The sequence below is a fragment of the Phyllobates terribilis genome, unplaced genomic scaffold (genome assembly GCF_046119375.1).
Source record: "Phyllobates terribilis strain yellow unplaced genomic scaffold, ASM4611937v1 Scaffold_1__5_contigs__length_1240528914, whole genome shotgun sequence".
NCBI classification, from domain to species: Eukaryota; Metazoa; Chordata; class Amphibia; order Anura; family Dendrobatidae; genus Phyllobates; species Phyllobates terribilis.
Window position 1 is genome coordinate 360708023 of NW_027362761.1, and position 249094 is coordinate 360957116.

At 45.2% G+C, this 249094-nt stretch overlaps 1 protein-coding gene across 8 annotated transcripts; it reads left to right on the forward strand.

The window, feature by feature from the left end:
- The first annotated feature begins 39818 nt into the window (after window positions 1-39818).
- On the forward strand, window positions 39819-234829 carry KDM2B (lysine demethylase 2B). Of its 8 annotated transcripts, none has more exons than XM_073676278.1 (22): window positions 39819-40236; window positions 41088-41232; window positions 44367-44445; window positions 53687-53733; window positions 63825-64003; window positions 88134-88240; window positions 99420-99513; window positions 107841-107994; window positions 137170-137285; window positions 139114-139240; window positions 143951-144405; window positions 159099-159185; window positions 184453-184677; window positions 189774-189917; window positions 203071-203157; window positions 209856-210122; window positions 210722-210760; window positions 217739-218397; window positions 219872-220035; window positions 232258-232419; window positions 232582-232800; window positions 233518-234829. In XM_073676278.1, exons 1-22 carry the CDS (start codon window positions 40204-40206, stop codon window positions 233697-233699), a joined length of 3771 nt encoding a protein of 1256 aa, XP_073532379.1. In that variant the 5' UTR covers window positions 39819-40203; the 3' UTR covers window positions 233700-234829. The 8 variants fall into 8 exon arrangements, with proteins under 8 accessions (XP_073532379.1, XP_073532380.1, XP_073532381.1 ...); XM_073676279.1 differs by having other exon boundaries at window positions 209865-210122; XM_073676280.1 differs by lacking the exon at window positions 209856-210122.
- Window positions 234830-249094: the final 14265 nt, after the last annotated feature.

A 249094-nucleotide genomic window follows, 5' to 3' on the forward strand; every position in this document is an offset into this window, starting at 1 on the left:
GAGGCCAGACCTGAGGCGGATGGCCCAACACCCGAGACCAGACCCGAGATGGACGTGCCAACACCCGAGACCAGACCCAAGGCGGTCGGTCCAACACACCAGACACGAAGCCATGCCCGAGGTGGGCGGCCCAACACCCGAGACCAGACCCGATGCGGCCAGCGCCACACCCGAGACCCGACCCGGATGGCCCAACACCCGAGACCCGACCCGAGATGGACGTGCCAACACCCGAGACCAGATGAGCGGCCCTGCACACGAGATACAAGGCCAGATCCGAGGCGGGCGGTCCAACACAACAGACACGAGGCCAAACCATAGGCGTGCAGGCTAACACACCAGACACGAGGCCAGATTTTAGGTGGTCGGGCCAACACAACAGACACGAGGCCAGACCCGAGGCGGGTGGCCCAACACACCAGACACTAGGCCAGACCCGAGGCGGGCGGCCCAAACTACCAGACACGAGGCCAGACCTTAGGCGGGCGGTCCAACACACCAGTCACGAGCACAGACCCAAGGCGGGCGGCCCAACACACCAGACACGAGGCCAGACCGGAGGCGGGCGGGCCAACACACCAGACTCGAGGCCAGACCGGAGGCTGGCGGCCCAACACCCGAGGACAGACCCGAGGCGGACGGCCCAACACCAGACCTGAGGCGGGCGGACCAACATACCAGACATGAGGCCAAACACGAGGCGGGCGGCCCAACACACCAGACACGAAGCCAGACCCGCGGCAGGGCGGCCCAACACACCAGACACGAGGCCAGACCCAAGGCAGACGGCCCAACACCTGAGGCCAGACCCGAGGCTGACGGCCCAATACCCGAGGTCAGACCCGAGGCTGACGGCCCAACACCTGAGGCTAGACCCAAGGCGGGCAGCCCAACACAACAGACACAAGGCCAGACCCGAGGCAGATGTCCCAACACCCGAGGCCGACGGCCCAACACCCAAGACCAGACCCGAAGCGGACGGCCAAAACCTGAGGACTCAAGGCGGACGGCCCAACACCCAAGACCAGACCCGTGGTTGGCGTTCCAACACACCAGACATGAGGTCAGACCCAAGGCGGGTGGCCCAACACACCAGACACGAGGCGAGATCCGTGGCGGGTGGCCCAACACACCAGACACGAGGCCAAACAATAGGCGTGCGGGCCAACACACCAGATACGAGGCCAGACCCGAGGCGGGTGGCCCAACACACTAGACACGAGGCCAGACCTTAGGCGGGTGGCCCAACACACTAGACACGAGGCCAGACCTTAGGCGGGCGGCCCAACACACCAGACACGAGGCTAGACCCGAGGCGGGCGGCCCAACACACCAGACACGAGACAGACATGAAATTTCGGAAGTCTCATGGCTTTTGCTAGTACTGTAAAAAGCAGCTTCTAATGTGCATAAAAAAGCTGAAAAAAAACACTGCATGAATATATAGCCTAAATGTCTAAAATGAATCTGTTGCATAACTGATACAAAAGGAAGCAGATGGGGCCCACTGAATATTAAGTGCCTCTGGGTTCTGTTATGTTCAGTTCTAGGACAGAAGATAAACGTTCTGCAATATGCTCTTTTTGTCGATGAGATGTCTGAAGTCTCATGCAAACACTGCTTATTTTTTCCTTGCAGATTTGAAGCAGCTTCAAATCTACAATATGTCAATTCTTTCAGAGTTTTTGCAGGGTTTTTTCACCTGTTCAAATGAAAGGGGGAAAAAAACGCATGGAAAATACACTAAAAAAGACACAGAAAACATGCGTATTTTACCCAACGTTTTTCCTGCCAACACTCTGGTATTTGCAGAAGGGTTTTCTGCTGCAAATACTGAAAGTATGCACAAACCCTAATTAGGTTTCTTTAGATTTTAGTGTTTAAAAAAATTCAGAACCTTGTAAAAAAAAAAAAATAATAATGTTCATTGTACTGCAGGGATCTTGTGCGCAGGCGCCAGGAAGTCAGGGTGACTCGCCTGCGCACAAGATCCCTTCTGTACAATGTGCATAGAAGGGGGGAAGAAGTGTGCAGGCGTGGGATTTGGCTGCGGCAAACGCACGGCACAGGGGGCTGTGACATGCAGGGGAGGGGGGAAACATTGTAATACACACAGGAGTCGGGGATTTCCGTCCCAAGATGGGAACACATCAGAAACCTGAATGAATAAAAAGACATTTCACAGCAACAAGACCTCTAGTATGAGGCATACAGGTAGGTATAGACTTACATTTCTATCACCTGTATGCCCATATTAGAGGTCAGATAAGTGCCAGGGGGTGACAGATTCCTTTTAATATTGAGCAGAATTAATTTGAACATATTAGTTCGGTCTTCACAACAGTCATGGTCTCTCATGTGGCCCCTTGGGAAAATGAATCTCCCTCCCCTGCTCTATATTATATAGTGCTATGTTATACATAGTGCTGTACATAAGAGATTTTTCCCTGTCATTTTCCATGTACAGATGTGCACCAGAGCATATGTGTGTTAGTCACATGACCCATCACATGATCTATCAAAGGGGACCATGTGACATATCACGTGATACAATCGGTACCTGGGGGGGACCCACGCATACTAAACTGCCCGGGGCCCTGACTACTCTTAATCCTCCCCTACATCATACACACAGATATCATACACACACAAGCCACGCCATCACACAGACATCATACACACAGATATCATACACACACAAGCCACGCCATCACACAGACATCATACACATGGACATCATACACACATTGGGCACGCCATCACAAAGACATCATACACACAGATATCATACACACACCAGGCACGCCATCACACAGACATAATACACATGGACATCATACACACACCGGGCACGCCATCACACAGACCTCATACACACACCGGGCATGCCATCACACAGACATCAAACACACCGGGCACGCCATTACACAGACATCATACACGCACCGGGCACCACCATCACACGGACATCATATACACACCGAGCACAACCATCACACAGACATCATACACACGGACATCATACACACACTGAGCACAACCATCATACAGACATCATACACACACCAGGCACAACCATCACACGGTGTTATGCACACGCCCGGGCTGACTGGCGTGTGCGTGATTTAGTGATTCCACTGTGCCATGAACCGGAGAGTGCCTGGAGGGGCGTAACTAAGTATCAACCCGATCCGACCAAAGTCGCACGACGGCAAACGACGCCGTGCACCAGGGAGGAACCGAGCAGAGGGACCAGGTGCTACTCCAGGCCAGACCCCGGACACGGCTGTTGACCCACACCGGGGAATACAGGAACAGGCAGGTTAGGCTGGCACACAGACAGGTGGGTATTGGCAGGCACGGCTGGCGTGCAGACAGGTGGGCACTGGCAGGCACGGCTGGAGTGCAGACAGGAGGATACTGGCAGGCACGGCTGGTATGCAGACAGGAGGGTACTGACAAGTACGGCTGGCGTGCAGACGGGGAGGTACTAGCAGGTTGGAGCACAGGCTGGATAGGGTCCAGTACAGACTGGGATTCAGGAACAGAACCGCAGATGCGGTAGACAAGCAGAGCAGAGAAGAACCGCCGGAGCGGTGGGCAAGGCGGAGCAGAGAGGTACCGCCGGAGCGGTGAGCAAACAGAGCAGGGAGAAACCGCCGGAGCGGTGAGCAAGGCAGAGCAGGCAGGAACCGCCGGAGCGGTAAGCAAGGCAGAGCAGGCAGGAACCGCCGGAGTGGTGAGCAAGGCAGAGCAGGCAGGAACCGCCGGAGCGGTGAGCAAGGCAGAGCAGGCAGGAACCGCCGGAGCGGTGAGCAAGGCAGAGCAGGCAGGAACCGCCGGAGCGGTGAGCAAGGCAGAGCAGGCAGGAACCGCCGGAGCGGTGAGCAAGGCAGAGCAGGCAGGAACCGCCGGAGCGGTGAGCAAGACAGAGCAGGCAGGAACCGCCGGAGCGGTGAGCAAGGCAGAGCAGGCAGGGACCGCCGGAGTGGTGAGCAAGGCAGAGCAGAGAGAAACCACCGGAGCGGTGAGCAAGGCAGAACAGGCAGAAACCGCCGGAGCGGTGAGCAAGGCAGAGCGGGCAGGAACCGCCGGAGCGGTGAGTAAGGCAGAGCAGAGATAAACCGCCGGAGCGGTGAGCAAAGGCAGAGCAGAGGGGACAGGGTTCTGTTCACACAGAACAGACTGGAAGGGAAAGGCAGAACCGGATACACACAAGATACTTGCAAAGAAGTAGCAAGTGGACTCTAAACTCACAAACAGAAGTACAGCGACAACGAGTAAGAGTTAGGTGCAGGTTCAGACTCTGCAGAAAAAGGGAAGGTACGGACATAGAGAAAAACAGGTAACAGACTAGGAGAGTGTTCAGACAGGAACTGAGTGTTCAGACAGGAACTGACACTGCAGCGAGATACAGGAGCGAGTCTGGGTATGCGGCCCCCAGAAGGCGGGACGAACAAGCTAGTAGAGTGTTCAGACTGGCCTGGAAATACAGCCTCCAGGAAGGCGGACAGACAACAGGCTAGGAGATAGTTCAGACAGGCCTGGGAATACAGCCCCCAGGTTGGCGGACAGGCAAGAACAGAACAGGACCTGGCACATTCAGAGTCAAGGAGCACACTGAATGTTAGAGTTGCTCAGGCACCAGCTTGCATGTGGAGCTGGTTTAAATATCCAGTGACAGACAGCAATAGGCTGAGGACGCATTAGGGGTGTGCCCACAGCAGCTACAAGAAACAGGAAGTAACCGGGCCGCCGCCCTAAGCAGTCAGAACAGAGACAAACAGACAGCATGAATAGAAGCCAGGCTAGCAGACTGGACTGAAGATCAAGTTTGCAATATTGCATAGTGAGAGATGGTGCACCATGCAAGCCCGCCGCCAGGTATGTTACACACGGACATCATACACACACCGGGCACAACCATCACACGGACATCATACACACACCAAGCACAACCATCACACAGACATCATACACACACCGGGCACAACCATCACACAGACATCATACACACACTGGGCACAGTCATCACACAGACATCATACACACACCGGGCACAGTCATCACACAGACATCATACACACACCGGGAACAACCATCACACAGACATCATACACACACCGGGCACAATGATCACACAGACATCATACACACACCAGGCACAACCATCACACAGACATCATACACACACCGGGCTCAACCATCACACAGACATCATACACACACCGGGCACAACCATCACACAGACTGTTACGGATCCGGGTGGTGGAACCTCTGTGCTGCGGTGCAAGGAGGGACCAGAGGGGCGTAACTAGGTATCAACTCGGACTGACCAAGGTCGCACGGCAGCTCAATCGACTCCGTGAACCAGGGAAGGACCAAGCAGAGGGACCAGGTGCTACTCTGGGCCTGTCCTTGTATGAGAGCAGGTGACTCCATGGGTAACTGGCAGGAGCCTCCAGGTAGGCATGGCAGGTAACTGACAGGAGCCTACAGGTAGGCTGACAGATAGGCACGGCAGGTAACTGGCAGGAGCCTCCAGGTAGGCTGACAGATAGGCACGGCAGGTAACTGGCAGGAGCCTCCAGGTAGGCTGACAGATAGGCACGGCAGGTAACTGGCAGGAGCCTCCAGGTAGGCTGACAGATAGGCACGGCAGGTAACTGGCAGGAGCCTCCAGGTAGGCTGACAGATAGGCACGGCAGGTAACTGGCAGGAGCCTCCAGGTAGGCTGACAGATAGGCATGGCAGGTAACTGGCAGGAGCCTCCAGGTAGGCTGACAGATAGGCACGGCAGGTAACTGGTACGTTCTCCGGGTAGGCAGGCAAGCCAGGCCCATAGACAGACTGGCGGGTTTGGATCGTAGGCAGACCATCGGGCTGGAGAGTACACTTGGCTGGCAGAGACAGGTAATCAGGCTGGCGGACAGGACTGGTAGTCAGGCGGGCGGACTGGTAGTCAGGCGGGCGGACTGGTAGTCAGGCTGGCGGACTGGACTGGTAGTCAGGCTGGCGGACTGGACTGGTAGTCAGGCTGGCGGACTGGACTGGTAGTCAGGCTGGCGGCGGGACCTGAGGGCTGAAGCAGCGTTTAGGACACAAAGCTACAACCTTGCATGGGCACCTCCATTTTGGAGGAGGTGCCTTTTATATGAGAGGTCCTCCGGCCATTGGCCGGGGACTCCTTAGGATGGTGCGTGCGGCCCCTTTAAAAGGGAGGGAGCGCACGCGCGCCCTAAGCACAGTGCCCGGGAAGCTGCGCGTGCAGGCAGCAGCAGGAGCACCAGGGGACGCCGGGCGGGGAGACCGGCGGTAAGAGGGACGGCGTCTCTGCCTGTCAGGGGGCAGAGACGCCGATACTACACAGACATCATAAACACAGCAGGGACTCCATCACATAGACATTATACATACACCGGGTACGCCATCACACAGACATCCTACACACACAGCAAGGACGCCATCACACAGACATCATACATACACCGGGCACGCCATCACACAGACATCATACATACACCGGGCACAACCATCACACAGACATCATACATACACCGGGCACGCCATCACACAGACATCATACATACACCGGGCACGCCATCACACAGACATTATACATACACCAGGCACGCCATCACACAGACATCATACATACACCAGGCACGCCATCACACAGACATCATACATACACCGGGCACGCCATCACACAGACATCATACATACACCGGGCACAACCATCACACAGACATCATACATACACCGGGCACGCCATCACACAGACATCATACATACACCGGGCACGCCATCACACAGACATCATACATACACCAGGCACGCCATCACACAGATATCATACATACACCGGGCACGCCATCACACAGACATCATACATACACCGGGCACGCCATCACACAGACATCATACATACACCAGGCACGCCATCACACAGACATCATACATACACCGGGCACGCCATCACACAGACATCATACATACACCAGGCACGCCATCACACAGACATCATACATACACCAGGCACGCCATCACACAGACATCATACATACACCAGGCACGCCATCACACAGACATCATACATACACCGGGCACGCCATCACACAGACATCATACATACACCGGGCACGCCATCACACAGACATCATACATACACCAGGCACGCCATCACACAGACATCATACATACACCGGGCACGCCATCACACAGACATCATACATACACCAGGCACGCCATCACACAGACATCATACATACACCAGGCACGCCATCACACAGACATCATACATACACCAGGCACGCCATCACACAGACATCATACATACACCGGGCACGCCATCACACAGATATGATATAATCTGCGTAAACTCACACATAATATATAATCACAGACATGGGATCTGCCTACATACACATTATGCATGTACTTACACATTATTCATACACATGACATGTAAATACTCACTTCTTCTCCATCATGTCTCCAGAGTGGTAGTGGTGGGGCCTGGTGTTGGCAATCAGTAGCGGAGGGTGGGCTGTAAACAGGAGAGCTGTCAGCCCTGCACTGTCACTGCTATATCCCCTTCCCCTCCCCCTCTAGTCCCGACTGCTGAGTTGCTGGTGACATTACACACTCCCCCCTTCTGTAATAACAGCAGCCACAGATGGAAGAAGGAAGAACTGCAGGGTCTCCCCTCACCTCAGGCCACAGCTCGTTGTCCTCCACAGGCTTGGCCCCGCCCCCTCACCGCCTCAGGATGTGTGCAGTCACTCTGCACAGTAGGATTCCTCTGCTTTTTCTGATGACATTCCCAAAGAGGAGCAGGGAGCGGGAGGAGCAGCTACAAGGTCACACAGCAGCACCTGCAGGGCTGGGTCAGGGAAAGCCTGCCTGTCTGCAAAAAAAAAAGCCAACTAGAGATCTGGGGCAGAGCACTTATGATTCGGGGCCCAAGCCCCGGATCTAAGTGACGCCCCTGCCTATTAGATAAGACTAAATATATGTGTGTGTACGCTTCAATAAAGATTGAGTGATTGCTTAGATGAAATGATAACTATAAGGCTAAGTGCCCACGATGCAGAAATGCTGCAGATTTTTTCTGCATCTCCCTGGCAGGAAAAACGCATGTGGATTTTACATGCGTTTTCCTGCCAGGTAGAAGCATTTATCAAGCGTTCTTCACATGCATTTCCGCATGCGGGTTGACAATCGCTTTCCAAGCGATTTTAGCATCACTTGGAAAAGTGCTTGACAACTTGGTCACACTATATAAATCTACGCAACCGGCATGGATTTATATAGTGTGATCAAGTTAATAGTTAAAAAAAAGAATAAAAATGGTAAAAAAAACCAAAAACATTATACTCACCTTCTGATGGCCCCCGGTCTTCTCTCCGGTGCGTCCGGTCTCTTGTACGGCTCGCGGTGGTGTAAAAGGACCTTCCATGACGTAATTTAGTCATGTGACAGGTCATCTGACCGCTGACGTCAGAGGTCACGTGACCTGTCACATCACTAAATGACGTCATGGAAAGTTCTTTTCTACCATCGCGAGCTGCCGGGGAGCCAGGACGCATTATACAGGAGACCGGGGGCCATCAGAAGGTAAGTATAATGTATACACTGTGTTCCAAATTATTATGCAAATAATATTTTCTCAGATTTTCCCAAATTACCTATATGAATTGCAGTTCATTGTAATTTTCCAGTCAAATAACTATTAGAGTACAATTGAAAGGTTTTTGTACAAACTGCCTATGATAACAGTATATTTTTTAAAAAATAAAACACTCAAACTGCACTCAAAATGCATGTTCCAAATTATTATGCACAGCAGAGTTTTCAACCTTTTCATTTTAATAAAGAACAAAAAAATGATCATTTTTGAAATTATAAGCATTAGCAGGTTATTACAAACTGAAATCAAACCGTTTTCACCTCTAAACTTTATTCTAGGTGATGTTACATTTGCACATAGGACCGCTTGTTCGAAAGGAGCTTCTGACCTCTCTCGTCCATTGAATTTGTCAGGTTTTGGATGGTTTCTGCTTCAATTGTTTTGCATGAGGACAGAATACCCTCCCAGAGCTGTTGCTTAGATGTGAACAGCCTCCCGCCATCATAGACACTCCTTTTGATGATGCTCCAGAGGTTCTCAATGGGGTTGAGGTCAGGGGAGCATGGGGGCCACACCATAAGTTTGTCCCCTTTTATGCCCATAGCAGCCAGAGATGCAGATATGTTATGTGCAGCATGAGACGGGGCATGCATGTATATTTTTTATATAGATTATTGAACCACTATACCATCGGGTGGATGTTGTTGGTATTTATTTATATAACATTAATAACTTCTTACATTCCTTTTCTATGGTGATATACTCACACAACCTTCCCATTATTAGCCATTTACTGTATGCATGGTTTTGGGGGATGTTATGGCTCTTATAGTGTACATGAACCTTGTATTATTATAAATCATCTACCGCAATTGCGTTTTTGCGGGTTTATGATACATATGTTTAAAATTCCTTTTTTTTGGTCTGGATTAGTATCACTGATCTTCTTTACTCTTTTATTGTGTGATACACAGATTTTATATGTTGACTTTATTAATGTCTGTGTACCCTTTGTGTATAGTGCCACCAAATAACCACTGGTTGTCAAAATAACGTTTTTTTAATTTATATCTTTGTTTCTGAATCTTTCTATGACCATAAGTTTGAGTTTTTCTTCTTTTGGTACATATTCCTTCCGAATGGTCCGCCAGTCTATGTTCACGGCAGATATATGTCAACCAATTATTTAATGATTACTTAACCGAATATAATATGGTATATATTTTTGTAGTGACATATATCACCTGCTGAATCCAGTACATGTTCTAACAACCCCGGAAGACACGTAGAGGAGGGCCTCAGAAAACATTTTTTTCCCATTTTTAAGGAGCGGCACTAAAAGACTGGTAAAGCCTATGCACTAAGTGCAAGGGCTGAAAAACATATATATATATATATATATATATATATATATAAGAGAGAATTGTAGAGGTAGGCCTCATACACATCCTGTAAAATTTATAAAAGAGGGCATAATACACTCTTTTTGACTGAGAGACGCCTGTTTACCTTCTAAAAATTATGACTGAGGGCCACCAAAAAATTTGTAGCGAGGGCCGCCTAATGACCCTCTAAAAATTATGAGTGAGGGCCGCCTGATGACCTTCAAAACATTTGGAGCGAGGCCCACTATATAATAAAGCACTGTGGCCCACGTGGAATCTGCCCAGTTGGGTAAATGGCCAGTCTGGGTCTGTAGCAGAGAACAAAGCTTTGACATCAGCTGTAGATTTTTAAATGATCACCAAAAGACAGCACTTCTGTACCCTGTTACATTTTTATTAACAGTCTCAACAATCCTACCACTATAGGGTCTATATTTTGACAGAAATGCAGCACAAAGGGCTGTAGTTGCCCTGTCTTTGCTGCCAAATAAAGACATTTTCACACATCTCATGAAGTCTCTTGCCCACAATCACATCATCAGTCACCATCTGTCTGTCTCAGATTCTAGCTCTACTCTTGGGTGTTCACTTTGATAGGGAAGCAATCACATTTCAGCAATTACCATTCCTGGTGTATCCAGTAAAAAATTCATTGTGGCTAGCCCGAAAGGATACACAATGATGATATTGATAAAAAAAGGGAGCCATATGGTATGATGCATGCATAACAAAGACCCCTGTGACGGCTGGAATGTCACTGCACAAGTTTGAAGCACAAATTAAGATGCAAGTTGTTTTTCCTTTGTATGGATTCTTTCAACTGCTCTTGTATACCAGCAACTGTAACACCAGCATAGATTTTGAAATAAAGTAGAATCCGGATGAGCATTACCATGACATCATTATCGAAGAACTGAGACCAGTAGGATTGTGACACTAAGGATAACCTGGACCAGCACCGATATCATCACAGTTGAGTAGTAGTGAAGAAATTCTCCTTTGTGTCATTGCATCATTGCAAAATAATTGAACCCAGGAATACAGAACAGGACTGTTTTGACATCATCACAGTAAAAGCACAGAGCAAACAGGAAGCAGGATTTCATATGTACTGTATGCTACAGTTGTGCTCAAAAGTTTACATACCCCGGCAGAATTTTTCCATTCTTGGCCTTGTTTCAGAAAATATGAATAACAAAAAAACTTTTTCTCCACCCATGGCTATTGGTTGGGTGAAGCCATTTATTGTTAAACTACTGTGTTTTCTCTTTTTAAATCTTAATGACAACCAAAAAACATCCAAATCACCCTGCACAAAAGTTCACATACCCTGGTGATTTTGGCCTGATAACATGCACAGAATTTGACACAAATGAGTTTGAATGGCTACTAAAGGTAACATCCTCACCTGTGACCTGTTTGCTTGTAAACTGTGTGTGTGCATAAAAGCTGAGTGAGTTTCTGGGATCCAGATAGACTCTTGCATCTTTCATCCAGCCACTGACGTTTCTGGATTGTGAGTCATGGGGAAAGCAAAAGAATTGTCAACGGATCTACGGGAAAAGGGAGTTGAAAATTCTGCCGGGGTATGTAAACTTTTGAGCACAACTGTACATGGGCAGCGCTATTTGAAAACTCTGATTCCTGGTGTGTACTGCGCTTTTATTGAAGTAAGTTGGATGGCATCTGATTCAGTGGGTGAAGCAGCAGCCTCAAGACTGGTGATGCTAGTAACACTTGTACTACAGCGTTGTGCCTGCTGTATGCAAAACTATACTTGGTGAGCCCATATTATATTGCATAGACTCACACATTTTCATTGCAGTTTTACACTATGAAGTTCTTTTGATTTGTTAATTTAGACATCATTGCAGTAGAATCCATAGCAACACAATTGTGATATCATCATAGTTAAAGGGTTATTCTCAGCTTGTGTGTTCCTTCAGCAGCACATGGCTCTGCAGTCTTTTCACTTCCTTTTTGCATGGGGGCGGATACTCCTCCTTGAGTGACAGTTCATGTTTAGTAGCAACATCCTGCTGAGCTTATACTGCTACTGTAACACATTAATGGTCTGTTAGTGCTTATTCTGAAGTCTACAGTGCTGTTATCACTGTAGTCGCATATAGGAATAACAAAGCCTTTGAAGAAGCACCAGCAGGGCTCAAGTGAATGATGAATGGAACTGCTCTGTAAACTGTTGATGGTGGGGTCTGATGATTTTGCAGGACTGATAAACAGCAGCTCAATCAGCTGACAGGGAGATAGAGATGAGTAGCTAACAGCTGTATAAAATATCAATGGGCTGCAGAGAGCTGACTGGGATCTCATTATTTAACTCAGCCTTGAATGTAGATGCTGGGTCAGGTTCTGGTGGTAGATTTTCTTAGCAACAAGCTGTACACTAAGATAAAAGCTCTCATAGCAGGAGAATGACAGCTAATATAAAATGCTAGTGAATTGCAAACTTGCTTATTTCCATGCTGTCTAACTCACTATACCAATTTTAATAACTTGTGAATATCCCTTTAAGTAGTAGTGAATGCAGATGAGAAAGCACAAGCTGTAAAGGGAATCTGTCACCCCCTGGGACTTATCTGACCTCTAATATGGGCATCCAGGTGATAGAAATGTAAATCTATACCTACCTGTATGCCTCATATTAGAGGTCTTGTTGCTGTGAAATGTCTTTTTATTCAATCAAGTTTCTGATGCTTGCAGGCCCAGGGACTGGAAGAAATCCCCGCCTACTGTGTGAATTACAATGTTTCCCCCCTCCTCTGCATGTCACAGTGCCTGGATTTGGCTGCTGCAACTGCACATCACAGATCATTGTGACATGCAGGGGAAGGGGGAATCATTATAATTGCTACAGGGGGCAGGGATTTCTTCCAGTCCCCGGGACTGGAACACATCAGTAAGGCTATGTGCCAACAATGCAGAAATGCTCTGGATTTTTCCTGAGCGTTTCTGCATCTCCCTGGTAGAAAAAAACGCATGCCGATTTTACATGTGTTTTTTACTGCCAGGTAGAAACGTTTGTGAAGCGTTTTAAACATGTGATTTCGCATGCGGGTTGTCAAGTGCTTTTCCAAGCGATTTTAGCATCACTTGGAAAAGTGCTTTACAACTTGGTCACACTATATAAATCCATGCAACCGGCATGGATTAATCTAGTGTGACCAAGTTACGATGCTGCAAATGCAGCATCAATAGTAAAAAAAAAAAGAATAAAAATGGTGAAAATAAAAAATAAACATTATACTCACCTTCCGATGGCTCCCGGTCTCCTGTACGGTGCATCCGGTGTCTTCGGCGGCTCGTGGTGGTGTAAAAGAACCTTCCATGACGTCATTTAGTCATGTGAGAGGTCACGTGACTGCCAACGTCAGCGGTCGCGTGACCTGTCACATGACTAAATGATGTAATGGAAGGTCCTTTTACCACCGCAAGCAGCCGAAAACACAGGAGAAGGAGACCGGGGGCCATCAGGAGGTGAGTATATGTTTATTTTTTAATTTAATTATATTTGAACTACAGGTACTATAGTACCCGGGTCTGGAGGAGAGTCTCTTCTTCTCCAGACCCGGGTACCATCCGCGCATTGAACCGCATAATATCCACATGTGCACATGTAGTGATGCGGATATTATGCGGTCCAATGCAAGTCAATGGCGTCTCAAACGCCGTGATTCCGCAGAAATAAGTAGCTTTTTATAATACCAGCATAATTAATGAAATTTCTTAAATCTTATGCACATGCTGTTTGTTTGTTTTTTCGACACGTAGTTTGAGCCCTGCTACATTTTTTCCAAGATGCAGCATGCCAATTCTTTCAGAGTTTTTCTAATTTTCAAATGAAAGGGTGAAAAGTGCAAGTAAAAATGCTGCAAAAATCTGCAACATTCTACATAGTGTTTTTCCTGCCACCGCTCTAGGTTATGATGCAGAAAAAAACTCCATCTACTCTTGTAGATCCTGATTTAAAGAAGTTGTGCACTACTTTATATTATTCCCCCAATGTATCCTCCCGGGGCGCCTAAGACTTTTTGTAAATACCTTCCGTTGCAGATAATGCCTATGAGCGGCGCTATCGGTGACGTCACAACAAGTGAGGCGTGACTCGGCGCTGGAGTCCCTGCGGTGGCTGCTGGGTTGTGGGTGGGGATATCCCCCGCGTTACAACCGGCATTCACCGCACGCTTTCCCAATGAATGAGGAGAGGCAGAGCGCGTGGTGGATGCCGGGTGTGACGCGGGGGGTAACCCCGCCCACAGCCTGGCATCCACCGTGGAACCAGGAAGACAGAGACCCCCGGCTGCTGCCAGCCCTTGTCGTGACATCAGCGGATGTCAGAGCCCGCTGCAACTGGGGGTCACGTGATACCTGTGAGCAGCCAGTGATAGCGCCCCTCACATGCATTGTCTGCAACGGAAGGTATTTACAAAAAGTCTTAGGGGCCCTGGAGGGATACATTGGGGGGGGGGGGGGGAGTAATCTAAAGTAATGGACAACCCCTTTAAAACTACAAACCAGCATAAATGTAACATCATCTCAATATGCCCCAGCAGCCGGCATTGTCACCATGAAGCCAAGTTCTAAAATATAATGGTTTTCCAAGGTGATCAGTGTCATTATATAGACATTGTACAGTTAACATAGGAACTCACAGGTGTTATAAAAGGGGTGTAAAAGTGTCTTAAAGGCAGGGGAGTACATAGAAATCATGGAGCCCCATAGCAGAAGCTGTAATTGGGCCCAAACCCCCACAAAAAAAAATATATTTGTCTGTGTCACAGAAAAGCAGATCTCACAACTTTCCAGCATAGTAATTTTCCTCCTGCTGAAGTCCTAGATTCCTCTTTCATTGCCCCCATAAAGTATGATGCCAATAAAAGTACCCCCAAGCACAGTATGATATCCCCATGGTGCATTCCTCCACATGCACAGTATAATGACCCTATTGTACCCCACTTCAACTCCCAAGGCAAAGTATGGTGACCCCAACACAGTATAATCCCCCAACTGTGACTCCCACACAGCCGTCCATACAGTATAATGGGCCTACATACAGTATAATGGCCCGCACTAGCCCTCCAAACAGTATAATGGCCCCCCCACAGCCCTCCAAACAGTATTATGGATCCCACGCAAACCTTCACACCGTATAATTGCTTTCATAAAGTATAATGGCCCCCCACATAGCCCTCAAAATATTATAATGGCCCCACATTACATACATACATATACATACATACTTACATTATAATGGCCCAACAGCCTTCCATATAGTATAATACGCCACCCATAATCCTCCATATAGGATAATGCGCCCCCAATAATCCTCCATATAGTATAATGAACTTCTCATGGTCCTCCATAGAATATAATGCACTCCCCATAGTCCTCCATACAGTATATTACAAACCCCATAGGGTAAAATGCAGCCTCCATATAGTATAATGCACCCCACAGTCCTGCATTATTTTGGGCACCATGTACTCATTGATTTTAAAATACCGTATATGTTAAATAAGCGGACCCGAGTATAAGCCGAGGCCCCTAATTTTACCACAAAAAAACTGGGAAAATGTATTGACTTGCGTATAAGCATAGGGTGGGAAATGCAGCAGCTACTGGTAAATTTCCCCATCCTGGCATGTGTGGCACCCCTCATCCCCCAATCCTGGTATGTATGGCACCCCTCATCCCCCAATCCTGGTACGCATTGCTCCCTCATCCCCCAATCCTGAAATGTATGGCACCCCTCATCCCCCAATCCTGGTATGCGTGGCCTCCTCATCCCCCAATCCTGGCATGCGTGGCTTCTTCATCCCCCAATCTTGGTATGCGTGGCCTCCTCATCCCCCAATCCTGGTATGTGTGGCCTCCTCATCCCCTAATCCTGGTATGCGTGGCCCGCTCATCCCCCAATCCTGGTATGCATGACCCCATCATCACCCAATCCTGGTATAGGTGGCCCCATCATCCCCCAATCCTGGTATGCGTGGCCCCCTTATTCCCCAATACTGGTATGCGTGTCCCCCTCATCCCCTAATCTTGGTATGCGTGGCTTCCTCATCCCCCAATCTTGGTATGCGTGGCCTCCTCATCCCCCAATCCTGGTATGTGTGGCCTCCTCATCCCCCAATCCTGGTATGTGTGGCCTCCTCATCCCCCAATCCTGGTATGTGTGGCCTCCTCATCCCCCAATCCTGGTATGTGTGGCCCCATCACTGCACACACAAAAAAATAAACACTTATACTCACCTTCCTTCCTCACGGGCGTGGAGAAGAGGGAATATTCATGTCCCTTTAGCAGCGGCTACTACGTGTGCCCCGCTCCTCCGCCGCCGAAACCTCCCTCCCCCCCAATACTAAACTATCCTCCTCGTTCCCCCGCTGCTTCGGGTCCTCCCGGCTCAGGGGCCCGCCAGCTCATTGGCCCCATAGCAGTGGCGGGGTCTGCTGCCATTGGCGGTGTGCCACTGCTTAAAGGGGTTGTCTGAGTTAATGATATTGATTACCTATCCTTAGGATAGGTCATTAATATTAGTTCGCTGGGGGTCTGCAACCTGACACTCTCACCAAACAACTGCTATCAGCTCCAACTGGATGTAAATGGTAAAGGAAGCTGAAAAGCTCAGCTCTATTCACTATGTAATGACCATTGCTGATAACTGTACATCAGCATCTATTTGTGAGAATAGGAGATGAAGTATTTTCTTACAATGAGTCCTTTGAATCAGATAGAATAAGAAGGTTTTGAATGGAATTTGACAGTATTACACAAGCACTGAGCAATACCTTCAAAGGTTCATAAAGACAATCCTTCATCTGATTTTCAGACAGTTAGGCTGTGTGCACACGATGCGTTTTTAATGCGTTTCCGCTGCGGAAACATCGCGGAAACGCATTAAAAACGCATGGTAGAAGGGCAGCAATGTTCCCCAATGGAAATCCGCATGTGCTGTGCCCATGCTGCGGATTTTTCCGCAGCGTTTATGCTGCGCTCAAAAATCCGCAGCATGTCCATTAATTTTGCGGAAAAGCTGCGTTTTCGCCGCCATTGACTTGCATTAGAACGCGCCAATACCGCAAGACTGCATTTGTACTTGCATTATTGGCGCGTTCTAATGTGCGGATGGTACCCGAGTGTGGAGAAGATGAGACTTTCCTCCACACCCAGGTACCATTAAAAAGCTGTAAAAACAAGAATAAAATAAAAAATAAGATATATTCACCTTTCGACGGCCCCCGGTCTCCTTCCCTCTGCTTGCGTGCAAGACTGAAGGACCTTCGGTGACGTCACAGTCATGTGACCGCAGGCCCTTCAGAGCAGTGTCTCGCGATATCCCGGCAGCCAGGAACAAGCCAGGAACGAACGCGGCAGCACACGCCGGGCCATCGGAGGGTAAGTATAGCTTTATTTTTTTATTTTTAAACATTCTTATGGTCACACTATATAAATCCATGCCGGTTGCATGGATTTATATAGTGTGACGTAGTTGTCAAGCACTTTCCAGGTGATGCTAAAATCGCCTGTAAAGCGCTTGTCAATCCGCATGCGGAAACGCATGTAGAAACGCATGTGAATCCGCATGTATTCCGCAGGAAAAACGCATGTACAATCCGCATGCGTTTTTCTGCCAGGGAGATGCAGAAATGATGCAGAAATTTTCTGCTTCATTTCTGCATCGTGTGCACATACCCTTAATGATAATCACAATTAATTGAATCTAAAAAATTCTAAATAAACTATTTGCCATAAGGCTATGTGCGCACGATGCGGATTTGAAGCAGAAGTTTCCTGAGCGTTTTTGCCTCTCCCTGGCAGAAAAAACGCATGCGTTTCTGATGCGTTTTTTACGTGCGTTTTTTTAAGCGTTTTTGTACATCAATGAATTCCTTTTGGAGCTAAATAAAGTTATTTGGTGGGACATTGCTTAAACCCTTGGATTACCATCAGAACTGGGGTGAGTATATTGGTTCATTTAAATAATTAAAGAATGGGTCTCTTGTAGTTAAAATAAAGTGTTTACTCTGTCTGTGTGTTTATTTAACTCTTTACTTTACTTTAATTAAGTTTGGTCATGAAAAGGTCTGATTGACACCTTGTCATAACCAAACAAAAGAGCTGGGTGTCAGCTAATCCCATTCACCCAATCTTCATTAGCATTTCTATTCATGTAATTTATGCGGCTGCTGTGAGCTGCTAATTTTAGCCGGGAAGGTGCCATTAGGCAACCATGGTCCATGGCCATAATTAACATCTCACCACTGGTTCGTTAACCACTACGTCCCCCCGATCAGCACTCAGCAGCGCTTTTGGACACAACATATTTTTGTTGCGTCCAAAATGCGGTGTCCTAATGCCGCACTTTTGTTGTCGGTAAATGTGAATCCACCGCATATGATGACACTTCAATCGGTCAAAATCTGCAGCGGAGACTGGCGTGTCCGCAACAGAAATTGACATGCTGCAGGTGAGTTTGGGTACGTGGCCACGGTCAGGAGCCGCTGCAGGTTTGACGCTGCGTGTTTATACAGCGTCAAACCCGCAGCGTCCAGATATTACAGCATAGTGGATGGGATCTCTAGAAATCCCACGTCCACTATGCATGCATCAGAGGCTGTGGATCACCCTCAGACACGGACATGCAGCACGTCTTTCAGGACCGCAGCATGTCAAATTCTCTTGCGGAGTCGCTAGTGTCCGCAACAGATATTTTACCACTAGAAAGTATAGAATGCGGTAAATCTGCATGGTTCAGTGGGCTCCCGCGTCATTTTTATAACCAGCACAGGGAAAGCCCTCCGCTAGGGGCTGATATTAGTAGCCGGGAAGGGGCCCTTAGCCAACAATGTTCCCTGGATATTAATATCAGACGACAGCTGTTTGTTTAGCCTTTACCGGCTAGATTGCAGAGGGACCCCAGAAAAAAATTGACATGGGGTCCCCCTATAAAATCTAACCAGAAAAGGCTAAACTAAACAGCTGCGGGCTGATATTAATAGCCAGGGAAGGGGCCTTCCGCGGCTATTAATATCACCCCTCAGCAGTCTCAGAAATGGCTCGTCCATAAGATGTGCCAAATCTGGCGCTTAGCCTCGCTCTTCCCACTGCCCTGTAGTGGTGGCAGTGGGGTAATGGGGTTGGGGTTCAAGTCAGCCTTGTATTGGTGGCTGACGTGAAGCCCAGGTTAGTAATGGAGGGTGTCTATAAGACGCCCCCATTACTAACTGCGTAGTAAAGTTGTCGAAGCTTTTTCAATAAATACATGGCCAGAATAAAGTATTTTAATGAAATAAAAAACACATGTTTTTTTTTTAAAATACTTTATTGTACGCCTCCGCGAAGCCATCAATCATTGACGATTGTCCCTCGACGATCCATGTCACTTCTATAGCAGTGACATCAGCAACCACTGTTGTTACAGCTGTAAAAGCCAGCAATGTATACTGACAAGGAGTGTAAAATCACTCCTGTCAGTATACATTGCTGCAGGAGGTCACTGGGGTTCATCAGCTGAAAATTAGCTGATGAGCCCCAGTGAGCTAACTACCATGAGAGCATTCTTGAGAAAACTTGAGAAAATGCAAAGATGAATCGGAGCCAATATCTTGATCAGTGCCGTACTGCCAATGGCGGCAGACCACGTGGACGCTATGGGGCCCATGAGCTCTGAGACGTCTCAGTGCATAGGGCGTGATGATGTCACTACAGCGCGCCCTTTGTGCTGAGCAGTGCAGAGGGTCAAAAGACACGCTGCAAAGACCGGAGCAGCGTGGAACGGGGACAGGTATTTAACTATATGGGGATCATAATAATGTATGGAGGACTCAATGGGGCCCATAATACTGTATGCTGGACTATATGGGGCTCATAATACTGTATGGAGGACTATGTGGGGCAGGTATATGTGGGGGGGGCATTATACTGTTTGCTAGAATATGTGGGGGCTAGTGTTGAGCGATACCTTCCGATATCAGGAAATATCGTATCGGATTGGATCAGGCCGATACCCAAAAAGTATCGGATATCGCCGATTCCGATACCGGAAACCAATGCAAGTCAATGGGACACAAATATCGGAATGAAAATAAACCCTTTCTTTCCTTGTAGGTTAATTCTACATGAAGTAAAACAACTAAGAATAATGTAGAATGACATGAAAAGCCGGCAATTCATCAGCGGCATACACCGGTACCCGACAATTTACAACAGAAAGAATAGAGCTTCACACATAGATTAGATAGATAGAAACATGTCAGTCACATATATATGAAGTACAGTGACAGTGTTGCTTACTGTACTTGTCATTTAGTGTAAAGGATTTATTAAAAAAAATATTAGTGTTTTCGTGCACCGTCTCTTTAAAAAAGCCGGCCGGCAATTCAGCATCTGTACCCGACAATTTATAACAGACAGAATAGAGCTTCACACATAGATTAGATAGATAGAAACATGTCAGTCACATATATAAGAAGTACAGTGACAGTGTTGCTTACAGAACTTGTCATTTAGTGTAAAGGATTTATTAAAAAAAATATTAGTGTTTTCGTGCACCGTCTCTTTAAAAAAGCCGGCCGGCAATTCAGCATCTGTACCCGACAATTTATAACAGACAGAATAGAGAATCACACATAGATTAGATAGATAGAAACATGTCAGTCACATATATATGAAGTACAGTGACAGTGTTGCTTACTGTACTTGTCATTTAGTGTAAAGGATTTATTAAAAAAAATATTAGTGTTTTCATGCACCGTCTCTTTAAGAAAGCCGGCCGGCAATTCAGCATCTGTACCCGACAATTTAGAATAGAAGGAATAGAGAATCACACATAGATTAGATAGATAGAAACATGTCAGTCACATATATATGAAGTACAGTGACAGTGTTGATTACTGTACTTGTCATTTAGTGTTAAAATAAAGGATTTATTTAAAAAAAAATTGGCGTGGGGGTCCCCTTAATTTTAGGCTCTAGCGGAGGTTAAGCAGACAGCTGGGGCAAATGTTTGAAGCCTGGGAAGGGGGTAATACCCACGGAGCTTCCCAGGCTACTAATATCAGCCCCCAGCTGAATACCTAGCCTTTACTAGCTATTAAAATGGGGGAACCCCCCCAAAAAAATAACGTGGGGTCCCCCCTAATTTAATAGCTAGCACAGGCTAGGCAGACAGCTGGGGGCTGATATTAATAGCCCAGGAAGGGTGCCATGAATATTGGCCCCCTCCCAGGCTAGAAACACCAGCCGTCAGCCGCCCCAGAAATGGCGCATCCATAGGATGCGCCAATTCTGGCACTTAGCCTCGCTCTTCCACGCTGCCCTGGTGCGGTGGCAGGGGGTAATAGGGTTGGGGTTGATGTCAGCTTATAATGCCAGCTGACATCAAGCCCAGGTTAGTAATGGAGAGGCGTCTATAAGACACCCCCATTACTAACCCCATAGTCAAAGTTAAAAGAAAACACAAACACCCAGAGTAAAGTCCTTTAATTGAAATAAAGACACAATTCTTTATTGTTCTAAATTAAACCATACTTACCATCACGCCCATTCCAGCTGAAGCCAACGATCTCCTGCAATAAAAGAAAAATAATAAAGCAACCTCATCCTTACCTTTCGATGGTTCCCAGGACAGCTCCAGCTCTGCTACATCGAGATGACAGGCTGGACCGCAGCAGAAAGCTGCCATCCAGCCTGTCATCCCGCAGACACTGAGAAGCGCAGGCATGCTTGCGCTCCTCAGTGTCTCTCTGTGACGTCATCCAGATGAGCCGAGTTCATGTCCAATGAACTCAGCTCACCTCATGTACGTCACTGACAGCGTGGGAAAATTCTCCTGCACTCAGCGCTTCAGCGTGAGAATTCTCCCACGCTGTCAGTGACATACATGAGGTGAGGTCATGTCCAATGAACTCAGCTCACCTCATGCACGTCACTGACAGCGTGGGAAAATTCTCACGCTGAAGTGCTGAGTGCAGGAGAATTTTCCCACGCTGTCAGTGACGTACATGAGGTGAGCTGAGTTCATTGGACATGACCTCGGCTCATCTGGATGCCGTCACAGCCATACACTGAGGAGTGGAAGTATGCCTGCGCTTCTCAGTGTCTGCGGGATGACAGGATGGATGGCAGCGTTCTGCTGCGGTCCAGCCTGTCATCTCGATGTAGCAGAGCTGAAGCTGTCGTGGGAGCCATGGAAAGGTAAGGATGATGTTGCTTTATTATTTTACTTTTATTGCAGGAGATCGTTGGCTTCAGCTGGAATGGGCGTGGTGGTAAGTATGGTTTAATTTAGAACAATAAAGAATTGTGTGTTTATTTCAATTAAAGGACTTTTTTCTGGGTGTTGTGTTTTTTTAAATACTTTACTAGAAATTCATGGTGGTCATGTCTAATATTGGCGTGACCCCATGAATTTTGGGCTTAGGGCCAGCTGATAATGCCAAGCTGGCCTTAACCCCTTTATTACCCAGTGAGCCACCGCACCAGGGCCCTGGATGAGTTGGGTACAGCGCCAGAAGATGGCGCTTCTATGAACGCGCCATTTTCCGGGGCGGCTGCGGACTGCAATTTGCAGCGGGGGTGGCCCAGAAAGCTTGGGTCTCCCTGCGCTGCGGATTCCAGCCCCCAGCTGCCTAGTTGTATCTGGCTGGGCACAAAAATAGGGCGAAGCCCCACGCATTTTTTTTTTAAATTATTTCATGAAATTCATGGAATAATTAAGAAAAAAAGGGCTTCCCTATATTGTTGTGTCCAACCAGGTACAAATAGGCAGCTGGTGGTTGGGGGCAGCCCATTCCTGCCTGCTGTACCTGGCTGGACACAAATATAGTGCGAAGCCCCACGTCAATTTTTTTTTAATTATTTCATGAAATAATTTTTTTAAAAAAGGGCTTCCCTATATTGTTGTGTCCGGCCAGGTACAAATAGGCAGCTGGTGGTTGGGGGCAGCCTGTTCCTGCCTGCTGTACCTGGCTGGACACAAATATAGGGCGAAGCCCCACGTCAATTTTTTTTTAAATAAATCCTTTATTTTAACACTAAATGACATTTGAGGAGTTAATAAAGATGCAGTCCCTAAATTATTATTTATTTTTTAATCAATTTTTCCCAAAACTTTTGACGTGGGCTTCGCCATATTTTTGTATGCTAGCCAGGTACAGCATCCAGCTTCTATGAACGCGCCATTTTCCGGGGTGGCTGCGGACTGCAATTTTCAGCGGGGGGGGGGGCAGAAAGCTTGGGCCTCCCTGCGCTGCAGATTCCATCCCCCAGCTGCCTAGTTGTACCTGGCTGGACACAAAAATAGGGAGAAGCTTCACGTATTTTTTTTTTTTAATTATTTCATGAAATTCATGAAATAATTAAGAAAAAAAGGGCTTCCCTATATTGTTGTGTCCAACCAGGTACAAATAGGCAGCTGGTGGTTGGGGGCAGCCCGTTCCTGCCTGCTGTACCTGGCTGGACACAAATATAGTGCGAAGCCCCACGTCAATTTTTTTTAAATCATTTCAGGAAATTCATGAAATAATTAAAAAAAATTGATGTGGGGCTTCGCCCTATATTTGTGTCCAGTCAGGTACAGCAGGCAGGAACGGGCTGCCCCCAACCACCAGCTGCCTATTTGTACCTAGCCGGACACAACAATATAGGGAAGCCCTTTTTTTCTTAATTATTCCATGAATTTCATGAATTAAAAAAAAAAAAACGTGGAGCTTCGCCCTATTTTTGTGTCCAGCCAGGTACAACTAGGCAGCTGGGGGCTGGAATCTGCAGCGCAGGGAGGCCCAAGCTTTCTGGGCCCCACCCGCTGCAAATTGCAGTCCGCAGCCGCCCCGGAAAATGGCGCGTTCATAGAAGCGCCATCTTCTGGCGCTGTACCCAACTCATCCAGGGCCCTGGTGCGGTGGCTCACTCGGTAATAAAGGGGTTAAGGCCAGCTTGGCATTATCAGCTGGCCCTAAGCCCGAAATTCATGGGGTCACGCCAATATTAGACATGACCACCATGAATTTCTAGTAAAGTATTTAAAAAAAACACAAACACCCAGAAAAAAGTCCTTTAATTGAAATAAACACACAATTCTTTATTGTTCTAAATTAAACCATACTTACCATCACGCCCATTCCAGCTGAAGCCAACGATCTCCTGCAATAAAAGAAAAATAATAAAGCAACCTCATCCTTACCTTTCCATGGCTCCCACGACGGCTCCAGCTGTGCTACATCGAGATGACAGGCTGGACCGCAGCAGAACGCTGCCATCCAGCCTGTCATCCCGCAGACACTGAGAAGCGCAGGCATACTTCCACTCCTCAGTGTCTGGCTGTGACGGCATCCAGATGAGCCGACAATGAACTCGGCTCACCTCATGTACGTCACTGACAGCGTGGGAGAATTCTCCTGCACTCAGCGCTTCAGCGTGAGAATTTTCCCACGCTGTCAGTGACGTGCATGAGGTGAGGTCATGTCCAATGAACTCGGCGCACCTCATGCACGTCACTGACAGCGTGGGAGAATTCTCACGCTGAAGCGCTGAGTGCAGGAGAATTTTCCCACGCTGTCAGTGACGTGCATGAGGTGAGCTGAGTTCATTGGACATGACCTCGGCTCATCTGGATGACGTCACAGAGAGACACTGAGGAGCGCAAGCATGCCTGCGCTTCTCAGTGTCCGCGGGATGACAGGCTGGATGGCAGCGTTCTGCTGCGGTCCAGCCTGTCATCTCGATGTAGCAGAGCTGAAGCTGTCCTGGGAACCATGGAAAGGTAAGGATGAGGTTGCTTTATTATTTTACTTTTATTGCAGGAGATCGTTGGCTTCAGCTGGAATGGGCGTGGCGGTAAGTATGGTTTAATTTAGAACAATAAAGAATTGTGTCTTTATTTCAATTAAAGGACTTTTTTCTGGGTGTTTGTGTTTTTTTTAAATACTTTACTAGAAATTCATGGCGGTCATGTCTAATATTGGCGTGACCCCATGAATTTCGGGCTTAGGGCCAGCTGATAATGCCAAGCTGGCCTTAACCCCTTTATTACCCAGTGAGCCACCGCACCAGGGCCCTGGATGAGTTGGGTACAGTGCCAGAAGATGGCGCTTCTATGAACGCGCCATTTTCCGGGGCGGCTGCGGACTGCAATTTGCAGCGGGTGGGGCCCAGAAAGCTTGGGTCTCCCTGCGCTGCAGATTCCAGCCCCCAGCTGCCTAGTTGTACCTGGCTGGACACAAAAATAGGGCGAAGCGCCACACATTTTTTTTTTTAATTATTTCATGAAATTCATGGAATAATTAAGAAAAAAAGGGCTTCCCTATATTGTTGTGTCCGGCTAGGTACAAATAGGCAGCTGGTGGTTGGGGGCAGCCCGTTCCTGCCTGCTGTACCTGGCTGGACACAAATATAGGGCGAAGCCCCACATAATTTTTTTTTAATTATTTCATGAATTTCCTGAAATAATTAAAAAAAAATTGACGTGGGGCTTCACACTATATTTGTGTCCAGCCAGGTACAGCAGGCAGGAACGGGCTGCCCCCAACCACCAGCTGCCTATTTGTACCTAGCCGGACACAACAATATAGGGAAGCCCTTTTTTTCTTAATTATTCCATGAATTTCATGAAATAATTAAAAAAAAAAAAACGTGGAGCTTCTCCCTATTTTTGTGTCCAGCCAGGTACAACTAGGCAGCTGGGGGATGGAATCTGCAGCGCAGGGAGGCCCAAGCTTTCTGCCCCCCCCCCCGCTGAAAATTGCAGTCCGCGGCCGCCCCGGAAAATGGCGCGTTCATAGAAGCTGGATGCTGTACCTGGCTGGCATACAAAAATATGGCGAAGCCCACGTCAAAAGTTTTGGGAAAAATTGATTAAAAAATAAATAATAATTTAGGGACTGCATCTTTATTAAGTCCTCAAATGTCATTTAGTGTTAAAATAAAGGATTTATTTAAAAAAAAAATGGCGTGGGATCCCCCATAATTTTAGTCTCTAGCGGAGGTTAAGCAGACAGCTGGGGCAGATGTTTGAAGCCTGGGAAGGGGGTAATACCCACGGAGCTTCCCAGGCTACTAATATCAGCCCGCAGCTGAATACCTAGCCTTTACTAGCTATTAGAATGGAGGACCCCCCCCCAAAAAAATGACGTGGGGGCCCCCCTAATTTTAGTCTCTAGCGGAGGTTAAGCAGACGGCTGGGGCAGATGTTTGAAGCCTGGGAAGGGGGTAAAACCCACGGAGCTTCCCAGGCTACTAATATCAGCCCCCAGCTGAATACCTAGCCTTTACTAGCTATTAAAATGGGGGACCCCCCCAAAAAAAATGACATGGGGTCCCCCCTATTTTAATAGCTAGCAAAGGCTAGTGTTATGCACACGCCCGGGCTGAGCGGCGTGTGCGTGTGATTGTAGTGATTCCACTGGACCATGAACCGGAGAGTGCCTGGAGGGGCGTGACTAAGTATCTGGCCGATCCGACCAAGATGGCACGACGGCATACGACGCCAGTGCACCAGGGAGAAACCGGGCAGAGGGACCAGGTGCTACTCCAGGTCAAACTCCGGACACGGGGGTTGACCCACACAGGGATTACTGGATCAGGCTGGTTAGGCTGGCGCACAGACTGGAGGGTATAGGCAGGCACGACTGGTATGCAGGCAGGCGGGTAAAGGCAAGCGCAGCTAGAGTGCAGTCAGGGAGACACTAGCAGGTAGGAACACAGGCGGGATAGGACCCAGTACACACTGGGACTCAGGAACAATACAGGTAGAGGGGTACAGGCAAGCACAGCTAGAGTGCAGACAGGGAGGCACTAGCAGGTAGGAACACAGGCGGGATAGGACCCAGTACACACTGGGACTCAGGAACAGGCAGGTTAGGCTGGCACAGACTGGTGGATATAAGCAAACACGGCAGGTATGCAGATGGGTGGATACAGGCGAGTATGCAGGCAGGGAGGTACTGGCCGAAAGGACGGGCTGGAGCACAGAAAGGTTAAGGCCCAGTACAGACTGGGTCACAGAACCGCAGATGCGGTAGACAACCACAGCAGAGAGGGAACGCCCGAAGCGGTGGGCAAGAACAGAGCAGGACGGGGCTGCAGGAGCAGCGAGCACAAGCAGGGCAGGACAGGACTGCCGGAGCAGCGGGCAGAAGCAGGGCAGGACAGGACTGCCGGAGCAGCGGGCAGAAGCAGGGCAGGACAGGACTGCCGGAGCAGCGGGCAGAAGCAGGGCAGGACAGGACTGCCGGAGCAGTGGGCAGAAGCAGGGCAGGCTAGAACCGCCGGAGCGGTAAGCAAAGGAGTCAGAGCAGACTAGAACCGCCGGAGCGGTGAGCAAAGGAGTCAGAGCAGGTTAGAACCACCGGAGCGGTGAGCAAAGGAGTCAGAGCAGGCTAGGCTGAGTAGGGGGGACAGGGCTCTGTTCACACGGAACAGACAGGAAGGGAAAGGCAGAGCCAGACACCCACAGGGTACTAGCAGAGAAGTAGCGAGTGGACCACAAACTCACAAACGGGAGTACAGAGACAACAAGCAGGAGTTAGGTACGAGTTCAGACTCTGCAGAAAAAGGAAGGGAACGGACATAGAGGCAAAACAGGTAAAGGATAGGAGAGAGTTCAGACTGGAACTGAGTGTACGGAGGAGACCGACACTGCAGCGGAATACAGGAGCGGGTCTGGGAATACGGCCCCCAGAGAGGCAGGACGAACAGGCAAGGTGCGTGTTCAGACAGGACAGACAAGATACAGGAGCAGGTCTAGGTAATCGGCCCCTAGAAGGCAGGAGGAACAGGCTAGGAGCGTGTTCAGACAGGTCAGACAAGATACAGGAACGGGTCTAGGTAATCGGCCCCTAGAAGGCAGGAGGAACAGGCTAGGAGCGTGTTCAGACAGGCCTGGAAATACAGCCTCCAGGATAGGCAGACAAGAGAACACAGAACGGGACCTGGCACCTTCAGAGTGCAAGCACACACTGAATGAAACACTATGCTCAGGCAGGAATAGATGGGAGCAGCTGAGCTATATACCAGGTGACAGACAGCAATAGGCTGAGGACGCACAAGGGGTGTGACCCACAGCAGGTACAAAAAGCAGGAAGTGATCGGGCGCCGCCCTTAAGCAGCAGAAACAGACACAAACAGACAGCATGGAGGGAAGCCAGAGAGACATTCTGGACAGGAGATCAAGTGCGCGCTCTTGCACAGTGGGAGATGGACCACTATGCAAGGACGCCGCCAGGTATGTTACAGTACCCCCCCCCTTACGCCCCCTCTTCTTCAGGCCTGCCAGAATCTTCCGCAGGGAATTCGAGGGCCAATTCTTCACTTCGAAGAGATCACTTCCCCTGTCCACCGGAAAAACTGGTCTCCTCTGGGTAGCTAGGATGCTACCTCCCATCCAGCCACCCTTAGCAACAGACGAAACGGGTGGAGTACCAGGAACAGCACACAAGGAAGTCTCTCTCCACATATTTTCAGGTGGCACCCCAGAGGGTACAGGAGACAACTGGAAGTCCTCCACCGGGTTGGAGGGGGACAGAGACTTGGGGGTAATCTCTGCTTCGAGGTACATCTTGTCAAGCTCACAGGAAGAAATAGACGGGTTATCAGGTACATAATGAGGAAAAGTCACTGTCTCTTTGTTTTCTGGTGGTACCCCGGAGGATTCAGGAAACAACTGGAGGACCTCCGCCGGGTCAGAAGAGTGCAGAGGCTCAGAGAAAACATCTGCTTCAGAGTACACTAGGTCGGACTCACTGGACGAAGCAGGCGAGGTATCGGGTACCGAGTATAGGAAAGTCTCTGTCCATTCTCCACCAGGTGGCACCCCGAAGGGTTCTGGAGACAACTGGCGGTCCTCCGCCTGGTCAGAGGGGTGTAGAGACTCACGGGTAACCTCTGCTTCAGAGTACACTAGGTCGGACTCACTGGACGAAGCAATCGAGGTATCAGATCCAGGATATAGGAAAGTCTCTGTCCATTTACCACCAGGTGGCACCCCGAAGGGTTCTGGAGACAACTGGAGGTCCTCCGCCTGGTCAGAGGAGTGTAGAGACTCGGGAGTAACCACTGCTTCAGAGTACACTAGGTTGGACTCACTGGACGAAGCGAGCGAGGTATCAGGTACAGAGTATAGGAGAGTCTCTGTCCTTTCGCTACCAGGTAGCACCCCGAAGGGTTCAGGAGACAACTGGAGGTCCTCCGCCTGGTCGGAGGGGTGTAGAGACTCGGGAGTAACCTCTGCTTCGGAGTACACTAGGTTGGACTCACTGGACGAAGCGAGCGAGGTATCAGGTACAGAGTATAGGAGAGTCTCTGTCCTTTCGCTACCAGGTAGCACCCCGAAGGGTTCAGGAGACAACTGGAGGTCCTCCGCCTGGTCGGAGGGGTGTAGAGACTCGGGGGTAACTACCACTTTGGGGTACCCATTGTCAGGCTCACAGGACGAAGCGGACAAAGTATCGAGTACCGGGTGTAGAGAATTCTCTCTCCATTTGTCATCGAGTGGTATCCCGGAGGATTCAGGAGGCAACAGGGGGTCCTCCGCCAGGTAGTAGAGGTGCACAGACTCTGAGGTAACCACAGCTTTGGAGCATCCTTGGACATGCACACCGGTTAAAGTGGGTGAAGCATCTGATGCCGGGTGCAGGAAGTTCTCCTGTGTGGAGTCTGGATGGGCAGAAGTCTCTTCGGGCAGGAGAACTGGTGCACTACCCACGCACATTACCCGTTGGGGCTTCTCCGGGATACAGGGAGATGAAGCTTCAGTAGGGACTTCAAGGTTGGGGTCAGGAGGTCTCAGGGAGGACAGACCCTGGCGTGACGGCTTGCCTCTACGTCTAGCACGTCTGGACTGCCTCTTGAGGTTGGGAGAAGTATTCCGGAAAGCGTAGTCACCCTGTGAGGATTCTGGGTGGGCAGTAGTCTCATTGGGCTGGAGGACTATTGCGCTACCCACACACATTACCCATTGGGGCTGCTCCGGGATATTGGGAAGTGAAGCTTCAGCAGGAGCCTCCGGGTTAGGATCATCGAAGACCATTAGAAAGGCCACCAGGAAGGCCATTAGGTCCAGGAGGATCGGATCCTGTGTTTCATATAGGGGGTTGATCCATTCCAAGGCATCACCCGCCAGGTAAGACATAATGAATGCCACCTTAACCCGATCGGTGGGAAAACATAGAGGGTAGAACTTGAAGTGTAGCATGCATTGCTCCACAAATGCACGACTTTGTCTAGGATCCCCATAAAAACGTAGCGGATCCGCGGGAACGAGAGCAGATAGATCCATCTGGACGGGTGCGTAATTCGCCTGGAACTCAGCTAAAGGAAAAAAAAAAAATTTTATTTATTTATTTTAATGCATGTATTCGCTGGAAAACTTCTCAGAGAGCGAAGGCCGTGGGGCTCAACGGGAACCATGGCCTGAGCATGCTGTTATGCACACGCCCGGGCTGAGCGGCGTGTGCGTGTGATTGTAGTGATTCCACTGGACCATGAACCGGAGAGTGCCTGGAGGGGCGTGACTAAGTATCTGGCCGATCCGACCAAGATGGCACGACGGCATACGACGCCAGTGCACCAGGGAGAAACCGGGCAGAGGGACCAGGTGCTACTCCAGGTCAAACTCCGGACACGGGGGTTGACCCACACAGGGATTACTGGATCAGGCTGGTTAGGCTGGCGCACAGACTGGAGGGTATAGGCAGGCACGACTGGTATGCAGGCAGGCGGGTAAAGGCAAGCGCAGCTAGAGTGCAGTCAGGGAGACACTAGCAGGTAGGAACACAGGCGGGATAGGACCCAGTACACACTGGGACTCAGGAACAATACAGGTAGAGGGGTACAGGCAAGCACAGCTAGAGTGCAGACAGGGAGGCACTAGCAGGTAGGAACACAGGCGGGATAGGACCCAGTACACACTGGGACTCAGGAACAGGCAGGTTAGGCTGGCACAGACTGGTGGATATAAGCAAACACGGCAGGTATGCAGATGGGTGGATACAGGCGAGTATGCAGGCAGGGAGGTACTGGCCGAAAGGACGGGCTGGAGCACAGAAAGGTTAAGGCCCAGTACAGACTGGGTCACAGAACCGCAGATGCGGTAGACAACCACAGCAGAGAGGGAACGCCCGAAGCGGTGGGCAAGAACAGAGCAGGACGGGGCTGCAGGAGCAGCGAGCACAAGCAGGGCAGGACAGGACTGCCGGAGCAGCGGGCAGAAGCAGGGCAGGACAGGACTGCCGGAGCAGCGGGCAGAAGCAGGGCAGGACAGGACTGCCGGAGCAGCGGGCAGAAGCAGGGCAGGACAGGACTGCCGGAGCAGTGGGCAGAAGCAGGGCAGGCTAGAACCGCCGGAGCGGTAAGCAAAGGAGTCAGAGCAGACTAGAACCGCCGGAGCGGTGAGCAAAGGAGTCAGAGCAGGCTAGAACCACCGGAGCGGTGAGCAAAGGAGTCAGAGCAGGCTAGGCTGAGTAGGGGGGACAGGGCTCTGTTCACACGGAACAGACAGGAAGGGAAAGGCAGAGCCAGACACCCACAGGGTACTAGCAGAGAAGTAGCGAGTGGACCACAAACTCACAAACGGGAGTACAGAGACAACAAGCAGGAGTTAGGTACGAGTTCAGACTCTGCAGAAAAAGGAAGGGAACGGACATAGAGGCAAAACAGGTAAAGGATAGGAGAGAGTTCAGACTGGAACTGAGTGTACGGAGGAGACCGACACTGCAGCGGAATACAGGAGCGGGTCTGGTAATCGGCCCCTAGAAGGCAGGAGGAACAGGCTAGGAGCGTGTTCAGACAGGTCAGACAAGATACAGGAACGGGTCTAGGTAATCGGCCCCTAGAAGGCAGGAGGAACAGGCTAGGAGCGTGTTCAGACAGGCCTGGAAATACAGCCTCCAGGATAGGCAGACAAGAGAACACAGAACGGGACCTGGCACCTTCAGAGTGCAAGCACACACTGAATGAAACACTATGCTCAGGCAGGAATAGATGGGAGCAGCTGAGCTATATACCAGGTGACAGACAGCAATAGGCTGAGGACGCACAAGGGGTGTGACCCACAGCAGGTACAAAAAGCAGGAAGTGATCGGGCGCCGCCCTTAAGCAGCAGAAACAGACACAAACAGACAGCATGGAGGGAAGCCAGAGAGACATTCTGGACAGGAGATCAAGTGCGCGCTCTTGCACAGTGGGAGATGGACCACTATGCAAGGACGCCGCCAGGTATGTTACAGCTAGGCAGACAGCTGGGGGCTGATATTAATAGCTCAGGAAGGGTGCCATGAATATTGGCCCCCTCCCAGGCTAGAAACACCAGCCATCAGCCGCCCCAGAAATGGCGCATCCATAGGATGCGCCAATTCTGGCACTTAGCCTCGCTCTTCCACGCTGCCCTGGTGCGGTGGCAGGGGGTAATAGTGGTGGGGTTCATGTCAGCGCCAGCTGCCATGAAGCCCAGGTTAGTAATGATGGCCGTCTATATGACACCCCCATTACTAACCTACAAAGTGTTAAAAAGAAAAAACACACTACACCCAGAAAAAAATAATTTATTTGAAATAAAACACCATTTTATTTAATTCTTAGTTTACTAAAAAAAAAATAGTTACCTGTCCACGTTCCTGCGCTGATCTCCCATGCACAGCTGTCACATCTGGAGATGGTGACAGCTGTGCATGGCTGCTGTAAGCTCACGCTGCCGGGAACACGTCCGCTCCCAGCAGCGGGAGCCACTGACTGAGGTCACCGTAGTGCATTCAGGCAGCGCAGCTCCGGAGACCTCCTTTATGGCAGTGCTGTACCGTGGGAATTTCTCACGATACAGCAGGGCCGTAAAGGAGCTAACCGGAGCAGCGCTGCCTGAACTCCGGTGAACCCTTACGGCCCCGTCATTCTAGCGGCAGCAGCGGTTCAGAGCGGTCACATTCTATGTGGCTGCTCTGAACTGGAGATCTTCGTGGGACACTCGTGGACTGCTACGGAGGGGTAAGGATAAGGTTGTGGTTTATTATTTTATATTTTATTACAGGAGATCGATGGCTTCGGGGAATTAGGTGTCTAGGTGAGTATAGGTGTATTTTTTTATTTTTTACTTTATTTTAGGTGGCGATCGGCGGGGACAGGTAATGTATGAACTAATTTCTTTTAGGTAACCACTGGCCACCAATGACATGTATTTAAAATTTATTGGGGACACAGTAGGGCAATTTAAATAGCAGGATCAGGCTGATGGGAACTACTGCTCCCATCGAGCTGATCCTGCTGGCACGAGTGGACGGGGACAGACATAGGCCGATGGGAGTAGTAGTGTCACATCGGCCTATGTCTGCCTGCACGCACACACACCCGCACACACACACCCCGCACACACACACACCCCGCACACACTAATCATGACGGGTTTGGGAGGAGTGGCTGACCTGTGCGGCCGTGGGAAAGTTGATGTGAGTTCATGCAGTGAAGCATGAACTCACATGAACCCTCTGAGGGCACCGCGGCGACTTCAAATGAACAGCTGATCGGCATCAGCTGATACCTCAGCTGTTCATTTGAAATAACCGGCGGGAAAGCGCAGCACAGAACGGGAAAGCCGGCGGTGAAGTCTTTTCACTGCCGGCTTCCCCGCCCGGGTCCTTCGCTCCTTGGTGCTGCGCTCCCCGCCCGGTCCTAATTTACGATTGGGATTGGAGGTGGCGAGGGGAGCGGAGGATCGGGGTGGGAGGCTGCGGGGAAGCAGTATGGGGCTGCGTGATTGTTTAAAAGCCGGCGGCTTTTTACCGCCCGCCGGCTTTTAAACAATCAGGAGAATTCTCCCACGCTGGGATGGCATTCTGATGACAAGCTGGATCGCAGCTGAGCGCTGCCATCCAGCTTGTCATCCTTCACAGACACTGCAGAGCGCAGGCATTATGGGAACTTCCGATTCCGGTATTCGATATTATAAAAGTATCGGAATTAAGTATCGGAATTCCGATACAGTGAATATCGGCCGATACCCGATATTTCAGTATCGGAATGCTCAACACTAGTGGGGGCCATTATACTGTTTGCAGCACTACTTGGCGGGGGCATTATACTGTTTGCAGGTCTATGTGGACGTGCCATTATACTGTTTGCAGGGCTATGTGAGGCCCATTATACTGTTTGGAGGGCCCATTATATGGTATATAAGCAATTATACAATGTGAAAGGGGTCCGTCATACTGTGTAGGGGCCAATATGCTGTTTGGAGGGCTGGGTGTGAGCCATTATACCAGTGCCGTAACTATAAACTTCGGGGCCCAGGGGCAAAACTTCATAATGGGGCCCCTCAACATTTCAATCACTAGAGGTTGTGCGGAACGTGGTGAAGCCTGCTACGCATTGTTGTATACAACACACAGGCTTCACCACGGTCCGCAAGATCTTTAATAGATTTTGTTGTTTATGATGCAAGTTTTAGAAGTTAAATATTCAGTGAATATGTTTGGAAAATTAATAAGGTGAATAATTCCAAATATTGCACAATTTTCAAATAACTGTATATGTTTATTAAATAGCAGGGCTTCTCACAGTTTGTCACAGAGATTTTTGTGTCTGCTGAGACTGTCTCCTCTCAATGATGCTGAGAGTTTGTTACAGTCAGTGTGCACTGTGCCTGCCTTGCCAACTCTCTGTGATTTCCAGACTAACATATTGTTACAAATCTTGTGCTATGAGACTCTCCAGGCCAGTGCAGGTTTCCATTCATTGACAGCTGGCAGAGCTCCTGGAAATTATTGAAATGATAATGTCACCTGGAGGACAGGAGAGACTATCTGACAGGAATATAGGAGCTGGGTATTTTATGAGAAATTAAAGTATTAAAATACAATTTTTTTACCATCAGTTTGGGGCCCCTTGGGTGGTTGGGGCCCCTTGGGTGGTTGGGGCCCCTTGGGTGGTTGGGGCCCCGGCTGCCCCAGTTGTAATTACGGCCCTGCATTATACTGTTTGGAGGGCTAGTGGGGGCCATCATACAGTGTGGATGATTATGTTGGGGCCATCACACTGAGTGGAGGGGTGTGTGTAGGGGCAAGTATACTGTGTGAAGGCCCATTATGCTGTATGGATGGCTGTGTGGCGATCACAGTTGGGGTACTATACTGTGTTGGGGCCTCCACACTTCGCCGGGGGAGGGCTGAGGGGGAGGAGGAGGAACAGTAGAGTCGTCATACCGTGTGTGTGGAAGGTACTGTGGAAGAATTTACTGGGGGGCGTATCATACAGTGTTTCGGGGGTGGGGGGGGGACACTGTTGTTGGTTTCATACTTTATGGGGGCAATGAAAGGACAATCTAGGGGCTACAATATGAGGAAAATTACTTTCTAATGGCTGCAAATTTGTGAGATATGCTCTTCTTTAACCCCGCCGAATATTATTATTTTTTTTTTGTTGGGGGGGGGGGGCAATTAGAACTTCTGCTATGGGGCCCCATGATTTCTATGCCCCTGATCTTGATGCTGCTGGTATAATTACCCTGTGTTCATAAAGGGTAAGTATGTGACGGGGTCTACCCTGATTATTTTCTTTACTCAGGTCTACCGGTCTCAGGTCATTTATTTAGAAGTATAAATTATATTGGGGCTACATCTGGAATCTAAGGTCTGATGTCTAAATTTATTTAGAAGTCTGAATTTATTTATGGGTGTGATCCAGGGTCTGACCTGTGTTCTGAAGTAATGGAGTTCATTTAGGTGTGTCATGAGAGTGAGCAGCACGGGCAATACAAGTGATCGACCAAAGATGTCTGTACATAAAACCTAGTAATGTGCTGGAGACGTCATATTGATCTTTCCTAGATGGAAATATTCTTGCTAACAGTCTTGATTTGCAAGGACATTTCCATGATCTGTCCCACATGAGGATGGAGATTATACAAACCCTTCTCAAAAAGTAAGTATTTGGCTTCTTGTCTGTTTTAATAGTGTTTCTTGGCTCTTTCAAGGGTAGGGGGATCATTACATTTTGTTCACTGAAAAGTTCTAAAGTATGGAAAAGAGAAATACTTCAATCATAGGGGTCACCAGTAAACCACTGAATTTATATATTAAAAAAAAAAGAAAACAGGAGTACACACAACTATATACTTCAGAACTGAAACCTTGCCACAGCCATTAATGGGTTAACAATCCACTGTTTTTTTTTTTGCCATATTGCTTGGTGTGCTGCCTCCATTCATTATTTTTTATATGACTAGTTTGTTTTTTTTTGCCATGGAGACTCTGCACCCACCTAATCATGGTGCTGTTCCTGCTTTTCTATTTTTGTTAATGATAGATTAAAAATAAAATTCACAATACAAAATGTGATCACTGGCAAAATGATGGAAAAAGGCAAACAACGTGGGAAATACAAAATTGTGTACAGGGAGTCCCTGACTGACGAACATCTGACTTACGTATGACCCCTAGTTATGATCGTCGGATAATCAAACCTCCCCAATATATTCACCTCATCGCTGACCTCTCCAACTGCCATCTGGTCCTCTTCTTTCCGCCATTGCCATCTTCAATCTCTTCACTATAGACCAGGCACCTGACTGTATCCAGGCCGGAGCTCACTGCACATCATAAAGTCGCTTCGTCATCGCAACCTTATGACGCACAGTAATCTGCGGCCTTGACGCGTCGAACGTCATTGCCTATACTGAAGAGGCAGGAGATGTGGCACATCTGACAATGTAAAGAACGGGACCAGACGGTGAGTATTGGTTAAAGAAAGTAAATAATACTCACCACTCCGACCACACGGCAGCTCGCCATTGCGTACCGCATCTAGAAGACTTCTGGTGGAATCCAGAACCCATAGGTCACTGCGTGTCATAAGATCGCAATGTTGACGTTGTGACCTTATGACATGAATTAACCCCAGCCAAACGCCAGAAAGAAGGGGACTGTATGGCGAACAGTGATGTGGGCGGAGAGGTGAGAGTTTGGCTATGCAAATTAAGCTTTTGCCAGATTTATGAATTGAAACTTTTATGTATTATTTATTTTACTCACTTATGAAGCGCCATCATGTACGGCAACTCTTTGCAGACATCATCATTATGCCACGCCCCACTATCAGTATTTGGTCAGTATTTTTTCTCAGGAGTCGGAGCTGAAACCAGGTGAGGAACTATCAGAGAAAAGGTATAATAGAAACAAGTCACCAATTCTGCATTTATCACCCACTCCTGAGAAAAAATACTGACCGAACACTGACCAAATACTGATAATGGGGCCGTGGCTTTATGGTTTTCCCCATTGGGGCTCACAATCTACATTCCCTATCAGTATGTCTTTGGATTGTGGGAGGAAACCGGAGAACCCGGTGGAAATCTACGCAAACACGGGGAGAACATACAAACTCCTTCCAATGTATGCGTATAGGCATTGACCTGTCAATCCAGGTCAGCGGGCACGGAGAAACTGCCGGAGGCCAGCCTGCCCGACTAGTCTAAAGCACAGCTTAGTCCCCAGTGGTTATTAAAGTATGTATTTCTCTGCAACACCACAGAGTTCATACTGCGAATACCTAATACATAATGTCCACGGTTTGGCCAGCATGTACCAGCTGTCAGGTTCTCTTTAAAAAAGGTGCAAAAAAATAAAACAAATAAAAATAAATACATACCGTAAATAAAAAGGTCACAAATTCACCCCAGAAAAGGTGTAACATAGTAGAACAACATTTCTAGGCAAAAGCGAAATAATGTAAGATGCGCCAAATTTATCAAAGGTTGTGAAACACTTTGATAATTGTGGCACAAATAATGGCAACACAGCTACAATGAAAAAGGCCCCCATAATAACGTTCCCTAACTGTATGCTGCTCTATCACCACAGTGTGCACCGGGCTTATACTAATGTGTTCGGAAGTCACACAACAGTATGTGCTCCTCAACTACCAGTGTGTGCTGCTCTATTACCATTAGGCCACGTTCACACATTCAGTATTTGGTGAGTTTTTACCTCAGTATTTGTAAGCCAAAATCAGGAGTGGAACAATCAGAGGAAAAGTATAATAGAAACACGTCACCACTTCTGTATTTATCACCTGCTCCTGGATTTGGCTTACAGATACTGATATAAAATACTGACCACATACTGAATGTGTGAACGTGGCCTTAGGATCTGCTGTTGTCATCAAAGCAGTATGTGCTCCCCTCCTACCAGAATGTACTGCGCTATTACCACAGTGTGTGTACCATACTACTAGCAAAGTGTGTACTACACTATTATTTTATTTTTTACTCACCTATTTAGCGCCATTAATTCCACAGCGCTTCACAGACATTATGGGCCCTGTCCCCAATGGGGCTCACAATCTACATTCTCTATCAGTATGTCTTTGGAATGTGGAAGGAAACCCACACAAACACCGGGAGAACGTACAAACTCCTTGCAGATGTTGTCCTAAGTTGGTGGGATTTTAACCCAGGACCCCAACTCCATGGCCGCAGTGCTAACCACTGAGCCATCGTGCTATATTAGTCCGGTTTCACACGTCCGGATATTTCTGATACCGGAAGAAATGGTACCGAAGATACCCGTGTCCCGTTTGTCCCACATGTGGCAACTGTGCGCCGCATCAGGAGCACACGGACCAGCGCCTGGGAATCAGCGCTACAGTTAGCGCTGTTCCGAACTGCCGGTGCTGAACGCTGACCTCATCATGGTTCCCTGCTGGCGCTGCCATCAGCACCAGTGGGGACAATGATGAGGGTAATGATAGTCTGCTCCTGCAATGTCCCCACCTATAAAATAAGAATAAAATAATAAAATCCATATACTCACTTCTCCTAGATGTACCCCGCTGTAATCCATGCGACCGCTGCTGCCAATGAGCCAGGGAGAATGAGCGGCTCTGAAGCTGCAGCTCAGGAGCGGTGTCCTGTCACTCACTGACCGCAGCTCCGGAGCGGCTCATTCTTTCCGGCTCCTCTGTGTCAGCCGTCAGAGGATTGCAGCGGGGGACATGTGAGTATAAGAATTTTATTATTTTATTCTTACAGGTGGGGACACTGCGGTAGCAGACACTACAATGCTCATCATTGTCCCTATTGGTGCTGATCACAGCGCCAGCAGGGAACCATGATGAGGGCAGTGTTCAGCACCCAGCGCTTGGGAACAGCGCTAACTGTACACTGATTCCCAGGCGCAGGTACGTGTCACACTGATGACACACGGATGTCATCCATGGGTGTTCAAGCGTGAGACACTTTGTGGACCGTGTAATGGCAATAAACTGACGTGTGCAGACCCATAGATTTTAATGGGTCTGCGTGTGTCAGTGTCTCCAGTTCATGTGGAAACTGTCACCACATGTACTGGAGATACTAACGTGTGAAAGAGCCCTTACAGTGTGAATCATACCACTACCACAGTGTGTACCATGGTATTACCACAGTGTGTGTACAATACTACTACCACAGGCATATACTACACTACTACCACAGTGTGTGTACCATTCTATTACCACAGTGTGTACGGCACTACTACCATCAGTGTGTGCCATGCTACCAGTGTGTGTACCATACTACTACCACATTATGTGCTGCACCACTATCATACTGTGTGCCACACTATCAGTGTGTACTGTACTACAACTGTGTGTGTTTTATTACTACCACATTGTGTACCATACTAGTACTAATACCACAGCCTGCTCAGCCTCAGCTAAAAAGAATACCATGGAAACACAACAAAAACACATGCAGCAGGGGGCGTGGAAAGCGTTTGACTCCGCCCCACCCAGCGCGCTGTTGTGGAAGCTAGAAGAGCACACTGCACGCACTAGTCATAACAAATAAAGGAGAGCACTGCGCCTGCGCACATCCAGTCCCCGTGACCGGCCAAAACATCAATAGGAAAAGGCTTCCGAGTGTCAGCAAATGTCTGATTCACTGTTACCAGCAGCCCACGCGTGTTCACAGCAAACTTCTCAGTCATGTGGCCCCAGCTGTGCCCGGAATCAGTGCTGCCTCTTGTAGATCATGGCGTCAGCGGCCCCACAGCCTGCATGATGGCTTCCGTGTACTTTGTAGAGCGGACCTGTGATCAGTAACTTTGTATTGTGTGGTGCGGCTTCTCCCCTCACAGCACAATGCACCGCAGACTGTCGGCACTGTGAGAGAGGAGCCCAACCGCACTTTATACCACTCAACCGTCACTACCATGGAGGCAAAGAGAGCGACAAGAAGAAGATTGGTGTGTACACCTGATCGTGGGAGATGTGGGGGCTGTGTCAGTGGTGGCTGTGCTGTAGGGGGCTGTGTCAGTGGTGGCTGTGCTGTGGGGCGGCTGTGCTGTAGGGGGCTGTGTCAGTGGTGGCTGTGCTGTAGGGGGCTGTGTCAGTGGTGGCTGTGCTGTGGGGCGGCTGTGTCAGTGGTGGCTGTGCTGTGGGGCGGCTGTGTCAGTGGTGGCTGTGCTGTAGGGGGCTGTATCAGTGGTGGCTGGGGGGGGGGCTGTGTCAGTGTGGTTGCTGTGCTGTGGGGGGCTGTCAATGTGGTCAGTGGTGGCTGTGCTGTGGGGGGCTGTCAGTGGTGGCTGCGCTGTGGGGGGCTGTGTCAATGTGGTCAGTGGTGGCTGTGTCAGTGTGCTGCCGCTGCCCTTTGTGAGTGGGCTGTGCAGGCTGCTGGCATGGCTTTGTTATGGTGTGTGCAGTGGACGTGCAGCTCTGTGTGTTGCCCCTGCTGGCGGCTGAGGAGGTACCAGCTGCTCTCTGCTCCCCCTGGAGCCAGGCCCTGAGCGCACAATGCTCGGCTCCAGCAGGATCACATTACAGCTCGGCCCCTCTTCCTTGTTTATCTCCTCCAGCTGCACATGGCATTTAAATGTCCTGCGTGCCTTACGTCACCGGCGGTGCTGCTCACTGCTGGGCGCTCGGCTTATAGCGGCTTGTCACGTGACGTCGATGTGAGGAGCCCCTCACTATATCGTGCACGTAGTTGGGCTGCAATCCTATGTAGTTTCTGCTAAACTACATCTCCCAGTATGCAGTGCTGGCATTAGTGAGTGACTTGTGTGTCTGAGCTCGTCCGTGTCTGTTCTCCCCACAGAGGACCATTGGCCGGACACAGTACGCAGAGAACGATCTGTCTGACGTGGAGGACATGGTCAGCATCCGCGGCTTCAGTCTGGAACAGAAGCTGAGCAGCAGCAGCAGCTACCGAGGGGACTTTGTGCAGTACATGGACGGCAGAGGTAGTGATGGCTGACGGCGCTCCTCCCGGGTCTGCGCTCTGTGCCGCCCGGGCTCTTTACCTCAGCGCTGCCCGCACGTGTCACATTGGAGCGGGTTTAAATTTCCCGCCAGAAATCTGAGGTGTAAAGACGGGGGGCGGCCGTACAGGGAGCCATGGGGCTATTCTCAGAGTAACCACTGCTCACACTTGGGCTCTTATAGTTGAGTGGAGCACCAACCATCCAGAAACTGCAGGATAGTCCGTAAAACCATGGCACTTTTTTTGCCCTTTTCCTTAAATTTTATTTTTGAGGCTGAAGTGACTTGAACAGATACTTTTGACTGTCATCATTTACAGTGTATGCAGCTATTAATATCAGAGCTATGGGCTGTAGATGTGTATTGTCTGCAAACTGTCCAGAAACAATCTCATCTTGTGCGCGGGGTTTTTATTTTTAAATAACAACAATTTACTCCACAATTAAATCCTCTGCGTTTTGTGCCCGTATACAGCGCGGCGTATGGAGAAAGTGCCCCGTAGGCCTCCTGAGACGCCGCTAGTGATCGGCGCTGTACCGTCACATCTGTAGTCCATGTGAAAATTGTGATGGGCTCCTCTGGGTATGTGCCGTCTGTTATGCACGGGCCGGAGTACCACTGTGATGGTGGCCTGTATGGATAAGACATGTGACAGAAACATCCTGCATCACCTCAGAATGATTTCCATTAGTGATGAGCAAGCATGCTTGTTTAACTCTTTAACCGAGCATGCTTGGATGCTTACCGAGTATCTTCAGCGTGCTCGTATACTATGTTCGAGTCCCTGCGTCTACATGATTTATGGCTGTTAGCCTGAACATGTGCAGGGATTACTTGTTTGTTAGGGAATCCTCACATGAGGTGAGGCTGTCTAACAGCCTTAAATCATTTAGACGCAGGGACTCACGCCGAAGATACTTGTTAAGCACCCGAGCATGCTCAGTTAAAGGATTAAACGAGCATGCTCACTCATCACTAATTTCCATAAATCCCATCACCCAAATCTAAAGCCAGATGTGTCCAAGCCTGAGAGCTAAATTAAAGGGGGTTGTCCTGCTTGAAATATTGCTCCACAGGCTCAGTGAGAAAAAAGGCCGCCACCTCCCACCCCTGCACCAGTCTTTAATCGGCTGCAGTGGTGACGCCACGGTGACAGCGCTGCAGCCAAATCGCTAAGCTCCCTTGCCCTGCTGATGTAGATTGTACAAGTCACTGAACTCATTGATTGGCTGCAACATTGTGGATATTGATTTCAGCATCAATAAAGACCCACAAAACTATGGAGCGGAAGTGCCAGAGAGGGTGAGGGTTGCATGGTTTTGGCTTGACAACCATGGGCTGCCAATGTGGCCGCTAGACCAGGGTCCTGCAAAACTTTTTACTCTACAATGGAGTAATAATAAGTTAGTCCAGCCTTCCTCATAGGCTGCACAGCTCAGCTGTCCATACAATGATGGCTGATGGAGAGCAGTGAGCAGACTTTGGTAGGACTGACACATACTTCTCTATGTACTGCCACTCTGCGGCCAGGAGAACATGGCTTTGTGCCAGGAAGGCTGCACTGACCACTGCAGGAGTACATGTACTCTATATGTATTAGTAAGTGCCACAAATTTCTGTATCCATCACTTTTTATCAAATATAAATTAACACAGTTTTTTATAAGAAATGAAGCGTTCTTTACAGGCCCAAAAACCTACATGAAAACTCTGTATAGGTGTTACTTATTCAAGTATGTTATCTATTTTGGGCTAGGTCCATGCTTCAGGGTTTCAATTCCTAGAGGAAATCACAGCGTATACTATAACTTTCTGATGAGCCCCATTGACTTACACTGGGCTCATACACTAGTTCCTATTCTTTGAGTTGAAATAATAGTGCTGCCTGCAGCTCATTTCTTCCCATCAGATCTGCTGGGATTGCTGATCATAGAACTAAGTATTCTCTTCTCATAAGGTGATTGCATTATGCCCTAGAATAAAGGGGCTGCAGTGTTGATCCAGAGCTGTAGCTCCTATTGAATGGGAATTGTATTTCAGCTTCATTAAAGAAGCACTACCATCACTTTTTTATTCTCTTATTATATTGCAATCATCATATTATTATATAGCACTGTGTACTTACAATTGCTCATTTTGCTTTACTACTCAGCTAATTCTTCCCTTTTCTCTGCTCTATGTAGAAACAGGAAGTATCTTGTCCCTGCATTTATCATTCCCCCTCCCCATCTTCAACCCCTGATCCAGCTGTTCTGCCTCTCTCCCCTGTCATTGACTTTTGCAGTGACTTATGATTCATAGAGGGGAAAAATGACCTCCTGTTTATACCAGGGTTGTGGAGTCGGAGCCCATTTTGGTGGAGTCGGTATAAAATGGACCGATTCCTAAAATATGTAATAAATTGGGTACAGTAGAACAATGCAGTTTGTGCAAAATATTTTTTCATAAGAATTTGGGAAAGTTATGAAATGTCCTATTTCTGATCTAAGGGTCTAAACTTTTAGCTGAGATGAATCTGTGCTACAGTAAATTTATCACTTAAACATGAGCCATGTATGTCAGAGTCGTGGAGTTGGTGTCATGGAAATTGAGGATTCGAAGGTTTGGCTTACCGACTCCACAGCCATGATTTCTACATAGAGCTTAGAAGGATTCAGCGAGTCCTTTTTTAACCATGTGATGTCATAGACCTAATGTAGAACAGAAAAATTAGTTGGGTAGAAAGGCAAAATGAGCGATTGTAAGTACACAGTGCTATATAATATGATAATTGCAATATATTAATAGGATAAATAAAACGTTGGGAGTGCTGCTTTAAAGGGAAGAGCTGACTGCAGTCTCCTGCACTGATTTTTGGCCGAGGCTACAGAACTTAATTAGTATTGTGTCCCCTTAATCCTTAGGATAAAAGTAATTCCAGAGTTTCGATCCCCAACGATCATAAAGCGACAGTATATCCATGCCCATATGCCATCATTGTATGAGATTGAATAATCCCTTACATACATCTACCTGACCATGGTTCTAGAGTTAGTCTATGCAGAATAAAGATCTATATGACCTGAAGTTTACAGTGCAATTTATCAGTTTTTTTTTTTTTTTTTTTTATACTACAGATTTTACCTATGCGTATGCTCAGAGAGAAGCCCTCAAAGTTCCCCTTCTTTTTCACGCTAAGGATGGATTGGGTATTAAGTAAGTACATGCATTTTTTCATACCATTTATTCCTTCAATTGGATTTGGTAAACTAGCCCTCAGCTCTGGCACACCCAAAATTCAGCAAGGCATTTAATGTAATACCTTCATGCTTCAGCACGTACTGAACATGTACTTCAGAGCCAGAAAGTATTTCTTAAATCTTGACATTTGTTTAGTACATCCTAGTGATGGAACTGTAATTGACTGCTATTCTTCATGGCCAGGTTGGGAGCTCCTTAATATTTTAGGTTTTAGGCACATTTGTTTTAGACCTTTCCTTTCCTTTTTGGATTTTCAAACATACAGCTTTTGGTGCAGTTTTCAAAGTAGTCCTGCAGGACTATTTTTTTTTTTTTTATTATGTAAATAAAGCCTAATTTTGTTTCCCTTTTTTGACTTCACAAAACATTAACGTAACATTTAGAAATGGTTGGTGAGGCCTTTTTAAAGTAGGGAGCCTATGTATGAATACCTAGATTTTCCAAACCCTGGACAGGATTAAAGCACATTTTTATTTTCCCTTCTTCAGCAAGAAGGCCATATGAATATGTTTTCAACGCAAGACATTTCATGGTTGCCTTACAAAAAAAATGCTTGCAAATATCTTATTTCCCCCTTAAAGTTGTTCTCAGAGAATATGAAAATGGCCGCTATCGCATATTTCAAGCTGCAACCCATCCTAGGTACTTGTTAGGACAGGATGCAGCATAAAGAAGCACTGCTGGAGACATGTAACTCAATATCAGAGGACCAGCATCTTTGAACAAACATAGCCGACCTCTTCACTCAGCCGCGGAACAGAGCTGTAACAGGGAAGATGCAACAAAGCCTCTCAGCTGACTGAGCAATGACTTTTTTTTTTTCTCGCTCCGGCTTCATTTCTGCTGCTTTGTTTCAGTCGCTGTGCCATGATCTAAAGCTATATAAAATAAAAAAATGGAAAAAGGACTGCTCCTGAAAAATACTATACTTGGCTCAGTGACTCCAACAGAATGTACCATTGAGTCAAAGATAAAAAAAACAAAAAAAAACAAACATATTTTAACCTATTTTTTTTTATTGTTAAAACTTTTTTTGTAACACAACAGCGAAACAAATAAAACAACCCAACCAAAGAAGGGACCCAGTCCCTATTCTATCCCTCCCCCCACAACATATTGCCCTTTCAAACAAAAACATTTTGAGTTAAATATTCCCCAGTTCTGTCCACAGCAAATTAACAATCTTACAGCATGAATAGTCACAATTGTATTAAGGGGTATCTAACTCTTGCTTTGGAGCAGTTGTATACGTGCCTAAAGCAGTCCAATATAGGATTTTGCACCTGTCAAGTAATCTATACATCAATCATAGCAGACCAAGTCGAAATCTATGCAGTTCTCTGGATGCTAGGCCGGAGCCGTCAATCCATGGATCCCATATTTTTTCAAATTTGGAGATGGCCTTCCTTTTCAGATATATACTTTTTTCCAGATTTAATAACCAATTAATCTTATTTATAAATTCTGTCACCGTGGGCGCCTGCTCTGATAACCATTGTTGGGCTATTCGTTTCTTAGCCATGTATAACATGCGTGCCATCGCTATTTAGCCATGTATAACATGCGTGCCACCGCTATTTTGCCATGTTCGTCAGTGCTCAGATCTTCTATATATCCCAGTATACATACTAATGGTGAGGGATCTAAATCGACTGAGTATGTTCTATCAATGATCGCTATTACATCCCTCCAGAAGTTTTCCAGAGCAGGGCAGGTCCACATCATATGAAGCATGTTAGCCGGGGATGTTTTACATCTAGCACATAGGGAGTCTGGTCGAAGCCCTATATCGTGGAGAAATTGGGGTGTTCTATATGACTGGTGCAGCACCTGTAAGTGGGAGAATCTATGGGACTCACTCAGAGATAACTGGGGAACTCTTTCCAGTATTTCAGACCACAGCCCCTCTTCAATAGGGCCTATCATGCCCTTCCATTTTTCTTTTGATCTTATGGGGTGTTTTGCTAATACCAGGTCCAGCAGACCCCTATAAAGCAATGAGATTAGCCCCCCAGAATTATGTGAGCTAGCCATTCTCTGTACTATAGCATTTTGAGGAATTTCGTTACTTAGGACAAGACCCTCTGCCTGATATGCATGTCGTAACTGAAGGTACTTATAAAATTCGGTGTTGGGCAATCCATATTCATTTTGTATCTGTGAAAACTCCTTGAGTGAATCTCCCGCTAAAACATGAGTGAATCTTTCCAGTCCTTTTAGACTCCAATTTTTAAACCCTTCCAATTTATATAGGTTAGGGAGCCATGGCGTTTCCCACAGTGATGTAAATTGTGAGATCCCTTGTATCCCCTGTAATTTCCTCACTGCCCACCAAAGTTTGTGTCTTAACAGCATAGTTGGGGTTCTACAAGAGGGTGTATTAAATTTGTGAGCCTCCAATGCTCCATAGAGTCTGAGTGATTTAAAATGTGATTTGGAGTAGAAGACGTTGAGCCCCCCCCCTCCCCCCTCCAGGGTCGTCCCACCCATGAATGCGCAGGAGCTGAGCTGCCATATAATAAACCCACGGATTTGGGACAGCAAGGCCACCCATTGTTTTATCTCTTTGCAAAGTTTCCAGTTTAATTCTTGGAGCTTGTTTTCCCCAGATTAAGTCCCTGAACATGCGGTTTACTTTAAGGAAATGACTCTGGGGAAGCCATATTGGAGAATTATGCAATACATATAGCAATTGTGGCATCCAGATCATCTTGACCAAGTTAGTGCGGCCCACCACTGACAGTGGCAATTTAGACCAGGTGTCCAGTTTATTCTTGAATCTGGCCAGTATTGGGTTGAGGTTTAGTTTCTCATAGTCAGTGACTTTAGATGTTACATTAATACCCAAATATTGAAATTCATTGATCACTTGTAAGCCCGAGTCAGTATAGTGAGGTGCATTAATGTTCCTATTATCTATTGGAAGCAGTACCGGCTTAGTCCAATTAATCACCAAACCCGAAAATTTCCCAAACTTCTCGATTGTCTCCATAGCTACAGATAATGTTTTGGAGGCTTCCGCTAAAAATAGTAGTGCATCGTCAGCATAAAGCGCAATTTTCTCCTCTATATTCCCTCTGAAAAATCCCATTGTGCCAGGGTGCATCCTGATAGCCGCAGCTAGTGGTTCAATGGCCAGTGCGAACAGTAAAGGGGACAACGGCAGCCCTGCCGGGTGCCCCTCCCCAGTTCAAAGGCTGAAGTAAGACGCCCATTTACCCTTAATCGTGCCAATGGCCTCTCATATAGTAGCTTGATCCATGAAATAAATCCAGCGCCCATACCAAATTTCTCCTAAACTACCCATAGATATTCCCATTCAACAGAGTCAAATGCTTTAGCAGCGTCTAGCGAGAAAATAACCCTGTCTCCTGCATTGTCCGCTGGCAACTGAAGATTAAGAAATAGTCTACGGATATTAACGGCTGTAGACCTAGCTGGCATAAAGCCCGATTGATCACTATGTATAACATTAGATATTATGTTATTTAATCTGGAGGCCAGAACTTTTGCTATAATTTTAATGTCCGTAGGTAGCAGGGATATAGACCTATAGGATTTGGGAAGCAATGGATCCTTACCTGGTTTGGGTATCACTACGATAACTGCTTCTCTCATTGAGAGGGGCAGAATGCCTTCCCTGGCTGCCTCCTGGAAGGTGCACAGCAATTGAGGTAGTAATATATCCCCAAATTTCTTGTATATTTCCATAGGGAACCCGTCCAACCCTGGTGATTTATTATTGGCCATTGAAGCTGTGGCCATTTGTAACTCCTCTAATTGCAGGGGGCTATTTAAGTATTTTTTATCTGTTTCAGAGATAGCTGGAAGATCAATCCCCTCCAAATAAGTCAGCATTTGTTCTCTGCTAAATTGTGTTTTGGTTCTGTATAAGTCCTGATAAAATTCTCTGAAAGTATTTGATATTTGATCTGGCTGATTGCACCTTCCTTATTTTTTAAAGCGCCTATAAAGGATGTCCCTATTTGAGCCCTTGCAATCATAGCCAGTAAATGCCCTGCCTTTTCCCCTTCTTCATAAAAATGTATTTGGGAAAATAGTTGCTTATTCTTGGCCTTCTCCCTAATGTGTGTGGAATATGCCTCCTGCGCCTCTTTCCAGGTCATTAGGTCCTCCTCTGTACCTGATTGGACAAATTTATTTTCCGTGAGTCTAACCCTGTCTTGCAAGAATTCCCCAAATTGTTTAGTTTTAGTCTTGGATCTATTTCTAGCTTGTATCAGGACTCCCCTCAGACAGGCCTTCATAGCGTCCCATAGTGAGTTCTGCATCACAGAGCCATTATTTTCTATAAAATAGTTTTGAAGAGCTGATGTAATCAAATTTGTCTGATTTGCAACCAAAAGGGATTCATGGACCATCTAGTAAGGGTAGCTTCCAATCTGGGCAAAAGGCATAGGCTCATCATCAGGGGTGAGTGGTCCGACAGTACTCTAGGTAAATATTCCACCCTTTCCACTAAAGGGAGAATGTGTTCTGTTCCCAGTACTAAATCTATGCGGGAGAGGGTGTTATGTGATTTAGAGTAGCAGGAGAATTGTTGTGTTTTGGGATATTTAAGACGCCATATATCAGTCAAGGATAACTCTGACAGGAGCTCACCAAACTTAGTTATGGGGGTAGCCTCTGTAGCTGTGTCTGATCTGAATCTATCCCAGTATGGGTGTACAATATTGTTAAAATCTCCCATGCATAGCACAGGGACCCTCGGTACTTTGTCTATGAGTGATGCAATTTCCTTCATAATGATATTATTATAGGAAGGGGGAATGTAGACTGCCACTAGTAGTAATTCTTTGGTGAATATTCTACAATGAATCCCAATGAATCTGCCCTCCTCATCCACCTTAGCGGATATCAATTCAAAAGGGATAGAGCTATGTACTAAAATACTAACGCCCCTCGAGTAACTTGAAAAGGTAGAATGAAAACTATGGCTGATCCATGAACGCTTCAGGGCCGCTATATTACTTTTTTCTAGATGCGTTTCCTGCAGACATACCACTGCTGGTGAATTTCCCCATATATATTCCATGACAGCCGTCCTCTTTAAGGGGTCTCCCAACCCTCTCACGTTCCAAGAAAGGAATTTTACTTGGTTAGCCATTAGGATATAATGCATAGGGGATGGACAGAATACGTATGACAAGCGTTAACATAACTCCGGTTCCCAAATACAAGGCTATGATAATACCCCCTTTTCCATACAAGATCACTGTAATCCATACAGGTGGTAGAACTGTGCAGCACAATCTATAACCATACACTTACAAAAACATACAAACAGAAAAATACCGATCCATGCAGAAAAAGAAGATGGATGGGGATACCAGTCCAACTCGCATCCGCACATGAAGCAAGGAAGCAGCCTACAAAAAAGAGAAAAATAAACGTTTCTTGGGAGCCTGCCATTTTAGGATAATAGACAGAATATCCATTTTCCACTGGGCCGTGGGTTACTTGGTAAGAATTATGACTCCAACAGTCAATCAGATATCTTCTGATGGCACATGACTTAAGTTATACGTCTTCATTCAGCGTTGTGGGTTCTGGCGAAGTTGCTGTTCATTTAGATCAAGCCAACGGAGTGCTTCCTTAGGATTTTCAAAAAAGGAGGTCACTCCCAGGGCGGCCACTCTGAGTTTCGCCGATTAAAGCATGGAATATGGTATTTGTAGCCGGCGTTTCACATCTACAAATTGTGCCCTGCGTTTTGACACTTCAATGGAGTAGTAAGGGAAAAAGGACACCTTTTGGCCGTTGACGGAGATGTCCCCTTTATCACGAGCTGCCTTAAGGATGTTGTCACGGTCCTTATAGTGGAGCAGCTTCATTAAGACTGGCCGCGGCGGGGCTCCGGGTAACAGCCGAGTAGGAACTCTGTGCGCCCTTTCCACAGCAAATAGAGGGGTCAGGTGTTCTGCCCCAAACAGGGAGAGCAGCCATTTCTCAAAATACTCAGTAGGGTTATTGCTCCCTTTTTTTCAGGGATGCCAATCACCCTTATATTATTCCGCCTGAGTCTGTTCTCCAGTTCGTCAGTTTTAGCTAGCAATGCCAGGATCTGTTGGTCATGTCTGCGATAGTCACTGATAATTTGGGGCTGTTTATCCTCCAAATCACTAATTCTCCCCTCAGCTGCTGTGGTGCGATCTGTTACTTTCTGCAGCCCCTGTCTCATATAGGAAAGTTATTCCTTAATCTCACCCATTTGATTACTAAGTGAGGACAGGACAGATCCATACTGTGTAACCACCATGAAAACATCCTTAATTGTAGGGTCTTCTGTCTCCTGGGTTGAGAGAGTGCTGCAGGGGTTAACCTCTGGCCGAAGCTGCGGGCTGCTATCTGAGGTGTCAGTATTATCTGTATTGTCAGCTTCTCTGCTCTTTCAAGAGAATGTATCTCCCTCATCTGTATCTGCATTGTATTACTCAAGGGGGCTGCTCTGTTTGTCCTAGCTTAACTAACTAGCAGCTTCATGGAAGTAGACTTGCCTGGTGCATCTAGGGATGTGGAAAGCTTCGGCTTCTCGGCTCCATCTTGAGACTGTCTGCTCCTGCAGTCACTTCATGGTGCCTTCTGCCTGCCTTCCCAGCCATAAAAAAACTCCTCTGTTGTGTACCTATGGTTACAGGAGCTCAGAGGGAGATGTTATCTTTGGTTTTATTACTATTTAGGTCCCAGTGGAGACTTTAACAGGCTATTGCTCCCGGAGCTGATCTGTCCTGCGACCGCTCACATGTCCAGCCAAGCCACGCCCTCCCAACCTATTTATTTTTAATTCATACATTGTTTTAAAAGCTGTATACCTGCAGTAAAGCTGTCAGACTGACTCAGCAGATTGAGTTTTCATATGAGCACTTAACAGGATGAAGCTGGAGAAGAAACTTTATTGTGCTCAGTCACCCGAGGATATTTTTACCACTACAGCTCGGCTTCCTGGCTGAGTGAGTAGATCAGGTATGTTTGTCCACAATAATGCTCCTCTGACATTTGAGACACGTGTTGCTTAAAGTTGCAACCCATCCTTACATGTCACTAGGATGTGTTGCAGCTTGAAATATGTTACCTTGGCTTATTTTATCACATTCTCCGAGAACCCCCCCTTTTTTTTTCAATCTCTAGAAAATGATGACAAAAAGAAAAGTTGATGTTGCACCTACATTGTAGGTCAATTTGGTCTAGGCATCATAAACGCAACAGCATAATCCCCAACCTTATGTAGTGATGCTACAGCTGCTGCCAACAGTTGACTGCAACCGGGAACAAACATCCGAAAGTAACTGTGTATCCTATGGAAGAATTTAGAACAAAAGTGTGTATGCATATTACACTGCTCAAAAAAATAAAGGGAACGCTCAAATAACACATCCTAGATCTGAATGAATGAAATATTCTCATTGAATACTTTGTTCTGTACAAAGTTGAATGTGCTGACAACAAAATCACACAAAAATCATCAATGGAAATCAAATTTATTAACCAATGGAGGCCTGGATTTGGAGTCACCCCCAAAATTAAAGTGGAAAAACACACTACAGGCTGATCCAACTTTGATGTAATGTCCTTAAAACAAGTCAAAATGAGGCTCAGTATTGTGTGTGTGGCCTCCACGTGCCTGTATGACCTCCCTACAACGCCTGGGCATGCTCCTGATGAGGTTGCGGATGGTCTCCTGTGGGATCTCCTCCCAGACCTGGACTAAAGCATCTGCCAACTCCTGGACAGTCTGTGGTGCAATGTGACGTTGGTGGATGGAGCGAGACATGATGTCCCAGATGTGCTCAATCGGATTCAGGTCTGGGGAACTGGCGGGCCAGTCCATAGCTTCAATGCTTTCATCTTGCAGGAACTGCTGACACACTCCAGCCACATGAGGTCTGGCATTGTCCTGCATTAGGAGGAACCCAGGGCCAACCGCACCAGCATATGGTCTCACAAGGGGTCTGAGGATCTCATCTCTGTACCTAATGGCAGTCAGGCTACCTCTGGAGAGCACATGGAGGGCTGTACGGCCCTCCAAAGAATTGCCACCCCACACCATTACTGACCCACTGCCAAACCAGTCATGCTGAAGGATGTTTCAGGCAGCAGATCGCTCTCCACGGCGTCTCCAGACTCTGTCACGTCTGTCACATGTGCTCAGTGTGATCCTGCTTTCATCTGTGAAGAGCACAGGGCGCCAGTGGCGACTTTGCCAAATCCTGGTGTTCTGTGGCAAATGCAAAGCGTCCTGCACGGTGTTGGGTTGTGAGCACAACACCCATCTGTGGATGTCGGGCCCTCATACCACCCTCTTGGAGTCGGTTTCTAACCGTTTGTGCAGACACATGCACATTTGTGGCCTGCTGGAGGTCATTTTGCAGGGCTCTGGCTGTACTCCTCCTGTTCCTCCTTGCACAAAGGCGGAGATAGCGGTCCTGCTGCTGGGTTGTTGCCCTCCTATGGCTCCCTCCACGTCTCCTGGTGTACTGGCCTGTCTCCTGGTAGCGCCTCCAGCCTCTGGACACTACGCTGACAGACACAGCAAACCTTCTTGCCACAGCTCGCATTGATGTGCCATCCTGGATGAGCTGCACTACCTGAGCAACTTCTGTGGGTTGTAGAGTCCATCTCATGCTACCACGAGTGTGAAAGCACAACCATCATTCAAAAGTGACTAAAACATCAGCCAGAAAGCATTGGTACTGAGATGTGGTCTGTGGTCCCCACCTGCAGAACCACTCCTTTGAGTGGGTCTTGATAATTGCCAATAATTTCCATCTATTGTCTATTCCATTCGCACAACAGCATGTGAAATTGATTGTCAATCAGTGTTGCTCCCTAAGTGGACAGTTTGATCTCACAGAAGTTTGATTTACTTGGAGTTATATTCTGTTGTTTAAGTGTTCCCTTTATTTTTTTGAGCAGTGTATTTATTTATTTTTAACCATTTTATCCATTTGTCTGTAATGTAGTCAGATGTCAAAAGTTCCTTGCTCCTTTAGTTCAGCTAAACATTCATAATAGTTTTGAACCCGATGAGTCCTATTTTCAAGCTCAAACCGCTTTTGATGCATCCTTTGACTGCCATACATTATTAGCTTACACACCTCCATACATAACAAAACACATACAGATAGGTCACTTCATTAGACGTTCAGTATAAAATATATTCTGTCTCTGATTGTAGGATGCCAGAACATGATTTCACTGTCAGAGATGTGAAACTATTGGTGGGTAAGTTGTTACTTTTTACTTATCCTGGTGGCCTTTAAAGACTTTAATTATTGATTTAGATAAGTGAAATATCCTGCTCCATGATGTGCCCCAATTGTTTACACTGGATGTCTTAACTCTTGTGGAAACCAATGTGATCAACTTGTATATTATGAAAGTACTAATGCACATATTGCTGATGTGTCACCAGTACTTCTGTTATTAATGACCTCTTGTATCCTACTACGCCATCCCTGTCTCTTATTTATTTTTTTTATGTTGGATTGTTTTACATTGAGGGGGCTTGGGTAGTCACACCAATGGATTTACTTTAACTTACTCCAGAAAGTGGTGTAAATCGCTACATAAATCTACTGCAGCCACAAGCTGGTGTAGTTCTCAGATACTGTTACAAAGGAGCCCTAAAATTACACCAAATTTAGGTGATTACTTCTGCATGAACTACGGGCAAGTGCTGACAGGTAACCAGTAAATAGTATATAGAACGTGAGTTATATGCCAGAAAATACCCTCATTAAAAGCTATAAACCTTCTAATATACCATTAAAAATTCACATGCACACACGCTTCTCACAAAATTACAATCTCATCAAAAAGTTAACTTATTTCAGTTCTTCAATACAAAAAGTGAAACTCCTATATTAGTCATTACAAACAGTGATCTATTGCAAGTGTTTATTTCTGTTAATGTTGATGACTTGTGTTTTCATTGGCTGTAAGCCATAATCATTATCTCAGCAAATTAGAATACTTTATAACCACAGCTTGAAAAATGTTTTGAAAATCAGAAATATTGGCCTACTGAAATGTATGTTCAGTAAATGCACTCAATACTTGGTCGGGGCTCCTTTTGCATCAATTACTGCATCAATGCAGCGTGGCATGGAGGTGATCAGCCTGTGACACTGCTGAGATGTTATGGAAGCCCAGGTTGCTTTGATGGCAGCCTTCAGCTCGTCTGCATTGTTGGGTCTGGTGTCTCTCATCTTCCTCTTGACAATACCCCATAGATTCTCTATGGGGTTAAGGTCAGGCAAGTTTGCTGGCCGATCAAGCACAGTGATACTGTTGTTTTTAAACCAGGTATTGGTACTTTTGGCAGTATGGACAGGTGCCAAGTCCTGCTGGAGAATGAAATTTCCATCTCCAAAAAGCTTGTTGGCCACACTTTTTTTTTTTTTTTCCTTCTGCTCAACTTTCCATTAATATGTTTGGATACAGCACTCTGTGAACAGCCAGCTTCTTTAGCAATGACCTTTTGTGGCTTACCCTCCTTGTGGAGTGTGTCAATGACTGCCTTCTGGACATCTGTCAAGTCAGCAGTCTTCCCCATTATTGTGGAGCCTAGTGAAACAGACTAAGGGACCTTTTTAAACACGTAGGAAGCCTTTGCAGGTGTTTTCTGTTAATTATTCTAATTTACTGAGATAATGACTTTTGTGTTTTCATTGGCTGTAAGCCATAATTAAAGGGGTTGTCCACCACTTTTACATTGATGCCCTATCCATAGGATAGGGCATCAATGTATGATCGGCCGGGGTCCCGCAGTCGGCACCCCCGCCGATCAACTATTAGCTGGCCGGAAGTGGTAGTGGCCGCCGCAATGTACTGTACATCTGCCTCCCGTTCAATTGAATAGGATGCATATGTGCAGTACACTGCGGCGGCCACTACCACTTGACGGCGGAGCCCCGCAGGTGAGCACTTGCGGCAGCCGCCACCGATAACAGCTGATCGGCAGGGATGGAGCGTTCGGGACCCCGGCCGATCATACATTGATGAACTATCCTACGGATAGGGCATCAATGTAAAGGTAGTGGACAACTATAATAATAATATTTATTATAGCGCCATTTATTCCATGGCGCTTTACATGTGAAAAAGGGGGTATACATAGCAAAAAACACTTAAAACAATAGTCTTAACAGAACGAGTCTTCGACTGGTACAGGAGGAGAGAGGACCTTTCCCGCAAGGGCTCACAGTCTAAATCAACATTAACAGAAATAAATACTTGAAATAGAGAACTGTTTGTAATGACTCTATATAATGAGTTCCACTTTTTGTACTGAAGAACTCAAATAAATGAACTTTTCGACGATATTCTAATTGTGTGTGTGTGTGTGTGTGTGTGTGTGTGTGTGTGTGTGTATATATATATATATATATATTATAATAAAGAAATATATATATATATATATTATAATAAAGAATATATATATATATATATATATATATATATATATATATATATATATATATAATAAAGAAATATATATATATATATATATATATATATATAATAAAGAAATATATATATATATATATATATATATATATATATATATATATATATATATATAGAAATATATATATATATAATAAAGAAATATATATATATATATAATAAAGAAATATATATATATATATATATATATAATAAAGAAATATATATATATATATATATAATAAAGAAATATATATATATATATATTATAATAAAGAATATATATATATATATATATATATATATATATATATATATATAATAAAGAAATATATATATATATATATATATATATATATATATATATATATATAATAAAGAAATATATATATATATATATATATATATATATATATATATATATATATATATATATATAAATATATATATATATATATAATAAAGAAATATATATATATATAATAAAGAAATATATATATATATATATATATATAATAAAGAAATATATATATATATATATATATAATAAAGAAATATATATATATATATATATAATAAAGAAATATATATATATATATATATATATATATATATATAATAAAGAAATATATATATATATATATATATATATATATATATATATATATATATATATATAATAAAGAAATATATATATATATATATATATATATAATAAAGAATATATATATATATATATATATATATATATATATATATAATAAAGAAATATATATATATATATATAATAAAGAAATATATAAATAAATTAGTACAGACCAAAAGTTTGGACACACCTTCTCATTTACAGATTTTTCTGTATTTTCAGGACTATGAAAATTGTACATTCACACTGAAGGCATCAAAACTATGAATTAACACATGTGGAATTATATACTTAACAAAAAAGTGTGAAACAACTGAAAATATGTCTTATATTCTAGGTTCTTCAAAGTAGCCACCTTTTGCTTTGATGACTGCTTTGCACACTCTTGGCATTCTCTTGATGAGCTTCAAGAGGTAGTCACCGGAATGGTTTTCACTTCACAGGTGTGCCCTGTCAGGTTTAATAAGTGGGATTTCTTGCCTTATAAATGGGGTTGGGACCATCAGTTGTGTTGTGCAGAAGTCTGGTGGATACACAGCTGATAGTCCTACTGAATAGACTGTTAGCTGCTTTTTTCTTGCCATAATACAAATTCTAAGTAAAGAAAAACGAGTGGCCATCATTACTTTAAGAAATGAAGGTCCGTCAGTGCGAAAAATTGGGAAAACTTTGAAAGTGTCCCCAAGTGCAGTTGCAAAAGCCATCAAGCGCTACAAAGAAACTGGCTCACATGAGGACCGCCCCAGGAAAGGAAGACCAAGAGTCACCTCTGCTTCTGAGGATAAGTTTATCCGAGTCACCAGCCTCAGAAATCGCAGGTTAACAGCAGCTCAGATTAGAGACCAGGTCAATGCCACACAGAGTTCTAGCAGCAGACACATCTCTACAACAACTGTTAAGAGGAGACTTTGTGCAACAGGCCTTCATGGTAAAATAGCTGCTAGGAAACCACTGCTAAGGACAGGCAACAAGCAGAAGAGACTTGTTTGGGCTAAAGAACACAAGGAATGGACATTAGACCAGTGGAAATCTGTGCTTTGGTCTGAGTCCAAATTTGAGATCTTTGGTTCCAACCACTGTGTCTTTGTGCGACGCAGAAAAGGTGAACGGATGGACTCTACATGCCTGGTTCCCACCGTGAAGCATGGAGGAGGAGGTGTGATGGTGGGGGGGGGTACTTTGCTGGTGACACTGTTGGGGATTTATTCAAAATTGAAGGCATACTGAACCAGCATGGCTACCACAGCATCTTGCAGCAGCATCCGGTTTGCGTTTAGTTGGACCATCGTTTATTTTTCAACCGGACAATGACCCCAAACACACCTCCAGGCTGTGTAAGGGCTATTTGACCAAGAGGGAGAGTGATGGGGTGCTACGCCAGATGACCTGGCCTCCACAGTCACCAGACCTGAACCCAATCGAGATAGTTTGGGGTGAGCCTGACCGCAGAGTGAAGGCAAAAGGGCCAACAAGTGCTAAGCATCTCTGGGAACTCCTTCAAGATTGTTGGAAGACCATTTCCGGTGACTATCTCTTGAAGCTCATCAAGAGAATGCCAAGAGTGTGCAAAGCAGTCATCAAAGGAAAAGGTGGCTACTTTGAAGAACCTAGAATATAAGACATATTTTCAGTTGTTTCACACTTTTTTGTTAAGTATATAATTCCACATGTGTTAATTCATAGTTTTGATGCCTTCAATGTGAATGTACAATTTTCATAGTCATGAAAATACAGAAAAATCTTTAAATGAGAAGGTGTGTCCAAACTTTTGGTCTGTACTGTGTAGATAGATTTATGCCCATATAAGAGATGTCCAGTAGACATCTACCCCAATTAATATCCTAATAAATCTGTATTCCCTGCCTGGCCGTGGAGGTTGGCACCCCAATAGCGTTATGGTGCCCCCTGCTCACCGGTGGCTATCCCTTAAAAAACAAAACAAAACATCCCTTGCTATACATTAGTCATAAATTGGAGCATATGCACAGAATAGGGTCATGACAAATTCAGAGCTATGAAGATGTCACTTGGCTTTCAATCTTGCTGCTCTGCACAAGGTTCATGTAGTGTTGGAGAAAGCGAATATCTCCAATCCAAGTGGCTTTAATGGTATATTTAATAAAGGTTTATAGTTTAATATGCGGGTATTTTTCTGGCACTGAGTTAGAGGCAACTTGAAACCTAGACCGGCTCGTTATTGCAGCCAGGTATGTTTTACTATGAAAAGCTGCTGCATTTCATAGAATACATCCTTTGAAATGGTGGCCGCGTACAATGTGGCTTGGATGATGGGTCCACGAGGCAGATCTCTGGCGACATGTGCCTCACTCCGCTTGACTGAGAAGACTTTCCATTTATACACATAAGGAGCGGCTTGTCAGTCTAAGGGCATGTGCACACTGTCTTTTTTTTTTCAGGCGGCTTCCAGCTCAAACCCACCAGAAAAAGCGCTTTCCGCTATGTCAAAACGACTTGCTGTGGATATGTTCAGTCATTTTCAGATTCTTTTAAACATATCAGATTCTCAAAGCCATGAAGTGACTAAAAGATGTGATCGGTCCATTCTTCTGGTGACTTCAGTTTTCAAGCCACTCGCTACTTTATATATCATTAGGAAAAATCACGTGAACAGTAAAAACAACAAAAAATGACGACTTCTTCACAAACTATGGGAGTGTACTTATATCACTAGGGAGTATATCAGAGGGAAACTTGCAGGGATGCAATAACTGAGACTGTTTTAGGTTCCTTTAAAGGGAATCTATTAACAGGATTTTGCAACGTAAACTGCAGGCAGTGTCAGGTTGGCGCTGTTACACTGATTTAAAGTGATACCTGGGTTGAAGAAATCAGTCTTGTTTGTTTAATCTTTATTTGGAGTTAGTGAGATGATCGTGCTTCGGGGTGGCTTGTGGCCAGGGTTTTTTTTTTTTTTTGTGCGCTGACCTCATCATCATTATGGCTTAAATGACAGGTCCTCAAACATTCAGTGACTTGCCTCCTATGTTAAATACTGCGCTTGCGCAGTTAATATTGTGGTCTTTAATTATTATTATTTTTTAACTCCAGCAAAATGGAGCCGGTGGCCGCGCACGCGCTTTAGCATCTATCGCTTGCACCAGTGCCATTTTTTTGAGCAAAACAAAATTTGGCTCCAGCAAAATGGCGGCACATGCGCCGTAGCATCTTTTGGCAAGCGATGCTTTCAATCTGCGCATCTGCTGCCGCCATTTTTTATTTATTTTTTGCTCCAACAATATTGCGCACGCGCTTTAGCATCTATCGGCAAGAGATAGATGCTAATCCGCATGCGCCACTGCCTGCACCACTTTGCTGGAGTTTAAAAACTTTTTTTTTTTTCTTTTAAGACCACAATATGAACTGCGCAAGCACAGTACTTGCATTAGGAGGCAGGTCACTGAATGTTGAGTGACCTGTCATTTAAGCCAGAATGATGACTGGGGCCAGAGCACCCCCAAAAAAACCCTCCCACAGGCCTGTCCTGGAGCATGAGCATCTCATTAACTCCAAACTGCAAACACAGATTAAACAACCACAAGACTGATTTCTTCAACCCAGGTATCATTTTAATCAGTGTAACAGCACCAACCTGACAATGCCTGTTTACTTAGCCAAATTCTGATGACAGGTTTCCTTTAAGGGCACTCCCCTTCTAATGAATTTAGTACCCTTTTCCTCCAGTAGATTATTATTCAAGGCTGGTGTAATCTTGATTCAGCCATTCATTAAGCTGAATTTCAAACACTCGTTGTCTTATAGTTTACATTTTGCTTTTTTTATGTAATAGAAAAAGAAAAAAAAAACCTTTTGCCTTAACCCATTCCCAACATATGATGTACTATTGATACAATAATCCCCATCTCTGATGCACGGAGCAGTGTACGTACCTCTCGTGCTCCACACATGCAGTACTGACACATTCTAATTATCTTTCCAGTTTTTCTTTCTGGCAAGTGTAGTGTTGACATAAAATCGACATATTGCTATTCCCAAATATATATATATACAGGCTTAGCTATATGTATATGTCGGCAAGATCCCCAGATGTATACCTCAGGCTGCAATGTATCGTACAGCCTAGGTATGTAATGGAATACAATGTAAAGGGGAAACACATACCACACGTGTTTTTTTTTTTTTTTTTTTTTTTTGTTGTTTTTTTTTTAACTATGTAGCTTATATATGGAATAATGTAGTGCTGTTCTATACTGAAAATTCATTGTATACTGACACATACCAGTTTACTGATACATATGGCAACTTATTTGGCATTATTCAAGCGAATAAGTGCAATGAGCTTTCCTGGAAGAACCCTGAACTTTGGGACAAACTGATTTTTTTTAATGGGTCCTTAATATATTACTATGTGGTTTGACCCAATGCATTGCTGTTGAGCTCAGCTAAGTTTATTTGTTATCATGCTTATCATCTGGTTTTAATAGCAACCAGCAGAATTTTGAATGCAGCTCTGGGTGATTTTAAATGTTGTAAATATAGACCAGTTCAAGATGAAGTAAGATAAGAATGCAATGTGATTACTAAGTGACCATTTTTTTACATGATGTTGCAGGTGAATGTATGCCTGTATTGTTTTGAGGAAATTACTTTTACACCTTCACAACCCATGCATCTAATTCCTGCACACGGGCGGCCTCATTCTTTATCCTGGTGATGGATCTGGAGTGTTGGTTTGTGTCACCTTATGTAACTCTAGCGCCCTCCAGTGTTTGAGGAATATATGGAGTACTATACCTGTTATAACTACCTTATGTGTAGCTTTCAAGGGAAGTAAGAGGAAATGATCGTAGATTATAGAGCAGTTAGGCTATGTTTGCACTTTGTTTTTGCAGTGTTTTTTTTTTTTTTGTGTGCAAATTTTCAGGTACGTTTTACAGTACCAGCAAAGTCTGAGATTTCAGAAATCTCATGCACACACCTTGTTTTTTTCCCTGACTGTCTTGTCGAAGAGCTGCGTTTTTACAAAATGCAGCATGTCACTTTTTTCAGGGTTTTTGCACCGTTTTCACCCATAGATAGCAATGGATAAGTGCAGGTAACAAGTTTTGGTGCCAAAACCTGAGTAAGTTGAATACTTTTTTTTTCATATGCACAAATACAAATGTACCATGACAATAATACAGCAAAACCTGATTTTTTTGAAGCATCTTCTTTACTGCCAAGAGAGCAGGATTTGTGTCAGAAAAAAAAAACGCAGCAAAAACGTAACGTATGACCATCCTAATTGTGTCACTGTAAATGCCATGCAAGTAACTTCTACGGTAGCAGGAATAGCATCTGCCATGGGTCCCAGACATTATCTTTACTCAGAGATGAGGCAGTTAGGTTATGTGCACGAAAAATTAGAAGTCGTCAGAAGAATGAGAAGTTCACTTCTTTAAGACTGTTCACAACTTTGAAGGCTTGAAGCTGTTAATAGAAGCTTTAGAAGACTAACCTCTGCACAGCAAGTCATTTTGACATTGCAGTGCATATGTTCATTCTTTTTATCACTGAAGTGCTTGTTAAGGTGGATTTAATGTGGAATCTGACTGAAAAAGATGTCATGTGTAGTGTTGAGTGTTTTTTTTTTTTTCCTGCATTTCAAATTCGGGTTCGTGTTCGGGGTTCTGGCTGGTTCGCGCCCAAAAAAATTGGCTCCGAATTTGAAATGCAAACAAATTCGCTCAGCACTAGTCATGTGCACATTCCCTTAGTACTCGCTGATGGGTTTATAATATGTTGAAAGTTTTCAATAAAAAATAAATAAAAAATTGCTGATGAAAGGGTAGGAAGGAGGCTCGGGTCAGTGGGAACCAAATTAGTGACTCTTCTTGTCATTCATTGCTGCTCCCTATAGTGGAATGGGGGCTAATTTCAGGTTTTTGTAGTTATTGCTATACATCTGATAAAGGCACATGTATTTAGAAGAAATGTTTAGACTTTGGATTTGAAATGTCATTAAAGTATTGTTCTACCACATTAATCATGGGTGCCAGTTCAGGAAGTCGTTTATGTCACACAGACAAACCACTCTGTACCCAATTCACCAAGAAGTTTTTCGCCAGTTCTCTGGTGTAAAACTACTTGAAATTAAATTTTTTTTTTTTTCCAAATCAGAAATTTTACAACTAAATAACATTTAGCATTTTTACTCCAATCTCGGCTTAAATGAGGAATCATGCCCTACTAATGCATCATAATTTCCACCAAAATAGAGGTGTAAATTACGACAGAAGTGTACTCCAGTCCCTGACTGATGCACAATTCTTGCTGTTGCACTTGGTAGGTGAAAAATGCGCCAAACTCATTAAGAGCTGCACGCTTCTTAAAGGAAACCCGACAGCTGATACATGCTGTCTAAACAGGCCGAATATATCAGACACTGGTTTCTAATTTCAACCACACATGTTTTAATCAGGAATGCTGTGGTGCTTCAGAAGGGGGGGGAGCGTACCTCTCTGGTGAGCAGTCCAAGAGGCCGGGCTTTGCCCCACCTTGCTTTCCGTGTGCGTAGAGAGACCTGTCACTCCAGTAGAACTGGGTGGAAGAAGCTGTTTGGGACTGACTGGCCTTTTGGACTAGTGACCTGAGCAGTATGTTCCCCGGCTAGCGTTAAAATGTATGTTGTGTGTGTTTTATTTTATTTTTTTTTTAAACCCACTGAAATGGCAGTGTTCAGACTAAAATATCCCTGGCTTATATGATAGAGCCAGTGTCTGATACATGCTTCCCGAACCACAGACAGTGTGTATTAACCGTCATGTTCCCTTTAATAAATTTGGCACATTTTACTCCAGCTTACTGTTCACCAAACTGACATACAAAACACCAGTCTTGATGAATCCTATGTGTAAGAGTAGCTTTTTGTGTAACCAGATACGTTCCAGTAACACTCATGTTAATAAGCTAATAAAATTATAGTCAGAATATTTTAAGCATAAGGCTGCATTCACACTTCTTTGTGTAACGGTCTGTGATTTACAGCCCGGCTGTAGGTCTCTACCAAAACTCAACAGCCTCGTTTTGAGGCTGTCAAATTCGGGTCAGGAAACCCTCAGCCAGTCTGTACGGACCATGGGGCACGTGTGAGTCCAACCCGATTCTACACTAGTGATATACAATACAGTTTAGTCTTTGGATAATATAAGAAAATAAATAATTCTCTCTATGTTGGCTTGAAACATCTCTTCTTCTGTAGGAAGCCGGCGCATAGTGGATGTGATGGATGTGAACACACAAAAGGCCACAGACATGAGTATGTCACAGTTTGTCCGATACTTCGAAACACCAGAAACTGAAAGGGAAAAACTATACAATGTGATCAGCCTGGAGTTCAGCCACACCAAGCTAGAAAAAGTAGTCAAGCGGCCAACTGTGGTATGGTGATCTGATTAAAGTTGGGGTGTTTACATCCCAATATAAATTCTAGGCAAATATCAGTCCCAAATGATCCAGCAGAAAGGGAGTCTGTCACCAGGACCAACTCCTACAACATTGACCATTTATACAATTTTATTAGAAACGCCCTTTATTGTAATGGGAGACCCCCATTTATAGACCATTTCACCTTAAAACTTATAAATGTGTGTGAATAGGATGAATAGTAAAGCTTTGGATTAACTAATATTTTAAATGAAAAGTATTTTACTCGATTACATTTTCAGTGTTTTTGCAAATGTTTCACTAGTTATCACTTTTAGGCTGTGTTCATATGTTGGCGCTGTGGTTACCTTTTCTTTTTTTTCCCCCCCTATCCTGGCAAAAACATTGCAGTTTTACCTTGATTGTGGTAATAAACCCCCAAAACATACTGTGGCCACATCGTGCGAACGCACCCTTAGGCTATGTGCCCACGATGCAGAAATATTCCGGATTTTTCCTGAGCGTTTCTGCATCTCCCCTGGCAGAAAAAACGCATGCGGATTGTACATGCGGATTGTACATGCGTTTTACTGCCAGCGGAAGCGTTCTTCATATGCATTTCCGCATGCGGGTTGACAAGTGATTTTAGCATCACTTGGAAAGTGCTTGACAACTTGGTCACACTATATAAATCCATGCAAACTGCGTTTTTTTCCACAATGATAATCCGCAGCGGAGATTTCCGTAGCATGTGCACAGCACATGCAGATTATCATTGGGGACCATGGCAGGCCTTCTACCATGCGTTTTTTAAGCGTTTCTGCGGCGGAAATGCTTAGTGGGCACACAGCCTAATAATGTACGTTAAAAAATGAACTTTCACTTCATAATATTATCCGCTTATGGTTCTGTCTTTAAGACATCTTAAGGACCTTTATCGCCACCTTCATGAATCTTCACATAATAACTAGCTGTAATAATGACAGCTAATCAGATTACCGGATCCTGACAGATAGAGCTCTCTATATATTACTTTTGGTAACTGATATAAGGAGATCACTAAATCTAACTTCTGATTTGCTGATATCTGGAGATGACTAAGTTTTGGTTTGTGAAGAGCTGTAATATTTGTTACCACAGTTCAAAGTATCTCTTCTGATCCATATTTACAATAATGTTTCATTACACATGTTGATTCTGTACCATTTTTAATGAAATTTTTCAGATTTATATTTCTAATGTAATTTTTTTTTTTCTGGTTAATGAACTTTTATTTGTGTGTGGATCTTTTTTTTTTTTTTTTTTTTTTTCTCATTATGGTTTGTATTAAATGTTTCCCTCGGTTAATGTATTAAATTGAAAACTATGTAAATATCAAGATGAGTGGCATATTTTAAAAATAAATAAATAAAAATGCACCAAATGGCACTATTAGGCTTCATGCACACGTTCAGTATTAGGAAGTCAAAACCAGGAGCGGGTGATAAATGCAGAAGTGGTGACATGTTTCTATTATACTTTTCCTCCTGATTTTGGCTTACAAATACTGATGTAAAATAGTGACCAAATACTGAATGTGTGCATGTGGCCTTATGCTATGTTCACACATGTTGTGTTTCTTTTTTTTTTTTTTAAACGTCACAAATCTGCAGCAAAACTGATCTCTGGCACGAAATCAAATTTTGGTGCGTTTTTTTCAGTGTTTTTTTTCTCTGTCCTTCCGTCTCTATTTATGCATGCACCTAAAGTTCTGTGAAAAAGCAAGAAACAAACAAAACAAAGCCCCATTCTATTTTGCCATTAAAAACGCTGATGCAAATTTTGGTGTGTTTTTTGTTGCTTTTTTTTTTTTTTACCATCCATTACGTCCTATGGGTGCAAAAACGCTGAAAGAAGTGACATGCTTTATTTTCCAAAAACCCAACCAAGGCACAAAATACGCAACAAACAAAAAAACATGATGTGTGTGAACAAAGAATTCTGGTTTCTCATAGACTTTGCTGGTACTGCAAAATGCTGAAAATTTGCATAAAAATCTGCAGCAAAAAATGCTGAAAAGCACAACATGTGTGAACATGGCCTTAGATGTAAAGTATTTCATGGCACTCGCCCATCCCCCCCCCCCCCCCCCCCCCCCCCAAAAAAAAAAAAATGGCTGGCACCTGGGTGAAATGTTACATGTGACTCAAAATGGCTCTCACGCTGGATGATGAGACAGGAGCTTGCACCAACCATTATGCTGAAACGGTTTAACTTTTGACTAGTGTTGAGCGAGTATGCTCGGGCCGAGCTCCGAGTATTTATAGCTGCTCGGTGATATGGTTGAATCGCTCCCGTGTGCATGATTTGCGAGTGTTTGACAGCTTTATTACATGTGAGGAATGTGTAAGAAATAGACATTCCTCCCATGTATTAAACTGTCAAACCGTTGCAAATCATGCACACGGGAGCGATGCAACCATATCACCGAGCAGCTATAAATACTCGGAGCTCGGCCCGAGCATACTCGGCGAAAGGGTTAATAGAACATACTCACTCAACACTACTTTTGACTAATGAAGCATTGTATTTAGATCGGTGAGTGTCTTAGATTACTTTATATCTACTAGTTGATAATCATGAGAGCTTTTCTTTTTAGCGGGATGAGTTGTAATTTTGGTTGATGTCATTCACAATACCATATGATATATTGAAAAATGAGAAGCGAAAAATTGAGTGGGATGAAATGGCGATATTTGAATTTTGCTTTTAATGGTGTTCACTGTGCAGAAAAAATGACATGGGAAGAGGATTCTACAGGTCGGTAAAATTATAGCAATACCAAACTTCGTCTCTGTCCACACTGCGTCTGTGCCCACTGTCCGGCGCCTACCTCCTGAGTCCTGAGAGACAGTGTGCACAGTCAGGACGGATGCCGGCAACCGTATGCACCCACTGTAGAGATATGTACTCTGCATGGTATTTTCTCCATTAACAAACCCTCCCACCCCACTCCAAAAAAAAGTAATAGTCGACATTTTGCCTTTGTAAAAAAGGTAGGAGCAAAATGATTGTAAAGGGGGTGTTCCCATCTACTGCATATGTTATTTTGACAGATTATATTTATATATGTGTGCGCACGCACGCGTTTGGTGTCACCCAGACAATTTTGTGTTTTCCATGAAAACTCACTTTTATTTATCCAGTGAGTTGCAAAATGATCAGAAAATATAGTCCAGACATTGACAAGGTTAGAAATAATGATTTTTATTAGAAAGAATAATTTTCTCCTTCAAACTATGCTTTCATCAAAGAATGCTCCCTTTCAGCCATTCCAGCATTGCAGACCTTTGGCATTCTAGCTGTTAATTTGCTGAGATATCTTGAGAAATTTCCCCCCATGCTTCCTGAAGCCCCTCCCACAAGTTGGATTGGCTTGATGGGCACTTTTTGCGTACCATACGGTCAAGCTGCTCCCACAACAGCTCAATGGGTTGAGATCTGGTGACTGCGCTGGCCACTCCATTACACATAGAATACCAGCTGCCTGCTTGTTCCCTAAATAGTTCATGCATAATTTGGAGGTGTGCTTTGGGTCAATGTCTTGTTGTAGGATCAAATTGGCTCCAATCAAGCGTTATCCACAGGGTATGGCATGGCGTTGCAAAATGGAGTGATAGCCTTCCTTATTCAAAATCCCATTTACCTTGTACAAATCTCCTACTTTACCAGCACCAAAGCAACCTCAGACCATCACATTACCTCCACCATGCTTGACAGATGGCATCAGGCACTCTTCCAGCATCTTTTCAGTTGTTCTGCGTCTCACAAATGTTGTTCTGTGTGATCCAAACACCTCAAACTTTGATTCGTCTGTCCATAAATTTTTTTCCAATCTTCCTCTGTCCAATGTCGGTGTTCTTTTGCCCATATTAATCTTTTCCTTTTATTAGCCAGTCTCAGATATGGCTTTTTCTTTGCCACTTTGCCCTGAAGGCCAGCATCCCGGAGTCACCTCTTCACTATAGAGGTCGACACTGGCGTTTTGCGTGTACTATTTCATGAAGCTGTCAGTTGAGGAGCTGTGAGGCGTTGATTTCTCAAACTAGAGACTCTAATGTACTTGTCTTGTTGCTCAGTTGTGCAGCGGGGCCTCCCACTTCTCTTTCTACTCTGGTTAGAGCCTGTTTGTGCTCTCCTCTGAAGGGAGTAGTACACACCGTTGTAGGAAATCTTCAGTTTCTTGGCAATTTCTCGCATGGAATAGCCTTCATTTCTAAGAACAAGAATAGACTGTCGAGTTTCACATGAAACTTCTCTTTTTCTGGCCATTTTGATAGTTTCATAGAACAAAAAAATTTAATGCTCCAGATTCTCAACTAGCTCAAAGAAAGGTCAATTTTATAGCTTCTCAAATCAGCCAAACCGTTTTCAGCTGGGCTAACATACTTGTGCAAGGGTTTTCTAGGGTTTTCTAAACATCCATTAGCCTTCTTACACAGTTAGCAAACACAATGTACCATTAAAACACTGGAGTGGTGGTTGTTGGAAATGGGTCTCTATCCACCTATGTAGATATTGCAATAAAAACAAGACGTCATTTACCACATTAAAAGAATCAGAAATACACTCTATACATTGTTAATGTGATATATATATATATATATATATAATATTAGGCAAGTTGTATTTTAGAGGATTATTTTTATTATTGATCAACAACTATGTTCTCAATCAACCGAAAAGACTCATAAATATCCAAGCTTAATATTTTTGGAAGTTGGAGTGGGTTTTTTTTTTAGATTTGGCCATCTTAGGAGGATATCTGTTTGTGCAGGTAACTATTACTGTGCAGAATTATTAGTCAACTTAATAAAAACCAAATATAATCCCATCTCACTTGTTCATTTTCACCAGGTAAACCAATATCCGTGCACAAAATTTAGAAATAAACATTTGTGACTTGCAAAAACAAAAAAAATAGAGATCAATATAGCCACCTTTCTTTATGATGACACTCAACAGCCTTCCATCCATAGATTCTGTCAGTTGCTTGATCTGTTTTCAATCAACATTGCGTGCAGCAGCCACCACAGCCTCCCAGACACTGTTCCGAGAGGTGTACTGTTTTCCCTCCCTGTAGATCTCACATTTTATGATGGACCACAGGTTCTCTATGGGGTTTCAGATCAGCTGAACAAGGGGGCCATGTCATTATTTTGTCTTCTTTTAGACCTTTACTGGCCAGCCACGCTGTGGAGTAGTTGGATGCATATGATGGTTCATTGTCCTGCATGAAAATCATGTTTTTCTTGAACGATACCTACTTCTTCCTGTACCACTGCTTGAAGAAGTTGTCTTCCAGAAACTGGCAGTAGGTCTGGGAGTTGAGCTTCACTCCATCCTCAACCCGAAAAGGTCCCACAAGTTCAACTTTGATGATACCAGCCCATACCAGTACCCCACCTCCACCTTGCTGGTGTCTGAGTCGGAGTGGAGCTCTCTGGCCCATCCATCTTGCCCATCAAGAGTCACTCTCATTTCATCAGTCCATAAAACCTTTGAAAAATCAGTCTTAAGATATTTCTTGGCCCATTCTTGACATTTTATCGTGTGTTTCTTGTTCAAAGGTGGTCATTTTTCAGCCTTCCTTACCTTGGCCATGTCCCTGAGTATCGCACACCTTCTTCTGCTTTTTGATGCTCCAGTAATGTTGCAGCTCTGAAATATGACAAAACTGGTGGCGTATGGCATCTTGGCATCTTCACGCTTGATTTTCCTCAATTCATGGGCAGGTATTTCGCGCCTTTTTTTGGCCAACACGCTTCTTGCGACCCTGTTGGCTATTTGCCATGAAACGCTTGATTGTTCGGTGATCACGCTTCAAAAGTTTGGCAATTTCAAGACTGCTGCATCCCTCTGCAAGACATCTCACAATTTTGGACTTTTCAGAGCCCGTCAAATCTCTCTTCTGACCCATTTTGCCTAATAATTAAGCACACCTTATATAGGGTGTTGATGTCATTAGTCAACACCCCTCCTCATTACAGAGATGCACATCACCAGATTTACTTAATTGGTAGTTTGCTCTCAAGCCTATGCAGCTTGGAGTAGGACAACCTGTATAAAAAGTATCATGTGATCAAAATATTCATTTGCCTAATAATTCTGCACACATAGTGTGTGTGTGTGTGTGTGTGTGTGTGTGTGTGTGTATATATATATACACACACACACACACACACACACACACACACACACACACACACACACACACACCCCCACCCCCACCCCCACACACCTCATTTAATGAAAGAAAAACCAACAATGGTCACGGAAGTAACTTGAATCTGTCAAGTGATAATAAATTAAATATCTAGAAAATGAACAAATGAAGGTCAGACATTGCTTTTCAATCCTGCTTCCACAGAATTTAAAAAAAAATTAAACTAATAAAAAGGCCTGGACAGAAATGATGGTACCCCTGAAAATAGTGTGACAAAAGGGATATGTTAAATCAAGTTGTGTCCATTAATTGGCATCACAGGTGTCTACAATCTTGTAATAAGTCAGTGGGCCTGTATATAGGGCTACAGATACTCACTGTGCTGTTTGGTGACATGGTGTGTACCACACTCCACATGGACCAGAGGAAGCAAAGGAAAGAGTTGGCTCAGGAGATTAGAAAGAAAATTATAGACAAGCATGTTAAAGGTAAAGGTTGTAAGACCATGTCCAATAAGCTTGATGTTCCTGTGACTACAGTTGCACATATTATTCAGAAATTTAAGATCATTGGGACTGTAGCCAACCTACCTGGATGTGGCCACAGAAGGAAAATTGAAGACAAATCAAAGAGACGGATAATACGAATGGTAACAAAAGAGCCCAGGATAACTTCTAAAGAGATTAAAGGTGAACTTCAAACTCAAGGAACCATCAGTGTCAGATCGCACCATCCGTCGCTGTTTGATCTAAAGTGGACTTCATGGGAAACGACCAAGGAGAACAAAGTTGTTCAAAAAAAAAAAAAATCATAAAAAAGCCAGACTGGAATTTGCCAAACTACATGTTGACAAGCCACAAAGCTTCTGGGAGAATGTCCTATGGACAGATGAGACAAAAATGGAAGTTTTTGGCAAGGCACATCAGCTCTATGTTCACAGATGGAAAAATGAAGCATATCAAGAAAAGAACACTGTCCCTGCTGTGAAACATGGAGGAGGCTCTGCTATGTTCTGGGGCTGCTTTGCTGCATCTGGCACAGGGTGTCTTGAATCTGTGCAGGGTACAATAAAATCTCAAGACTATCAAGGGATTCTAGATAGAGATGTGCTGCCTAGTGTTAGAAATCTTGGTCTCAGTTGCAGGTCATGGGTCTTGCAACAGGATAATGACCCAAAACACACAGCTAAAAACACCCAAGAATGGCTAAGAGGAAAACATTGGACTATTCTGAAGTGGCCTTCTATGAGCCCTGACCTAAATCCTATTGAGCATCTTTGGAAAGAGCTGAAACATGCCGTCTGGAAAAGGCAACCTTCAAACACGAGACAACTGGAGCAGTTTGCTCATGAGGAGTGGGCCAAAATACCTGTCGAGAGGTGCAGAAGTCTCATTGACAGTTACAGGAATCATTTAATTGCAGTGATTGCCTCAAAAGAATGTTCAACAAAATATTAAGTTAAGAGTACCATCATTTCTGTCCAGGCCTATTTCATGAGTTTAATTTTTTAAAAGTTCTGTGGAAGCAGGGTTGAAAAGCAATGACTGACTTTCATTTGTTAATTTACATAGATTTTTAATTTATTACTTTTGTCAGATTCCAGTTATTTCTGTGACCATTGTGGGTTTTTCTTCCATTAAACGAGGGGTACCAACAATTTTGACCACCTGTGTATATAGTTAATTTGGGTCCCACTATTGGGACAAGTGTGTGTCTAGTCTCATTGGTGCATTCCATCAACTGTTGTTTTCAGAAGAGACAGGTGGTAGTGAAAGTTATAACCATCTCTCCAAAAACAGTGGCTCATGTCAGGGGGCCCCTTCTCGAGATAAATCTGGATATCTGGATCTCATTGCTGGGAACAACATTTCCAATACATTTATTACATATCCTGTGGATATGATACAGATGTATGAGACAGGAATACCCTTTTAAAGTGGCTGTTATAGTTCTTTGACAGATTGTCCTCCTAGACCCTCCTTCCCGTACACATGCCCCCAGCTTGGTCAAACAAGAATGTGCTTTGAATTTGGAACATGGAGAATGCTGCAGTTTTCCTTACCTGAGAACAAAGGATAAGACTTGTTATAATTTAGAGGAACATGGCTGTTTTCATCCAGAAACCAAACCACTCCACACCTGTCCACAGGTTGGTTGTTTTATTGCAGCTCGGCCCCATTCACTTTGATCTGAGCTACAATATCAGGCACGGCCCTTGGACAGATGTGACTCTTGCTAGTGGAAAGCAGCCATGTTTTTCTTATCTTGGACAGCCCCTTACCTTTTTAAAAGTTTGATTCATGTCCCAATATGGATAACTGCTACTATTTTTATAAAACGCTCCTAGAAAATAATTTATTGCCGATTTTTTTACAAGCATATCTCCTGCTGTTTTTTTTTTAATTATTTTTAGGCTCAAAGTTAAAGGTTTTTTTTATTTTTGTTTTCAGAAAACCCATTTCCCTAGCGTTTAGTTTTTTTTTTAAAACAAACAAACTGTCTTTTACCTTCCCGGAATCAGCACTGGATCTCTCCACTGGTGTCTGTTTTTGCCTGTCTACTAGATGTCAGCGCTGCACCGAATAACTAATGCTCTGCACCGAATAACTAATGCTCTGCCTGAGCTGATGGTAAGAGCCGCTAAGCTCATTTATTGGCTGCAGCGCTGTTGAAGTGTTACGGAAAATAATCGACACCAGTGGCAGACACTGAGCTCTGGACCCAGGTAAGGTAAAGCACAGTTTTTGTTTTTAAAACAAACTGCTGTTTGTGGGAAAGGGGTTTTCTGATCTCCAAAAACCCCTTCACCACTGCTCTACACTTTTTTTGTGTGTACTACATACTGGAAACATGGAGCCGGTCCATAAAAAATTACCAAACTTTATTAAATATATAGACAGGCATACATAAATGACTATCAGTAGGACAAGAGACTGGGATACCAACATATGTGCCCCTCATACATAAGTCTAGGGCTGGGACCCGACTTTAAATTCATACTACTATAAAGTTCAAGTGCATATAGACTATCCTAATCTGTTGTGTGATGAAATATCACAGGACCATCAAGACAAATGGCTACATGATATTGGGTAAATCCAGAGATCATCCAAAATTACATGGATCCTCAATGATGATCCTGCATACAGACATGTATAGAAAGACTCTTGCCCATTGTATACCAAGAAAGAGCTATCATTCCCAAATCTCTAATATAAACAACAATGTGTCTCAAAGAGCAGGGAATTGAGTAAACTGTGGAGTCAGTTTATGCAAAAGTGATACATTTTATTTTTGGATAATACATTATCACAAAAACAAAAAAACCGTGTCAAAAACAAGTTTGGAAGAAGAAGAAAACTGTTAAAATAGTAAGATAGTGGGTAATAAGATCTCTTGTGTACCCAAAGGATCAAAGAGACACAATGAGTCCCTGCCACCGGAGACAGAGCATTTAAGATGTAAATGCGGGGCATAAATCAAACTACATTATAATCACACGGCTAGTTATCATGCCAGAAAGTGAACATAATACAAAAAATATATATGAGAGCATGATGCATAGCCGAATATGTGTGACCAAATGAAGCCCCTCTGTGTTAGAAATGCGGAACCAGCCAAAATAATAAACTGCCAGCATTACCTTGTGTCATGGTGCTCCGATGGAAAAGGAAACCCACGTGCAGCCTCGAAGCGCGTTTCACCTTCCGGCTTCGTCAGGAGGCGTGATGTGAATTTAAGAATGGGGGCCATATATGCCCATTGTAACCTGATTGTGTGGTGCCATAGGAGCAGCCCCAACACGTGTTTCGTCCTGGCTACCTCACGGGGCTATAGTGTAATGTGTGTCCTGATTCACCTTTTTATATGGATCCCACCACAGGTGTCTCTAGTTCCAGTATTCAGTGCTACGCTTGTGTACTAACGCGTGTGCCGGAGCTTCCATCATTTCCATTACTAAACCCAAGGTGTGATGGCAGCTGTGATTTGACAAATCACAGCTGTCATCAAACCCATATATTACCCTGATAGCCATCGCACCAGGGCATCGGGATGAGCCGGGTAAAGCGCAATCTAATGCGATGTGCCAATTCTGGGGCAGCTGCTGGCATCTAATTTTTTTGGCTGTGGACTGGCTATTAACCATGGACTGTCCCAGCCTGATAATAGAAGCCTGCAGCTGTCTGTCTTTATCTGCACTGGTTTTAAAATATAGGGGAGACCCTACGCTTTTTTTATTTTTTTTTATTTAATGCGCTGACTACAATTGTTATCAGCATCGCCTGGTCTCGCTGACCGCAGGGAGACCAGGCGAGGATAATAACAGTTGTAGTCGGTGCCTGGGAATAGCACTAACTGTACTGCTTTTCCGAGACGCCGGGGCATTTCATTCGGTTACGTGTGCACGCATTTCCTCCGTGCTACCAGAAAAAAAAAGCGAGTTTTTCACATGGACACACGGTCCGTGTCTGACATGTGCGCACCACCATTGAGTACAATGGGTGTGCGTGTATCCGTGTTTTGCAGTCCTTTTAAAGAATGGACCACATCGGACTAAAAAGACGCGCTTTTTTTTTTTTTTTTTATAATTCGATCACCCATGACCCCACCACGAGAGAGGGGATCTGCCCACCAAAGACAGGAAACCTACAGGCTAAAAAGGGCAGTACCTCTCCCTCACATCAGTTGGTTTCCTGTCCTTGACTGGGGAACCTCGTTCAGTTATACCTGTGTTTAGAAGAACCGAAGACTGAGTATTGCCTGGCTGGCTGGCTCAGACTGGAATCCCTTCTGTGCCTCGGCCGGTACAGGGTTCCTGGAAGCGCCACGGTGGGTCCAAGGGGAACTTTCATTCATGTGCGGACTCAGGTGAGTGGCATCCCTGGACAGGTCATGGCCGGCTCTGGCGTGGCTCATGGTACAGCAGGCGTCTGGAATTGAGGTGGCCCTATAGCTATCATCCCCTCTCCGCAGCACTATGTTAAAGGTAGCATGGCGGAGACCGGAAGTGACAAGTGCTCCGAAACCTGTCTGAAGTGCAGGTCAGGAGGCGGGTCCGTATGACGTGGCTGAAACGGCGACCGTTGACACGCCCTGATCGAGGGGCTTGAGCACCAGGGTGACAGGTGGGGCGATGTGGCCGCTGGATGAGCGGGCGCAAGACGGTGACTCACGCTGGGATGATGTGCGCCCGGATGAAGCGGACTCATAGAGACCGACGTAGGAGCCATGTGACCCGGAAATGCCAGGGGTACTGGTGGGAGTACATGGACCAGTATTAAAATACTCTGGTACCACTGCTCAAGTGTTTCCTAGCTTTCCTCTCCCCTTCAGGAGAATGGAGAGCGATTCGGAGCAGCAACAGCCACAACAGCCGGATGGGAAGCCCCAGGTGCAGGTGTTGCGGCATCGTCCCCGTGGAAATTGGGGTAGCAACCGAACCACGGAACCAGAACCAGTTCTGCAAGCGAGAGCAGATCTAGTCAGCGAAGCTTCCTCAAGGTGGACTAATCTGCAGCCTCCAGAGATAATCTCCTGTCTGAGACGTGTCTTTCCTTTAAACCGGGAAAGAAGTATGTGGCTAAAGTGAGGCACAAGGAATGTTCACTTTGTAAAACCTTTATTGCCTGATTCCTATCAGAAGAGACTTTGTCAATCCTGCATAGAGCAGACAGTGGTGAAAGAGACCCCTAACTTTGCCACTGATTTAAGATCCATCATAAGGGTGGATGTTAAGGAATCCCTTAAATCCCTCTCTCAGAAAGGAAAGCAGAAAGAGAAAAAGGGGTTAGGGAAGTTTCACCTGTGTTAGATACTTCCTCTAGATCGGATTACGATGACGACTCTGCCAATTCCTCCTTGTCGGCCTCCTCTTCAGATAGTGTCTAGGGGCGTCATTGTTTTCCGCTCGAAGAAAAAAAAAAAAGGAAATATGCGTTTGACGAGCCTCCATCATTATGGGATAAAGCCCCTAAGCTGGATGTGGCAATAGCAAAGGCCTCCAAGAAAGCATCTCTGACCTTTGATGAAATGGGGGCATTGAGGGATCCCCTCGATTAGGAAATCGGACACCTTTCTTAGGGGTACGTGGGAGACATCAGGAGGGGCCCTGAAACCAGCGGTAGCAGCAATGTGTACTGCTAGGTCCTTAATGATCTGGCTGGATCGTCTGGAATCCCAGTTAAAGGACAGAGTGGCTAGGGACAACATCTTGGCCACTATTCCGATTATGCACGGAGCAGCGGCTTTCCTATCAGATACTTCTACAGACTCTCTAAGGCTGACGGCAAGGTCGGCCGCCCTTTCCAACGCAGCCCATAAGGCCTTCAGTGTTGGCCGGGGGACATTCAGGCCAGATCGAGACACTGTTCCATTCCTTATGAGGGAGAGTATCTGTTTGGCCCAGCCCTGGATGAAATTCTAAAGAAAGCAGGGATGCCAAAAAGGAATTCCCTAGTTTATCTATTTCTGCCTACAGACGATCCTTCAGAAAAAGGAAGTTTATCCGAAGGAAGCCTTGCAGGGAGCAGGATAAATGGGAAGATCGCAGAAGGAAAGGTAAAGGACTCTAGTTCGGAACCTCTTCCCAAGAGACCAGGTAATCGGGTCAATGACTCCTGGCCCAGGTAGGGGGAAGACTTTCCTCCTTCTTTGCCTGGGAGGGAATTTCGTCCAGTAGCTGGATTCTCAGCCTGATGAGATCTGGATTGAGATTAGAATTCCAAACAGTCTGGCAAGGAAGATTTTTTTTTTGACTCCACGATTTTCAGTAAAAGAGCAATTGGCCCTAGAGACAAAGTTCTAGACCTAGTTCAAAAAGCTGTTCTCCTCGAGTCTGAAAAAGGAGAATGGTTCTACTCCATCTCTTTCAAATAAGCAAGCCGGATGGTTCCTTCAGGAGTATAATAAATCTGAAGACCTTGAACAAATTCCTGAGAGTTGAGTCTTTTTAAGATGGAATCCATTAAACCTAGAACGCATACCTGGGGCCTCGCAGGCCCGCCCTGTTAATTGTTTTCTATTTTCTGCAAGATTACTTTAGTTTGAATTTTGAAACTCTAGGTATTCCTCAGGTATATAGTTGTTTGTCATTTTGTTTGTTATTCCATGTTATTTGCACACGGGCCTGAAAGGCCCCAGGTATGTGAAAAAGTAGATTTTTATGGTCATGCGTTCTAGGGTTAAGTCAGAAATAAACATGCTCTTTTCTGGTGGTTTCATGGCAGTATGCATATTTCAAATGCAGGACTATCATGTGTCCATACATGCATCAGAAAAACCTCCAGGGTTGCAATAGTCATTGATGGGGTAGTTAGACACTTTAAATTCAGGGCCCTCCCATTTGGACTGGTTATAGCCCGTGTCTTCACGAAGGTGATTGCGGAGGTCATGGCTCATCTCCAGGAAAAAGATGTGGTGATCATCCCATATCTGGATGATTTCCTGGTGGTTGGCAGATCAATCCAACATTGTAAACTAGAGGAGGTGATGGCTTCCCTAAAGGGCCTGGGCTGGCTACTGAATCTAAAGAAGTCTAGATTAGAACCCCCCCCAAAAATTCAAGAGTTTCTGGGGCTCCTATTGAACTCTGAGGTGTCACCTCCCAGTGGTTAAAATAGAAAAGATTCAGTGTCCGGTATTGAGAGCCGTTGAAGTTTCCTCCATGTCCCTTAGGAGAGCAATGTCACTAATTGGGTTCTTTAACCTCGTGTTTTCCGGCCGTCCTGTGGGCCCAGTTCATTCCAGGGGTATCACGCAAGGTGTGGGAAAGACTTAGTTCTACACAAAGGCAAGAGGGAAAGGGAGCCCAGAATCTAGGGAAAGTGGGGAGTGGAGACCACCTAGGCTGATCTAATATCACCCTGTCTCGATTAAAGTCCCTATATTGGTTCTTCACCTATCGCCGCACGCCAACCTTGCCCTGTCTTTCCCTGGCATTTTGGCCTTGGCTGAGCAAGGGAGGAGGATGAGCGCTAGTTGAGCCCCACTGACAACAAGGGGGAAAAACAAGGGAAGATAGCTTGGCTTTTAGTCTACTTCAGAGAGATGAACACCCGTCCTCATAGCTCCAGATAGGAAGAAGTAATGCACTTGCTCCGAGCCTTTACAAGGGGTAATGTGAGTATCACCGGCACCTCCCTCTAGCAGACAGCAGGTATTTATACATCCAGGCCAGGGTGTTAATTAGCCAGAGGAAGGTAGCTGCTGGTTCCTAGAGAGACATCCTCTAAGAAGGTGTCTAATTCCAAACGAAGAGATCGCCTGCAACCAACTGCAGGGCGATTGTCTGTCGCCTCTGACACTCCCGTGACAAGGGGTTTGCAATGGGACATTTTACAGAACGAGGTCTCCCTTAGGAGGCATCTGGAAAGCAGGATAACTCAATCCCTACAGACGATACGATCCCTCCAGTGGTGGCTAGACAGATCAAACCTATCCAGGGGGTTCCCAGGATTACTAACGTTACACGGGTTGTCACCACAGATGCAAGCCATGTTCATCAAATGCAAAGGAACTACTAGCGGTAGAGCGAGCTGTAAGTAAATTCCTTGTATCCCTACAGGGCCAGCATGTCCGGATTCTCTCGTACAATATTGTCAATGGTTTACATAAATCGCCAGGGGGAACTCTGTCCAGACACTTGATGGAATTGTCTGAATTGTAAAGCGCTGTGGAACATGTTGGCGCTATATAAATAAAAAGATGATTATTATTATTGTGGCAGATCGCTTGTTCCAGCTAGCGGAGGGTCATCACCTTTCTTTAACGGCTCTACATATAAAATGAAAGGAAAACGGTGTACTTCTTAAAGGGAATATGTCACCCCCTGGCACTTATCTGACCTCTAATGTGTGCATACAGGTGATAGAAATGTGAATCTATACTTGCCTGTATGTCTCATATGTGACTCCCTGGTGCCTGTGCACAAGATCACTGCTGAAAACAACATAGCCGAGAGCAGAAAGGATTAGGAAGACATGCAGGGGAGGCGTGAAACTTTTCCTGTCCCCAGACCCGCAAGGCATTAGAGAACAGATGGAATAAGAAGCAATTTCAAAGCAACCAGACCTTTAATATGAGGCATACAGGTAGGTATAGATTTACATTTCTATCACCTGTATGCCCTTATTAGAGGTCAGATTAGTGCCAGGGGGTGACAGATTCCCTTTAAGTCGCAATCTTCTAAAACAAGGGGAGTGGGAACTAAGTCAGGACATAATCAACTAGATGGTACAAATGTGGGGTCTCCTGGTCATAGACCTTTTTGCCAGCATACTAAACTGTGAAGGAGTTTTGTTCCCTGAACCCCAGGGAAGATCCCCTAGTGGTAGATGCTTTCCTGGCTCCGTGGGATTTCAGCCTGGCATACGCATTTCCTCCAGTATCCCTGATTCCGCTAGTCATAAGAAATCAGGGATGACAGGGCAATGATTGTTGATTGCCCCCTTTTGGCCCAGAAGACTATGGTTCTCTTGGCTAAGGATAATGTCTGTGTCTGATCCACGGGTGCTTCTGAAGATCTCTAATCTTCTTTCTCAAGGGCCAGTATACCATCCAAAAGCAGCCAGCCTCCACTTGATAGCGTTGAATTTGAAAGGGCGCTGTTAAAGGAAAGAGGTTTTTCCCCCTATCTCCTCTCCACCCTGCTTCAAAGTAGGAAGGCAGTCATGACCAGAATATATGCTAGAACCTGGAGTAAGATTTTATCCTCTTCGGGGTCTAGGGTCGAGGATGTGGTGCCTATGGGGAGTATTTTGGAATTTTTATAAAAGGGTCTTGATTTAGGTTTATACACCAGTACCCTAAAAGTCCAGGTGGCTGCTCTCGGGGCTCTGTACAGCGGTGATTTGGCTGGTGATTGAGTGTCATGATGTATTAAAGCATCATAGAAATCTAGGCCCATTTCTAAAGTAAAATTTAGTCCCATCAGATTTGAATTTGGTCCTGACAGCCTTAACGGACCTACTATTTGAGCCCATAGAATATGCACCCCTTAGGACTCTTTCACTTAAAACAGCCCTGTTGGTAGCTTTGACATCTGCCAGAGGAGTCAGTGATATTCAGGCTCTTTGTATAGCTCCTCCTTTTACTCAAATTCTATATGACAGTTTAATCTTTAAGCTAGACCCAGCCTGCCTTCCCAAAGTAGCATCCCGGTTCCATAGACTACAAGAGGCCTTCCTTCCTGACTTCCTTCCTTCTTGACTTCCTTCCTTCCTGACTTCCTTCCTTCCTGACTTCCTGAACCAGAAGGGTTAGAAGATGAGTAGTTGGATACCTGAAAGCTGGAGAAAGGATAGACCATTGTTTGTGTCCTTTTGGGGTTCTATGACGCTGCTTAAAGCTTCAACCCACAATTACTAGGTGGATTAGGGAGACCATTTCTTTAGCCTACTCAGTAAGTGGCAAGGCGGTCCCAGAAGGTTTAAAGGCTCATTCCACATGGGTCGTGGCAACTTCCCTGGGCGGAGGGATCGAACATCGCTATATTAGAGATTTGTAAGGCAGCAACCTGGCCCTCTCCTTCCACTTTCTATAGGCAATATAGATTGGATATGGGTGCATCTTCCGATCTCGCCTTTGGGAGAAGGGTGCTCCAGGCTGTGGTCTCTCCCTGAATTCTTAATTTCTCTGCAATTCTCTCGTGGTGTTGTCATGGGTGATCGCGAAAGACGTAGTTACTTACAGGTAACTGGATTTTTTGGAACCCATGAAAGCACCCTTATATTCCCTGCCGTTGCGTGTGGGTAAGCACTTCTTTCGCTAGGTTGGGGATTCTACACCTCAAGTTTGTGGTGAGTTTTTTTTTTTTTTTGTTTGTTTTTTTATCGTAATAACAATTGGAAGTGCTTTCATGCTCTGTAATCCAACCGATGCGAGGGAGAGTTGCCGCCCTTTTTAGCCTGTAGGTTTCCTCTCCTTGGTAGGCGGATCCCCTCTCTCGTGGTGCGGTCATGGGTTCTGAAAAATCCCGTTGCTGGTAAGCACCTAAGACTGATTCTGATTTACTTTTTTTTTTTTTTTTGTATTTGCATATTTTCAGTTGGAAGCAATATAGAAAAATTCTAACAGTCTTGTGAAGGCTTTTTTTTTTTGCGGGATATGTTGAAGTCTTTGGGCACAAAACTTCTTTTTGACTTCTTTCTATTTTGATTTTTGGGTGTTAGAATAAAAAAAAATTCATGAATTTTATTTTTATTTTTTTGTGGGAGGGTGGGGTAAGGATTTATGCCATTCTTAGTGTGGTAAAATTGATAAGGCAGCTATAATTCTTTCGGTCAGTACGAATACAGTGATTCCAAATGTATGTATTTTTTGTTTTGCTGCTTTTACACAAACAATTTTTTAGGAAAAAATAATTTTTTGCATCACTATTTTGAGAGCTATAACTTATATTTTTCCGCTGACGGAGCTGCATCATGGCTTGTTTTTTGCAGGACAAGATTAAGTTTTCAGCGATACAATTTCTATTTACATTTTGACTTTTTTAGATTGCATTTTATCCCCCTTTTTGTTCAGCGGTATGATAGAGCATAATTTTTTGCCACATTTAATTTTTTTAAAGATGTTCACTGAAGGAGTTGACTAATGTGACATTTATATAGATTGGGTTGTTCCCGATCTAGGTATTTTATTGGTATATTGTTTTTTTGATTTTGTGTTTAACTTTTTTACTAAGTCTCTCTATGGAACTTTAATAAAAAATAATGTAAAAAGAAAATAAAGTTTTGATTTATACCAATAAACATAGAAAAGAGGTAGGTTGGTACATTTGCTATAACAGTGAAAAAATCCTGGATAAAATAGGCCAAAGGATAAAACCTGGGTGCAATTATGTCAAAGGAGAAAAATATATAACCTTGTTAATGGCAATATGAATCAGAATGTTCCTAAAAAGGCAATTTGTATATGACAGAAAACAATGCACTAATATTTCTCCATGCTAAAAGCTATTTTATTCAGTAAGGCATTGGCAATAATTTATCAGTTGTAGAAACATGCATTTTACTCATATTAGACCAATATCTAGGATACTCCTTTGACAAAGTTTAAATTATAAAAGTTAAATACTCATTGCTGTAGTCCAGGTAGTTAGTCGGCCAGAATCCCCAACGCGCGTTTCGCTTTTGTCGCTTCCTCAGGGGGCGCCCCTATATATTGGTCCAATATGAGTATAATGCATGTCTCTTCTGCAATTGATGAATAATTGCCAATGCCTTACTACATGAAATGGCTTTTTGCATGGCAAAATATTAGTGCATTGTTTTCGGTCATATACATATTGCCTTTTTAGGAACATTCTGATTCATATTGCCATTAACAAGGTTATATATTTTTCTCCTTGGACATAATTAATTGCACTATGGCTTTATCCTTGGTCCTATTTTATTCAGGATTTTTTCACTGTTATAGCATGTGTTTACCCATCTACCTATTGGGTATGTTTATTGGTATAAAACAAAACTTTATTTGTAAAATTTAATTTTATAGCTGTATAGCTTCTCATTCATTCTCCTGTTTTGCTTATCTAATTGAGTCGCTAAACAAATGGGCACTATATAGAAATATGTTGGACTGGAATATGTTAAAAATTTTAATTTTTATTAGTTTGATCACTGATGCATTTCAATGCATTATACCTGTCAGTGCTACATTGACAGAAGGCCACCGTAGCTGGCAGACCCAGAGTCCGCCATTTGAACTCAGTTGCTATGGCTACCATTGGCAGCCTGTGATTACTTTGCCGGGGTGCCGGTCAGGTGGGAGAGCTCCCGGCGGTAATCTGGGCCAGCATAATTGCAAGGACGCACCGGTATATCCAAAGTCAGGAAGGGGTTAAATATCAATAAGTAAATTTTCACTTTACAATGATGTAAACTTTATTTACATGAAAACTGGAAAACCACTTTACGTGGATTTTGTACTACCTCCCAATTCCAAAAAAGTATGCTATGTAATGATTTGGAACGCTTTAGCCATATTTTGTTCACAACAGAACAAAACTCAGAAGTTGAAAGTCAGATATTTCTATTTCATTTAAAATAAAAAAAAAATCATTTACAATTTGAATTTGATAAAAGCAATATATCTTAAAAAAGAAAAAAAAAAAAAAAAAGTTTGGCCAGCGCAATGGCTACCATTGTGTAGCATCCATTCCTCATGTTACAACAGTTTGTAAACATCTGGGCAGTGAGACGACCTATTGCTGGAGTGTTGGGAGAGGAATGTTGTCCCATTCTTGTCTGATGTATGATTCTAGCTGCTCCTTAGTTCTGGGTCATCTTTGCTGGATTTTTCGTTTCATAATGCACCAAATGTTTTCTATTTGGGGAAAGGGCTGGATTGCAGACGGCCAGTTCATTACCCAAAATCCTTTTCTGCAAAGCCATTGACGCGCCCCCTTGGCCGTGGGGTACTCGGCAGCCGAACCTATGGGTGCCGGTATGGTTGGAATATCACGGTGGCTGGCCCGGTCCGTGACCAAGGGCGGTCAGTAAAAATAGTGTTCGTGACGCCACCTGTGGATTGCGGCTAAAGGGTGCCGCCGCTGCGTAGCACCCCTCTGGAGCTGGTGTTAAGGCAGCAGGGATGGTGTGGCTCTCCACAGGTAGAGCTAGCTCCAGGGCAGTGTAGGTGGTGTAAGTTGCGCTGGGCGTTGTAGTGCAGGGAGGGAAAGATGGCGCAGCTTTAAATAATGGACGGAGGCAGTATGGTGCGGTCATCCGAGTCTTTACTCACAGTTCTTATGACAGTTCCACTGGTGCACTGTACAGGTGCCAGCCTCCCACGTCGCGCTGCGTTCACCAGGCAGGGGGGGGGGGGGTTCAGCACTTCCTCAGGCAGATTAGGAGTACCAGACAGAACCCCACTTTCTTGTGTTCCTAGCTAGACCGTCTTCACGCTGGGTCTTTCTCCCTCCTGCCCTGCGCTGCCCACTCTCAATCCCGCTCGGGTGCTCTGAAGTTCCTCCTGTATGTTGGAGTTCCCGGACCTGCTTGACCTTCACAGGGATTAGAATGCGGCTTCGGCAACTGACCATATAAGCCAGAAGCCTCCGGTTTTCCCAGCCGAGGCGTAGAGTAACACGGCTGGACCAGGGGCCGGTCCCCTTCTTGCGGTCTACGATCCCTCTGTCTTCTGACAGATTTGGGGCGTACGGGTGCCGTCTCACACTCGCCGTGCCCCCTGGGATCCCTTCTTTAGATCGGAGCCTACTCCTCTGCTCCCCTCCTGGGCCTCTAGGACTAGGCCCTACTTGTGGAGCAGAGCTCCTAATGAGACTCTGCTCCCTGACTGTCTTCCTGAACTGTTCTTCTCAACTGCTCTCCTTTACTGACTGAACCGACCACCCTAAGATGGCTTCCCTATTTATACCTACTTTCGAAGTGCTCCTCTAAACTGCTTCCTCCACCCACACCCACTACTGGTTCCCTCCTACCTTTGGGTTCCCCCCCACTCCAGCCAGGGTCAGGGCTCAGCAGGAAACGCATTGCATCTTGCCCTTCCAGCCGGCCTGGAGCAGTGTAGTGTTGGATGCAGGTGTTGGGGTTCCGGTCAGCACTCCCTTACCTGAGAGAAGGGGATACCACACCTCTGGTTGATGTGCAGTAGCTCTGTGGCGACTGAACCCTCAGGGGCACCACACTCCCCCCTGGTAAAACACAGCACATCCGTGGGCTAAAACTGAGCAGAACACTGTATATTATTGACATGCAAATTTTTAAGAATGCATTCGCAAATAAGATTATAAAACTTTCTTCCCTTTATGGGAGGCACTTCACTTAAACGTTACAGGTTACCATAAAATTATAAAACACTTTTCATTAAAATTTCTGTAACCGGGTGTAACAGTAGCAGCATGAGGGACCTGTCCGCAAACCCTCAACGTAGGCCCTGGGCGTGGCTGCAGGGCATAGGTGATCCTGTGGTTGGACCATGTCTTCCGCCGCGCCAAGCAGGTTTTTCTTCTGAGGTCATGGTTGTTAATGTAAAACCAATAGGGTGCACTTTAAGAAGTGCGGAACTATTTACACAATTACTCTGGCTGTTTACAGTCCCCAGCCTGGAGTCTGTATACCCTGACAGGTAATTATGTACACATAAAACAACTGGTGGTACCCTTACGGGTGACTATTTACAGTTAGTCCCAACTACTGGCCTAGCAGTGGGATGCCTGCCTGGGGTACTGCTGGTTCTTACCTGACCCAGCCGGGTCATAAGGTATGTCCTGCGGGGGTGTGTCCTCAATTATATGGTACACTTGTAGGGCGTACCACTCACGCTCCCCGTGGTGACGTGTATTGGTGACTATCACCGGGGTATAGATTCCGGTAGGGATGGCCCTGTTCCAGCTTGGGCTCCACATCCCGGCGGTTTACGAAGATGTCCCTTGCAAAGTTAGGATCTCTGATAAAGCCCCACCCAGCCTTCAGGTCAAACTTTACCATGAGTCCCTCATCGCGGGGGCTGGGGTGGGCTGACTCCGCCTGACGAACTTGAGCCTTTACGGCCTTGTTCCGGGCCTCCAGAAGCTCGCAACGTGCCCGCCGAGCACACCGCTCCTTCTCCAGCTGCTGGAGCTCCTGCCTGCAGAATTCCTTCCTCTGCAGGGCTTTGGCCTGGGTCTCCCGCGGGAACCCCATCAGGTCCCCCCCCCCCTCCCCCGGTTGTCCCAGCAAGACTCCTCTCTCCCGGAGTAGGCAACCGGGGGCGCTCGTGTCTGGAGTAGCAGGCACGGCTGCTGGTCCTCGAACCGGGTGGACCAATCAAAGACCGGCGCGCCGTACACCCACTCGGGTGCCGGAGGTGGAGGCGCCGGGAGGGAACCAAGTAGAAGGTTCCTGGTTTCAGTGTCCGGGAGTGAAGGTTCCGGGAGGGCACTAAGTGGAGGATCCTCAGGGTCGGCGCCCGGGGGTGGAGGTTCCAGGCAGAGCAGTTGCTCCAGAGATGGCATGGCGGAATACGGGGAGTGCTGGTGAAAGAGGCCCAGGAGCAGGTCGGCGCTTGCAGCGCCCAGGACAGGGGATTCCTTCCTACCTGCTCCTGTGCTGTATACGGCCTCCTGGTGCTCCGCTGGCTCCGCCGGGGCTGGGGAGCCGCTGCTGGCATCCGGTGCTGCTCTCCGCCGTGCTGCCAACTTCTCTAGTAGCTCGCTCCTCCATTTGGTGACTGCTGCTTGCTGGGCCCGCTCCACTTGTTGGCTCAGCTCCAAGACTTCACTCTGGAGGAACTCCGCGTCCTCCGGGGATAGTTTTCCAGCTTCTCCCTCCAGGGTGAGGGGAGTAGCTTGCCACTGCAGCAGGCCAGAGGCGGAGGCTTGGTCTTGGCGTCCATCCATGCTGGCTGCCTGGTGCTGTCTGTCTAGACTGGTTAAGACCACACCCTGTCTCCATTCCTTCTCTCCTCCTCCTCTCCTCTTTCGGGGGCGGTCCCATGGCAATCTGCTGTCGGTCACTCCTTGCGACGTCCTCCCTGCCTTGACGGACACATCTATGCGGACAGTCACTGTTGCTAGGGGCAGGGTGTGCTTTTGGCGCCATTCTGGGACCCGGCCCACGATGGGAGGCTCCATATTGTTGTCTTTGATCACGCACATAATGGCGCCCGTTCTTCTGGGGCGGGCGCCACATTCAGTAACATAACACAGTTCTTTAGGCACACAATACCCGCCGATAACGGGTTGGTCACGTATCCTGTTTATGACGCCAGAGCTGACGCGCCCCCTGGGCCGTGGGGTACTCGGCAGCCGGGCCTATGGGTGCCGGTAGCCACACCATGCTCTTGTGATGGATGCAGTATGTGGATTAGCATTGTCTTCCTAAAATGTTCAAGGTCTTCCTTGAAATAGACGTTGTCTTTCTGCGAGCATATGTTCTAGAAACCTCTATATACTGCTCAGCATTGATGGTGCCTTTCAGTAGGTGTAAGCTGTCCATGCTATAGGCATTAAGGTAACCCCAGACCATCGGAGAAGAAGGCTTTTGAACTGTATGCCGATGAGCTGGATGGTCCATTTCCTTTTGAGTCTGCACAACACTGTGTCCGTGGGTTACATAAAGAATTACGATCTTTGATTCATCTGACCACAGAACCGTTTTCCATTTTGGGGTCAGTCCAATTTAAATGAGCTAAGGCTCAGAGAAGACTGCAGCGTTTCTGGATTTTATTGATGGTTTACATTTGTAGCTGCCTGTATGACTGAAAGCCGGAAGCTACCTGCAGGAGTAAAGTTCATTTCCTCCCGATAGCCGCACTTTCAGTACAGCTGCCAGGCACCTTTTCTAACGCTATTAACCTTCAGGTTAACCATATAACTATAATGTAACCCTATAATAATATTACCCGACATTGCAGTTTCTTTTTAATTTAAAAAAAAAAAAGAAATGGGGAAAAATGTCTAACTTGCAACTTCTGATACGTGTTCTATGCTCTGGTGTGAATAAAATATGGTGCTAACAAATTTACAAATCATTGCATTCTTTACATTTTACACAGCATCCCAACTTTTTGAGAATTGGAGTTGTACAGCATGTTTCCCTTAACTAGATTTTGATTAATAGACCTGGTCATATGATGGGGGAACGTTCTATTAGGATGTCTAGTTGTAATCTCCCAATAATACTGCTCTAGAGCATTTGGGGTATTTGTGAGGAATATTTATAGCTGCTGTCTGTCAGTTGTTCTCTGCATTGCCAGGGCTGGTTGAGCTTCCTCACAATCTTTCTCCCAAATGTCCTTTTTCATCCTTTTGCAAAGGCACAGCATTCGGGCCCTCAAATCCTAGTTCTGGGAGCTGTTTAGTTTGACCTCCTTAGTCCCTATTACCTACCACTTGAAGGCATCGTATAGATGAGCTTATTAATGTGTTCAAGTTTTATGACAGAAGCACTCTAAGTTTGTAACAACTGTGCATTCGATAATGCATTCCATTTCTCTTAGGTGGATGCTGTAGATTGGGTGGATAATATGTGGCCTCAGCATTTAAAAGAAAAGCAGAAGGATGCCACAAATGTGATATCTGAGATGAAATATCCCAAAGTGAAAAAGTAAGTAGTTATTATTATTGCTCATTATTGTCTGTGTCCAAGTTTTGTCCTGTTTTATGATAGTTTTTATGGTAGTGTATCCAGTGCTAGAATGCTGGTCAGAGTTGATGTAGTATAATTAATACAAATACTACTGCTTTCACAATGGTCACTGGAACATGTAAAGCTGAGTATCAATTTCAGTCTTGTCGTCATTTCTGTCCATTGTGGCTGTCTGTCTCCGTCAGTAATTTTAAGGCATTGACTCAAGGTAAACTATAAAAGTAAAAAAATAATAATAAAAAAAAATAAAAAATGGTAAACTGCCTATTAATAGCAAAGACCTGTGGGAATCTATGCATTGTTCAGTTTTGTATAGAAAAAAAATATTTTGCACACCAAGCAGTTAAAGGAACACTGAGCATGGCAAATCACTCAAAATCTATATAAATGAAAAATATCGCTACTATTTAGTTCCCAATTTCCAACTTTGCTTTGATACTACCTTACCTTGTTTTGCAAGTAAAGGGAATCTGCCAGTAGGATCAACCATCCTAAGCAGTCTATATGGGCATGTAGGTCATAGGAAGTCAAATAAATTGATACCTTGATATTGGTGTTCTTATTCCCGAGAAATCCATGTTTTTCGTTAATATGTAACTAAGCTCTTAAGATCTATGGGCCGGACTCTGATCTGCATGAGAATTTCCCTCCAGAGTTTATTTTAACCCCTTCATGATCGGAGCATTTTCCGTTTTCATTTTCTGCTCCCCTTCTTCCCAGAGCCATAGCCTTTTTTTATTTTTCGTTGAATTTGCGGGACAAGTTGTACTTTTAAACGGCATCACTGGTTTTATCATATCGTGTACTGGAATACGAGGAAAAAAATTCCTAGTGTGCTGAAATTGCAAAAAAAAAAAAAAAAAATGCAATTCCACGGTGGATTTTTGATTGTGTTTTTTTTTTTTTTGTTTTTTTTACCACGTTCTCTGAGTTCGTAGACGCCAAACCAAAAATCCAAAGTTTGCTACCAAATAAAAAAGATGGTGCCATTTTCCAGGATCTGGGGCCAAGTGAGGGCTTATTTTTTGCGTGTCAAGCTGACGTTTTTATTGATACTATTTTGGGGCAGATGTGATGTTTTGATCGCCCGTTATTGCATTTTATTTCAATGTTGCGACGACCAAAAAAAAGTAAATCTGGCGTTTAGAATTTTCTTTTCATTATGCAGTTTACTAATCGGATTAATTCTTTTTTTTATATTGATCGGGCGATTCTGAACGCGGCGATACCAAATATGTGTTTTTTTTTTTTTTTTTTTTTACATTTTATTTTGAATGGGGCGAAAAGGGGGTGATTTTAAACTTTTATATATTTGACTATTGACAGCGGCATTTAACTGGTTAACAGCCGCGGGTGGATCGCGATTCCACCCACAGCTGTTGTGGGCACATGTCAGCTGTAAGAATCAGCTGATATGTGCCCGGTTCAGTGCGGGCTCAGCGCCGGAGCCCTCACTGAACCGGGGTTGATGGCCTGGGGTGTACTAATACCCCCCAGGCTGCCAGTAAGGGGTTAAGGAAAGCAGGTGTTACCAGTGTGAGACATAAAGATCAGGAGAGCAGATAGTCAGTCATTACATGTCTCACACTGGTACTGTCCCCTTTTCATTGATCTTAATTCAATGATACTTGCAGTTTGGTGCATATGACCTGTGCTGTCTCTCTTCAGAGAGATTCTGGCTTGTCTCTCTCCAGCTCCAACACAACACACTCTGCTCAGCTTCCCCCAGCTGACTGACCAGTGAACACATGGCCTGGTTCTAATCATGGCTATTCAGGTGCACCTAATCGGGACCTGTAGTGCTAGGATTTTACGCTAGACTACTTGCTTTTCCTACAGGGGCCAATGAGTTGTTTTCTGACAGAGGTTTCAAATCCTTGCACATTCCTCTAAAAATAAATCATATATAAAACATTGTCGCTTGCTAATTCTAGTAAGCCAGAACTAGTCCGGAGGAGTGTCTATTTGTTTGTGAGATTTCTTCTCTCCTAAATATTCCACAATTACAGTTGTGCTCAAAAGTTTACATACCCCGGCAGAATTGTTGGTCTCTTGGCCTTGTTTCAGAGAATATGAATGATGATAAAAAAACCTTTCTCCACTTATGGTTATTGGTTGGGTGAAGCAATTTATTGCCAAACTACTGCGTTTTCTCTTTTTAAATCTTAATGACAACCAAAAACATCCAAATGACCCTGATCAAAAGTTCACATACCCCAGTTCTTAATACCATGTATTGCCCCCGCTAACATCAATGAAAGCTTGAAGTCTTTTGTTGTAGTTGTGGATGAGGTTCTTTAATTTCTCAGATGGTAAAGCTGCCCATTCTTCTTGGCAAAAAGCCTCCAGTTCCTGTAAATTCCTGGGCTGTCTAGCATGAACTGCGCTCTTGAGATTTCCACAGAGTGGCTTAATGATATTGAGGTCAGGAGACTGAGATGACCACTCCAGAACCTTCACTTTGTTCTGCAGTAGCAAATGACAGGTCGACTTGGCCTTGTGTTTTGGATCGTTGTCATGTTGGAACGTCCAAGTACGTCCCATGCGCAGCTTCCAGGCTAATGAGTGCAAATTTGCCTCCAGTATTTGCTGATAACGTTCTGCATTCATCTTCCCTTCAACTTTTACCAAGTTTCCTGTGCCTTTTGTAGCTCACACATCCCCAAAACGTCAGTGATCCACCTCCGTGCTTTACAGTAGGAATGGTGTTCTCACCACTCCAAATTACCTTGTTCCATAAGTTTTGAGGCTTTTCTCTGTGCTGTTTGGCGTATTGTAGGCGAGATACTTTGTGGCATTTGCGCAGTAATGGCTATCTTCTGGTAACTCAACCATGCAGCCCATTTTTCTTCAAGTGCCTCCTTAATGTACATCTTGAAGCAGTCACACCACTAGTTTTCAGAGAGTCCTGAATTTCAGGTGATGTTGTTTGTGGGTTTTTCTTGTTGGTCTACCTGACCGTGGTTTTGGTTTTTACAGAGCCCCTGATTTTCCATTTGTTGAACACTGCTGACTGGCATTATTAACTCCTTGGATATCTTTTTGTATCCCTTTCCTGTGTTCTACAGTCTAACTACCTTTTCCTGTAGATCCGTTGACAATTCTTTTGGTTTCACCATGACTCACAATCTAGAAACGTCAGTGGCTGGATGAAAGATGCAAGAGACTGTCTGGATCCCAGAAACTCACTCAGCTTTTATGCACACACACTGATTACAAGCAAACAGGTCACAGGTGTGGATGTTATCTTTAGTAGCCATTCAAACCCATTTGTGTCAAATTCTGTGCATGTTATCAGGCCAAAAACACCAGGATGTGTGAACTTTTGATCAGGGTCATTTGGATGTTTTTGGTTGTCATTTAAAAAGAGAAAACACAGTAGTTTGACAATAAATGGCTTCACCCAACCAGTAACCATGAGTGGAGAGAGTTTTTTTTGTTATCATCCATATTCTCTGAAAGAAGGCCAAGAAAGGAAAAATTCTGCCGGGGTGTGTAAACTTTTGAGCATAACTATAACTGTGAGTGCTATTGAAAAGTGGAAGCATTTAGGAACCACAGCAAATCGGCCACGTGAAATTACAGAGCTGAATTGCTGAGTCATATAGTTCATAAATGTCACCATTGCTCAGCTCCCCAAACCTCTGCCATTAACTTAAGCACAAAACTTCATGGCATAGGTTTTGATGGTCTAGTGGCTTTAAACCTAATATCACCAAACACAATTTATGACTTTATTCCACAGTTGGCAAAGCAAGCCGCCACTGAACTCTGGAATAGAGGAAATGTGTTCTGTGGAGTGATGAATCCTGTTTATCTGGCAAACTGATGAACAAGCCTGGGTTTGGCAATTAGGAGAACGCTACCAGCGTGACTGCACTGTGCCAAATTGTAAAGTTTGGTGGAGGAGGAATCATGCTATGGGCCTTTTTTCCAGGTGTTCGCCTAGTCCCCATAACACCAGTGACTCGAAATCTTAATGTTTCAGCATACCAAGAATTTTGGGGCAGTTGTAGCTTCGACCGTTGTGGAGACAGTTTAGGGAAGGCCATTTTAGGTTCCAGAATGAGCAGTGCACAAAGCCAGATCCCGAACGACATGATTTAGGTGTGTTTGACGTGGAAGAACTTCACTGACCGCGAAGACCCTGACCTGAACACCATTGAACCTTTGGGATGAATTAGATAGGAAATTAAGAGCCATGCCCTCTCATCCAACATGGATGTCCGACCTCATTAATGCTCTTCTGGATGAATGGGGAAAAAAATCCCAAAATCTTGTAGAAAACTTTTTTTTTTTTTTTTTTAGAAGAGTGGAAGATGTTTTAGTTGCAAAGGGGGAATCGGCTTCATATTGATGCCTATGTATATAGAATGGGATGTCCAAAAAGCTTTTGTAGGGGTCTCAATACTTTTGTCCATACAGTATGTGATCTGCCTTTTCTGTCTACCTGCATGCAAATGTTTAGTCCTTTTGTTACTTTCTTAGAAGATAAACTACCGGATCAGGGGTAGTATGATTTTAATGGCATTCTTGTCAATCGGGTAGTTTCCTGTTTGGAATCCTTGGTGTCTTGTTCTCCACTGTGTAGTTTATACCTGTTATGCAAGGTCTGAGGAGTGAAGATGCACATACTGTATTAGCGTGTAATATCGTCTTTCTGACAGCATTGCGTATCATTTCATCAACCCCAGTTCTGAATGTGGTTGCTAGGCAGCTGGCGCTGATGTACTGGAGGTGTCTCTGATTTGCGCCAGCCTCTTGTTTCCAGAGACCTTGCACGCTTTCTGCATTTTGCTGACCTCTTTTAGCTCCGTGAGTATGGGGAGGGGGTGAAGCCACAGCTAAGTGGATCCTTTCCAAGGCGTTTGTGACCAATCGTTCATTCTGCTGCAGAGAGGTAATGGAGGAACTGAAGGGCTAATCCTGACGGTGTTAATTCAGTGGTTTGTGTGTGGTGGAGGGGTATTTAAGTATTTCGCTTCTCTTGGTTTCTAGATAATTAAGAGTAATGGATGAAGCCATGCAGAAATCATTTCAGCTTTGCATGAGAAATAAAGAATTTGTTTTAGCTGCTGTTTGGTTTGGAAACATTCAGTCTTAATAAATGAGTTTTTCCTCTTCCTGTCACACAGTAAGTGATTTTCCACAGATAGTAATGGAATGTGTGATATTAGCGCTTTTCATTTTTGGATTAGGATGATACAAAATTTTTAGTTTTTCACCTTCAGTTTGTCCGATTTAGGTCTGTAATTGCATCAGGGCATGCAAAAACAATCGTGACTAGTCTGGAACCCTGGCATTATTCTTTCTTCCTTCTGGATTGAATAGATTGGCGGTAATTTTACGATCAGGGCAAGTGATTCTATATTTTTTTTTTTATAGTTTTACAGTATACAAGAAAATGCTGTCAAGCTCTGTTTTGTTTAGTGGAATTGTAACACATCAGATGCTATAAAAGAAGTTGTTAGAAATGGGCAAATATTTTTGCATCCATATCACAGATGAACTAAAAATTAAATGCATTTTCCCAATCTAGACATTGAGAGCTTATGGTTAAAATATATATATATTTTTTTCTATTTATTTAGTGCCAACTTATTTTGTAGTGCAGTACAGAGATTGTCATCACCCAGAGGTCCTTGTCCCCATTGGTGCTCACAATCTGAATTAACCAATCCATATTATTTTGAATATGGCAGAAATGTCTTTTCCCCAATAATCTGAGAAAAGATATGCCGTGTCCTCATTCCCGGAGTACCACTGATCCTATATGCACATCAGATTTCATACTAGATACCGTGTTACAGACACCATGCTTCTGCCAGGTGCATATTATATGGGAAAACCTTTCAAGTGTAGTGAAACTTAAACTTGAAGTATATCTGGGTAATGGCCACAAACCAGGGGATATGATAAAATAACTTCTACCAACCCTTTAAAACGCCCCCACCACTCCTGTGCCACAGCTCCAATGTTCCTGTTAATCTTTGTTAACCTTTAGTGATGCTTCTACTACCCTCACGTAACCACTGCAGCAAGTCGTGGCCAGTGATTGACTGCGGCAGTCACGTCCGAGTAGTAGAACCATTTTCACTGTTGGACAGCTAACAAAAACCAGTTGGACCAGTGCAGCGGCTGGGGATTTACCTGCTGAACATATGCTATTGTATCATGTCCCCTGCCATAAATGAAAACCAATAAAAGGAAGCTTGGAAGTCATGTTCTTATTTCTTAAGGGCCTGTTTTTTCAAATACAAATTATCCTTTTTAATTTTTTTACCTTTTTTTTTTCCTTCATTTTTTTAGTATTTGCTCTCCTGGTTTGATTTTCGATGGTATTCAAATCCCTGATATTAGCTTGAGTATTACATTAGTTGTCTCACGAAAATCTATGGATGGTATAAAGTGCTAGAACAGATGGCTACTATGTAAAAGCATTTATACAGACGGGTTGCATTTCACATAATGCAATACATACTGTGATCTGTCTGCCCTTACCTGCTTAGTGAATGAAAGGAGTGGGCCGAATGCAGTTCTAAGGGGCAGCATAAACCATTAGCTGCAGATCAGGAAGTGACGTCTGAGAATGGGGTGTCATCTACTGTACAGCCCAGCAACCTGAAAATATTTTTTATTGCCTGTTGCGGGTAAAAAGGCAAAAAAGGATTTCCTACTCCTAAAAATTTGTAGAAGAAAATTACATTTTAACTCTACTTTTCATGGAGATTCAATGCAGTATCTGACTTTGCTGTTCATCTAAACCCATTTTTTGGTTTTAGTAATCTACAATGCATTCAGTGCCAGTTATGAAGTTTCTCTTTGGGTCGGGCCAAAAGGGGTGGTGGCCGCACAGACAAAGATGAAAAGAAGCTGTGTGACAATTAGCCATCAAAATAGGCAGCATTTTGGCTGAATATAGCCAGCCGCACCATCTGGCCCTGACCTTACCGGGAGAATGTAGAGGATGCAGTTATTTAAGCAACTCGCTGTAATGTGACTTTTTATTTTTTTATGTTTAAAGACCTTTCACCAAATTTTTAATGTTATACTGGACACATCAATGCATTAGTGGCTGCAGAGTGGAATAAAATGTAATTTTTTTTATTTCTCTTCACTGTTGCGCACATATTAGCAAGTATTTGGCCCCTACTTTTCATTAAGTCCAATTGGGTATTATTAGAGAGTTTTCACTGGGTAGCAACAGTCAAAGGAAAGAACACACCCCCACCATAGCCAAGAGCAGGTTTCTCAGTGTGTGAGATATAAAGTCAGACAACCTTGATCTAAACTCCTGCATGACTCAGTTTGTAATGAGGGGCAGTGCAGCTGAGTTTAGCTGTGTCACATTTACAAACCCTTCTATTCGCTCTCCTTCTTTCATAGCACGGTCACCTCTGATGTACTGTTCCTCTCCCCCATTGTTTATCTTGAACTGAGAGCTCATAATGTCAGTATACACTTATGTCTGTTGTGCGTAATCAGAGCAGGCTGCCATTATGTCCCACAGTGGAGTAGTCCAGAACAGGCAGGTTATTCCTGTGTGAGACATAATGATAGCCTGCTTTTATCTGGCTGCAGAAGGACTACAAATTGCCTGACCATAGCAGGCATAAGAATGATTAGGACACCTCTTCGGACAGACAGTTTTGGGGAAGGAGCAGTATAGCAGAAATGACAATCTAGCAGAGTAGGTTAGTTGATAGTTTGTAATGTGACACAGCAAAACTCAGCTGCACTGCCCATCTTCCACACTGACTCATAGAGGTTAGACCAGGAGATCAGGGTTGTCTTTCATTATACATCTCAGACGCTGAGAAACCTGCTCTAAGTGAGGCTGCTTGCCCACTATGCGTTTTTGCCGCGGAATTCCCGCACGAAAACGCTTGGTAATACATGCCCCATGGTCCCCAATGATAATCCGCATGTGCTGTGCACATGCTGCGGAAATTTCCGCTGTGGATTATCATTGTAGAAAAATACGCAGCATGTCCATTAATTTTGCGGACACGCAGCGTAATCGCCGCCATTGACTTGCATTGGACCGTGTGACATCCGCATCTGCACAAGCGGATATCACACGGTTCAATGTGCGGATGGTACCCAGGTCTGGAGGAGAGGAGACTCTCAACCAGACTTGGGTACCATAGAAACTGTAAAAAAAAAAAAAAAAAAAAAAGAATTAAAAAAATAATAATTTATACTTTCCTTCCGATGTCCTCCCGGTGTTTTCTCCCCTCCGTCTTGTCTACTGTATGGGTCGCACTGTTGTGAAGGACCTGCCATGACGTCATTGAGTCATGTGACCCCTCACATGACTCAATGACGTCACTGCAGGTCCTTCACAACACCGCGAGCCGCCCAAGACACCGGACGCACCGGGAGGACATCGGAAGGTAAGTATAATTTTTTTTTTTTTTTAAGTTTTTACCATTCTTTCTTTCTTTCTTCTTCTTCTTCTTCTTCTTCTTCTTCTTCTTCTTCTTCTTCTTCTTCTTCTTCTTCTTCTTCTTCTTCTTCTTCTTCTTCTTCTTCTTCTTCCTTCTTCTTTTCTTTCTTCTTCTTCCTTCTTCTTCTTCCTTCTTCTTTTCTTCCTTCTTCTTTTCTTTCTTCTTCTTCTTCTTCTTCTTCTTCTTCTTCTTCTTCTTCTTCTTCTTCTTCTTCTTCTTCTTCTTTTCTTTCTTCTTCTTCTTCTTCTTTTCTTTCTTCTTCTTCTTCTTCTTCTTCTTTTCTTTCTTCTTCTTCTTCTTCTTCTTCTTCTTTTCTTTCTTCTTCTTCTTCTTCTTCTTCTTCTTCTTCCTTCTTCTTCTTCCTTCTTCTTCCTTCTTCTTCCTTCTTCTTCCTTCTTCTTTTCTTTCTTCTTCTTCTTCTTCTTCCTTCTTCTTTTCTTTCTTCTTCTTCTTCTTCTTCTTCTTCTTCTTCTTCTTCCTTCTTCTTCTTCTTCCTTCTTCTTCCTTCTTCTTTTCTTTCTTCTTCTTCTTCTTCTTCTTCTTCTTCTTCTTCTTCTTCTTCTTCTTCTTCTTCTTCTTCTTCTTCTTTTCTTTCTTCTTCTTCTTCTTCTTCTTCTTCTTCTTTTCTTTCTTCTTCTTCTTCTTCTTCTTCTTCCTTCTTCTTCTTCCTTCTTCTTTTCTTTCTTCCTTCTTCTTCTTCTTCTTCTTCTTCTTTTCTTTCTTCTTCTTCTTCCTTCTTCTTTTCTTTCTTCCTTCTTCTTCTTCTTCTTCTTTTCTTTCTTCTTCTTCTTCTTCTTTTCTTTCTTCTTCTTCTTCTTCTTCTTCTTCTTTTCTTCTTCTTCTTCTTCTTCTTCTTCTTCTTTTCTTTCTTCTTTTCTTTCTTCTTCTTCTTCTTCTTCTTCTTCTTTTCTTTCTTCTTTTCTTTCTTCTTCTTCTTCTTCTTCTTCTTCTTCTTTTCTTCTTCTTCTTTTCTTTCTTCTTTTCTTTCTTCTTCTTCTTCTTCTTCTTCTTCTTCTTTTCTTTCTTCTTCTTCTTCTTCTTCTTCTTCTTTTCTTTCTTCTTTTCTTTCTTCTTCTTCTTCTTCTTCTTCTTCTTTTCTTTCTTCTTCTTCTTCTTCTTCTTCTTTTCTTTTTTCTTTTTTCTTTTTTCTTTCTTCTTTCTTCTTTCTTCTTTCTTCTTTCTTCTTTCTTCTTTCTTCTTTCTTCTTTCTTCTTTCTTCTTTCTTCTTTCTTCTTTCTTCTTTCTTCTTTCTTCTTTCTTCTTTCTTCTTTCTTCTTCGGAAAAGCGCTTGATGAAATGCATGCAAAAACACTTGACAAACGCTTCTACCTGGCGGGAAAAACGCATGTACAGTAAAATCCGCATGCATTTTTCCTGCCGGGGAGAAGCGGAAAAAATATGCAGCATTTCTGCATCGTGGGCACATAGCCTTATGGTGGGGGAGTATTCTTCTTTTCTTTGAGTGTTGCTGCTTCCTTAGGATTGACCAGTATCCTACAGGAAGGAAAAGTACATGTCTCTCGTGAAAAAAACTATCTAATTACACCCACTTGGACTTAACAGAAATTAATTCTTTAGGGACCAAGTACTTTGATCACTAATATCTTCGGAACAAAGATGTGAAATTAGGAAAAAGCAGAAACGTGTCCAGTTCAACACGAATAATTTGGTGAAAGGTGCTAATTATTTAAAGGGAATCTAATCAGTAAGATCAACCTTCCCAAACTGCATATGTAGACATGCATGCCTTTTGAAATGTAAATCCTTATACACCTTTTATATCTTTGTGTTGTTGCATTCCTGAGAACTTGGCATGTTAATATGCAAATGAGGCGATTGCTCTGGGCATGACAGAACACTTAATGGGTTTGTGGGGTTGTACCCATTCAGAAAAGTGTAACAAACTGTACTTCACTCTCCAAACCTGTTGCGGTAGCCAAACGGTAATTTCAGCTGCTCTGAGCGCCTTTTGCGGTCTAGATCTGTGGAGCTCGGAGCTAAAGAGGCTGGTGTTGTGTTGGGAAACAACCAGGGGGGGGAGAGAGGCTCATTAAGTGCTTTAACATACCCAGAGCACCTAATGCCTCATTTGCATATTAAATAAGTTGTCTACTACTTTAACATTGATGACCTATCCAATGGATAGGTCATCAATGTCTGACGGTGGGGGTACAACACCCGACACCCCCGCCGATGAGCTGTTCTCTGTGTCAGTGGCTGGAACTGACCAGTTATGGATCTGTACAGCGCTGCTCCATCTACTGTATAGTGACTGGGTACTGGACATATTTGAATAGGGGTGGATATGCAGTACCCTGCCACGGCCGCTATACAGTAGATGGAGCTGTGCTGTGCAGCTCTGTAACTGATCCGTTACGGCCACCGCTGACACAGAGAACAGCTGATTAGCGGGGGTGCCAAGTGTCACACCCCCACCATCAGACATTGACTACCTATTGTAAGGCTAGGTTGTCAATGTTAAAGTAGTGGACCACCTAAAATTCTAGTTTTTCAGGCATGCAGCAACTGATCGAAGATTTAAAGATGTTGCGTTCTTTAGATTTCAAAGACCTGCATGCACATATATGCAGTTTGGTGGACTTGATCGTACTGTCAGATTCCCTTTTTAAACCAAACAAAAAAAATTGCTTATTTTTTGTGTAGCTTTAACGGAGCATATTTTACAGGTATTGTTTGATGAGCGTCAAGGGCTGTTTCACAGACTTTCATATTGATTTTGGAGGGACGTCTGTTTGGTACCATGTTTTACGCGGTGGAAAGGCAAGTCTATCATGTTTGTTGTCCTGTTTGTTGTTAGTACAAGTCATTAGAGATTAGAAATGTATGTATAAATCAAATTGAAACTGGATTGCATTTTGCAATTACCACAACGAATACAAACCAACATCAAGGAATATTTTCAATCTACACTTTGGCATAAAAAAAACCAATAAGATTGGTAGTGGGAGAATCACTGCTTTGCCGTACTCCTCTTCAATTAAGGGGTAAATACTGATATCTGTATTAGGAAGTCTCCTGATCCAGTAACAGGTAAACATGGTTGGGGTTGTGGTGATCAAAGTGGGATGCTATCACAATAACAAAGCAATACGCTTGGGGGCAAATTAAGGGAAACAAACAAAATGAGGAACCTTATGGAAGTAAAGCTCCGTTTAAACAGACCAACTGTTTACCGATATACCGGTAAATATTTACCGATCGGTGGTTGTTTAATAGTCCGTTTATACAGGCAGACTGCGTTAAGCGATGCCAACTCAATGTTCCGTAATAGGTCACTCAGTGCATATAGGCTGTGATAGTTTTCGGCAGCACATGTCCTATTTACACAGGATGATGCGCTGCTGTGAAAGATTACTTTTTATAGTGCACAAAAGCTAAGTTCACCAGATGAGCAAGAGGTTTTTTTTTTCTCATAATCAGACGATCGACAGCCTATTTACACGGAAAGATAACCGTGAAACAAGCTTTCTTAAGCATGCTTGTTCACGATATTCTTTCAGTGTAAATACACCTTAAAGAGGACTATTTACCAAATTTGTCATGCTAATCTGGACACATTATGTAATGAGCGCTGCAGAGCAGAATACATTTATTTTCTTTTTTTATTTCACCTCTCCATTATGGAGATATTAGCAATCAAGTATTTGGCACCTAAACCGTTAATTTTCTTTATGTCCAAGCGGGCATTACTAGAGAGATTTCACTGGGGGTGTGTACTTTGTCCTCTTTCTGACGCTGACCAATCATAAGCAGGCAGCAATCCACTAGGTAAAGAACACGCCCCCACAATAGCTTAGAGCAGGCTTGGTGTGAAACATGTATTGACAAACAGTATTCTACTCACTGCAGGGTGATTACATGTGCACAGCAGACCTGAGTGTGATTAACCGCTTTCAGCTGTCAAAATACACATTAGCATTGTTAATGCAGGAATAGCACTGCCAACTTTTTTGTACTGTCACCCTCCACACACTGACTGCTGGCAATGAATGCTGTTAATCACACTCAGATCTGCTGTGCTCCAGAGCATTTCATCACTCTGCAGAGAGGAGAGCCGACTGTTTGTCAATACATGTTTCACACTGAGTCTGTTCTAAGCTATTGTAGGTGTGTTGTTCTTTCCCCAGTGTGTTGCTCCCTGCATGTGATTGGGTAACATCATACATGGAGAAGTACACAGTGAAATCTTTGTTAATGCCCAGTTGGACTTTTAACAATTAACTATTTAGGTGCCAAATATTTTGATGACTAATATTTCCACAATAAAGAGGCAAAATAAAAGTTTTGTTTTGCTCTACAGTGCCTAATACATTGTGTGTCACGCTCAATGTGAAAGATTTGGTGAAAGGTCCTCTTTGAAGCCTGACTGGTCATGAATTCTTTTTTAAAATTTAGACACTTGAAAAATATACTTTGATTTAAGAAGGAGAGTAAATAAGAAAAAATGATGATGTTTAGGATGGATGCAGAGAGCGTGTATGGAAACAAGGTGGACAGATGTGAAAGTTTCTAATGGCTAAAAAAAATAGCAATAGGCCAACAACAGAATAATGAAGTGAAGAGATGATCAACTCTAAAAGAGACCATTCCATATGACACTCTGGATGAATGCACAAAGTATAAACTAGAAGTTAGCAAACAAAAGTAACCACATACATCATAAGGCTAAGTGCCCACGATGCAGAAATGCTCCGGATTTCTCCTGAGCGTTTCTGCATCTCCCTGCAGAAAAAACGCATGCGGATTTTACATGCGTTTTTCCTGCCAGGGACAAGCGGAAGTGAAGCGTTTTTCACATGCATTTCCGCATGCGGGTTGACAAGCGCTTTCCAAGCGATTTTAGCATCACTTGGAAAGTGCTTGACAACTTGGTCACACTATATAATAGTTGAAAAAAAGATTAAAAATGGTAAAAAATAGAAAAAAAAAAAACATTATACTTACCTTCTGATGGCCCCTGTCTTTTCTCCGCTGCGTCCGGTCTCTTCTACGGCTCGCGGTGGTCTGAAAGGACCTGCCATGACGTAATTTAGTCATGTGACAGGTCACGCGACCGCCGACATCAGCGGTCGTGTGACCCGTCACATGACTAAATGACGTCATGGCAGGTCCTTTTTAGACCATCGCAAGCCATAGAAGAGAGAGGACGCTGCGGAGAAAAGACAGGGGCCATCAGAAGGTAAGTATAATGTTTTTTTTATTTTAATTCTTCTTTTTTTTTTACAGGTACCATGGTACTCGGGTCTGGATGAGAGTCTCCTCTTCTCCAGACCCAGGTACCATCCGCACATTGAATCGCTTAATATCCGCATTTACGCAAAATAATTGGTAGTGCTGCGGATTTTTCCGCAATGATAATCTGCAGCGGAAATTTCCACAGCATGTGCACAGCTCATGCGGATTATCATTGGGGAACATTGCAAACCTTCTACCATGCGTTTTTTAAGCGTTTCTGCTGCTGAATTGCCGCTGCGGAAACACTTAAAAAACGCATAGTGGGCACACAGCCTAAAGATTTTTAGGTCCGTGTGCTATTTTAACATTGTAGTGGGTAGGAGAAGCTTTTTCTTAATTTTGAGAAAATCGTTGAAACATTGATGGTAAAATACTCACCCTGAGCACAAACACTGATGAAAATCTGATCCAGCACAATGATGAAAATCTGTCCTTTTTTACATACAATAAAAAAACAGATGTCTGAATTAGGTGCTAAATAGGGTTGAGCGAGTATGTTCTGTTCCGAGTACGCTCGGGCCGAGCTCCGAGTATTTATAGCTGCTCGGTGATATGGTTGAATCGCTCCCGTGTGCATGATTTGCAACTGTTTGACAGTTTTATTACATGTGAGGAATGTCTATTTCTTACACATTCCTCACATGTAATAAAACTGTCAAACAGTCGCAAATCATGTACACGGGAGCGATTCAAACGCATCACCGAGCAGCTGTAAATACTCGGAGCTCGGCCCGAGCATACTCGCCGAAAGGGTTAATAGAACATACTCTCTCAACACTAGTGCTAAACAGATTTTTATGCGGCATATAAAAGTACCAATGTGCATATACGCAAACATAGAAATACATGTGTATAAACACACATGGGCATACTTAACTGTAGGGGTTGTCCTGAATTCTACTGCGGACTTTGATGGATCTCTGAGCAGGTGTCTTTTTTTCTGCACCTGGTCCACAGCATTGCTAAAAGACACCATGGAGTTTTGCTCTGCAATTGAGTTTTGTCATAATCATAGTATTATGAGTTTTCTGTGTGTTTTTAGAATTGTTTTTTATTTTCTGGCTTAAGCACCTTTAATGAGTTGCCCACCCCCAAAAACCAGTAGGGATTTACCAAGCGAGTTTTATGTTTGATTATTTTCATTTAATAAGTTCCTTTTGACATTTAAGTTTTACATTTTATTGCAACATTTTTAAGGGTCAGTTTGTCTACTAGAAGTTTTGATCCACATCATATGGCTTAAAGGGGTTTTCTCATGAACGCAGTATAATTTTAAATCAATAGCTCTTGGAATAAAAATTCGTTCCACAACTGGATGTGTTTAAAAAAAAAAATGTTCCTGTGCTGAGATAATCTTATAAATGTGCCCCTGCTGTGTACTGTGTAATGGCTGTGTCTGACCGTACAGGGACACTGTCTGATCATACCACAGCTCTTGGGCAGGGGAGGACACAAAAGAGAGTATACAGACAGGACAGCACGAGATCACAGCTGATAATTTCTGTGGCAAAACCTTTGATGCTTGTTCTTTAAACATGTTTTATCTCATAGAATCATTTGCGCTCCTATGCTGTAATATCTGTATACTCTTCTGACTCCTCCCCTGCCCAGGAGATGTGGTATGATCAGATCATGTTCCTGCACGGTCAGACACAGCCATTACACAGTACACAGCAGGGGCACATTTATAAGATTATCTCAGCAATTACCTATATGAATTGCAGTCATTGTAATTTTCCAGTCAAATAACTATTAGAGTACAATTGAAAGGTTTTTGTACAAACTGCCTATGATAACAGTATATTTTTAAAAAAATAAAAAACTCAAACTGCACTCAAAATGCATGTTCCAAATTATTATGCACAGCAGAGTTTTCAACCTTTTCATTTTAATAAAGAACAAAAAAATGGTCATTTTTGAAATTATAAGCATTAGCTGGTTATTACAAACTGAAATCAAACAGTTTTCAACTCAAAACTTTATTCTAGGTGATGTTACATTTGCACATAGGACCCATTGTTCGAAAGGAACTTCTGAACTCTCTCGTCCATTGAATTTGTCAGGTTTTGGATGGTCTCTGCTTTAATTGTTTTGCATGAGGACAGAATACCCTCCCAGAGCTGTTGCTTAGATGTGAACTGCCTCCCGCTATCATAGACACTCCTTTTGATGATGCTCCAGAGGTTCTCAATGGGGTTGAGGTCAGGGGAGCATGTGGGCCACACCATAAGTTTGTCCCCTTTTATGCCCATAGCAGCCAGAGATGCAGATGTGTTATGTGCAGCATGAGATGGGGCATTATCATGCATGAAAATGATCTTGCTGCGGAATTCACAGTTCTTCTTCTTGAACCATGGCAGGAAGTGCTGTTTGAGAAACTCAACATACATTATGGAGTTCATCTTTACCCCTTCAGGGATCCTAAAAGGGCCGACAATCTCTCTCCCCATGATTCCAGCCCAAAACATTACTCCACCTCCTCCTTGTTAGTGCCGTAGCCGTGTTTGCATGGGGTGTCCATCAACCAGCCATCCTCCACTCCATCCATCTGGACCATCGAGATAATTTCATGCATGATAATGCCCCGTCTCATGCTGCACATAACACATCTGCATCTCTGGCTGCTGTGGGCATAAAAGGGGACAAACTTATGGTGTGGCCCCCATGCTCCCCTGACCTCAACCCCATTGAGAACCTCTGGAGCATCATCAAAAGGAGTGTCTATGATGGCGGGAGGCAGTTCACATCTAAGCAACAGCTCTGGGAGGGTATTCTGTCCTCATGCAAAACAATTGAAGCAGAAACCATCCAAAACCTGACAAATTCAATGGACGAGAGAGTTCAGAAGCTCCTTTCGAACAAGGGGTCCTATGTGCAAATGTAACATCACCTAGAATAAAGTTTTGAGTTGAAAACTGTTTGATTTCAGTTTGTAATAACCTGCTAATGCTTATAATTTCAAAAATGACCATTTTTTGTTCTTTATTAAAATGAAAAGGTTGAAAACTCTGCTGTGCATAATAATTTGGAACATGCATTTTGAGTGCAGTTTGAGTTTTTTATTTTTTTAAAAATATACTGTTATCATAGGCAGTTTGTGCAAAAACCTTTCAATTGTACTCTAATAGTTATTTGACTGGAAAATTACAATGACTCCAATTCATATAGGTAATTTGGGAAAATCTGAGAAAATATTATTTGCATAATAATTTGGAACACAGTGTAGTTCATGTTAAAGGTGTTTGATGGGATTGAAGCCAGGACCTTGTGCAGGTCACTGCGCATCCTTCAAACTTTGGGCTCAGTTCATCATTGTATTTTTGACTTTTTTTTATGTGAATACCTCTCAATTAGTGACTTTAGTATGGTTTTTCTAAATGTGTTGGCTTGATTCATCAAATTTAACTTTCAAAAAAGTTGCAAAACTTGGCACAGATGTACTCCAGTACCCTACAGGAGTAATGTACATCAGTTACTTGGATGCAATTGTGTTTGTTTAATTATTTATTTTACTATCATATATAGCGCCATTAATTCCACTGCGCTTTACAGAAATAATAGCTGTCCCCATTGGAGCTGACAATCTACATTGCCTATCAGTATGTCTTTGAAGTGTTGAAGGAAACAAGAGAACCCGGAGGAAACCCACACAAACATGGGGAGAACATACAAACTCCTTGCAGATTTTGTCCTTGGTGGGATTTGAATTGTTGCACCAGTTTTATTTATTTTTTTAAATATACAACTTTTTGCACTAAAAACTTGTAAAATACAACCATTGTGACTGCACAAAATTCATAGTGCTCCATTTGGAAGTATTTGGTGCAAAACAAAAACTGTAATAAAAAACACAATTCGAAAAAGTAAATTAATTTTAGAATCCTGCAATTAATGAATCGTGAGCCTATGTTTTATGAACCTTGCTTTGCTTATGGGGGAACAAATTTGCAATTGGACATGTCCAGTTTTAGCATAAACATTTACCCTTCACTGGAAAAAAAAGGAGCTAGTGCAAATTCAGAAAAACAGCCCTGTACTATTATCACTCCTCCATCAAATTTACAGTGGGCACCATGCACCCCAGTGGGCAGCATTTACCCGGCATCTGCCAAACCCAGACTTGTTCATCAGGCTCCTGACTCTAGGGCTGATGTGCTACGTAATTCTCCAACCAACGCTTGACTTGACCATGGAACCCTATCCATTTAATGAATCTTCTGATATACAGTTTTTGTGCTGATATCCCTCCCAGAGACCATTTTTATATGTAGTGAGTGATGCAACAGAGAATAGCTGGTTAATCACTTGCCAGTCCCCTGTGTGAATTTGGGTGGTGTACTGTTTTTGTGGCTGAGCTGCTGTTCCTCCTAGATCATACATGTCAAATCTGGCCCGCAGGTTGATATTTGGCCCCGCAACACCAGAACCACCATCCCTGTGTGGGGCCATTATTCTGTATGGAGGACTGTGTGGGGCCCATTATTCTGTATGGAGGACTGTGTGGGGCCCATTATTCTGTATGGAGGACTGTGTGGGGCCCATTATTCTGTATGGAGGACTGTGTGGGGCCCATTATTCTGTATGGAGGACTGTGTGGGGCCCATTATTCTGTATGGAGGACTGTGTGGGGCCCATTATTCTGTATGGAGGACTATGTGGGGCCATTATTCTGTATGGAGGACTGTGTGGGGCCCATTATTCTGTATGGAGGACTACGTGGGGCCCATTATTCTGTATGGAGGACTACGTGGGGCCCATTATTCTGTATGGAGGACTACGTGGGGCCCATTATTCTGTATGGAGGACTACGTGGGGCCCATTATTCTGTATGGAGGACTACGTGGGGCCCATTATTCTGTATGGAGGACTACGTGGGGCCCATTATTCTGTATGGAGGACTACGTGGGGCCCATTATTCTGTATGGAGGACTACGTGGGGCCTATTATTCTGTATGGAGGACTGTGTGGGGGCCTGTTATTCTGTGTGGGGGCCTGTTATTCTGTGTGGGGGCCTGTTATTCTGTGTGGGGGCCCGTTATTCTGTGTGGGGAGGACTGTGTGGGGGCCCGCGGTCTTCTGTACTGCTTTCCAGTTAATGTGGTTGACACAACTGAACTTGAGAATTATGAGGCAGTCCACATGCTTTTGGCAATTAGTGTATTTTGTATACTATTTATCTTGGAATAAAGCTGAATATGCCTGCATGGGTGCTGATTAAAATAGTGTTTTATGATTAGCCCCTTTTACCTTTATTTAGTTTAAAAAAAAAAAAAAAACTTAGAGCAGGTACACTTCATTTGACAGAGCTGTGGAGAGTCATTTCATAGCATATACAAAAATAAAATATACATCTGTTTGCCTGTAGTACAGATTGTAGAAAGCGGACTTGTTTTGGTTAGGTGACAGACACATTGCATAGTCCATAGCTTTGATCATTGCTTTTAAAACTTGTCAGAGGCTGTGGATGGGCACGCTGCTCTCCCTACAGCTGGTCATTGCGCCCCCTCTGACTTGCATTGGTCATCTGTGAAGAGCAGGTTTGTTCAAACTGGGACAATCATATTTTCATTTTACATGTAACAAAACTGTTTTTGGGAAACCGAGAAATGCAGCGGAATAAACAGTTATGTTTCCCTTTCAGGCATGTCTCCTTTAAGTCAAAAGCACAAGATCTCGCAATCTGACACTAAAATCTGCCGTGGAGGAAAATAATTCCATAAAATATAGATGGCATCACTAACCCCTTCAATGTGCCAAAGAAAATAATTTTATTTTCTAGTTTTTATTTTTAACATTTGTTTTGCTTTTCTAGGTCATGATTTTTTGAGACTCGTGTCTTTTCTCTGCCACAGGTATTTTGGTTGATTCCCCCCACAGGGCATAATTTGCAGCTCTATGAGGAATGGCTTTTATCAGGGAAACAAACTGACATCTTCTTGGGAGACAGATCACAAGGTTGTCAGAGGATCGAACTCCAACAAGGGCACACCTTCTTTATTCCATCAGGTATGGTCTTCTGTTGACTGCGGTCGCCAAGCAGATGTAAACTGTATTTGCTATAGGTGCATTTATGGCTGTCCGCACTACTTTCACTTAGCCAAGGTTGTTTCCATCAAGCTATATTCACATGCAGCAGTCACACTGGCTGAAAACCACAGCAGTTTTGTGCTGCTGCGGACTTTCCAAGATTTTCCTACAGAGCCATTACGATCGTCCATGTGGTCTTGTAGTTCATACACAGCTGTTTCCCTGCAACTGATTGTGCTCCGTAGAAAGACCGCAGAAGCCTGGTTTATCAGCCGCAGTGTGACTGCTGCATGTGAACGCAGCCTTAGGGCATGGTTGCATCATAAAAGGTACACCTCCATAGACCAATGTGCCAGAATCTAAAACCATGGCTAGTCATTCTCATGGACCTGCTACCACCACATGCCCACCCATTCATTTAAAGGGATACCATATGATAACTAGCTTGGTAACTGAACATGTCAGGGGAGAGGAGACTCGGAAAGTTTTTACATTTCTGATCCTTTAGTTTAAAGGGGAGATTCACTGTTGCTAGAGGAATCTTACTTTCTCTTCTCTCCCCATCAAAGACACATGAACTCTCAACTGAGCTGAGAATTCAAGTGTATGGGGCAGTCAAGAAAGATAACTGCTGGACGAATGCTTCTCACGTGTAGATGGCACCTTTAGTGTTTCTTTTACTGAACCCTACTATAGAAGAGACTGCATTCAGAATACACAGCTTAAAGGAATTGTACTAGGCTATCCCTAACAGTTCCATAGATGTAGCGTGGTTCGCGTGCTCAACTACTGCTACAATTAGACACGGCAAGGCCGAGATGCTTATATGGGATCAGTGGACAGCCTAGAGATCCGCTAAATATCACATAGCCTATGGATATGGTATGGAATCGGTGGGCACCCTAGAGATTAGCTAGTTATCACATAGCCTATGGCTATGGTAACTTGGCTTGGTACAAATTTCTTTTACCACAAAATTCTGTACATGGTAACAAATGCCCAACAATGAAATGACCAATATGACTAAAAATATATTTTAGATTTTTTTAGATAATGGGCTCCCTCCGCTAGTTTTTTTTCCCTACTATATATATTTAGATGTGTTTATTGTCTAATGCATCTTAAAAGATGTGTACAGGTTTAGTATTTGCAGCAGAATTATGTGCTGCAATAACTAGTGTTGGCACGAGAAAAATGCTGGACAAAATAGGCGTGTTTGTTGCATTTTTGCTTGTGTTTTTTTTTTTTCTCATTCATTTGGGTGAAAAATACTGCAAAAATGCTGAAAGAACTGATGTCTTGCAGGTTTGAAAAAAATAAACACTTTGGTTCAAATTCGCAAGCAGCAATAAACAACATGGGTCTCATTCCCTATGCTGGTAGTATACAATGCTGCTTTTTCTACTGCAAAGATGCGCTTAAAAATGCTACAAAAACGCAATGTGTGAACGAGCCCTAAAGCTTCATGCATTCAAAATAATCCATATTCTGGATTTAAAACTGGGCCCCCACAGTCCTAAGAAGCAGAACCTATAGCTCTGTAGACATGTGGAATGTGGTCTGTTTGGTTCAGTTAGGCTATGAGAGTTGGAAGTGCTGTGGAAATAAACAAACTAAAGGGATCCCAAATATTAAATAGAATAAACCTTAATATAGTAATTATTAGAGAGTGAGATCATTGCATTTTAGTCAGACAGATTCTATACAAATTGGATAATTAACTGACTTTAATTTTGGTTAAGTAACCAGCCAAGCCATTTGCCTCTGCTGTTACTAAAGTCATCTGGGTCACACCTGTCCCTGGTCCTCCTGGGCAGACAGCAATTGTTTGCACCAACCACTAGTGATTACCTTGGTTAACAATGGGAACCATTGTATAGTCAGTTTTGCCTTGTAGACAGTCTTCTGTAGGCCCAATAATGCTCCCACTGCAGCTCGTTTACCATGAAGGGTCCACATTCACATCTTGTATAACGTTCGCAATGAAAGGTTAAGAATGCTTTACGTTGGGTCCTTGACTTTAAGATAGGAGGATGATTTCAATAACTTTACTTTTCTATGAACTATTGGGCCAGAAGTCTTAATAATGGCACACCGCCTTGTCAGTATTCATTTTCTATGCAGTTGGCATTGTAGTTATCAACATGATGGCCACCACATTGGTTATAGTTTGCCTTTTATAAATATGCCCCATTGTTCTAATTCTAATAAAGTGAATGTTCCCTTCCCCATAATGGGTATATTCAGGGGTCATGGATCTAGCCTATCCAATAATTGGTACCATTTAGATCTAGGAATTATCTGTGGTCCTTTATAGTCTAAACTCCTCCTAACCACTCTACACTACACTAATATACAGTTGTGCTCAAAAGTTTACGTACCCCAGCAGAATTTTTCCTTTCTTGGCCTTGTTTCAGAGAATATGAATGATAACAAAAAAACTTTTTCTCCAGTCATGGTTATTGGTTTGGTGAAGCCATTTATTGTGAAACTACTGTGTTTTCTCTTTTTTCAATCTTAATGACAACCAAAAACATCCAATTGACCCGGATCAAAAGTTCACATACCCCAGTTCTTAATACCATGTATTGCCCCCGCTAACATCAATGAAAGCTTGAAGTCTTTTGTTGTAGTTGTGGGTGAGGTTCTTTAATTTCTCAGATGGTAAAGCTGCCCATTCTTCTTGGCAAAAAGCCTCCAGTTCCTGTAAATTCCTGGGCTGTCTAGCATGAACTGCGCTCTTGAGATCTCCACAGAGTGGCTTAATGATATTGAGGTCAGGAGACTGAGATGGCCACTCCGGAACCATCACTTTGTTCTGCTGTAGCAAATGACAGGTCGACTTGGCCTTGTGTTTTGGATCGTTGTCATGTTGGAACGTCCAAGTACGTCCCATGCGCAGCTTCCAGGCTGATGAGTGCAAATTTGCCTCTAGTATTTGCTGATAACGTGCTGCAATTCATCTTTCCTTCAACTTTTACCAAGTTTCCTGTTCCTTTGTAGCTCACACATCCCCAAAACATCAGCGATCCACCTCCGTGCTTTACTGTAGGAATGGTGTTCTTTCATCATAGGCCTTATTGACCTCTCTCCAAATGTACCGTTTATGGTTGTGGCCAAAAAGTTCAATTTTGGTTTAATCACTCCAAATTACCTTGTTCCATAAGTTTTGAGGCTTGTCTCTGTGCTGTTTGGCGTATTGTAGGCGAGATACTTTGTGGCATTTGCGCAGTAATGGCTTTCTTCTGGCGACTCGACCATGCAGCCCATTTTACTTCAAGTGCCTCCTTATTGTGCATCTTGAAACGGCCACACCTTAAGTTTTCAGATAGTCCTAAATTTCAGCTGATGTTGTTTGTGGGTTTTTCTTTGCATCCCAAACAATTTTCCTGGCAGTTGTGGCCAAAATTTCTGTTGGTCTACCTGACCGTGGTTTGGTTTTTACAGAGCCCCTGATTTTCCATTTGTTGTTCACAGTTTGAACGCTGCTCAGTGGCATTATCAATTCCTTGGATATCTTTTTGTATCCCTTTCTTGTGTTCTACATTTCAACTACCTTTTCCCGTAGATCCGTTGACAATTCTTTTGCTTTCCTCATGACTCACAATCCAGAAACGTCAGTGGCTGGATGAAAGATGCAAGAGTCTGTCTGGATCCCAGAAACTCACTCAGCTTTTATGCGCACGCACCCTGATTACAAGAAAACAGGTCACAGGTGAGGATGTTACCTTTTAGTAGCCATTCAAACCCATTTGTGTCAAATTATGTGCATGTTATCAGGCCAAAATCACCAGGGTATGTGAACTTTTGATCATTTGGATGTTTTTGGTTGTCATTAACCACTTCCCGACCGCCACTGTATATAAACGTCGGCACTCCTGGGCTCTGTGCAGCGCCGACGTTTATATACTGTCTGTCTGTGGTCCCGCAGCGCTCAGGACCCCCAGGGTCCTGCAAGCGCTGCGGGTTCAGTGCAGAGCGACAGCTCTGACAGGGGACATCATCGGGGCCTGATTGGATCAGGTTCCAATGATGTTAACCCTTTGCTATCTTCTAGATGCCGCGATCTATAGCGATCGCGGCATTTAGAAGATAGTGAGAGGAGAGGGGGTCGTCCACTTACCTCTCCGACAGCCCCCGTGATGTCTGAGAGGACCTGGCGTTGTCATGGCAGCCGGAGATCACATGACCGACTCCGGGTCTGTCATGTACGGTGTCCTGCTAGGCTCAGCCTGCAGCTGAGTCTAGCAGGAGATGATAGTTTTACACTGTCAGCAGAGCTCTCATGCAATGCAATACATGCCTATTGCATTGCATGAGAACAGGGATTAGAAAAATAAAAATTAATGTCCCGTACAGGGACTAAGTAAAAATGTAAAAAAAAGTCTAAGAAATGTTTTCAAACTGTTAAAAAATCACAAAATAAATAAAAAGAAATAAAACATTAAACCAATAAATCTGTATATTTATGCAAAAACAAAAAAAGTACACACATTTGGTATTGCCGCATCCGAAACAACCCGATCTATAAAACTGTCACACTAATTAACTCCTTCTGTTCACACCGTAAAAAAAATAAAATAAAAAACTGAGCAAAAAACTATGCTTTTTCATCATATCGCCAAACAAAAAGAGGATTAAAATGCAATCAAAAAGCCAAATGGAAATAAAAATGGTACCGCTGAAAACGTCATCTTGTTTTGCAAAAAAAAAAAAAAAAAAAAAAAAAAAAGCCGCCATACAGCTCCATCAGCCGAAAAATAAAAAAGTTATAGCTCTCAGAATAAAGCGATGCAAAAAAATTATTTTTTCTATAAAATAGTTTTATTGTGTAAAAGCGGCAAAACATAAAAGATATAAGTGTAGTATCGCTATAAACGTACTGACCCGAAAAATAAAGCTGCCTTATCACTTTTACCACACGCAGAATGGCATAAAAAAAATCTCAAAAAACAATTCCTGAATTGTTGTTTTTGTTCATTTTACCTCCCAAAAAACGGAATAGAAAGCGATCAAAAAATGTCGCATACCAATAAAAACGTCAACTCGTCCCACAAAAAACAAGCTGTCACATGACTGTCGGCCGACCCGAAGAATAAAGTAATCTAATCACTTATACCAAACGAGAAACGGCGTAAAAAAGAAATAAAACCAATTCTTCACCTGCTACTGATTTGTTTATTCTGTCTCCCAAAGATCGCAGTAAGGCTCTGCTCACATTTATCCTGCGCTCTGCGCTGAGCACTTCCACCAGAGTTTCCCTGTAAATCTCTGAAATACGTGATTCAGACGGAACCCATGACGGAAGATTCCCTGTAATGAGGCAGATATAGGCACTGTGGATGCCATCTGGCCTGTGATCCCACAGTGACAGTTTTTTTAGGCGTGCATAAAAGTGCGGTTGGCCACAGTTTTGTGCACTTCTGAAAAAAAGGACACAGCTAAACAGAGGCCAGGCGGAGTCCAGAGTAACTCTGCTGCCTCATTATAGTGAATGGATCCCGCAGGGGTTTCATCTGAATTACATCACTTGGAACTTTAGATGGAAACCCCGATGTAAGTGCTCAGCCTAGAGCGCCGGATAAATGTTACGTAAAATGTTCCCAATATAAGCTTCAACTCAGTCCTCAAAAAATGCTAGTCCCCACTCAGGTCCGTTATCTGTTAAAAATATAAGGGACTTCCAAGTTAATGGTAGCAGAACGGCTCTGGAAAAGCGAAATGGCCCTTGTCCCCCAAAAGAAATTCAGAAAATTTTGTTTTCCCAAATCCAAATGCCTCCCTCCCTTCTGAGCCCCACAATGTGCCTAAACTACATTTAGGGTCCACATGTTTGGCATTCCTGTAGCAATGAGAGCTTGCCTAATTTATAGGTACATGTCTCCAAAAGCACTATCTGGGCACAAACGTACTGGTCACTACATCAGCAGTTTGAAATTTTCACTCAGCAACATCCACTGCTGCTTGTTTCTGGAAAAGACCCATGGAGTCCAAATCGTCACTACACCCGTAGGTAAATTCCCAAAGGGGTATAATTTCCAAAATGGGGTCACTTGAGGGGGGATACTGCTCTTCTAGCACTTAGGGGCTGTGTATATGGAGTCCGCAAACTATTTTACAATAATTTGTTCTCCAAGAGTCAAATAGCGCTCCGTCCATCCCGAATATCGCCGTATAGCTAAGCGGTACGGTACAGCCACATATGCGGTATTGCCACGTTTAGAAGAAATTGTGTGACACATTTCGGCACCATTTTTACCCATTGCCCTGTGTGAAAATGTAAAATCTGAGGGTAAAACATTTTTTTGTGGTAAAAATATAATTATGTTTTCTTCACTGTCCAATGGTATAAATTTAAAAATTAAAAAATACTCACTACTTCCCTAGATGAATTCCTTGAGCGGTGTAGTTTACAAAATGGGGTCACTTGTGGGGGTTTCTGCTGTTTCGGCATGTCACCGACTCTTCAAATGTGACACGGTGTCTGCAACCTATCCCAGCCAACATGGCGCTCTTTTCTCATCCGAACCCTGCTGTACACCAAAGTAGTGGTTTTCCCCCACATATGGGGTATCTGCGTACTCAGGAGAAATTGCACAACAAATTTCATGGTGCAATTTCTCCTGTTACCCTTATGATAATGCAAAATTAGGGGATGAAAAACCTTTCTCCTTCCCCCATGACGGCACCACGGAGAGAGAGGATCCGCCCTTCAAGGACAGAAAACCTACAGATAAAAGGGTGGTGCCTCTTTCCCACATCAGTTGGTTTCCTGTCCTTGACGGGATCCTACAGTCCGGAGGAGGCATACCTGTGGGGTCCCAAGAAGATGGACGTCGTGGGATGCCCGGCCCGGCCAGTCCGATCCAGGCAGCGGGAGTCCCCTGCCTCGGCTGGTGCCGTGTCCTGATGCGCCACTGCTGGGGTCAGTGGGCCTTTAGGGTGTGCGGAGGTGAGAGCGCGGCGGCGTGCATTTGAGCTTCCGGGTCTGCTGCGCGTGCGCCGGGCACCCCTGGATGACACAACGCCGCAATGCATGACTGGGTAGCCAGTATACGCAGGCGCGGGCGTCCTCCCGCAGGTGCAAGGGAGGAGGGGGTGTCGGGTCACTACAGGCACTATGGGAGGGACTCCCAGTGCCTTAAAAGACAGTGATGGACGCCAGTAGTTCCTCATCAGAGCTCTGGCACGCTGTGGAAAAAAAAAAATAATAATAATGAGTGACCAGGAGCTACCTGAGGAGCAAGAGCTACATCCTCAGCCGCCACCACCACCGCCAACCCAACGAAAGAGGCCGGAAGAGTCGGGGCACCAGGACCGGAACAGTGGAAACGGGCGCTCTGGCAGATCGTCGCAGCGCAGCAAGGACTCCACCTCAGTGTACAAAGATGGCTTCACCTTCTGAACCGGTACCCGCTCTTCCGTCTGGTTGGTAAGTGAGCTTCGTGAAAGTCCACTTTGTAACTAGGGGCCCTTGCTCTCTCTCTTTTGTCTCCTATAGGGAAAAAATAGTACAGGGAAAACAAAAAATAGGACTTGTGCACTATGCACTGAAGCCTTGCCCACTACTTGGGATAAGAGACTCTGCAGCTCCTGCATTGAGCAGACTATATGCGAGGGAACCCCGAGATTTGCCTCTGAACTTAGAGACCTAATTAAATCGCAGGTCGAAAACACCATTAAATCTTTTCAGGGGGGCAAAAGGTTAAGGAAAACTAAAAACATATCCCCAGAGTCCAGGTCTAGCAGTTCTGAGGATGGCGGAGATTCAGACACTTCCACCTCTTCCTCCTCCTCCTCCTCCTCCTCCTCTTCCTCTTCCTCTTCCTCCTCCTCCTCCTCCTCCTCCTCCTCCTCTTCCTCTTCCTCTTCCTCCTCCTCCTCCTCCTCCTCCTCCTCCTCCTCCTCCTCCTCCTCCTCCTCCTCCTCCTCCTCCTCCTCCTCCTCCTCCTCCTCCTCCTCCTCCTCCTCCTCCTCCACAGATAGAGGAGGACGGAGCTGTTTCCCTATCGAGGAAACAGATAGCCTCCTCAAGGCAGTCAGGTCTACCATGGGATTAACAGATCCCCGGCCCAAAAAATCCATACAAGACGTGATGTTCAGTGGTCTAGAACAAAAAAAGAGGAGATCTTTTCCACTCAATGAACATGTTCACTCGCTGAGTAAGAAAGAGTGGAAAAGACCGGAGATGAAGGTCTTCCTTTCCCCTAAACGAAAGTATCCGTTTGAGGACCCTGCATGTTCCTTTTGGGAGAAAGCACCAAAACTGGATGTCGCCATAGCCAAAGCCTCAAAGAAATACTCCCTTGCATTTGAGGACATGGGCGTCTTAAAAGACCCCATGGATAAAAAGGCAGACACCTTCCTAAAGGGTTCCTGGGAAGCCGCTGGGGGGTTGGGTTAAAACCTGCGGTAGCTGCCACGTGTACGGCCAGGTCACTAATGGTCTGGCTGGATCAGCTTGAATCACAACGGAGGCAAAAAACATCGAGAGACACAATCCTTGAATCTATCCCGATAATGAAAGGGGCAGCGGCCTTCCTGGCTGACGCCTCGGCGGACTCCGTCAGGTTAGGTGCTAGAGCTCCAGGGCTTGCTAACACGGCTAGACGAGCCCTCTGGCTCAAATGTTGGCCCGGGGATCTACAGACTAAATCTAGGTTGTGCTCCATCCCCTGTGAGGGCGAGTTTCTATTTGGGCCCGCCCTTGATGACATCTTGGATAAGGCAGGGGACAATAAGAAGCGGTTTCCTATCCTGTCTAACGCTGCTTACAGGAAAACCTTTTCGGAGTAAAAGGTTTATACGTCGAAAGCCCCTAAGGAACAGGATAGGTGGGAAGACAGGAGAAGGAAGACCAAGGGATTCCTATTTAACAAGCCCTCCAGCGATAACAGAAAGCCCCCCCCAATGAAGATTTGCCCCGGGTGGGGGGGAAGGCTATCAAGTTTTCTCCCGGCCTGGGAGCTAATATCCAACAACTCATTCTGAGCCTAATACAATCGGGCCTGAAACTCCAGTTCCCCAAATTCCCTCAGCAAAACTTTGTTATAACCCCCGAAAGGTCTTCAAACGAGGAGCAACTGGCCTTGGAGCAGGAAATTCAGGGACTGGTAGGGAAGGCAGTCCTTCAGGAGGTCCCGGGGGGGGGGGGGGGCATGGGCTTCTATTCTCCATTATTCCTGAGAAAAAAAACAGATGGGACATACAGGACGATTGTGAATCTAAAAAAACTGAACAAACTGTTGAAGGTGGAAGCCTTCAAAATGGAAACAATAAAATCTTCAGTAAAAATGCTGTTTCCCGGTTGTTTCATGGCCGTCCTGGACTTAAGACTCTTATTATCACGTCCCGATACACAAAGACTACCGGAAGTTCCTCAGGGTAGCAGTTCCTATGGGTGGAGTGGTCAAACACTACCAATATACAGCCCTCCCATTCGGCATCGCCATAGCCCCAAGGGTCTTCACCAAAGTTGTTGCAGAGGTGATGGCTCATCTAAGGGAACAGAACACTTTGGTCGTTCCATACCTAGACGACTTCCTGATAATAGGCAGCTCCTTCCTAGACTGCAAATCCCATCTGAAAAAGGTCATGGATTCCTTGACTCGCTTAGGATGGCTTTTGAATCTGGAAAAGTCCAAAACAGAACCATGCCAGATACAGGAATACCTAGGCATCGTGCTGGATTCAAAAGATCAGGAGTGTCCTCTCCCCGCAGGAAAAATTCTAAAAATCTTAGGCCAGATATCACGGGCAAAGTCACACCCGTCTATGTCCCTTTGGAAAGCCATGTCCCTTCTAGGTTCCCTGACAGCATGCTTTCCGGCCGTCCAATGGGGTCAAATACATACCAGGGCCCTTCAGTGGGAAATCCTAGAGGCGGAAAAAGCCCTAAAAGGGCGTTTAGAAGGGCTGTTAACGCGATCTGCAAAAACCACACTTTCCCTAGAGTGGTGGGGGAACATAGACAATCTAGCCCGGGGGATTCCTTGGACAATCCCAACATCGCAAATCCTGACCATAGATGCAAGTCCCGGGGGCTGGGGGGCTCGCCTCAATAACCTGGTAGCTCAGGGAGTCTGGACAGATCGCCTAAAACTAATGTCCTCAAACATGAAGGAGCTCCTAGCAGTAGAGCGGGCACTCCGGGAGTTCATGCATACACTACAAGGACATCACGTGAGGGTCTTTTCAGACAACCGAGTAGTAGTGGCGTACCTGAACCACCAGGGGTGTACACGGTCCCATTCCCCTAATGCAGACGACAGAGGTCATCTTTCGCTTAGCCGAGGAGAACTTACAATCCCTATCTGCTCTACACATAAAAGGGATAGAAAATCGCACCGCAGACTTTCTGAGTCGGACACAGCTGAAGCAGGGCGAGTGGGAATTAAGTCAGGCAGTTTTTCGGCAGATTGTACAAAGGTGGCGCCGGCCCTCCATAGATCTGTTCGCCAACAATCAGAACAAAAAAACACGCTCTTTTTGCTCCCTAGATCCCAAAGGGAACCCCGTAGCCGTGGATGCCATCATGATCCCATGGAATTGCCCTCTAGCTTACTCTTTTCCTCCGACCGCTCTGATTCCAGCTGTTCTGAGGAAAATCAGAGAAGAGGAAGCGAGGGTAATTTTGATAGCCCCCTTTTGGCCAAAGAGGGCATGGTTTTCATGGCTGAGGGGGTTATCAATCTCCGACCCATGGGTTCTTCCGGAGCTCCCGGACCTTCTTTCTCAGGGTCCGGTCCTCCATCCTCGGGCTTCAAGCTTACACTTGGCAGCCTGGAATTTGAGAGGGCTCTTCTGAAAGACAAAGGTTTCTCCTCAAATCTTATAACCACACTACTTCAAAGTAGAAAACCAGTTACCACCAAACTATACGGGAAAACCTGGAAGAAATTCCTTTCAGTCTCAGGCTCCAGGTTGGGTGGGGAGGTTCCATTGACAGCCATCCTGGAATTTTTACAGAGGGGTTTGGAGCAGGGCCTGGCCACAAGTACCTTAACAGTTCAAGTTGCGGCCCTGGGAGCGCTCTATAATTTTGACCTAGCTAGGGATAGATGGGTATCTAGGTTTATTAAGGCATCAGCTAGATCCCGACCCATCCCATCCCGAAATACTGTCCCTAAAAACAGCACTCTTGGTAGCTCTCACATCCGCACGTAGGGTTAGTGATATTCAGGCTCTATCGGCAGGCTCCCCCTTCACACAAATCTTGGAGGATAGGGTTATTCTGAAAACCGACCTTGCCTATCTACGAAAAGTGGCGTCAAGATTTCACAGGTCCCAGGAAATCACCCTTCCTTCTTTCTGCCCTAACCCTAGGAACACGATAGAGAAGGTCTTGCATACACTAGACGTCAGAAGGTGCCTAATCCAGTATCTAGAGGCGACACGAGAGTGTAGGCAGGATAGTTCTCTCTTTGTTTGCTTTCAGGGCCCTCGTAAGGGGAAGAAAGCTTCTAAGGGCACGCTGGCCAGATGGATAAGGGAGGCCATCACACGATTTTACTCCTCAAGTGGAGAAGCTGCTGTGGAGAAACTGAAGGCCCACTCAACAAGAGCGGTGGCAGCCTCCTGGGCGGAGAAGGCCGGTGCTACGATAGAGCAGATATGTAGAGCGGCAACCTGGTCTTCCCACTCTACCTTCTTTAATCACTACCGGCTAGACTTAACCTCTTCTGCGGACCTTACTTTCGGGAGAAGGGTTCTGGAAGTTGTGGTTCCCCCCCCCCCTAATGAGTCACTTCTCTGTAATTCTCTCCGTGATGCCGTCATGGGGGAAGGAGAAAGACGTAGTTACTTACCGGTAACGGGATTTCTCAGAGCCCATGACGGCACCCGTACATTCCCTCCCTTCACGCGTGGGTGCGCACACTTATTAGTTACTTGTTGTAGCCACGTGGTGTGTCTGACGAGGTCTTAAATTGTAAAATTTTGTGTTACTATCCTGGTGGTCCTCTCATGCTCTGTAAACAACTGATTCGGGAGAGAGGCACCGCCCTTTTATCTGTAGGTTTCCTGTCCTTGAAGGGCGGATCCCCTCTCTCCGTGGTGCCGTCATGTGCTCTGAGAAATCCCGTTACCGGTAAGTAACTACGTCTTTTTGTGAGAAAAATGTGAAAATTTTATTTTTACGGCTCAATATTATAAACTTCTGTGAAGCACCTGTGGGTGCAAGGTGCTCACCACACATCTAGATAAGTTCCCTAAGGGGTCTAGTTTCCAAAATGATGTCACTTGTGGGGGGGTTTCCACTGTTTAGGCACATCAGCGGCTCCCCAAATGCGACATGGCGTCCTCTAATTATTCAAACTAATTTTACATTCAAAAAGTCTAATGGCGCTCCTTCCCTTCCGAACCCTGCAGTGCGCCCAAACAGTGGTTTTCCCTCACATATGGGTTATCAGCGCGCTCATGAGAAATTGCACTACAAATTGTGTAGTCCATTTTTTCCTGTTACCCTTGTGAAAATAAAAAAAATTGGGTCTAAAGTAACATTTATTCGATCGTCCATGACAGCACCACGTGAGAGAGAGGATCCGCCCATCAAGGACAGGAAACCTACAGGTTAAAAAGGGCGGCCCTCTCTTTCCGCCTCAGTTTAGGTTTCCTGTCCATGATGGGGGACCTTGCAGGCTTACCTGCAGAAGATGGACTCCTGTCCCAGAGAGGGCCACAGCAGGTGGTTGGAGCCGGTCCGTCCCGGTCCTCTGGAGACGCCACGGCAGGGCTCATGGGGGCGCCTCCGTGAGCGTTGCGGCAGGCGCGACATCGCCTCACGGGAGGTAGATGTCCGCCAGGTGTGGGGCCGCTAGTGGGCTTCCCCCCCCCCCGCTACCGCTTGCAGGAGATCCAGGTCGCGCCGGCGGCGCACGTGACGGGCGCGACCTTCTGACGCGACTTCCGGTGCGCCGGGCAGGAAGCCCTGTGACGTCACCGGAAGGGGCGGGGCTCGTTTGAATTTTTTGGCGCGAGCAGCTGAACGCCGGGGGATTGAGGACCTGGCGGCGAGTAGCCCACCTGGATCCCACCTGGACCTGGGGAGGAAGACCAAGGAGCAGGTAACGCCCTCCTGGGTAAAAAAAAAAACCAAAAAAACACACACCCACACATGGTACCGGTATGGCCAGTATATAAAGGGTCTGGTAACATACAGAGGTGCTTCCCAGCCCATTCTTACATTGTAAGCTATGGAAGATTCACAGGAGCTGTCACCTAGGCAACAACATCTGCTGCAGGAGCAGCCCTCTGGGGAGCCCTCACAACTAGTGGCGCAGCGTCATTCCCGGCTAGGGTCTGGTCGTACAACTAGAAGAGCTACCACTAAGAGCAGGAAGGACGGTCTGGTGCGGCGTGATTCCTCGCCATGCATGCTGGATTCTTCTGCTTCTACGGTACCGAAGGTTCTGTGGGGTGAGTGGAATCTTCGTGAAAGTTCTACTAATGTTTCCTCCTACTTTCTATCTATGACTTTCTTTTAGAGCAAGAAATGTTCCTCGAAGTCCAAGCACAGAGAGTGTGCCTTATGCAGCTGTCCACTCCCTGATTCTTATAGCAAAAGGTTGTGTCACCTTTGTATCAGCAAAATGATATCGGAGGAGACCCCAGATTTTTCCCTAGGCCTAAGAACTTTAATAAGGGAAGAAATAGGCAAAGCATTGCAAGGTTCAGAGTCTGGGCATATTCCTCAAGAAACCCAGCCGGGTTCAGACTCTGAGCTATCGGTCGCTTCCTCCTCCGCCTTCTCTTCCTCTGATAGTGAGCCAGACAGACAGTGCTTCCCCCTGAAGGAGGTCGATGCCCTAGTAAAAGCCGTCCGATCTACAATGGGGATAGTGGACTCGAGGGTAGAGAAGTCAGCTGAGGATGTTATGTTTGGTGGTCTGGGGCTAAAGAAGAGCAGGATCTTTCCAGTAAATTCAAGGGTGAAAGACCTCATTGATAAGGAGTGGAGAAAGCCTGACAAGAAGGGTAGTGTTCCTCCATCCTTTAAAAGGAAATATCCGTTTGAGGATGCTATGTGTTCCTCCTGGTTAAAAGCACCCAAGCTGGATGTTGCTGTTACTAAAGCAGCGAAAAGAACTTCCCTCCCGTTCGATGATATGGGTGCATTGAGAGACCCCCTAGACAGACGGGCTGATACTTTCCTGAAAGGGGCATGGGAGACAGCTGCGGGAGCACTGAGACCAACAGTAGCAGCTACCTGTACGTCCAGAGCCCCGATGGTGTGGCTTGAACAGCTAGACAGTCAGTTGAAGGATGGGACTTCTAGGAAAGACATTATTTCTTCCCTTCCACTGGTTCAGGGGGCAGCAGCTTTTCTTGCTGATGCATCTGTGGACTCGGTGAGGTTGGCAGCAAAGTCAGCAGCACTGTCAAATGCGGCTCGGCGAGCCTTGTGGATTAAAAGCTGGCCAGGGGATTTACAGACTAAGTCCAGACTGTGTACAATCCCGTGTGAAGGGGAATACCTCTTTGGTCAGACCATGGACGACTTATTGGAGAAAGCGGGGGACCCTAAGAAGGGGTTTCCATCAGTACCTCTACCCTCCTTTAAGAGATCGTTCCGGAAGAGGAAATTTTTCCGGAAGAGATATTTCAGGGAGCAAGACAAGTCTGATGAAAGAGGTCAAAAAGGTAGAGGTCTACTCTTTGGTCCGTCTCCAAAAAATGAGCAGAAGCCAGGGGATACACAATCAGCCCAGGTGGGAGGGAGATTGTCATTTTTTGTCCCAGCTTGGCAACAGATTTCTCATAGTAATTGGATTTTGAGCCTGATTAAGTATGGTCTTAAGTTTCAATTTAAAGCATTGCCTCACAAAAGGTTCATGGTTGTTCCCTCCAGTTCTTCCCCAGAACGCCAGGCTGCCCTCGTTTCGGAAGTACAAACCCTAATAAGAAAGCACGTCCTGATTGAGGTTCCGGAAGCTGAAAAGGGTCTTGGTTTCTACTCCCCGCTCTTCTTGATTCCGAAACCGGATGGAAGTTTCAGGACAATTATAAATCTGAAATCCCTGAATAATTTCCTTAAAATACACACCTTTAAAATGGAGTCTTTAAAATCCGTAATAAAGTTACTTTTTCCCCACTGCTATATGGTAGTGCTCGATCTCAAAGATGCATATTACCATATCCCAATTCATAGTGATTACCAGAAATACTTGAGGCTGGCCATTGAAATAGACGGGGTGGTTAAACACTTCCAATACACTGCACTCCCCTTCGGTTTAGCTATAGCCCCACGGGTTTTTACTAAAGTAATGGCGGAAGTTATGGCCCATATAAGAGAAAGGGACATTCTAATTATCCCTTACCTGGATGATCTCCTGATAGTGGGGAATTCGTTGGTTCAATGCGAGACCCACCTGCAGGAGACCATGTCGGTCTTAAAGAGTTTGGGGTGGTTTCTAAATTTAGAAAAGTCTAGACTATCTCCACTCAAGGTACAACAATATCTGGGGGTCATATTAGATTCCAGGAAACAGCTATGTTGTCTTCCAGAAGAGAAAATTGATAGAATCCGGGAGTTGGTAGAACAATGTATACGTAAACCTTCTATGTCACTCCGTAAGGCCATGTCACTATTGGGAACCTTCACCTCCACTTTTCCTGCGGTTCGTTGGTCACAATTGCATTCAAGAGCCTTTCAGTGGGATGTGTTGTACAATAACGCAGCTTTAGAGGGGCATCTAGACCGTAAGTTTACGCTAGGTCCTCGTGCCATATGGTCCCTTCGTTGGTGGTTACGACAAGACAATCTTGCTAAAGGGGTTCCCTGGGTAATGTAGTCCAACTGCAGTCTTGTCCACTGATGCAAGTGGTACAGGTTGGGGAGCTCACTTTGAAGGGAAATTAGTGCAGGGAACCTGGTCAAGCAGTGAGCAACAGTTGTCCTCAAATGTTAAGGAGCTTCTGGCGGTGCAGCATGCGTTCAACGAGTTCCTTATATATTTTCAGGACCAGCATGTCCGTGTACTCTCGGACAATCAAGTCACGGTAGCTTACATAAACCACCAAGGGGGAACCTGCTCAAGAAACTTGATGAGGGTAGCGAACGCACTTCTGCTGAAAGCCGAAGATCACTCTCTCTCTCTCTTTCGGCTACTCATCTAAAAGGCAAGGAAAACATCACAGCGAATTTCCTCAGCCGTACTTCTGTAAAAGAAGGAGAGTGGTCCCTAAATACACAAATATTCTCCAGAATCGTAGAAATGTGGGGCCTTCCGACTGTGGACTTATTCACAACAAGAGCCAATCGGAAAGTGGAAATTTTTTGTTCCTTAGACCCCAGAGAAGGACCCCTGGCAGTGGACGCCTTTATGGTTCCCTGGAGGTTTCCTCTGGCATATGCCTTCCCTCCTATGATCCTGCTCCCAGCGGTGATAAAAAAAAGATCAGGGCAGACCGGGCCAGAGTGATACTCGTATGTCCCTTTTGGCCCAAAAGACCGTGGTTCCCTTGTCTCCGGAAGATGTCCATATCAGATCCCTGGGTTCTTCCCGAGATTCCGGACCTCCTCACTCAAGGGCCACTTTCCCATCCTCCAACCCCGAGTCTACATTTGACGGCGTGGAATTTGAGAGGGTGTTATTGACCAGCAAAGGATTCCCCGCAAATGTAGTGAATACTCTCCTGGCTAGCAGAAAACCTGTTACCACCCGTATTTATGCCAGGACCTGGAGGAAGTTTGTCCTTTGCAGAAGTTAAGGTGGAGGAGGGGCCCCCTATTGGGAAAATTCTGGAATTTCTGCAGCGAGGCTTAGAATTAGGTCTCACTACCAGTACCTTGAAAGTACAGGTGTCGGCGTTGGGAGCTTTATTTTCTTCCAATATTGCAGATAACTATTGGATAGGCCGTTTTATAAAAGCTTCCTTTAGGTGTAGACCCATTACCAAAGCAAAGATGTCTCCCTGGGATTTGAATTATGTCTTAGATGCCTTGACCAGTCCTCCTTTTGAGCCACTAGATTTAGTCTCCCCCAAAATTATTTTCCTAAAGACGGTCCTGTTAGTAGCCCTAACTTCAGCCAGGAGAGTCAGTGACCTACAGGCCCTTTCAATATGCCCTCCATTCACGCAAATTCTGGACGATAGGATTATATTAAAACCTGATCCAGCCTTTCTTCCTAAAGTGGCCACTCGATTCCATAGAACCCAGGAAATAGTTCTCCCAACTTTTTGCTTTCCGCCCAAAAATCAAAAAGAGGAGAGACTTCACACTTTAGACGTTAGGAGGTGCGTACTAAGGTACTTAGAAGTATCACATGGCTTTAGAAAGGATAAGTCCCTATTTATTTGCTATCAGGGGGCTAGGAAGGGTTGTAAGGCCTCAAAGGCTACAATCGCTAGATGGATCAAGGAGGCCATTTCCCTCGCAGATGTTGGGTCCTCCCCCTGTACACTAATGCTGGGGCAGATGTTGGGTCCCCCCTCCCTGTACACTAATGCTGGGGGCAGATGTTGGGTCCCCCCCTCCCTGTACACTAATGCTGGGGGCAGATGTTGGGTCCTCCCCCTGCACACTAATGCTGGGGGCAGATGTTGGGTCCCCCCCACCCCTGCACACTAATGCTGGGGGCAATGTTGCCCCCCACCACCCCTGTACACTAATGCTGGGGGCAGATGTTGGGTCCCCCCCCCCTGTACACTAATGCTGGGGGCAGATGTTGGGTCCCCCCCACCCCTGTACACTAATGCTGGGGGCAGATGTTGGGTCCCCCCCACCCCTGTACACTAATGCTGGGGGCAGATGTTGGGTCCCCCCCCCTGTACACTAATGCTGGGGGCAGATGTTGGGTCCCCCCCCCCCTGTACACTAATGCTGGGGGCAGATGCTGGGTCCCCCCCCCTGTACACGAATGCTGGGGGCAGATGTTGGGTCCCCCCCCCCCTGTACACGAATGCTGGGGGCAGATGTTGGGTCCCCCCCTCACCCCTGTACACTAATGCTGGGGGCAGATGTTGGGTCCCCCCCCCACCCCTGTACACTAATGCTGGGGGCAGATGTTGGGTCCCCCCCCACCCCTGTACACTAATGCTGGGGGCAGATGTTGGGTCCCCCCCCACCCCTGTACACTAATGCTGGGGGCAGATGTTGGGTCCCCCCCACCCCTGTACACTAATGCTGGGGGCAGATGTTGGGTCCCCCCCCACCCCTGTACACTAATGATGGGGGCAGATGTTGGGTCCCCCCCCCACCCCTGTACACTAATGATGGGGGCAGATGTTGGGTCCCCCCCTGTACACTAATGCTGGGGGCAGATGTTGGGTCCCCACCCCTGTACACTAATGCTGGGGGCAGATGTTGGGTCCCCCCCCACCCCTGTACACTAATGCTGGGGGCAGATGTTGGGTCCCCCCCACCCCTGTACACTCATGCTGGGGTGCTGGGCAGATGTTGGGTCCCCCCCCTGTACACTCATGCTGGGGGCAGATGTTGGGTCCCCCCACCCCTGTACACTAATGCTGGGGTGCTGGGCAGATGTTGGGTCCCCCCCCACCCCTGTACACTAATGCTGGGGGCAGATGTTGGGTCCCCTCCACCCCTGTACACTAATGATGGGGGCAGATGTTGGGTCCCCCCCACCCCTGTACACTAATGCTGGGGTGCTGGGCAGATGCTGGGTCCCCCCCACCCCTGTACACTAATGCTGGGGTGCTGGGCAGATGTTGGGTCCCCCCCCCCACCCCTGTACACTAATGCTGGGGGCAGATGTTGGGTTCCCCCCCACCCCTGCACACTAATGATGGGGGCAGATGTTGGGTCCCCCCCCCGTACACTAATGCTGGGGGCAGATGTTGGGTCCCCCCCCCCACCCCTGTACACTAATGCTGGGGGCAGATGTTGGGTCCCCCCCACCCCTGTACACTAATGCTGGGGTGCTGGGCAGATGTTAGGTCCCCCCACCCCTGTACACTAATGCTGGGGTGCTGGGCAGATGTTGGGTCCCCCCCCCTGTACACTAATGCTGGGGGCAGATGTTGGGTCCCCCCCACCCCTGTACACAAATGCTGGGGTGCTGGGCAGATGCTGGGTCCCCCCCACCCCTGTACACTAATGCTGGGGTGCTGGGCAGATGTTGGGTCCCCTCCCATCCCTGTACACTAATGCTGGGGGCAGATGTTGGCCTCCCCCCATGTACACTAATGCTGGGGGCAGATGTTGGGCCCCCCCCATGTACACTAATGCTGGGGGCAGATGTTGGGGCCCCCCCCCCTGTACACTAATGCTGGGGGCAGATGTTGGGGCCCCCCCCCCTGTACACTAATGCTGGGGGCAAATGTTGGGTCCCCCCCACCCCTGTACACTAATGCTGGGGGCAGATGTTGGGTCCCCCCCACCCCTGTACACTAATGCTGGGGGCAGATGTTGGGTCCCCCCCCCACCCCTGTACACTAATGCTGGGGGCAGATGTTGGCCCCCCCCCCCCCACCCCTGTACACTAATGCTGGGGGCAGATGTTGAGTCACCCCCCCCACCCCTGTACACTAATGATGGGGGCAGATGTTGGGTCCCCCCCCACCCCTGTACACTAATGATGGGGGCAGATGTTGGGTCCCCCCCCTGTACACTAATGCTGGGGGCAGATGTTGGGTCCCCACCCCTGTACACTAATGCTGGGGGCAGATGTTGGGTCCCCCCCCACCCCTGTACACTAATGCTGGGGGCAGATGTTGGGTCCCCCCCCACCCCTGTACACTAATGCTGGGGTGCTGGGCAGATGTTGGGTCCCCCCCCCCCTGTACACTAATGCTGGGGCCAGATGTTGGGTCCCCCCCACCCCTGTACACTAATGCTGGGGTGCTGGGCAGATGCTGGGTCCCCCCCACCCCTGTACACTAATGCTGGGGTGCTGGGCAGATGTTGGGTCCCCCCCCCACCCCTGTACACTAATGCTTAGGGCAGATGTTGGGTCCCCCCCACCCCTGTACACTAATGCTGGGGGCAGATGTTGGGTCCCCCCCACCCCTGTACACTAATGCTGGGGGCAGATGTTGGGTGCCCCCCACCCCTGTACACTAATGATGGGGGCAGATGTTGGGTCCCCCCCACCCCTGTACACTAATGCTGGGGTGCTGGGCAGATGTTGGGTCCCCCCCCCCCACCCCTGTACACTAATGCTGGGGTGCTGGGCAGATGTTGGGTCCCCCCCCCCCACCCCTGTACACTAATGCTGGGGGCAGATGTTGGGTCCCCCCACCCCTGTACACTAATGCTGGGGTGCTGGGCAGATGTTGGGTCCCCCCCCCCCCTGTACACTAATGCTGGGGGCAGATGTTGGGTCCCCCCCACCCCTGTACACTAATGCTGGGGTGCTGGGCAGATGCTGGGTCCCCCCCACCCCTGTACACTAATGCTGGGGTGCTGGGCAGATGTTGGGTCCCCTCCCATCCCTGTACACTAATGCTGGGGGCAGATGTTGGGCCCCCCCCATGTACACTAATGCTGGGGGCAGATGTTGGGCCCCCCCGTACACTAATGCTGGGGGCAGATGTTGGGCCCCCCCCCTGTACACTAATGCTGGGGGCAGATGTTGGGTCCCCCCCCCCTGTACACTAATGCTGGGGGCAGATGTTGGGCCCCCCCCCTGTACACTAATGCTGGGGGCAGATGTTGGGTCCCCCCCCTGTACACTAATGCTGGGGGCAGATGTTGGGTCCCCCCCCCTGTACACTAATGCTGGGGGCAGATGTTGGGCCCCCCCCTGTACACTAATGCTGGGGGCAGATGTTGGGTCCCCCCCCTGTACACTAATGCTGGGGGCAGATGTTGGGCCCCCCCCCTGTACACTAACGCTGGGGGCAGATGTTGGGTCCCCCCCTGTACACTAATGCTGGGGGCAGATGTTGGGTCCCCCCCCCTGTACACTAATGCTGGGGGCAGATGTTGGGCCCCCCCCCTGTACACTAATGATGGGGGCAGATGTTGGGTCCCCCCCTGTACACTAATGCTGGGGGCAGATGTTGGGTCCCCACCCCTGTACACTAATGCTGGGGGCAGATGTTGGGTCCCCACCCCTGTACACTAATGCTGGGGGCAGATGTTGGGTCCCCCCCACCCCTGTACACTAATGCTGGGGTGCTGGGCAGATGTTGGGTCCCCCCCCTGTACACTAATGCTGGGGGCAGATGTTGGGTCCCCCCCACCCCTGTACACTAATGATGGGGGCAGATGTTGGGTCCCCCCCACCCCTGTACACTAATGATGGGGGCAGATGTTGGGTCCCCACCCCTGTACACTAATGATGGGGGCAGATGTTGGGTCCCCCCCCCTGTACACTAATGCTGGGGGCAGATGTTGGGTCCCCCCCCTGTACAGTAATGCTGGGGGCAGATGTTGGGTCCCCCCCACCCCTGTACACTAATGCTGGGGGCAGATGTTGGGTCCCCCCCCCCTGTACACTAATGCTGGGGGCAGATGTTGGGTCCCCCCCCCCCTGTACACTAATGCTGGGGGCAGATGTTGGGTCCCCCCCTGTACAGTAATGCTGGGGGCAGATGTTGGGTCCCCCCCACCCCTGTACGCTAATGCTGGGGTGCTGGGCAGATGTTGGGTCCCCTCCCATCCCTGTACACTAATGCTGGGGGCAGATGTTGGGTCCCCCCCCCTGTACACTAATGCTGGGGGCAGATGTTGGGGCCCCCCCCCCTGTACACTAATGCTGGGGGCAGATGTTGGGGGCCCCCCCCCCTGTACACTAATGCTGGGGGCAGATGTTGGGTCCCCCCCCCCCCTGTACACTAATGCTGGGGGCAGATGTTGGGGCCCCCTCCCCCTGTACACTAATGCTGGGGGCAGATGTTGGCCCCCCCCCTGTACACTAATGCTGGGGGCAGATGTTGGGCCCCCCCCCCCTGTACACTAATGCTGGGGGCAGATGTTGGGTCCCCCCCCTGTACACTAATGCTGGGGGCAGATGTTGGGCCCCCCCCCTGTACACTAATGCAGGAGGCAGATGTTGGGCCCCCCCCCTGTACACTAATGCTGGGGGCACATGTTGGGCCCCCCCCTGTACACTAATGCTGGGGGCAGATGTTGGGCCCCCCCCCCCTGTACACTAATGCTGGGGGCAGATGTTGGGCCCCCCCCCTGTACACTAATGCTGGGGGCAGATGTTGGGTCCCCCCCTGTACACTAATGCTGGGGGCAGATGTTGCCCCCCCCCCCCCTGTACACTAATGCTGGGGGCAGATGTTGGGTCCCCCCCCCTGTACACTAATGCTGGGGGCAGATGTTGGGTCCCCCCCTGCACACTAATGCTGGGGGCAGATGTTGGGTCCCCCCCCACCCCTGTACACTAATGCTGGGGGCAGATGTTGGGTCCCCCCCCCTGTACACTAATGCTGGGGGCAGATGTTGGGTCCCCCCCACCCCTGTACACTAATGCTGGGGTGCTGGGCAGATGCTGGGTCCCCCCACCCCTGTACACTAATGCTGGGGTGCTGGGCAGATGTTGGGTCCCCTCCCATCCCTGTACACTAATGCTGGGGGCAGATGTTGGGCCCCCCCCCCTTACACTAATGCTGGGGGCAGATGTTGGGTCCCCCCCCTGTACACTAATGCTGGGGGCAGATGTTGGGTCCCCCCCCCTGTACACTAATGCTGGGGGCAGATGTTGGGCCCCCCCCCTGTACACTAATGCTGGGGGCAGATGTTGGGTCCCCCCCCCTGTACACTAATGCTGGGGGCAGATGTTGGGTCCTCCCCCCTGTACACTAATGCTGGGGGCAGATGTTGGGTCCCCCCCCCCCTGTACACTAATGCTGGGGGCAGATGTTGGGTCCCCCCCCCTGTACAGTAATGCTGGGGGCAGATGTTGGGTCCCCCCCACCCCTGTACACTAATGCTGGGGGCAGATGTTGGGTCCCCCCCCCCCTGTACACTAATGCTGGGGGCAGATGTTGGGTCCCCCCCCCCCCCTGTACACTAATGCTGGGGGCAGATGTTGGGTCCCCCCCTCCTGTACAGTAATGCTGGGGGCAGATGTTGGGTCCCCCCCACCCCTGTACGCTAATGCTGGGGTGCTGGGCAGATGTTGGGTCCCCTCCCATCCCTGTACACTAATGCTGGGGGCAGATGTTGGGTCCCCCCCCCTGTACACTAATGCTGGGGGCAGATGTTGGGGCCCCCCCCCTGTACACTAATGCTGGGGGCAGATGTTGGGTCCCCCCCCCCTGTACACTAATGCTGGGGGCAGATGTTGGGGCCCCCTCCCCCTGTACACTAATGCTGGGGGCAGATGTTGGCCCCCCCCCTGTACACTAATGCTGGGGGCAGATGTTGGGCCCCCCCCCTGTACACTAATGCTGGGGGCAGATGTTGGGTCCCCCCCCTGTACACTAATGCTGGGGGCAGATGTTGGGCCCCCCCCCCCTGTACACTAATGCTGGAGGCAGATGTTGGGCCCCCCCCCTGTACACTAATGCTGGGGGCACATGTTGGGCCCCCCCCTGTACACTAATGCTGGGGGCAGATGTTGGGCCCCCCCCCCTGTACACTAATGCTGGGGGCAGATGTTGGGCCCCCCCCCCTGTACACTAATGCTGGGGGCAGATGTTGGGTCCCCCCCTGTACACTAATGCTGGGGGCAGATGTTGCCCCCCCCCCCCTGTACACTAATGCTGGGGGCAGATGTTGGGTCCCCCCCCCTGTACACTAATGCTGGGGGCAGATGTTGGGTCCCCCACCCCCCCTGTACACTAATGCTGGGGGCAGATGTTGGGTCCCCCCCCACCCCTGTACACTAATGCTGGGGGCAGATGTTGGGTCCCCCCCCCCTGTACACTAATGCTGGGGGCAGATGTTGGGTCCCCCCCCCTGTACACTAATGCTGGGGGCAGATGTTGGGCCCCCCCCCCTGTACACTAATGCTGGGGGCAGATGTTGGGCCCCCCCCTGTACACTAATGCTGGGGGCAGATGTTGGGTCCCCCCCCCCTGTACACTAATGCTGGGGGCAGATGTTGGGTCCCCCCCACCCCTGTACACTAATGCTGGGGTGCTGGGCAGATGCTGGGTCCCCCCCACCCCTGTACACTAATGCTGGGGTGCTGGGCAGATGTTGGGTCCCCTCCCATCCCTGTACACTAATGCTGGGGGCAGATGTTGGCCCCCCCCATGTACACTAATGCTGGGGGCAGATGTTGGGTCCCCCCCCACCCCTGTACACTAATGCTGGGGGCAGATGTTGGGTCCCCCCCCCCTGTACACTAATGCTGGGGGCAGATGTTGGGTCCCCCCCACCCCTGTACACTAATGCTGGGGTGCTGGGCAGATGCTGGGTCCCCCCCACCCCTGTACACTAATGCTGGGGTGCTGGGCAGATGTTGGGTCCCCTCCCATCCCTGTACACTAATGCTGGGGGCAGATGTTGGCCCCCCCCATGTACACTAATGCTGGGGGCAGATGTTGGGCCCCCCCCCCCTTACACTAATGCTGGGGGCAGATGTTGGGTCCCCCCCCTGTACACTAATGCTGGGGGCAGATGTTGGGTCCCCCCCCCTGTACACTAATGCTGGGGGCAGATGTTGGGCCCCCCCCCCTGTACACTAATGCTGGGGGCAGATGTTGGGTCCCCCCCCCTGTACACTAATGCTGGGGGCAGATGTTGGGTCCCCCCCCTGTACACTAATGCTGGGGGCAGATGTTGGGCCCCCCCCCTGTACACTAATGCTGGGGGCAGATGTTGGGTCCCCCCCCTGTACACTAATGCTGGGGGCAGATGTTGCCCCCCCCCCCTGTACACTAATGCTGGGGGCAGATGTTGGGTCCCCCCCCTGCACACTAATGCTGGGGGCAGATGTTGGGCCCCCCCCCCTGTACACTAATGCTGGGGGCAGATGTTGGGCCCCCCCCCCTGTACACTAATGCTGGGGGCAGATGTTGGGTCCCCCCCTGTACACTAATGCTGGGGGCAGATGTTGGGTCCCCCCCCCCCTGTACACTAATGCTGGGGGCAGATGTTGGGTCCCCCCCCCCCCTGTACACTAATGCTGGGGGCAGATGTTGGGCCCCCCCCCCTGTACACTAATGCTGGGGGCAGATGTTGGGCCCCCCCCCTGTACACTAATGCTGGGGGCAGATGTTGGGTCCCCCCCCCCCTGTACACTAATGCTGGGGGCAGATGTTGGGCCCCCCCCTGCACACTAATGCTGAGGGCAGATGTTGGGCCCCCCCCTGTACACTAATGCTGGGGGCAGATGTTGGGCCCCCCCCCCCTGTACACTAATGCTGGGGGCAGATGTTGGGCCCCCCCCTGTACACTAATGCTGGGGGCAGATGTTGGGTCCCCCCCCTGTACACTAATGCTGGGGGCAGATGTTGGGTCCCCCCCCCTGTACACTAATGCTGGGGGCAGATGTTGGGTCCCCCCCCCTGTACACTAATGCTGGGGGCAGATGTTGGGTCCCCCCCCCTGTACACTAATGCTGGGGGCAGATGTTGGGCCCCCCCCCCTGTACACTAATGCTGGGGGCAGATGTTGGGTCCCCCCCCTGTACACTAATGCTGGGGGCAGATGTTGGGCCCCCCCCTGTACACTAATGCTGGGGGCAGATGTTGGGTCCCCCCCCCTGTACACTAATGCTGGGGGCAGATGTTGCCCCCCCCTGTACACTAATGCTGGGGGCAGATGTTGCCCCCCCCTGTACACTAATGCTGGGGGCAGATGTTGCCCCCCCCCTGTACACTAATGCTGGGGGCAGATGTTGGGTCCCCCCTGTACACTAATGCTGGGGGCAGATGTTGGGTCCCCCCCTGCACACTAATGCTGGGGGCAGATGTTGCCCCCCCCCTGTACACTAATGCTGGGGGCAGATGTTGGGTCCCCCCCCTGTACACTAATGCTGGGGGCAGATGTTGGGTCCCCCCCCTGTACACTAATGCTGGGGGCAGATGTTGGGTCCCCCCCCTGTACACTAATGCTGGGGGCAGATGTTGGGCCCCCCCCCTGTACACTAATGCTGGGGGCAGATGTTGGCCCCCCCCCTGTACACTAATGCTGGGGGCAGATGTTGGGGCCCCCCCCCCCTGTACACTAATGCTGGGGGCAGATGTTGGGTCCCCCCCCCCCCTGTACACTAATGCTGGGGGCAGATGTTGGGCCCCCCCCCCTGTACACTAATGCTGGGGGCAGATGTTGGGCCTCCCCCCCCTGTACACTAATGCTGGGGGCAGATGTTGGTTCCCCCCCCCCCCTGTACACTAATGCTGGGGGCAGATGTTGGTTCCCCCCCCCCTGTACACTAATGCTGGGGGCAGATGTTGGTTCCCCCCCCCCTGTACACTAATGCTGGGGGCAGATGTTGGGCCCCCCCCCTGCACACTAATGCTGGGGGCAGATGTTGCCCCCCCCCCCCTGTACATTAATGCTGGGGGCAGATGTTGGGTCCCCCCCCCCTGTACACTAATGCTGGGGGCAGATGTTGGGCCCCCCCCCCCCTGTACACTAATGCTGGGGGCAGATGTTGGGCCCCCCCCCCCCTGTACACTAATGCTGGGGGCAGATGTTGGGCCTCCCCCCCTGTACACTAATGCTGGGGGCAGATGTTGGGCCCCCCCCCCGTACACTAATGCTGGGGGCAGATGTTGGGTCCCCCCCCCTGTACACTAATGCTGGGGGCAGATGTTGGGCCCCCCCCCCCCTGTACACTAATGCTGGGGGCAGATGTTGGGTCCCCCCCCCTGCACACTAATGCTGGGGGCAGATGTTGCCCCCCCCCTGCACACTAATGCTGGGGGCAGATGTTGGGTCCCCCCCCTGCACACTAATGCTGGGGGCAGATGTTGCCCCCCCCCCCTGTACACTAATGCTGGGGGCAGATGTTGGGTCCCCCCCCTGTACACTAATGCTGGGGGCAGATGTTGGGTCCCCCCCCTGTACACTAATGCTGGGGGCAGATGTTGGCCCCCCCCCCTGTACACTAATGCTGGGGGCAGATGTTGGGCCCCCCCCCCTGTACACTAATGCTGGGGGCAGATGTTGGGTCCCCCCCCCTGTACACTAATGCTGGGGGCAGATGTTGGGCCCCCCCCTGTACACTAATGCTGGGGGCAGATGTTGGGCCTCCCCCCCTGTACACTAATGCTGGGGGCAGATGTTGGTTCCCCCCCCCCTGTACACTAATGCTGGGGGCAGATGTTGGGCCCCCCCCCTGCACACTAATGCTGGGGGCAGATGTTGCCCCCCCCCCCTGTACACTAATGCTGGGGGCAGATGTTGGGCCTCCCCCCCTGTACATTAATGCTGGGGGCAGATGTTGGGTCCCCCCCCCCCCTGTACACTAATGCTGGGGGCAGATGTTGGGCCTCCCCCCCTGCACACTAATGCTGGGGGCAGATGTTGGGTCCCCCCCCCCCTGCACACTAATGCTGGGGGCAGATGTTGGGCCCCCCCCTGTACACTAATGCTGGGGGCAGATGTTGGGTCCCCCCCCTGTACACTAATGCTGGGGGCAGATGTTGGGTCCCCCCCCTGCACACTAATGCTGGGGGCAGATGTTGCCCCCCCCTGTACACTAATGCTGGGGGCAGATGTTGCCCCCCCCCCTGTACACTAATGCTGGGGGCAGATGTTGGGTCCCCCCCCCTGTACACTAATGCTGGGGGCAGATGTTGGGCCTCCCCCCCCTGTACACTAATGCTGGGGGCAGATGTTGGGTCCCCCCCCTGCACACTAATGCTGGGGGCAGATGTTGCCCCCCCCTGTACACTAATGCTGGGGGCAGATGTTGCCCCCCCCCCTGTACACTAATGCTGGGGGCAGATGTTGGGTCCCCCCCCCTGTACACTAATGCTGGGGGCAGATGTTGGGCCTCCCCCCCCTGTACACTAATGCTGGGGGCAGATGTTGGGTCCCCCCCCCTGTACACTAATGCTGGGGGCAGATGTTGGGTCCCCCCCCCCCTGTACACTAATGCTGGGGGCAGATGTTGGGCCCCCCCCTGCACACTAATGCTGAGGGCAGATGTTGGGCCCCCCCCTGTACACTAATGCTGGGGGCAGATGTTGGGCCCCCCCCCTGTACACTAATGCTGGGGGCAGATGTTGGGCCCCCCCCCTGTACACTAATGCTGGGGGCAGATGTTGGGCCCCCCCCCCTGTACACTAATGCTGGGGGCAGATGTTGGGTCCCCCCCCCCTGTACACTAATGCTGGGGGCAGATGTTGGGTCCCCCCCCCCTGTACACTAATGCTGGGGGCAGATGTTGGGTCCCCCCCCCCTGTACACTAATGCTGGGGGCAGATGTTGGGTCCCCCCCCCCTGTACACTAATGCTGGGGGCAGATGTTGGGTCCCCCCCCTGTACACTAATGCTGGGGGCAGATGTTGGGCCCCCCCCTGTACACTAATGCTGGGGGCAGATGTTGGGTCCCCCCCCTGTACACTAATGCTGGGGGCAGATGTTGCCCCCCCCCTGTACACTAATGCTGGGGGCAGATGTTGCCCCCCCCCCCTGTACACTAATGCTGGGGGCAGATGTTGGGTCCCCCCCCTGCATTCTAATGCTGGGGGCAGATGCAGGCTGCTCTTCCTGCTAATCACTCCCTTATAAGTGTCCTGTTCCCAGCTCTCCCCCCTTGGGACTGCCCAGGACATTAGCAGCAGTGCTTGGGGTTTCTGCCTCTGGTCCTTGGTGCGGCTCGTCCTGTACTATACACCCAGTCATTAGTGTGTCTGCACCAGGGGCCGTGTGCGACCAATGGCAGCCTATGTGCGCCTTTTCCGCCTGCCCTCCATACAGAGCGTGTGATCCGACCTGAGTGAGGATTTTTTTCACTTCCTTTCCACTGCACTGGCCTGGGATCGCTTCCTTGGAGCACACGTAGCTCAGTCAGTAATGGCTCAAGTGTGTGTGTTTTCCCCCCCGGGGAGGGGGCTGGGAGCGTGAGTCGTGTACAGAGTCCGCCTGCTTTCTTCTGCTGATGGGAGGCTGCCGCCTGCATTACTTCCATGCAGCAGACGGGCATTACTAGCTGCGGCGCTCAGTGACGGATAATGCAGCGCGATGAGCCGCCCTCCGCCGCTCCGCTCCGTGCTCGCAGCCGGCTGTGCTCTGCAGCAGGCCACCACCTCCGCTGTGAAGCGACCCTGCGTGTGCTGCCGCCGACCTCCTCCTCCTCCTCCTCACTGCCGCTCACTTTCTGCTTCTAGGGTGGATTCACGCCGTGTACACTCCTGCAGACTCGCTGGTGTTCGGTGGTAACATACTGCACAGCTTTAATATTCCCATGCAACTCCGTGTGTATGAAATAGAAGACCGGACAAGGGTAAGATCACTTTATTACATGGTGTGTGGGGGGCGAGCGCTTCTCACCCCCACCTTACATGACCTCTCTTTCTATCACTTCTCAGCAATGTGTAAGGATTGGGGTCTTGTATGATGCGATGGAATCATCAGCTTTCTCTGGAGGCTCACACTACTGCTCTGTACATGCCCCTCCATAATGCATCCATATAACCTTCTGTGACCTTTCTATAAAGCGGCACATCTGCCTGATACGCCAGGATGGCACCATGATAACTCTGCACAGACTACAAGCTTATTAAGCTGTATGGCTGTAGTGCCGTTTATAGGCCTACCTAAAAAGACGGATTTGCCAGATCAGACATGCAGTCCAATTTAAAGGGATATGAAACTGTCTTCTAAGTTTCAACATACAGCCCAATATTACCCTTGATCCCACCAACATTCAGGTGTTTTTTCACTTATAAGGTCACTGGTTATTAAAAGTGCATACGCCACAAGATTTCTACAACTATTGTTGTAATCCTCTTTAAACATCCATTTCTTTATGTGCGTTTCACAAGTTCTTTGTGTTGTGGTCAGTGCACACAATCTGCCAGTCAGATTATTAGCTATATGCACCTTTACCTACTCTTTAAGCAGCAATGTACAGTATGGCTGGCAAGTAGCTATAGTGTAAGGTTAAAGACAGGAAGTCCAAAAAGATGTCTGTCCCCATGTTACTAACTTATAGGGCCAATGCTGAGGACCTTGGGAAACGGTACTTGCCTGTGTTGCTTACTCAGCATTATACTGAAATTATCCCCATTCTTATCCATTTTCTATCCTCACAGGGCTCAAAATCTAATTTCCCAATTGTAGACACAGACTAGGGTCAGTTTCATAGGAATCACTTAGACACGGGGAAAACATACGAACTCCATTCAGAATTTGTCCTTTACTGGAGTCCTACTCTGGACCATTTTACTTACATGAGTAAAGACTTGTTTCTCTGTGTCAAGGCTTTACGTTTACAGTCCTTATAGCGGATCTGTCTTGGGAATCATGTCCCAGATGCCATGTGGCCATATTCTCATTAGTCGTGACAATTAAAAGGGCCTTTAAAGTAAAAACTTAAAAAATCCTTCATGCATCATCTTCAACAGTGGTGCTCAGTCTTTCTCCCCCATCAATCCCACATCTTTCTGGTTATGTACAATTTAAGGTTCTTGCATTTTAGGTTAGTGCTGAATGACAAATGTTTCTATTGCAGGTATACTCAATTTATTTAAGAAGTTTTTGAAAAAACAATAGCTTGATACTTGGTGAATATAGCAAAAGTTTATAGTGACATTCACTTATTGTGTAGTGATAGCATTACAGGCCTTTGTACTGGCAGAAAATATCAGAAATTGTAAGGCCATGTTATTTAAAATGCCATTGCATTTTTTTAATGCAATTTTTCAAAATTATGATGGTTTCAGTGCAAAAATCACTGCCAAAAAAGAGCGCAAATCATGTGAACATTTGCTAAAGTTGCAAATTGACACCATAGTGCAAAGTATTTGCTGTTTTGCGTCTTCTGGTGAACTAATACAGTTGTCTGTGCTAATTTTCCAAGAGATTGCAGAAAGGTAGCGTATATATGGGCACATACGTCCCAGACTTTATCACCCATCCAACCACGTCAGGTGCCCAAAGCACAGGTAAACACTTTGTAGAGCCCCACCTATCTCGTGCCTGGTGTACATTAACTGCTAGTAAGCAAGATTGGTGGCCTGAAATATGTATGATGTTTTCATTCTCATACAGTTTTACTGTCAATTACTTAATTGTAATGTTCATTACTTGCTTTGCTTTATTCCCATAAGGTGCATGCAAAGTTCCGCTATCCTTTCTATTATGAGATGTGCTGGTATGTCTTGGAGAGATATGTTTGCACCTTAACAAAACGCTGCCACCTTAATAAAGCGTTTCAGAAGGAGTCAATGCTATTTGGTAAGCGCAGTGCATTCTGTTACATAAAAAATGTCTTATTTTGATTTCGGCATATCATATTATATATTGATTGCAAGGGTGCAGTTTACAGCCAATTCTGCAGGTGTGCATACCGGGTCACAGATGTTTGTGATAATTCATCCGAAGTACCGTACATCTTTGTCACACAGTTTCTAATACACCGAAATAGGATCCATGTTTATTGACATTCTCTAAAGGGAATCTGTCACCAGGTTTTTGCCTCTTTAAACTAAGAGCAGAATAATGCCAGGGCAGAGACCAGGATTCCAGCAATGTGTCACTTACTGGGCTGCTTGCTGTAGTTTTGATAAAATCACTTTTATGAGTAGGAGAATATCACAGAGGACTAGTAACGTTACTGCCATGTAGTCCTCCGTATTCCTGAGCTCTGTATAACTCCAAAACCCACCACTGGTGAGCAGCTTTCTGCCTATGCACAGTGTACACAGAAAGCTGCCAATCAGTGGTGTGGGCTGGGTCATACACAGCTCGGCATTCAGAGAACTGGTAGATCAGCAGCAGAGAAAACGGTGGTTTTAGAAAAAATACAGCAAGCTGCCCAGTGACACATTGCTGGAATCAAGGTAACAAGTGACTCAAGCGGGATGGGGAGAAGCCACTGGTGTGCTGCCTCTTGCACATGTGACATAGACCTCAGCTGGCTTTTAAATATACAGTTGAAACCAGAAGTTTACATAGACTATATAAAGACACATATGCATGTTTTTCTCAATATCTCACATGAAATCAGAATAAACCTTTTCATTTTTAGGTCAATTAGGATTACCATAGTTTTTTAATATTTGCCAAATCCCAGAATAATGAGAGCGAGAGAGAATGTTTTAATTCATTTTTACTTACTGTAAAATCAAAAGTTTACATGCATTTCATTAGTATTTGGTACCATTGCCCTTAAACTGAATGACTTGGGTCATAAGTTTGTGATATCCTTCCACAAGCTTCTCACAATAGTTGGTCTGAATTTGGGCCCATTCCTCCTGACAAAACTGGTGTAACTGATCCAGGTTTGTAGGTTGCCTTGCTCACACCTGCCTTTTCAGCTTTGCCAATAAATTTTCAATAGGATTGAGATCAGGGCTTTGTGATGGCCACTCCAAAACATGGACTTTGTTATCCTTAAGCCACTTTGTTACCATTTTGACAGTATGCTTCGGGTCATTGTCCATTTGGAAGACCCATTTACACCCAAGCTTTAACTTCCTGGCTGATGTCTTGAGATGTTGCTTCAGTAGTGCCACATAATCTTCTTTTCTTCTGATGCCATCAATTTTGTGAAGTGCACCAGTCCCTCCTCCAGCAAAACAACCCCACAACATGATGCTCGTTAGGATGGTGTTCTTGGGCTTCCAAGCTTCTCACTTTTTCCTCCAAACGTAACGATCGTCATTATGCCCAAAAAGTTCAATTTTAGTTTCATCAGACCCCAGGACATGTCTGCAAAAATGAAGGTCTTTGTTTCTGTGTGCATTTGCAAATCTTAATCTGTTTTTTTTGTTTCTTTTGGAGTAATGGCTTCTTCCTGCCAGAGTGGCCTTCCAGCCCATGTTGATACAGCACTCCTTTCACTGTTGATATTGACAATCTTACCAGCTTCCGCCATCATCTTCACAAGGTCTTTTGCTTTTTTCCTTGGGTTGATATGCACATGTCGAACCAAAGCACGTTCATCTCTGGTACACAGAACTCGTCTCCTTCCTGAGCGGTATGATGGCTGGACATTCCCGTCTTGTTTGTACAGATGAACAAGGTACCCCCAGGTATCTTGAAATTGTACCCAAGGATGAGCCAGACTTGTGCAAGACCACAGTTCTCTTCCTGATATCTTAGCTCATTTTTTTAGACTTTCCCATGATGCTGCACAAAGAAGCAGTGTGTTTCAGGTGTGCATTAAAATACATCCACAGGGGTGTCTCTAACTCAGATGTTGCCAAAAAAACTTTCCGAAGCTTCCAAACACATGACATAATCATATGGGCAATCCAGAATTGTTAAAAGGCATAGTAATCTTAGTGTGTGTAAACTTTTGACTTTGCAGTAAGTAATAAAAAATGCATTAAACATTCTCTCTCTCTTTCTCATAATTCTGACATTTGGCAAATATTAAAAATTATGGTAATCTTAATTGATCTAAAACCGGAAAGGTTTATTCTGATTTCATGTCAGATATTGAGAAAAAGATGCATATGTGTCTTGCTATATAGTGTATGTAAACTTCTGGTTTCAACTGTAGGAAGACCAAATTCGTCAAACAAATCACATGCTTTAAAGAATGTAGAAAAACCATTGAGAACACAAGTTATTATGTGGTGGCAATGTAGGAGACTGGTGCATCCACAATATTTTAAACATGTAAAAATGACATGCATGACCGGACCAACAATTAAACTAGTGTATGTATATATGTGTGTGTGTGTATATATATATATATATATATATATATATATATATATATATATATATATATATATCTACCTGTAAGGTGTACTATCTCTCTGGGTGGCAAGAGTGCAAAACAAATGATTTATGAATGTACAGTATGTGGCACGTGATGTATGAGTAGACATACAGTACAGACCAAAAGTTTGGACACACCTTCTCATTTAAAGATTTTTCTGTATTTTCATGACTTTGAAAATTGTACATTCACACTGAAGGCATCAAAACTATGAATTAACAAAAAAGTGTGAAACAACTGAAAATATGTCTTATATTCTAGGTTCTTCAAAGTAGCCACCTTTTGCTTTGATGACTGCTTTGCACACTCTTGGCATTCTCTTGATGAGCTTCAAGAGGTAGTCACCGAAAATGGTTTTCACTTCACAGGTGTGCCCTGTCAGGTTTAATAAGTGGGATTTCTTGGCTTATAAATGGGGTTGGGACCATCAGTTGTGTTGTGCAGAAGTCTGGTGGATACACAGCTGATAGTCCTACTGAATAGACTGTTAGAATTTTTATTATGGCAAGAAAAAAAGCAGCTAAGTAAAGAAAAATGAGTGGCCATCATTACTTTAAGAAATGAAGGTCAGTCAGTCCGAAAAATTGGGAAAACTTTGAAAGTGTCCCCAAGTGCAGTTGCAAAAACCATCAAGCGCTACAAAGAAACTGGCTCACATGAGGACCACCCCAGGAAAGGAAGACCAAGAGTCACCTCTGCTTCTGAGGATAAGTTTATCCGCGTCACCAGCCTCAGAAATCGCAGGTTAACAGCAGCTCAGATTAGAGACCAGGTCAATGCCACACAGAGTTCTAGCAGCAGACACATCTCTACAACAACTGTTAAGAGGAGACTTTGTGCAACAGGCCTTCATGGTAAAATAGCTGCTAGGAAACCACTGCCAAGGACAGGCAACAAGCAGAAGAGACTTGTTTGGGCTAAAGAACGCAAGGAATGGACATTAGATCAGTGGAAATCTGTACTTTGGTCTGATGAATCCAAATTTGAGATCTTTGGTTCCAACCAACCGTGTCTTTGTGCGACGCAGAAAAGGTGAACGGATGGACTCTACATGCCTGGTTCCCACCGTGAAGCATGGAGGAGGAGGTGTGATGGTGTGGGGGTGATTTGCTGGTGACACTGTTGTGGATTTATTCAAAATTGAAGGCATACTGAACCAGCATGGCTACCACAGCATCTTGCAGCAGCATCTTGCAGCAGCATGCTATTCCATCCGGTTTGCATTTAGTTGGACCATCATTTATTTTTCAACAGGACAATGACCCCAAACACACCTCCAGGCTGTGTAAGGGCTATTTGACCAAGGAGAGTGATGGGGTGCTACGCCAGATGACCTGGCCTCCACAGTCACCAGACCTGAACGCAATCGAGATGGTTTGGGGTGAGCTGGACCGCAGAGTGAAGGTAAAAGGGCCAACAAGTGCTAAGCATCTCTGGGAACTCCTTCAAGATTGTTGGAAGACCATTTCCAGTGACTACCTCTTGAAGCTCATCAAGAGTGTGCAAAGCAGTCATCAAAGCAAAAGGTGGCTACTTTGAAGAACCTAGAATATAAGACATATTTTCAGTTGTTTCACACTTTTTTGTTAAGTATATAATTCCACATGTGTTAATTCATAGTTTTGATGCCTTCAGTGTGAATGTACAATTTTCATAGTTATGAAAATACAGAAAAATCTTTAAATGAGAAGGTGTTTCCAAACTTTTGGTCTGTACTGTATACCAAGTATGTGATTGCACCTGCTAATAAATGGCAAATGTCTCTATCACATTAAGAGTATTTATGTGCACAAAGTAATATCAGAGAAAATATTCCTCTTTTGAATGATGTGTAGAGGGTGTACGTGTTTAATAGCAACAAAAACTAACGCTGCATAATGAGCATATCACAAATGGTGAATGGTAATTAAAGGTTATAATGCGAATTATAATGGAACAGAATACCTTGAGAGGTCCAGAGAGGGAGTATGGTGCCCACCCCGATGCGCATTTTGGTGAATACCTTCGTCAAAAGGTTTTCTCTGCAGCGTTTCGGTTTAAGACCTGCCTTACTGAGATGACACAGCGGGTGTCGAATTCATGATGCCCTTGGTTTGGGCAGCAGGAATCGGCTGTCAGGTTCACATTAAGTATTGTTGATGTAAATTGAAGGTAAATGCACTTTAATATTGCATATAAACTGTAAGAAACCAATGTCTATTTGTATATCTCAGATTCAGAAAAAAAACACAGTACAGACAGCTTATCTTCAGATTCTTGGTTAGAAATGGAGGAAGAGTCAGGTGATGCCCCTATGCTTGAAGATAAAGATGACCATGGAGACAGAATATCCAAATTATCGGGCGATGAATCCTTAACGCCCAATAGTGCACATTCAGAAGGCAAAGAATCAGTGGAAAAGAGACAAAAAGTTACATTGATGCAATATCTTAAAAGAACTTTGTCAAATGACTCTGCGGAAAGCTCCAAATCAATTGTACACAGTGATTTCCCGAAAACTCCTTCAGGATCTCCATCCACGGAGGCTGCTTCTAGGTGGACACACCTCACAGAGTTTGAACTAAAAGGTTTAAAAGCTCTTGTGGAAAAACTAGAATCTCTTCCTGAAAATAAGAAATGTGTCCCAGAGGGAATTGAAAATCCACATGCACTTTTGGAGGACATGAAGGTTGGTACCCAGCAGTTTTTTTTTTTTATTTATTCTTTTGTTTTTATTTGTGCTTTATTAGAACTGTAAAAAAAAAAAAAAAAAAAAGTATTATTTAGGTGAAGTATTATATTATCGGTGTGTTATCACCAATAATATAGATAGGTGATCATGCAGATTGTTGCTGTCAGACCGCTGGGACTGACCTCCCCTTATTCTAGGAATGTAATTCTAAAAAGTCTATCTTCGGCAGTCCCAAAGACAAACATCGGAGAAAACGTGATTCCAGATGTATGTCCCCACAGATCAGCAAGTTATCGGCTATCCTAATTAGATTACCCGAGTCCGGCAATTCTCCTCCTACCTGCCGGCACCCCCAGCACCTCTTAGGCTATGTGCCGACGTTGCGGACCTGAAGCATATTTTTTACGCTTCTCCTTGGCGGGAAAATCGCATGCGGATATTACATGCGGTTTTCCCGCCAGGTAGAAGCGTTTGTGAGGCGTCTTTGCATGCATTTCCGCATGCGGGTTATCAAGCACTTCTCCAAGCATCACTTGGAAAAGTGCTTGACAACTTGTTCAGAATGGTAAAAAATAAAAAAATAAACTTTATACTCACCTTCTGATGCATTCTCTGCCCCGTCCGGAGGCTTGAGCGGCTCACGCTGTTGTGTGCAGGACCTGCGGTGACGTCATTGAGTCATGTGGTGGGTCACATGACTCAATGACGTGGCAGGTCCTTCAGACAACAGCGCGATGGAGGGAAAACATCAGAAGATAAGTATAAACTTTATTTTATTCTTTTTTTTACAGGTTCTTTGGTACCCAGGTCTGGATGAGAGTCTCCTCTCATCCAGACTTGGGTACCATCCGCACATTGATTCCGCTGCGCTTCCGCAAAATTAATGAACATGCTGCGGATTTTTGACCGCAGCATATACGCTGCGGAAAAATCCGCAGCATGGGCATTGACATTGCGGAATGCCATTGGGGACCATGGGGTGCGGATATACATGCGTTTTTCAAGCGTTTACGCTGCGGAAATTCCGCAGCATATACGCTTGAAAAACGCTACGTGGGCACACAGCCTTACTCTATTGTCCTCATCTGCATGTATATCATATTTAATACTTAGTATTTTATCTTGTACTAGTAGTTATATCTGTGTGTACAATCAAGCTACATGAAGATGTCTATTGGATTTGTAAAAAATTTTCTGGATATTATTATACACTGCTCAAAAAAATAAAGGGAACACTTAAACCACAGAATATAACTCCAAGTAAATCAAACTTCTGTGAAATCAAACTGTCCACTTAGGAAGCAACACTGATTGACAATTTCACATGCTGCTGTGCAAATGGAATAGACAATAGATGGAAATTATTGGCAATTATCAAGACACCCTCAATAAAGGAGTGGTTCTGCAGGTGGGGACCACAGACCACATCTCAGTACCAATGCTTTCTGGCTGATGTTTTGGTCACTTTTGAATGTTGGTTGTGCTTTCACACTCGTGGTAGCATGAGATGGACTCTGCAACCCACAGAAGTTGTTCAGATAGTGCAGCTCATCCAGGATGGCACATCAATGCGAACTGTGGCAAGAAGGTTTGCGGTGTCTGTAAGCATAGTTTCCAGAGGCTGGAGGCGCTACCAGGAGACAGACCAGTACACCAGGAGACGTGGAGGGGGCCGTAGGAGGAGGGCAACAACCCAGCAGCAGGACCACTACCTCCGCCTTTGTGCAAGGAGGCACAGGAGGAGCACTGCCAGAGCCCTGCAAAATGACCTCCAGCAGCCCACAAATGTGCATGTGTCTGCACAAACTGTTAGAAACCAACTCCATGAGGGTGGTATGAGGGCTCGACGTCCACAGATGGGGGTTATTCTCACAGCCCAACACCGTGCCACATTTGCCACAGAACACCAGGATTGGCAAAGTCACCACTGGCGCCCTGTGCTCTTCACAGATGAAAGCAGGTTCACACTGAGCACATGTGACAGATGTGACAGAGTCTGGAGACTCCATGGAGAGCGATCTGCTGCCTGCAACATACATCAGCATGACCGGTTTGGCAGTGGGTCAGTAATGGTGTGAGGTGGCGTTTCTTTGGAGGGCTGCACAGCCCTCCATGTGCTCGCCAGAGGTAGCCTGACTGCCATTAGGTACCGAGATGAGATCCTCAGACCCATAATGAGACCATATGCTGGTGCGGTTGGCCCTGGGTTCCTCCTAATGCATGACAATGCCAGACCTCATGTGGCTGTAGTGTGTCAGCAGTTCCTGCAAGATGAAGGCATTGAAGCTATGGACTGGCCTGCCCGTTCCACAGGCCTTAATCCGATTGAGCACATCTGGGACATCATGTCTCGCTCCATCCACCAACGTCACGTGGCACCACAGACTGTCCAGGAGTTGCTTTTGTCCAGGTCTGGGAGGAGATCCCACAGGAGACCATCCGCAACCTCATCTGGAGCATGCCCAGGCTTTGTAGGGAGGTCATACAGGCCACACACGATACTGAGCCTCATTTTGACTTGTTTTAAGGACATTACATCAAAGTTGGATCAGCCTGTAGTGCTTTTTTCCACTTTAATTTTGGGGGTTACTCCAAACACAGGCCTCCATTTGGTTAATAAATTTGACTTCATTGATGATTTTTGTGTGATTTTGTTGTCAGCACATTCAACTTTGTACAGAACAAAGTATTCAATGAGAATATTTCATTCATTCAGATCTAGGATGTGTTATTTGAGTTTTCCCTTTATTTTTTTGAGCAGTGTACATTGAACATTTTCACTGCTATGCTGATCCCTCATTTAACAAACCGAACAACATTTTTAAGTATTTTTTTTTGAACTTTTCGACTTTATAAACAATTTTAAAGGGGTTGCCCAAGTAGTAAACAGCCCCTTTAAGCCCTTTCCAAGGACGTCAGTAATAGTACGTAGCTGTGCCCTGGGACTTATGCACCAGCTATGTACTATTACACATAATGCGATCGCGCCCGCACACAAGCGGTGCGGGGCGATTGCCGCCGGGTGTCAGCTGATTGTCACAGCTGACACCCGGTGCTATGTGCAGGGAGCGGGTGATAAATAATGCTTTATCATCACACCACCAAACAAAAAATGGAATAACACACGATCAAAAAGACTAATGTAAATAAAAATGGTACCGCTGAAAGTCATCTTATCCTGCAAAAAAACAAGCTGTCATACTGCTCAATCATCTGTAAAATAAAGTTATAGCTCTCAGAATAAAGCTATGCAAAAAAAATTTTTTCTACGAAAGTTTTTATTGTATAAAAGCGCCAAAACATGAAAAAACGATATAAATGTGGTACCGCTGTAAACGTACTGACCCAAAGAATAAAGCTGCCTTATCAATTTTATCACACGCGGAACGCATAAAAAAAAAAACAATTCCAGAATTGCTGTTTTTTTTGTTTATTCTGCATCCCAAAAATCAGAATAGAAAGCAATCAAAAAATGTCACATGCCCGAAAATGGTACCAATAAAAACTTCAACTTGTCCCGCAAGAAACAAGCCGTTACATGACTGTCGGCCAAAATCTGGAAAAATTATAGCTCTCAAAATATGGCAAGGCAAGAACTAGTCTTTGCAAAAAAAAAAAACAAAACATCTTTTAGTGTGTGTGACATCTTTCAATCATAAAAACCCGATATGAATCTGGTATCTCTGTAATCGCACTGACCCGAAGAATAAAATTGTCTAATTACTTAAACCACACGAGGAACGGTGTAAAAAAATAAACTCTAGGGGTAGGGTTGGGTTAGGGGTAGGGTTGGGTTAGGGGTAGGGTTGGGTTAGGGGTAGGGTTGGGTTAGGGGTAGGGTTAGGGTTGGGGGTTAGAGTAGGGTTGGGGTTGGGCTAGGATTTTTTCAAAAGTAAGGAGAAAAAAATGACTATGGCAACTAGTGTTGAGCGCAAGTGCTCGCTACTTGAGTTTGCATCGGGTGCTCTGGTATGCACTGAGTATCGCGGGTGTTCGAGTGACATGCACGAGTCTCTGCCCCATATGCTTCGCGGCCAAAAAAAAAATGTTGCTGGGATCGCCTGCCATGCATGAGCAATCCCCGCATGCTTCTTTTTTGGGTGGCTAACAACTGTGAAACATGCGGGGCGGGGACTCGAACATGTCACTCGAGCAGCCGTGATACATGTTGCATACTCGATGCAAACTCAAGTACCGAGCACTTGCGCTCAAGACTAATGACAACTTATTCAATATGATAACATTAGGTCATAAAATTCTGTGTCGTACCTCTGGATTCAAAATGTACACTATACCCCTTGATAAAATCCTTGAGGGGTCTAGTTTCCAAAATGGAGTCAATTGTGGGGGTTTTCCACTATTTAGGCACATCAGGGGCTCCCGAAATGCGACATGGCGTCCGCTCTTGATCCCAGACAATTTTACGTTCAAAAAGTCACACTGTGCTCCTTCCCTTCTGAATCCTGACGTGCGCCCAAACAGTATATTTTCCTCACATATGGGGTATTGGCGTACTCAGGAAAATTTCACAACCGTTTTTAGGTTCCATTTTCTTCTTACCCTTGTGAAAATAAAAAATTTGGGGCTAAAAGATCATTTTTGTGGAAAAAGTTAGATTTTTTTTTTTTTCTCCCCCCATTTTCACGGCTCCATGTTATAAACGTCTGTGAAGCACCTAGGGGTTCAGGGTGCTCACCACACATCTAGATAAGTTCCCTGAGGAATCTAGTTTCCAAAATGGTGTCACTTGTGGGGGGGTTTCCACTGTTTAGGCACATCAGGGGCTCTCCAAACGCAACATGGCGTCTGCTAATTATTCAAGCAAATTTTACATTCAAAAAGTTAAATGGCGCTCCTTCCCTTCTGAGCCCTGCCGTGCGCCCAAACTGTCCCCCCCCCCCCCCCCCCTGCGTGCTCAGGGGAAATTGCACAACAAATTTTGGGGTCCATTTTTTTCCTGTTATCCCTGCAAAAAATTGGGTCTAAAGTAAGATTTTTGTGAAAAAAAGTTTTAAATGTTCATTGTTTTCTTCCCCATTCCAAAAATTCCTGTGAAGCACCTGAAGGGTTAATAATCTTCTTGAATGTGGTTTTGAGCTCCTTGAGGGGTGCTGTTTTTAGAATGGTGTCACTTTGGGGTATTTTCTGTCATAAAGGCCCCTCAAAGTCACTTCAAATGTGATGGTTTTGCAAATTTTGTTGTAAAAATGAGAAATCGATGGTCAACTTTTAACCCTTTATAGCTCCCTAATTACAAAAAAAAAATTTGGTTCCAAAATTGTGCTGATGTAAAGTAGACATGTGGGAAATGTTATTTATTAACTATTTTGTGTGACATATCTCTCTGATTTAAGGGCATAAAAATTCAAATTTTGAAAATTGCTAAATTTTCACCAAATTTCCAATTTATTTATTTTTTTTCACAAATAAACGCAAGTGATATCGAAGAAATTTTTACCACAAACATGAAGTACAATATGTCACGAAAAAACAGTCTCAGAATCAGGGGGATCCGTTGAAGCGTTCCAGAGTAATTACCTCATAAAGTGACAGTGGTCAGAATTGTAAAAACTGCCCCGGTCATTAACGTACAAACAACCCTCGGGGGTAAAGGGGTTTTCCCACTAACAAAAGTTGATTTTAATCAATAGATCTTGGAATAATAATAAGTTCCACAATTGGATGTGTTTAACTAAAATGTTCCTGTGCTGAGATAATCTTATAAATGTGTCCCTGCTGTGTACTGTGTAATGGCCGTGTCTGACCATGCAGGGACAAGATCTGATTATACCACATCTCCTGTGCAGGAGAGGAAGGAAAAGAGAATATACAGATATTACAGAAGGGGATCACAGCGGATTCTTTCTGTGAAGTAAAGCATTGTTAAAAACACGCAGGGACATGTTTAACCTCACAAAAAGAATCAGCTGTGATGTCAGTATATTGTTTTGCTCCCTCCCCTGCCCAGGAGCTGTGGTATGATCAGACCATGTCCTGCACGGTCAGACACAGCCATTACACAGCAGGGGCACATTTATAAGATTATCTCAGCACAGGAACATTTTAATTTCAACACATCCAATTGTGGAACTTATTATTATTCCAAGATCTATTGATTAATTCAGCTTTTGTTCGTGGGAAAACCCCTTTTAAGGGTTGGTTCACACAACCATTTAAAAAAATTGTTTAAAATATGACTTTATATGCCTTTTTTTTCTGTGCAATGTTTATTTTCTTGTTTTTTTGTTTTGCAGCAGCTATTAACAATTCACAAGATCATTTACATATTTTTTTTTTTTTATCACATGCAGTTTTGGTCAGTGAAAAAAAAACAAAAAACTCATCTGTACTGCCTCATTGAATAACAATGTCCGAGTGCTGTTTTTTTTTTTTTTTTTTCACGGACAGCAACCAGACCAAAATATGGTCGTGTGAGCAAGGCCTTAACCCCTTTACCACACAAGCCTGTTTTCACCTTCATGACCAGGCCAAACTTTATAATTCTGACCAGTTTCACTTTGAGGTAATAACTCAGGAACGCTTCAGCGGATCCCCCTGATTCTGATTTGACCAACGATTTCTCATTTTTCCAACAAAATTACAAAACCATATATATATATTTTTTTTTTAGTGACCACATCATATTTCAGAAGTCATTTTGAGGGGTCTATATGACAGAAAATACCCAAGTGACACCATTCTAAAAACTGCACCACTCAAGGTGCTCAAAACCACATTCAAGAACTTTATTACCCTTCAGGTGCTTCACAGGAATTTTTGGAATGTGGAAGAAAACAATGAACATTTTAACTTTTTTTCACAAAAATGTTAATTTAGACCCAAAATTGGGGAGCCCCTGATGTGCCTAAACAGTGGAACCCCCCCCCCCCCCCCACATGTGAAACTGCACTCCTCAAGGATTTTATCAAGGGGTATAGGTATCTTTTTGAACCCAGAGGTATGACATAAAATTTGATAACGTTAGGTCATCATATTGAATATGTTGGCACATTTATTGCGAGTGCTCGAGTCCCCGCCCGCATGTTTCATGGTTGTTAGACACCCCCCAAAAAAGCATGCAGGGATTTCTCATGTATGACAGGCAATCCCCGAAATGTTTTTTTTTTTGGCTGTATAACAGCTGTGACACACATGGGGCGGAGACTCCAGCATGTCACTCAAGCACCTGCGATACTCGGTGCATACCCAAGCACCCGATGCAAACTCAAGTAGTGAGCACTTGCGCTCAACACTAATCTCCATATCCTCATTTTTTTTTTTTTTACTTTTGGAAAAATCCCAACACAACCCCAACCCTATACCGAGGGATCCATTCACTATAATGAGGCAGCAGAGTTATTCTGTACTCCTTTTGGCCTCTGTTTTGCATTGTCCTTTTTTTCAGAGGTTCATAAAACTGTGGCTGACGGCACTTTTATGCGCGCCTAATAAAAAGACGAACACAGGCCAGACGGCGTCCATGGTGTCTCCATCTGCCTCATCACAGGGAGTCTCCGCCGCGGGTTTCGTCTGAATCGCATATTTCAGAGATTTATATGGAAACCCCGGTGTAAGCACTCAGCGCAGAATAAATGTGAGCCGAGCCTTACTGCGATCTTTGGGAGGCAGAATGAACAAATCAGCAGCAGGTGAAGAATTGGTTTTATTTATTTTTTATGCCGTTCCTCGTGCGGTATAAGTGATTAGACGACTTTATTCTTTGGGTCAGTGCGATTACAGAGATACCAGATTTATATCGGGTTTTTATGTTTGGCAGCTGTAAGACGCTTTTTTTTTTTTTTTGCAAAGATTAGTTTTTTACATCGCCATATTTTGAGAGCTATAATTTTTCCATATTTTGGCCGACAGTCATGTGATGGCTTGTTTTTTTCAGGACAAGTTGACATTTTCATTGGTACCATTTTCAGACACGTGGCATTTTTTAATAACTTTCTATTCTGATTTTTGGGAGGCAGAATAAACAAAAGCCAACAATTCAGAAATTGTTGTTTGTTTTTTAATGCCATTCCGCTAGTGTTAAAATTGATAAGGCAGCGTTATTCTTCTTCTTTTACCCTAAAAAAACTATTTTATGGAAAAAGGAATTTTTGTTTTGCATTGCATTGCTTTATTCTGAGAGCTGTAATTTTTTTTATTTTTCAGCTGATGGAGCTGTATGGCGGCTTGTTTTTTGCGGGACAAGATGACTTTTTCAGCGGTACCATTTTTATTTACATTAGTCTTTTTGAGCGCGTTTTATTCCACTTTTTGTTCAGCGGTATGCTAAAGCACAGTGGTTTTTCAGTTTCCGTTTTTTGCTCCCCTTCTCAGAGCCATAACTTTTTATTTTTCAATATGGTAATGTAATGGCTTGTGTTTTTGCGGGACGAGTTGTACTTTTGAACAACGCCATTGGTTTTACCATATCGTGTACTAGAAAATGGGAAAAAATTTCCAAGTGCAGTGAAATTGCAAAAAAAGTGCAATTCCACAATTGTTGTTGGTTGTTGTTTTTTTTTTTTTTTTTTTCCACTAGATGCTAAAACTGACCTGCCATTATAAATCTCCAGGTAATTATGAGCTTGTAGATACCAAACATGTATAGGTTCATTTTTATTTATGTGGTGAATAAAAATTCCAAAGTTTGTTTAAAAAAAAAAAAAAAAGTTACCATTTTCCGAGTACCGTAGCGTCTCCGTTTTTTGGGATCTGGGGCCGGGTGAGGGCTTATTTTTTTGCGCGTTGAGCTGACGTTTTTATTGATACCATTTTGGGGTAGATACGATATTTTAATCGCCCGTTATTGCATTTTATTGCAATGTTAAGGCGACCAAAAAAACGTAATTCTGGCGTTGTGAATTTTTTTTCTCATTACGCCGTTTACCTATCGGATTAATTATTTTTATATATTGATCAGGCGATTCTGAAAGCAGCGATACCAAATATGTGTATATTATTTTTTTTGCTGTTTAATTTTGAAAGGGGCGATTTAAACTTCTTTTTTTATATTTTTAAAAAAAAAATTTTTTTTTTTTTTTTTGACACATGCTTCAATAGTCTCCATGGGAGACTAGAAGTTGTGTTTCTCTGTCTGATCGCCTCTGCTACACACAGGCGATCATCAGATCGCCTGTGTGTAGCAGAAATGCTCATAGCATCCTGGCAATGACAACCGCAGGGGTCTCCTGCAGACCCCAGGTTGTCATGCCAACCAATCGGCAACCTGCGGTCATGTGAAACGGGCGCACGTAGTGACTCGCTTCCGGTAAGTGCGAGTTAAATGCCGCTGTCAGAGATTGACAGCGGCATTTAACTAGTTAACAGCCGCGGGTGGATCTCGTACAGATCAGCTGTCATGTCCCATGTCCTATCTCTGTAATGGGGAAACTCTGTCTTCACTTGACCAGTTACAGAGCTGCACAGCATTGTCATATCGCTGGCCCAAACCGTGCGCTCTCTGCCCTCTGCAAGCAGAGGGAATTTTGACTCTGCAGCATAGAAGGAGTGCAGTGTCACTGGAGCTGGACTCTATCGGGAGCGAAGGGTATGGTCAGACAGCATTTTCTGATGAATTTTTGGAGTGGATCTGCTACAAATGACACCTGAAAAAGCGCAGAAAATTTTTTTTAAAGACTCTTCCTATTCATTTTCGTTGAAAATCTACTTGCTGTTCATATGTTCAGTGGTTTGATCTTTTAAACACTTGTCATTTTTGAAATCCTGAAGCTAAAAAAGTGACCTGTAAATTCGTTTTCCTCCAATGAAGCTGCTCCATACTTAACAATAGAAGTTTATGCGTTTTTGCCTTAAAGTGACAATATTTTATACATTGCTTAGTGGATTTTAAAAAAAATGAGAAAATTGTCCACAAAAAAAAAATGCTTAAGTTTACAAGAAACTTTAAGAAAATGCTAACAAAAAAAACAACCGTTTTACTGTTAGAAAAAATGCCAGAAAACTCCTCATAGTCTTTGACTGCCAGAAACACAATTTCTATCATCTAATCATACCCTAAGGCTAAATTATCACCTTCGTGGGATATGCTTATCTTTCTGCTGTTTTTCTCTCGGACAGCACGCTGACCCATTGTTTCATGGATCTAAACACACATCTGTTTTAAAAACAGGTTTGTGTGTCCGATGCAGGAGACCCAGAGCAGGTCCTATTCTCATCAGATTTTACAGGTGTGTGAATATAGCCTAAGTTCCCACGATGAGTGCTTGGTGCATTTTGATGCTGCGTATTTTCGCTTGCTAAATAATGCAGCATATTACAGTTCCAGAAAAGTGGATGGGATTTAAAGAAATCTCATGCCCACTGTGCTATTTTTTTTACACACTGGAAACTGACCTGCTGTGCTTTTTTTATTTTTTCCTCTATCTTTCTACCTTTTTTTTTTCTCTTCTTCAAACTGCAACAGGTCAATTTCTCTTGCAGTAAACAGACTTGAATGAGATGAGGAAAATCTACAGATAAAAAAAATGCATATGCATTCACTGACTGACTGAATCTGCGCATGGCAGCCCGCACTAGTTTCTTCAATGTTTCGGATGAGACTCTCTCATTCAAGTCTATAGGTGTGCAAAAAAAAAAAAAAAAAAAGGTTGGATGCCATATGGAGCCACTGAAGAGCATCCATTTTTTTTACAGATACTGTATTTTTCGGACTATAAGACGCACCTAGGTTTTAGAGGAGGAAAATAGAAAAAAAAATGTAAGCAAAAAATATGGTCATAATACACTGGTATTGGGGTAATGTCCCCCAATTCTGTTAATATCCTCCATCATGGTATGTATGGCCCCTCCTTTCTGGTATACGTGGCCCTCATCCCCATCCTGGTGTGCATGGCACCCCTTCATCCCCCATCCTGGTGTGCATGGCACCCCTTCATCCCCCATCACGCTGCCCACAAAAAAAAATAAACAATCATACTCCCTCATCTTCTCTCTCCTCCAGCTCTGCGTCCCGCTCTGCTGCCGACTGGGATCTCACTGTGTGAGCCGTGCATGGTGTCCCCGCCATGCGCCCTCACACAGTGAAGTGCTGTGCCGGAATAGTCACTGCTCCCCGCGCTGGGACTGTGTGCATGGGGAGCAGTGACCATTCACCCTTTTCAATAGCGCGCACACTGTAGCCGTAGCACGGCTCCTGCTGGGCTCGGCAGTCAGTGTGCCCCCTATTAAAGACCATGAATATTCACTACAACCCCTGGAAGTGACCGCCAGCCGCAGAAGGAGCCGCGCTGCGGTACAGTGTGAGCGCTGTTAAGGAAAATTAATATTCATTGCTCTCCACGCCCATGGGCATGGAGAGCAGGGAATATTCATTTTCTTTAGCAGCGGGCACAGCGTAGGCTGCAGCAGGCGGCTGCCGCCTCCTGTTTCCCCCTCATCCCCCGCTGCCGCTCCCCCCAGCCTCACCCACCGCCGCAGTACATATGTATATATGTTCGGTCTATAAGATTCACCCCCCACTTTCCTCCAAAATTTTGGAGGAAAAAAGTGCGTCTTATAGTCTGAAAAATACGGTATATTGCATTTCTTTAAGGCACTGAATATTCTTGTAAAATTATGAATAATTGCTGATGTAAAAAAAAAAAAACTGTTTGTAGATGGCTTGCACACAGATTACAAGTGAGAAAAAAAATCATCTGAGTTTTCTGGATGAAACGATAATGCTTTTTTTTTATACGGTCTTGTGAACCTTTCCTGTGAATGAGACAATCTGTGTCACTTGCTACAGTAGTTCTGTAATATGTGGCAGATTTTCCACATCAAAATCTCAAGTACGAGTATATCCATTCTCTGGGAAACCACACCAAGTGAGCTTTAGGCTGCGTGCCCACTATGCGTTTTTCAAGCGTTTTTGCCCTGGATTTTTCCGCAGTGAAAACGCTTAAAAAAACACTTGGTAATACGTGCCCCATGGTCCCCAATGATAATCCGCATGTGCTGCGCACATGCTGCGGAAATTTCCGCTACGGATTATCATTGCGGAAAAATCCGCAGCATGTCCATTAATTTTGCGGACACGCAGCGTAATTGCCACCATTGACTTGCATTGAATCGCTTAATATCCGCATGACTACATGTACACATGCGAATATTAAGCGATTCAGTTTGTGGATGGTACCCGGGTCTGGAGAAGAGGAGACTCTCTCCTCCAGACCCCGGTACCATAGTACCTGTTAAAAAAAAGAATTTTAAATAAATATACATTATACTCGCCTTCTGATGACGTCCGGTCTCTCGTACGGCTCATGGTTGTGTAAAAGAACCTTCCATGACGTAATTTAGTCATGTGACAGGTCATGCGACCGCTGACGTCGGTGGTTGCGTGACCTGTCACATGACTAAATGACGTCATGGAAGGTCCTTTTACACCACTGAGAGACTGGACACATCGGAGAGGGAGACCTGGGGCCATCAGAATATTATATATATATATATATATATATATATATATATATATATATATATATATATATATATATATATATATATATATATATATATATATATTAAATAAATAAATATAAATATAATATAATATTTTTACAATTTTTTTTATTCTTTTTTTAAACTATTAACTTGGTCACATTATATAAATCCATGCTGGTTTCATGCATTTATATAGTGTGACCAAGTTGTCAAGCACTTTTCCAAGTGATGGAAAAGCGCTTGATAAGCCGCATGCAGAAATGCATGTGAAGAACGCTTGACAAACGCTTCTAAATGACAGGAAAAATGCATGTAAAATCTGCATGCGTTTTTCCTGACAGGGAGATGCAGAAAAAATCTGCAGCATTTCTGCATTGTGGGCACTTAGCCTTACATTTGTTGGCTCAAGAACGGCGGCTGATCTCTTCACATAAGGTGGATATGCTGCAGATTTTCTGTCCCTGGTATGTGGGTGAAAAACTTGCAGCAAATGACAGAAAATAAATGATGATTGAGAAACCTATATGGAAAGTTTTAGGAGAAACTCAAGAGGTTTCACACGTTTGTCAGTTTTGATGAAATCAGGGAGTCAATCGATCGAAGATAAGAGAACACACAACCAATTCTGTCTGTGTCCCAGACTTGTTTGCTCTCAGATGCCTGGTTACAAGTTTTTATTACAAACCACAAAGATAAGGAAAGTGGGAGTTGCTTACATTATGTTCCCTAAAAAAGAAGATAAGTTGGGAAAAACAAAGTCGTAAATTATGTATTCTGCTGCATTCCTTAGGATCTGGCTATATCTAGTTTACTATACGTTCAGAAATAAAGGAAGGCTTTAATACATCTCTAGATCAGAGACAACACCCTGTTATTTATGAATAACACTTATAAAGCTAATATTAAAATAAAAAATTATCAATTAGATATATGAATTGTCTAAATTGTCTAAATAATAAAGCATAGTATAAATATTTACCATAACAGTAAGATCTTACCAATCTATGTAAATGGCTTCAAATTTGCTTCATATCAATTTAAGTTACACATTTTGACTGTGGATTTCTTCTTTTGCAATGCAGATAGTGAAATCTGTAGAAATTCGCAACAAGCATTTTGAGACAAATTATTTGCAGATTTGTTTTGATCATTGTGTATCCTGTGTGGACTTGCACTTAGGGCATGGTGTATACGTAGCATGTTTTCCAGGTGGATAATCTGCTGCCTATTGGGGCTCGTTCACATGTCCAATTTTCTCATGAGTGCTATCCATGGTTTTCACAAATAGAATATCAAAAGTACGAGTGCTATGGGACTGTGCTTATGTCAATTTTTTTTTTTCTCGGACTGAGTAGTTTGCGGAGAATATCAGAGACATGTATTCAATTTTGTTCTGTGCATCTGATCAAAATAAGCTATGCAAGTCTATGGGTTCGTGAAAAAATCGGACCGCACTCTGAAGACATCTGACATCCAATTTTCATGGACTGTCAGAATGAAGAAGGTGCAGAAACTTCTTTTCCTTTTTTTAATTTCTCCACATACGAGAAAAAAAAACGAATGACACTATGGCCACACTCTGATCAAAGTCTGATCTGAAGAATCTGTAATCAATCCGTTTTTCTTGTATGTGGAAAAATCGGGCTTGTGAATGAGCCCTGAGAGTATCCGCATTGTGGGTGAGACTTTACAAAAAAAAACAAAAAAACGCATGCATAAATATACCCATACTGTTGGCTTATGTGCATTTGTACTGTTAAATTGATTATAGAATGTAAGGAAGGATCACACCTGTTAACACCTCTCAATGTATTGTGTTGGATTCACACTTTCGGCTGCACCGCTATGGAGGCTCGCTTGTGCAGAAAACTTCTGTGATGCTAATCTTCGCTCTTTGCAAATGGCTCTTGTCTTCTCCAACCATGACGTTTAACATACTGTTCCAGTAATTGGTCACATTACGAGCCTACCATGGCCAAACGTGAACCCAACCTCGATCTGAATTTCACATTTGTAAAGTATAACTTTTTTGCCATTGTTGCGGCACTTTGTGCTTGTGTAAGTACACAGTATCAGAAGTGTATGTGTGGAATTATTCTTCAGAAAATCTGTGTTGCAATTTACCCTTCATTGTTGAGGCAAATTTGCAGTCATTGTCTGTGGTGCACATGTGATTGTCTTATTAGGCATCATGCAAATAGGGTAATATGTATTTTGATGCTGAGGGTTAACGGTTATTTCTGTTGCAGACAGTGCTGAAAGAGCATGCAGATGATGACCAAAATCTAGCCATTTCTGGGGTACCTGTGGTATCCTGGCCTAAGAAGCCAGTTAAGGTAAGAGTTAAAAAAATATATGCTTTGCATCATTGCTCCACTTTTTAAAGGTCATTTTCTAGGGAAACACTTTTTAGGGTTATATTACACATTCCAGGTTTTGTTCAACTTATTTTATTCTTTTTTTATTAGTAGTAACTCTCCTTTCTATGTTCTCTTTATGATTCGCTGCTAATTTTTTGCTTCAAAAGCTACATCAGTAAACCTGGTCAAAACCTGAAACATGTAATAGCACCTGTATGTATATTGATCTTTAATAACCTGTTACTTCCAGACATGAATTCACGATTCTGCAGACTACCACTTGGTGTCTGTACTACCACAAAGCTTTCTGACACCCACCTTTATCAAATATGTGTTACTTGAGAAACTTTAAAGGGGTTGTCCGGTCTTAAAGTCCAAGTGTGCAGTAACTATGTGAAAGTAGTAGATTTGTGAATCTTCACACCGTGAGCACTGCACGCTCTGAGGATTCTCCAGTGCCGGGAGCGGCGGTTATGTGACCGCAAGTATTTGATATGCATACTCCTGGCCACATAACTAGACTGTTTCCGGCCTCTCTCAAAACACTTGAATTGAGCGAGGCTGTGCTCATCTAGTTGGAATGTGGCCGGGAGTATGTATATCCGCTGGCCCCGGAGAATCCTCACCGCGTACCGTGTTTGCGATGTGAGGATTCACAAATCTTCAGTTATATAGTGACTGCAGACTTGCAGTTTAATAACGTACAGACATTGGCAGCACATCCAAAGCTCTGACTTTGCGTGGTGAGTTAATGCCACATAATTGTGGAACATAAATAATCATGAAGCAATTTGCCAATGCAGCTGGCAGAGTTTTGCCTGCTGCACTGTTTGGTCCTACCCTGACTGTTGTCCTTAAAGGGGATATCCGGGACCTAAAAAGAAAGGCATATAGCAAACATGGGGAACTACCTTTCTCTTGTACCCAGCACCGGTCATTACCGCTCCTGCCAGAGATTTGGCTGCTCCCTGTCCAACAGAGCAGCAGTTTCTCTTCTCTTAATAGAGAAGGACTACTGGTGACATGCTGATTGACAGCCGTGTCTCTGCTGCCTGATTGGGGGAAGCAGGCTGTCAATCAGCATGTCACCAGTAGCAGCCAAATCTCTGGCAGGAGTGGTCAATGACCGGCGCTGGGTACAACAGACAGGGAGTTGCCTCTGTTAGCAACTACATGCCTTTTTTTTTTTTTTTTGTCCTGGATATCCCCTTTAAACTACTAATGTGGTGGGTGACCATGCACCATGACTGTTTTAAATTGCACATTAAAGATAGTGTGAAACAAGCCTACATTTAATCTAAACGCGATACAATCTGTTACATAACTAAACTATCTGTTATATAATTACCTTAATAACATTAAGGAATGGGTCGCCTTCAGGATTTGTTTATGGGACCCTTTAAAGCTACATTACTAGATCTGCTACAGCTTCTTAGAATATCTGATGAATTATTTTTGCAGACTAATGGGCCATTTCAGCATAATAATGAAGATCCTTGTATTTTCTGACATCTTAAATGAATTTTTTTTTTCAGGACCTCAAAAAAAAATTTGCAAAGTGCAGGAAATTTAATAAAAGGAAAAGAAAATCAATGCTCACCTAGTCACTCCTGCAGCTCAAGCTCCGCCATTCCAGTGATTCCTACAGTGATGACTTGCTATACATGCATGTGACCACTTCAGCCAATTACTGGCCTCAGCAGTGATACTTGCCCTTATGAATGCCAACCAGCGGTCACGTACATGCGTGGCACGTCATCACAGCAAGATCAGTAAATGGGGACAATCGGAGCAGCAGCAGAGCTGTAACTGGACGGGTTTCAATGGTTAAACGTTGAGTTTTTACATTTTTATTTTTGTATCCCAAACAACCCTTTCAAACTAAGTCAGATCAGTGGAGGAAACCATTAACTCTTATTGCCTATTATAAAATTTGATGCAGGTCTACTTAAACTAAATAAACAATCTTTACCTTGCTCATACTGTGAACATTAGTTATCTGTTGTTTAAAGGGAGTTCCCCCTCAGAATACATGTTATCCATCCACAGTGATGAGTACTAAATATGTGATCACTGAAAACCCCAACCCCACAGAGAAACTGAACAGGGGGCGTGAGTTTCAGGTTCCTTCTCACCTACACAGGAGTCCCTCATTTAGAATATCATAAATTAGCCAGAAATGGATATCCACAACAAAGGCCTAATTTGTCACTATAGCCAGCATTTCCATGCAGACAGCCCTTCATTATCAACTGGAAGTGTGTGCGGCTTCATTTCCCTTCTGGTGGTGCCTCTTCTGGATAACGGGTTCTCCTACAGATTACAGCAGTGAGACCCTCTGATCATTTTATTTTGTAGAACCCTTAGGGCTCGCTCACACAAGCGTATAATTCGGACCATTGTTACTCAATGAGCCAGTGCAGATCTGCGTTTTTCTTCTCCACTGTATTCGGCATGAGGCAAAATTCGCAGCATGCTATGATTTCAATCCAAAATGGGTTTAGTGCGAGAACAAAATCAGAAGCCGTAGGACCAACAGATTCGCATCTGATTTTACTGAGTCATATCAATTCTGTAAGATGGGAAACTGTAAATGGTCCTGTAAAAAAATCCGATTGTACAGGTGCTAAGGGGGGGGGGGGGGATCATCCCGCACTCTGTGTGACCCCAAGGAATTGTCCAATGTAGACAGTCTTTTTACTATAAGTTCTTGTCAACATCCGCTATACATACAGTACAGACCAAAAGTTTGGACACGTTCTCATTTAAAGATTTTTCTGTATTTTCATGACTATGAAAATTGTACATTCACACAGAAGGCACCAAAACTATGAATTAACACATGTGCAATTATATACTTAACAAAAAAGTGTGAAACAACTGAAAATATGTCTTATATTCTAGGTTCTTCAAAGTAGCCACCTTTTGCTTTGATGACTGCTTTGCACACTCTTGGCATTCTCTTGATGAGCTTCAAGAGGTAGTCACCGGAAATGGTTTTCACTTCACAGGTGTGCCCTGTCAGGTTTAATAAGTGGGATTTCTTGCCTTATAAATGGGGTTGGGACCATCAGTTGTGTTGTGCAGAAGTCTGGTGGATACACAGCTGATAGTCCTACTGAATAGACTGTTAGCTGCTTTTTTCTTGCCATAATACAAATTCTAACAGTCTATTCAGTAGGACTATCAGCTGTGTATCCACCAGACTTCTGCACAACACAACTGATGGTCCCAACCCCATTTATAAGGCAAGAAATCCCACTTATTAAACCTGACAGGGCACACCTGTGAAGTGAAAACCATTTCCGGTGACTACCTCTTGAAGCTCATCAAGAGAATGCCAAGAGTGTGCAAAGCAGTCATCAAAGCAAAAGGTGGCTACTTTGAAGAACCTAGAATATAAGACATATTTTCAGTTGTTTCACACTTTTTTGTTACGTATATAATTCCACATGTGTTAATTCATAGTTTTGATGCCTTCAGTGTGAATGTACAATTTTCATAGTCATGAAAATACTGAAAAATCTTTAAATGAGAAGGTGTGTCCAAACTTTTGGTCTGTACTGTATATGGGAACAAAGTCTGTGACCTTGTAAAGAGGAAAGAAAGCATGAAAGAGGTGTAAGTGAATAATAAGGGCACAATAAATTAGGGGGGGGGGGGTTGTTGGCCTGCAGTGATGGACAAGGCGCAGTAACTCCTCCCAGGCGCAGTTGGCGCAAGCCCCCCACCTTCGGCTATACATGAAGGCTGCCCATTGTAGCCGACTTGATAAGAAAGGGATCGCCCAGCTGAGTGCATGTGTAAGCCGTGGTGTAACGTTGTATCCATTCTCGGCCGTTGTGTAGGTCTCTGCCAGCAGTGTGTAGCGGTCACTCCCGGTGCACATGCCTGCGGTCAGGGCACACCGATCCCCTGGTGGTAGCACCTCTCTCTGGCCAGGCTAGAAGGGCAGCTGCTGGCAGTGCCCGCAGTGTAGGAGCACAGCACCGAGCACATACCTGCCTTCCCTCTGTATCCTGGCAGCGCACTGCCAAAAGCACTGGGCGCCGATTGGTGATCAGCAGGTGGCAAACCCTTTCCTGGGCCGAGCTCATGAATAACCAGCGCCTCAGCTCCCCTCCTCCCCTTTGTGCGAGCTGTGTGTGCTCAGCCTCCTCCTCCAGTACCCGTGCAGCTCCGTCTGCAGTGTCCCCTGCTCTATGTCACACTGGGCCCGGATGACGAGACATGGCCCTCTCACTGAGCAACGATGATGAGGAGTATGATTCCGAGCCGGATCAGGTCGGTGCACGGCAGTGATGGCCGCCCAGGGAAAGTTCTTCATCTGTGAATGGTCGCGGGGCTGTATATTTCGGGTTACACTAGAGGTGGGGGAGGGACCTGCCCTGGAGCAGTTAATGATCGCGGCATCAGGGCTTTCCGTTCTGTGCCGCCTGGTAGTGGAGGGTTAATGGGATGGTCACCCGGGATTCCTTTTCTTGCTCTCCCACGTTCTCGAGCACGCAGGTCCTGTGTAGTGATACAGGGACGTGACCTGCACATCCAACATGTGGCCCAGGTACTGATCGGTGTGAGTGCAGGAAATGCCAGTGACAGCTCCTCCACCATCATCACACCTTACTGTAATGACGGCTGATCTGTCACCATGGGCTAAACCTACACCGACCAAGGAAATCCAGATCCAGATCCAGCTTTCAGCTGCTGTCATTGTTTCCTTGGTACAGTAGCTGGATCCAGTATTATATTGGGGAACTCTTGCTCTTACTGGAGTGTCCCTTTGTTAAATATCAAAATATATTTTTTTTAATGCTAACTTTACTGTGTTTCACTGTGAAAATAACAACAACATAGTTTTTTGTGTTCTAAAAAACAACACCCCATTCATGAGATTGACATCATGGCTTTGATTTCTATAGATGTGACGATGTGAATCAAGCCTCATAGGATGGTTACATGGTGTGAATTTGCCCAAGGAACATTTAGCATCAGGCAGGTGAAACTCTGATTCCTGCAGTTCATAGCATTGCATATCCACCTGCAGATTAGCCCCTTTTGGAGTTATTTTTATAGCAGCTTTGATTCCATGGTGCTGTACATGAGAAGGTTTACATGCAAAATGCAAATATAAACTGCAGTGGACAAGCTAACAGTGACAGACTGGTACAGAAAGGAGAGGGTCCTGCCCTTGTGGGCTTACAGCCTTACAGAGCCAATCTGGGTTTACCAGTGAAAATGCTGTGGCTTCTAAAACCAAGGCCCATTCATTCTATTGTCTGTATCTTTTCCATAGCATGTAAATGAGAAAATAAATTTTATTTATATGCATTATCAGCTTACTCTGGTAAGATATATAGGATGTTGGAATCTGCTCCCAAGTCCCGTCTAAATCCTCAACCCATCAACCTGACCTTACTCTTACTAATTGACAAATGCCTATTGATTGTACATTTTTTAATAGACTATATAGGCAAATAAAACCATATGGCAGCATTGTGACTCAGTGGTTAGCACTGTTGTATTGCAGCCCTGGGTTCAAATCCCACCAAGGATGACATCTGCAAGGAGTTTGTATGTTCTCCCTGTGTTTGAGTGGGTTTTCTCCCACACTCCAAAGATAGGGAATTTAGATTGTGAGCCCCATTGAGGACAGCGGTGATGATGTCTGTAAAGCGCTGTGGAATTATTGGTGCTATAGAAGTAAGATAAATGTGGACTGCTGACATACCCTTACACTTTTTTGTCCATAAGATGTGAATTTAAAGACCAAAGCTGCAGGTTAGCACTAGAGAAGGAGCATTTGATTTTTCTTTACGCTGTGGTTAATTTATTAATAAGCGTGACTAGTTCATGTTGCCAATAATTTTATTAATCAATACAGGAAGGATCATTTGCATTGTTCATGAACAGATTGGGCTGTAAGGTATGAGCTCTCTTTCATATCTATAAAGTCAGCCAGTGTTTTTCATGGTGTTGCTCAAAGAAGAATCTTAACAAGAGGGAATATTAATGAACTTTAGTACTTGCTGCTAAAATCTAACAATGTGGAGAACAGGCAGGCCTCAATGTCACTTATCCAAAATTTAGCAATGTAAAGACGAGTAGGAAAAAGTAAATCCGATTCTAAATAGAACTAACCATATTTGTTATAACATGTAGTAATAGAATTGTTCACTCCCGGGCTGTATTCATGAGTTGCAGAAAATTTGTGTTACAGATTTGACCACAGATCTGAGGCAAAATGCGAATATTCAAATGGATTTGGCCATGGTTTTCACACCACTGAATCACAAAGCATTTCACAGTGTTCGGCTATGTGCGCACAATCAGGAAAATTTCTGCACCTCTTGGCAGCAAAAAACGCTGCGGAAAATCCACAGCGTTTTTGATGCGGATTTTCCATGAGTTTTTTTCAATGCATTGTATAGGAAAAACGCTTGCAAAAATGCACAGACTTCTTTTTCTGCACATGAAATTCAGTCAGGAAAATTCCTGATCATGTGCACAGAGCTTGCAAAATGTCATAGGAAACTATGGGATAAGGTTTTCAATGCATTGCGTGTTTGGCCCATATCTGTGCTGAAAAAAAAACGCAACAAAAATGCACTGTGTACACACAGCCTAAAATCTGTCTTTTGGGCACATGTTGCAGAATTGTCGCTTTTTTTTCTGCACAGATTTGTTACAAAACCTGAAGGGTTTCCTGAGTCCAGTGAAATTAGTGAGAATCCTGACGTCTCATGCACACGTTGCTTATTTTTGACTTGCAGATTTAAATCTGCAGCATGTCGATTATTTCAACGTTTTTGCTGCAGGTATCACGCATTAGCAAGAGGGTAGAAAAATATGCACCAAAAGCGCATGTCAAAAGCGTGCTTATTTTACGCAGTGGTTTTCTTACCAAGAGATGCAGAAATGGTTCTGAAATTTCTGCACTAAATTAACGTGTGCCATACCCTTACGATTTGAAGATACGTGTCAGGCTCTGATTTTCATTCATTTTTTTCCCTCCACTGTATGTAGGTAAGAATTTGAAAGCCCCATTTACTGGTAATATATATAATCATAAATAAAAGCCCCCCCCCCCCTTTAATTACAGTAAAAAAAATAAAATGTACGCGGAGCTCATTAGGGGTAAGGCTGTATTCACACATCCATTGTACATGACCGTGTAGTGCGGGGCGGTAGCCCTAGGCAAGGTATTGGTCTTTCATGCCCCGGCATGCTACATGAAGATGGGCTTCCTGGCTGGGTGCGTGGCCTTTAGCTACGGGGGCGTCACGCCCTTACAGGCCGCATGATGCTGGTGACTTCAGGTGGCTAGGACAAGGTGTTACAAAGTTCAGTGAAGGAGACCACCACTTATAAAATGAACTGTCTTTTACAGAACAATAACTAGGTGGGAATTATGTGCAACAGATAGGATAGGGAAGGTGGGTGGGAGAGAGTAGGAGCTTGGCTCACTAGAAAAGCATAAGAATCGTTGCAGGTAAATTATAACTGTTGGGTGGCGTACCTGCTAGTGACTTCAGCCAAGATTGCATAGACAAAAGGGGCAATTCCAGCACATCCACTCAGGTAGAATAAAATCTTCTTTTATTAGAACAGTTTAACCACTTCGCGCCAGAGCCTGTTTTTGCCTTCTTGACCGGGCCAATTTTTTCAATTCTGACCACTGTCACTTTATGAAGTAATTACTCTGGAACTCTTCAACGAATTCCCCTGATTCTGAGATTGTTTTTTCGTGACATATTGTGCTTCATGATGGTGGTAAAATTTCTTCGATATCACTTGCGTTTATTTGTGAAAAAAATCGGAAATTTGGCGAAAATTTTGAAAATTTTGCAATTTTCAAACTTTGAATTTTCATGCCCTTAAATCAGAGAGATATGTCACACAAAATAGTTAATAAATAACAATTCCCACATGTCTATTTTACATCAGCACAATTTTGGAACCAAAATTTTTTTTGTTAGGAAGCTATAAGGGTTAAAAGTTGACCAGCAATTTCTAATTTTTCCAACAAAATTTACAAAAACATTTTTTTAGGGACCACATCTTATTTGAAGTGACTTTAAGGGGCCTTTATGACAGAAAATACCCAAAAGTGACACCATTCTAAAAACTGCACCCCTCAGGTGCCACATTCAAGAAGTTTATCAACCCTTCAGGTGTTTCACGGGAATTTTTGGAATGTGGAAGAAAACAATGAACATTTAACTTTTTTTCACAAAAATGTTACTTTAGACCCAATTTTTTTATTTTCACAAGGGTAACAGGAAAAAATGGAATACACAATTTGTAGTTCAATTTCTCATGAGCGCGCTGATACCCCATATGTGAGGGAAAACCACTGTTTGGGCGCACTGCAGGGTTCGGAAGGGAAGGAGCGCCATTAGACTTTTTGAATGTAAAATTTGTTTGAATAATTAGAGGACGCCATGTTGCGTTTGGAGAGCCCCTGATGTTCCTAAACAGTGGAAACCCCCCCACAAGTGACACCATTTTGGAAACTAGACCCCTTAGGGAACTTATCTAGATGTGTGGTGAGCACCTTGAACCCCAAGGTGTTTCACAGAAGTTTATAATATTGAGCTGTAAAAATAAAATTTTCACATTTTTCCCACAAAAACGTTTTTCATCCCTTAATTTTGCATTATCATAAGGGTAATAGGATAAATTGCACCATGAAATTTGTTGTGCAATTTCTCTTGAACACGCCGATACCCCATATGTGGAGACGAACCACTGTTTGGGCGGACGGCAGGGTTTGAAAGGGAAGAAGCACCATTTGACTTTTTGAATGTAAAATTTGCTTGAATAATTAGCGGACGCCATGTTGCATTTGGGGAGCCCCTGATGTGCCTAAACAGTGGAAACCCCCCACAAGTGACACCATTTTGGAAACTAGACCCCTTAGGGAACTGATCTAGATGTGTGGTGAGCACCTTGAACCCCAAGGTGCTTCACAGAAGTTTATAATATTGAGCTGTAAAAATAAAATTCACATATTTCCCACAAAAAATGTTTTTCATTCCCTAATTTTGCATTATCATAAGGATAACAGGAGAAATTGCACCATGCAATTTGTTGTGCAATTTCTCCTGAGTACGCCGATACCCCATATGTGGGGGAAAACCACTGCTTTGGTGTACGGCAGGGTTCGGAAGAGAAAGGAGCGCTATGTTGGCTGGGATAGGCAGCAGACACCATGTCACATTTGAAGAGTCGCTGACATGCCGAAACAGCAGAAACCCCCACAAGTGACCCCATTTTGTAAACTACACCTCTCAAGGAATTCATCTAGGGAAGTAGTGAGTATTTTTTAATTTTTAAATTTATACCATTGGGCAATGAAAAAAACATAATTATATTTTTACCACAAAAAAATGTTTTACCCTCAGATTTTACATTTTCACACAGGGCAATGGGTAAAAATGGTGCCGAAATGTGTCACACAATTTCTTCTAAAAGTGGCAATACCCCATATGTGGCTGTATCGTACCGCTCAGCCAATATTTTCTGAATTTCTTTTGGGGGGCAAGGGCCATTTCGCTTTTCCAGAGCCTTTCTGCAACCAGTAACTTGGAATATTTTTAACAGATGACGGACCTGAGTGGGGACTAGCTTTTTTTGAGGACTGAGTTGAAGCTTTTATTGGGAACATTTTTTGTAACATTTATCCGGCGCTCTAGGCTGAGCACTTACATCAGGGTTTCCATCTAAATTTCCAAGTGATGTAATTCAGATGAAACCCCTGCGGTATCCATTCACTGTAATGAGGCAGCAGAGTTACTCTGAACACCTTTTGGCCTCTGTTTAGTGGTGTCCTTTTTTTCAGAAGTGCACAAAACTGTGGCCAACCGCACTTTTATGCACGCCTAAAAAAGCTGACACTGTGGGATCAAAGGCCAGATGGCATCCACAGTGGCCTATATCTGCCTCATTACAGGGAATCTTTCGTCATGGGTTCCGTCTGAATCACGTATTTAAGAGATTTACACGGAAACTCTGGTGTAAGTGCTCAGCGCAGAGCGCAGGATAAATGTGAGCAGAGCCTTACTGCGATCTTTGGGAGACATAATAAACAAATCAGTAGTAGGTGAAGAATTGTTTTTATTTATTTTTTACGCCGTTCCTCGTGCGGTATAAGTGATGAGATTACTTTATTCTTTGGGTCGATGCGATTACAGCGATACCAGATTTATATCGGGTTTTTATGACTGACAGCTGTCACACACGAAGACGCTTTTTTTTTTGCAAAATCTAGTTTTTGCATCGCCATATTTTGAGAGCTATAATGTTTCCATATTTCGGCCGACAGAGTCATGTGACGGCTTGTTTTTTGCGGGACGAGTTGACCTTTTTATTGGTACCATTTTTGGGTACGTGACATTTTTTGATCGCTTTCTATTCCGTTTTTTGGGAGGTAAAATTAACAAAAACCAACAATTCAGGAATTGTTTTTTGAGGGTTTGTTTTATGCCGTTCTGCGTGTGGTAAAAGTGATGAGGCAGCATTATTCTTCGGGTCAGTACGTTTACAGCGATACTACACTTACTGTATATTTTTTAATGTTTTGGCGCTTTTACACAATAAAACAGAGTTTTTTATAGAAAAAATATTTTTTTCGTATCGCTTTATTCTGAGCGCTATAACTTTATTTTTTGGTTGATGGAGCTGTATGGCGGCTTTTTTTTTGCGGAGCAAGATGACGTTTTCAGCGGTACCATTTTTATTTCCATTTTTCTTTTTAATCGCATTTTTTTCCACTTTTTGTTTGGTGATATGATGAAAAAGCATAGTTTTTTGCTCCGTTTTTTTATTTATTTTTATTACGGTGTGCACAGAAGGAGTGAATTAGTGTGACCGTTTTATAGATCGGGTTGTTTCAGACGCGGCGATACCAAATATGTGTACTTTTTTTGTTTTTGCATAAATATACGGATTCATTGGTTTAATATTTTATTTATTTATTTTGTGATTTATTTTTTTAAACCGTTTGAAAACATTTTTTTGACTTTTTTTTTACATTTTTACTTAGTCCCTGTATGGGACATTAATTTTTATTTTTCTAATCACTGATGTCATGCAATGTAATAGACATGTATTACATTGCATGACATCTTTTCTGACTGTTTCACAGTTAGTGTCTCCTGTTGGACTCAGCTGCAGGGCTGAGCTCAGCAGGACACCATATATGGCAGATCTGGAGGCGGTCATGTGACCTCCAGCAGCCATAACAACGGAAGGTCCTGTAAGATATCAGGGGGCCGTCGGAGAGGTAAGTTGATGACCCCCTCTCCTCTCACTATCTTCTATATGCCTCGATCACTATAGATCGCGGCATATAGAAGATAGCAAAGGGTTAACAACATTGGAACCTGATCCAATCAGGTCTCGATGATGTCCCCTATCAGAGCTATCGCTCTGCACCGGAACTGCAGCGCTTGCAGGACCCTGGGGGTCCTGAGCGCTGCGGGACCACCCACCGTTTTTAAACGTCGGCACTGCACAGAGCCCAGGCAGCGCCGATGTTTATGTATAGTGGGCGGTCCTGAACCGGTTAAAAAAATGTTTAAAAATGGAGGGCAGCCCTCCAAGCCTGATTCGGTCGCATTTCTGGCGCACTGCGACACCCTTAGTCATAGGAGTACGGCAGAAACGTGACTGCTGGATGTGCTGGAATTACCCCTTTCGTCTCTATGTGCAACAGATAGCTGGTGCGTAACTCATGAACGTTTCTCTTAACCCATACATGTCAAACTCTGACCCGTGGGCCAAATCTGGCCCGCAGGGTGATTTGATATTTGGCTTGCGACACCAGAACCACCACCCCTATGTGGGGCCCATTATACTGTATGGAGGACTATGTGGGGCCCCTTATACTGTATGGAGGACTATGTGGGGCTCATTATACTGTATACTGGTTGGCCCGCGACTTAATTCAAGTTTTTCATTTTGGCCCTCTGTGTGTTTGAGTTTGACATTCCTGTCTTAACTCCTTCACCACCTTTTGGGGTTTTCCGTTTTTTTGCTCCCCTTCTTCCCAGAGCCATAACTTTTTTTTTTTCCTGTGAATATGGCTGTCTGACTGCTTCTTTTTTGCTGCACGAGATGTACTTTTGAACGACACCATCCTGTGTCCTTTTCCCCTTATGGTAGCTACGTGGTTACTCCGCTCCTCTGCTGACCGACGCCTTGGAACTACCACCCAGGGCACCCTTTTCGTCTCGCGTTCCCTGCACTGAACCAATCCCTTACCTCCTGGACTTTTAAGCTAGGTACTGCGTAGCTAGGCTTCCTGCTCCAGGTCCCCTCTCTGGATATTCATTCACATATTCTATCACTTTCTCGTGCCTCCTTCCTGAATCTCCCTATCCATTCCCTCGGTCTCCACTCACTTCCGGGACACCCTCATCATGCGACTCTGCCTACAGATCAGACCATAAGTCTGCTGTTGCTACAGGCCGGGCACTATATATATCTTTCTGACAGGAAACTGTCTCTGTCCCTTCAATTTAACCCCTCCCACTCTGGGCTAGTCTCAACTAACTATTAACCCTAACTCTCCCTACTGTCGGTCAAACTACAACATAGTCACTAATCACGCATATCACAATACACATTACAACAATACGCGTATGTTCAAGGAGGATTGGGGGCATTATGTCCATCTCCTTACAACCATTTATGTTGTCCGTTTTTTAAAAGCACAGCACACGGGCCCATCGTTGGTTTAAAAATGTTCTTTCTGCCCCGTCCATGAGACTCAGGGCAGATTTTAATTCTCATTTTTTTTTGCACATCAGACTCTGCCATTTAAATGTTATGGGAATCTGTTGAATGTCTTTTGTTTTAAATCCGTGTTTATTTCAGGGTTTCATCTGTTTTTCATTGTTAATCCCTTCACCCTCTAGAATCCTTTATAACGTAAAGACATACACAAAGCTAACACCAAAAGTGATAAAAGATTTACAGGGCAATAGTATTTTCCATAGTGATGGCCTCATTCTTTCCCTTCCTACCAGCAGAGTTCAGCACCCTGAACCTGCGCAATGGCGCCCCCCACTCCTCAGCGACTATCCCTTCTGGCCCTATCAATGGAAGGAAAAAACAAAAAATTATCTTAACAGCTAGTAATATACTGTATAGATAACTGACTACTATATTCTCCTTCTCAGATCTTATGTTGACTCGTAAGAGAAGGAACAAAGATTTATAATTTCAAATCCTAAAAAGTCATATGTCAGCTTAACAGATAATCACCAAAACCTATACAGCTAGATACCGTGGGTACGGAAAGTATTCAGACCCCTTTAAATTGTTCACTTTGTTTCATTGCAGCCATTTGGTAAATTCTAAAAAGTTAATTTTTTCTCATTAAAGTACACTCTGCACCCCATCTTGACTGAAGAAAAACAGAAATGTAGACGTTTTTGCAAATTTAATAAAAGAAAAACTGAAATATCACATGGTCATAAGTATTCAGACCCTTTGCTCAGTATTGAGTAGAAGCCCCGTTTTTGAGCTAGTACAGCCGTGAGTTGCCTTGGGAATGATGCAACAAGTTTTTCACACCTGGATTTGGGGATCATCTGCCATTCTTTCTTGCAGATCCTCTCCAGTTCCGTCAGGTTGGATGGTGAACGTTGGTGGACAGCCATTTTCAGGTCTCTCCAGAGATGCTCAATTGGGTTTAGGTCAGGTCTCTGGCTGGGCCAGTCAAGAATGGTCACAGAGTTGTTCTGAAGCCACTCCTTTGTTGTTTTAGCTGTGTGATTAGGGTCATTGTCTTGTTGGAAGGTGATCCTTCGGCCAAGTCTGAGGTCCAGAGCACTCTGGAAGAGGTTTTCATCCAGGATATCTCTGTACTTGGTTGCATTCATGTTTCCTTCAATTGCAACCAATCGTCCTGTCCCTGCAGCTGAAAAACACCCCCATAGCATGATGATGCTGCCACCACCATGTTTCACTGTTGGGATTGTATTGGGCAAGTGATGAGCAGTGCTTGGTTTTCTCCACACATACCGCTTAGAATTATCACCAAAAAGTTCTATCTTCATCTCATCAGACCAGAGAATTGTATTTCTCATAGTCTGAGAGTCCTTCATGTGTTTGTGAGCAAACTCTATGCGGGCTTTCATATGTCTTGCACTGAGGAGAGGCTTCCGTTGAGCCACTTTGCCATAAAGGTTCGACTGGTGGAGGGCTGCAGTGATAGTTGACTTTGTGGAACTTTCTCCCATCTCCCTACTGCATCTCTGGAGCACAGCCACAGTGATCTTGGGGTTCTTCTTTACCTCTGTCACCAAGGCATTTCTCCCACGATTGCTCAGTTTTTCTGGACGTCCAGGTCTAGGAAGCCTTCTGGTGGTCCCAAACTTCTTCCATTTAAGGATTATGGAGGCCACTGTTCTCTTAGGAACCTTGAGTAATGCAGAAATTCTTTTCTAACCTTGGCCGAATCTGTGCTTTGCCACAATTCTATCTCTGAGCTCCTTGGGCAGTTCCATTGAGCTCCTGATTCTCATTTGGTCTGACATGCACTGTGAGCTGTGAGGTCTTGTATATACAGGGGTGTGCCTTTCCAAATCAAGTCCTATCAGTTTAATTAAACACAACTGGACTCCAGTGAAGGAGTAGAACCATCTAAGGCTATGTGCCTACGATGCAGGAATGCTCAGGATTTTTTCCTGAGCATTTCTGCATCTCCCTGGCAAAAAAAACGCATGCGGATTGTACATGTTTTTTTCCTGCCAGGGACATGCGGATGTGAAGCGTTCTTCACATGCATTTCCGCATGCGGGTTGACAAGCGCTTTCCAAGCGATTTTAGCATCACTTGGAAAGTGCTTGTCAACTTGGTCACACTATATAAATCCATGCAAACGGCATGGATTTATATACTGTGACCTTAAAGAATGGTAAAAAAATAAATCTATGCTTACCTTCCGATGGCCCCCGGAGTCTTGCTTCGCTTCGTCCTGGCTTGCCGGCAGCTCGCGGTACACTACACTGAAGGACCTGCCTTCACATGACTATGACGTCCTTCAGTCCACCGCGAGCTGCCGGCAAGTGAAGACAAGCACACCGCGGGCCATCAGAAGGTAAATATATTTATTTTTTATTTTATTCTTTAACAGGTTCTATGGTACCCAGGTCCGGAGGAGAGTCTCCTCTCCTCCAAACCCGGGTACCATCCGCACATTGAAACGTTTGGATTCCGCATGTACAGATGCAGTGATGCGGAATCCAAGCGGTCCAATGCAAGTCAATGGCGGCGAAAACGCAGCGCTTCCGCAAAATAATTGGTAGTGCTCCGTTTTTTTCCGCAATGATAACCCGCAGCGGAAATTTCCGCAGCATGTGCACATCACATGCGGATTATCATTGGGGAACATGGCAGGCCTTCTACCATGCTTTTTTGAAGCGTTTCTGCAGCGTTTTTGCCGCTGCGGAAACGCTTAAAAAACGCATCTTGGGCACACAGCCTAAAGGAGGATCACAAGGAAATGGACAGCATGTGAGTTAAATATGAGTGTCTGAGCAAAGGGTCTGAATACTTATGACCATGTGATATTTCAGTTTTTCTTTTTAAATAAATTTGCAAAAATTTCTACATTTCTGTTTTGAGTGTACTTTAATGAGAAAACAAAAATGAACTTTTTAGAATTTACCAAATAGCTGCAATGAAACAACGTGAAAAATTTAAAGGGGTCTGAATACTTTCCGTACCCACTGTAAGCAGGGTTAACCATAGGTATCACAAATGTATAGGAATGAATACCTTGTGGTAGGCTCCATGTAGCACCGGTATACCCGTATGCTAAATTCATCGATCAGAACTGTCAGCATGTGGGGAGAGAGCTAGCATAGAACTTAGTATCCTGTAGCAGACTCTCCAAACTGTATCTTATCTCATTGGAGAGGGGGCAGAGGCTTATAGACAGATCATACAGAAATCAGATACTGATCCACATAACTTATATTTGTAACATAATATGCACCACTACGATTTTAAGTGGGACTAGTGGTCAATGCATAGAAGAAGATGATTTGCAACTGTTTGACAGATTTAGTACATGTGAGGAATGCTGGAAAAACAACGAACATACTTGCTCATCACTATTACTTAGCTTATTTGTAATATTGAAGCCACTTGGTAAGGCCCCTATTTTGCAGAGAGGATGTGCTCTCAGGGATTCTCTGATTTCTATTATGCCTGAATATTTTTAACATTTTGTGATTTTCAAACTTTTAATTCATGTCCTTAAACCAGAGAGCTATATCACACAATATAGTTTAATAAATTACTTTTCCCATATGTTTACTTTTACGTCAGCATAATTTTTGCAACATTATTTGTGTTTGTTAGGAAGTTATAAGGGATAAAAGGTGATCAGCAATTTCTCGGTTTTCCAGCAAAATTTACAAAACCAATTTTTTTTTCCTTAGGGACCACATCACATCTGAAGTGGCTTTGAGGGGCCTATGGGACAGCATATACTCCAAAGTGACACCTTTTTAAAAACTACACCCCTCAAAGTGCTCAAAACCACATTCAATAAGTTTATTAACTTTTTCCCACACAAATGATGCTTTAGCCCCAAATATAGGCTTTTTACAAGGGTAACAGGATAAAATGGACCTTGCAATTTTTCCTGACTACTCCAATGCCCCATATGTGGTGGAAAGCTACTGTTTGGGTGCTTGGAAGGTAAGGACCACCATTTGCCTTTTTGGAGCGCAAAATTGGCCAGAATAGATAGCGGATGCATTGTCACATTTGAAGAGCCCCTGACATGCCTAAACAGCAGAAACCTCCACAAGTGACCCCATTTTGGAAACTTCCTCTCTCGAGAAATTCATCTAAGGGTGTAGTGAGCATTTTTAAACCTCAGGTGATTCACAGAATTATGTCATTAGGCTGATTAAATGGAAAATTACCATTTTTTTCCACTAAAATGTTGCTTTGGCCCAAAGTTTTGGAATTTTCGGAAGGGGAATGGGAGAAATTGCATAATTGCATTGTAATGTTTGTTTTCTGCTGAGTATGCCAATACGCTATTAATTATGTGGTCGAAAACTACTTTTGAAGCACAGTGCTAAGCTCAGAAGGGAAGAAGCGCCATATTGGAGTTCTGATTTTGCTGGAGTGGTTTGAGGGTGCCATGTCGCATTGGCAGAGCCCCTGAGGTGACTGAACAGTGGAACCCTTCCATAAGTGACCCCATTTTACGAACTATACTGTTCCGCAATCAATTCATATTGACACTACATGTGCCTCGCAGAATTTTATACCGTTGGGCGGTGAAGAAAGAATAATTCCATTTTTACCAGTAAAATGTTGTTTTAGCCCCAAGTTTTACATTTTTATAAGGGCTAATAGGGAAAAATCTTAGTTTGTTGTGCAAACCCCTAATAAGTGACCCCCATTTTACAAATTATACCTCTCAATGAATTTGTCTAGGGGTGCAGTGATCATATCGACTCCCCGTGCGTGTCACAGAATTTAATACCATTGGGCGGTTAAGAAAAAAAGAATTACATTTCTACCTCAAACATTTTGCTATAGCCCCAGATTTTACATTTTCACATGTGGAAATGGGTCAAAATGGCACCAAAATTTGTCATACAATTTCTGCTGGATGTGGAAATACCCCATATGTGGCTGTACAGTACTGGTTATCCACACGGCGAGTTTCTGTAGAGACCGAGCGCTATTTGCCTCCTGATTTTCGTAGAATAGTTTGCAGACTTCGTATACAGATCCCCTAAGTGCTAGAAGAAAAGAATCCCATCCCCCTTTTTAGTGACCCCATTTTTTAAATTCTACCCCTCTGGGAATTTATTTACTGGTGTTTAATGACCATTTTGACTCCATGGGTGTTTTCTAGAAACAAGCAGCAGTGGATGTTGCTGAGTGAAAATTTCAAATCTGCTATTGTAGTGCCCAGTACATTGTAGTGCCCATTATGTTGTAGTCACAGTGCGTTATGCCCAGCTTGTGCTTCTGGAGACATGGACCCTATAAATTAGGCAGGCTCTCATCACTACAGAAATACCAAACGTGAATGCTAACTTCCCCTTTAGGTACACTGTTGGGCTCAGAAGGGAGAGGGACATTTGCATTTGAGAGCACTGGATTTGGTTTTTTTTTTGGGGGGGGGGGGGTGAGGAGCCATTTTGCATTTTCAGAATCTTTGTCCTACCAGTAATGGGGAAGCTCCCTATATTTCCATTGACAGATAACGGACCTGAGTGGGGACTTGCTTTTTTTATGGATTGAGTTGAAGCTTTCTTTTATTGGGAACATTTTACTTAACGTTTGGGATCACAATTATCTGGCACTCTTGCGCTGAGAACTTACATCGGGCTTTCTATCTAAATCTCCAAATGACGTGATTTAGGTGAAACCCTCGAGGGATCCATTCACTATAATGAGGCAGCAGAGTTACTCTGGACTCCGTCTGGCCTCTGTTCAGCATTGTCCTTCTCGGAAGTGCACAAAACTGTGGCCGACCGCGCTTTTATGCACGCCTAAAAATATGGACACCACCGGATTACAGTGCAAACTGTGTCCACAGTGTCTCTGTACGCATCATTATAAGGAATCTTCCGCCGGGGGTTTAGTCTGAATCATATATTTCATATATTTACACGGAAACCCCAATGTAAGTGCTCAGCGTAGAGCGCAGAATAAATGTGAGCCAAGCCTTACTGCGATCTTTGGGAGGCAGAATGAACAAATCAATAGGTCAAGAATTGGTTTTATTTATTTTTTACACTGTTCCTCGTGTGGTATAAGTGATTAGACAGATTTATTATTCGGGTTGGTGAGGTTACAGCGATACCAGATTTTATAGGGGTTTTTTGTGTGTGTTTTGGCTGCTATCACACACTAAAGTTTTTCTTTTCTTTTGTAAAAAAAAAAAAATTTTGCATAGCCATATTGTGAGAACTATACTTTTTTCTATATTTCTGCTGACAGTCATGTGAGGGCTTGTTTTTTGAGGGACGTTTTTATTGGTAGCATTTTCGGGCACATAATAATTTTTTGGTCACTTTCTATTCCGATTTTTGGGAGGCAGGATGAACAAAAAACAGCAATTCAGGAATTTGTGTTGTTTTTTTTTTTTTGTTTTTTTTTTTAAATGCTGTTTTTCTTGTAATAAGACTGCTATTTTCTTCGGGTCAGTACCATTACAGCGATAACACATCATTTTTTTATGTTTTGGCGCTTTTACATAATAAAAAACATTTTTTAGAAAAATGAATTGTTTTTGCATCGCTGTATTCTGAGAGCTATAACTTTATTTTTCCACTGATGAAGCTGTATGGTGGCATAGCTTTTTGCCTCACTTTATATTTTTTTACGATGTTCACTGAAGGGTTTAATTAGTGTGACAGTTTTATAGGTTGGGTCGTTCCGGACATGGCCATACAAAATGTGTACTTTTTTTGTTTTTTACATAAATCTATATATTTTAGTATAATATTTTCTTTGATTATTTATATATAATTATTATTATTTATTTATTTTTTTACTATTTTGTTTAAACTTTTTTTTTTTTTTTTTACTTTTCTCTTTAGTCCCTCTATGAGACTTTAACTTTCATTACTCGAATCGCTGCACTGACAGCTTGCCTCTTAGACCAACCATGCTCTGAGCCTCGGAGGTTCTCATGATGACCTCAGGCCCTCACGATGATGTTGCAGGGGCGCTAATTGGAAGATACAGGGAGCCTCATCCTTCTCCTAGCGTCCTAAATGTTGCTATCAATATCGATTGCGGTATTTAGTTGCCTAAATGGCCCCGGACGATGTGGGCACCGCTCCTGGCATTGACAGCTGGGCTCCCAGCAGTGATCGCACAGGTACTGCTCCTGTGCCTGCACAATCACTGTGCTGTAAGTTCACGTCATATTTCATGAACCACTATTTGACGTAAACTTGCGTCAAAGGTTGTGAAGGGGTTAAGGATCAATATAATTTTTTTATGTTTGCTTATATAGCGCTATCATATTCTGCAGCGCTTTACATACATTATTATCACTGTTCCCATCGGGGCTCACAATCTAAATTCTCTATTAGTTTGTCTTTGAAGTGTGGGAGGAAACCGGAGAACCCGGACGAAACACGGGGAGAACATACAAACTCCTTGCAGATGTTGTCCTTGGTGGGATTTGAACCCAGGACTGCAACGCTGCAACGCTAACCACTGAGCCACTGTGCTGCCCCATAAAAGAATGGAGGGATAAAAAATATGTTCAGATCTATGACCTCCTTCTTAACGTTTTAAAAATAGGTGAGAAAAAAAGGTTGCAATACAGATGACACCTGAGAGAACGGTCTGTTTTAGGTTAGGGACAGGCAGCCGTAGATTCTGTTATTCGACAGCCGCCTGACGCTAGACTAAAACAGACTGTTGTTTCTTTCAGGTGTCCGCTGTATTGCATCCATGTTTTCCAGCAATAAGGAGAACATGCAGGCTGATGTATTGTCAGATCGCACTAGGATGGAAAATGAGCTTATTTTTATGAGATAATTTTGCATCAACCTTACAGTTCCTCAGCAGCAGTTTCATCAATGACTGACACCAAATTCAGAAATTCTCCTCTCTGGGTCATGGTAGGGGAAGCACCCTGGGCCATAAACCACTTACTATAGAGTCGCTAACATAAAACTGACCATACACACAAGATAGCTGATATGTTCATTCTGCAGATTTCCATCTCGTCTGATTTCGTCATACATATGTACGCTTGGCTTCATGTGAAAGAAAGGAGAAAGCCATGGACATACTTCTGACAATGGCTTGTCTTGCCTAAAAGTAAAAAGGTGTTGAAATTCCAACTGCTCAATCCTTCTTTCTCTCGATATAATCTATCAAAAGTCCCCCATTCACATCAGATGGTTGGCCAATCCTGCCAAAATTGGTGGGTTCAACCAACATTGGTCCAATTTATATGGTGATGTTAACAAGAATACAGCAATGAGTCAGCTTGCCGGTGATCCTAATCTGTCACGCGCTTTAAAAATTATTTTTTCTTACATTTTACACTGGAATACCATTGCAGCTTAGTCATATGGTGTCACTAAGTTTTTCTTAAAGTCTTGAGCATTTGTAGGTTTTTGGCAAGTACTCAGCTATAGATGAATAGACGTCTTTTCTTAACTTGACTATAAAATTGACATTCTGAAATGTTAAACATAAAACAAAACCCTATGTCTGAGGGATGCCTCAACAGACCAAAGATTTAAGCAGATGAAATAAAACCAACTTATACGTTTCGCTGATTATGGTGAATCAGTAACCAGTAGGCTCCCATGGTAAGAATACCTAGCTGTTAAGCATTTATAGATAGCTAGATTTTTTTTTTTTTACTGGATGGCTTGACATTGTATTGAATTTGTATCATGACAAACTGTGTACCTTAACTCAATTGTAGAAAGGATAGTGTGTATTTTATCACAGCTCTGTGTCTTCTTTTCTTTTCAAATATAAGTAAATATAGCTAGTCGGACATATATTTATCTAAATTTGACGAATTAAAAAAACAAACAAACCCTCCCTAGGTATCTTTTAAAGAACTCCCCTCTACAGAAGGATTCAGGCCTGAGCTTCTAGGTTGTAAGATCCAGCATCCCACAAATTTCCAAAACAGCATTTGTGGTCAGATTGTGATATCTCACACTATTGTCTAAATGAACGCTATATGCACCATTAAACAGCGGTTACAGCAGTAAAGGCCACCATTGCGACCTTAAAGGTTTGCGCAAAAATGCCTTTTTTTTTTTTTTTTTTACCTTGCTAGGTTTATTGGAAAAGAGTGCAGCCACCTGTCACCCTAAGTATGTTCAGTAATTGACTTCAGAAATTAGCATAAATTATAGTGGAAATCTTCTCCGGGTCATAGTTGGCATAGATTTTTGTTTTTGATGCATGAGCTGCCTAAAATTAAATTTGTTGAGACACGAGCCTCCTAATCACAAGAGCACTGGGTAAAATATATCAAGTCTGGTTTATGAAACTGTAGTATTATTGGGGCTGTCTTCTATCATTAGGATAATCAATAATTCGATTGGTGGTGCCCCATTGATCGCCTGCTGTTAGCTCAGCAGCCAGATGTAAATATTGAACAGAAGTGAACAGCACAGCTCAATTACATGTGTAATGGCCGCTGCAAACTGCACATCAGCTCCTTTTCATTTGATTTGCAGGATTTTCCCTTGTTTACTAGACAGTGGCATTGTCTTTACATTTACAAATCCTGCAATAAATATTTGTGTTATTGGGGTAAAAGTGGGAATGTATTTGTGACGTGTAAAGGAAATGATGCATGGTTTCCTAGGAGACTTATAGGCCATGCAATGCTCCTCTGGGAAATTAATTGCCTCTTCAGAGAGTAGCTCTACTGCTACCTATTGCAAGTAGCACTCCTAAATGTCAATGTGAAGCCTTTAACGAGCCTTGCCACATGACTTGGGATAAAAGCCAAACCAGAATCTGCTTGTAGACATGCATGCATACATACATGCATTTAGTTGGAGATATATACATACATACATATATATCTCCAAGTAAATCAAACTTCTGTGAAATCAATAGATGGAAATTATTGGCAATTATCAAGACCCACTCAATAAAGGAATGGTTCTGCTGGTGGGGACCACAGACCACATCTCCGTACCAATGCTTTCTGGCTGATGTTTTGGTCACTTTTGAATGTTGGTTGTGCTTTCACACTCGTGGTAGCATGAGACTTACTCTACAACCCACAGAAGTTGCTCAGGTAGTGCAGCTCATCCAGGATGGCACATCAATGCGAGCTGTGGCAAGAAGGTTTGCTGTGTCTGTCAGCGTAGTGTCCAGACGCTGGAGGCGCTTCCAGGAGACAGGCCAGTACACCAGGAGACGTGGAGGGGGCCGTAGGAGGGCAACAACCCAGCAGCAGGACCGCTACCTCCGCCTTTGTGCAAGGAGGAACAGGTGGCGCACTGCCAGAGCCCTGCAAAATGACCTCCAGCAGGCCACAAATGTGCATGTGTCTGCACAAACTGTTAGAAACCGACTCCATGAGGGTGGTATGAGGGCCCGACGTCCACAGATGAGGGTTGTGCTCACAGCCCAACACCTTGCAGATGCTTGGCATTTGCCACAGAACACCAGGATTGGCAAAGTCGCCACTAGCACCCTGTGCCCTTCATAGATGAAAGCAGGTTTACACTGAGCACATGTGACAGACGTGATGGAGTGAAGAGCGATCTGCTGCCTGCAACATCCTTCAGCATGACCGGTTTGGCAGTGGGTCAGTAATGGTGTGTGGTGGCATTTCTTTGGAGGGCTGCACAGCCCTCCATGTGCTCGCCAGAGGTAGCCTGACTGCCATTAGGTACCGAGATGAGATCCTCAGACCCCTTGTGAGACCATATGCTGGTGCAGGACAATGCCAGACCTCATGTGGCTGGAGTGTGTCAGCAGTTCATGCAAGATGAAGGCATTGAAGCAATGGACTGGCCCACCCATTCCCCAGACCTGAATCCCATTGAGCACATCTGGGACATCATGTCTCGCTCCATCCACCAACGTCACGTTGCAGCACAGACTGTCCAGGAGTTGGCGAATGCTTTAGTCCAGTTTTGGGAGGAGGTCCCACAGAAGACCATCCGTAACCTCATCAGGAGCATGCCCAGGCTTTGTAGGGAGGTCATACAGGCACGTGGAGGCCACACACAATACTGAGCCTCATTTTGACTTGTTTTAAAGACATTACATCAAAGTTGGATCAGCCTGTAGTGTGTTTTTCCACTTTAATTTTGGGGGTGACTCCAAATCCAGGCCTCCATTGGTTAATAAATTTGATTTCCATTGATGATTTTTGTGTGATTTTGTTGTCGGCATATTCAACTTTGTACAGAACAAAGTATTCAATGAGAATATTTCATTCATTCAGATCTAGGATGTGTTATTTGAGTGTTCCCTTTATTTTTTTTGAGCAGCGTATATGTGTGTGTGTGTGTGTGTGTGTGTGTGTGTGTGTGTGTGTGTGTATGTGTATGTGTGTATCCAAATCTGAATTTTTTTTTTTTTTTTTTTTTTGTTGAAGTGCTACTTTAGTAAATTACAAAAAAAAAAGATTTTTTTGCATTTTTATCTTCATTAGTTAATTTTTTATAGCTTTCTAAAGTTTTGAAGGTCTGAATTTTGGCCTTGTATGAGGTTACATTTTTTATCATATCTCGGGTTATAAATAAGGTAGAGATGGGAGAGGCATCGTTTTGTTTAGAACGGCAAAGACTTTAACTTGATATGTCACAAGATTATGTTTGTTGATATTTTTGTTTTTGAGGATTCAAATTCAAAATTTTGATGCACAATTTTGAAAAACAATATGTTATAAAATGTTCAAAAACATGTTACTGGTGTTCTTGGTTACATTTTTACAAGGATTCAAGTTGGGCTCTTCTTGGGATCATATTTTTAAATGTGATTTTTCTAAATACAGTCTCATCTTAATTATATGTTTAATACTAAAGTAAAAGCAATATTAAATATTTAAATGTGTATCAATTTTTTGTTTTTATTATTACAAAACTAGAGTTGTCCGTTTTCAAGTTTATAACCCCTTCATGCCGCAGCCCTTTTCCGTTTTTACACTGTCGTTTTTTTTTGCTCCCCTTCTCAGAGACATAGCTTTTTTTTTTTTTTTTTTCGTCAATATGGCCATGTGAGGGCTTGTTTTTTGCTGGACGAGTTGTACTTTTGAATGACACCATTGGTTTTACCATATTGTGTAATGGAAAGAGGGATTCCACCTGCGGCTGTTAGGGGCACAAGACAGCTGTACAGATCAGCTGTCATGTGCCCGGAAAGATGCGGGCTCAGCGCCGGAGCCCGCCCCAAAGGGGAAGACACGACATATACAGCGCATGTCGTGAAGGGGTTAAACATAGAATAGAAGTTAAATCATCAAGCTTTAAAATAAAACAAAATGAACTAGTCTGAACAATTAATAGTAAGTCTTTACACTGAGCTTTTATCATCAATTTGTCCCTTCTACTGGGCGAGATGTAATCATGTCCACAATCTCTTTGATTCAAAAGGAAAAAGGCCATTGTTAGTAAGAGTATGCATGGCCGTTATGGTGCTTGGGGCCACCTGAGTTAATATCTGATTTTGTTTCTTTTTACATCTTTTATAAGTTGCATATGACTTTTTTTTTTTTTTTTACATATAGAACCGAGCTGTGGGAAGACCTAAAGGTAAACTTTCCACTTCTCCTGCCGTGAAGTTATCTGCTAACAGGACCAGTGCTGGAGCACGCAGAAGACGGACACGATGCCGGAAATGTGAAGCATGCCTGCGCACAGAATGTGGGGAATGTCACTTTTGCAAAGACATGAAGAAGTTTGGGGGACCAGGACGGATGAAACAGTCATGTATCATGCGGCAATGTATAGCTGTAAGTAATCCTTTATCAAAAGATTTGGATATGTGTATTGTAGTTTTTTTTTTATATTTTATAGGACAATTTGTTTCAATACACAATTCTAAACCTTTTTATAGTTTAAAAATGCATCTAGCTGCTGAACAAGAGAAAACACAAAACAATGGATAGATTCGCAGTTGTGGGTGGTTCAAACACAAAGATTTGTGTGACTGTGCAGCTTCATTGCCAATCACTGTGCAGGTTAGGCTCTGTTCATATCACTTTTGAGAAATATTACTGCCTCAAATACATCAGACCGGAGGCTCAAAGTGTACTGGTGATGGAAAATGCTAACATACCACTTTATGGGCGTACAGTATCCTATATTGCCCATAGGTGTCTATCAGGGACTGATAGTGAAGGGCCCTTGTGCAGGACTTGCTACCTCCCACCAGGCCCACTTAGATATCCTGTGCACATTTTCATGCATGCTCGCATTATACACACCTATATAAAATGAGCACATGCTAATACGTTACTTGTACATTATGCATGTGTACACCGTACAAAGTACAAACAAGCACATAAACCTAGAAAAAATGTGCTTGTACAGATAACACATGCATTTACACAATGAACATGTGCATCACAAAAATGTAAGACGACCAGACGATTGTATTGTTCATTCACACTTAACAGCCAAACCTGTTTTCCTTGGGACAAGCTGTAGTGTTTATAAGTGCCATTTTGCTAAACCTATATCTAAGCGTTACAATTGTATAAATATTTTTATGGGTTTAATATATATATCAGTACAGACCAAAAGTTTGGACACACCTTCTCATTTAAAGATTTTTCTGTATTTTCGCGACTATGAAAATTGTACATTCACACTGAAGGCATCAAAACTATGAATTAACACATGTGGAATTATATACGTAACAAAAGTGTGAAACAACTGAAAATATGTCTTATATTCTAGGTTCTTCAAAGTAGCCACCTTTTGCTTTGATGACTGCTTTTCACACTCTTGGCATTCTCTTGATGAGCTTCAAGAGGTAGTCACCGGAAATGGTTTTCACTTCACAGGTGTGCCCTGTCAGGTTTAATAAGTGGGATTTCTTGCCTTATAAATGGGGTTGGGACCATCAGTTGTGTTGTGCAGAAGTCTGGTGGATACACAGCTGATAGTCCTACTGAATAGACTGTTAGCTGCTTTTTTCTTGCCATAATACAAATTCTAAGTAAAGAAAAACGAGTGGCCCTCCGTACTTTAAGAAATGAAGGTCAGTCAGTCCGAAAAATTGGGCAAACTTTGAATGTGTCCCCAAGTGCAGTTGCAAAAACCATCAAGCGCTACAAAGAAACTCGCTCACATGAGGACCGCCCCAGGAAAGGAAGACCAAGAGTCACCTCTGCTTCTGAGGAGAAGTTTATCCGAGTCACCAGCCTCCGAAATCACAGGTTAACAGCAGCTCAGATTAGAGACCAGGTCAATGCCACACAGAGTTCTAGCAGCAGACACATCTCTACAACAACTGTTAAGAGGAGACTCTGTGCAGCAGGCCTTCATGGTAAAATATCTGCTAGGAAACCACTGCTAAGGACAGGCAACAAGCAGAAGAGACTTGTGCTTTGGTCTGATGAGTCCAAATTTGAGATCTTTGGTTCCAACCACCGTGTCTTTGTGCGACGCAGAAAAGGTGAACGGGTGGACTCTACATGCCTGGTTCCTACTGTGAAGCATGGAGGAAGAGGTGTGATGGTGTGGGGGTGCTTTGCTGGTGACACTGTTGGGGATTTATTCAAAATTGAAGGCATACTGAACCAGCATGGCTACCACAGCATCTTGCAGCGGCATGCTATTCCATCCGGTTTGCGTTTAGTTGGACCATCATTTATTTTTCAACAGTACAATGACCCCAAACACACCTCCAGGCTGTGTAAGGGCTATTTGACCAAGAAGGAGAGTGATGGGGTGCTACACCAGATGACCTGGCCTCCACAGTCACCAGACCTGAACCCAATCGAGATGGTTTGGGGTGAGCTGGACCGCAGAGTGAAGGCAAAAGGGCCAGCAAGTGCTAAGCATCTCTGAGAACTCCTTCAAGATTGTTGGAAGACCATTTCCGGTGACTACCTCTTGAAACTCATCAAGAGAATGCCAAGAGTGTGCAAAGCAGTCATCAAAGCAAAAGGTGGCTACTTTGAAGAACCTAGAATATAAGACATATTTTCAGTTGTTTCACACTATTTTGTTAAGTATATAATTCCACATGTGTTAATTCATAGTTTTGATGCCTTCAGTGTGAATGTACAATTTTCATAGTCGCGAAAATACAGAAAAATCTTTAAATGAGAAGGTGTGTCCAAACTTTTGGTCTGTAATATCTATCTATCTATCTATCTATCTATCTATCTCTATATATATATATATATATATATATATATATATATATATATATATATATATATATATCTATATATATATATATATATCATTATTTGTGCCATGTACCAATTACCAAAAATAATCTGTTTACTGTGTTATACAGGTTGTTAGGATTACAGGGATGACAAATATTTTGTTGCTATTTGCTGATTTGTGATGTTTGTTTTTAAAAGTTGTATTGGAGGGAATCTGACCGTCACTCAAGCTGCCCAAACCCTGCACAACATGAGTCAGATCCTGGCTGCACGATTGCAGCCAGTTATGTTTTTGTCCTGAAATGCTTTTCAGAGAAAACATACTGTGAAAATCTGACCAATGACCATAAAAAGGAGTCTAGATGTGTCTGATGCAGTTTCAGGACGGATTCTCCCTACTCCAATACCTACCTCCCAATATAGAGACGAGTTGCTCCCATGTGTTCACTGGAGTAGACCTGTCAATCAACTGGAGTTGGGGTATGGAGAATCCGGCAAGGAATTGCATCGGGCTCATCTAGTCTCTCCTAATGGACTCCGGACGGATTTTAAACAGTTTTCTATTGAATTCTGGAATATTAATAGTGCAATTGTGCAGCCAGGCTCTGATTTATGCTGCTCACTGTTTGGACAGCATGAATCTAGTGACAGTTCTTCTTTAACCCTAGAACGCATACCTGGGGCCTCGCAGGCCCGCCCAGTTAATTGTTTTCTATTTTCTGCAAGATTACTTTAGTTAGAATTTTGAAACTCTAGGTATTCCTCAGGTATATAGTTGTTTGTCATTTTTTGTTTGAGTTATTCCATGTTATTTGCACACGGGCCTAAAAGGCCCCAGGTATGTGAAAATGTAGATTTTTATGCTCATGCGTTCTAGGGTTAAAGGGGTTTTCTGGGCTGTAGACAAGTTTTATGCTGTCATTCTATGTGCACACTGTCACGATTTCCCTCTATTTACCAGCACGAATGGCCAAATTGCATACTTGTGATATCTCAGTGAAGCAGATGAGAATCTAGTCAGCATGTGATCACATAATGACTAGATTCTCATACACTTCGTTGAAAGATCACAAGATGAATAGATTCTCTGCTTCCCTGGGAGATCACATGACTATTATATTTTCATCCGTTTCTTTGAAAGATCACGTACCGACTAGGGTTTCACTTCTCCAAGAGGAAAAGATGAGAATTTAGTTGGCACATGATTGCAAGTATGCAAATTGCATACTTGAGTTGGGAATAAATACGATTCCTGACAGTGTGGAAATTTGTCAAGAGGCTGGCAAATCCTTTTTAATTTTTGATTATTAAAAAATATATATATAAAATATTTTTTTTTTTTTTATTATTTAAAATTACTATAAAAAAAATAAAGACTTATTTTATTCCTACTTGGCCTGTAATACAGTTTATATCTTTAGGGCTCACTCACATGTTTGTATAACTTGGACAAGTGCTATCCGATTTTTATTTTTTTTTTTTATCGGCTAGCACTCGGACAATGTTATTCAATGAGGCAGTCAGAGGGACGATTTTTTTTTCACTGACAGAATCTGGCTGAAAAAAATCACAGCATTTCCTTCTGTATTCAGCAGAGTGCGAGAAAAAAATCGGATTGACATCTGAGTTTTACGAATACATTGCAGTTCTGTAAAATGGGAAATTGTAAATGGTCCTGTAAAATAATGATTAATAACTGCTGAGTAAAAAAACAGATTGCGTACAGATGACAAGTGAGAAAAAAAATCGTCCCACTCTCCTGGATCAGAATGAGGCCAATCATTTTATTTATTTTTTTTAATGCCCAGCCTTAGGCAGAGAAAATCTTCATACTTAGTAAGCAACAGGAAGCGCTGCTGCCTAACATGCTAGAGGCTCTGAGTTTGAATCCTGGGGAAGATCATACGTCAAGAAAAGCTAATGACTTTATATCTAGTTAATAAGTTATTTAATGAGCGTAGACAGATGCTGGGGGCCCATCACCCAATGTCATCAGTTAGAGGAAGATGGAGGAAACGCCAAGAACACATCAGTGTCCTGACTGAGCAACATGAGCTCGACTGGGCCTCATACCCCCATTGAGTGCTGTGCAGCTGAAACTACCGCAAATGTGGTATGTGCACCCATGGATCTTTTTTTTTTTTTTCCCCCCTAATTGTATGTCTCTGTGTAGAATATCATCTACAGTACCATAAAGCTAAGAATTAAAGGTTTTCCAAGATTTACAAATTTGACATGTGCAAATGTGGGCTCTTATGTGATGTGAACAGACGTTATCCAAGATCTTCATTTCTAGGCTGACCGAAATCGTAATAGTGAACAATTATCAGTCATTCTGTTCTACAGCTCAGACTTGTGCGCCTGTGTGAACATTACCTTTTGGAGATTCCAGTTTTCTTGTCTTTTTTTTTGTATTAGGAGTTAATACTAGGTTCATGTCTTTGCACTAGGGCAAAGAAAAACCTTTACAAAAATCATAACAATGAACAGGAAATATTAGTTAAGTGACGACAACGTCAATAAACCTATAGTAAATTTCTCGCTTTGTGCTTTAAAGAAGACACACAGGAGAGCGTATTTCTCATATGATATGCAAGGGGTCAGACGTTGATGATTATTTTTTTTTAATTAGGCTTGTATTAGACACATACAGCCCTTCAAATGTAACAAAGTTTTATGCTTTGCATTTGGTTTTCCATCAGCCTGTTTTGCCTCATACTGCCGTTTGTTTGGTGTGTGGAGAAGCGGGGAAGGAGGACTGTGTGGAAGGTCAAGAAGCAAAATTTAATGTCATGCTGATGGAATGCTCCATCTGTAACGAAATTATCCACCCAGGTTGCCTTAAGGTAAGTCAGATTGGTGTGACAATATATTCAATGTCATGGATAGCCATAGTAGTCAGTACATGAAGAGATGTTAGCAGCAGGAAAAATTATGGATTAGTAGTCACATTATAAAATATTTGCTTAGTAAAAATCCTGTATTATTGACGTCTGCTTTCTGCCAGCAGTTTTTATACACATGGCAGAGTTCCACATTTAATGGTTTAGCTTTCTGTGGCTATAATTAGTTTTAATGCAAGTGCCAACATCTAGTCCGCTGCTTCAACTTATCAAAACCAAAGACAGAATAATACATAATTATGACTTCTGCCATACGAAAGGACCTTTTTAATGCAGAAAATGACTGTGCCCGTCTAAAGTGGTTTTCCATTGTTTAGTTGAGTTGGACGATTGAAGCTTCACTCAACATCAGTTAGAATACAATTTACAAATCAGAATCCCTTAGATTGTTTTGGATTTTTTTGTGATTAAAAACATATGCCCCTTTTTTTGCTCCCTTTTTTTTTTGACTTCTCTAAGGATAAGTTTCCACAATGAGTATTTAGTGTATTCTTTATGCTGCAGATTTTCTGCAAAAATGAACTAAATAAGGTTATGTGCATTTTCATTTTTTTTTTACTTGTTTTTTTTTCAGCTGCAGTTTTTGTCTGTTATTAGTATGTCATGTTTTGAATAAAACAGTTTTAATTCCTGTTACTTGTCTTTCTTATTGACGTTTTATCAAAGATATGTGCGGATTACAGAATGCACATGCGTTTTTTAGCTGTGGAATTTTTTTCATCTCATTCAAGATTATGGGGAAAATCGTCTACTAAAACGCCTAACATGTTGAAGATTTCAAAAACTCACTGCATGTGGGTCAGTGTCCACAGCGTAGAAAAAAACAAAACAGTTGATTGGGTTTATAGAAATTTTGTGCCCACTTAGCTGAAACTGTAATATGCTGCATTTTTTGTGCAGAGAAAATACGCAGTATCAAAAATGCACCAAATACTCATCATGGGAACTTAGCCTAAAAGGGTTGCTACACTTTGAGTGTTCTGAATCATTCGCGTTGGCATCACAGAGATTTACATCACAAAATTTAAATTTTCTAGTTGCATAACATGTAATATTTTAACTAACACAGATTAATATGCATGTCTCATTTAGGAATGCTTTCCTTATACGCCTAGTGATCTCAGGGTCTTGGGTGAGCGAGGTCTCCTATGTAATGGCAAATATGAAAGCTACCCTGATGTTGATCCTTTAACCCTCAGTAAACGCCCCTGTAATGAGATCATTATATTGCTTTCATGTATGCCATTAACCTAATCTTTATAGCAAGTCAGTAACAGACTGACCATGCTGTAGACCAGGGGTCTCAAACTCAGCTGGGTATATGGGCCGCACACGGAAAAACATTTAATTTGGGGTGGGGGGGGGCGCATTATTTGCAGGACAAAGTGACATTTTTAGTGATACCATTTTTTTTTTCCTATACACCTTTGAACTGGTCCCCATCCAAGTCCTCCGCCCCCTACTACTCACAGGTTCCCTCCCCCCTCCCCCCCCATATTGCGCACAGGTCACCCGCTCCCAATACTGCGCACAGGTCACCCGCTCCCAATACTGCGCACAGGTCACCCGCTCCCAATACTGTGCACAGGTCACCCGCTCCCAATACTGCGCACAGGTCACCCGCTCCCAATACTGCGCACAGGTCACCCGCTCCCAATACTGCGCACAGGTCACCCGCTCCCAATACTGCGCACAGGTCACCCGCTCCCAATACTGCGCACAGGTCACCCGCTCCCAATACTGCGCACAGGTCACCCGCTCCCAATACTGCGCACAGGTCACCCGCTCCCAATACTGCGCACAGGTCACCCCCCCCCAATACTGCGCACAGGTCACCCTCCCCCAATACTACGCACAGGTCACCCTCCCCCAATACTGCGCACAGGTCACCCCCCCAATACTGCGCACAGGTCACCCCCCCCCCCAATACTGCGCACAGGTCACCCCCCCCCAATACTGCGCACAGGTCACCCCCCCAATACTGCGCACAGGTCACCCCCCCAATACTGCGCACAGGTCACCCCCCCCCTCCAATACTGCACACCGGCCACCCCCCCCCAATACTGCGCACAGGTCACCCCCCCCAATACTGCGCACAGGTCACCCCCCCCAATACTGCGCACAGGTCACCCCCCCCCCCCCCCAATACAGCACACAGGTCACCCCCTCCCAATACTGCGCACAGGTCACCCGCTCCCAATACTGCGCACAGGTCACCCGCTCCCAATACTGCGCACAGGTCACCCGCTCCCAATACTGCGCACAGGTCACCCGCTCCCAATACTGCGCACAGGTCACCCGCTCCCAATACTGCGCACAGGTCACCCGCTCCCAATACTGCGCACAGGTCACCCTCCCCCAATACTGCGCACAGGTCACCCTCCCCCAATACTGCGCACAGGTCACCCTCCCCCAATACTGCGCACAGGTCACCCCCCCAATACTGCGCACAGGTCACCCCCCCCCCCCCCAATACTGCGCACAGGTCACCCCCCCCCAATACTGCGCACAGGTCACCCCCCCAATACTGCGCACAGGTCACCCCCCCCCCTCCAATACTGCACACCGGCCACCCCCCCCCAATACTGCGCACAGGTCACCCCCCCCAATACTGCGCACAGGTCACCCCCCCCAATACTGCGCACAGGTCACCCCCCCCCCCCAATACAGCACACAGGTCACCCCCTCCCAATACTGCACACAGGTCACCCCCCCCAATACTGCGCACAGGTCACCCCCCCCAATACGGCGCACAGGTCACCCCCCCCAATACGGCGCACAGGTCACCCCCCCAATACTGCGCACAGGTCACCCCCCCAATACTGCGCACAGGTCACCCCCCCCCAATACTGCGCACAGGTCACCCCCCCCCCCAATACTGCGCACAGGTCACCCCCCCCAATACTGCGCACAGGTCACCCCCCCAATACTGCGCACAGGTCACCCCCCCCCCCCTCCAATACTGCACACCGGCCACCCCCCCTCCAATACTGCACACCGGCCACCCCCCCTCCAATACTGCGCACAGGTCACCCCCCCCCCAGTACTGCGCACAGGTCACCCCCCCCCCAATACAGCACACAGGTCACCCCCTCCCAATACTGCGCACAGGTCACCCCCCCCCCAATACTGCGCACAGGTCACCCCCCCCCAATACTGCGCACAGGTCACCCCCCCCCAATACGGCGCACAGGTCACCCCCCCCAATACGGCGCACAGGTCACCCCCCCAATACGGCGCACAGGTCACCCCCCCAATACTGCGCACAGGTCACCCCCCTAATACTGCGCACAGGTCACACCCCCCCCCAATACTGCGCACAGGTCACCCCCCCCCCCAATACTGCGCACAGGTCACCCCCCCAATACTGCGCACAGGTCACCCCCCCCCTCCAATACTGCACACCGGCCACCCCCCCTCCAATACTGCACACCGGCCACCCCCCCTCCAATACTGCGCACAGGTCACCCCCCCCCAGTACTGCGCACAGGTCACCCCCCCAATACTGCGCACAGGTCACCCCCCCAATACTGCGCACAGGTCACCCCCCCCCCAATACTGCGCACAGGTCACCCCCTCCCAATACTGCGCACAGGTCACCCCCTCCCAATACTGCGCACAGGTCACCCCCCCAATACGGCGCACAGGTCACCCCCCCCCCCAATACGGCGCACAGGTCACCCCCCCCAATACTGCGCACAGGTCAACCCCCCCCAATACTGCGCACAGGTCACCCCCCCCCAATACTGCGCACAGGTCACCCCCCCCCAATACTGCGCACAGGTCACCCCCCCAATACTGCGCACAGGTCACCCCCCCCCCCCCTCCAATACTGCACACCGGCCACCCCCCCTCCAATACTGCACACCGGCCACCCCCCCTCCAATACTGCGCACAGGTCACCCGCTCCCAATACTGCGCACAGGTCACCCGCTCCCAATACTGCGCACAGGTCACCCGCTCCCAATACTGCGCACAGGTCACCCGCTCCCAATACTGCGCACAGGTCACCCGCTCCCAATACTGCGCACAGGTCACCCGCTCCCAATACTGCGCACAGGTCACCCGCTCCCAATACTGCGCACAGGTCACCCGCTCCCAATACTGCGCACAGGTCACCCGCTCCCAATACTGCGCACAGGTCACCCGCTCCCAATACTGCGCACAGGTCACCCGCTCCCAATACTGCGCACAGGTCACCCGCTCCCAATACTGCGCACAGGTCACCCCCCCCCCCGCTCCCAATACTGCGCACAGGTCACCCCCCCCCCCCAATACTGCGCACAGGTCACCCCCCCCCCCCAATACTGCGCACAGGTCACCCCCCCCCCCAATACTGCGCACAGGTCACCCCCCCCCCCCAATACTGCGCACAGGTCACCCCCCCCCAATACTGCGCACAGGTCACCCCCCCCCAATACTGCGCACAGGTCACCCCCCCAATACTGCGTACAGGTCACCCCCCCCTCCAATACTACACACCGGCCACCCCCCCCAATACTGCGCACAGGTCACCCCCCCAATACTGCGCACAGGTCACCCCCACCCCAATATTGCGCACAGGTCACCCCCCCCCCCAATACTGCGCACAGGTCACCCCCCCCAATACTGTGCACAGGTCACCCCCTCCCAATACTGCGCACAGGTCACCCCCTCCCAATACTGCGCACTGGTCACCCCCTCCCAATACTGCGCACAGGTCACCCCCTCCCAATACTGCGCACAGGTCACCCCCTCCCAATACTGCGCACAGGTCACCCCCTCCCAATACTGCGCACAGGTCACCCCCTCCCAATACTGCGCACAGGTCACCCCCTCCCAATACTGCGCACAGGTCACCCCCTCCCAATACTGCGCACCGGTCACCCCCCCCCAATACTGCGCATCGGCCACCCCCTCCAATACTGCGCACAGGTCACCCCCCTCCCAATACTGCGCACAGGTCACCTCCCTCCAAAACTCCGCACAGGTCACCCCCCTCCAAAACTACGCACAGGTCACCCCCCTCCAAAACTACGCACAGGTCACCCCCCTCCAAAACTGCGCACAGGTCACCCCCCTCCAAAACTGCGTACAGGTCACCCCCCCCCTTTCCTCCAATACTGCGCACAGGTCACCCCCCCCCTCCAATACTGCGCACAGGTCAAACCCCCCTCCAATACTGCGCACAGGTCACCCCCCCCCCTCCAATACTGCGCACAGGTCACCCTCCCCCAATACTGCGCACAGGTCACCCTCCCCCAATACTGCGCACAGGTCACCCTCCCCCAATACTGCGCACAGGTCACCCCCCCAATACTGCGCACAGGTCACCCCCCCCCCCCAATACTGCGCACAGGTCACCCCCCCCCCAATACTGCGCACAGGTCACCCCCCCAATACTGCGCACAGGTCACCCCCCCAATACTGCGCACAGGTCACCCCCCCCCCTCCAATACTGCACACCGGCCACCCCCCCCCAATACTGCGCACAGGTCACCCCCCCCAATACTGCGCACAGGTCACCCCCCCCCAATACTGCGCACAGGTCACCCCCCCCCCCCAATACTGCACACAGGTCACCCCCCCCAATACTGCGCACAGGTCACCCCCCCCAATACGGCGCACAGGTCACCCCCCCCAATACGGCGCACAGGTCACCCCCCCCAATACGGCGCACAGGTCACCCCCCCCAATACTGCGCACAGGTCACCCCCCCAATACTGCGCACAGGTCACCCCCCCAATACTGCGCACAGGTCACCCCCCCCCCCCCCAATACTGCGCACAGGTCACCCCCCCCCCAATACTGCGCACAGGTCACCCCCCCCCCCTCCAATACTGCACACCGGCCACCCCCCTCCAATACTGCGCACAGGTCACCCCCCCCCAGTACTGCGCACAGGTCACCCCCCCCCCCCCCAATACAGCACACAGGTCACCCCCTCCCAATACTGCACACAGGTCACCCCCCCCAATACGGCGCACAGGTCACCCCCCCCAATACGGCGCACAGGTCACCCCCCCAATACGGCGCACAGGTCACCCCCCCAATACTGCGCACAGGTCACCCCCCCAATACTGAGCACAGGTCACCCCCCCCCCCCCAATACTGCGCACAGGTCACCCCCCCCCCCCAATACTGCGCACAGGTCACCCCCCCCCCCCAATACTGCGCACAGGTCACCCCCCCCCTCCAATACTGCACACCGGCCACCCCCCCTCCAATACTGCACACCGGCCACCCCCCCTCCAATACTGCGCACAGGTCACCCCCCCCCCCAGTATTGCGCACAGGTCACCCCCCCAATACTGCGCACAGGTCACCCCCCCAATACTGCGCACAGGTCACCCCCCCCCCCCAATACTGCGCACAGGTCACCCCCTCCCAATACTGCGCACAGGTCACCCCCTCCCAATACTGCGCACAGGTCACCCCCTCCCAATACTGCGCACAGGTCACCCCCTCCCAATACTGCGCACAGGTCACCCCCCCCCAATACGGCGCACAGGTCACCCCCCCCAATACTGCGCACAGGTCACCCCCCCCCCCAATACTGCGCACAGGTCACCCCCCCCCCAATACTGCGCACAGGTCACCCCCCCCCAATACTGCACACAGGTCACCCCCCCAATACTGCGCACAGGTCACCCCCCCCCCTCCAATACTGCACACCGGCCACCCCCCCTCCAATACTGCACACCGGCCACCCCACCTCCAATACTGCGCACAGGTCACCCGCTCCCAATACTGCGCACAGGTCACCCGCTCCCAATACTGCGCACAGGTCACCCCCTCCCAATACTGCGCACAGGTCACCCCCTCCCAATACTGCGCACAGGTCACCCCCTCCCAATACTGCGCACAGGTCACCCCCTCCCAATACTGCGCACTGGTCACCCCCTCCCAATACTGCGCACAGGTCACCCCCTCCCAATACTGCGCACAGGTCACCCCCTCCCAATACTGCGCACAGGTCACCCCCTCCCAATACTGCGCACAGGTCACCCCCTCCCAATACTGCGCACAGGTCACCCCCTCCCAATACTGCGCACAGGTCACCCCCTCCCAATACTGCGCACAGGTCACCCCCCCCCTCCAATACTGCACACCGGCCACCCCCCCTCCAATACTGCACACCGGCCACCCCCCCCCAATACTGCGCACAGGTCACCCCCCCAATACTGCACACAGGTCACCCCCTCCCAATACTGCACACAGGTCACCCCCCCCAATACTGCGCACAGGTCACCCCCCCCCAATACTGCGCACAGGTCACCCCCCCCAATACGGCGCACAGGTCACCCCCCCCCAATACGGCGCACAGGTCACCCCCCCAATACTGCGCACAGGTCACCCCCCCAATACTGCGCACAGGTCACCCCCCCAATACTGCGCACAGGTCACCCCCCCCCCAATACTGCGCACAGGTCACCCCCCCCCAATACTGCGCACAGGTCACCCCCCCAATACTGCGCACAGGTCACCCCCCCCCCCCTCCAATACTGCACACCGGCCACCCCCCCCCTCCAATACTGCACACCGGCCACCCCCCCTCCAATACTGCGCACAGGTCACCCCCCCCAGTACTGCGCACAGGTCACCCCCCCAATACTGCGCACAGGTCACCCCCCCCAATACTGCGCACAGGTCACCCCCCCCCAATACAGCACACAGGTCACCCCCACCCCAATATTGCGCACAGGTCACCCCCCCCCCCAATACTGCGCACAGGTCACCCCCCCCAATACTGTGCACAGGTCACCCCCCCCCCCAATACTGCGCACAGGTCACCCCCCCCCCCCCAATACAGCACACAGGTCACCCCCTCCCAATACTGCACACAGGTCACCCCCTCCCAATACTGCGCACAGGTCACCCCCCCCCCAATACTGCGCACAGGTCACCCCCCCCAATACGGCGCACAGGTCACCCCCCCAATACTGCGCACAGGTCACCCCCCCAATACTGCGCACAGGTCACCCCCCCCCCAATACTGCGCACAGGTCACCCCCCCAATACTGCGCACAGGTCACCCCCCCCCCTCCAATACTGCACACCGGCCACCCCCCCTCCAATACTGCACACCGGCCACCCCCCCCCAATACTGCGCACAGGTCACCCCCCCCCAATACTGCGCACAGGTCACCCCCCCCCCCCCCCAATACAGCACACAGGTCACCCCCCCCAATACTGCGCACAGGGCACCCCCCCCCAATACTGCGCACAGGTCACCCCCCCCAATACGGCGCACAGGTCACCCCCCCCAATACGGCGCACAGGTCACCCCCCCAATACTGCGCACAGGTCACCCCCCCAATACTGCGCACAGGTCACCCCCCCCCCCAATACTGCGCACAGGTCACCCCCCCCCCCAATACTGCGCACAGGTCACCCCCCCAATACTGCGCACAGGTCACCCCCCCCCCCCCTCCAATACTGCACACCGGCCACCCCCCCCTCCAATACTGCACACCGGCCACCCCCCCTCCAATACTGCGCACAGGTCACCCCCCCCAGTACTGCGCACAGGTCACCCCCCCAATACTGCGCACAGGTCACCCCCCCCCAATACTGCGCACAGGTCACCCCCCCCCAATACAGCACACAGGTCACCCCCCCCAATACTGCACACAGGTCACCCCCCCCCAATACTGCGCACAGGTCACCCCCCCCAATACGGCGCACCGGTCACCCCCCCCAAGACGGCGCACAGGTCACCCCCCCCCCAATACTGCGCACAGGTCACCCCCCCCCCCCCCCCAATACAGCACACAGGTCACCCCCTCCCAATACTGCACACAGGTCACCCCCCCCCAATACTGCGCACAGGTCACCCCCCCCCAATACTGCGCACAGGTCACCCCCCCCAATACGGCGCACAGGTCACCCCCCCCAATACGGCGCACAGGTCACCCCCCCAATACTGCGCACAGGTCACCCCCCCAATACTGCGCACAGGTCACCCCCCCCCAATACTGCGCACAGGTCACCCCCCCAATACTGCGCAGAGGTCACCCCCCCCCCTCCAATACTGCACACCGGCCACCCCCCCCCTCCAATACTGCACACCGGCCACCCCCCCTCCAATACTGCGCACAGGTCACCCCCCCCAGTACTGCGCACAGGTCACCCCCCCAATACTGCGCACAGGTCAACCCCCCCAATACTGCGCACAGGTCACCCCCCCCCCAATACAGCACACAGGTCACCCCCCCCAATACTGCACACAGGTCACCCCCCCCCAATACTGCGCACAGGTCACCCCCCCCAAGACGGCGCACAGGTCACCCCCCCCAAGACGGCGCACAGGTCACCCCCCCCCAAGACGGCGCACAGGTCACCCCCCCCAAGACTGCGCACAGGTCACCCCCCCCCCCAATACTGCGCACAGGTCACCCCCCCCCCCCAATACTGCGCACAGGTCACCCCCCCCCCAATACTGCGCACAGGTCACCCCCCCAATACTGCGCACAGGTCACCCCCCCCCCCTCCAATACTGCACACCGGCCACCCCCCCTCCAATACTGCACACCGGCCACCCCCCCTCCAATACTGCGCACAGGTCACCCCCCCAATACTGCGCACAGGTCACCCCCTCCCAATACTGCACACAGGTCACCCCCCCAATACTGCGCACAGGTCACCCCCCCCAATACTGCGCACAGGTCACCCCCCCCAATACGGCGCACAGGTCACCCCCCCCAATACGGCGCACAGGTCACCCCCCCCAATACGGCGCACAGGTCACCCCCCCCAATACTGCGCACAGGTCACCCCCCCCCTCCAATACTGCACACCGGCCACCCCCCCTCCAATACTGCACACCGGCCACCCCCCCTCCAATACTGCACACCGGCCACCCCCCCTCCAATACTGCGCACCGGCCACCCCCCCTCGTACTGCGCACAGGTCACCCCCCCAATACTGCGCACAGGTCACCCCCCCAATACTGCGCACAGGTCACCCCCCCCCCAATACTGCGCACAGGTCACCCCCCCCAATACTGCGCACAGGTCACCCCCCCCCAATACTGCGCACAGGTCACCCCCCCAATACTGCGCACAGGTCACACAACCCCCCCCCCCCCCCTCCAATACTGCACACCGGCCACCCACCCCAATACTGCGCACAGGTCACCCCCCCCCCCAATACTGCGCACAGGTCACCCCCCCCCAATACTGCGCACAGGTCACCCCCCCCCCCCCAATACTGCGCACAGGTCACCCCCCCCCTCCCAATACTGCGCACAGGTCACCCCCCCCAAGACGGCGCACAGGTCACCCCCCCCCCAATACTGCGCACAGGTCACCCCCCCCCCCCCCCCAATACAGCACACAGGTCACCCCCTCCCAATACTGCACACAGGTCACCCCCCCCCAATACTGCGCACAGGTCACCCCCCCCCAATACTGCGCACAGGTCACCCCCCCCAATACGGCGCACAGGTCACCCCCCCCAATACGGCGCACAGGTCACCCCCCCAATACTGCGCACAGGTCACCCCCCCAATACTGCGCACAGGTCACCCCCCCCCAATACTGCGCACAGGTCACCCCCCCAATACTGCGCAGAGGTCACCCCCCCCCCTCCAATACTGCACACCGGCCACCCCCCCCCTCCAATACTGCACACCGGCCACCCCCCCTCCAATACTGCGCACAGGTCACCCCCCCCAGTACTGCGCACAGGTCACCCCCCCAATACTGCGCACAGGTCAACCCCCCCAATACTGCGCACAGGTCACCCCCCCCCCAATACAGCACACAGGTCACCCCCCCCAATACTGCACACAGGTCACCCCCCCCCAATACTGCGCACAGGTCACCCCCCCCAAGACGGCGCACAGGTCACCCCCCCCAAGACGGCGCACAGGTCACCCCCCCCCAAGACGGCGCACAGGTCACCCCCCCCAAGACTGCGCACAGGTCACCCCCCCCCCCAATACTGCGCACAGGTCATCCCCCCCCCCCAATACTGCGCACAGGTCACCCCCCCCCCAATACTGCGCACAGGTCACCCCCCCAATACTGCGCACAGGTCACCCCCCCCCCTCCAATACTGCACACCGGCCACCCCCCCTCCAATACTGCACACCGGCCACCCCCCCTCCAATACTGCGCACAGGTCACCCCCCCAATACTGCGCACAGGTCACACAACCCCCCCCCCCCTCCAATACTGCACACCGGCCACCCACCCCAATACTGCGCACAGGTCACCCCCCCCCCCAATACTGCGCACAGGTCACCCCCCCCCCCAATACTGCGCACAGGTCACCCCCCCCCCCCCAATACTGCGCACAGGTCACCCCCCCCCTCCCAATACTGCGCACAGGTCACCCCCCCCTCCCAATACTGCGCACAGGTCACCCCCCCCTCCCAATACTGCGCACAGGTCACCCCCCCCTCCCAATACTGCGCACAGGTCACCCCCCCCCTCCCAATACTGCGCACAGGTCACCCCCCCCCCTCCCAATACTGCGCACAGGTCACCCCCCCCCAATACTGCGCACAGGTCACCCCCTCCCAATACTGCGCACAGGTCACCCCCTCCCAATACTGCGCACAGGTCACCCCCTCCCAATACTGCGCACAGGTCACCCCCTCCCAATACTGCGCACAGGTCACCCCCTCCCAATACTGCGCACAGGTCACCCCCTCCCAATACTGCGCACAGGTCACCCCCTCCCAATACTGCGCACAGGTCACCCCCTCCCAATACTGCGCACAGGTCACCCCCTCCCAATACTGCGCACAGGTCACCCCCTCCCAATACTGCGCACAGGTCACCCCCTCCCAATACTGCGCACAGGTCACCCCCTCCCAATACTGCGCACAGGTCACCCCCTCCCAATACTGCGCACAGGTCACCCCCTCCCAATACTGCGCACAGGTCACCCCCTCCCAATACTGCGCACAGGTCACCCCCTCCCAATACTGCGCACAGGTCACCCCCTCCCAATACTGCGCACCGGTCACCCCCCCCCAATACTGCGCATCGGCCACCCCCTCCAATACTGCGCACAGGTCACCCCCCTCCCAATACTGCGCACAGGTCACCTCCCTCCAAAACTCCGCACAGGTCACCCCCCTCCAAAACTACGCACAGGTCACCCCCCTCCAAAACTACGCACAGGTCACCCCCCTCCAAAACTGCGCACAGGTCACCCCCCTCCAAAACTGCGTACAGGTCACCCCCCCCCTTTCCTCCAATACTGCGCACAGGTCACCCCCCCCCTCCAATACTGCGCACAGGTCACCCCCCCCCCTCCAATACTGCGCACAGGTCACCCCCCCTCAAATACTGCGCACAGGTCACCCCCCCCCCTCCAATACTGCACACAGGTCACCCCCCCCCAATGCTGCGCACAAGTGCCCCCCCCCATACTGCGCACAGTGCCACCCCCTGTATTTCACATAGGCATGACAGAAAAAAAAAAGATTATTCTCACCTGTCCTCCGTTCCCTCAGCGTCTTTTCTGCACCTGTGGCCCGCAGGCACATAGACCCCTTGATGATCGTGACCCGATCCAGGAGCCGCCGACATCAGCGCTGTAGTGCAGCGTATTGCCGCGCAGAGACCGGCTCTCTGCACAGCAATACCAGTGCCAGCCGCCGGCCTATCAGAGGCCAGCAACTGACGTCTGCGTCCCAGCGCAGCAGCGTATGACGTCACTGCCATGGGCTGTGACGCAGATGTCAGTTGCTGGCCTCTGATAGGCCTGCGGCTGGCACTGGTATTGCTGTGCAGAGAGCCGGTCTCTGCGCGGCAATACACTGCACTACAGCGCTGATGGCGGCTCCTGGACCGGGCTGTGATCATCAAGGGGTCTATGTGCCTGCGGGCCGCATGAAGCAGCCGGAGGGGCCGTGTGTTTGAGACCCCTGCTGTAGACTAATCTTGAATGCAATTGACAATTATTAGTTGCCTTCTTTAATATTTGCACTATGGAATGCTAAAAAATATTTACGACATTGATTGGCTTTGATTTTGAGTACTGTACAAACTGGTCTGTGGGCAAAGAACAGGTCGTTCTCTGACACCTATCTGCAGAAATACAGAGTGAGGAATATAACCTCATATAAACCGCATGTGTACTTTCTATGTCTGTGCAGATTAAGGAATCTGATGGCGTGGTGAACGATGAACTTCCAAACTGCTGGGAATGTCCAAAATGTAACCATGCTGGAAAGACTGGGAAAGTGAGTATATAGGAACTCCTTGGAGATTTAATGCTGTCCAAAGTACTACAAGCAAATTCAGTTCATATTTAATTTATAGACTTCATGTTAATATTTTCTAGTAATTGTTTGGTCAGCAGATAACACATGCATGAAGATTTCAAAGAAGACTGACTGGACTTTTACACTTTGTTTATTCCTCGGCTGAGTCAACACTTGTTCTCAATAGGGAGAGGCGAATAAGTCGCCAACAAGACACCTTTTGGCAGTGGCTTACCTTCCATGAGAACAAAGAAATTTGCTTGTTCAAATCCAACTTAACCATATCCAAGATTTCTTTCATATAAATTTAATTATTTTGTTTACTTCATATAGTGCCATCATATTCTGCAACACTTTACATACATTGTTACTAGTGTTGAGCGAGTATATTCTATTAACCCTTTCGCCGAGTACGCTCGGGCCGAGCTCCGAGTATTTATAGCTGCTCGGTGATATGGTTGAATCGCTCCACTGTGCATGATTTGCGACTGTTTGACAGCTTTATTACATGTGAGGAATGACTATTTCTTACACATTCCTCACATGTAATAAAGCTGTCAAACAGTCGCAAATCATGCACACGGGATTCAACCATATCACCGAGCAGCTATAAATACTCGGAGCTCGGCCTGAGCATACTCGGACAGAACATACTCGCTTAACCCTAATTATTACTGTGTTTGAAGACCAGAGTACCCAGAAGAAACCCATACAAAGAGGGAGAGGACATGCAAACTCCTTATAGATATTGTCATTGGTTGGCTTTCAACCCAGGACCCCAGCGCTGTAATACAACCATGCTATCCACCATTTTCAATGGGAAATTCATGCTGCAATTAATAATAATTCAGATTTTTCTGCCATGGATTTGAAATATCCTTCAATAAGTGACACGTCAGTTACAGGTTTGGCTTCTGTGTGTACCCACCCAGATACTGTCGCAGGTAGTCAGATGTGGATTAGCCCCACTGGATGGGGCTAATCTCCATACAGTCAGAGTAGTTAAAACTGCACCTATGAGTGTCGGCGTCTGATTTCCAGCTGCTGATTTAAAGGCTAATGCCCTGCAGATTTTTAAGGCAAAAAAAAATATCCTTTGCTCATACTCTTTAGTCTAAGGCTAGGTTGAAATGTGTTCATTTGCAAACCTGTAAGAAAAAAACGCTTAAATTTCAGCAAGTTTCCCATCGAGTAGAATGGAGAAAAAAATGTCTTTATATGATTTTTGGGGCTCTACAAAAACTTTGTAAAATGCGTGCTTTTTTTTTTTTTCCTTTGTACATCCCCAAAAGATTTAATACATTGTAAACCTGACAAAATAAAATGTTTGGATTATGTCTTGCCCACTGCAGGTTTATGGATACACTCCAGTATATGTCAGAATATATTTTTTTGTAATTCAGGCGTATACATATAACAGAATGCACTGTATGAATCTGATCCTCGCCTAATCTGTACATTTACACCTTTTTGAATGTAAAAACAAAATTAGAAACACAAATTCTTGTGTCTGGATGTCAATAGTTACAGTGCCCCCTTGCTTCTGATTTCCTCTCTTAGGCTGTGTGCCCACGATGCGTTTTTTAAGCGTTTCCGCAGCGGCAGAAACACTTAAAAAACACATGGTAGAAGGCCTGCCATGTTCCCCAATGATAATCCGCATGTGCTATGCACATGCTGCGGAAATTTCCGCTGCGGATTATCATTGCGGAAAAAAACGCAGCACTACCAATTATTTTGCGGAAGTGCTGCGTTTTTGCCACCACTGACTTGCATTGGAACGCATGGAATCCACATCACTGCATCTGAACATGCGGAATCCATGCGTTTCAATGTGCGGATGGTACCTGAGTCTGGAGAAGAGGAGCCTCTCCTCTGGACCTGGGTACCATAGAACCTGTAAAAAAAGAATAAAATAAATATTATATATTTACCTTCTGATGGCCCCCGGTCTCCTTGACTTCACTTTCCGGCAGCTCGCGGTGGACTGAAGGACCTGCGCTGACATCATTTAGTCATGTGACGGCAGGTCCTTCAGTGTAGTGTACCCCGAGCTGCTGGCAAGCCAGGACGGAGCAAAGCAAGACTCCGGGGGCCATTGGAAGGTAAGTATAGATTTATTTTTTTATTTTTTGACATTCTTTGGGGTCACACTATATACAGTTATATGAAAAAGTTTGGGCACCCCTATTAATCTTAAGCTTAATGTTTTATAAAAATTGGTGTTTTTGCAACAGCTATTTCAGTTTGATATATGTAATAACTGTTGGACACAGTAATGTTTCTGCCTTGAAATGAGGTTTATTGTACTAACAGAAAATGTGCAATCTGCATTCAAACAAAATTTGACAGGTGCATAAGTATGGGCACCTCACCAGAAAAGTGACATTAATATTTAGTAGATCCTCCTTTTGCAAAAATAACAGCCTCTAGTCGCTTCCTGTAGCTTTTAATGATTTCCTGGACCCTGGATGAAGGTATTTTTGACCATTCCTCTTTACAAAACAATTCCAGTTCAGTTAAGTTTGATGGTCGACGAGCATGGACAGCCCTCTTCAAATGATCCCACAGATGTTCAATGATATTCAGGTCTGGGGACTGGGATGGCCATTCCAGAACATTGTAATTGTTCCTCTGCATGAATGCCTGAGTAGATTTGGAGAGGTGTTTTGGATCATTGTCTTGCTGAAAGATCCATCCCCTGGGTAACTTCAACTTTGTCACTGTTTCTTGAACATTATTGTCAAGAATCTGCTGATACTGAGTGGAATCCATGCGTCCCTCAACTTTAGCAAGATTCCCGGTGCCGGTATTGGCCACACAGCCCCAAAGCATGATGGAACCTCCACCAAATTTTACTGTGGGTAGCAAGTGTTTTTCTTGGAATGCTGTGTTTTTTTGCCGCCATGCATAACGCCTTTTTGTATGACCAAACAACTCAATCTTGGTTTCATCAGTCCACAGGACCTTCTTCCAAAAAGAAATTGGCTTCTCCAAATGTGCTTTTGCATACCTCAGCCGACTCTGTTTGTGACGTGCTTGCAGAAACTGCTTCTTTCGCATCACTCTCCTATACAGCTTCTCCTTGTGCAAAGTGCGTTGTATAGTTGACCGATGCACAGTGACACCATCTGCAGCAAGTTGATGCTGCAGCTCTCTGGAGGTGGTCTGAGGATTGTCCTTGACTGATCTCACCATTCTTCTTCTCTGCCTTTCTGATGTTTTTCTTGGCCTGCCACTTCTGGCCTTAACAAGAACTGTCCCTGTGTTCTTCCATTTCCTTACTATGTTCCTCACAGTGGAAACTGACAGGTTAAATCTCTGAGACAGCTTTTTGTATCCTTCCCCTGAACAACTATGTTGAATAATCTTTGTTTTCAGATCATTTGACAGTTGTTTTGAGGAGCCCATGATGCCACTCTTCAGAGGAGATTCAAACAGGAGACCAACTTGCAAGTGGCCACTTTAAGTAGCCTTTCTCATGATTGCATACACCTGGCTATGAAGTTCAAAGCTCAATGAGGTTACAAAACCAAAAAAAATGCTTTAGTAAGTCAGTAAAAAGTAGGTAAGAGTATTTAAAACAAGAAAATGATAATGGTGCCCATACTTATGCACCTGACAAATTTTGTTTGAATGCAGATTGCACATTTTCTGTTAGTACAATAAACCTCATTTCAAGGCAGAAACATTACTGTGTCCAACAGTTATTACATATATCAAACTGAAATAGCTGTTGCGAAAACACCAATTTTTAAAAAACATTAAGCTTAAGATTAATAGGGGTGCCCAAACTTTTTCATATAACTGTAAATCCATGCCGTTTACATGGATTTATATAGTGTGACCAAGTTGTCAAGCAGTTTACAAGTGATGCTAAAATCGCTTGGAAAGCGCTTGACAACCCGCATGCGGAAATGCATGTGAAGAACGCTTCACTTCCGCATGTCCCTGGGAGGAAAAACGCATGTACAATCCGCATGTACAATCCGTATGTGTTTTTTTTCTGCCAGGGAGATGCAGAAACGCTCAGGAAAAATCCGGAGCATTTCTGCATTGTGGGCACATAGCCTTAAGATGTTAAGGTGCTAAGTGTTCAATGCAGGTGATAAGAAGCTTCTGCTAGTGCAATGGTACTTGCTGTTGGGCTTGCACAATAGCCAAAATCATTCCTCTTCCCTTGTTACAAGAGGTTGGTGAGGCTAATGGAGCTTATGTAACCACTAGCACTATGTATACTTGATGGACTTTTGAACGAGAATCAAAAGATAAGCAGAGGGTGGCATTTTTTTTGGTTCCATTCGATCTAACTAAGAAACCTTTTTAGTCCCTCATAAAGGCAAGGGAATCTCACAATTTTGTTAGCGATTACTGCCTACCTTCGACTTCCTTTCCCATGAGGAAATATGATATCTTGGTGATACCATGATTTTACTATGTGTCACCCTGGCACCATAATTTAATGTATATTTTTAAGCTAAAGAAAACATATTAAAAACTCATTAAAACCATATTGTAATTAATAACAATCTGTTTTAAATTGGGTTGTCTTGAATTCTAAATTGGGGTAAAAATCATTTATAACACAAAACTAACCATTTAAACAGGATTTTAGTCTTAATCACTTAATTCAATGTTTGTGGTTTTTATGCTGTTTGAAATACTTAAAACAGATGCAGAGATGCACTTTTATTAAATTAGATTATGGACTAATTAGATATTGGTGGCCTTATCAATAGAAAAGATCATTAATATTTGGTTAGTGGGAAAATGGGAAGAAGGGAAACCCCTTGCACTTTCTCCAATCTCTGCTTTTTAAAGCGCTTGTGGTGACTGGCTGAAAACTTGGTGCAGTTAATGGGATCGGAGATATAGTCCTGGGGAATGGGCACTATGAGTATGGAGCTGTGAGTTATGACGCTCCGCATTTCCCTGAGTGTTGAGGCTTTTGTTGTGCAGGGAAAAGCGTGAAAGGGTGGATTTCTACCACAGTGTTGTGGCTCCTTTTATTCTCAGGATTGATGGGGAAACCACAGATTGGACTCACTGAGCGTAAAGTGGTGTCCTAGGAATTAGATAAGAAATACCCCTGTAAATGACATTTCAGTAGCCAGTGGCGATTTTAGTTTATTAGTGATACCTTTTTGAAGATATTTTATTTATATTTTAAAGAGGGAACTTTCACAGGGTCAAAGGTGGTCAGATTTTGCTCCTGTTTTATTCCTGAGTATGCCATTTTTTTTAAATCCGACTTACTGCTGTAAAATATTGGCATTTTTATTTAGTGTTTATTTTTATAGTATTTATTAAGGGGTGTTGTTTACACCCTGCACCGCTGCACTGACTAATTGTATAGTAAATTGTATGTAGTAAATCACCTATATAAATATATAATTATATTATAAATATAATTAAAGGAACCTGTCACCTGAAAAAATGGTATTAACCTGCAGATGTGGGGTTAATCTGCAGGTTAATAGCGTTGTGAACCTGCCCTGCGCTGGCATATAGACCCACGCTGCTGGGAGGAAATCAACTTTATTCCCCCTCTTGCAGGCAGCGGCAGCAGTGCTGAGCTGCTGTCAGTCACCGCGACTGTACCTCTTCCGTGACTGAAACTGGAAAGCTGCCGGGGAAAACATTAATTTCCTCCCGGCAGCACGGGTTTAAGTGCCAGCACTGTGCAGGTTCACAATGCTATTAATCTGCAGATTAACCCCATATCTGCTGGTTAGCAGCATTTTTTCAGGTGATAAGTTCCCTTTAAGTGCATGTATTTGTGGCTAAAAATCATTTTTGCAGATTGATTTTTTTTTTGCACCATTTCCTTTCCATAGTTTGTGTTGTTTTGTCTATTATTGCTGGCTGCAGAGTGAGTTAAAGGAAATCCGTCAGCAGGCTTTTGCTCTGTAATCCGATAGCACCTTGATGTAGGGGCTAAGACTCAACAATGTGTTATTTACTGGGTTGTGTGTTGCTGTTTCAATAAAACTAGAGTTTTTCAGCAGGAGATTCTCTCTACAGGACTAGGTGTCTCCTGCCTCCATGTCAGCTGCCCTGTATAACTCCACCCCCACCACTGATTGACAGCTTTCTGTGTACGGTGTGCATAAACAGAAAGCGGCTTATCAGTGGTGTGGGCAGAGTTATTCAGAGCTCAGCATTCTGTGCAACAGAGAAAACTGTGATTTTATCACAACTGCTACATAGTTAACTAAGTGATACATCACTGGAATCCGGGTCTGTGCTCCTGCATCATGTTGCTCTCAGATTACATAGCAAAAACCTTGTGACAGATTTGCTTTAATACATTTGATCATCTCATTGACTATAGAAAGCAAACTGAAATTATTTTTTTTTATGAAACCCAATTGCGAAAATGATAGTCAGCTTCATTTATATAAAATAAAATAATAAATTGTCTCCAAAAGTGGAAAAACCCCTTTTAATGACAATACATTTGACTAAAATACTTAGGATGTGAATTGGCTGTAGAAAGACTTGTAAGTTAAACGTGTCTATAGTCAAAAAGAAAGGAAAACTGGCAAAGATTTGGAGTTTCACAAGATGCCTGGTCATTTCTTCTCACTTTATTACCATAGATCAGTATAGCTCAAAAGTGGAGTCACATTTTTAAGCATAAGATATAAAGTCGTTTGTGTTTTCTCACTTTTTTGGCCTACAAGCAAAAAAGAGGTCCAGGATTCAAATACGCCTCCAACCTGCCTGGGTCTCTGCTAAAGGAACAAAAGATGAACAGAGATAATAAAGAACTAACAGAACTGGTGAAAAAGAAAGAATGGGAAGAGACCCCCAGGCAGAACCCGGAGGAGCCACCAAAGAAGAAAATTCTGGAAGGCGTTGTAAAACGTAAACCGGAAGATGTCGTTTTTAAGAGGAAAAGACCACTTGAAAAGAATATGGATCCTGCAGTTAAGAAACGGGTTAGTATAAATGGGGTCAAACAGGTTGAAAAACAAAAAACGTAACAATCTTTTGCTAATGGATATTTGGATACAAGAGTAGAAATCAGAGCGACACTTTTTTTCCCGTTTGCAGTGAATCTGACCATTACTTATTACCCAGTGACTGCTATTTTACTTTATCCAAACCTGTTATACCTGGCCTTAACCTAAAAGTCTTTTACATGTGTTGTTTTGTTTTGTCTTGTTTTTTTAAAAACATTAAAAAGGCAATAAACTGAAGTCAGCCTGAAAATGTATTCTATTTAGAGGCACTAATTTGTTAATTCTTTTACTGATTGTATCTTAGATATTTGCCTTGGTTTCTCTTCATTTCAGTTTTATTGCTTTTCGATAGGTCATTGATCAAGAGCTTTAAATGTGAAAATTGCAACAAACAATATACAAAACTGCTTTGCTACACTATAAACATACTTTTTTTTTTTTTATATATAAAAGTCACAGCCCTGATGCCTGCTACTCTAGTGTCTCCATTATGCTTCTGACATTTCAGTGTAGTTTCTTGTCTCTACTAGTAGTGTTGGTGTATGAACTGTAATGAGGTTATTTTTCTTTTTCAGTTAAAACATGGAAAAGAGGAGAAGCTCTTCAAGAAAAAGGTATTTGTTTCTGGGGGATTATCAATTGTTGCTTTTTTTTTAATTATATGTATGTATATACAGGTGCTTCTCACTAAATTAGAATATCATCAAAAAGTTAATTTATTTCAGTTCTTCAATACAAAAAGTGAAACTCATATAGAGTCATTACAAACACAGTGATCTATTTCAAGTGTGTATTTCTGTTAATGACTTTTGTGTTTTCATTGGCTGTAAGCCATAGTCATCAACATTATCTCAGTAAATTAGAATAATTAACAAAAAACACCTGCAAAGGCTTCCTAAGCATTTAAAAAGGTCCCTTAGTCTGTTTCAGTAGGCTCCATAATCATGGGAAAGACTCCTGACTTGACAGATGTCCAGATGGCGGTCATTGACACACTCCGCAAGGAGGTTAAGCTACAAAAGGTCATTGCTAAAGAAGCTGGCTGTTCAGAGTGCTGTATCCAAGCATATTAATGGAAAGTTGAGTGGAAGGAAAAAGTGTGGTAGAAAAAAGTGCACAAGCAACTGGGATAACCACAGCCTTGAAAGGATTGTTAAGAAAAGACCATTCAAAAATTTGAGGGAGATTCACAAGGAGTGGACGGCTGCTGGAGTCATTGCTTCAAGAGCCACCACACACAGACGTATCCAGGACAATGGGCTACAAGTGTCACATTCCTTGTGTCAAGCCACTCATGACCAATAGACAACGCCAGAAGCTTCTTACCTGGGCCAAGGAGAAAAAGACCTGGACTGTTGCCCAGTGGTCCAAGGTGGTGTTTTCAGATTAACCCCTTTACGACATAGGGCGTATTAATACGTCCTGTGTCATGACACCCGGTTCAGTGAGTGCTCCAGCGGTGAGCCCGCACTGAACCGGGCACATGTCAGCTGTAATAATCAGCTGACATGTGCCCGCAACAGCTGCGGGTGGAATCACAATCCACCCGCGGCTGTTAACATGTTAAATGCCGCTGTCAATCTCCGACAGCGGCATTTAACGCTCGCTTCCGGGAAGCGCGTCCTAAGCCACGCCCATCGGCGACCCCGTCATGTGATCGCGGGTCCACCTATGGGCGCGCATGACAACCCAAGGTCTGCAGCAGACACCTGCTGTTGTCATGAGCTGGTCGCTAGGAGCGCCACCTAGTGGTCGGCGCTCATAGCACAGGACCATTTCTGCTGCATACAGGGGATCTACTGATCCCCTGTATGTAGCAGAGGCGATCGGACAGTTGCTGCTTCTAGTCTCCTATGGAGACTATAGAAGCATGCAAAAAGTTTTAAAAAAATGTTTTTAAAAATATTAAAAAAATATAAAAGTTTAAATCACCCCCCTTTTGCCCCATTCAGAATAAAATGATAAAAAATAAATCCCACATACACATATTTGGTATCGCCGCGTTCAGAATCGCCCGATCTATCAATATAAAAAAAAGAATTAATCGATCGGTAAATGGCGAAATGAGAAAAAAAATTCTAAACGCCAGAATTACGTTTTTTGGTCGCCGCAACATTGCAATAAAATGCAATAACGGGCGATCAAAACATCGGATCTACCCCAAAATGGTATCACTAAAAACTTTTTGCTCGGCGCACAAAAAATAAGCCCTCACCCGCCCCCCAGATCCAGAAAAATGGAGATGCTACGAGTCTCGGAAAATGGTGCCTTTTTGCTTAAAAAAAAAAAAAAAAATAATAATTTTTTTTTTTTTTCACCACTTAAATAAAAAAGGAACCTATACATGTTTGGTATCTACGAACTCGTAATGACCTGGAGAATAAGAATGGCAGGTCAATTTTAGCATTCAGTGAACGTGGTAAAAAAAAAAAAAAAAATCTGTGGTATTGCATTTTTTTTGCAATTTGACCACACTTGGAATTTTTTTCCCGTTTTCCAGTACATGATATGGTAAAACTAGTAATGGTGTTTAAAAGTACAACTCGTCCCGCAAAAAATAAGCCCTCACATGGCCATATTGCCTAAAAAATAAAAACTCTATGGCCCTGGGAACAAAGGGAGCAAAAAACGAAAACGCAAAAATGGAAAATGGCCCGTGGGTGAAAGCGCTAAACTAAATTTTGCATTTCATTCGGAAATCAAGGTCCCAGAGTCTGGAGGAAGAGTGGAGAGGCCACAATCCAAGCTGCTTGAGGTCTAGTGTGAAGTTTCTACAATCAGTGATGGTTTGGGGAGCCATGTCATCTGCTGGTGTAGGTCCACTGTGTTTTATCAAGACCAAAGTCAGCACAGCCGGCTACCAGGAAATTTTAGAGCACTTCATGCTTCCCTCTGCCGACAAGCTTTTTTGGAGATGGAAATTTCATTCTCCCGCAGGACTTGGCACCTGTCCACACTGCCAAAAGTACCAATACCTGGTTTAAAAACAACAGTATCACTGTGCTTGATCGGCCAGCAAACTCGCCTGACCTTAACCCCATAGAGAATCTATGGGGTATTGTCAAGAGGAAGATCAGAGACACCAGACCCAACAATGCAGACGAGCTGAAGGCTGCCATCAAAGCAACCTGGGCTTCCATAACACCTCAGCAGTGCCACAGGCTGATCGCCTCCATGCCACGCCGCATTGATGCAAAAAGAGCCCTGACCAAGTTTTGAGTGCATTTACTGAACATACATTTCAGAAGGCCAACATTGCGGATTTTAAAAACATTTTTCAAGCTGTTGTTATAAAGTATTCTAATTTACTGAGATAATAATTTTGTGTTTTCATTGGCTGTAAGCCATAATCCTCAACATTAACAGAAATAAACACTTGAAATGGATCACTCTGTTTGTAATGACGCTATATAATATAGGAGTTTCACTTTTTGCATTGAAGAACTGAAATAAATTAACCTTTTGATGATATTCTAATTTTGTGAGCAGATGCACGTGTGTGTGCGTGTGTGCGCGTGTGTGCATGTGTGTGCGTGTGTATGTATGTATATGTACGTACGTATACACTGCTCAAAAAAATAAAGGGAACACTTAAACAACAGAATATAACTCCAAATAAATCAATCTTCTGTGAAATCAAACTGTCCACTTAGGAAGCAACACTGATTGACAATCAATTTCACATGCTGCTGTGCAAATGGAATAGACAATAGATGGAAATTATTGACCATTATCAAGACACCCTCAATAAAGGAGTGGTTCTGCAGGTGGGGACCACAGACCACATCTCAGTACCAATGCTTTCTGGCTGATGTTTTGGTCACTTTTGAATGTTGATTGTGCTTTCACACTCGTGGTAGCATGAGACTTACTCTACAACCCACAGAAGTTGCTCAGGTAGTGCAGCTCATCCAGGGTGGCACATCAATGCGAGCTGTGGCAAGAAGGTTTACTGTGTCTATCAGCGTAGCGTCCAGAGGCTGGAGGCGCTACCAGGAGACAGGCCAGTACACCAGGAGATGTGGAGGGGGCCGTAGGAGGGCAACAACCCAGCAGCAGGACCACTACCTCCGCCTTTGTGCAAGGAGGAACAGGTGGAACACTGCCAGAGCCCTGCAAAATGACCTCCAGGAGGCCACAAATGTGCATGTGTCTGCACAAACGGCTAGAAACCGACTCCATGAGGGTGGTATGAGGGCCCGACGTCCACAGATGAGGGTTGTGCTCACAGCCCAACACCGTGCAGGATGCTTGGCATTTGCCACAGAACACCAGGATTGTACAAACTAAAGAGAAGGATGCACAGCCCAATCAAAAAATTAGGGTGCGTCATATGTACCCAACCAATTTGTCAAAAAAGAACAAGGTGGTACATATATAGAAATGCGCACACCTCAATACTCTAATAAATAAAAAATACAAGCTTTATTAAAAACACTAAAAAAAACAACACACATGGTCATCAACACCCAAAATCCACAATACATGATTGGCCGTATACAGAATATAAATACATTAAATAATTTAAGTTTAGGTTATTGTAATGATTATATACAGTTGATTGCAAGGACAATAATAATAAATATCCTCTCTGGCATGCCATAGGACAATATCCTCAATGACAGTATTCTATTGAAAACATCAGATTTCATATCATAGTATTCAAATAATTCCTAATACAGACTATGTCATCACAAGCACAAGCCCTCATTATATACAGTATCAAACCCTACCATGAATCAACCTTGCATGTAGCCAATTGTATAAATCTGTATCTCCTTTACATAGTCCAAATAAACCCAGACCACTATCAAATCAATACATCACTACCCAATAACCAAATTCTGGTCAGATGGTAAAACCAATCATTGCATCTACATAGCCATATCACCACCTATGGGTCATGTGTGCATCAAATAATGAGCCCCACGCGTATCGCTGTAAAACACAGCTTCATCAGGGAGATTATGTGTGGAACACAAGATATGCCAGTGTATATAAGCCCATATAATTGAAACAATTAATTACCGGTGGTTGCGCGGACATGTCATGTGCACCGGAGAGTATTTGCAGTCAGCTCCATTGCAGACGCCCAGGCATGCGCACTACATACAGGAAGTGACGTCACAGCATCTGATCGTAACCAGGAAAACTAATTCCCCAACAGTGACGTACTCCCATAGTGCGCAGACGCATACAAGGGACAACAATCAATGTTGAGTAAGGTAAGCATCCAGGGAACACATTTATAACCAATAACTCCTATATCTATCAGGACTTCAGAATATTATTTGTTTAATATTATTTGTTTAAAAATCGCTACACAATTATTATAATGAGGCAAATATTCACGTTTCACCAATATGACTCAATATTATAATAAACAGTCAACATTATAATGTATATGATGCAAGGTTAGTATCCTCTACCTGGATATTTATATATCCCATCAGGCCTCTGCCCCATACCATCATAGCACAATATTTCCATTTATGTGAAACCCCATATCCATGAGACTTATATATAAATCTCCAGGTATGAGATCCACATACCAATCCATTTATTGTTTATGTTGCAACATAAATCCAAGCGCATGCGCTTATGTGATATATAGCCAAATCTCCCATATACCCCACACACAAATCGTCGGCTTATCATTTCCCTTAAAATTTAGAAAATAACAATGAATACATCCAGTGCCATGATACACAAAAACCCTAACTTCCCAAAAGGCAGATAAAAGGTCCATATATCCGGATCCAAAATGTTTATTGGGATCTATTTCACATGATTGTCCATATCTCTTCTAAATTTTTGATAAACTCAGATTGATCCACCAGTCTCCCAATCCATATTCGTTAATTCTCACTCCCAAAGAACTCTCCAAAGAACAGTCCCTTTATCTGGATTTGTGATAGATGATGAGCCTTGATGACAACATGCACTCTCATAAGTATCAAAGGTTCCGAAGTATAAAATAAAAAACACCAGGATTGGCAAAGTCGCCACTGGCGCCCAGATGAAAGCCTGTTCACACTGAGCACATGTGACAGACGTGACAGAGTCTGGAGACGCCGTGGAGAGCGATCTGCTGCCTACAACATCCTTCAGCATGACCGGTTTGGCAGTGGGTCAGTATTGGTGTGAGGTGGCATGTCTTTGGAGGGCACACAGAGGTAGCCTGACTGCCATTAGGTACCGAGATGAGATCCTCAGACTCCTTGTGAGACCATATGCTTGTGCGGTTGGCCCTGGGTTTCTCCTAATGCAGGACAATGCCAGACCTCATGTGGCTGGAGTGTGTCAGCAGTTCCTGCAAGATGAAGGCATTGACGCTATGGACTGGCCCTCCCATTCCCCAGACCTGAATCCGATTGAGCACGTCTGGGACACCATGTTTATCTCCATCCACCAACGTCACGTTGCACCACAGACTGTCCAGGAGTTGGCGGATGCTTTAGTCCTGGTCTGGGAGGAGATCCCACAGGAGACCATTCTCCACCTCATCAGGAGCATGCCCAGGCGTGGTAGGGAGGTCATACAGGCACGTGGAGGCCTCACACAATACTGAGCCTCATTTTGACTTGTTTTAAAGACATTACATCAAAGTTGGATCAGCCTGTAGTGCGTTTTTCCACTTTAATTTTGGGGGTGACTCCAAATCCAGGCCTCCATTGGTTAATAAATTTGATTTCCATTGATGATTTTTGTGTGATTTTGTTGTCAGCACATTCAACTTTGTACAGAACAAAGTATTCAATGAGAATATTTCATTCATTCAGATCTAGGATGTGTTATTTGAATGTTCCCTTTATTTTTTTGAGTAGTGTATAATCTATATTCTGCTCTGCCACCCCTATTTCATTGTGTGTCTATTTCAACATGAACAATTTGGTGAAAGGTCCTCTTCAAGTGCACAAAAATTAAAATTTTTCTATATTTAAAAAAAAAAAGTAAAAATCAGAACTTCAAAAATAAACGTAAATTATGTTTTGTGTTATATTTAGGTAAATATATAGTAGAATGTGTTGTCAAAAAAAGTTTCGAAGGTTTGAAAGCACTTTGATATGTTGATGGATTCCAAAATTACCACATAAATTGACACGTGCTAGATTTTTAATAATCCTAGTGTGGTCAGAAGGGTGAATACTGGCTTTGGCGGAAAGGATTTACAATGCAATGTATTGAGAGGTCAATGTATTTTAACCCTTTTTCCTCTAGTTTCATGCAAAATTTACAGAAGGACAGATTTTACCTCAAGCAAATCAAGTTACTGAGGGAATCTTGATAGACTTTCATATTCATCTAAATCTGATCTGTGGCATTTGCACTTGTTGGGGTCACCAGTACTGAAAGAAAAATTCAGTACTGGTCCAGATTATCTATTCCAGCTATCAAATGGCTGAAACTCTTATTAAAGAACCCCCCCCCCCACATTACTGAGAGTGAAATATGTGTCATGTACTAAAAAGTGGACAAGTTGTAGGATTCCCTGTTCTTGTTACACCCTTTGTAGTTAGTTTATATAGTGCTCGCCATTTCTTCTGTTTCTCCATTTAAACTAAATAAAACTGTAATTTTTATGATTTCAGAAAAGACCCTGGAAAACACCTGAATCCCTCATGGCCAAGACATTAAGACGCATAAAACAAGAGCCGGACGATGATTTACAAGAGGCCGTCCCAAAACCTAGGGAGAGTGACCAGTCAAGATCCAGCTCGCCAACTGCTGGTCCCAGCACTGAGGGTCAAGAGCTTAAGGAAAAGAAGAAAAACCGAAGAAAAAGGAAAGTTTTCAACAAAGAATTGAGTAAAGAATTGAGCAAGGAACTGAACCAAGAGATACAAAAAACTGAGAACAGCTTGGCTAATGAGAACCATCACCCCATCAAATCTGAACCAGAGAGTGAGGGCGAGGAGTCCAGAAAATGTATGAACAGTAATGGGGAGAGAATGCATCGGTTCAGTAAACTGAATGGGACACCAAAGGAGTACAGGCATCAGTCTCTCCCAAGCCCAAGAAGCACACCAAGAGTTACACGTCCTCCTCCTTCCTTATCACCTCCCAAATGTATGCAGATGGAGCGCCATGTAATAAGGCCTCCTCCAATCAGCCCTCCTCCAGATTCCCTCCCTCTGGAGAACGGTGCGACTCATGTGATGCAAAGAGAGGTCTGGATGGCCATCTTTAGCTACCTCAGCCACAGGGATTTGTGCATCTGTATGACTGTCTGCAAAACTTGGAATAGATGGTAATCAAAAGTTTATTTTCTTGTGTTTGGTGACTTACTTCATCATTGTATTAAGCAGTGCGTATTTTAAGGCAAAGTTCACACGTTCAGTATTTGGTCAGTATTTTATCTCAGTATTTGTAAGCCAAAACCAGGAGTGGAACAGTCAGAGGAAAAGTATAAGAGCAACACGTCACCACTTCTGTTTTTTTCTTACAAATACTGATGTGAAATACTGAATGTGTGCATGAGGCCTAAAGGAGACCTCTGAGGCTATGCTGTGCTAGGTAAGTGCAGCGTAGTGTGGGGGGAGAAGTCCGCTCTTCCATTGCAAGATGGCTGAAAGTCTATTAGTCTAGTGATTTGGTACAGCCTCAGACGAATAACTGTAATTGGATTGTATATTATTGCAACGGATTTGTGCATACTGTATATAGTTATTGACCTCCCAATCCTTCTAATTAATTGAACTTGGCTTTAATCTATATAGATTAATGCAATATACCAAACACATTCCCCAATGTTCACCCAGCAGCAGTAGTTAACAGTTGAAACCAGGTCCAGCACATGATAGTCCAGAAATCCCTAAGCAATGGTCCTACTGTATTCCTGAGACATGATGTAGTAAGAAGTGCTCTAGCAATGCATTATATTTGGATGTCAGTGCTGTGCCCTATTTCCAGTAAATCCATTCATATCAGCATTTATTCACTTCTGCTCACATTCTGCTTAGATATTTAAAGACTTGTTCCAAAAATAAATCGCCTTATTGAAACTGCACTAAAATGGAGTTTGTTTCCCAGAGTAAGGACTTGTTCACATGTTGCTTTTTTTGCACAACGGAAAAAAAGGAGCATTTTACAATTATAGCAAATTGAATAAAATCTTATTCGCCCTGTACATTTTACTTTTCTTGCATTTTTTAACTCTTGTGCTTTTTATCTGATAAATGCAGCATGTCATTTCTTGCAGCAATTTTACTGCAGTTTTCCACATTGAGATCAAAACGGGTTAATGCCAAAACTGCACAAAAACAGCACCTCATTTTCGTTGAACTTTCTGGTCATATTCACCTTTTTTTTTTTTTTTAATCCGTGTGTGTACATGCCCTAATTGGGGCATGTACTATTTTTTGTTTTTACAGTTTTTTGTTTTTTTTTCTAACCGGGGTGTATTATTATTATTATTATTATTATGCTGGGTGTGGACAGCAGTGGCTTTGTTTGCTTGCTTATTTTTTTATGTTGAATTTTGTATCATCTCTATTAACTTTTTTGAGTAGGAAAATTTTAACATTGAATTAGTATTTTTTTTGTTACTCTTCCTTGCTCCTGGGAACGACATGTTGGTTCCAGGGGAATGACAGCCTTCTCAGATACACTCCACAGAAGTTGTACAGCAGTGGTTGATATTGCCAACAGTTCTTGCTGATGTATCAATATCTCTTGTATGTTGACTTAACATTGCTATTTCTGATTTCTAATTTTTATGATAGGTGTTGTGATAAAAGACTGTGGACACACATCGACCTAAACCGCTGCAAATCCATCACTCCTCTTATGCTCAGTGGGATAATCAGAAGACAGCCAGTGTCCTTAGATCTAAGCTGGACAAATATATCGAAAAAACAGCTTAGCTGGCTCATGAACCGCCTCCCAGGTATTCAATTATCAATCTTGTAAACTGGCCAGATTTGTATGAATGCAAAATGACATTTTAGACTGGGTGCAGAGGTCAGATTCCCTTTACCCAAAGGAAGACCATAAAGACAGTTTCCAAAATCGTGTTTGTTAATCAAAGTATCTGTTATAGCACCGCAGCATATTAGTATGAATATGGGATGTGTTTTGGATACTAATTGGCCCATCCTCTTTAAAAGTATATTTGCACAGTCAGAAAAGTAATCCACACAGTCACAGTAGTTATCCAAAGTAGCAATCATTCCATATATTTGATTGAAAAAGATCACTAAATCTGGGCATGCATATATTGGGGTCATCCAGAAAGTGTCTGATTACTCATCCATTGGATCTTTTGTGCTATTAAGATGACAAATAATAATAACAATATTTTTATTTATATAGAGCCAACATATTCCGCACCGCTTTACAATTCAGACAATTTACAGACATTATGGGCACTGTCCCCATTGGGGCTCACAATCTAGATTCCCTATCAGTATGTCTTTGGAGTGTGGGAGGAAACCGGAGAACCCGGAGGAAACACACGCAAACACTGGGAGAACATACAAACTCATTGCAGATGTTGTCCTTGGTTGGATTTGAACCCAGGACCCCAGCACTGCAAGGCTGCAGCGCTAACCACTGAGCCATCGTGCTGACAAATCAATTACCTTAAAAAATGTACAAGTGGTAAATAAATAATTAGCTGTAATCAGTCAATTTGTGATACAGTAGCTGAAGAAATTCCAACTTCACATTTCACTTTTAAGTGACAAAGTAGTCTACTGTTGGCTATTGTGAATGATCGTTTGCTTGAAATTTTGATAGACAGCCGGTCAAAATTGGCCTTTGTTTCTGACCCTGTGTGGTTCTACCTAACTGACCGTACTTGTGGACCTTTGAGTTAGCGGATCGGGGGTCACAGCTGGAATGTACACCATGTGCCCACGATGCAGAAATGCATATTTTTTACGCTTCTCCCTGGCAGGAAAAACGCATGCGGATTTTACATGCGTTTTTCCCGCCAGGCGTTTTTGCATGCGTTTCTGCATGCGGGTTATCAAGCGCTTTTCCAAGCGATTTTAGCATCACTTGGAAAAGTGCTTGGCAACTTGGTCACACTATATAAATCCACGCAACCGGCATGGATTTATATAGTGTGACCAAGTAATAGTTTAAAAAAAAAAAAGAATAAGTATGGTAAAAAATAAAGATTATACTTCCCTTCCGATGGCCCCCGGTCTCCTTCTCCGCTCCGTTCGGTCTACCCGGTGTCTCGCGGTGGTGTGAAGGACCTGCGATGACGTCATTGAGTCATGTGACAGGTCATGCGACCGCCGACGTCAGCGGTCGCGTGACCTGTCACATGGCTCAATGACGTCATGTCAGGTCCTCACACCACCACGAGCCGCCCAACACATTGCACGCATCGCTGAGGAGGCCGGGGGACATCGGAAGGTAAGTATAATCTTTTATTTATATTTTAAATTCTTTTTTTTTTACAGTTTCTATGGTACCCAGGTCTGGATGAGAGTCTCCTCATTGAACCGTGTGATATCCGCATGTGCAGATGCAGTGATGCGGATGTCACACGGTCCAATGCAAGTCAATGGCGGCGATTACGCTGCGTGTCCACAAAATTAATGGACATGCTGCGTATTGTTCTGCAATGATAATCCGCAGCGGAAATTTCCGCAGCATGTGCACAGCTCATGCAGATTATCAATGGGGACCATGGGGCACGTATTACCAAGCGTTTCAGCAGCAGAAGGGAAGGAAGGGAGACACAGATCCATTACTAGTGGGTAGTCGGAGCCCCACAGGATAGTTCACCTCAGATTAGAAAAAAAGTGACGACCGGCCCCTCCAGCTTAGGCTCCTCCTACTCCTATGTCCTTCAGTCTAAAATTTGAGGTCGCAGAGGATAGTCGCTGCCTTTGCAGCTCCTCAGAAAATTTTTTTTATTTTATCATTTCCGGACCTGGACCCCCCATGGTCTAGAGGTCTCAGGGGGTCTCAGCGCTGCTGGGACCCCTGACCCTCCCCTGGCAGATCTGCGTACCCCCTAAGGAGGTCCCCGTAGAAACCTGCCGGCCCCGGGGGATACAGGGCGCTCCCTGGCGGAGACGCACACCGCTTCTGTGGGGTCCCTGCGTGCTCCGCCGTGGGGGGGAGCAAAGGGCCACAGCGCCACACATCCCTGGGGGTCCCTGTGGCGCTCAGCTGGGTAAGTGCTCTCAAGGTCTGAGTGCTTCAGCGGCTGCGGCGGCAGCCGCTGTTACTGTTACAAGTGGTGACTGCTGTTTTGTCCTTGCAGGAAGGATATCACTGCTTCATACAGCGTTTGTAACTCTCTGCTAGCAGGGGAGCAGGGACGGAGGAGCCGCGGGCTCCGTTAGTATGCGGCGGCGTGGGGCGTGGCTTCGCGCCTCTCTGCTGCCTGTCATCTTAGCCTCAGACAGGAAGCGCCCGGAAAGCGCGCGCTGGAGCTGACCCAGCCCCTTCTTCTTCCGGGTCCTTCTGCAGGCGTCCATTACCTCGTGCAGCGCCTCCTGCTCCCTGCTCCCCGCTCTCTACACCACCAGACACCGGGAAGAGCAGTCACCGCGGCCAGCTGGTGAGTCACTTCTGCCTTTTAAGGCAGAAGATTCCTTTTTCTCACTATTGCAGCGCAGAGCACCTTACTGCTGGCCTGTTAAGGCAGACAGGGTGTGCTATATGCGGCGCTGCTACCTCTCTGCTGAGGAGGCTCTGGGACTCGCACACCTCTGTCCTTTTAAGGCAAAGGTGTATTGCGTGGTCAGCAGCATTAACCCCTTCTGAACGGGGTCTGGCCTCATCAGGGCAGTTAACCCTTTCTGGATGTGCATGCTTCTGGGATCAGAGGGTGCATCACCCTAGTCTGTTAGGTTAACTTTTGCTCTGCAGGCAGCTGGGGTAGCTCTTCTCCCTCTGAGGAGCTTTAACCCTTCAGTGCTTGGTGATTTTTTGTGTAGGAACAGGCTGTGGTAGCGGAATCACACATCCTCGGTTACTGTACCCATTGTAAGGGGTTATTACCGCCTTATCCGCGACGCTCGCAACTGTGTGGGGGCATGTCGGATCAGGGACCAGGGGGCGCGGACCTCTCTTCAGGATCGGTCACGCGTATCTGATACGCCGGGATCTTCGACGGCGTCAGGTTCGACACTGGTCGGGGGTCTCAGTAATGTTAAAGTGGAGGCGCTCACACGCTCCATTGACAGTCTGTCTGACCTCCTGGGTCATTGGGTATCAGCTAAGTTCCAACCGACGTCACGAGGCAAGAAGCGCCACAGGCCTGTGGTGGCGCGGTCTCCTCCGCGCAGTGCGTCGGAGGCTTCGGAATCACCGACAGACTCTGCTGGTGAGATCTCCGATTCTGATGAAGAGGATCGGCAGGGTCGCTCTGCTTCGCTTTCGGGCCGCGTGGACGCTTTTATTGGGGCTATGCGGGAAGCGTTACTGCTGTCTGAAGAGGTGACGACGCGCCCTGGCAAGTGGGCCCGGCTGTATCAGGAGTCGCGTCGGGCTCGTTCGACGCTGCCGGCGCACAATGAACTTAACGAGGTGGTGGAGAAAGAACGCCTGTGTCCGGATAAACGCTTCCAGGGGATGCGGTTTTTTGATGCCCTGTATCCCTGCTCCACGGAGACTATCGCTAATTGGGTCCCCTCTCCTGAAGTGGTCGTGCCATTGTCTCAGCTGAGCAAATCTTCTTTGCTTCCTGTTAAAGGGAAGGCGAGTCTACAGGAACCGCTGGACAGAAGGACGGAGTTAGCGGCGAAGTCCATCTACGAGGCCGTAGGTCATGGATTCCGAGCGGCCTTGGGGGGCCATGTGGGCTGGTGAGGCTTCTCTGCGGTGGTTGGATCAGCTGCGGACGGCGTGGCAAGATGGGACTCCGCTGTCTGAGGTGGAAAGGCTCTTCCAGCTGTTGGAAGAGGCGGCCCGATATGGCAGGGACGCAGTGCTGGATACTACTTCGGTTCTGTCCAGGGCTCAATCCTCAGCCGTCAGTCAGGAGAGCACTGTGGCTTAAACAGTGGACTGGAGACGCAGTATCCAAACAAGGTTTACTGAGTCTGGCTTACAAGGGCGGTCAGCTTTTTGGTTCGGACCTCACGGAGCTGATTGCCAAGGCCAAGGATACGGCTTTGCCGCAGTGGAAAGCAGCGGCTTCTACGTCTGGCAAGTCAAATGCCGGTAGTGGTCGTCGGTCCTTTCGGCCCAGGGGACGGTTCGGTCAGCCCTCTTGGAGATCGGGTCATCCCTCGTCTTCCGGAAAGAAGACCACCTAGAAATCCTGTACACCCTGGAAACAACATTTCCGTCAGGACAAACGGGAGGTTGACAAAAAGCCCGCTAAAGCGGACTGACGCCAGGAACCCACTCGAGGGCTCTCGGGTGGGAGGTCGTCTGCTACAATTCGGGTCGATTTGGGCGTCCCACGTATCAGACGCCTGGGTGACGCGGATTATGTCGGCAGGCTATTTCATAGAGTTTCATTCTCGACCCCTGGACAGGTTTCGTCAGTCACACATCCCGTCTGAGCCCAAGCTGGCTGCCGCACTGCTGCGGGAGGTCGACTCTCTTCTGCAGCAGGGTGTGGTGGTTCCGGTTCCCCTGGAGGACCGGGGAAGGGGGTTTTACTCCAACCTTTTTGTGGTCCCCAAAAAGGAGGACAAGTTTCGCCCCATTCTGGACCTCCAAAGAATTGAATTTTCATGTCCGGACCCGGAAATTCCGTATGGAGTCTCTTCGCTCTGTCGTGGCGGCCCTGTCGCAATACGATTTCTTGGTGTCGATCGACATCCGCGACGCCTATTTGCATGTCCCTATCGGCAGGACTCACCAGCGCTTCCTGCGTTTCGCCATAGGTCAGGCCCATTACCAGTTTGTGGCCCTACCATTCGGGTTGGCCTCGGCGCCCAGGGTTTTTACAAAGATTCTGGCGCCGCTCATGGCACTCCTTCCAAGGCAAGGAGTTACGATTCTCCCCTACCTGGACGACCTGTTAATTGTGTCGCCCACAGCGGAGGAGGCGGTGACAGCTCGCGATCTCTCCCTTCAGCACCTGGAGGACTTCTTGTGGCTGGTCAATTGGAAGAAGTAGTCATTGGAGCCGTCGCAGTCAATCCTGTTCTTGGGGATGCATTTCGACATGGTACGGGCAGTGGTGTCCCTGCCTCCGGACAAACAAGCGAACCTTCGTCACCATGTCCAGGCTATGAGGTCGGCGATGGCGATGTCCCTTCGGAAGTGTATGCGCCTTCTGGGTCTGATGGTGGCGGCAATGGAAGCGGTACCGTTTGCACAATTTCATTCCCGGGGTCTCCAAGATCTTATTTTGACCCGTTGGGATCGATCGCCGGCTTCGCTGGATCGCTGTGTCGGTATCTCCCGCAGGGTGCGAGAGTCTTTTGGGTGGTGGTTACGTCCGGAGGCTTTATCCCTGGGGAAATCCTTCCTCCTCCCACGGTGGTCGGTCATTACCACCGATGCCAGCCTGACTGGCTGAGGGGGGATTTGGAATGATCTCTGGGTTCAGGGGGTCTGGTCGTCAGAGGGGTCGTCTCTGCCGATCAACATCCTGGAGTTGAGAGCAATATTTCTCTGCCTCCGACATTGGACGGTCCCTTTGAGCGGTCTGCCGGTCCGGATTCAGACGGACAATGCGACAGCTGTCGCGTATATCAACCATCAGGGCGGGAAGAGGAGTTCCAGACTCATGATGGAGGTCTCTCGGATCCTGGTATGGGCCGAGTCCAGGGTTCCAGCCATCTCCGCGATTCACATCCCAGGAGTGCTGAATATCACGGCGGACTTCCTCAGTCGCGAGCAGGTGGATCCCGGAGAATGGAGTCTTCATCCGGAAGTTTTTGCACTGTTGTGCTCCCGTTGGGGGACTCCCCAAGTGGACTTGATGGCATCCAGGCTGAACGCCAGGATTCCGACGTTCATGTCCAGGTACAGGGACCCGGAGGCTGTGGCGGTAGATGCTCTAGTGGCCCCATGGGACCAGTTCGAGCTGATCTACGTGTTTCCGCCGGTATCCTTACTTCCTCTGGTGATCCGGCGGATCAAACTCGAACGAATTTCGGCGATTTTGGTGGCGCCGGATTGGCCGCGGAGGGCGTGGTATTCAACGCTGGTGTCTCTTCTGGCGGCGCCTCAGTTTCCACTGCCTCTTCGCCCGGACCTGTTAACCCAAGGGCCCATTCGCCATCCGGGCCTGAAGTCACTTCCTTTGACGGCGTGGCACTTGAGACCGAGCTCTTAACCCGTCGTGGGTTTTCGGCCGAGGTCATTGCCACCTTGCGGGCGGCCAGAGGTCCAGCTACGACTAGGATTTATCACAGAACTTGGGAGGCCTTTTTTTCATGGTGTTCTGGATCGTCAAGGAACCCGATGGTTTTTTCCATTCCCAACTTATTGGCTTTTCTGCAGTGTGGTTTGGCCAAGGGTCTGGCGGTTGGTACCTTGCGGGGTCGGGTATCTGCACTATCCGTGCTTTTTCGGAAGGCTATTGCCTCGCGCAGGGATGTGCGTTCGTGTTTTCGCGGGGTTGCATGTCAGTTTCCGCCTCGGAGGGCTTTTGTGGCTCCTTGGCGGCTCAATCTAGTCTTGGAGGCTCTTCAGCATGGGCCTTTTGAGCCTATGGATTCAGCTACGCTTTACTTGCTTTCTTGGAAGGTGGCCTTCCTGGTGGCGGTCACCTCTTTGAGAAGGGTTTCTGAGTTGGCGGCACTGTCTTGCTCACCCCCTTTTCTGGAGTTCCACTCGGATCGCGTGGTGCTTCGTACCCGTTGCGATTTTCTGCCTAAAGTGGTGTCGCGTTTCCACGTCAATCAGGACATCGTGTTGCCTTCCCTCTGTCCGAAACCGAAGAGTCCAAAGGAGCGGGCCTTGCACTCGTTGGATTTGGTGCTGGCATTGAAGTTCTATCTTACAATCATGCAAGGGTTTCGGAAGTCGGACTCTCTTTTTGTGATTCCTGCTGGTCGTCGGCGTGGTCAGCGGGCTTCCAAGGACACTATAGCTCGGTGGATACGTTCGGCTATCCTGGAGGCATACCGGCTCAAGGGCGAGCCTTGTCCTGTTAAGGTTCGAGCTCATTCCACGAGAGCTGTTGGTTCGTCGTGGGCTTTTCGTCAGGGGGCCTCGGAAGCGCAGCTCTGCCGGGCGGCTACCTGGTTCTCCGTTCACACTTTTGCTAAATTTTATAAAGTGGACGTGAGTGCTTCCTCCGATGCGGCCTTGGGACGCAGAGTCCTGCAGGCGGCGGTGGTTTAGGTTATCTCTTTATCTCGTTTTCGGCGCTTGTTGCGTGCTTGCCTAAGTTCTTGGGGTGTTGGCGATTCTGCCACTGTTTCCCACCCTTGAGTTCTGGACTGCTTTGGGACGTCCCACTAGTAATGGATCTGTGTCTCCCTTCCTTCCCTTCTGCTGCTGAAAGACGGATTTTGGTAAGACCTTACCTGTAAAATCCTTTTCAGCGAAGGAAGGAAGGGAGACACAGCACCCTCCCATGGCAGAAGTGTATTATTGTTTTCCAGATGCGGCGCGACTCCTCTCTGATCGCGGTCATCTGGGCTGGGGTCGGCGCGCTAGGGCTCTGTTCCAGCATTGCCAGCTCATCGCAGTTGTCAGGTCCAGTGAGTAGTGCCTGGGACTGTGTGTTTTTTCTTTTATGTGCATAACCTGTTCTCTCGCATTTCTGAATTTTCGGAAGGGGTTGTGTTGTTCCGCTGGTGTTGTCTGCTCTTCCTTAGCTTGTGTACGGACTGAAGGACATGGGAGTAGGAGGAGCCTAAGCTGGAGGGGCCGGTCGTCACTTTTTTTCTAATCTGAGGTGAACTATCCTGTGGGGCTCCGCCTACCCCCACTAGTAATGGATCTGTGTCTCCCTTCCTTCCTTCGCTGAAAAGGATTTTACAGGTAAGGCTTACCAAAATCCGTCTTTTTTAAGCATTTTCGCTGCGGAAATTCCGCGGCATAAAAGCTTGAAAAACGCATAGTTGGCACACAGCCTAAGAGTACAATGCTGCACAAATGTTCAAGCACTCTTTCTCCCATTTCCGCAGAGCAGTACAGTGGTCCTTTTGGTGTGGATTGTCACGAAGAAGCACCAGAGATACTTTTTTGTTTTTGAGGGTATGTGCACACGATGCAGAAATGCTCAGGATTTTTTCCTGAGTGTTTCTGCATCTCCCTGGCAGGAAAAAACGCATGCGGATTGTACATGCATTTTCCTGCCAGGGACATGCTTATGTGAAGCGTTCTTCACTTTAATTTCCGCATGCGGGTTGACAAGCGCTTTCCAAGCAATTTTAGCATCACTTAGAAAGTGCTTGTCATCTTCACACTATATAAATCCATGCAACCGGCATGGATTTATATAGTGTGTGAATGTCAAAAAATAAATATATACTACCCTCCGATGGCCCCCGGTGTCCTGCTTCCCTCCGTCCCGGCTGCCGGCAGTGTAAGACTGAAGGACCTGCCGACGTTGGCGTCACGTGACCCGTCACATGACTCTGACGTCAGCGTAGGTCCTTCATTCAACCGCGAAGTGCCCGGGAAGCCAGGAGGACGCTGCGCGGGACTCCGGAAATATATAAATATATATATATATATATATATATATATTTATATATATTTATATATATATATATTTATATATATTTATATATATTTATTTATTTTATTCTTTTTTTTTAATGGTACCTGGGTCTGGATGAGAGTCCTTTCATCCACACCCGGGTACCATCCGCACATTAGAACGCATGGAATGCGCATCTACATATACAGTGATGCGGATTCCATGCGGTCTAATGCAAGTCAATGGCGGCGAAAAAGCAGCGTTTCCGCAAAATTAATGGACATGCTGCGGATGTTTGATCGCAGCGTTTACGCTGCGGAAAAATCCGCATCATGGGCACATCACATGCGGATTTCCATTGGGGAACATTGCTGCCCTTCTACTATGCGTTTTTAATGCAGCTGCAGAAACGCCGCGGAAACGCATTAAAAAACGCATCGTGTGCACACAGCCCAAATGTGTAAAAATGACTACATCTTATAATATTGTTGATCTACTTGAACTGTAGTGGTCAGAATGCTAAGAACAGGGGTTCTAATATACTTTGTGTATGGGGGTTTTTAGACCAAAATGAAGCTACAATATAAAGTATTTTAACCTCTTCCTGCTCTGGTTAATTTTTGTATGTGCTATTTTGTTTTTTCCTTCCTTCTTTCAAGAGCCTTAACTTTATTATTTTTCCATTGACATAGCAATAAGAGGTATTGATTTTATCCAGGATGAGTTGTAGGTTTCAATGCCAACATTCATTGTTCCAAAAATGTACTGGGAAGGGTGCAAAAAAATTCCAAATGCAGTGTGATGGCAAAATTCCAATTCCGCCATTGTTTTTGGGTTTTGTTTTTACTGCAATCATTATAGGATAAAAACAGCCTGGCATCATGATTCTTCAGTTATGGTGATGTTAAACCTGTATAGGTTGTTTTTTTGTTTTTTTTTAATTAAGTGAATGTGTCATCTAAAAAAAATTAAAATATAAAAAAAAATTTCATCAATTGAAAAAACGTATAATTTAGTTCACTTTTTGACAGCAGTAAATGTGGGCAGGATCTGATCACATGTGCCTGATGTCACTCCTCCCTTCCACTTCTGGGTCTTTGGCTAAGGGAGGATGAAGTTTAGGATCACAGTACAGTGCCATTTTATTGGTGACTGCAATGTGATACTGAGATGTAGGATTATATACAGATCATTGGACTGCATCACACATGATAGGATTAGATAGCAATTGTCAGCTTAAAAATGTATCTAATCTTATGTGATACAGTCCACTGAGCTGTGATCTGTAATGAGCAGTGAGCGCTGATCCGATCCAAGCAACTGGTTGACAGAAGGAAATTGCAACCCAGTGCTGGGCTACAATAATAATAATAATAATATTTTTTATTTGTATAGCGCCAACATATTCTGCAGCACTTTACAATACAGAATAAGCATAACTTGGATATTAATAAGCGTGAAGGCCCTGCTCGCAAGCTTACAGGCTACAATGACATGGGGCCAGGCTTCCGCTCTACCTGTGATCTGAGCATGCCCAGTTCACAGCTGAGACCGCCACAGTATAGGAGTTGAGTTGGGTCGGACACGGACAGCAGTCTCTTATGCCCTGTGGCTGCTGTATTTGTGGTGTGTAAGTGTGGTGCTCTGAAAATTGCACACCAGCAAATAAAAGTGGCAGCCCCCAGTGGCTCAGTTAAACAGTTATAAATAAAAAGAAACATTTACACCATTTTAATTTATACCTTTATAAATAAACTTAACATGGAAGTCCAAACATTTAAAAGAAATACATTTTGTGACACATTACCTTTTAATTTAGTAGTGGACAAAAATCAGAAATTTGTAAAAACTTAAAAAAAAAAAGTTGAGTTGTCGCCATTTTCTGTGACCCATAGCTTTTTGTGAGGGCTTGTGTGGCGTTTTTTGGTTTTTTTTTTGCAAGGTGAACGAACCTTTTTATTGATTTACAATTTTTGAGTACACAAGGTTTTGATCATTTTTTCTTGCATTTTTTGAGATGAGTGTTTTGGCAGTTCTTTTAATTTTTTCCTTAACTGTAATTACTTGTGCGGATTAATTTTTTATTTTTTCTTAGAATGGATTTTATGGATTAGCAATACTGAGTGTTTTTCATTTTTCATATGTCTTTATTTTAAAAGTGGAAAAGGGAGATAATTTTAACCTTTTTTTTTATTTAGGAAAAAAAATTGTCCTTTAGTGGGACTTGAACCTGTGATCATTTGTTCTATATACTGTAATTCTGCTGTATTGCCATATATAGCTAACAATCGGGGCTCTCCTATGAAGCCCACAGGAGTACCAATGTAGCAGCCATGGGGCCTTCAGCAGGCCCCTAGCTGCCATGGCATCCGGAGGGAGAGGACTATGCGCATATCTCATATCTTGGATCGTGCTTTTTTTTAAATGTCTGTGTCAGAAATTGACAGCTGATTTTAAGGGGTTAACAGCAGAGATTGGCGCTTAGATCTGATTGTTGCTGTTGCAGCCAGATGCTAGCTCTATAGCACAGCCTGAGTCTTCCAGGTATGGTGCAGGCTCATACCCTGAGCTTTTTCCATGCACCCGTAGATTCAACAAAATGGTAAAGTGCGTAGATCATCAGCTCACCGGCGTAGGAGAAATTCCATCATGAGTGCAGTGTTAACAGGTGATCTAGCAATGGCTGCATAGATCAGAAGATCCAAGGTGTACACGTTTTGAGCAAGATCTCTTAATCATGACGATATTTGTTTGTCACTAGATAGAGGTAATGTGTTTGTTTTGTTTTTTTCTTCTAAAAACCTTTTTTCATCACACACATCATCTTATGCAATGATAGCCAGCCTTCCATGTATACATGTTTAGACAGATAGCTGTCAGTAGTGAAGGGCGGCAATCCTAATCAGCGACTAATTCCAGAATGAACACAGATGTCAATGCTAAATTCAGACGTCTGTGAAACAGTCTCTGAATACAGACCATGATTTCCAGACTCATCACAGGTGTCCTGACCCCAGCTCTGCATCCTTGTAGATGGATTTGAGGCTGTTGAGTTTGAGTCAAGAGAGCTGCAGCCTGCAATATATAGACGTCTGAATTTGTCCATATACTCACTTTTCTCACATGCGTTTATATGAATCTGCTCCGCTCCTCCTGCATGTCCAATTCGACAGGCTGTGCATTGGGGCCGGCTGTCAGTCAGGACCGGGGGCGCGGTTACAGGGGCTGCTCTGTATACTCAGATCGGTGGCTGAATCCCGAACGCTGCCAGGGGGGGCTTTGAGATAAAGTTAATTTTGCCCCTGCAGCGTTCGGCTGCGTGCAGGCATTGGGCTGGTTAGTAACGCTATTACCCTGCAGATTAACAGTGTTTTTTTCTGGTGACTGGTTCCCTTTAAAGGAAACGTAAGACTAATAGAGATGGCTTTGTTGTGTTGTTTCTAAATACATTCACTACACTTGCACTTGGTGAAAGTTAAAAACTGAGACTATTAGTGCAGTAAATATTCTGTTTGTAGTTTTACAACCTACAATATACGCCTTCTTTCTAATGCATGAATATTTTTCTATTTCCAGCCCTACGTGAGCTTCATTTATCTGGCTGCTCTTGGATTGCCGTTTCTGCTCTTTGTAGTTCCAGCTGTCCATTGCTAAGATCTCTAAATGTACAATGGGTAGAAGGGCTGAAAGATGCACAGATGAGGGACCTTCTGTCACCTCCAACAGACAACAGGCCAGGTAATACAGCCATAGAACAGTGCAGCGTTGTAAAGCACTATTTGTTTCACTATAATTTCTTGATTTGTCTCTTAGAGGAGTTGTGGTCTCTAACATCCCTGCAGTCACCTTTAGTGTCTGCAGGAAACTATTCTTTACTCACTTTCTGTGAAATTCTTGCAGGTCAGATGGACAACCGCAGTAAATTGAGGAATATTACAGAGCTTCGTCTAGCAGGACTGGACGTCACAGACACCTCACTGCGACTCATGATTCGGCACATGCCTCTTCTTTCTAAACTGGATCTGAGCTTCTGTAACCATGTTACTGATCAATCCATTAATCTGCTCACTGCAGTGGGTACATCGACCAGGGATTCTTTATCAGAAATTAATTTAGCAGGTAAGTGATCACCGCAAAGTAAAAGCTTTAGTGATGATGAACTGTAGATAAGCCTTTTCAATCATGACAATTGTCATTTTATTTGGTATAGACAGAATAGTTGCAGCACATTGATATAGAGTAAAGATAAGTTAAACAATATTGACACCTTTTATTGCAAAAAGTGTTTGCTAATTTTTTAATAAAACCAAACCAATTGCATGTATTTAAATATAACTAAAAAATAAAAAAAACAACAGTTTGGCGGCTACAGCCTCAATGCATCACAATACATAGACCGCCGAGTGAGTTGACTGAATCCATCAGTGAGCGACTTTGGCTCAGAAAATTCACAAGATTGATGTGGTCATAAATTGTAACCTTTTATCTGAGTTACTTAAGCATAAAGAATTAGGCATGTTGAAATTTAAGATGCCCAATCCTTCTTTCCTTGAAATTTCCATTAAGAAAGTGTTGAGACATCTTCATACAGAAGATGTGATGTGGCCGAAATGAATGCAGAAGATGAGATTTCGTATAGGTGTATTTAAATATCCTCACCCAGCTTTTGGCTGCATTAATATTTTCTGCCCACTCACAACAATGAGCGGGAATAGCCTCTTTGTAAAGCCGTAGTTTCTTCTTTACACTCACATCCTTCTAATTCTAGATATACATGGTAAATGAATGGGTTGAGATAAAACTCAATATATTTACTGATATTTTTTCTCCCTCCAGACTGCAATAATGTTACAGACCAGTGCCTGACATACTTCAAACGATGCGGCAACATCTGTCTGATAGACCTGAGATTCTGCAAGCAAGTTACTAAAGAGGGCTGCGAACAGTTCATAGCAGAAATGTCTGTAATTGTACAGTTTGGACAAACAGAGGAAAAGCTGCTTCAGAAAATCAGCTAATTAACGAAAAGTAATTGTAGACCTTTCTTAGCGCTGCAACTGAAAGACAAAATTGGCCTTAAAAGTAGAGGTTTGAGGTTGACCGGCCTCCTTTATATCAAGACTTCCTCCAGCATTACGTACACCAGCTGTTAAAGGTTGACACTGGAACAAAAGTTTAACCTTTCAAGGACACTTCCTGAAAATCCAAGGGCATGTACTTGGTAACTTTTATTGTATTGGCTCTTAAACTGTTCAATTTCTGAGCTTTGTGTGTCTTTAGAAGTGGACCACCCAGAACATAGAAGCCTTCCAAAATCTGATTGAAAAAAATAATTTCATACATTATGCAGAAATATTTTTGTATATGACTATTTGAAAGTTCTATTTACAATGTATGATGCCAGTGTTACTTTTCAAGTTGGTGAGGGGTGAACTGCTGATCCTTCCATGTACAGATAATGAAGGCAGTGAAGCCGACATTACGTGTGACCACTTCTAAAGCATGTTTAAATTAGCTTTTTACATGAAACATACGCATGCTGAGCAGACATATATGTTTATTCATTTTGACACAGATCCTTTCTGCACATGAAAATCCAGCATAGCATGAAGTTTTGTGGCCTGTTGAACAAATATACAGTGATTCAGGGCAAATCTATCAGGCAATCTCCACTGTTGTGCCACTGGACAATTTTGTCCAAAGCTTTGGGTCCGACTAACATACTAGCCTTCAGAAGTGCCATTGTTGTAAGGTGGTTTTTTTTTTTTTTTTGTAGAATGCATACAAGCAGTTTTAATCTAGTTTGTTAACTGTTCGCAGGACAACATGTTTACCACCATTTACTGGCTACAGATTGTTATAGTTAAAGAGCCAGATCAGGTACAAAGAAGAACTTGGGTCTCTTCAAACACCACTTGTAAATCTCCTTTTGTAAAATAGATGCCCCTTGCACTGGAAATATAAAAATGGGGTTATCACTGTATAGGAGACTACACAGGTAAATGCATTTACATCAATGCATTGCAAGTCTATCCCACTCCTGCACCATGGAGTCAGATGTATACTTTTTTAATGTAAGTAATGTTGTTGGAATTTAAAAGTGTATCATGTTTATTTATGAACACATTTATTAAAATCTTTTACTAAATCCCATGACTTTCATTTCACAAGTGAAAGTGGATGGAAGAGATAGAAGGTCCACAGTTAGTGTGACTGTTGTCTCAGGAGAACTTAGGGGAATGTCTGTGCCTGCCTCTAGCTTCGCCTCTCTCCGCTGAACTCTGAATGGAAACTGTCATCTCCTATCTCAATAATGGTAAAATCTGTACAGCCTTGTTTAGATTTTACCTGTGAATTGAGAGTGATATATCAATACAGTCCAGGAAAAAATAGAAGCATATTCCACTGATGAGATGTATTACAAAGTTTCTCATCTTCACATGTACTATTGATTTTTTGGGAAAAAAAATAACCACATTTAGTAGTGTATTCCAAACTCTGTATTGTAGTGGGCAAATTCCCTGTCAAATGTGAATTACAACATGTACTGTATATTTCAAAGTGTGAAATCTAAGAATGCCCTAGATGACCACTACAAATCATCATCTTGGCAACTTGCATTCTGCCTCTATGTTCATACCTCATTGATGACTACCTCCAATAACATATATTAAGTAGCTGCCTTTTCTAAGCTGCACACACAGAGCCGATGGCCAAAGATCGCTGTCTGCTGTTATAGTGCAGCATAATGAAGGTGAATGAATGTGGTTGTTGTAATGCAACCTCTAGAGTACCGCAACAAGCAAGTTGCAGAAAATCCAACTTATTGCAACTTGCTTGTCACGTTCACGGTACCCTAAGAGGGTTGCAATGCGACCCCAATTACCTGCTTTACGCTGCAGTGGCACTGGGTGATCTTTGACTGTACAACCTATGTTACGCTGCCAGTCGCCATGTGGCCCCCAGCCTAGTGTCCAAGCAAGATTAATGCTCCCTATTCCACCCACATTCAGGAAGAACTTAAAACAAATTCTCCACTCTCGTTTTTAACATTTTATCATTGATAGGATTTTATTTCAATATAACAAAAATGGAGGGAGCACAGTGAATTTTTAAATATATATTTACCTGGATGGAGGGTGGATTTTTTTTTTAGCCCTTTTCAGCAGAAGCTTTAAGGAGTGAAATAGCAGTACCCTCATGGATATGGTAAGCAAGCGCTAGAGTCCTCGATGGTCACAAAAGCTCCAAAGCATTTATTGGCAGATCACATTCTTTTCCGTGCACTTCACATACTGGTCTATGTGATATGTGGCACCCAAACCTATCAATATACATTTTCCAGCTTTGAGTAATGAAGGTTAGAATGAGAACAGCCGAATAAAAGCACTGATTTAATTTTCTTTAACTCCTACAAGACCTTTAAAATATAAACAGGTGAAGCTCCCAAGCATGATGCTTATATAAATACTACAAAGGAATGCCATGGCTAAAGGTGTTTTCCACTATTAGAATATTGATTACTTAGCCTTAGGGAAAGCCATCAATCTCAGATCAATAGTGATACAACATTTGGCTCCCCCACCAGTCATCTGTCACCTGCCCCAGCCAGATAAGTAATGTAAGCAGTAGGCCCTGTCACACTGTTTAGTAGCTGCTGCTGGGTTCTGCAGATCAGAAACTCTTAATCACTTACATTATGTGCAAAAGAAGAGAATATTACAATTCTTTGTACAAAGTCAATGTAATAGAAATGACAAAGAAAATGTTTTAATTCTCAAAGCACACAACTTTCTGTTCTCTTCATTCTCGCTGTACAGTTATCTTTCCTTTCTCCACCTGTTCTCGTGTCTAACAATGTTCGGAGTAGTTGATAAAGCTTTGCACCAGAATTTATTTATTTTTTTTTTTAGCTGTCAAGTATTATTAATGCTGGAGGAAATAGAAGGGCTAAGTCTCAGATAATGATGATATAGTTTGTTTCATTGATTGTTAGTCCCTAATGACTTGACAAAATACAAGGTTGAGTAGGAGATGATTTGCAGTGCCTGGCAGGGGACAATAAACTGACAACTGTGGTGTTCTCTGTACACGGTTTACATCCACCCACTGCCGAAGCTCACAACTGCTGAACGGTGGGAGTGCCAGGTGTGCGACCCCACCAAGCCAATACTAATGATCTATTATAGGTAATAAATATCCTAGTAGTGGAAAACACCTTTAAAGCTTTGCTAGTTACTTAAAAGGATGTTTAAAAAGTAGCCATGTTTAAAGAAATTGTCCCTATCCTAGCAATGATAAATAAGTCCTTCCATCTTGTTAAAGGGGTTGTCCACTACTAGGACAACCCTTTCTCATGCTGAATGTTTGCCCTTTTTAAAATAAAAACCTATACTCTCCTCCCATGCCTGTGCCGCCCCAGCGGTGTCGGCACTTGTGTTCCCAGGGCTCTCGTGTGGTTATGTCATGTGAGACTGACCCAATCAGCGCTGGTGTCACTGTCCCCTCCGGACGTATAAGTAATCAAGAGGAGGTGAGGGCTGCGGTGAGCCCCAGGAATGCGAGTGCAGACACCGCTGGAGTGGAGCTGGCACGGGAGGTGAGTATAGGTGTTTTTTATTTTAATGGGCAGATATTCAGAGTGAGAAGGGGTAGTGGACAACCCCTTTAAAAAAAAAAAAAAAAAAAACACTGCTCACCTTCTTTCCTCCAGCAGGCCAGTGCCCATGCTATAGCTGTACCCAGTTTTGTTTTTCTGTTTACAAGCAGCCAGCACATAAGCACTACATTCAATCAGTGACCACATCGGTATACTGGCAACAAGGCTCAGAGATGATGCAAGTTCAGCACGTGGCTGCTTTACAAAGTCCTAGATGATTGTTGGCGCATAATCGCCAACAGAGGTCGCAATAACGCCAACACAAACGTCATTGAAGCGTCTGCAGAAGGCTGTAGGCCATATTCCCACATAGTGTAAATGTTGCATTTTATTTTTGTGCAGCAAATCTACTGCGTTTAACTGTTTAAGCAAAGTGGATATCATTTCATGAAACTCATGCCCACTGGGTTTTTTGTCTTTTTCCTCTAGTCTTGTGTGGGGAGCATGAAAAAATGCTGTTATGTTTTTAAGCATAGAATCAATGGATTTCTGTACTTTAAAAAAAAAATACAGAATAAACACAGCTTGAAATTTGCAGCAAAAAAATCATTAATTGGAGAACATTGTTATTGCGTATTATGGTGCAGACACCTGTGCAGAAAACATACAGCATTTACGCTACCTATGAATACGGCCTCTCGCTTGTATTACTATGCGTGAGACTTCACACACAAGCAGCCGAAGAGTAGTTACTTTCCTCTGCTGCCTAGCGCAGCACGTTGTGATAACTCTGCATCCCCATCTTCTTCTGTTTTCCAGCGCATTTTATCTACAAATAAAATGGTAGAGAGGGGTTTCTCCCTCTGGACTGATATACATTTGGCTGCTCCTACTACACCTTGAAACATTGTGACAGCGAATTAGTTTACGGCCTGCTAAGAACATCTTCCCTGAAGAGAGTGGGCAGGTAATGAGTCAAAAGAGCCTGGACCTTCCTGGCCTCCAAGCACCATAAATTCAGGGCTGGTGTAGTAATCATATGATAGGATGGTAGTACCTGAATTTACTACACCACAATCACCGCAATAAAGCTCCCCTCCTGCCAGTGATGTGACATGACGTGATGTGGAGGAGAAACACTAGATTTTACACTGAAGAGTTAAGCACTGTCTGTTAAATCCTGATCCCAGAACCTGCGAGTAGGTACAGACAGGGGCAGAATAAGAGTAGCCAGGAGCCCGGGCAATTCAGAGGACCTGGGCCCTTCCACCACACGATGTATCACATGAAATGTCACGTCTTTTTTTTTTTTCCCTTAGTGATATACGTAATAGAAGATATTTTATAATAAGAAACGGCACTATATATAACGAGGGGGTGCAATATAATACAGGATGGCAATATACATAACAAAAGGGAATGCTACAGTCGCCTGTGAAAATATTAACCCCACCTCCTCTCACCCCTTGGCATTTTTCGTGTTTTGCTACCTCACAACCGGGAAATTCACTGTTTATTTTTTTAGGGTTTGCATCACAGTTCATGTAAAGAACATGCCTACAACTGTGAACATTTGGTTTTCTTTTTTATTGTGAAGCAAACAACAAATAGGACAAAATAACTGAACTTCAGTTTGCATAATTACCCCTCTAAAGTCATTACTCTGTAGAGCCTCCTTTTCCAACAATTTTAGCTGCAAGTTGTTTTGGATAAGTCTCTGAGCTTTCCACTTCTAGCCACTGGGGTTTTTGCCCATTCCTCAAAGCAAAACTGCTCCAGCTCCTTCAAGCTACAGGTGTATCTCACTAAATTAGAATATCATCAAAAAGTTAATTCATTTCAGTTCTTCAATATAAAAAGTGAAACTCATATTATATAGTCATTACAAACAGTGATCTATTGCAAGTGTTTATTTCTGTTAATGTTGATGATTATGGCTTACAGCCAATGAAAACACAAAAGTCATTATCTCAGTACATTAGAATACTTTATAACAACAACTTGAAAAATGTTTTTAAAATCCGAAATGTTGGCCTACTGAAATGTATGTTCAGTAAATGCACTCAATACTTGGTCGGGGCTCCTTTTGCATCAATTACTGCATCAATGCGGCGTGGCATGGAGGCGATCAGCCTGTGGCACTGCTGAGGTGTTATGGAAGCCCAGGTTGCTTTGATAGCAGCCTTCAGCTCTTCTGCATTGTTGGGTCTGGTGTCTCATCTTCCTCTCGACAATACCCCATAGATTCTCTGCTGAGTTTGCTGGCCAATCAAGCACAGTGATACTGTTGTTTTTAAACCAGGTATTGGTACTTTTGGCACTGTGGACAGGTGCCAAGTCCTGCTGGAGAATGAAATTTCCATCTTCAAAAAGCTTGTCAGCAAAGGGAAGCATGAAGTGCTCTAAAATTTCCTGGTAGATTGCTTCGTTGACTTTGGTATTGATCAAACACAGTGGACCTACACCATCAGATGACATGGCTCCCCAAACCATCACTGATTGTGGAAACCTCACACTAGACCTCAAGCAGCTTATATTATGTGCCTCTCCACTCTTCCTCCAGACTCTGGGACCTTGATTTCCAAATGAAAATTGGAACTCTGGGACCTTGTGGAGTGTGTTAATGACTGCCTTCTGGACATCTGTCAAGTCAGTAGTCTTCCCTATGATTGTGGAGCCTACGGAAACAGACTAATGGACCTTTTAAAAACGTTTAGGAAGCAGGTGTTTTTTGTTAATTATTTTAGTTTACTGAGATAATGACTTTAGTGTTTTCATTGGCTGTAAGCCATAATTATCAACATTAACAGAAATAAACACTTGAAATAGATCACTCTGTTTGTAATGACTCTATATAATATGAGTTTAACTTTTTGTATTGAAAAGCTGAAATAAATTAACTTTTTGATGATATTCTAATTTAGTGAGATGCACCTGTAGATGGTTTCCTCTGGTGAACAATAATCATCAAGTCTGACCACAGATTCTCAATTGGATCAAGATCTGGGCTTTGATTAGGCCATTCCAAAACATTTACACGCTTCCCCTTAAACCACTCGAGTGTTACTTTAACAGTGTGCTTTGAGTCGTTGTCTTGTTGGAAGGTGAACCTCCGTCCCAGTCTCAAATCACTGACAGACTGAAACTGGATTGCTCAAGATAGAATATCCGTTTTTTGCACCATCCATCTTCCCCTCAATCCTGTCCCTGTTGCTGAAAAACATCCCCACAGGATGATGCTGCCACCACCATGTTTTCACTGTGGTGTTCATGGGGTGATGAGCTGTGTTGGTTTGGCGCCAGACATAGCATTTACCTTGGTGGCCAAAAGTTAAATTTTGGTCTCATCTGACCACAGAAATTCCTCCATACATTTAGGGAGTCTTCCACATGTTTTTTTCGCAAACTCAAATTCAAAACTAGCCTTACAATTTTTGTGTGCAAGTAAAGGCTTTTCTACCCACTCTTCCATTAAAGGCCACATCTATGGTGTGTACAGCTTATTGTGATCGTATGGATAGATACTCCTGTCTCTGCTTCGGCACTCTGCAGCTCCTTCAGTGTTACCTTTGGTCTCTGTGCTGCCACTGTGATTAATGCCCTCCTTGCCCGGGCTGAGAGTTTTGGTGGGCGGCCCTTTCCTGGCAGGTTTCTTGTGGTACCATGTTATTTCCATTTCATGATAATGGATTTGATCGTGCTCCAGGGATCATCAGAGATTGTTTTTTTTTTTTTCATTTTTATAACCCAACCCTGACTTGTACTTCTCAACAACTTTGTCCCTGACTTTGTTTGTAGATATCATTGGTCTTCATGGTGTTGTTTGGTTAGTGGTGCCTCTTGCTTAATGGTGTTGCAGCCTCTTTGGCCTTTCAGAAAAGGTAAAGTGTATATACTGACAGACCATGTGACACTTAGATTGCCCACAGGTGAACTTCCTATCACTAAGCATGTGACTTATGAAGGTAATTATTTGCACCAGAATTTTTTAGGGGCTTCATAGCAAACGGGATGAATACATAGGCACATGCCAATTTCTAGTTACTTGATCCCATAAATTTTATTTATATATTTTTCTCACTTCACCAACATAGACTATTTAGTGCTGATGTATCACACACAAATCTGATTACAAAAATTTTTAACTACAGGTTGTAATGTAACAAAATAGGTAAAATGCTAAGGGGGTGAATACTTTCGCAAGCCACTGTATGTAATAAGGGACAGCACTATATATTATATATATATATATATATCCAGATTGGATAATATGGGCAGGATCACTTTAGTGCAGTCTGTGTAAACAGGCTGTTAACTGCTGATCAGTAATGGTTTACCAATTCACAGTCGTTTAGTGCGGCCGATACAGTGTAGATACAAAATTAATATTTACATCCAGTAACTTACTGACATTTTGTCTGATTTACTGTTAAAATAAATATCCGTAATTAATATTTATTCTGAATTCTGTACCATATGTTGCATAAGATTGCATCAGCCTTCGTGCTAGGGTTTGTAGATGACATGCGCTATTTGTGTATTTTTAGTTCAGTGCCATAAATAGAAGAACAGCTGGTATGACCGGCTATATAACCCCATGTTAGAGACAGGGGGAACTCTTGCCATTTCACAGGACACTGGACGAGAATCTAGGTGTGAAGGAAACCGCTGCCAATGTAGGCCCAAGGAGACACGTTCTTTACCCGGACACATGGTGTCATCCTGACACACGTGCTGGACACAGACAGACGCAACCTACCATCCAGGATCCCAGGAAAAGATGGGTGAATCTCAACTATTAAGCTAATTATGAACAAATGGACAATCACTTTGTAACTATTCTATGTAACTACTGCAATTATTATTTTTAATGGACAAACCAAGAATAAATCAATACATTTTTTTATAAGAATATCGTGATATAGTCTGTGATCGATCGCATCTGATAAGTCCTCGATAGAAAAAAATATACGGAAATAAGTATTTTTTTACATACAATCATTTTCCTCTCCATATCCTCAAAACTTTGTCAATGTCCTAACACTGAGACTCGGTATGCCACACTAATCACTGTGTCCCTGAAAAAAAGCACATATATATACACATTTGTTTTCTGAATAATAAATTAGCAACACTGTGCCGCTGAGTGCAGATATGCGCCACACCATTATGTAATTAGCCATTGTGCAACCCACCATTCCAAATATAAATTAATAACCCACCACTGTGCCCCATGAATTAAAATTAGCCAATATATAAAATAATTAGCCACTGTACTCTTTCTACAAATTCATTATGACTCCCTCTTCTGTTTCCTCAACCCCCACCACTGTGCTCCTCCTACTCCCCCAATTCATTATAATTACATGTCCTCCCCCAATTTATTATAATCACATGCCTCCTTCCATTTCACTCATTGTATAATAAAAGTTCTATTTATAACAATGTCCTCTCTCACACCCCCATTTCATAAACATTATAGAAAAAAAAGTATTAATACTTGTGTCTCCATGCAATCTCCTGTGGATTCACGTCATCTTGTGGCTGAAGCATACATGCTGGCATGATGACTCATTTTGCCAGCGCCATTGAGTCACAGGGAAAGCGACAGGAGCTCCCCTGCCACACTCTATTGCTGGCAGCTGAGCTTCAGGAAAGCTCCCTGCCTGGCGATAAGCACCCCCATGGTGCCACACAAAATATTATTAGGAGGACAATCTGGGCATGGGCCCCGGGCAGTAGCCCATATTGCCCGCATTATAAACTGCCCATGGGTACAGACATACAATACATGAGTGCACTAAAAAGCAGAGGGAAAAATTAACATAATAGAAGGTGGACAAGATAAGAGAAAGAATGAGCAAATTGGTGCAATTAAAGGATTATTACTTTACCAAGTGGCAAGTTATCCTCTTTTCAAAGAATAGGGGATAACGTGCTGATCACTGATGTCTGACTGATTGTACCCTCGACGACTCCAAGAACGGGGCTTTGTAGCATTCTCAACCTCCACTTGCTATTTTATATTCAATCTTTTATTAAACATCAATTATTAATCATTTTACGTTTTGCAGATCAAGAAAAATATATTGTATTGTATTCGACTTTGAAGAAAATATAACAAAATAGACATAAAAAAATGTCCAAAGTTCAAATGGTGTCACTTTTTTCAAATAATTCAAATTATATTGTTCAATACACTACCATGTTTATAAGATAACCGCCTATAAGAGGATCATATGTTGAGGCAATTTCTATATTGTATCTGAAAAGCCCATATAAGAAGAAAAAAGAAAAGGAGGGTGAAAAGAGAGAAGAAAAGAAAAGACAGAGGGTCGAGAGGGGGGGGTCCTTATACCTGTGTGACTAATTATGAACCCAATCGCAAGCATCAGTTGAAACTATTAGAATAGGTTATGAAAATCTGGTGAGTCCTGAAACAGAATCCATCCGCTCCAAACCCTTATAAATTTATCATTGGTTCCATTACATTCTGCAGACAGTTCTTCCATTCTACATAGATTCACCATTTCCTTGAACCAATCTACAACCCCTGGCAAAAAATTATGGAATCACCGGGCTCGGAGGATGTTCATTCAGTTGTTTAATGTTGTTGAAAAAAAAGCAGATCACAGACATGGCACAAAACTAAAGTAATTTCAAATGGCAAATTCAGGGCTTTAAGAAACACTAAAAGAAATCAAGATTAAAAATGTGGTACTCAGTAAGGGTAGTTTTTTTCAGAGATTAGAAAAATATTCCAGCTTCCATTGTGGATAAAAAGAGTTATTATTTAAGTAATGGCAGTGTCCATATAAAATATTTCGCCATAGCAACGCGTTTCGAACACAATGTGCGTCCTTTGTTAAAGCTATACGACTAACGACCCGACATGATTAAATACAAAAAAATACACCAATAAGAGATAAAAGTCACATGGTTAGCTACCAATCGGGTCACTAAGAAACATCTGATTGAAGCATGCAAAATATACTCTAATATATAACATAAACGTACAAAGGAATTTCTATTGTGCATTATAAAAACAATTGCATGAAAACATATACGTGAGCCCATACAAAAAGCAATTTAATTATCAATAATGATACATCAATTCACGCCGCAAATTGAGGCCAGTGGGGTTACAGGTGTCAAGATTCATTATCCAGTATGCCTCGCAGTTTAGCAGACGTTTCCTTGTCTTCTCCTCTAGGATTTGGAGCAACCTTCTCTATGAGACCTATTGTCTCAAGTATCAATGCGGTATCTGAACATCTGGGGGAATGGTTGGATGACCTCCTCCAACCACTAGTACAAAGGGTTCCTGGATTTTTGAAAGACTCCAAGGATGTATTAAGCTAACTTTCCACCATTACCTGGGATTGTAAGTTTACTTGGCTTAGTTGCGATTTTGTATACACCAACATACCAGAGGTAGCTAATCATGTGACTTTTATCTTTTATTGGATTGGTGTGTTTTTTGTATTTAATCATGTCTGGTCATTAGTCATATAGCTTTGACAAAGGACGCACATTGCGTTCGAAACGTGTTGCTATGGCTAAATATTTGATATGGAAACTGCCATTACTTAAATAAAAACTTTTTATCCACAATGGAAGCTGGAATATTTTTCTAATCTCTGTTTGCAAGCGGTCCCTTGAGATTCCGTGCTCCAGAAATGCTGAGAAGCATAGGTGAGCTGGCTCCCCCTCTTTTTTTTCTTCGAAATTTTTTTCAGACCGAGCAGAGGGAAAAAATTATGGAATCACTCAATTCTGAGGAAAAAAATATTGAATCATGAAAAACAAACACAAAAGAACACTCCAATACATCACTAGTATTTTGTTGCACCACCTCTGGCTTTAATAACAGCTTGCAGTCTCTGCGGCATGGACTTAATGAGTGACAAACTGTACTCTTCATCAATCTGGCTCCAACTTTCTCTGATTGCTGTTGCCAGATCAGCTTTGCAGGTTGGAGCCTGGTCATGGACCATTTTCTTCAACTTCCACCAAAGATTTTCAATTGGATTGAGATCCGGACTATTTGCAGGCCATGACATTGACCTTATGTGTCTTCTTTCAAGGAATGTTTTCACAGTTTTTGCTCTATGGCAGGATGCATTATCATCTTGAAAAATGATGTCATCATCCCCAAACATCCTTTCAATTGATGGGATAAGAAAACTGTCCAAAATATCAATGTAAACTTGGGCATTTATTAAAGATGTAATGACAGCCATCTCCCCAGTGCCTTTACCTGACATGCAGCCCCATATCATCAATGACTGTGGAAGTTTGCATGTTCTCTTCATGCAGATATCTTTATAAATCTCATTGGAACGGCACCAAACAAAAGTTCCAGCAGCATCACCTTGCCCAATGCAGATTCGCGATTCATCACTGAATAGGACTTTCATCCAGTCATCCACAGTCCACGATTGCTTTTCCTTAGCCCATTGTAACCTTGTTTTTTTCTGTTTAGGTGTTAATGATGGCTTATGTTTAGCTTTTCTGAATGTAAATCCCATTTCCTTTAGGCTGTTTCTTAAAGTTCGGTCACAGACATTGACTCCAGTTTCCTCCCATTCGTTCCTCATTTGTTTTGTTGTGCATTTCCTATTTTGGAGACATATTGCTTTAAGTTTCCAGTCTTGACGCTTTGATGCCTTCCTTGGTCTACCAGTATGTTTGCCTTTAACAACCTTCCCATGTTGTTTGTATTTGGTCCAGATTTTAGACACAGCTGACTGTGAACAACCAACATCTTTTGCAACACTGCGTGATGATTTACCTTCTTTTAAGAGTTTGATAATCCTCTCCTTTGTTTCAATTGATATCTCTCATGTTGGAGCCATGATTCAGGTCAGTCCACTTGGTGCAACAGCTCTCTAAGGTGTGAGCACTCCTTTTTAGATGCAGACTAACGAGCAGATCTAATTTGATGCAGGTGGTAGTTTTGGAAATGAAAATTTACAGGGTGATTCCATAATTTTTTCCTCAGAATTGAGTGATTCCATAATTTTTTTTTCCTCTGCTTGGTCTGAAAAAAATTACCCTTACTGAGTACCACATTTTTTATCTTGATTTCTTTTAGTGTTTCTTAAAGCTCTAAAGTTGCCATTTGAAATTACTTTAGTTTTGTGCCATGTCTGTGATCTGCTTTTTTTCAACAACATTAAACAACTGAATGAACATCCTCCGAGCCCAGTGATTCCATAATTTTTGCCAGCGGTTGTAGTATGTTAGGGTTTTTTTTAAGTTTCCAAAACTGTGGAATTACCGTCCGTGCCACTGTTAAGCAAAATCAAAGTAAATCCTTCTTTTGTATACTTATTGAGGAAGGAAGGATTGACAGAAGGGCTATTTGAGAAGACCCCAATAACCTGTTTCCTGTGATACGTTGGTAATTGTCAAATACCTCCTCCCAAAATGGTTTAATTTTAGAACACTCCCACCATATATGAATCATAGAACCCACTTCACTTTCACATCCCCAACATGTTTCCAAAACTGTAGGGAACATTGCATGTAATTTAGATGGGTAGTGATACCATCGTGTAAGTATTTTATTCTTTTCTTGTGCAGTCCCAGCATTAGTAAACTTATGTGTGAAGAGGAATCCTTTTGCCTACTCAAGAGAGCACAAACTAACCCCCAAATCCCTCTCCCATGCTTGCTGAATTGACAGTTTCTCCGTTCCCTCCTCTCTGCCCAATCCCTCATATATCATAGAGATAGCGTGAGTTGGACCACTTTCCTGAAGGTGTAGTTTGAGAATGAATTTACATTAGGATTGTGTGCTACTGGAAAGGATCGCATTTGCAAATATTGAAACCACTTGATTTTAACATTTGAGAATTTTATTTGTAAAGATACCTAGTTTTGTATCATGCCATTTTCCAAAATCTGAAAATATCGGGTATCCTCCACTGCCCTCCGACCGAGGAAAGATCCGCACAAATATCCGGGTAGGAAGGAAGGGTTCTAGAATATTGATGTGAGTGGGCTGATAGTTTTACCTGGAAACATCTTTTTCCTCAGAGAATGCCATGTTTTATTTTTAATATATAATTTTTATTAGTATTTTCATAGAACATAACAAACCAGATTAAAGTGATAATTAGATACCCGTACGCAGACAAGGTATATAATGACATTGTTCATAGGACTGACTGGTAATACAAAACAATACAAACATTAAGAACCATATAACTTGGAACTTAAGTCAACTTAGCTGACATACAATCTAGCTGATATTCTAATTTATTGAAGCCATCTTGGTAAAATAGTCCATTTATACTCGTACTATAAACCCTTACCTAATGATTTCTTTACCCTGCTCTTTCTTCCTCCTCTTTCATTTAAGCTTAGTGGTCCCAGACTATTTTTAAGATCATCCAAAATGTACCAAGCTGTGGAAGTGAAGGGTTCCACCATTTTCTTTTTTTTTTTCATTTAATGAGCTACAGTTCACAATAAACTTTCCATTTCGGAAGAAATTTTGCCAGCTTGCGTTTCCTTATTACGAAGGGCGTGCTGTTGCTCCACTTCCATAAAATGTTTCATTTGAGTGTCAATTCTTCAATGGGGGGGGGAATGTTCAGGTCAAGCCAATATTTAAGTAACGTTTTTTTTGCCAGTATAAGCAGGGTGTGGAGCAATGTGTCTGGGCCTCTTTTCTTCTCACCAGGGTTCTCTGTGTTGCTCCAGTAGTGTAACAAGGCTAGATAAGGGGAGAGGGTATATCCTGAACCCCAAATGGCGTTAATCATATCCGATACCTATATGATACTGACACATGGCATAACCAAAGGCCATGTATAAGGTCTGAACATGGAAGGTGGCATTTAGGACAAGCTGTTACCTAAAAAAAGATCCACTATGAAATAGGCTATGTTAAAGGCATAAATGGCCCCATGCATAATTTTATACTGAGTTTCTCTCCACACTTCATTTATAATGTGTTTTCTTAAGATTAGGACAGTTTGGAATTTATTATCCGAAATCTCCACATCCTCCAACTGTTGTCTCCAATATTTGAAAAAAAAAAAAAAACGTCCGGGTGCACCCCTAGCAGATTAGACCTCATTACAGAACAAAGAACAGATATTGAAAGGGTACCCATTGGAGATAGCAAAATGACATCCAACTCGTTTTGGGAGACCTCAAAGGTCACATCTTTTAAATTGGCCATAATGGAGAGTCTGATTTGTTCATATTGGAAATAATGTTGGGGAGGTATGTTATAGCTTTCAGAATACTCTGTACAGGTCAACCATCTCTGCTCAGTTGGATGGAGAAGATGGAATATGTTGTCTACGCCTGCCTGCTGCCATTTCAAAAATAGTTTTTTTCCCACTACCCTGGGGGGAATTCTGGGTTCTGCCATATCGGAAGGTACTTTGAGATTCTGAAGGAAAGGCCAAATTTTTTCCTGACTGCCTTCCATGCGGAAATAGTGTCCCTAAGGATCATCGACTTTTTAACTGCCAGGGGTAAAGATGTAAATCGAGAATGAAGAAGGACTATTAAGTTACAGGGGTCTGCATAGTCGGCTTCCAACTTGTAGTCAGAATATGTATGTCTCTTGTGGAACCAGTCTATTATGTAACGAAAGAGGCAGGCAAGATTGTACTTTCTGATGCGAGCAAGTTCTTTTATCTCAGCAGATGGGACTCAAATCTTCACGGTCACCAGCTACATATCCTGCAGTACATCTTTTGTTGTGTATTATGGTACTTGTCCATGTGATAAAATTTATAATCGGGCTCACATCCAGAGAGTTACACATTCGACTTCAGGAGCACGTTA

What these genes read in the sequence shown, in the direction of transcription:
- KDM2B (XM_073676278.1), top strand. Translation starts at nt 40,204, where the DNA reads ATGGAGGCAAAGAGAGCGACAAGAAGAAGATTG. An exon ending in TGCAAAACTTGGAATAGATG is followed by an intron (nt 218,398 to 219,871) that starts GTAATCAAAAGT and finishes TTTTTATGATAG; the next exon opens with GTGTTGTGATAAAAGACTGT. An exon ending in ATCAGAAATTAATTTAGCAG is followed by an intron (nt 232,801 to 233,517) that starts GTAAGTGATCAC and finishes TTCTCCCTCCAG; the next exon opens with ACTGCAATAATGTTACAGAC.